The 288,358-nt window shown below is 46.0% G+C and overlaps 4 protein-coding genes and 1 pseudogene across 4 annotated transcripts in view; 3 read left to right on the top strand and 2 right to left on the bottom strand.

Moving 5' to 3' along the window:
• Positions 1-7,591, bottom strand: part of LOC148524883 (EF-hand calcium-binding domain-containing protein 12-like) — an 11,556-nt gene extending 3,965 nt beyond the window's left edge. The window contains exons 1-2 of the mRNA XM_088471597.1: positions 7,527-7,591; positions 113-524 (exon numbers count right to left, since the gene is read on the bottom strand). Of these exons, the coding sequence (XP_088327723.1) occupies positions 113-524; positions 7,527-7,591 (477 nt within the window). The remainder of the gene's footprint in view (positions 1-112; positions 525-7,526) is intronic.
• Positions 7,592-16,691: 9,100 nt separating this feature from the next.
• On the top strand, positions 16,692-64,427 carry LOC148524882 (E3 ubiquitin-protein ligase PHF7-like). The gene is made up of 11 exons (XM_088471595.1): positions 16,692-16,888; positions 39,916-39,977; positions 40,201-40,298; positions 42,423-42,524; positions 43,404-43,528; positions 43,763-43,922; positions 44,192-44,298; positions 45,381-45,497; positions 46,553-46,689; positions 46,959-47,092; positions 64,251-64,427. The coding sequence occupies exons 1-11, from the start codon at positions 16,692-16,694 to the stop codon at positions 64,425-64,427; spliced, it is 1,416 nt and encodes a 471-aa protein (XP_088327721.1).
• Positions 64,428-92,233: 27,806 nt separating this feature from the next.
• LOC148524879 (EF-hand calcium-binding domain-containing protein 12-like) lies at positions 92,234-286,738 on the bottom strand (annotated as a pseudogene).
• LOC148524881 (E3 ubiquitin-protein ligase PHF7-like) lies at positions 98,326-138,403 on the top strand. Its single transcript, XM_088471587.1, has 13 exons — positions 98,326-98,471; positions 100,550-100,872; positions 101,075-101,243; positions 129,728-129,789; positions 130,013-130,110; positions 133,648-133,749; positions 134,627-134,751; positions 134,974-135,133; positions 135,403-135,509; positions 136,593-136,709; positions 137,765-137,901; positions 138,171-138,245; positions 138,333-138,403. Exons 1-13 carry the CDS (start codon positions 98,326-98,328, stop codon positions 138,401-138,403), a joined length of 1,692 nt encoding a protein of 563 aa, XP_088327713.1.
• Positions 223,012-233,308, top strand: LOC148524880 (G2/M phase-specific E3 ubiquitin-protein ligase-like). The gene is made up of 10 exons (XM_088471625.1): positions 223,012-223,025; positions 225,312-225,373; positions 225,597-225,694; positions 227,816-227,917; positions 228,793-228,917; positions 229,152-229,311; positions 229,581-229,687; positions 230,694-230,810; positions 232,707-232,847; positions 233,113-233,308. The coding sequence occupies exons 1-10, from the start codon at positions 223,012-223,014 to the stop codon at positions 233,306-233,308; spliced, it is 1,122 nt and encodes a 373-aa protein (XP_088327751.1).
• Positions 286,739-288,358: the final 1,620 nt, after the last annotated feature.

Genomic DNA, 288,358 nt, shown 5'->3' with positions numbered 1-288,358 from the left:
TTCTGGTAAAGTCCCACCTTAAGCTGCACCGGTGCTGAAGGATAAGTTTGCCCTTTGGCTGTCGATAGGACTAAAGTTGCTGAAAATTGTGATTTCTAAGTGCTGAACCCACCGTTTCTTCAGTGGTTTCTAGGGACATTCGGCTTTTGAGACTTCTCTCATCCATCCTGTCCTGTACCCGGGTTTCTAGGTCTGTCAGGTCCAGTTTTCCACGCAGCCATTTGTCTATGTCCCCCATACTGTCCAATTGGGTCCTGAACTTCTGTCTTTCCAGTAACCAGTCAGAAATGCTCTTACCGATGTTACTAGTCTCTCTGATCTCAGCCATCCTTTCAGATTCCGACTTAATGATGCTGCCAGAAGCCACAAGCGACGGTTCTGTAACCTCTACTGACCCAGATTGCAGTTTTTCCATGGGGGGAGCAATGATGCGTCGTGTCCTTGACTTTGGAGGTCCAAACGTCCTGCAGGCCACCTTGAAGAAACGAGTCTGGGACAGATCTCTCTGCTTGTACCCCGTCAAGCAGGGCCGGACTGGGACTAAAAATAGGCCCTGGCATTTTAAAGCACACAGGCCCACCTCAGTGTCAGCAATCTGGCTCCAGGCATAGACTCCTCCCCTTACTAATCCTGACTCCTCCCACATCTTAGTCTATGCGCTTACGCATATAATTAATATTAGAACATAAAAGTGTACATCATTCTCTGTAAAAAAAAATACACACAAAAGAGCACATCCTGCAGGGGATTCATACATGTGCAGTGGCGTAACTAGGGTATTTGGAGCCCAGGGCAAATTTGAAAAAGGAGCCCCCCCCATGTGCGCGCGCCAAAGGCGCACGCGTCAAAAAAATGGGCGTGGTCACTTTAAAATGGGGCGTGGCAACATGACACACCCCTTTATTTTCAAACTGAACATTCCTATCCATATGCACCTTAACCCCAGTAGTACCCCCAGTATGCAGTTGTGGTCCCTCTCATGCAGGCCCATAGTAGTGCCCCTTATACAGTATCCCCAGTAGTGGTCCCTCTTATACAGCCCCCAATTAGTTCCCCTTACTCAGTACCCCCAGTAGTGGCCCCCCCAAATGCAGTGCCCCACATAGTGTTCCCCCTTTTGCAGTGCCCCCAGTAGCAGTCCCCACAATGCAGTGCGCCCAGTAGCAGTATCCCCTTATGCAGTGCCCTTTTATATAGTGCCCCCAGCAGTAGTCCCCCCCATGCAGTTTTCCCAGTAGTGGTCCCCTTATGCAGGCACCCTGTAGTGATCCCCCTATCTAGTGCCCCCTGTAGTGGTCCCCGCAGTGCTCCTAGCAGTAAGCCCCTTATATAGTGCCCCCCCCTCCCATGCAGTGCCCCCAGTAGTGGTCCCCCTGATGCAGGCTCCCAGTAGTGACCCCCCCCTATCCAGTGGTCCCTGTAGTGGCCCTTCCTATTATTGCCCCCATGAGTGGTCCCCCGAGTGCAGTGCCTCTAGTAATACTAGGCCCCTTTTAGAATGCCCCCAGTGGTAGTCCCCCCCCCAAGTAGTAGTCCCCAGTAGAGTAGCCCCCCCCCAGTTGAGGTCCTCCCAATGGCACCCCCAGTAGATGTCCCCCCCAGAAGATGTCCCCCCCAGTAGTAGCCAACCCCTCCCCCGTTGTGCATATAGGTTTAAAAATAAATAAATATATATAAAAATATACTTACCTGATTCCACGCTGCTCCTGTCCGCAATGCCGCTCCCGCCCTCCAGTCCGCCCGGGCTGGCGCGCTCAGCACTATGGGACTGACGTCATGACGTCAGTCCCATTACCCACTGCAGGAGCCGGACGGAAGTCTGGCTCTTGCAGTGGGTGCTGCAGCAGTCAATGAGAGTCTATCTGACTCTCATTGGCTGCTGTTTAACACACGCATCGCCGCCAGCGCTGGCGGCGATGCGTGTGTTATGCACAGCCTGAGCCCGCCTCCTGGTGCTATTGGGCAAGCGCTCAGGGGGAGGGAACGGGCTCAGGCGTGCAGCACAGGACCGGCGCTGGAAGCCTAGCGCCGGTCCTGTGCAAATGTGTAGCGCTGACCGCACTCATTGCGGTCGGCGCTACACTGGCTAACTAGGGCGGGCGGGCCGGTACCGTGGCCGGCGGCGCCCCCCCGCGCCGCCGGACCCAACGGCGCCCGGGGCACAAACCCCGTTCGCCCTGCCCTAGTTATGCCACTGTACATGTGCCATATTTAAACATTTGGTATTTGGTTTGTTCTGTTAGGTAAAGCTGGTGCTACATTGGTATATGTCACACACAAAGTAAAGGGAAGGCATTTTCCCAACTGACCAAGGCCTAGCCTAGTAGTTGTAGAGGATTAGATAGTGTTCACTGTAGGAATTTTGTAGGGCAGGGGTACTGAGCAGAGGAGGACACATCTGTGTTCACCAAGCAGAGCTGTTACTACACATTTTGATGCCCTGTAGACATAAAGAGCATTGGTGTCCCCCATCACAAAAGAATCTGGTAGTATGCGCGCCGTAGGCGCTCGTCGAAAAAAACAGTGTGTTCGCTGGGAAGGGGCGTGAGCACACAATAGTACCCCCAATTCAAATTATTCCATACCATAGTACCCCTTTGTCACATTACACTGCAGAGTAGTGCCCCTCATTCAAGTTACACACAGTAATGCCACTTACACCCAGTGATCGCGCTAAATGAAAAAAGTGTGGGTCCCAGGGACACCTCACTTTAAAAAAATTGTGGGCTTACTCCATAGTGTCTGGGTCCTATGACAATTTATGCCTCACTACGTGTAGCGCATAAAAAAGCACAGAACAGCAGAAGGGGTACAGACATGAGGAGAACAGGGAGCACAGGTGGGAGGGGAAGTACACAGGAGAGCAGAATGGGTACAGACATGAGGAGAGAGGACTAGGGGGCACATGTGGAAGGGCAGAGTACACAGGAGAGCAGAAGGGGTACAGACATGAGGAGAGAGGACTAGGGGGCATAGGTGGAAGGGCAGAGTACACGGGAGAGCAGAAGGGGTACAGACATGGGGAGAGGGGAACAGGAGACACAGAGGTGGGAGGGCAAAGTACACAGGAGAGCAGAACATGCACAGACATGGGGAGAGGGGAACAGGGGGCACAGGTGGGGGGGAAGTACACAGGAGAGCAGAAGGGGTCCAGACATGGGGAGAGAGGACTAGGGGGCACAGGTGGAAGGGCAGAGTACACGGGAGAGCAGAAGGGGTACAGACATGGGGATAGGGGGACAGGAGACACAGAGGTAGGAGGGCAAAGTACACGGAGAGCAGAACATGCACAGACATGGGGAGAGGGGAACAGGGGGCACAGGTGGGAGGGGAGAGGGGAACAGGGGGCATAATGGAGCTGGAGAGCAAGCATATTATTGCGCATGCCCAAACAAATTAAGGGGCCATGGTCTCATGGAAAAAGCCATAATCATTACGCATACCCCTTTCTTGTCACTCTGGGAACAGTCCTTTCCATTCCATATGCACCTTAATGCAGTCCCCCCAGTAGTGCCCATTATACAGTACCCCCAGTATGCAATGCCCCCAGTAGTTGTCACTCTTATGCAGGCCCCCAGTAGTGATCCCCCTTATACTGTGCCCCCAGTAGATGCCCCCCCCTGTGCAGTGCAGTGCCCCAGGAGTGGTCCCCATTATACAGTCTCCCAGTAGTGCCCCTTATATAGTGCCCCCAGTATAGTGTTCACTCTAGCTCCGGCAGCAGGCAGGGCGCCGCAGCTAGAAAGGACACTGCCGTGCACGCGCCCGATAAGAGGGTGTGGCTATTGAAAAGGGGGCATGTCTATAAGACAAATCCCATTTTCGTCACTCTTGGGGGCGTGCCCGGCACTTACGGACATGTCCAGCAGCTCGAAAGCGCTGCCGGCAGGGAGAATAGATGCCGGGCATATTTTCCCACCCGCAGGACACTGTGACCCGTGGGTGAAGACGGCACCCGCAGGCTGTGAGGGCAGGGCACTCTTTGCCCTCCTTCTGGAGGGCAGGGCACCGCGTCCCGCTAAAACAGCCTAGCGGGAAAGCTACAGTAGTAGTCCCTCCCTATGCAGTGCCCCCCAGTAGTGGTCCCCCTGTCGAAACCGGATAATTGGGTAAGACAGAATCTGTTTGCAATCTGGAAAACCTGCACGACGCCATCTTGTGAATGGCAGCAAGACTACACAAGCGCCATTTTGTCAAAAATACATAGTACACAAAAAACAGTGCAAAGTTGCTAAAAGTAGCACGAACAACTTTTTAACAATCTTCCCCAAACACATACCGACAGTGTTCAGAATACATAAAATAACTTTCCAACACATTAAAATCACCACAGACTTATATTTGAGCAACAGCAAAGCAGTGGTGTTTTCCCCGCATACATACATTTAAAAGCAATGGTCCCGTAACGCAAAAAGGATAATTATTACTTGGTTTAAATGCAATGTCAGTATATAAAGAAATGAATGTTTTCTGTAACTATGGCTTAGTAAATGACAATTGGACTGTGTTTGGAAAAGTACTGATCTACTCTGTTTCCACAGCGTTCCGGTGACATCAATATGAAGATCAGAACATGCGGCTATGAAAGATGAATGTTAGAGAGAATAACTATTTGAAATGTTGTAAGCCATAAGTAGCTTAGATTTGCATGTGGGGGATGCAAAGGGAGGTTGGAGACCTTTTGTATCCATTTGAAATTGTCCAATAAATGCCCTGTAACAGATTTCTAACCCTTACCAAAAGACAATGACATTGTGTAGGCTTGTTTACATTTTTGTCCAAAGGACTGGTTATTCCAGTCTAATCAATAGAGATAGCTAACTGGGACTAGAACCTAATTAGCAGTAGTTTCCGGAAACCAAAAGGATACTCCCTTTCTGATGACCTCACAGGTGAAAGGGGGCGGGAACATAGCATGCACATTCTGAGAACACACAAGCCAGCACACACACTTAGAGATTTTGGAAGAGAGAGAGGTTCCCTCTCTCACAAGACAACGGAAAATGGGTCTCAGTTCCCCTGGGTTATAGCTAAGTATAAATTGTGCAATATTTAGCCTATTTGGGTGTCTGTAGCTATTTTTGGTGTTAACCTGTTATTAGCTTAGCATGGTTTGTGGTTTATAGTTTTCTAAGGATATTCATGAGTCTGTGTTAGCATACAGTGGATGATATGTTATCTAATCTGTACTTTTCATCTACACTGTAGGGTACAATAGTCTGTTATCAGCATGCAGGAAAGGGATTGATTATGGAGTTTTTGTAATATTTGTAAATGATTGATGCTGGTTGATTGAGATCCTCTGGTGAGCTGTGTTAGGGCCTTCCCATGTGCTCTGTGTTAGGGCCTTCCCATGTGCTCTGTGTTAGGACCTTCCCATGTGCTTGAACAATATCTCTGCTTGGGAGAGATAGGCTTGGTATGTGTTGTATACTCATGAATGTAATCATAGGGTGGTATCAGTGATATATATTATGGAAGTTGAATTAATAACAGCTTTGAATGGTCATAAGTAATTGCTGTATGGGTCAGATAGGTATATTGTCTGCAGTTTATTAGAGATGGCTACTTCCATGTGGGATGATCAAATGAAATTATAATTCTACCCAGTTATGGTGTTGTATGGGTCAGATAGGTATATTGTCTTTATTATAATTATGATCATTAATGGATATATGATTTACAGAAGTTACAACATTATGCAAGTTTTCTTACTTTCAAAATGGAGTGTATTATGGGAGTTTTCAATGTGAGTTTTCAAATTGGAGTTTGCCTAGGGATCATGAGGCTTGCAAACAAAGGAAGAGCATGTGCTTCAGCCCTTCCCCCTCCCCACAGTCTAGTGGGTACTGGATGATGTCTGTTGTAGGATGGTATTGTTGTATATTGGAATCAGCTTGTGTTGTAGATGTTGGAATATTAAATGGTGCAGTGTTTGCCTGATGTGTTGGCATATGATATTCAACTTGCATATTTAATTAACTATGGCATTATGGGAGATTTCAATGAGGTAGCTTCATAATGGAGTTTGTTTGTAGACCATGCGGTTTGGACAATAGGGCAGGTAGCTTCATAATGGAGTTTGTCTGTAGACCATGCGGTTTGGACAATAGGGCAGGAAGCATTCCCAACCCCCCCCTACACACACACACACACACACACCATCACCAGTTATCTTGAACATGTGCTCTCAGCAGACATTGATATCTCTCTCATTATATTTTAATGTGTCTCTCTTTCTCTCTCTCTCTCTGTTCTCTGTTCTCTGTCTCCCTGTCTCATATTGCTCCTTGTATTTTGATCTTTATTAACCATTCCATGTATATTAACTGTACCTTATGACCTATTGTTTGTACAATTTATTTGCGCTCATTATTAGATCATAGCGTTGTAACATCTGTACTTTTACCTGAATAATAATCTTTAGCCCGTTGGACCACTATTCAACTGTCTCAGTATTTCATTAATGGTATAACCAAACACAGCGCTAATTAGCGACATCTTGTGGTCTTAGAGGTTCTAGGCAGGTGAATCTTAGAGGTTTATAGGCAGGAATGTATTAAAAGGTTTATTTACAAATTCAACACCCCCTATGCAGTACCCCTTATACAGCACCCCCTGTAGTGGTCCTCCCAATTCAGTGCCCCCAGTAGTGGTCCCCCCTATGCAGTGCCCCTTGTGCCCCAGGAGAGGTCCCCCTTATGCAGCCCTCCAGTAGTGATCCCCCCTATGCAGTGCCCCTTATACAGTGCCCCCAGTAGTGGTCTCCCCTGTGCAGTGCCCCTTGTGCCCCCAGTTGCAAGCCCCTTATATAGTACCCCCCATGCAGTGGCCCCAGTAGTGGTACCCCTTATGCAGTGCCCTTTAAATAGTGGCCCCAGTTGTAGTCCCCCCCTACACAGTACCCCCAGTATTGCCCTTTATATAGAGCCCCCAGTAGTGGTCCCCCAATGCAGTCCCCCCCAGTATTGCCCTTTATATAGAGCCCCCAGTAGTGGTGCAGTGATCCCAATGGTAGTGACCCCAGTGGTAGTCTCCCCCCTATGCAGTGCCCCTAGTAGTAGTCTCCTTCCCTTAAAGTGCCCCAAGTAGTAGTCCCCCCCCTTGTAGTGCCCCTAGTAGTTGTCCCCCCCCCTTTGTAATAGTAGTAGTAGTCCCCCTAGTAGTAATCCCCCCACAGTAGTGCCTCCCTCAGTAGACACACACGTAATGAAAAAATAACAAAACACTTACCTGAATGGTAGGGGAGGCAGCATGCAGGTCTTCCCCAGGCTTTTGCCGAACTAGCTGCTCCCTGTTACTAGAGGTACAGCCGGTCCTCTAGCGTCCGGCAGCAGAACATGGCAAATGAAGACATCTTAAATTTCAATGTGCTACGATTGTCTCCTATGAGGCGGCGGCCATTTTGGGAGAGACAATTTCAATAGTACTGTATCCAAGTAGACGGACAGACCGGCCCACGCAGCCATCGGCCCTTCTGGCATTTGCCAGAAGTGCCCAATGGTCAGTCCGGCCCTGCCGTCAAGTGATTATCCATTGGTGGATGAAAGTCCTGGAACGAGACTTCTGTAGCCAATGTCACATTCAGCATAGTTTCATCCCGGATAATGTAATTGGAGCAGATTCCATGCGTTACATGCACTGCAGCTGTGCCACAAGTTTTCCTACTTATTCTGCTATTTCCATGGGCGACAGATCTCTGGAGCTTACACTAGGGCTGGTCCTGGAATGGAAAAATATGAACATGTCCAGGATCATTGTTTTAGCGGTTCTGCTTCACAAAACAACATTAGACTATAATTTGATTGCAAACGCAAATTAGGTTCACTAAAAAAAATCACAAATTGCAACACACATACAAAGCAACGCCGATGACTATTTTAAGTGTGGGTCTTGGACAGGAGCCTATGCGCCTGATTTACGCCAGGCACACATCACAGACACTTACGGCTCACTTGTACCCATGTTGTAAACCAATTTTTTAAAATGTAACAACCAAAGTAGCTATTACGCATCAATTAAATTTTAAATCCTGTCGGTGACGGTCGCTACGGCATAGCCGCACATGCAAAATCGCCTACTGCGTCCAACATCGACATTGCGTGTAATTTTGGATTAAGCCCAAGGAACAGAGAAATTGTGTAGCTGGAAGGTTATGCTGGAACTTGCAGTGCCACTATTGGCTGAGCGTGGACTAGATGGCAGACATAGACCACTCCTGAAAATGACCAAATAATAATAGATAATGAGAATAGCCAGGGCCGGCCCGAGCCTAATTTTTTTGGTAAGCGGATATAGATTTCGGCGCCCCCTGTTGAAATAATCCCAATTTTCTGATACGAGAAAAAGGATATGTAATTGAACAGCCTTTCCCCGCGCATCGGGGATTTTTGACGATAATATGTCACGGGGGAAATCCTGTGGCTAATTGAATACCCATAAAGAAAAAAAAAAAAACACATTAGCCCCCACGTGAAAATAATTATGCTTTTATGCTCGCAAAAAAAAACAGGCCCCACATGAAAATAATTAAACACACACATAGGCTCCCACATGAATATGTATGAAGTCCTTATACAGCAGGACCACCCTGGGTGCTAAGATACATTTATACCCAAAGATACATATTCAGGGAGAAGGTAACAGCACTGGGTGACGGGGAGAGGATGACAGCACTGGGTGATGACAGGGAAGGGTGACAGCAATAGGTGACAGGGAGAGGGTGACAGCAGGGAGAGAGTGACATCAGTGGGTGACGGGGAGGGAGTGACATCAGTGGGTGACAGGGAGAGGGTAACAGCAGTGGATGACGGCAGTCGGCGTCAGGGAGAGGGTGACGGCAGTCGGCGTCAGGGAGATGGCAGTCGGCGTCAGGGAGAGGGTGACGGCAGTCGGCATCAGGGAGAGGGTGATGGCAGTCGGCGTCAGGGAGAGGGTGGGCACAGCGCTCACATGACACATGTATGTCATTACACATGCAACACAGTACCAGGCAGCAGCACAAGGCGGGCTCTCAGCGTGGCTCTGGCTCTGACACTGGCATCTAATGCCCGACATACAAAAAATAGGTTCCCTGTTCTTCCACAGACAGCCCTGCACTTAGTCAGGTGGTGCATGGGCTGTCTGTGGGGGGCGGGGCTGGGACAACATGATAAAAATTTTTTAAAAAGAGTTACCGGCCAACAGATGTGTCGGCCCCAAGAGCATATCGGCCCACAGGGAATCTTCCCGATGGCTTAAACAGTCAATCACCCCCTGCCTGGGGGTAATGATGGGAGGGGACTGCCTCCTCCTCCCCCTTTGTTATTGCCTGTGACTCCACAGGGCCCCATGAAAATACCGCAAAGGGGCTCCATAAATAATGTATATTTAAATACATACAGCATAAAAATTCTGAAAAAAAAACATGAGTGTGCCGGGCCCTGAGATTTCTGTTGCTGGCCCTGCCCTCAGCTCATCTGCCCTTAAAACTGCTCTCCCCTCTTACACATACACAGATCTCACTCTGACCCACCCACAGCTCTCCCCTTCCCCACTCAGCCACCCACTCACACACAGCTTTCCTCACTAGCCACCCCCATCCCCCTTTCCTCATTCAGCTACCCCCTCACACACAGCTTTCCTCACTCAGCCACCCCCACACACAGCTTTCCTCACTCAGCCACCCCCTCACACACAGCTTTCCTCTCTCAGCCACCCCCACACACAGCTTTCCTCACTCAGCCACCCATTCACACACAGCTTTCCTCACTCAGCCACCCCCTCACACACACAGCTTTCCTCACTCAGCCACCCCCTCACACACACAGCTTTCCTCACTCACTGAAATTTCCCCCAACACAGCTTTCTCCCCCCTTACTCAGATCCCCCACTTCACACACACACACGCATCTCCCCTCCTTATACATACCCAACCCCACACACACAGCTCCTCACCTAAACAGAGCTCCCCTCCCTTCACACACACAGATCACCCCCCCTAAACAGAGCTCCCCTCCCTTCACACACACAGATCACCTCCCCTTACTCAGATCCCCACCCCCCTCACCTCACCTCACCTCACTATAGCAGGGTGCAGAAGATCAGCAGTGCTGCTGAGCTGAGAAAAGATCACAGTGCCTCCATACTGGGGGCGTGTTGTGGGTGGAGCCACAAGCACCACTCCGCCCACACCTTCAGGCTTAGCTCAGAATACGCTCTGCTGCCCTAGTCGGATGACTGTTTTCCAGCACCCGGACGCTGACTGCTCTGCATGAAAGCTGTATGTTGGGACTGGAGGAGGCAGGAGCTCGTAGCTCAGTGCTCCTCTACGGATGGCCGCTGACCGGCAGGCTGCTTCTCTCATGAGGATGACACGCTACTGGGGGCTGGGTCACGTGCATCAGACGGCCGCTCTGCCTGACCCTGCCTCTGCCAAACATTTAATTTGACAGGTCAGGTGGTGCAACACAGTGGGGAGGGGGGAGGAAGCAGGGACCTGGCCAGGGGGAACGGAACGGTCGGCAAGACACAGTAGCACTGTGTGATGAAGAGCTTCCCTGCAGTATGCGGCTGCCTGTCATACAGCCGACAGCAGCAACAATTGTCTCAGCAGTAACAGCGGGGAGAGCGCCTCTCCAGCCTGCGCCTCCCTGCAGTGCTGAGAAGTTTGCGCACAGGTCCTGACGGCGCCCTTACAGCTTGGCGCCATACGCAGCTGCGTATTTCGCGTAATGGGCCGGCCGGCCCTGAGAATAGCCTCCGGCTGGACAGCATGGTACCTTGCAGTAAAAAAACAGGGACAAATCCATAAAATTGTACCCACTGTAAAAAATCTGATATCAGGGCTGTCACACCCCATGCATTAGTGATGATATCAATCAGGCTTCCAGGCTATAATAAGTTAACACAGGGCTAGGCAATGTCACGCACTCAAGCTCATGTGGTACTACAAGTTCCAGCGTGCCCTGCCACAGGGTTACACCTCCCAGCATACCCTGTGGCAGGGCATGCTGGGAGGTGTAGTTCCACAGCAGCTGAAGTGTCACACATTGCCTAACCCTGCTAAAAAAAAACTAGTGTATAAAATAAAGTACCCCTGACATGAAGGAGCAGCTCCCCAGCTAGGCTCTGTAGGTGCAGGAGCCTTCCAGTCCCTCACATCCCAGGCTTGTTGCTTTCAAGGTACCAGGGCGACGGCCCGACCCCACTCTCTGATTGGCCTGGTTAAAACATGTCCCCAAGTGTCTGACAGTGGGTCTGGCATCATTTCCATTTTATTGAAGACCGAAGCTTGTTGACGATAAGGATGTGGGCTCAAGGAAAATGTCTCCTGTACTGGAGACAAATTGTTTAATTAATAACAATGAAATAATAATAAAACAAATGTCAGAAATCAGAATTCTGTTTTGCTGCCAGTGAGTGTTTGGCTCTCTGCTGCCGGTAATATGCCTCACAAGCTAACATCTGATTTCCTGTGGAAGCAGCAGAGCAAGTTTGTGTCAGTACCGTGGTGTGTACCCCAAATGGACGAGTAAGTTGTGTTTTGTCCACTTTCTGAGGCAAAAATGCAAGATATTTTTATTGACATGATGTTAGTCCTGGTGGGATGATACTACTACGTGCTCTCTCTCTCCTAAAACAAGAATTCTGAGTTTGCATGGAATTATTTTTTAGTTATTACTGTACTGTAGGCGTAGGGGTGTGTATTGTGTATATATAAAAAAGTAGGCTATAAGGAGATTTTTGGGTGCTTTGAGGTACTTAAATTTTTTTTTATAAAAATGTATTATTTTTCAAGAAAATACTGTTATTAAATTTGGGGTGATGAAACTGACAAGTTGATTTTGGGATAATTTGAGGGCATTTTTTAAACCCAAAAAATTACATGTAATTAGTGGACTAATTAAGCTAATTAAAAACTTCCAATTTCCTAATTAGTCATTGGGGGAGGGTGGAGGCGTGGCCCCCTTGGCAGGTTGTCCCAACATTGTATCCTTAAAATAAAGACTTTCCCTACCATGGGCGATATTCATTTAGTTTCATGTCCGCGATAAAGTTTCGCCTGCCCGACTTTCCGCCTACATCACATGTTTTGGACACGGAAACTTATCGTGTGCGCCCCCGCTATTCACCCTATTCAATTCCAAACCACGCGAAAACGGCAGGCCGCGAAGTCGGAATAGGTGGCAAGTGCTATCAGAAATAGGGAAATCAGCCTGAACCCCCCAAAAAGATGCACTAACATTGGGGATCAGTGTAGATGTGCCCAAATAGCCCTAATAAATCTATTTGGGGTACTTAAGTTGTGTTAATTGCTTCTTATTAGCGTCTTTGCACAAGTGGTAAAGAATGGCATAAAGCAGTATTTTTGGTGAATATAAATAGTCCTGTATAAATTTGGGGTACATGAAAATGGGTGCTAGCAGGGTTTAAAGTCTCTCAAGTGAGGTTTTAAAAATCGTGAAAAACGCACTTGTTGCATGCACCTGCAATCCTAAAAACACCTGACCCATCCTTACAGACCCCCAAAAAGTCTATTTCGCTAGTTTTTATGCTTGTCCCCCCACTTTTTACTTTTATCGCACCCAAAATGAAAGTACTTTTTTGGGGTGTTCTTTTTTTTTCGGAATTTTTTGACACAGTTGTCCTTTGGGGGCTGCCCCATGGGTTCTGAGTGGTTTCCCCACCTTTGCACCCCAAAATAAAAAAATTGCACTTCTTTTCTCCTATTATACAGAGGCGCATCTTTTTCGCCTATTACATTGCATTGACTTGCCGTGTACGCGAAAAGCGGCTGGAATTGAATATGGAGATAAGTTTCCGCCACGCAATAAGCCGAGTTCGGCGATACTTTTCTGCGGATCTGGGCTTTTCGCGTCTAATTGAATACGGCCCCATGTCTCACCCTCAGGGAGGTGCGGATGGAAAAATTTTGAGTTTACTCTGACTGGCTCAGTGCGAGTTGCTAATTGGATTGCTACATGAATTTGCTATGTGAATTTGCAGCGAAAACGTCAACTCGCACCTCTCAATTCGCACCTAATTGTTTTCGTCCATGTCAGTAAGCAGTGTGTATTGCAGTGTCTGTGTCAGTAAGCAGTGTGAGGCATTGTCCATGTCAGTAAGCGGTGTGTGGCTGTGTCCACTCCATGCCAATAAGAAGTGACAGCGTCAGTAAGGAGGGACGCAGGAGGGGCGTGGGCATATAATAGGTTAGACAAGAATATATATGAAGTAATAGGTTAGACAAGAATATATATGAAGTCACTACTTTTGCTTTAGATAACTTGCTTTGTTTTCTTACATTACAGCCTCCAGCCTCAGAGAGTCCATCTGGACCACAGCCGTATAGCGGTGAGGTTACACAGCAGACGTAGCAGCCGTATCCTGCCTGCAGCACCACCTGAGATCCAACTTCTTTGGACAAGTAAGTCAGAACCAGAGACTGCTCTGGTCACACAGGGGGCATGTGATAGAAATGCAATAGAATTTCAAAGCATTTTTATACTGCAGGGTCCATAGGGTATCCACAGGATACCTTGGGGTATAGGCGATGGCTCTGCCGTCGGGCACCACACAGTTAATCTTTTAGTCCCAGGATGCACTGGGGCCTCCTCTCCTATACCTCACCCTCAGGCACCACACAGTCGGGTACCACACAGTTAATCTTTTAGTCCCAGGATGCACTGGGGCCTCCTCTCCTATACCCCACCTTCAGTTTCGTAGGTGCCCGGCCGGAGTCGGGTCACTGCACAGAGGAGCTGCTGATACAGCCCCTGAAGATCTTCAAGAGTGGTCAGCACGGACAGTCCAGTGGACGTCCATGCTGCCACTCCGACACCCCGCCGGCGCTGACCGCCCCAGCTAGCGGGAACCCCTGGGGGTCTTGGACTGTGGCCGAATCTTCACGGGGGACATTGAGGTAAGCAGCGGGCATCTGTGGTAGGCGCCCCCTGAAGCACAGTCCACCTTTTGTCCCCAGGGCTGGGGGCTCCCTGGGGACAGCTGCTTGTGGAGCGAGGCAAGAGCCTGCGCTAGCACTGAACCACCGGGATATGGGGCTGGAGCACCGCAGAGTTGCGCTCCAGCATCCTGGGGGTTAAAGGCATGCCAGGGGAGCGCTCTTCCCTGTATAGCGCAGGCGGCGCCTCCTCCGCTGCACACAGCGCCACTTTTTCTTCAGTGATTCAGCAGGCTGTTCCAGCGTTCCTCACCCGGGCCCGCCCACTCTGTGCTCTCCGGTAGCCATCTTTTTTGAGCTACAACGCTGGTCTCACACTGCGGTGCCTGGTTCCCCCCTGCATATCTCTCCTCCAGTAGTAAGGTCAGAGTATGCAGCACTATTCCTACTAGACATTAGGTCTTGTAGTCGATTATAGTGCTATTGTGCAGGTTGTTTTTTCTGCTAGCGCTGTGTCTGATTTCTTCTGTCAGCCTTTTTTTGCTATCGCTTTATCTTTCCTCCCCTCAGCCCTCTCGTTACTGTACTGTCAGGGTGGGAATTGCCTCACAATCAGAAGTTCTCACTGTGTGGTGGGTCACATTATTTATCCTGTCTGGGAGCGAAGATTCAATGCTAAATAGTGCTCCTCGCCAACTTGTCTGCTCCAGATGTAAAATAGGTAGAGGAGAAGGGGATGTATGTCAGGAGGGCTTATGTACAGCTGTTATGCCTTTTCCTATACCCCTACTGTGCCTGAAATGTCACAGGAGCCTCCATGGGCTTGCCAACACATGCTCTAAATGCCTTAGTGGATCAGTTGTCTGCCCCTGCTGCGTTCCCCCCACTGGGGTTCCCGCAGCAGGCAGAAGTCCTGTCCCCTGTACTAGGGGTCCAGGGAAAGATGATGGTGGCATACTGTCCCCCTCCACAGGCGCTTCCCCCCCGTGGAACCTGTCTGGGTTAACACTTTGTCCACTACGGTTCAAAACCTGACGGATGGGTTACAGGAACCTCCGTTTAGGCCGGCTAAGAGACTGTTGTTACTCCCCATCACTCAAGTATAATGATGACATGTAGTCTGATGAGGGTGATCTCCTAGATTTATTTGATTCTGAGCCCCCTCCCAAAGGAGTTGAGTCTAAAATATTTGTACCTCATACGGGCCGTCTGAATGGGCATGCTCATCACTGACAATGGCCTTCCCACGGCTATGCCCACATATGCTTATTTTAAGGAAATGATTTAACCACTAAGGCGCCTGGCTTATGCATACCCCTTTGCAGACAGCTATTTCACTAAATGGGAGTCTCCCTCTTAGGTGGATTCTCATGTGACACACTTGAATTCAGCTGTGTACATTAAAGAGGCAGCTTTGGATTCTTACTTCAAGGATTTCTGCGCCGGTGGTGTCCGCTCGCGCTCCTTGTGGTACGCTCTTGGCAGTGGCAAATGCAGGATTTCTAGAGGGGGGTTTCCAAATGCTTGATTTTAGAGTGAGTGTGGCCAGTCCATGAAGAGGGCATAATTAGCACTTATCCAGCTTTATTATGTTACATGCAAAGTATATTGTGTGTCATAATTCCAGCATATACAGGACCAGCAATCACAGTGAGCCATTAGATGCGGCAGTAGGTCCATCCTGTCTGAGCTGAATGTTTTATTTCAGATGTGAGCACCATTCCAGAGTATTGGAGCAAATCTGGGACTCTGGGGGGCAGCAGAAGAACCTAGCACTGTCCTGGACATATATATGTACATATTGGTCTCCTTATGTACTGGATAGAGTATTATTATACAGTATGAATAATTAACCCTATTGATGGTCTATACAGCAGTGCACCCCTAACAGTGCATGTTTTCCACATCTCCTAGTTGGTGCACAGGTGTATTTATTACTAGCTGACGCATTTTAAAAGATCCACAGGTGGTGCTAATCATTTCATTTGTGATACTGAGCCGAATATGCAGCGCTAGTAACATTCTATTATATTACTATTTCTATTGTGGTCATGGTGTGTGCTGGGGAGGGGGGTTTCCAGGCAGATGGAAACCCCCCCTGCGTTTGCCTATGCTTGGAGAGCAGATGTGGAATCCAAGAAGGGATTGGAATGCTTACCTTATAATGCTCAGGTTCTGTTTGGCCCTGATTTAAAAAAATTGTGGATACGCTGGCGACAGCTAATTTTGCATGCCTGTCTTCAGCTCCGATTCCATCCTGATCTGGGACCTCGTATTTTTGATTCTGTCATCCCCAGGGTAAGCCTAAGGTGCAGTCATTTCCGAGACCCTCCGGGGCCAAGAATGCTGCGTAGTCCAAGAAACAGACTTGGAGCGGTAGATGTCCGGTCACCATACCAGACGACAAACCCTCAGCCTGGCGGGTCAGGCCTCCCCTTGGGGAGGCCCACGGTGGGGGCCGACTTCTACTATTTGCCCAGGGCTGGTGTCAATTCACCGCAGACGGACTGGGTCCTTCTCACTTGTGTAAAGGAAGTGGTCTCCCACGGATATGCCCTGTCCTACCGAGAAGGCCTCCCCATCAATTTTTCACCGCAGGCCTTCCTTCAGTTTAAGAAAAGGCCATGGAAATCCAGTAGGTGGTGCGTTCTATGCTCCTGGCAGGGGTCATAGTGCCTGTCCAATCACCCCAAAGAGGGATGGGTTATTATTCCCACTTCTTTCTGGTACAGAAAAACGTGCGGTGCATACCGTCCTAGCCTCAACCTCAAGTCCCTAAACAGATTACAAAAGGGTACCTCGGTTCAGGATGGAAACTCTGTGTTCCATTGTATTAGCTATGGAACTTGGAGACATTGTGGTGACTCTGGGCATCCAGGATGCCTACCTGCATGTCCCTATTGCAACATCTCATCAATGTTTCCTCAGATTTGCTGAACTGGATCAACATTACCGGTTTCAGGTCTACCCTTTGGTCTCTCTATGGCACCACGGGTATTTACTAAGGTAAGGGTGGTCATGGCGGCCCTCCTAAAGTTTCAGGGGGTTCGCCTGCTTCCCTATATGGATGACCTCTTACTGTTAGCAGGATCTCCAGAATTACTTTGCAGCCATCTGCAACTGACAATATCGGTGTTGCAGACCCTCGGCTGGTGGATAGATTGGAAGGAGTTTTCACTTATTCCATCCCAGAGGAAGTTCCATCTGGGTGCACTGTTGGACTCTCAACAGCAGAGCATCTTCTTAATAGAGGCAAAGCTCTCAGTGTTGCAGACAAGGGTACACATTTGTCTTCAAGGTCGCCGAGTGTCCATTCACTCAGCGATGCGATTACTGGGATCCATTGTGTCAACATTTGACATGGTGGATTATGCCCAGTTTCACTCCGGACCTCTGCAGAGGTTGACTCTCTCCAGGTGGGATGGATTGCCCCGTCGGATAAAGTCAGAAACGATGGTGCTTTCTCCGGAGGGGTGCCTGTCTCTAACAACATTAAGGGATCCCGGACTGGGTCCTTCTCATGACGGGTGCCAGTCTTCGGGGCTGGGGTGCTGTGACGGGTCCACCCGTTTTTTTAGGGACGGTGGGCGTCAGCGGAATCGGCCCTTCCGATCAATATCTTGGAACTTCGGGCAGTGTTCAAAGCACTACAACATGCAAGACTTACTCTGCACAGACAACCAGTGCAAATTCAGTCAGATAACTCCACTATAGTGGCTTACTTAAACTGTCAAAGGAGGAACAGGAAGTCAGACGGCCCTTAAAGAGGTATCCTACATTCTGATTTGGACGGATGGCAATCTCCCGGCCATCTCGGCTGTGTTCATCCCAGAAGTCCTCAACTGGGAAGCGGACTTCCTCAGCCGGTATGATGTGCATCCAGGGGAATGGTCTCTTCACCGGGAAGTATTTCAGCTCCTAAGGGACAAATGGGGCCTTTCAGATATAAACCTCAAGGCCTCCAGACACAGCCGCCAGCTGCTTGTGAACGGGTCCAGAACAAGAGAAGCAGAGTTTCTCCTGGTAGACACATTATCGGTTCTGTGGACCTTCCAGTTTGTGTACCAGTTTCCTCCGTTATCCCTTCTTCCTTGTGTGCTTCGAAAGTTCAAGCAAGAAGGGGGTACGATCCTGCTGGTGGCTCCAGCATGGCCCAGCCATCACTGGTACTCTGCGGAGTCTCTCCATCGACACTTTGTTGCTGTTACCTCAACATTCGGACCTGTTGTCTCAGGGTCCTTGCTTTTACCCGGATCTGGGTCATCTGTCTTCGATGGCGTGGCTTTTGAGACATTCCTCCTATGGGCTAAGGGGTTCTCCAACTATGTGGTTAACACCATGCGCAGAGCTCGGATACTCGCTTCTGCCAGGATTTACCACAGGTTGTGGTTTACCTAGTTGATGGGTGTCACCCAAGGGGTACAATCCCCAGGTATTTCAGATATCCAGGGCTCTGGCTTTCCTACAGGTGGGCTTACAAGTTGCCTTGCATCCTTGAAGGTGCATGTTTCTGCACTGTCAGTGTGGTTTCAGCATAGGATTGCTCCGCTTCCTGATATCTGCACTTTTATGCAGGGTGTCCTTCGCATTCAGCCTCCCTTTGTCCCTCCAGTGGCTTCTTGGGATTTGGCTGTGGTCCTTAGGGCTCTCCAAGGACCTCCATTTGTACTCCTGGGCTCAGTAGACTTCAAATGGCTTACAGCTAAGACTGTATTTCTTCTAGGTATTACTTCAGCTAGAAGGGTGTCAGATTTGGGGGCTCTTTCTTGTCGCCCTCCCTTTATGATTTTTCACAGGAACAGGGCAGTTCTTAGGACTCGCCCTGGTTTTCTTCCTAAGGCGGTGTCTGGTTTCCACATTAGTGAGGAAATTATAGTACCGGCCTTTAACTCACCAGACCTTTCAGCAGGTGAGGTCTCATTGGATGTGGTATGTGCTCTACGTATTTACGTGGCTCATACCAGTTCCCTTCGGAAGTCGGATTCCTTGGTTGTCCTCTACGGTTTCCAAAAGAAGGGATGGCCTGCCAACAAACAGTCGTTGGCAGGGTGGATTCGTGTGGCTATCTTTGAGGCTTACACTTATGAGGGCATTCCAATGCCGCCCTCTTACTGCTCATTCTACTCGGTCTGTGGGTCCCTCATGGGCAGCTTGCCTTGGCGCCTTGGCTGTTCAGCTTTGTAAGGCGGCCAGGTGGTTTTCTGTCCATACCTTTGTATGATAGTATGCTTTTGATACCTTTTGCCTCTCAGGATGCTTCCTTCGGGTGGCGGATTCTCCTTTCTGCACAGGAGCATCCCCACCCTTGAAGGTTCTGCTTTGGGACATCCCCAAGGTATCCTGTGGTTACCCTATGGACCCTGCCGTAGAAAATAAGAGATATGGTAAGAACTTACCTTTGTTATCTATATTTCTACGAAGTCCATAAGGTTCCACAGGACTCCCACCCTGTTGCACCTGTGCTTCAGATGGGCTTGGTTATGGTCACTAGTTTTCCGTCTCCTTCTCTGTGAGAGTGTGAATCTTAAGGAAATGAAAAAAGAAATACTGCGCTGGTGTGTCTCTGTCAGAAACACCAATCAATTGTGTCAGTTTGAAAATCACACTTAAATTTATTAAAAATGGATACAAATACATACATGAAACACTAGACAATAACAATAAATGGACTTCAAAGTGCCTAACCTGTATATGGCTGATGCATTAACATTGATAAAATGTATACCATAAGGATATCCAATTAAGGTATTGAAATAGCAATGTCACATGTGTATACAATTGCTAAACACGGATTAATAACCGTGATATTGAAGGAAATCCAGCACTTGATGAAATAGGTAAATCATAAATTGAAATAGTCCTGGCCCGCAAATGTATGGGGAAAAAAAAAGGAGAATCGGAATAACACCTGTTCAGATGGTGGTGTCCCACTTAGAATTTAATGAATGGAGCCCCAGACAGGGGATTTACTCACGGAGCATCTCTGGCTCAATACTCCACATGTAGCAGGTGAAGTGGCAGGCTAAGCCTCCTTCGAGTGCCTGCAGCGGTCTCACTCTCTCACTCTCTCCGCCGGCGGAGGGGAAACAAGCGGCCTCCATTCTATGCCAGACTATGCAAGTCGGAAGTCTCCACGTGATCCGCCACGCCAGCAGCTGTGATGGTAATCAAGTTAATGTGGAAGACAGCGTCCAGTCTCAGTAGTAGCTGGGAGGAATTATATTGTAAAAAATCCAAATGATCTCCAATAATTTTGCAATAGCAGGTATCAAGGTGCTGGATACAGTAGATCAATGAGGTAAGCAGCAACGCGTTTCGGCAATGGCCTTTATCAAGCTGGATAATTCCTCATCATATGGATCCGATTTAAATAGAAGAGTCATCTCTTTCATTGGTTAATCAAAATTAACTCTTTCAGCCTATAACCATTTAATGCATCCCACTAATTTCATTTGTTCTTTTATAACCACATTAGTTTATTGCAACCTATAATTGATTCTAATCACAATTGGTATATTTATAAATGAAATAAACATTCTAAATCACAAAATTAATTAATATAAAAATACAAATAGTTGATATTCTGACAAAAAATATGACGGAGAATAAAAATTTTAATAATAATGATAAAAATAAAAATAATCTAAAAGCTAAAAAATATTAATTCATAAGTAGAAATTTATATCAATAAAACATTACTCCATGAATATTCATTGAACAATCATCCCTATGTCCCAAAAACATATATATATATATGCACACATCTGCATACATATATATACATTTACTACCAATATGTATAGCTATGGAGGAAATTTAATTAGCATATAATTTTGTTGAAATCAATTAACATTAAATCATTATAATCAATATCATAAATATATATCCATCGACACCATAAATGACAACCGACAAGATCAAAATAGATTAGCACTAATTAATGTACCTTGATATAAGAAAGTACATGAGCTACAAATTGGGGCAAAATCCCACAAAAACCAAAAGTATCAGAGGAGAATCAATAGAGTGGGGACTACAGAGTGCAAGGTATAGTATGTACCCCATTGACCACTCAGTACATAGGGGCACAAATGACCTGCACCCATGTCATCACTCTATGAATTCCAAAGCTTCATTAAGTCCATCTGGTTCTAGTGTCTGTAGCCTAAAGATCCACCTCGATTCAGCGTGGCATAAATTTCTAAATCTATCGCCCCCCCTAGGGGTTTTACATATAATTTCCACTCCCAAAAGTTTAAGATCACTAGGGTCTTTTGAGTGAACCTCAAAAAAATGTTGAGAACCTCTATGTGTATATAATCCTTTCAAAATATTTAGTCTATATTCCCTAAATCTTTCTTTAAGGGATCTCGTGGTCCATCCTACATATTGTTTTTGACATGGACAACACAAAACATAGACCACATATGTTGATTCACAATTAATAAATTGTTTGATTTCATATTGGGTCCCCAAGTTTGTGGATATAATAGTTTTCTTTCTGTTCTCAATAAACCCACATGTCAAGCATCTTGTATGGTTACATCTAAAACAACCAACTAGGCATTCTGGCAACCAAGTACTTCTAGTTGTATCTATTTGTTTGGTACTTCTTAACATGCTGGGTGCAAGGAAACTTTTTAGGTTCCTATCCTTTTTAAAAAACCACCTGGGGTTTTTGATCAGTTATTTGAGAGAGGATGGGATCATTATGTAATAACTTATAATTCCTATTAATAATAGACTTAACTTTATTAGCACCATTATTGAACTGAGTCACAAATAATAAAGCATGATCTTTTTTGTGAATTCCAACCCTCTCTCTCTTTATTTCTAAATCCGATATTGCCAAGTTCCTATGACTGATGGCAACATCTGATTTAGTATCCTCTGCATGCTTCTTGGCCTTCTCTACCAATTCCTCAGGATACCCCCTTTCTAAAAAGCTGGCCTTTAACCTATCTGCATGAAAACAAAAATCTTTATCTTCAGTGCAGTTTCGACTGACCCTGCCCATCTGACTTTTGGGTATATTATTCACCCATGGGCGATAATGTCCGCTTCTATAATCCAGATATGTATTTCAGTCTACTGTTTTTGAAAAAAGTGTTGATTTAATCTTATTGTCTGACACAAATAAAGTGACATCCAAATAATCAACTGAAACTAAACTATATTGTGATGTAAAGTGTAAATTTATAGTGTTCTGATTAAGAAATTTTGTGAAATCTGCGGCTGAACTCTGATCCCCATCCCAAATCATAATCAAATCATCAATATAGCGGCCATAGAACACCAGATGCGCTCCAGCCGGACCATTCCATATATATTGATCTTCGAATTGGCCCATATAGATATTCGCATAGCTCGGAGCGAATCTGGTGCCCATGGCTGTGCCGTGAATTTATAAATAATGGGTGGAGTCAAATATAAAAGTATTATGTGTCAAAATAAATCAAATAGACTCAGTGATAAAAGCACGCTGTTTCTCAGAAGTATACAGAAAATCCTTCACAAGAGTATTTTGTATGGCTAAAATGCCAGTTTCATGAGGAATATTCGTATATAATGCCTGCACATCCAGGGTAAAAAAACTATACCCCGGACGCCAGGTGATATGTTTTAAGTTCTCCAATAAATGTATGGTGTCCCGGATGTGGACGTGCTTCTGCAAAAAGTGATCTACATAAAATGATAAATTACAAGTGAGTGACCCTATTCCCGAAATAATAGGTAGCCCTGGTGGAGAAATCAAAGATTTGTGAATCTTTGGTAAATAATAAAAAGCCGGAATAACTGGGTGATTCGTGAATAAAAAACCAAATTCTTCTTCAGTAATAACCCCATCACCAAGTGCTTTCTCCAACAGTAGCCTCAATTCATTCTGAAAATTTTAAGTGTGGTCCTGATTGATCACACAATAAAAGGCCTGATCCTGAAGCTGTCTTAGGGATTCACTGATATAATCCGCCCTATCCAGAATGACCACCCCACCACCCTTGTCTGCTGATTTAATTATGATGGAGTCGTCATCCTGGAGCAACCTCAACGCAGCTCTTTCACCATGGGATAGGTTCAATTTACCCAGATCTGCATTGGGATGTTTACAACCTAAATTTTGAAATTCTCTCAAGGTATTTTTATAGAATAATTGTATAGATGCACTTTTTTTAGATAAAGGGTAAAAATTGGATTTCTTTTTAAACTTAGTCCTATCTAATGATGACAGCTGTGGCCTAATGTCAAAAATCAAATCTTTCTGTACATTTCCTCCACTTTCTTCTTGTAATAATTCTAAAGTGGCCAAACAAGCTTGATCATCAACGTCCAGTATGATGGGACTTATATCTTCACCTAATTTAGCTAGTTGTTTATTAAAGAAATATCTCTGTCTACACAATGATCGAACATACCTATTGAGTTCTGAAAAAAGATTATACATATTTTTCTCTTCTACTAGTCCTATCATGGACCCAATTAAACTCCGTCATATTCAATTTTCCAGAAACACACTATTCCAGAAGCGGCAATAGAAAAACACAATAAAATTATACAAAATACTGGACCTTTGAAGTCCATTTATTGTTATTGTCTAGTGTTTCATGTATGTATTTGTATCAATTTTTAATAAATTTATGTGTGATTTTCAAACTGACACAATTGATTGGTGTTTCTGACAGAGACACACCAGCGCAGTATTTCTTTTTTCATTTCCTTGTGTTCAGAGGTTTGGCATACCTCTTTTACTGCTGCAGGGTGTCTCCAATTTAACAGATCCACACAGGTCCAGTATTTGTATAATTTTAGAATGTGAATCTTGCATGTTCCAGTCTTCCTTCTCTCTGTTTTCTCCTTCTCCGGCCTATGGCTTGGTACGTAACTGAAGGTGCCTTGGCATGGGGGCGGGGTATAGGGGAGGAGGCCCCAGTGCCTTCTGGGACTAAAAGATTAACTGTGTGGTGCCCAACGGCAGAGCCATCGCCTATACCCAGTGGCGTATCTACAATGGGTGCAGTGTGTGCGGGGCACACGGGCCCCCGAGGGGCCCTGCACCGCATACCCTGCACCCATTTTCTTTTAAAACTTACCTGTCTGTGGTCCCGCATCGGGTGTCAGCGCTGCTCAGAACACCGGAAAATGGCTGCCGCTGCCATTTTCCCGGTGTTCTGCGCATGCGCATTAGACTCCGGGCACTAGAGTGTGCCCGGAGTCTACTGCGCATGCACAGAACACCAGAAAATGGACGACGCGGCCATTTTCCGTCGTTCTGCGCATGCACAGTAGACTCCGTGCACACTCTAGTGCCTGGAGTCTACGAAGGCTCTGGTGGCTGGCCAGCCATGTCAGTCGGCAGCCAGCCACCAGAAAGAGAGGAGGGGGCCCCACACGGTGAGTGCACACGGGCCCCCTCCTCTCTTAAGATGCCCCTGCCTATACCCCAAGGTATCCTGTGGAACCCTATGGACTTGGTAGAAATAGAGATAACAAAGGTAAGTTCTTACCATAACTCTTATTTTCCAGTTGCACCAGACCCCATGTATGCCCTAATATTTAGTTAGAATAAACCCCACAGATATCATTCTCTCTCAACTCTGGAAAATGGGGGTGCTACCACGGACATATTGTTACATCAAGTAGGGGAAGAAAAAAAGGGGGGAAATATCCATAGTGGTGCACTAAACAATACTTAAAACATAAGTTTGAATAATTTGTATACATAATAGCAAGGCACTAAAAAGCGAAAATATGTTTAAAAAGAATTAGGGGACGTACGCTCCTGATTCACTACATGTCCTATTATAGATGTTGAGTATAGGTCGGCGTATGTGTGTGTTTATCAGTATAGACAATTCCATTTCCATATTGATTTCACATACAGGTGATGCACTAAATGCTTCAGTTAATATATGTATAGTATGTAATATACCATGGCGTATCAGAGGTATTAGTCAATGGAAAAACAATTCTCCAAAAGATGGTCCTATAATTATTGGTTATTACATCACATATTGTACCTGTTGGTATAAATATTGAGGTTTATTACTACTATTTTTGACCAAGCAATGTTACAGCATATGTGCAGTGTAATTCTTCTCTATTGCTACTGCACTCACAGCAACAGATTTTATTTTTATTTACATTTATTTATATTCTTTTCCCCTATTCCATTTAGATGATTTTATACAATTTCCAATCTCTTTATAAGGCTGTAACCTATATGTGTGTGTTATAGTTCATGTGACTTCTCATAGTTGTCACTACAGGTATTGCTGGGAAATGAATTATGCAAATGACACATATCTCTATTCCCACTTGTTTGGCTTCATTCACAGGTTTTTATATGCTCAAGTGCATGTCTGAGGGAATTTCCTTCATAAAACAGCACTGCACCTCGTGATTTCATTAGCAACAGTCAGTGTGATTAGTAATGTCACCACACATTGTATATAATCATTAGGGATGTGCGCCGGACCATTTTTGCCGGATTTGGATTTGGTTCTAATTCGTCGTCCGGCTTTGGAGTTGGATTTGGATTTGCCAAACTGCGGTGACTGGCTTTGGATTTGGATTTGGATTTTTTGCCAAAATTGGCAAAAAAAGCTAAAATTACATAAATTGGGATTTTTTTTCTTCCTAGAGTGTTATTTACCTCAATAACATTAATTTCCAGTCATTTACAGTCAATTTAGACCACCTCACAGCTTAAATTATTGTTTTCACCATTATTGGCCAAAGGTTGCAGTGAGCTGACTGGTGACCAAGCGTCAGAGCAGCGGCGCAGTGGCACAGACACCACAGTTTAAAGCACATCTATGAAACTATGCCACACAGCAGTGGCAGAAATGAAAAGTAGTGCTAGATGGAATTGTCCTTGGGCCCTCCCACCCACCCTTTATGTTGGATCTTAAAAAGGACATGCACACTTTAACAAACGAAGCATTTCAGCAACAGGTACTGCCACTTTGTGGCTGAAGTGCTTGGTTTGTTTGGGCCCCCACAAAAAAATCTTCCAATCTACTAAAGGCAACAGGTCTACAGTGGCATGATGTCACCATCATTGCCATCCTCACCCTCATCAGTGTGTACATCATCCGACTCCTCACACAATATCAGTTCATCCCCGCTGGAATCTACCATTACAGAAGTATCTGTACTGTGACGTGATTGGTGGGAAAGGTTTTCCCTGTGAAATTTCCAGTTCATTTTAATGAACATCATTTTTTCTACATTTTGTGGAAGTAGCCTCCTTCGTCGTTCACTCACAAGGTTCCCGGCTGTACTGAAAACTCTCTCCGAGTACACACTGGAGGGTGGGCAGCTTAAATAATGCAAAGCCAGTTTATACAAGGGTCTCCAAATTGCCTTTTTTTTCTTCCAATATTCGAAGGGACTCTGTGACATGTCTATGTGTACGGTGTCCTGAAAATAATCCTCCACCATTCTTTGGATGGTAATCGTATTAGATGGAGTTGCGGTAGAGGTGTCACTGGTGTTGGGCAAATCTTTTAGACCCGACCAGATGTCAAAATGTTGACTTGACTTATCTGCATCACCACTGGGTCTTTTGGAAAAGGTGCATTTTTTTCTGGCTGCTGCTGGAGAAACAGAAGGAGGAGACGTCATCGTAGTGCCATGTGTCACTTCAGCTGCCAAATTGCTCACCAGGAGCGCTTTGGTTCTTTTAAGATCTGGGTCAGTTGTAAAGAAAGACAGAGCATATGACTTGAACCTAGGATCAAGAATGGTTGCTAAAATATAATGATCAGATTTCAAGATCTTGGCCACCCGTGGATCCTGGCGAAGCGAACAAAGGACTTGATCTATCAGTCCAGCATACTTTGCGGAATCACTTTGTTTAATATCATCCTTCAATTTCTCCAGCTGCTTTTCCAAAAGCGAAATCAGGGGAATCACCTTACTCAAGCTAGCAGTGTCAGCACTCACTTCACAAGTGGCAACTTCAAATGGTTTGAGCACCTTGCACAAGACAGAAAGTACTCTCCACTGTGCTGGGGTAAGGTACATTCCCCCTCCTCTCCCAATGTCATGGCTTGTCGTATAGCTATGGATGGCTTTTTGCTGCTCCTCCATCCGCTGAAGCATATACAGGGTTGAGTTCCACCTCGTTACCACTTCTTGCTTCAGTTGATGGCAGGGCAAATTAAACTGCTCTTGCAGGTGCTGCAATCTCCTGCACGCTGTTGCTGAATGCCGAAAATGTCCCGAAATTTTTCGGGCCACAGACAGCATCTCCTGCACGCCCCTGTCGTTTTTTAAAAAACCCTGCACCACTAAGTTTATTGTGTGAGCAAAACAGGGGATGTGTTGGAATTCACCCAGCTGTAATGCTTTCACTATATTTGTAGCATTGTCAGAAATCACAAATCCTGAGGAGAGTCCAAGTGGGGTAAGCCATGTTTCTATGACATCTCTTAGTTTTTCTAAGAGGTTGTCAGCGGTATGCCTCTTATTGAATCTGGTGATGCACAGAGTTGCCTGCCTCTGAATGAGCTGGTGTTGTTTGTTAGATACTGCTGCTGCTGAAGGCGATTCACCCACCCAGTGGGCCGTCACAGTCATGTAATCTTTAGTTTGTCCACTACCGCTTGTCCACATATCTGTGGTTAAGTGGACAGTGGGTACAATAGCATTTTGCAGACCAATAATTAGGTTCTGTTTAACGTCCTGGTACAGCCGAGGAATGGCTTTTCGGGTAAAATGAAACCGAGATGGAATTTGGTACCGGGGACACATGACCTCAATTAGCTGTGTAAATCCCACTGCATTAATTGAGGATATTGGACGCAGATCTAATATTAGCATAGCTGTCATGGCGTCAGTGATCCGCTGTGCGACAGGGTGAGAGCTGTCATACTTGCTTCCCCTTGCAAGAGATTCTTTAACAGTCAATTGTTTTTTTGGTATACTACTAGTAGTCTTCTTGGTACACTTCTGGGATGAAGATCCACCAGCAGCAGCAGCAGCAGCAGGCCTAGCGCTCAAACATTTAGTGTCTTCTGAGGTGTCCTGGAAATTGGAGGAGTCACCGTGACTTAGCACTAACAAATTGGATGTTGTACTGCCACTGATCATTCCTGAGGATATTGAGGAGGAAGGTGTTGTTGGCGGAGATTGCAGGTGCTGGGATTTAGTAGAGAGAAGGCATCTAGCTAATGCTGGACTGCTTGTTGTTATTTTTTTTGCAGTAGTTTCTGTTATCAAACACCTGTCATGAGCTCGCTGCAGATGACGTAATAGCATAGAGATTCCTAGATGTTTAACGTCCCTACCTCTACTAACTGTGGTCTCACAGAGGCTACAAATGGCTTGACAAACGTTGTCAGGGTTTGGGTAAAAGTAATTCCACACAAAAGATGTGGATTTGTTGGTTCTATGCCCAGGCATGGCAATGGCCTTCTTATCTTGGCCAAGAGCTGCTTCCACTGGTGCCTGACTTATACAAATAATATCCTCATCCTCAACATCCTCATTAGTGCCAGCGTCAGCTGCACATATATTCCTCTCATCCTCTTGCAATTCCACGGTGGCATCCTCAATTTCTATGTCCTCGGCAATACTGCTCATCCCCACAACTACAGATGGAAAAGAAACTGTGGAGGGCGGCTTCTCTGAAAGGTCAGGCTTACACATAGAAATGCCACTCGTGGACCCACTTAGACTCTCCTCAGGGATTTCTGACATTTGTGTTTCAAAAAACACAGTTTGTTCGATTGCCTTATTGGTTTTAAATTTTTTCACACTTCTATAGTCTGATTGAAAAGGTCCTTTATCATCACGAGAGGCACAAGATGCCTCACTGACAGCTGCAGAACCACCACTCAGAAATAAAGGGCAAAGCCTGAGTCTTTCCTTGCCACTACGTGTGGTGAATGGTATGTTGCCAATTTTCTGTTTCTCTGCAATAGTAGTAGTCTTTAGAGGTTTTTTTTTTGTCTTTACCCCTGTAAAATCTACATTTTTTGATTTCAGGTTCCTTAAGGTTTTAAAGCCTCTACGCCCTTGAGCATCAGCTTTAGATAAAAGTGATGGACTTCCAGCCGCTGCAATGCTAGCATTTACATGTTGTTTCTGCTCTCCTCTCAGTTCATTCTCGTGATCCATATTACTTTATCACTATGAACTGGAGTCACAGAGCTTGTATACACACAGTGGGCTATGCCCTTTCACGGAGCTTGTATAATAGACACAGTGGGCTATGCCCTGTCACGGAGCTTGAATAATACACTCAGTGGGGTATTCCCTGTCACGGAGCTTGTATAATAGACACAGTGGGCTATGCCCTGTCACGGAGCTTGTATAATACTCAGTGGGCTTATGCCCTGTCACGGAGCTTGTATAATAGACACAGTGGGCTATGCCCTGTCATGGAGCTTGTATAATACACTCAGTGGGCTATGCCCTGTCACGGAGCTTGTATAATAGACACAGTGGGCTTATGCCCTCTCACGGAGCTTGTATAATACTCAGTGGGCTTATGCCCTGTCACGGAGCTTGTATAATACACTCAGTGGGCTATGCCCTGTCACGGAGCTTGTATAATAGACACAGTAGGCTATGCCCTGTCACGGAGCTTGTATAATACTCAGTGGGCTTATGCCCTGTCACGGAGCTTGTATAATACACTCAGTGGGCTATGCCCTGTCACGGAGCTTGTATAATAGACACAGTAGGCTATGCCCTGTCACGGAGCTTGTATAATACTCAGTGGGCTTATGCCCTGTCATGGAGCTTGTATAATAGACACAGTGGGCTATGCCCTGTCACGGAGCTTGTATAATACACTCAGTGGGCTTTGCCCTGTCACGAAGCTTGTATAATACTCAGTGGGCTTCTGCCCTGTCACGGAGCTTGTATAATAGACACAGTGGGCTATGCCCTGTCACGGAGCTTGTATAATAGACACAGTGGGCTATGCCCTGTCACGGAGCTTGTATAATACTCAGTGGGCTTATGCCCTGTCACGGAGCTTGTATAATAGACACAGTGGGCTATGCCCTGTCACGGAGCTTGTATAATACACTCAGTGGGCTATGCCCTGTCACGGAGCTTGTATAATAGACACAGTGGGCTATGCCCTGTCACGGAGCTTGTATAATACACTCAGTGGGCTATGCCCTGTCACGGAGCTTGTATAATAGACACAGTTGGCTATGCCCTGTCACAGAGCTTGTATAATACTCAGTGGGCTATGCCCTGTCACGGAGCTTGTATAATAGACACAGTGGGCTATGCCCTGTCACGGAGCTTGTATAATACTCAGTGGGCTTATGCCCTGTCATGGAGCTTGTGTAATAGACACAGTGGGCTATTCCCTGTCACAGAGCTTGTATAATACACTCAGTGGGCTATGCCCTGTCACGGAGCTTGTATAATACACTCAGTGGGCTATGCCCTGTCACGGAGCTTGTATAATAGACACAGTAGGCTATGCCCTGTCACGGAGCTTGTATAATACTCAGTGGGCTTATGCCCTGTCACGGAGCTTGTATAATACTCAGTGGGCTTATGCCCTGTCACGGAGCTTGTATAATACACTCAGTGGGCTATGCCCTGTCACGGAGCTTGTATAATAGACACAGTAGGCTATGCCCTGTCACGGAGCTTGTATAATACTCAGTGGGCTTATGCCCTGTCACGGAGCTTGTATAATACACTCAGTGGGCTATGCCCTGTCACGGAGCTTGTATAATAGACACAGTAGGCTATGCCCTGTCACGGAGCTTGTATAATACTCAGTGGGCTTATGCCCTGTCATGGAGCTTGTATAATAGACACAGTGGGCTATGCCCTGTCACGGAGCTTGTATAATACACTCAGTGGGCTTTGCCCTGTCACGAAGCTTGTATAATACTCAGTGGGCTTATGCCCTGTCACGGAGCTTGTATAATAGACACAGTGGGCTATGCCCTGTCACGGAGCTTGTATAATACACTCAGTGGGCTATGCCCTGTCACGGAGCTTGTATAATAGACACAGTGGGCTATGCCCTGTCACGGAGCTTGTATAATACACTCAGTGGGCTATGCCCTGTCACGGAGCTTGTATAATAGACACAGTGGGCTATGCCCTGTCACGGAGCTTGTATAATACTCAGTGGGCTTCTGCCCTGTCACGGAGCTTGTATAATAGACACAGTGGGCTATGCCCTGTCACGGAGCTTGTATAATAGACACAGGGGGCTATGCCCTGTCACGGAGCTTGTATAATACACTCAGTGGGCTATGCCCTGTCACGAAGCTTGTATAATACTCAGTGGGCTTATGCCCTGTCACGGAGCTTGTATAATAGACACAGTGGGCTATGCCCTGTCACGGAGCTTGTATAATACACTCAGTGGGCTATGCCCTGTCACGGAGCTTGTATAATATACACAGTGGGCTATGCCCTGTCACGGAGCTTGTATAATACACTCAGTGGGCTATGCCCTGTCACGGAGCTTGTATAATAGACACAGTGGGCTATGCCCTGTCACAGAGCTTGTATAATACTCAGTGGGCTATGCCCTGTCACGGAGCTTGTATAATAGACACAGTGGGCTATGCCCTGTCACGGAGCTTGTATAATACTCAGTGGGCTTATGCCCTGTCACGGAGCTTGTATAATAGACACAGTGGGCTATGCCCTGTCACGGAACTTGTATAATACACTCAGTGGGCTATGCCCTGTCACGGAGCTTGTATAATAGACACAGTGGGCTTATGCCCTGTCACGGAGCTTGTATAATACTCTCAGTGGGCTATGCCCTGTCACGGAGCTTGTATAATAGACACAGTAGGCTATGCCCTGTCACGGAGCTTGTATAATAGACACAGTAGGCTATGCCCTGTCACGGAGCTTGTATAATACTCAGTGGGCTTATGCCCTGTCACAGAGCTTGTATAATAGACACAGTGGGCTATGCCCTGTCACGGAGCTTGTATAATACACTCAGTGGGCTATGCCCTGTCACGGAGCTTGTATTATACTCTCAGTGGGCTATGCCCTGTCACGGAGCTTGTATAATAGACACAGTAGGCTATGCCCTGTCACGGAGCTTGTATAATACTCAGTGGGCTTATGCCCTGTCACGGAGCTTGTATAATAGACACAGTGGGCTATGCCCTGTCACGGAGCTTGTATAATACACTCAGTGGGCTATGCCCTGTCACGGAGCTTGTATAATAGACACAGTGGGCTATGCCCTGTCACGGAGCTTGTATAATACACTCAGTGGGCTATGCCCTGTCACGGAGCTTGTATAATAGACACAGTGGGCTATGCCCTGTCACGGAGCTTGTATAATACTCAGTGGGCTTATGCCATGTCACGGAGCTTGTATTATAGACACAGTGGGCTATGCCCTGTCACGGAGCTTGTATAATACACTCAGTGGGCTATGCCCTGTCACGGAGCTTGTATAATAGACACAGTGGGCTATGCCCTGTCACGGAGCTTGTATAATACTCAGTGGGCTTATGCCCTGTCACGGAGCTTGTGTAATAGACACAGTGGGCTATTCCCTGTCACGGAGCTTGTATAATACTCAGTGGGCTTATGCCCTGTCACGGAGCTTGTATAATAGACACAGTGGGCTATGCCCTGTCACGGAGCTTGTATAATACACTCAGTGGGCTATGCCCTGTCACGGAGCTTGTATAATAGACACAGTTGGCTATGCCCTGTCACGGAGCTTGTATAATAGACACAGTGGGCTATGCCCTGTCACGGAGCTTGTATAATACACTCAGTGGGCTATGCCCTGTCACGGAGCTTGTATAATAGACACAGTGGGCTATGCCCTGTCACGGAGCTTGTATAATACACTCAGTGGGCTATGCCCTGTCACGGAGCTTGTATAATAGACACAGTGGGCTATGCCCTGTCACAGAGCTTGTATAATACTCAGTGGGCTATGCCCTGTCACGGAGCTTGTATAATAGACACAGTGGGCTATGCCCTGTCACGGAGCTTGTATAATACTCAGTGGGCTTATGCCCTGTCACGGAGCTTGTATAATAGACACAGTGGGCTATGCCCTGTCACGGAGCTTGTATAATACACTCAGTGGGCTATGCCCTGTCACGGAGCTTGTATAATAGACACAGTGGGCTTATGCCCTGTCACGGAGCTTGTATAATACTCTCAGTGGGCTATGCCCTGTCACGGAGCTTGTATAATAGACACAGTAGGCTATGCCCTGTCACGGAGCTTGTATAATAGACACAGTAGGCTATGCCCTGTCACGGAGCTTGTATAATACTCAGTGGGCTTATGCCCTGTCACAGAGCTTGTATAATAGACACAGTGGGCTATGCCCTGTCACGGAGCTTGTATAATACACTCAGTGGGCTATGCCCTGTCACGGAGCTTGTATTATACTCTCAGTGGGCTATGCCCTGTCACGGAGCTTGTATAATAGACACAGTAGGCTATGCCCTGTCACGGAGCTTGTATAATACTCAGTGGGCTTATGCCCTGTCACGGAGCTTGTATAATAGACACAGTGGGCTATGCCCTGTCACGGAGCTTGTATAATACACTCAGTGGGCTATGCCCTGTCACAGAGCTTGTATAATAGACACAGTGGGCTATGCCCTGTCACGGAGCTTGTATAATACACTCAGTGGGCTATGCCCTGTCACGGAGCTTGTATAATAGACACAGTGGGCTATGCCCTGTCACGGAGCTTGTATAATACTCAGTGGGCTTATGCCATGTCACGGAGCTTGTATTATAGACACAGTGGGCTATGCCCTGTCACGGAGCTTGTATAATACACTCAGTGGGCTATGCCCTGTCACGGAGCTTGTATAATAGACACAGTGGGCTATGCCCTGTCACGGAGCTTGTATAATACTCAGTGGGCTTATGCCCTGTCACGGAGCTTGTGTAATAGACACAGTGGGCTATTCCCTGTCACGGAGCTTGTATAATACTCAGTGGGCTTATGCCCTGTCACGGAGCTTGTATAATAGACACAGTGGGCTATGCCCTGTCACGGAGCTTGTATAATACACTCAGTGGGCTATGCCCTGTCACGGAGCTTGTATAATAGACACAGTTGGCTATGCCCTGTCACGGAGCTTGTATAATACTCAGTGGGCTTATGCCCTGTCACGGAGCTTGTATAATACACTCAGTGGGCTTATGCCCTGTCACGGAGCTTGTATAATAGACACAGTGGGCTATGCCCTGTCACGGAGCTTGTATAATAGACACAGTGGGCTATGCCCTGTCACGGAGCTTGTATAATACTCAGTGGGCTTATGCCCTGTCACGGAGCTTGTACAAAACACTCAGTGGGCTATGCCCTGTCACGGAGCTTGTATACACTCAGTGGGCTAAGCCCAGTCACGGAGCTTGTATAATACACTCAGTGGGCTATGCCTTGTCAGTTGTCACGGAGCTTGTATAATACAGTGAGTAGTAGAGTACATATACACACAGTGGGCTTATTATGCCCAGCCACGGAGCACACACAAAGGGCTTATGCCCAGTAAAGTCACAGAGCAGCAAGAACACTGCCTACTCTAATCTATCTATCACTAGAACAGACAGCGCACTAGCTAACTACCTAACTACGCGTCACGCGAGAAATGGCGCCGACTGCCGGGCGCCGTGCCTTTTTATAGAGGGCGAACTTCACTCGGCTCTCGCGAGAATCCGGCGCCGGACGGGTGACGTTCGGCCTCGAGGTGGAATCCGAGTCAGGCGGGAACACCCGAACTTGCGTTCGGGTGGACTCGGATTCCACCTGTTCGGAGCGGTTCGGATTCCTCAGAATCCGAACCGCTCATCACTAATAATCATCTCAATGGAATAGGGGAAAAGAATATAAATAAATGTAAATAAAAATAAAATCTGTTGCTATGAGTGTAGTAGCAATAGAGAAGAATTACACTGCACATATGCTGTAACATTTATTGGGACAAAAATAGAAGTAATAAACCTCCTATTTATACCAACAGGTACAATATGTGAGGCGATAACTAATAATTATAGGACCATATTCTGGAGAATTGTTATTCCCTCTTTTCTATTGAATAATATCCCTGATACGCCATGGTATATGACATACTATACATATATTAACCGAAGTACTTAGTGCATCACCTGTATGTGAGATCAATATGGAAATGGAATTGTCTATACTGATAGACACACACATATGCTGACCTATACTCAACATCTATAATAGGGCATTTAGTGGATCAGGAGCGTACGCCGCCTTTTTAAATACACTCATTTACATTACATACACCGAATTCTTTTTAAACATACTGTATTTTCACTTTTTAGTGCCTTGCTATTATGTATACAAATTAATAAAACTTATGTTTTATGTATTGTTTAGTGCACCTCTATGGATAATTCCCCCCTTTTTTTCTTCCCCTACTTGATGTGATAGACATGCTAGCGGGCAGCGGCTGGCATGTGAGAACCTCTGGTTTGCAGGTGGTGACATGTGAAGGCCATGTGTAGGGCATGGGGCTCGCTGGAAGGGCGAGGGTTACATTGGAGTGTTGTGTGTAGGGTGCAGGGCACATTGGAAAGCTGTGAGTGTGGTGTGGGGCACTCTGAAGACCATGGGGCACACTGGCGTTCTGTTCATGGAGCAGATAGAAACAAACTTCAGCTTCCCATCAGAAGCACATTTCCCTTCTAGCCCTAATGGAGCAGCAGCAGCAGCACTGAGGAGAGGTCAGGGGGCGCGGCGTATATCAGCATAGCTAACCTGCGTCACCTAACTCTACAGTGCGGATTCTGTACTACTACAGAGCAAACAAGCGTCTGCTCCAGGCCAAGGGTGCAGCCTTTTAGGGCGTACAAGAGATGCAGCCACGTCATTGCTGCACCTTGCCAATTTAATAAAAAAAGATTGGACCACTGATCTGGCTCCAGTTTTCCCGTGGGACCCTCCCCCCTCTTACTAATTTCCTGCGACACCCCTCTCCCTGCTGAGCCAACCTGTCTGCCACCTCGGAAGTCAGCAAATTTGGTACACAGGCTTATTGCAGAGTATGATGTGAATGTGTATTAATAGAGTACATGGGGCTACACTAACAGGGGTATTCAATATGGGTGCGATAACATTGTTTTTGCGTTAATATCGCAATTATGACGTCATTATCGCAGGTTTTACTTTTACACTGTATTCAATATCAAAGCCTTATCGCAGTTTTGAGAAGTCTTTGATAAAAAACGGTGATAACGTTTCACCATTGAACAGGTGTCGAAAAAAAGTGCAGAATTGGGGTTTAGGGGTGCAGGCTTAAAAAAAATAGCCTGCACCCCTGAGATTGACATTTAAATAAGAACTGTGTCAAAAAAAGTAAAAAAAAAAAAAAATAGGGACACCCCAAAAAATTAATTTCCAAATTGGGGTGCAAAAAAAAAAAGGGGAAAAAATAGTTAAACAATAGGGAAATAGGTTCAGGGCTATTCTGCAAGTATGCGGCAGGTGTTTTGAAGAATAGATTTATAGCGGCAGGTGCACAAATGCAGAATTTTTAAAAACTTACTTTAGGGACATCAAAATATGCTAGTACCCATTTTCATGTACCCCAAATTTGATGGGACCACATAAAAAAATGAAAAAAATAACCTAAGTGCTCTTCTGCATCACTTCTTCAATGTCGGGAAAAAACACCTGCTGCAGCTATTTAAATCCCCGACTTTCAATTAAAGGCTAAAACGGGGGTACCCATAGTGTTCCTCCATGTTTTTACAACTTTAGGGGGGTCTTACAATTATTTTAACGAAAAATTTGTAACTTTACGCAAATTCAACTTCGGAGTTTCCTGTTTTCGTTAATTTTATATTGAATACGGGAATAAGCGGGAGCGCGCACCAGACTTAACGCAGAAAATAACTCAGATATGAAACGTTAACTGCGGCAGTGAAGTTAACATTTCATATTGAATACCCCTCTAAGTGGTAATAACTTCAGAAAGAAAACTAAGTTCATGGACTTGCCCTGATTTATCTTTGCTTATTATTACAAGGAGCTCACTATTGCCCCAGAATGACTCTCTTTGGTGTGAGAGAACTAGTGATCCGGGCAGCAGGTACAGTACATGTGCGCAGAGAAATATGGGGCCCAGTACAGAGGAATTAGGCTGTGTTTCTGGCCACAGCGGGCCCCCAGGCAGTCTGGCCCCCTTAGTGTTGTACCCCCCATAACTCTCTGATGGAGCCCCTGCATGTGCATGATGGAGACCCTGTGTCAGATATCTGACCTGCCATGGTTATGCAAATCAGTGATGTCACAGTGGCCAGTGATGTCATAACACAGGACAGCCAGAGAGGCTCACCCTCAGCAGAGACTTGCATTATAGTTACAGAATCCTAGCAAGGTGTATTGTTTTTATTATAAAGCACATTTTCTCTAATTCTACTACTGGAGAAGCATCTGAGAGGCTGTAACTCTAAATGTGAGGCTTCATGGCCTCGTCTAGGTAAGTGACTGTCTGTGTTGTGTTTTTAAAAATAGGGATTTCCTTGTTACAAATGTAATATTTATGATCAGATTTACAATTATGTGGAACACCAATTATAGCTAATTTATATCACTAAGTACATCAATACTGTCACTAATTACACAAACATTGATAGCATCCAAAATTGATTAACTTATAATTGTGCTTCAAATTCTTTGAAACAGAATCTGAGATACTTTAATGTTTCACTGTTTGTTTTTGTGGGGATTGTTATTATTATTATTATTTTTATTTTATTTTTTATTATTTTTTTTTATTGAACCACCATAGAAAATGACAATTACAAAATTTGTTTAAAAAAAATAGAATATCACATCAATCCATTACATAATAGCATATAATAGTATTGTTTTTATTTTTATTTTCATATGAAACCACTTGAATTCTTTTAATAGTACTAAACAAGCGTTCTCATCCTCTACACCCGGTCTAGACAACCTGTGGCTCCCCAGCTGTTGTGAAACTACAAGTCCCAGCATGCCCTGCCACAGTTTTGCTATTAGGGAATTCTAAAACTGTAGCAGGGCATGCTGGGACTTGTAGTTTCACAACAGCTGGAGAGCCGCAGGTTGGCTCTACACAAACTTCTTTAATGTAGTTGTCTCTAAGATAAGTCTGGAAACACAACCAGCCCTCATCCTCCTCATTATAAACCGTCCAATCCGCTTATAAAGCTAAATTCAAAATGATCCAAGGAAACAATTGTTATGTTATGTTATTGTCATGTTGGAATATTAGGAACAATTTTATGCTGTATCAAAATTCTGTTCTCAGGGGCCAATGTAATAGTCTTCATTCTAGCACCCTGCAACTGTCACAGCCCGTGCCGTTCCTCTTTTCTGCCTGGGGTGTCATTCTCTGCTCTGATGCTTCTAGCACACTCAGCTGATGTAACACACTGCCGAGATACAGACCAGAATGTGCTAGAATGAAGACTAATGTAATCTGAGCTGCAGAAGTATATATGCCTTATTACTGCAAACCCATTACCAATATCACTGTAATAATGTAAATAGATAATAACAGTAACATTACTGTATATATTAGCATAAACATGCTCAAGACGCATTCAGCTGATTGGACTCTGCTGCCGCCCGTTATGGGGTGTATTTTTAAAGTGAAGGCGCTCATACTGTGCTTTGGTCACATTACACCGCCCCCTTACCATAAGGGGAAGTAATCCTAAAATGTGTCTCTGCCAACACGGCTGTAGATACATAAGATATTTGGTGTGCATGCACAGCTTACAATAGTGCCTGGATTGGGGGGAAAAGGCGAGACCATCTCTACATGAGCAGACTGCAGATGGCATGGGGTGACGGTGTGCACTGACTGCAAGCGGCATTGGGGTGACGCTGTGCACTGACTGCAGATGGCATGGGGTGATGCTGTGCACTGACTGCAGGCGGCATTGGGGTGACGCTGTGCACTGACTGCAGACGGCATGGGGTGATGCTGTGCACTGACTGCAGGCGGCATTGGGGTGACACTGTGCACTGACTGCAGATGACATGGGGTGACGCTGTGCACTGACTGCAGGCAGCATTGGGGTGATGCTGTGCACTGACTGCAGGTGGCATTGGGGTGATGCTGTGCTCTGACTGCAGACGGCATGGGGTGACACTGTGCACTGACTGCAGGCGGCATTGGGGTGATGCTGTGCGCTGACTGCAGATGGCATGGGGTGATGCTGTGCCCTGTCTGCAGACGGCATGGGGTGACGCTGTGCGCTGACTGCAGACGGCATGGGGTGATGCTGTGCGCTGACTGCAGAAGGCATGGGGTGATGCTGTGCACTGACTGCTAATGGCATGGGGTGATGCTGTGCCCTGTCTGCAGGTGGCATCGGGTGATGCTGTGCGCTGACTGCAGATGGCATGGGGTGACGCTGTGTGCTGACTGCAGGTGGCATGGGGTGACGCTGTGCTCCAACTGCAGGCAGCATGGGGTGACGCTGTGCGCTGACTGCAGGCGGCATGGGGTGACGCTGTGCACCGTCTGCAGGCGGCATGGGGTGATGCTGTGCGCTGACTGCAGATGGCATGGGGTGATGCTGTGCACTGACTGCAGGCGGCATGGGGTGATGCTGTGCACTGACTGCTAATGGCATGGGGTGATGCTGTGCACTGACTGCAGATGGCATGGGGTAATGCTGTGCGCTGACTGCAGACGGCATGGGGTGACACTGTGCGCTGACTGCTAACGGCATGGTGTGATGCTTGTCACTTAGTGACTCCTCTCAGAGGCAGAGTCACTCAGTTGGCATTGGGCTCAGCTGCAGGGCCGCGGGCAGGGGAGGGACTTGTTTCCCCTTCATATATAACTGACTGAACTCAATACCGCCGCGTTCCAGCTCACTTTAACCCCTGCTTATCTGGTCCCATAAAACTAGCTACACTGTCCACAAAGGTAAGTTTATACAGCAGCAGCACCTTGAGATCCACAGAACATATTATATATGACATATACATAAAGGAGGATTATTATTTGCACTTATAATTTACAATTTTGTTTTTGAATCTCTATCTTTAGTAAGAGAAAGCGGAAGACTAATAGAGATTCGGCATCAAGCTCATCGCTAGAAGCCGATCCAGGTAAGACAGGAGCCAGAAGTCTTTATTGACCCTCAGTAATATATCTGTAATTTTGACATAGAGTAAAGCTGGGTACACACCTGGTCGAGCATCGCTCTCTCTACCCTCTGTCTCACAACTACATTCCCTCACCTATCTTGCATGTACTTGTTCTGGTTTAATGTGTGATTTGTGTTTTGTATGAAGAACACACCATACATAACGTCTTGCTTTGCTTCCACAGCATGCATTTTCTGTGGTCGTGCAGAAAATGACGTGCCCAAGTATGGAGAGCTGCTGCATAATGCCAAGGAGAAGCTGACTGTCCACCACTACTGCCTGGTAAGTATGGAAAGTAATGATGGATGAGCATCAGTTATAGCAGCTGAAAGCAGCCTGTTACACAGTAAGGTGCACATTTATCACAATCTGCTATATTTATGCAAATGTGATAATCATTTTGTCCTATGGGCCTGATTCAGCTTGGAACGCAAGTCTGCGGATGCACACGCACCCTGCCGATGTTTGTGTTCTGCGCATGCGTATGCATCACAGTGTGCCAACCGGCCGCTGTGATCGCGAGTGGCAGTGGTCGAAGGAACGCATGTATGCCAGTGCATTTGAATGCCATTACAGCGGCGTGCATAATTAAGCCCCTGTGACGGCACACGCAGCCTGAGCTCTAGGTACTGACAGGAAGTTTAGCAATTTCTGAGTCAGGTCATCTCTACCACAACTGTGCGTCTGGGTCCGATGTTACTCTATGTTACCGATGCTTTCGCAGACTACCAAAGGCAGGGCTGCCATCAGAAATGGTGGGGCCCGGTACTGACAAATTAAGCAGGGCCCCCCTCACCCCGGGGTATGGGGCAGAAGTGGGTGGAGCTGTGGATGTGGGTGGAGCTACTTTGGGGGGTGAGAGACAGGGAGGGCTGGACCTATTGGGGGCACAGATTAATCGTTCGTATGTGATGTTATATTACTTGCTGTGCTGACATTTTCATTTGCATGTTTTTAATTTAATATATCTAAGCATAAGATGTTTTGTGTGTATATAATGATATATATATATATATATATATATATAAAACATACATACACAAACAAAAGCCTCTGGTGCTTAACTATATTAAATTAAAAGCATGCAAATGTAAGTGTCAGCTCAGCAAGTAATATAACATCACTTACCCACATGTATGTGTATGATTATCTATATATATCTATATCTATATATATATATACACTGTATATATTCTATGTATATATATATATATATATATATCCACACACTGTATATATACTGTATATATATACTAAATATATATATATATATATATATATATATTCACACTGTATATATACTAAATACTATATATATATATATATATATATATATATGCACACTGTATATATATATATATATATATATACTGTATATAATACATAAATTAGGCACTCCCACCCTACAACAGAGCCCAAACTTACCTGGACACTCTGCCATCTCCGTGACTCTGGGAGCTCCTACAGCGCAGAGTGATGCGAGGTACCGCGTGTCACTGGTGGAATGCACTGGCAGCTGCCAGAGAAGAGTCTCGGTGGCATTTAATACATGGAGCCGGTTGCAAGCCAATCGCAGCTCATGGAACGGCAGCCAGCCAATCAGCAGCGGCCATTACCCGGGCCCCCTCTCTCTCTGGGCCCGGGATTGGAGTCCCCGCAGTCCCCCCCTGATGGCAGCCCTGACCACTTGCGGAAGTGGGCAGCTTATTGAAGTGGTGGGTGTGTGAGTATACTGCTATGATCGCAATGCATTCATAGCATATTTTCCCAGCGGCCGGGTGCGTGCGATTACAGACTTGCGATCCGTCCTGAATCAGGCCCTATATTCACAAGGTGATAATGTAAATGTTTACTCAAATGTCTCAATCTCCTCTACACGGGAGGCCAATGCCGATAAGAGCCCAGTCACGGTAAGCCTTTGAAGCAGAGAGATGGCTTGTGAGTGTTTTGGGCAGGGATGTAAAGAGATGGGCCCCGGGAGAGGGGTGTGTCCTAATTGTGGGAGGCATGGCTATGCCCCCTTAGGTTAAAAATACCCCTTTTTGTGAGCCCCTCAGCCTAGCATAAAGCCACGGGGTTGGGGGGCGCGATAAGTGTGATAGCTCCCCCCACATAAAGGCAACAAATTATTCTACCAAATGAAACCATACATTTTCTGTTAATTAAAATGGTGTAAAAATTTAAAAAAACATATTTTGTTTCATTTTTAACTTTAGGCATTAAATATTATTGGAGCCCTCCCCTAAGGATATGTAGTTATCAGCACAGTTTCATTAACATGCTAAGTGCATAAAACATGATAAAACTATATTGGAGCATATGTTAGAGATATAAGTCTTCCTAATTGTTATAGATAATGCAGCAGTGGTGACAGCCATAAGTACATCTCCCCTCTCTCCTATCCAGTTACTATCCAGCGGTGTGCTGCAGAGGGGCAGTGACAGGCAAGGCTTCTATGGCTTCCTGTACCCAGATGTGCGGAAGGCAGCCAGCCGGGCGGCAGAGCAGGTGAGGAGCCGATCATGCTGATACTTTCTCATGTCATGTGAAGTCACCGGAGAACTGAATGACACATATTGGGCCTAATTGGGAGTTTATTCTATTCCCTGATAATCCACAAAGAATAAAATAAACAGCTTTGTGATGCCGCAGTGAGAACGGCTCCACCTGGAGCCGCGGTGCAGAATGACTGTGGAACTGACGTGACCAGAAAGGTCAAAAGCCACTCAGCCAATCAGAAGTGTTTTCCCAAGGTGGCCGACAGATTCTGGGGAGTCGAATTTATATAAAATGTTTTGGTGTATGGACCTAACTCAGAGGTGAATGCATTGCAGGTGTTGGCGCAGTTGGCCACTGTGCTTTTTTTACTGTTCATGTGTCCTGATGGTTTACCGACTGTGGTTGTAGTGAGTATTTGGATGCAGAGCATGCAATGGGTGCTTGTGGAAAGAAACAGAGTGATGCCGCCTGTCAGCGGTAATGCAGATCTTTTTGCTTCCTCGAGCCAGTGTGCTGCTAAATGCACATGTGTGATCCAGCTTGCCGTTTCCTGCATGTACAGAGGACTGGAATCTCAGACATATGCACTTGCACTTCACTAAAATAAAAAAAAGAAAGAAAAAAAGATTAACGTGCCATACGTCTCTCTGTTGGACGGCCGATCAGCCGCAGCAGCTATGATTGGAAGCCTTAGAGGAGCTATTTTCTATCTCTCCCAGAAAAGTGGTTAGCAGAGGACCTGGCTATACTTGAGTGTTATATACAGTGACTGTTCTATTATTAGGAAGTAAAGGAGTCTAGAACAAAGGTTATTTATAGTGGGGGACCTATTTACACTCATTGTTCGTGTTTTTCTCAGTATTGTCATTTGTTAATCATGTTTTGCAGCCCTGCACAGTGTGCAAGAGGACGGGCGCCTCCATACGCTGCAGCGGGAAGGGCTGCACTGAGACAGTGCACTTCCCCTGTGGCCAGGAAAAGGAATTTATATTCCAGTACTTCAAGGAGTTTCCGTGAGTAATCCATTTGCTTCTAGGTATATAGAACCCGATTCAGACCCGCTTGCTAGATGCGTTTGCACGCAGCTGGCATATGCAAATCCGGGAAGGCAGGCGATCGTACGGCAAGGCATTAGCACACCCACTATGTCTTGGCGTGCGATCGCGCTGTGTATGTATGTTCCGTTACAGTGGGGGTTTTTGTTTGAACTTCTCACTATTTATTCTGTAATATTTATTTCCCTGCAGATCATTTTGCCCAAGGCATCGGCCAGTTCAGAAGGCTGCGGCACAGGACGGAGTAAGTGCATGTACCATCTGCCTGGAGGAGCTGACCCCTGCCCCTGCATATGATGTGATTAAGAGCCCCTGCTGCAAAAACACCTGGTTCCACAGGACTTGTCTACAGGTGAGCTATGGCTTTACTATTTACTCCTCACTATCGGAGACACCGGGAGGAGGCCAACCAGGAGAGAGCTGAGGAATGACGGCCAATGGAGTGGAGGGTTTGAAGCTGATTCCGGTGTCCGCTCTCTGTATATGAAGGATTATGGTGAATGCGGCCTGACAGTAGGCTGGTCGGCTTGTCCTCGCTCGTCAGCTCTTGTGCAGGACGTTTGCTTTATGACTGTACATATATATATATTTGGTATTTCATCTGAACTTCTTACATTACAGATGCAGGCATTAAATGCAGGGAAGTATTTCTTGAAGTGCCCCATATGCCAGAACATGGAGAGTTTCCAGCAGGAGATGCTGCAAATGGGAATTTACATTCCCCACAGGTATATGTAACAATTGTCTTTATCTAGAACATAGAATCCAGCTCCATCACAGAGGCATTTTAAGACTGGAGGGGTCCCATGTGAGGATTTCTGTGAGCCCCCTCCCCCTGAAAAAAAAATGACACTGGCGCATGCACAGAACATCACCAACAATCTGGAATTTACCCATAATCCCCTGTGCCTATGCAGTAATCTGGTGTTATATCGTACATATGATGCAGCTGCCATGTTTCTGGGGATCACTTCTGGAACATGGTGCTGGCTGCATTTTTTGAAAGCTATCAACGGAATAATGACGTGAACGGCATCAGTGGCGGTGTGCATTCCCCCACACCAATTACAGAGACGAAACTGGTGCCGACATTAACTGTGCATTTGTGTAGCTTAAACAAGGAAACCAAAGCTCGCATCCTGCTATTTTACCTTGTGTTTCGTACTTATGAAAAGCTATAAGCAAAATGTGTCCTATGATAATTTACAGAGATTTATCAGTTCTTTAGTAAGCAAATTGCCAAATCCAGCCATAAGACTATGGGCACTTGGCTATGGGTCTATGGCCCTGATTCAGAGCCGGACACTCTGACAAAGCGCTCGCTCTGAATCAGGGCCGTCCTTCTGAATTTTTAGAGCGGCCTCCCGGCCGCTCGTATAGCTGTGGGTGACCACCCACAGCTATAGCGAGCGGCCAGGAACATGGTCGCGATGCTCAAGACCATCGCGACCATCGGCCTTGCGACGAGACCCTTGTGGTAGGGTCTCGTTGCCGCAAGCCCTGGAGTGCTTTTAGCTCTATCAGAGCTGAAAGCACTCCCACTGACATCACTTGTGATGTCAGTGGGGCCGGCCCCAGATGGTAGGCGTTCCGATGGGAATGCCTCCGTCTGGCCAGTCACGCCCCCGGCACGCCCACCAAACGGGGCGTGCTGTCACTCACCATCAACAGCATGCCTCCTTTGTAGCGAGACCCATAGTGACGGCTTGCCGGACTGGACTGCTGGACTAGATGAAACAGACAGAAGAAAGCGTTGTAATGTCACATTGATTAATTACATCAGCGATATTACCTCACATTAACCTTTCAGAGATGCATCCTGGGAACTGGAGAACAACGCCTTTGGAGAACTACTGCAGGTCCACCAACAGTGCGACGCGGATCCCTGCCGCTGCGACCATGGAAGAACTCACAGTGAGAGCGGCAGGTAAAACTTTTCGCATTTTATTTCTTAAAGGCTGCCAGTGTGCTATGGCCCAGCAGCAGTCCCTGGGAAGGTTCCCCTGCTCATTCCGCATGATTAATGTGGCCTAGACTCTGATAAATAGGACCCTACGTTTATTAGCTAAGGATCTACTGGGTGTATGCGTAATATATGTGACGATGTATTTAATAAGAGGTTGATATCTTTCACATTTACTGTGTGCTTACTAAGAGGCCGACACCAAGAACTTGGCTACTATAATCATTTTCTGTTATTATATATGTTATGGGATGGGTACAGGATGCGCCGGGATACTGAACGTATCCCATATCTTATATGTGTTGTGAATCTAATATGTATTCAATAAATTGTAATATTGGAATCTTTATCAGAGAGTTCCCAGTACCTTAGGTTTTCTTGACAGCGCTGCCCACTTTGTTATTGGTTTCACCCCACACTTACCTGCTCCTCCATCTCTTTCTTCTTCCTCTGCCCTATAATTCTGTTCTTCTCTTTATCGTGCTTCACTGTGCTGGTTGGGCGGCTCGGAGGCTTCTCTTCCTGGCTGCTCTTCTATTCGGCACCAAAGACACATTATGATATCCAATGCCCATAATATAAAAGAATGAGGGGAGCAGGGTGGCGTTATATCCATTGTGCCGGGTGGCGTATGAACCATTGTGCTGGGTGGCGTATCAACCATTGTGTGGGTGACGTATCAGCTGTTACAGTGTCATAGCCACTGGCACTGTAACATAGCATTTCGCATACAGATACACCCGCTGTCACACACAGAATATAGGCATGCCGCATATCATTTTAATCAGCAGAAGTTGCTTGTGCGTCCTACTCCCATCACTGTTTGATTAAGATGCATTTGAAGGTAAAAAATTTGCTGAAATGTATACATTCTTATAAGCTGCCAAATTGTTTAATCCTCTCTAGAATACAATAAAACATTTAGTATCTTAGGGCCTATTTCTTCCTGTAGCGAAATGCTCCATCGCTGAGATTTATAGCTCCAGCTGTAGATTTATCCTCTGTGTCTCCTCTTTCAGTGAATGGTGTATAATTCGGTGTCACTGCTGTGGGTCAGCAGGAACCCACCTCGCCTGCTCAGCCCTAAGATCTGCTGAGAGCGCATGGACCTGTGCAGAGTGTGCCTCCATTCTGGAGAAGCCGGAGGATGTTGTTGGTAAGTACTTTCCCCTGTCATTTGTCACCTATTACTAGGTAGTACAGTATCTAACATCATAACTTATATTTCACTTACGTGGTAGAATGAGACATTAGTGAAAACTATCATTAAGTTACCAATCTTGGGTTATTGCCACTGTAGTGTAATCGATGTGTGGCCCTTTTCATGTTACAGTAGCCTTTGCCAACCTGCGACTTGTAGGGCACAGAATATGTCCATCCACATAAACATATCGCTAACAATGTTGGATCTCTTTCTGATTGCAGAGTCATTGGCAGAGGAATCTGTGGTAATACCATCAACGAGCAGAGCAAATCCTCCACCTGCAGTAACACCAGGAGAGACCTGCGCCCGGACGAGGGGGCATCTTTCAGTAACACCAAGAGAGACTTGCGCCCGGGTGAGGGGTTACAAAATAATAACATCCAGGAGGACCAGAAAATCACCATTGTAGGGTGCTAAACCCAGAACCTGGGGGCCCAGGTGGAGACAAGATGCTTCATGATCTGCTCCCTACCTGTCATACACATCCTGCAGGAACAGAGAACTGTGTGGATCCATGCAGTGTCTCTCACTCTCATCCCCATATTCACATCAGTGGAATTAGAGCAATTAAATATCTTTTGCTTTCCAAACCAAGTAAAGAGAAAATTCTTCTTTTATATCATATTTTAGCAGGGGATTACAAATCAGTAATATTGATATTAGGCATGCCTAAGGCTTCAATCCAAAGGCACCATTCACATGGCTTCAGTGCATAACGGTGTGTTTCGTTCTGATCGAAGTGAATGGTTATACCACGTAACCAACTGAGTGAGTACAAATGAACACACTTTAGTTATAAGCAACAAACATACAAAGTATACAGTATACTTTTGTCTATGTGTTCAGATGACACCGGTGATTCATTATCTTCAACATAAGATGTAGTTCATGTTAATCTGGGGAGCCCTCGTTTCACAATGCTCAGGTCTTTCAATTTACATTGCAGACACTCTACTGCAGTCTCAGGTCCATGCACGAGCCAAAGAGCCTTTGTCTAGGTCTTGATTTATATACCATAGTCTGGGTGTTTGGCTTTCCAGATATTAAGCCCATATTAGTTACATACTGGGTATCAAGCACTGATTGGTACAACATAGCATGGACCATTCTTATCTCTTGCACATGCTCAGTAAGCACTAAGATATACTCAGGACAAAGAAATACAGTTATGGCGTGTCCTAGAATGTCTGGAGTTACACTATCTCAAAGCCCCTCTTTGTCTAAAGAATATGGACATCACTTTCAGTAACCCATAATGCTTAGCATCTCTACACATCTTAAAATGGTTATTCTATTGCAATGTGGCTAACTTTCTACAACTAACACCATATAAGGTCTTAATGGCTTATTATACATTTCTGCTAATGACAGATACAAGTATAGGCCCCCCAATATATGTCTTGTCTGACCCCAAAGGTGAATCTGACCAGTCTAGGCATAGACTAGAACTACATGAATACAAACTGTTTTCAAACCTCAATGGGGCCTAGCACAGTTGTGTATTACAACTTATATACCTATGTAGAAATTAATTATTTAACCCACTGGTTACACTTCAATCCTGCTATTTATCCTGTACTTTTGTGCCTATCAATTACATATTCAAATGAGTTCTAATTAAAGACTGTTGCTTTTAATCAGACATTATAAATATAAGTGGTTGGCATGGTTCCTGGCATCCTCCCATCAGCTATGGGTTGGTTGATGGATCCCTGCAGTGTTCTGGAAATCAATACATCAGTGAACGTTATTAAAGGGGGATGGTGTTAATCTGTGCTGCTGCCACCTTTATGTGGACTTTCTCCAAGTTATCTGAGAGCGCAATCACTGGTGACAGATGGACCTTAATATCTCTAGCCTGCGATCTTCATATAGCAAGGTGGACAGTATATTTTAGCACAGTCCTCTATGATCCGCCATCTCAGGAAGCATCTGTGAGCCTATAGATTACACTCGGCACAAAATAAGAAACAACATGTTATATAACGCGACCTCTTGGTATTCTGACATCTTCGATAAGTTAGACACATATATATTCCTATAATCGTGCATTTTCTATATGCAAGCTTTTATTAATTTTACACTTGTTACTTATTATTTCTAGTTCAGATATATTTATAATATATATAATTATTGCTGATCAATATGTTATCACTTATAAACATTGCAAGGTTAATAGCTCAATTAACTTCACACTAATATCTTTATTCTTAATATAAGGGAAGATTATAGTCCTTCTGTAACAGTGGAAAACTGCTATTTTCATTGGAGTTTGACAGGGAGAGACATGCGGTGAGGTATTGATAGGTTATCCTCCCCTCTGACAATCAGAAACTGCCTTAAGCATGGGGGGGCTCTGCCGCAGACAATAATACTGCACTGAAAAAAAAACAGGGTCACGCCCTTCTCAGTGAGATATGTGATAGCTCTGATGGACAACTCTGATGATCAGGCGACCTATCCAGAGGGTTCTGACAGCGCACTGCCAGTGCCATAATGCTCCTGTGCCATCTATACCCAGCATCTACTTCACCTACCACTTGCTAATGAGAGTTGAGCTGCTATTTTCATTGGAGTATGACAGGGAGAGGTGAGGCAGCAACAAGGTCAGCCTCCCCTCTGACTATCAGAAACTGCCTGGAGCACAGGGCAGGCCATACCACAGGCTAAAATACTGCACCGAAAAAGGTGGGTGGCAGCTTAGTTCTGCAGTAAACCGTTGGTGAGTCAGCAGAATTTGTAGAATCAAATGGAGACAGAACAAGCACCTGATAGTGTAGCGGAAAAGCTAATTTCACATTAAAATGGGCATAATTCCAAATGATATTGTATTGGTAATAACATGTATATTTCCCTCTTGTACAGTTGTATGTAACAATCCTTTGTATAGTGTTATTCTAGAGTCTTACTCTAATCAGCATGAGGTCTGGTGTGTGGAAAGGTGACAAAACCCCTCTTGACTAGTCCCCTTTGAAGCTGGGCAAGCGAGGATGTAAGAAGGACTGTCTTCCTAATACAGTCATTAAGAGCCCTGTGTTCTGTTTGGGGACAGTGATCAAAAGAATGGATGGACCAGGGAGACATTCGGTCTGCGGAGGTGTGAATCTCCTCACCTAGCCACTGGGTATGTTTGTTCCCCAAACTTCAAATATAGCTGAGTGTGTAATTAAAGAACCCCTACTCAGGTGGCCAGGAAACCCTGAGCTTCAGAGAGCTAAACAATCCACTCTGAGCTGAAAAGGGTAAAATCATCCCCACGGAGGGGGTGAGGGGGTGCCTGGAAAAAGCAGGCCTAAATATGTGTCAACCCTGACCCATTGGCTCATTCTACATGAGGCTATCGAAGGATACAGATGATCCCGAGTTTGTCACTGGGAAGACCTCGTCCCAGAACCACTTAATCGGCCGTGACCCGAATGGTTTGTTTCCCCATTTATTATTTTATTTTCTGGAAAGTGTGAGTAACTGTGTGATTTTTTTAAACAATATTATATTCTTTGTAAACTTTTGTACATAAGCTTTGAAGACATTCTTCAATTAAACATTGATTCTAGTTCTGGATCTTTGTTTTTATGACCCAAGTCCTCATATGACTCATGTTACCTATTTTTCTAAGTATTGATAAATGTGTGTGCAGGTAAGAGCATAAGCTTACTTTATGCTTTAACATTATATTCTTCTGCTGGTGGCAGTTACCAGGTTTAGTTAACCACACATGCTGAGGGTAACCTATAAAAGTCACGGGCGGCGATTCTCAGATTGGTGTATCTGGAGGGTCGGCCCGCAGGACCGTGACAGATAATGTAATATTATGGTTGAAAATAATTTGATAATATGAGTACCAAATGTACACTTGTTCAAAAGCGTAACTGCAGGAGTTTAAATTTGCAGGTTTGGTACTCCTCCCAGAAGAGAATACTTCACTTTTGAGAAGCTTCATATATCAATAAAAGATATCTCCACAGCATATATGTACGTTTCAAAAGTGAGAACAATACATACAACATACAAGCTATATCATACAGAATAAAATAGCTTATCTGTGAATGAAGATGTGAGGGCATGGATGCCATCCAATAGGATATCTCTTTTTGAGAAGCAAAAATTCAGAAGATGAGGCAAACTAGGGGGTAGATCCTAAAAACAAAGATATATTCAGTTTGTCATCCCACTATTTATCACAATCTGAAGTATCAATATTCAGTAAATGATTGATGTTTGCCCTCACACAGAAACACAATACATTTAAAATGTTTATCGATTTGAACACATTTGATGGGAAATTGACACTTACAAGGCATTTTGCAAAGAAGGAAATGGCCATAATAACTAATTATAACAACTTCTCTAAATTAGGATACTCAGGCACTGGCCTCGTCACTCCGAGAAAACGGGGCTGATGCCCTAACGTGTGAACCATGGCAATCGTGCAGCAGCTTAGGGGGCACTTGATCTGAACATTCATAGTTTGTAACATGGACGTGTGAAGATCTCGCTTCAAAGGAGTTGTATATAAACCCAATGAATTGGGTCCATAGTATCCTATACAAGTTTGACAAAAATATTAAATTTTTCTAGCAGTTTCTTTTGTTTACATAAAAAATAACATGTATAGGATGTTTGTCTCCAGCTGTTCAGTTCTACATCACATTGTTCAGTATGGTAATAAATGTAATTCATTAAAGTAAGATAATCTTGCTCTACTCAGTTCTTCCAAAAAAAAAACCATACATCCTTGCTCTACTTATTTCTTAAAAAAGAGCACTGTAATATGTTCTGTCCTGGCCTTGCTATTGATCTCCCAGATAACAAGGTCAGTGATAGATGTATTAGCATGCTTCCTGCTGGACATTTGCACAGTGGTCTGTGTTTACCTACTAAAGTATGGCAGTAATATAAAAATGTATAGAATACATGTGTATTTGTTTTTAAATATAAGGTGTGGCTTTGTGGAATTGCATTATCCACAAAAAGGAGATTTATGTTCTTACCTGTTAAATCCTTTTCTTTGACTCCATAGGGGGTACAGGGATCACTCTAGCTATAGCCTAGATAGAGGAGAACCTGGTCACCAAATAGTTAACATTTATTTCCCAGCAGCCCAGGCTCCCTTTCCTTTGTACCCCGACCCCAGCCACCAGCAGCCAGTTAAGTTAGCAAGCCATGGCAAGGAGCGAGGAGAAGGAAGACAGGCAGACACTCTGATTCACACACATAGGCAAGGTAAACAGAACCGATACTCAGGCAAGAAGATCCACGTATCACTCCTGCTGTGGCCACACTGGAGCCATAAGGATCACTGTGTCTCCCTCCAGCGTTAACCTGCGAAAGACCTGCGGGATCTTTGAGATTGGAGGAAAGATGTATATTAGCAGAAACATCCATGGTACCTATAGAGTGTAGTCCACCAGGAGAGCTGCGGGCTTCCTGGTGTGGGAACTGCATCACTGCAACTGATGATTGTGTTGTGATGCCATCATATCTATGTCTGGTAGGTCCCAACGGTGGACTAGTAGAGTCTTGATGTAGAGCCTACTCACCCAAGTGATAATCCTGGAGGTTTAGGGAGTCCGCATCCCAATTCTGGACTCCGGGGAGGAAGCCTGCTGACAGTGCAGATGGATACCGCTCTGCTCAGCGGAGAATGCAGTTGACTCCATCATGGCTTTGCAACTGCGAGTGCCACCCTGGTGGTTTATATAGGTGACATTGGTTGACCGGATAACCCAGGAGGAGTGACTGCATCTGGCAAAACGCACTGTATACTGTGTGGAGCTCCAGGACATTGATGGACAGTGCTTTCCTGAGTCGTCCATAGACCCTGGAAGGTCTGAAAACACATCATCATCCCCCACCCCCCTGAAGACCTGCATCGGAGTAGAGTAGGACCCAGTCTGGGATCTGAAAAAGATGGTCCCTGTCCATGTGTGGGACTGGTGAAGCCACTATAGGAGAGAGTGACAACTGTCCCAAGGGAGAATGAGCGTCTGCACCCTGAGGTGCAAAAGGGACTTGTTCCACCATGCTAGAATTTCCAACTAAAGAGGACAGGAGAGGAACTAGACATATGCCACTATGTTGAAGATGGAGACCAAAGAACCCAAGATCTGCATGCAGCTGTGGAGCCACACCTGATGGTGGCTCAGGAATTCGCAAATCCTGGACTGCAGAGCTAAAATGTTATCTGCAGGATGGAAGACCTGTTGAACCCTGGAATTGAGAAAAGAGCCTAAGTGTAGCATCTACTGAGAAGGTGTCAGAATGGATTTCCTCCAATTGACTATCCACCTGAGTGACTGCAGTTCTTCCACTATTTACAAAGTCTCACTGTCCCAAAAATGACAGAGAAATTACACTCCTCAGTTTTGAGTGGCAGCTCCAAAAGTCTCCAGAAAAGGACTATTGCTCCATAGGTCCAAATAGAAAGACTGTTCAGCAATTGTGACACATCAGCGCTATCTAGTGTATAGAGTCCAAAAGACCTCCTGTGTTTTGTTCCAATTTTAAGTTTCTTTCATTTAAGGCTCCAGAATTGTTTTTTCACATCCATAAAAGTAAACAAAGAATTAAAGTGCACTAGTTATGTACCAAAAAAATCTCTCTTTTTACATACATTAACTGCCACCTCTGTAGGGGTAAATTTAATATTCGTTTGTATTAGAATTTTTTGTGCCCCTCATACACAATATAGATTATACCAATGTAAAAAAAAACACAGCAAAGTAAACAAAGTGCCAGTGTTATGTCACGCCCCCTACAAATATCTGAAAAACCACTATGCATGGTACGGTCAGATCCAGGGGAGTGGGAGCGATCAGTACGATTCCTTCCCCACACACCTTGCAGGCAGAGAGAGCCTCCAAAGCCCAGCACACAGCAGCTGGGCTGGGGAGAGAGGCTACTGCCGAAAACAGTTAAGCAGTGTTATGGGGGAACCAGACCTCCAATAAGCCCTGGCCTGGGTAATTAATAACCCCCTCTCTCTGCGCCCCTGGAAACATTCTCTTCTGCCTAAACAGCTGCTGTAATGTCTATACACAGATTGCAGGTCTACATAGTGCAGCAGAATATTTTAGTCGGAAAGGGAAAACAGGAAAATGTGTCTCCCTTTCTATGTTGGAGCTATTTGTGCACATTTGCTCCAATTTATTTGGTTTAAAGTAGGGGTGTGCATCGGCACACAGCACTACACAGCACTACACAGCAATACAGCCAGCCAGCCCCTATGAACAGGACAACAGCCAGCCCCTATATAGACAACAGTAGCCAGCCAACCCCTATGTATATGGACAACAGTAGCCAGCCAGCCAGTGTCAGCAACAGCTCCCAGCTCCCTCCTCTTCACAGTAGCCAGCCAGCCCAGTATTGTAATGTATATATAAGTACTACTAAGTTTATTTTTTATTATCACAACAGTACAGTAACCAACAGCTCCCAGCTCCATCCCTCACCATTCTTTACACTAGGTCTGGATATTGATAAAACTAGAAACAAAACTATAACAAGAACAAATCATAGTATACAGTACATCCTCACAAGCCTTTGTCTGGCTTAAGGCCTAGCAACATATATCAATTCATAACTTCAAATTACTCCAACTCCCTCTATATAACGATCTTGCAGTGTGAGTCGAATCCAAATTTTCTTTTCTGCCGCCTTTACTGCCATTGGAGTAGTTAGGAGAACTTGATAAGGACCTTGTATCTGGGTCCTAGGACTTTTCCTTAGATGCTTCTTTATCATGACCCAATCACCTGGTTGCAGTTTCTAGGTGCTGCAATTGAATTGGGATCTAGAACATAAGAGAACACCTGGTGGTGGACTTTCGTTAGTTTTTATTATATATGCATCACATATTGAATCAAGTTACTATGCTCATATTGTAACACTTGTAGGAAGTCACATCTTGTTCTAACAGTTTTACCAAATAGTATTCCATAAGTTCTCATCCTACGTTTCACACTGGGAAAGTTCTTGACTAACAATCATATTAAAAATAAACATTCTAACAAACTTATCATAGTTCAATTTGACTGTATAATTCAGTCTTTTACACTCTCATTGCTTTGGGTCCTATTTATTCTCAGATTCTCCAAGATACATTCTAAAAATGTCTTTAATAAAATGTGTACCTTTGTCACTCTCTATTACCTCAAGTACTTCACATGTATGAATTACTTCTGTCATTTATTTTCCTTTTACCTATTGTTCATATTGTTTCTATTGTGTTTCTATTGTATTTGCTACCATTCAAAACCATAGTCAATTTGACAACAGGTCTGAGCACAGAACATACCCAACACTTAACCAACTATATAAAATCAATCTTTAGTTTCTGGAAGGAATAACATTTGTGAGGTACTCCTTTCTTTCTTCTTCTGGGCTGTGCAATGATTAGGGGTAGGCTTATGCAGCCCAACTGAAGTCTGGGGCTATCCAGTGCTTCTTGGCTATTTTTACCATAGCATCTCTTATGAGTGCTTCCATGAAGTATTTGGGCTCAGACTGAGAATAGTGCACGTGGCAGACAGAGGTGGTGCTCAACCATCCATCCATCACCCGAAGTCGTGCAAGTCTTTCCAAGTCATACTTCTGAGGAACCTGTAACTGCAACTTTTAACAAATCAGATTCAATGTTTCTGCTGTTTCTGGTCGCCAATATCAAAATATCAGGTAGGAATATTACTGTAGCCTGTTTGGCCTACTTGGTTTGCTGGAGCAGTTCCTCTTCTGGGGTATGTTCTCTGATATGTGCTTTTGACCTTACTTAAAACTAAATTTGTCGGCATTTGAAAAGTAGCAAACAAAAAATCTAATACAAACTATGTATAATCTATCTATAATTACAATAACATAACTTATCAAAAAAGATTTCATTAATTCAAAACAATCATTATCATTAAAGAAAGATAAAAAATAAAAAAAGTAATCATAATTTTCATCTTCCTGTGTCTCACTAGTCCCCTGTGGTTGCTAGCTGAACTACATATAGTATTTGCATTAGGGATGTGCAGACTGAGAACAGCTCAGATCCTCCCAATTTGCATATGCTGTGCTGCTGGATCTTCTCTCATATGCCAGCATCATCCCCCACAGTACATCTCCCTCCTCTTGAATACATGAGAAACAAAGTGATATCTGGATTCAATCTTAACTAACTGCTGTAATGTAGCAGAGTTAACACAAGAACTAAGTTACAGTACTTTTAAATTCCTGCTGTCTATCACCTTTTAAGTATAATACAATATACAATAAGACCTAAAAATCCTCTCAATTGTTTAAATATCTTTAGTACAGGCACTTTTTTTACGACTTTTTCCCTCCCCCGACCTTGGGGTCCAGACATAACCTTTTGGTTAGGTTGGGTTGGAGCTTTGAACCAAAAAAATTGTTTCTGTTTATCTTACTTAATCCTAATCTTTAATATTGATCTGAGTATCTTAACCAAATCAGTTAGAAGCATACAAAAAAAAACGTCCTGGCATGTTTTAAGTAGTGTCAGTGTAATTCTAGTTACATTCCTGTAAACAAATAAAGTTTCAACATCCTGACTTTTCCAAGGGTGAAAGTACCTATTAATCCATCAATCCCTTGATCTGTGTCTATTTTAACAGTTTCTCATGATATTATACAACTGAGGATAATTTCTCTTCTATAACGCATATATTACCACATTCCCTTACACTCCAGAACTTGGAACATCTGGAGTGGATTATTGGATTTTTTTTCTTTTCATTTAAAGCTTACTTGACCTGCGCAACTGTATTGGCAATATGCATTCCTATGGCTGCCTCTGATTAATTAAGTCCAGTCATATCTAAACAACAGCCCCTATTCTACCTATATTCTTAGATTTGTAAAATTATGTTCTTGTTGGTCGTCTAAAACCATTAACATTTTAATTTGTAAGCATGCATCATTCAACAGTTTAAAGAAATCATCATGAACTGATAAAACATTTTGTTATGGAAATTTTACATCACTTTTACTATTATTAATCCCTTCTGCAGCAATCAAATATAATTACTGTTTATTTTAGAATTATAATATGTCTCTGCAATCTTTTGATCTCACAAGTTACAGAAACAATATCCATTTTCCTAGAAAATAACAAATAAAGCATTTTGTTAATAATGCATTCAACATCAATCCTTTTTCCAATCTTGCAATGCACATTTTTTTATTTATGGGCGTCCCCATGAAAAAATGGCAACTCACTCGCACTATCACATTAACCCTTTCAATTCCTGCACAACTTCTCCACAATTCCCTAGTACACATTCACTACGCACAATCATTCACACACGTCACATCTGATCAACACAATTGTTCCAACCAACTCTACTTTCTCAAGTTCACTCAACTCTCTTTTATCACATACACATGCATATGGGCCCATCTCATTCACAATCAAACATTCAGTTACAGCACGGCAGCCATTTTCTGTGACATCCTGCATTCCATTGTCATCAGCAAAGCACCTCTATCACAGCACGCCTTCACAATACAAATTAAATATACATTTTGAGAAGAAAAGATAAACAAAACAAACAAAACACTAGTTATATAAAATGCAACATTCCTCTTCAGTGATAATTAAGTAAGTGGGCATCTGGGGGTCATTTCTATATTCTTATTCATGTTTATTACATTTCTCAATCAGACCTTTCAGTGTGTCATCTAGGTTATATTTAATAAACCTCTGCTTCTGCTTCTCATTTTGTGAGGTTTAAACCAGTCAGTATCTGGGGTGTCAGCCTTTTTAAACATTCATCAAATATCCTGCTTTATGATTCCCATAAAGCTTTGCTAGAACATTCCCTTGTCTAGCTTAGTCAAAGTCCCTTATGACTAAAATCAGACCTAATGGTCCCCCCTCTTATTAGAGGTTACTATTCTCGTGCACAAGAATAATATCATCAAATGTTTATCTATAGGCACATCCATGCACTGACTTTTCCTGCTTCAGTTATTAACACTATTGACTGGATGTAACTTTCCTCCTATTTCTGAACACACTGTCTGACAGGGTCTCTCTCCCTTTCTGTTCCTTCAGACACTAATAATTGAAAACTAATTTCTGTAAATGTATCCGATCCTTGTACCCATCTGGCGTACCTTTCTAAATCTAATGGAATTTCATGGCATTATTCTATTTCATAAACAAATTACTGTGTAGGGCTCTCTTCTAAAGTTAAATCAGTGGCTAAATCAAAGTTACTCTAAAAACACAATTAGGACAGGTTTGGTACATAACAGACAGACAAACAAGACTTTAAACATTTACCTATCATTCACTGAACATATAACAGATTATAACATGTTTAAACTTTAAATAACAACACCTTTAGGGTGACCAATAATTACCCAAGGATTGATTCCAGCAGGACAGACCATCAACTGCAATGGGGACAGATACCAGGAGGGCACAACTTTTCTGTTTACTCACCCGGAAAATTGTCCTGGCAACTCTGTGCCCAGAGCACGATCTCACATCTGCCCTGTGGTCAACACTGTTGGGCATCTCGGTGGAAATCTCCATGTTGTCAATTCTCCTCACTAGCTATGGCCAGCGAATTAGTTCTTTATTGGTCACCCTCAGAGTCTTGTTTGCTAAAGGCTACATATGTTCATGTGTGTAAGGAAGGAGACACGGACACGAACGTGTATATGTAACCACAAGCATCTCCATCTCTCCTCTGCTTTATTCAACAGACAGTCTCCTTTATAGATTCCGTCTAACACATGGTATTCATTATCTGCAGTGAGACTATAGCTCTGTTTAAACATTGGAATCGCATACCTTACCATATATGTACATATGCTTTTCTGTGCACTTATAACAGGGTCTGTACAATGAATTAACTCCATCCTGTCCTGTGCACCCACCCTTCATGCATACATGGCATACAAAATGGATTCTTATTCCAAAATGGCTTCTACAATATATATATATATATATATATATATATATACAGGGGCGGATTGGGCCGCCGGGAGACGGGACAGTTCCCGCTGGGCCGGCACATGATCATGTCCGGCAATCCCCTCAGTGGCTTACACTGTCAGTCCAACCCTCTCCCCCTTCCGGGCTGGGCTGCGCAGTGCACTACAGAGACAGCTCCCCCACCCCGATCGGGCCGTGCACTCCCTCAGTGGCTTATTACAGTACACAAACAGTCCACCTCCCGGGCCGAGCCACGCCGCGCACTACACATACAACCTCCCCCCTGGCCGGGCCATGCACTCCCTCAGTGGCTTATTACAGTACACAAACAGTCCACCTCCCGGGCCGAGCCACGCCGTGCTGCCCACTACACATACAACCTTCCCCCTGGCCGGGCCGTGCACTCACCTCAGTGGCTTATTACAGTACACAAACAGTCCACCTCCCGGGCCGAGCCACGCCGCGCTGCCCACTACACATACAACCTTCCCCCTGGCCGGGCCGTGCACTCCCTCAGTGGCTTATTACAGTACACAAACAGTCCACCTCCCGGGCCGAGCCACGCCGCGCTGCGCACTACACATACAACCTTCCCCCTGGCCGGGCCGTGCACTCACCTCAGTGGCTTGCCCAGCTTTACACAGACAGCCTCTGCCGGGCCGGGAAATAACATCCGCGATCAGAGCTCTGCTCAGCTCTGATCAGGCTGCATTGGGAGCATCTACGCATGCAGAGAATCTCTTTGTGTAGTCTGTGTAGGGGCAAACAGAGGACTGGGAGAGAGACTGTGGAGCCTGCATGAGATCTGGAGCCTGCATGAGAAGAGAATGACGTGGGCTGCACGGAGAGAAACAGCTACAGTAATGTGCAGAGGTAAGGAGCTCAGAGGGAATCGGTATGTAATAACGCCGGCCGCATGGCCGGCAGTTCGATTCCTGGCAGCGTCAGGCCAACAGTGGAACAGATCCCGGCAGCGGCAGCCCGACAGCGCTGGAATTCCCGATCGTCCCCAGGTAAGTATGAACTAACCTAACCACCCCCCTAACCCTAACCATCCCTTAGGGGTGCCTAACCCTAACCTCCCCCCAAGTGCCTAACCCTAATGCCTCCCAGGGCCTGATTAACCATGGGGCGGATGGAGCTGCAGCTCCAGGCCCCACATTAAAATAGGCCCACAGACAGCCACTGCTATACTACTTTAGACAGGAGTTTTTCCCCATGCTACAGCATGACAGCAGGCCATGGCAGCCTGAGGCCCCGCCCACTCTACCACAGCAGGCAGTCAATCCCCCTCCCCAGCGTCCCGCCACTGAAACATTGGGCACTCATGATGCTTCTATAACCTTCCTTGGCTGGCTGGCTGTACTGCGGAGCTGCTGCATAGTGAGTGACTCAGTGGCCAGCGCAGCTCCAACTGACCAGACGTCATATAGATGTCGCCCCTTCCGGACTCTGCGCAAAAATAGCTAAGTGGCCCATGCTCTGTATGCACTGTGAAGGCAGCTCAGCCAGGTGACTTATCGTGCTGCTGAGTGAGTTGTCTGTAACTCTTTAAGTGCTGGGTTCAGTGTCCCATGCTGGCTGCTGCTGTTGGGTTGCTGTGTGCCATGCTGGCTGCTGCTGTTGGGTTGCTGTGTGCCATGCTGGCTGCTGCTGATGGGTTGCTGTGTGCCATGCTGGCTGCTGCTGATGGGGTGCTGTGTGCCATGCTGGTTGCTGCTGATGGGGTGCTGTGTGCCATTCTGGCTGCTGGTGCTGATGGGGTGCTGTGTGCCATGCTGGCTGCTGCTGCTGATGGGGTGCTGTGTGCCATTCTGGCTGCTGCTGATGGGGTGCTGTGTGCCATGCTGGCTGCTGCTGATGGGGTGCTGTGTGCCATTCTGGCTGCTGCTGCTGATGGGGTGCTGTGTGCCATGCTGGTTGCTGATGGGGTGCTGTGTGCCATGCTGGCTGCTGCTGCTGATGGGGTGCTGTGTGCCATGCTGGTTGCTGCTGCTGATGGGGTGCTGTGTGCCATGCTGGCTGCTGCTGCTGATGGGGTGCTGTGTGCCATGCTGTCTGCTGCTGATGGGGTGCTGTGTGCCATGCTGGCTGCTGCTGCTGATGGGGTGCTGTGTGCCATGCTGTCTGCTGCCGATGGCATGCTGTGTGCCATGCTGGCTGCTGCTGATGGGGTGCTGTGTGCCATGCTGGCTGCTGCTGATGGGGTGCTGTGTGCCATGCTGGCTGCTGCTGATGGGGTGCTGTGTGCCATACTGGCTGCAGGCTTCAGTCTGAGCATAAAACTGCCTATGTGAAAGGTACTGCAATAACAGAGATCATACACTGTATATACTGTAGTTATTGTATGGGGCATGGGATATTTTCATCTGGTGATCTGTAAAGCTAGTGCAATCTCATGTGTAGTCAGGGATATCTGATGAACCTTCATTATTGCCAAACTGATACATGAAGAAAGATCATATCCTGGCACAGCAGCTGAATGCCATGTTATTTCATAGAGGCTAGGTTGAAATTGGATTTCTAGTACTTTAACAACCCCCCCGCCACCCCCCCCCCCAATCTAACCTGGAAATATTGTATACAACTTAAGCTATTTCCACTTTTGTCCAAATCCCTTTTATGCATTTGTCATATGTGTACTTGTTTGAGACCGTACCATGGATCATGCAATGCTGATATTTAATTGAGCGGTAATCTGCGTGTGCGTCTTGAGTTGCACTGCGCATGTATTAAGTTTAAGTTTTGCTGGCAGTGAGCACATATTCGCAAAGTTATTGACAGGCAGGGACTGTTTGAGTGGTGGCTTAAATGCAGGCATGACAGGACCGCCTTCAGGGTGTTTCTTAGCCTGCGACTGTGATCCCATATGTACTAAAAATGGCTCCGGCATTTCAGCCATTCTGTCCGACCATAGGGTTAGTCAGAATGCCGATTTATCCACTGCTCTGTGATCAATGCTGCGTCTTTGTACACAGTTACTTGGATTTACGCTGGTGAGAGACTCAATACAAATCCAGGAGGCTGCGACATTAGCATATTTTCACACAGCCTCTGCATAAGAATTTGCAGCTGTGGTGAGATTAGCGAGCGTACATCTCTGAATAAGATACTATGGGCCTGATTCAGACCAGCTCGCGAGCGCTCGCAAGCGGGTCGATGTTGCCCAAGTGCGCATGCGCACGACGGAGGCGGCTCCGTCGTGCACATGCACGAGAGCCGAATAACGACGGGTCTCGCACCAAAGGGGGTGTGCTGTCAATGGTGATTGACAGCATGCCCCCTTTGGTGGGCGTGCCGGGGGCGTGGCTGCCCAGACGGAGGCGTTCCCATGGGAACGCCTACCGTCTGGAGCCGGCCCCACTGACATCACTAGTGATGTCAGTGGGAGTGCTTTTGGCTCTGATAGAGCCAAAAGCACTCCAGGGCATGCGGCAGTGAGACCCTACTGCAAGGGTCTCATCGCAAGCCTAATGGTCGCGATGGACTTGACCATCGCGACCATCGTTTTGGCTGCTTGCTATAGCTGTGGGTAGTCACCCACAGCTATGCGAGCGGCCAGGAGGCCGCTCTTAAAAAAGATAAGGACGGCCCTGATTCAGAGCGAGCGCTCTGTCAGAGCTTCCGGCTCTGAATTAGGTCCTATGTGTGTAATATGTCAAAAAAAGAAGAAATCCTGTCTTTGTAATTTGGTTTAACCCCAGCTGTAGTTTCCAATTCAGGGCCGGCTCCAGGGGTCTGAGCACCCTGTGCTCGCCCGGTACGCTGCGCTCATGGCACGCCTCCAAATAACATCAGGCTTGGGGTAAAGCCCAGCCTTTCGTCACTGGCTGGGCTTCCCCCAGCCCTCTCACGTCAGTGAATGGATGCCGTGTGCATGCGCGCTATATCCATTCACACTCCGAGTGTCCAGCACCACCGCACAGCTGCGGTGGTGGGGGTCCCCAACCCCCCGATTTGACCACCCGCGGGCCGCTTCGGCCACTGGTGGAACAGCGGGACAGTACTGTCCTGCTGAAATCGGGATGTTGGGGAGGGGTGCGCACTGGTCAAACACCCCTAGAGCCGGCCCTATTCCAAATACCATATAAATAACAATAATATGTGGATTCATGAATCAATCCGGAAAACCTGAACTTGCTCCTACTCTACTTTATCTCCAACACGGTTCAAATGCAGTAAAACAATGTGAAACCACTGTTAGGCTGATGATTTTACTGCCTTGACACGCTGGACATAATGAAGTATACCATTATTTGAACTTTTTTTCAAATATCATGACTTAAGCACCTTTTTTGATATTTACTAATTGGTGCTGTGTCACTCCGGCATTTGAGTCCGTGTTTATCTGGATTTTTATATTTTTGAGTAAGTGCCCTCTATGAATTAAAGCTGTTTGTATGGGCGAATCTCCTTATGTTACTATGTATATTAGCTATGCCTTCCATGGTCCTAGCCACTCTCACTGGGCAGACAACACCCCCACAGCACTGGTCATCCAACCCATATCACTAGTCACGCCCCGAGACACTGGTCACACCCCCTGCGGCGGCACACAGTAGGCCCCTTATAAATTTCAGCTCCAGGCCCATGTGGACCTTAATCTGGCACTGATGCCTCCTCTAAGTGTCTAAACCTAACCCCTCCTTCCCCGCTGCCTAAACCTAAGTCCCCCAGGGGGTGCCTAACCCTAACCTCCCCCCGGGGGTGCCTAACTCTAACCCTCACTCCCCCTAGCCTAACCCTAACCTCTTGGGGGGTGCCTAACCCTAAGTCCCCCACGAGTGCCCTAAACCTAACCCTCCCCACGCGGCTGTCTGAACGCGGCGCCCGGTCTCCCAGCGTTGGTGAAATGAGCAGCGTCTACATCTAGATGCTGGTCATTTCACCCTCGCCGGGATATGACAGTCGGGAAGCCGGCTGTCGGTATAATGTCAGCCGGCTTCCCGATTGCATCCCACTCAGGGAACTGGCTGTAATGCATACATGCCTACCCTCCCGGTTTTCACGGGAGGCTCCCGATTTTTCGGGTAACCCCCCGCACCCCCGGAAGGGTAGGCATTTCTCCCGCATTCTGCACACTTCCTAGTGAAGTGGGCAGAATGAGGAGAATTCTGGTGGCGATCGCGGGTCTCCGTGTAGGGGGCGGGGCTTAAGACGTGATTCTACATGAATCACGTTGTTTGGCCCCGCCCCCTATGCAAATTTTAACCAATCGCGGCAATTTTACCACGAGGGGCGGGGCTTAATGACGCGATTTGTCAGGCCCCGCCCCCATCACCCCCCCTGCTGCTTCTCTTACCCGGGCTTCTCCCGGGAAGAGCAACTGAAAGGTAGGCAACTATGCTGTAATGTTAGAAGGGCTGGAGCATTAAACTCACAGAGCAATGCTGTATACAGCTCAGTATCAAACCTTTGTCAGCTATTGTTCCTGAGCAAAAAGTATTAGCCCACTAAACACTCAAAACTGTATTATGCAAATTGGCACTGTCCCTGCCTGCATATCCCTGAGACAGAACTAACTTGTTAGCTTTAGCAGTGTGTGACAGTCATGTTTCGCTCCCAGGACTCCTCAGATGCTCTGCGGGAAAGTGGCCTCCTAGGGGTAATGGGGAAGAAATTGGTGAGGGGTCTAGCTGCACAGATGGAGGGCAGTAGCTCTGGACTAAAAGGGAATTACAATCCCCCTACATTCCCTGCCCAGGTGAGAAACTACTCAAACTGGGCGGCACAGTTTGTGTAATTTCTGCCACGACCCTATCTGTGTGTAGTTTGTATATTCTCCCTATATGTGCTTGGGTGTCCTTTGGGAATTCTAGTATACACTCATTATCCAAACATATACTGTTAGGTGAATTGGTTCCAGACAAAATTTAACTCTAGTGTGTATGTGATAGGGAATATAGATTGTAAGCTCCACTGGGGCAGATACTGATGTGAATGGCCAAATAGTCTCTGTAAGTGCTGCAGGGTATGTTTGCAGTATATAATTAACTTGTAATAATAATAATAATGATGACCCTTCCATCCCCGTCTGAATCTGCCCCCTTTCTACCCTCCAAACTGGCCATCCTTTCCAAACTGCTCTCTTAGGCCCTGATTCAGAGCCGGACGCTCTGACAGAGCGCTCGCTCTGAATCAGGGCCATCCATTCTCCTGTTTGGAGCGGCCTCCTGGCCACTCGCATAGCTGTGGGTGACCACCCACAGCTATAGCGAGTGCCCAAAATGATGGTCGCGATGGTCAAGACCATCGTGACCATCAGGCTTGCGACGAGACCCTGCGGTAGGGTCTCGCTGCTGCAAGCACCGGAGTGCTTTTGGCTCTATCAGCATGTGCACTTGGGCAACATGGACCTGCTTGGGGTCTGAATCAGGCCCTTAGTACTTATGATCCCAGCGGTCAAGATGCCGGTGCTCAGAATCCAGACACCAGTCAGAATCCTAATGCCAGCATCCTGACTGCTGACATCCCGATGGAAAGTATTGGGGTTAGGGTTAGGCCACGGGGGTGTAATGGTTAAGGTTAGATTTATCACATTCTGCAGTTTTAATGTAGTTGTCATGAGTTAATGCCCCAAAACTGCAAAGCGAAAATTAATATTTGTCAATCTTTAGGTGCTGGGACAGAGCTTGTGAGAAGTCTTGTCCCGGGAGAGAGTTAAAAGTGAATTATTAAAGTTATATAGTAGGAATAATAATGTAATGTGTAGGTGACGGGCATAATATATCATACAGGGCTAGTTGGAGCAACGTGGCCAATTTTTAAATGAAGTTGCAACTGAATAATGTTGGGCAGGGCCGGCCCGAGCCTTATTTTTTTGTTACGTGAAGATAGATTTCGGTGCCCCTTGGTGGACTTTGCGTGTACCGAAGTCACAAGCCCGAAAAAGGAAAGGGGCGTGGTATTGCTTACCCATGTGATATACATTTAATGTTGTGAACTCCGGACACAGTGTGCGCCGTCTGCAAAGGGCGCGTGGCCTCGTGACAGGGGTATGGCCTTGCCTCACACCACCGTTTCGTGGGGGCGTGCTCAGCACTCCTGGAGATTATGGGCTCCCCCCAGAGATTCTCCCCACACTGTGTAGATGCCTGTGTGCATGCACTTCTATCAGGGTTGCCTACCCTCCCGATTCAGACGGGAGCCTCCCGATAAACGGGTGCAGCTCCCACCACCCCAGGAAAGGCAGGCAAGCCTCCCGCCTGCCGCCGATCCCCGGACCCCCCCCTCCAGTACCTGTTAAACTCCCGCAGCAGGGGGGTCCGATGATGTGATTCATGCAGAATTGCGTAATGTTGGCCCCGCCCCCTGCTTCACAATGCCTGTTTTTTAGGCATTGTGTAGCGGGGGCGGGGCCAAAATGACGCGATCGTGTGGCCCCGCCACCTGTCGCGCCCGCAAACTGACCTCAGCCCTTCTGGACATGTCCCCTTTTGCCAGCCACGCCCCATGTTCTGTCGATCTGGCTGCTCCCTCCCGGAAGGAGCAGCCAGATAGTCGGCAAGTATGCTTCTATGTATTTTTATGATAGAAATACATGGAAATATGTCCACTTCAAATTTAAATAACTAACAATAACAGTAAGATGTCAACAAACATAATCTACATTGAAAACACATCTACTGTATATATATATATATAATATATATATATATATATATATATCATTAGATATATATATATATATATATATATATATTTCTTTAAACTCCAAATAGCTTTTTTTTCCACTAAATATGTTAATGCCTGGTCTTTAGAAAGATATAGCAATGTGTGTGTGTGTGTATACATATATATATATATTTAAATATATATATACACACATATATACATATATACATACACACGTTAGTATATCTCTTTAAAGACCAGACATTAACATATTTATTAGAAAAAAAAGGTATTGGGAGTTTCATATATATATATATATATATATATATATATATATATACATATATATATATATATATATATACATATATATATATATATATATATATAGGCACTCCGGGACTGGTAATAAATCACAGTATACCTTAAAAGTAGTTGTCAACGTTTCAGAGCCTATGTGCTCTTTTATCAAGACAATATCACACTGAGAAACAGACAAATAACAAATATATACATACCATAATCAGATTCACCCGGGTGCTCGTGCGACGCCATCCCGGTGGAGTCCCGGTGATGTCATGGGTGTGCTCTACGCCGGCGGTCGGAAACTCCCTGGGAGGCGTCCAATAGTGACGTATACCATCACCATAGAAACTAGGGAACAGCAAAGCACAGAGGAACAGGAATGAAAGACTAAGTTAAAGCTAAATAGCGAAGCACCAATGAGCATGTCCATAACGGCATAGGTACACTGGACAACAAAAAATGAGTTGCTTGTAATTGCAAATAATAAACTGACAGCCATCTAGTAAATGTTAGAATACCATTATTAGGGGGGCATCTCTGGGGGCTGGAATGGTATAACTAAGAGATGAGCTCATTGGAAATAATGCAAAGTGACGTATAGGACCTATAATTATGTAGCACTAGGGCATAAGAGAATGAACCTATTGGGAACCACACATAACACAATTAATTATGACACTAGGGTCAATTATAGAAAACAACTTAAAGAGAGCGTTTCGTTCAAGCCCCAAGGTTGCACAGTTTGCAGTGTCTAAATCCAATAGGCTTCTTTTTGCAGTAATGACCAGGTCCCTGTTGCCTCCCCTAGAGTTGGGGGGGACATAGTCTATCATCTTGTACTTAATCGTGGCAACATTGTGTTGAAAGTCTCCGAAATGTTTTGCAACGGGTTGATCTGATCCTCTTCCATCGATGGCTGCCCTGATGTTTGATCGATGTAAGGCCATTCTCTCTTTGAGTTGTCTTGTGGTTTTGCCCACATATAGTAAGCCACACGGGCATCTGATTACATAGACTACGTAGCGGCTTGAACATGTCAACGGGTATTTGATAAAAAAACGCTTGCCAGATCTAGGGTGAGAGAATGTATTACCTGTTTCGAGGAAGCTGCAAGTAATGCAGCCTATGCACTTGAAGTTACCTGCGGGACGGGTCAAAAAGTGCGTTGCAGTTGCCCTAGTATGTGAGCTCACATCGTTATGTACAACAATGTCCTTTATATTTTTGCCCCTTTTGTAGGAAGGAAGAATAGTAGAACCTTGTAGAGATGGTAATTTCAGATCATTGGCTATGATGGGCCATATCTCTTTAGCTGAACGTATGAAGGATCTACTGGCAGTAGTAAATTCCTGAGTCCAGATAACTTTATTGGAGAGGATTTTGGGTCCAACATTGGTTAATGCTTGTTGTCTAGAAATTGCAAGAACTTTATTTTTTGCTATGTTCAAGGTCTTGTAGTGGTATCCGCGCTTCAAAAATTTGATTGCCATGTTGTCTATTTGTTTGATAGCATCCGTGCAATCACTGCAGATTCTCAAAATTCTAAGGAATTGCGAGTATGGAAGTCCATATATTAAAGAAGACGGGTGATGGCTCGCTGCTTGTAATGTGGTATTCCGGTCCGTGGGTTTAAAGAACATCGATGTTTCCAATTCATGACGTTCATTTTGATTGATAGTAACGTCAAGGTAATGTACTGAAATGTAGCTGTACTCGAAGGTAAACTTTATTGGGTGTTGTTTGTTATTGAGATCCATCATCAACTGGAGGAACCTATCTGTGGGTCCTGACCACAACAGAAAGATGTCGTCTATGTATCTGGAAAAGCCACTGATATATTGGGAAATGTCTGGATCCAACAGGAAAAATTCTTCTTCAACCCCAAACATGAAAATATTAGCGAAGCTTGGTGCCACACAAGAGCCCATGGCACACCCTGTTTGTTGGGTGTAAATCTTGTTATCAAACAAGAAATAATTCCTGGTGAGGGTACACTCCAGTAATTTCACAAAAAAGTAGGGTCCGGGCCTTTGTAAAGAGGGTGTTGAGAAATAAAATTATATATTGCTTGAGTTCCTTCTTTGTGAGGAATGCTTGTGTATAAGCTACAGACATCGATGGTGCACATAAGGAGACGAGTGGGTAAGGGGGACAACTCCTGAAGTCTGTGAATGAAGGTAGTGGTGTCCTTTAAATATGACTGTTTTGAATTGAGAAGTGGTTGAAGATAAAAGTCTAAGAATTGTGATATCCCATAATATAGGGAATCTCGAGCAGCTATAATCGGCCTTCCCGGCAAGGAGATGGCATCTTTGTGAAGTTTTGGAATAGTATAAAATCCTGGAATCTTTGGGGTATCCTGTTTGAGAGCATCCCGGATTTGGGCTGAAATGATGTTATCTACTGCTTGTTCAAGAAATCCACTTAATTCGATTTGGAATTTATTTGTAGGGTCCTCTTGCATCAGTAGATAAACAATACTATCCGATAATTGTCTGTAACATTCCGCTGTATATGATGTTAAATCTTGTATCACTATGCCACCGCCTTTATCTGCTGGGTGAATAACGATGTCCTTGTATTTGCCCAATTGTTCTAGGGCTTGAAATTCACCTTTGGTAAGATTGGATTGTCCTGTTAGAGTGGGTGGGCTGTATTTAGTTATCACATTATCCAAATGATTCGTGAAGCATTTGATACTCAAATTAGACGATGGAGGAATGAAGGTAGATTTTTTGCGGACTGGCAACCGAGGAGCAGCGGGATTGTCAGGACCAAAGAATTCTTTAAGTTTTAATCTGCGATCCAGTTTAAATAGGTCTATTTTATTTTGGAACAGATTAGGAGAACACGTAGGAACAAATGACAGGCCTTTGTTAAGAACCTTGATCTCGTCTTTAGTCAAGATCCGTTTTGACAAATTGAAAACTATGTCTTCCTGTGGGTAGGTTTTCTTTGCTTTCCTCGCCCATTGGCCCCCATGCCTAGTATAGGTTCTCTGGTCAAGTCCAGGGTGGTTCGGGTAGCAACCCCTAAGGGGGCTTTTGGCTTGAGGTAGTGGCTGTTGTATTTACACATTCTGTATCACTGGAGGAGATAACCCCACTAGAATTGTCAGTTTCTAAGGGGAATCTCCGCTGCTTTCTAAATTTGGGGCGTCTGTCTCTTGTTTGACCTCTATTGTAAGCCCAACTGTACACTTTTAGTTCAGTGTAATCTCTTGAGACTGTCTGTAATTTAGATTTTTTGAATTGTACTAGATCAGTACGATATTTCTCGATCTGAGAGGATAATTTATTGAGCCAATCTTGGGACGTATCAGATTTAATCTTTACCAAATGAGTACTTTCAAAGGCACTGATTTTGTCTTTAACTAGGGACAGTTCTCTACGTGATTCTTCGATCACTAACAAGATCAGATCGAAAGAGCATTTATTTAGGACTGCCACCCATCTGCGGCAGAATTCTGTGTTATAACGTCCAATGGTGGGGATGTTTCTAATACGGAATCCCCGTGGGATTTTTTTATCCCTGTAGTAGTCTGATAAAGAGATACCGTGTAGTAAATAGTCTACTTCTCGTTTTTTCAGACGGGATAGTTGGGCAATAAGTTGTTCGGTGGAGTCCTCACCCGAAGTGTCCTGAAGATTAGAATCAAATAAAATAGTCTCTGCTTCTGTGTCCGTGAGTGATAATATTTCACCCAAAGGTAAACAAATGCTCGCAAAGCCTGTAGAATCCTCTGCTGTTGACATTCCCAGAAAATTTATAATACACTATAAAAGCACTGCTACACTGAACTCAGTGGTAGCACAAATGATTAGATATGTCCAGAAATGCAGTAGTGGGTAGCCCTGACAAGTGATCACACTAATAGCGTGATCCTAAATATAGAGTAGTAGAAGTCCGGCACTCCAAATCATCAGAAAAAACAGCTAGCCCAGGTGCCTGTCCTGAGGAATACTCATGGATAGCAGAAGAAAGTATGAACGGCACTCCGGGACTGGTAATAAATCACAGTATACCTTAAAAGTAGTTGTCAACGTTTCAGAGCCTATGTGCTCTTTTATCAAGACAATATCACACTGAGAAACAGACAAATAACAAATATATACATACCATAATCAGATTCACCCGGGTGCTCGTGCGACGCCGTCCCGGTGGAGTCCCGGTGACGTCAAGGGCGTGCTCTACGCCGGCGGTCGGAAACTCCCTGGGAGGCGTCCAATAGTGACGTATACCATCACCATAGAAACTAGGGAAACAGCAAAGTACAGAGGAACAGGCATGAAAGACTAAGTTAAAGCTAAATAGCGAAGCACCAATGAGCATGTCCATAACGGCATAGTTACACTGGACAACAAAAAATGAGTTGCCTGTAATTGCAAATAATAAACTGACAGCCATCTAGTAAATGTTAGAATACCATTATTAGGGGGGCATCTCTGGGGGCTGGAATGGTATAACTAAGAGATGAGCTCATTGGAAATAATGCAAAGTGACGTATAGAACCTATAATTATGTAGCACTAGGGCATAAGAGAATGAACCTATTGGGAACCACACATAACACAATTAATTAAGACACAAGGGTCAATTATAGAAAACAACTTAAAGAGAGCGTTTCGTTCAAGCCCCAAGGTTGCACAGTTTGCAGTGTCTAAATCCAATAGGCTTCTTTTTGCAGTAATGTCCGGTCCCTGTTGCCTCCCCTAGAGTTGGGGGGGACATAGTCTATCATCTTGTACTTAATCGTGGCAACATTGTGTTGAAAGTCTCTGAAATGTTTTGCAACAGGTTGATCTGATCCTCTTCCATCGATGGCTGCCCTGATGTTTGATCGATGTAAGGCCATTCTCTCTTTGAGTTGTCTTGTGTCTTGTCTTGAACATGTCAACGTTGTGGTCAGGACCCACAGATAGGTTCCTCCAGTTGATGACGGATCTCAATAACAAACAACACCCAATAAAGTTTACCTTCGAGTACAGCTACATTTCAGTACATTACCTTGACTTTACTATCAATCAAAATGAACGTCATGAATTGGAAACATCGATGTTCTTTAAACCCACGGACCGGAATACCACATTACAAGCAGCGAGCCATCACCCGTCTTCTTTAATATATGGACTTCCATACTCGCAATTCCTTAGAATTTTGAGAATCTGCAGTGATCGCACGGATGCTATCAAACAAATAGACAACATGGCAATCAAATTTTTGAAGCGCGGATACCACTACAAGACCTTGAACATAGCAAAAAATAAAGTTCTTGCAATTTCTAGACAACAAGCATTAACCAATGTTGGACCCAAAATCCTCTCCAATAAAGTTATCTGGACTCAGGAATTTACTACTGCCAGTAGATCCTTCATACGTTCAGCTAAAGAGATATGGCCCATCATAGCCAATGATCTGAAATTACCATCTCTACAAGGTTCTACTATTCTTCCTTCCTACAAAAGGGGCAAAAATATAAAGGACATTGTTGTACATAACGATGTGAGCTCACATACTAGGGCAACTGCAACGCACTTTTTGACCCGTCCCGCAGGTAACTTCAAGTGCATAGGCTGCATTACTTGCAGCTTCCTCGAAACAGGTAATACATTCTCTCACCCTAGATCTGGCAAGCGTTTTTTTATCAAATACCCGTTGACATGTTCAAGCCGCTACGTAGTCTATGTAATCAGATGCCCGTGTGGCTTACTATATGTGGGCAAAACCACAAGACAACTCAAAGAGAGAATGGCCTTACATCGATCAAACATCAGGGCAGCCATCGATGGAAGAGGATCAGATCAACCCGTTGCAAAACATTTCAGAGACTTTCAACTCAATGTTGCCACGATTAAGTACAAGATGATAGACTATGTCCCCCCCAACTCTAGGGGAGGCAACAGGGACCGGACATTACTGCAAAAAGAAGCCTATTGGATTTAGACACTGCAAACTGTGCAACCTTGGGGCTTGAACGAAACGCTCTCTTTAAGTTGTTTTCTATAATTGACCCTAGTGTCTTAATTAATTGTGTTATGTGTGGTTCCCAATAGGTTCATTCTCTTATGCCCTAGTGCTACATAATTATAGGTCCTATACGTCACTTTGCATTATTTCCAATGAGCTCATCTCCTAGTTATACCATTCCAGCCCCCAGAGATGCCCCCCTAATAATGGTATTCTAACATTTACTAGATGGCTGTCAGTTTATTATTTGCAATTACAGGCAACTCATTTTTTGTTGTCCAGTGTACCTATGCCGTTATGGACATGCTCATTGGTGCTTCGCTATTTAGCTTTAACTTAGTCTTTCATGCCTGTTCCTCTGTACTTTGCTGTTTCCCTAGTCTCTATGGTGATGGTATACGTCACTATTGGACGCCTCCCAAGGAGTTTCCGACCGCCGGCGTAGAGCACGCCCATGACGTCACCGGGACTCCACCGGGACGGCGTCGCACGAGCACCCGGGTGAATCTGATTATGGTATGTATATATTTGTTATTTGTCTGTTTCTCAGTGTGATATTGTCTTGATAAAAGAGCACATAGGCTCTGAAATGTTGACAACTACTTTTAAGGTATACTGTGATTTATTACCAGTCCCGGAGTGTCGTTCATACTTTCTTCTGCTATCCATGAGTATTCCTCAGGACAGGCACCTGGGCTAGCTGTTTTTTCTGATAATTTGGAGTTCCGGACTTCTACTACTCTCTCTATATATATATATATATATATATATATATAGATCTTATAATTAAATAATTAAACCAAACAATTTATATAGTGCACCCCCCCTTCTCCTTCCCCTCTCCCCCAACGTCCTCCAGGATCTGAGGCAGTGACAGGCAGCCTGACAGGTGAGTGATCATTGCTCACCTTGACTTCTACTGTAAATGACATGTGGGCGTCCTAGGAGGAGCATCAGTGTGCAGGTCATCATCACTGTTACAGCAGCAGGAGAGCGGATGGGCGGCGCCGGGGTGACGTCACCACGCCACGTTACGCAGCCAGAAGAGTTGGAGCTGCTGACTGAGCTGCTGAGTTAAAAGGAAGCCATTAGTCCTCCCGTTCAGTAAATCTATTCCTGACTGGGCGGACATTAAGTAGTGCATCTGCGGTCTGGCTAATGGGTGGTCCGGTGCACATCTGGACCATCCCTTAGCTTTCCTACAGACAGTGGATAGATGAACCCAGGGTTCATCATCTCTCTCACCACTTCAGTGTCTGTGGCCATGCCGGGAACAGAACTGCAGCTTCACGGCATCCTCTGCCCGCTGGCGCCCTACGCGCTTGCGTAGTTGGTGGAATGGGTGGGCCAGCCCTGCAAACGTACAGAGATTAATAGTGTAACATATGCCATGTTTGTCGATTATGTCTGCATCTATCACCGCCAGAATGCATGCCTTAGGGGTAAGAATATCCTGAGGTATACCCGTAGAGACAATAACACGGGATACCCCTTGCCAAAAGGAATTTACCAAGGGACATGACCATATTAGATGCCAAAAGTTCCCCTCAGCTGAATTACATTTAGGACATTTTGAATCCATCCTACCCTCTATTCTCAGTAATCGAGCGGGTGTCATATATACTCTATGTATTATGAAATAGTGTATCTGCTGATATCTGATAGACGTGATGGCAATACGAGGGCTGGCGAGAGCCACTCTCCACTCATCTTCCTCTATTACCCCAATATCATTTTCCCATTGCTGTTTCAATGATAATAAATCAGACTTATGATGCTTGTTCAATAAATTAGAGTATATCGTAGATATTAAATGACTAGAACTAGCAGACTGCTATAAGGTTTTAATGGGAAACTCCTGTAACGACAGAGGAACTTTAGAGAACTGAGCATTAACAGCATGTCTAAGCTGAAGATACCTATAGAAGAAGTGGTTGGGGACGTCAAACTCTAGCCGCAGTTGATGGAAGGTCTTTAGAGTGTCTGCCTGAATTATCTGACCAATAGACACTACACCCCACTGACCCCAGGCTTCAACGGCCTGAAGAGCTTAGAGCTCCCTAAAGCAATTAGCATGAGCAAAAGGAGGATCTGGATCAATGCCCTCCACTTGTAATAGAAGTGAGACAAGTCTCCAAATCGTGAGGGCCTGCCTAATTACGGGCATCCTAAATATAGGTATATTATCACTCAATATTAGTCGTAATGGTGACAAGCCTGTCTTAGAATGAGCCATGACCTGGGCATGCAAGGAATTATCAATTTGATCATTAATCCATTCCCATATATGCGTTAATTGTGCAGCAAAATAATAAAATTAAAAAAGGGGTAATGCCAAGCCTCCAACATCACGAGGTCTAGTTAAAGTATACAATTTGATCCTGACCCTTTTGCTGGCCCAGATCAGTGAAGATAAGAGGCCATCAATCTGTTTAACAAATTTATGTGGGATATAGACCGGAGAATGATAGAAAGTATACTGGAGTTTAGGTTGGAGAACCATTTTAACAAGATTTACTCTTCCCGTTACCATTAGTGGCAGTTTACTCCAAATTGGGACACGGGACTTAAGATATTCAATTTGCGGCAAAATATTCAGTGGCAGATAATGTTGAGGGATATTGGAGATCCATATTCCTAAATATTTAAATGAGTTTACTCATTTTAGAGGAAGATTAATAATAGGAATAGTGGGACAAGTCCCCCTGAAGGGTAAAATAGATGATTTATCCCAGTTAATCAATAAACCGGAGTATTTCCCAAATAAATCAATAACCTCAAGAGCCTTAGGCATAGAAGTAACATATTGCATGATAAATAATAGTGTGTTATCCACATACAGCACAATCTTATCTACCCTTGATCCTAGCTGAAACCCATGAATGTTAGAATGAGCTCTAATCATGCAAGCTAAGGGCTCGATGGCCATAGCAAAGAGAATGGGTGACAGGGGACATCCCTGCCTCGTTTCCCTATGGTGTGAAAATGATGTGGAAATAAATCCGTTCACTGACACTCTCGCCACAGAGTCCGTATATAACAGCTTTACCCACTTAATATATCCCGGGCCAATACCAAATCGTTCCATTGTCTCCCAAAGAAATATCCACTCGGTCGAATTGAATGCCTTAGCGGCATCTAATGACACAATAATAAAGGTTTGTGGATCCCCACGTTGTATCTGTAAGTGTGTGAATAACCGCCGTAGATTTACTGCCGTGGATTTACCGGGCATAAAGCCTGTCTAATCAGGATGAATCAGTTGGGTTATGACCCGGTTAATCGAGGAGGCCAATATTTTAGCCAGGATTGTTACATCTGTATTGAGAAGTGATATAGGTCTATATGAGTCAGTCCTAGTGGTATCTTTGCCTGATTTAGGTAAGACAATTATCAGTGCCTCAGACATAGAATTTGGCAGCGTATTGTTTATGTAAATTTGATTAAAGAGCTCTAGTAATTGAGGAGCAAATATGTTTTTTGTAAACCTCAAAGGGGATCCCATCTAAGCCAGGGGCTTTACCATTTGGAAATGAGTTTAGGGCCACCTCTATTTCCTCCAGTGACAGTGGAGAGTCAAGAGAGTCCCTTGCCTCCGAGGAGAGTGTCAGGAGTGATACAGTAGACAAAAATTCACGCACCTCCGGTTGGGTATAAACCAACCTAGATTAGTATAGGTCATGGTAATATTTAACGAATTGCCCCACAATATCTGGGTTATGCACATATACAACGCTGCCTGACCCAACTAATTTTACCACTGTATTGGATTACTTTTGTTCGACGCGAGCCAAGTTAGCTAGATAAGAACCAGGTCTATACCTGATGCATATTGCAAATATGAGTTAAACAGAATCTTGTATTGTGCCTTGTCCATCAGAAATCCTTCCATAATTTTTGGGCATCCCACCATGCTTTTTTATTTAAATCTGACTCGTTAGCGAAATATAGGCTAACTCAAAAGACTTACAAGAAGCCTCCAGATCCATTTCGCTTTTTTATATGAAGATTTCAACCCAGCCACCCTACGAATTAAAGAACCTCTTAAAAATGACTTAAAGGCATCTCATATAAGTGCAACAGAAGCAGTACCACTGTTCAATTCAAAAAATTCTTTCCACTCTACTTCCAACTCTGCTCCTGAACCCATGCGTGATAACCAGAACTGGTTGAATTTCCAAAAGTATTGACCCCTCTCCCTCTAAATCTATACTGATTGATATTGGGGAGTGGTTAGAGATTCCCCTAGTCTCATATGTTGTCTTGTGTATTCTAGGTATTAAATCCAGTGTAGCTAAGGCCATATCTATCCTGGAAAAAGAGGAATGTGTGTAAGAGAAAAAGGAATATTGTCTCACAGAGGGATACCTCAACCTCCAGGCATCAACCAGGCCCATTCCCCTAATCATACTCGAAAATCCAGTTTCCCTACCCTGTGCTACTGATGCAGTCATTCTATGTCTATCTAGTATAGGCTCTAATATGTTATTAAAATCCCCCACGCATAGAGTGGGTGTACCCGGAAAAAGGGCGAAAAATTCAGCGACTTTCTTAAGAACATCGTGGGAGTACAGTGGTGGAATATAGACTGCCAATAATAATAAGGACATAGAATTAATTTAACATTTTATTAATACATATCTACCCCAAGCATCACACGGCACCCTTTCCAATGAGAACTGGACAGATTTGCGCACTAAAATAGATACACCCCTTGATGCTGAGATATGTGAAGAGTGATATGACCATCCTATCCACAGCTTCCTCAGTGACAATAATTTCCCACCAGTCAGGTGAGCCTCCATTAGACAAATTATATCTGAAGTAGGGGTGTGCATCGGCCACTTTTCGTGTTTTGTGTTTTGGTTTTGGATCTGGATCTTTCTTCATGTTTTGGATCTGGATTGGTTTTGCCAAAACCACCCTCCCGTGTTTTGTGTTCTGGGTTTTGTGTTTTGGATCTGTATTTTTTTGAAAAAAAGCATAAAAACAGCTAAAATCACAGAATTTGTAGGTCTTTCTGCTCCTATGTTATTATTAACCTCAATAACCTTAATTTCCACTCATTTCCAGTCTATTCTGAACACCTCACACCTCACAAGTGTTTTTATGTCCAAAAGGTTGCACCGAGGTAGCTGGATGACTATGCTAAGCGACACGAGTGGGCGGCACAAACACGTGACCCATCTAGGTGTGATACTGCAGTGGCAGACAGGATGGCAGTTTGAAAAACTAGGCCCCTAACTGTACATAATGCAAAGAAAAAAAAGAGGTGCAAGATGGAATTGTCCTTGGGCCCTCCCACCCACCCTTATGTTGTATAAACAGGACATGCACACTTTAACAAACCAATCATTTCAGCGCCAGGGTCTGCCACACAACTGTGGCTGAAATGATTGGTTCGTTTGGGCCCCCACAAAACAAGCTGGCAATTAATGTGTCCCTGCACAAACTGGCTCTACGGAGGCAAGATGTCATCCTCATCCTCCTCATCCACCGATTCCTCACCCTCTTCAGTGTGTACATCCTCATCCTCACAAAGTATTAACTCGTCCCCACTTGAATCCACCACCACAGGTCCCTCTGTACGTTCTGGAGGCTGGTCTCCCTGGAAGAGCTGATAATTCATTTTGATGAACATCATCTTCTCCACATTCTGTGGAAGCAACCTCCTACGCCTTTCGCTGACAAGGTTCCCGGCTGCACTAAACACTCTTTCGGAGTACACACTGGAGGGGGGGCAACTCAGGTAAAATAGAGCCAGTTTGTACAGAGGCCTCCAAATTGCCTCTTTTTCCTGCAAGTACAGGTATGGACTGTCTGACATGCCTACTTGGATGCTGTCACCGATGTAATCCTCCACCATTCTGTCAATGGTGACAGTATCATATGCAGTGACAGTAGACATGTCAGAAATTGTTGCCAGGTCCTTCAGTCCGGACCAGATGTCCAAACTTGGTCCTGCCTGCCCTGCATCACCGCCAGCGGGTTGCTTAGGATACCTAAGTTTTTTCCTGACAGCCCCAGTTGCGGGAGAAAATGAAGAAGGAGCTGTTGACGTGTCACGTTCCGCTTCAGCTGACAGTGTGTTCACCAGCAGGTCTTTGCACCTCTGCTGGCTTGTGTCGGCCGGAAAGAGAGACACCACATAGGCTTTAAACCTAGGATCGAGCACGGTGGCCAAAATGTAGTGGTCTGATTTCAACAGATTGACCACCCTGGAATCCTGGCAAAGCGAATGAAGGGCTTCATCCACAAGTCCCACATGCCGAGCGGAATCGCTCCGTCTTAGCTCCTCCTTTACTTTCTCCAGCTGCTTCTGCAAAAGCCTGATGAGGGGAATGACCTGACTCAAGCTGGCAGTGTCTGAACTGACTTCACGTGTGGCAAGTTCGAAGGGCTGGAGAACCTTGCACAACACGGAAATCATTCTCCACTGCGCTTGAGTCAGGTGCATACCCCTTCCTTTGCCTATGTCATAGGTGGATGTATAGGCTTGAATGGCCTTTTGCTGCTCCTCCATCCTCTGAAGCATATAGAGGGTTGAGTTCCACCGCGTCACAACCTCTTGCTTCAGGTGATGGCGGGGCAGGTTCAAGAGTGTTTGCTGGCGCTCCAGTCTTAGTCACGCAGTCGCTGAATGGCGAAAGTGGCCTGAAATTTTTCGGGCCACCCAAAGCATCTCCTGCACGCCCCTGTCGCTTTTCAGAAAATTCTGCACCACCAAGTTTATTGTGTGAGCAAAACATGGGACGTGCTGGAATTTGCCCAGATGTAATGCCCGCACAATATTGGTGGCGTTGTCAGATATCACAAATCCCCAGGAGAGTCTAAGTGGGGTAAGCCACTGGGCGATGATTTCCCTCAGTTTCTCTAAGAGGTTGTCGGCGGTGTGCCTCTTACTGAAACTGGTGATACACAGCGTAGCCTGCCTTGGAAAGAGCTGGCATTTCTGAGATGCAGCGACTGGTGATGCTGCTGCTGTTGCTGCGTAAGGTGATACATCTACCCAGTGGGCTGTCACAGTCATATAGTCCTTAGTCTGCCCTGTTCCACTTGTCCACATGTCCGTGGCTAAGTGGACATTGGGTACAACGGCATTTTTCAGGACACTGAGGACACTTTTTCTGACGTTTCTGTACAGTCTCGGTATCGCCTGCCTAGTGAAGTGGAATCTAGACGGGATTTGGAACCGGGGACACACTACCTCCAGCAATTGTCTAAATCCCACTGCACTAATGGTGGATACCGGACGCACGTCTAACACCAACATAGCAGTCAAGGCCTCAGTTATACGTTTTGCTTCAGGATGACTGCTGTCGTACTTCATCCTCCTCGCTAAGGACTGTTGGAGGGTCAATTGTTTAGTAAAAGTAGTGGTGTTCCTACTTCCTCTCTGGGATGATGAACGACTCCCAGCAGCAGCAACAGCAGCAGCGGCAGCAGGAGGCGTAGCAATGCAGGATCCTCCGGAGGAATCCCGGATAGGAGAGTCAGTCATGCCAGTGACATGGCCTGCAGGACTACTTCCGATCCTGACTAAGGAGGAAATTGACGAGGAGGGAGTTGACGGTGTGGTTTGCAGGCGCTTGGATACAACAGGACAACGGTATTTAGGTGTCCCTGGACTGCTTACGGTCTTAGCCAAAGTTTCTGAACTTGACAGTAACTTTTTATGAACGCGCTGCAGGTGCCGTATAAGGGAGGATGTTCCTAGGTGGTTAACGTCCCCACCCCTACTTATTCCACCTTACATAAGGTACATATGGCAAGACAGTTGTTGTCCGGATTTGGATAGAAATATTGCCAGACCAAAGAGGTGGAATGTTTGGTCTTCTGCCCAGGCATGACCGTGATGGGCTTTTTCATCCCACGGACAACAACTGTCTCCCCCGGAGCCTGATTTAAACAAACCACATCACCATCAGAATCCTCCTCGCCAACTTCCTCCTCAGCGCCAGCTACACCAGTATCCTCATCCTGTTGTACTTCAACAGTGACATCTTCAATTTGCATATCAGCAAGTGGACCGTGGGTGCTCCTTTCAGCACTTGCAGGGGGCGTGCAAATGGTGGAAAGAGCCACCTCTTCCCGTCCAGTGCTGGGAAGGTCAGGCATCGCAACCACCACCACACTTGGACTCTCCTTGGGGATTTGTGATATCTTCTTAGAAAGCACAGTTCTTTGCTGTGCTTTTGCCAGCTTAACTCTTTTGATTTTTTTAGTGAGAGGAGGGCTTCCATCGTCATGTGAAGCTGAACCACTAGTCATGAACATACTAGGGATCGACCTTAGCCGTTCCTTGCCACTCCGTGTCGTAAATGGCATATTGGCAAGTTTACGTTTCTCTTCAGCTGATTTAAATGTTTTTTTCAAGGTCATTTTCCTGAACTTTGTCATTTGGGATTGTATGTGCCCTCTACTATGACATTGGGCATCGGCCTTGGCAGACGACGTTGATGGCATGTTATCGTCTATGTCATGACTAGTGGCAGCAGCTTCAGCACTAGGAGGAAGTGGTTCTTGATCTTTCTCTATTTTATTTTTATCGGAGAAAGTTTGGTCCTCCATTTATGTTATATCGATTTGATATATACGTGCGGCTAAACACAGAAAATATTTTTTTATTTTTGCTGGAAAGTAGTGCACTTTGTGGGTTACACCAGCCTTTAAGAAATGAGCCAGCCGGCTCTTTACTTATTTGACACAGGTGCACGCTTGGCGCTGCTCCTTTGTTGATGCACGTGCGGCTACTGCGCACACAATTCACAAACACAGAAAATAATTTTTTTTTGGTTTGGACTGGAGTGTACTTTGGGGGTTACAGCACCCTTTAATGGTCAAGCCAGCCGGCCCTTTACTTATGACACAGGCGCACGCTTGGCACTACTTTGTTGATGCACGTGCGGCTACTGTGCACACAATTCACAAACACAGAAAATAATTTTTTTTTTGGTTTGGACTGGAGTGTACTTTGGGGGTTACAGCACCCTTTAATGGTCAAGCCAGCCTGCCCTTTACTTATGACACAGGCGCACGCTTGGCACTACTTTGTTGATGCATGTGCGGCTACTGCGCACACAATTCACAAACACAGAAAATAATTTTTTTTTGGGTTTGGACTGGAGTGTACTTTGGGAGTTACAGCACCCTTTAACGGTCAAGCCAGCTGGCCCTTTACTTATGACACAGGTGCACGCTTGGCACTACTTTGTTGATGCACGTGCGGCTACTGCGCACACAATTCACAAACACAGAAAATAATTTTTTTTTTGGTTTGGACTGGAGTGTACTTTGGGGGTTACAGCACCCTTTAACAGTCAAGCCAGCCGGCCCTTTACTTATGACACAGGTGCACGCTTGGCACTACTTTGTTGATGCACGTGCGGCTGCTGCGCACACAATTCACAAACACAGAAAATAATTTTTTTTTGGTTTGGACTGGAGTGTACTTTGGGGGTTACAGCACCCTTTAACGGTCAAGCCAGCCGGCCCTTTACTTATGACACAGGCGCACGCTTGGCACTACTTTGTTGATGCATGTGCGGCTACTGCGCACACAATTCACAAACACACAAAAAATATTATTTTTTTAGCACTTGGGGGGAGCACCCCTGATGGACAGAGCACCCCCTGGACAACACTACAGCACCCCTTTAGGACTGGGACACTGCACAGGACTTTGGAGTGGACACAGCCCCTATGGAGAACTGACTGCACAACACAGTCCAGCCAGCCCCTATGGACTTTGAAGTAGTGGACACAGCCCCTATTATCAACAGCAGCACAGCACAACACAGACAGCCCCTTTGGACTTTGAAGAAGTGGACAACAGCAGCACAGCACAGCACAGCACAACACTACTCTGCACTACACTACACTACACTACACAGCCCAGCCAGCCCTAACTCCCACCCTCCCTCTTCATTGTCCACAGCCGAGTGAGAAAATGGCACCGACGCGGGTACCTTATATAGGTTCCAAAACCCGCGAGACCCGGAAGGCGGGATGATGACGTTTTGCCTCAATTTCAGATCCGAGTCAGGCGGGAAAAGTCTAGCCTGACTCGGATCTGCCTCGGATCGGGGGGGCTCGGGGGGGTTCGGATTTCAGAAATCCGAACCCGCTCACCCCTAATCTGAAGCATATTTTTTTAACTGTCTGAACACCAACGATCTCTTAACCTTATCGTTTAAGCCCCTCACGTTCCATGTAAGAATATTAACAGTTGCGAAGCTGTCATTTGAAGTAATTGTGGCAATGTTTAAACAACCATGAGAGCATATGGAAAGCGCGTACGTGACACCACACACAATAAAAGAAAACCACTATATTTGAAAAGAAAAGAAAAAAAGACAAACTATCCCATACAATTGGTATGAGTCCAGCCCCTATAACTCCCCCCACCTGTATACCACACCCAACCTAGGCATACCTTGTACCTGAACCCCTTTCCCACACTATTAAACTAAACTAGGCAATACAATAAAATATATTACCTTACTTACTCAAACTAAATGGAGCAAAGTATATAGTGACTAAAGAACACACACATGGAGGCCTCCAAACACTGAGTCTTCCCCCGGGAACACAGACACGTCTTTAGAAAATGCTGTAGAACTTATCCGGCATCTATCCAGCCGAAAAAACATATATTGATTAACTCATATAAGACGGGGCGTTGCACCACATACATACTATACATAATTATGAATATATCTTTAGATATGTAACATTAGCAACAACACGCCCCTATTTGTATATACTGATGCGTCTACACAAGAACAATACCGATCTAGCAGAAAACAAAATGCCATAACGGAAATACATTATACAGTATTCTTGCAACTACATATGATTGATATATCTCAAGGAAAAACAAGAAAAAAAAAAAAACAGGATATCAATCATTAACCAGTGGTTCCCTTGCTGGTCTGCGGCAGTCCAGCCACAGTGCCGCTTCCCTCGGAGTCGTGAAGAATTCGGTCTCCCCATCAGCAATAACACGAAGCTTGGATGGATGTAACATGGCGTATGAAATATTTAGATCACGCAGACGTCTTTTAATCGGGAGAAATTGAGCCCTATCTTTTTGTTTTTCCATTGCGAAATACGGAGTCACGAGTCCCGTTCCATCGTAATGGACCGTTAGTACAGGCCAGTCTGAGGATAGAGGGCCTGATTCAGACCCGGTCGCGAGTGCTGTGCGCTCACAACCGGGTCGATGCTGGCTCCGTCGTGCGCCTGCGCAAGACCCGGATAGCGATGGGCGCTCAGTCGCTCCGGGTTTCGTACTAAAGGGGGCGTGCTGTCGATGATGAGTGACAGCATGCCCCATTTGGTGGGTGGGCTGGGGGCATGGGTGCCCAGATGGAGGTGTTCCCATGGGACACCAATGTCATTGTGTGCCCTGTGCACAGACTGCTATGTAGCCTATCCTATTCACCAACCACTCACACCAATGTCACTGTGTGCCCTGTGCACAGACTGCTATGTAGCCTATCCTATTCACCCACCACTCACACCAATGTCACTGTGTGCCCTGTGCACAGACTGATATGTAACCTATCCTATTCACCCACCACTCATACCAAGGTCACTGTGTGCCCTGTGCACAGACTGCTATGTAGCCTATCCTATTCAACCACCACTCACACCAATGTCACTGTGTGCCCTGTGCACAGACTGCTATGTAGCCTATCCTATTCACCCACCACTCACACCTATGCCACTGTGTGCCCTGTGCACAGACTGCTATGTAGCCTATCCTATTCACCCACCACTCACACCTATGTCACTGTGTGCCCTGTGCATAGACTGCTATGTAGCCTATTCTATTCACCCACCACTCCCACAAATGTCACTGTGTGCCCTGTGCACAGACTGCTATGTAGCCTATCCTATTCACCCACCACTCACACCAATGTCACTGTGTGCCCTGTGCACAGACTGCTATGTAGCCTATCCTATTCAAGTGACCGCAGGCATAAAGCAGCTCTCCCCCCACCCCTTACCAGCCGCACGCTTGGTAACACACTTCTTTCTTACATTGAATATGTCAAATAATTTTGTTTGTGTTATTGCTCAACTTTAACTTGACGGATGAAGATGAAACAAAGTGCAGGTTATTTCTAGGAATTTCCTCTACAAATTGATGCAGTTCATGAAAATCAGTTCAGTAGTTTTTGCGCCAACTTGGAACATATAAACAGACACAACATTCTTATATTAGTAAAGATACAATTTCTCCAAGTGACAGTAATCACCTAAAATTAATTGCCATCAGCTTGTGGCTGTAGATGGACCCAATCGAGAAAGTACAATTAAGTCACAGAAAAGTATCAACATAATCAATACCAGGCTGAACAGCTGTAAAGGAAACCTGACTGCTGGGAAACATATTTGCAAAGATGATTATTAGAGCCAATTGAACTATTTGGGCCTATAAAGGGTTACTCCCTTTATCTACCTATTAATGCCAATGGGTGCCCAGTTTTGGTGGGGAGACAGATGTTTTGGTGGGAAAATGGTGTATGGTGTCGCCATGGGTCTGAGGCATCTAAAACTTGGAAATCACCTCCCTGGAGCATAGGGTGCAGGGCAAAAATTTATTAAGAATCCTAGTACTCTGCCCACCAAACAGGCCAGCACTAGTGCAGAGCCCTAGCAGGTAAATACTCATGGGTGCTTCACAGCCCTTCACAGGCATGTACAACATTTTGGCTTGGGACTTTTGCCCAATATGTGGATGCATTGAAGGGGGAGTTAGGCCTAGAGCAAGAGCCATCCACTGGCCAGGACTTCAGGACTTCTTCAGCTTCTCCCACAGTCTCCTGGCCTCTTCCAGCCAATGGTGTTGTCTTTGATTGTTGCACTGGATGGTTCCTCTTTGCTTGATCTTGACAGCTCTTCTCTCTTCTTCCTGATATCTTCTCCCTTGCTGTCTGCCTCTTCTCCTGTTCAGAACTTCTTCTTTTCTTCAGGAGATCTGTGCGGATGACAGACTGACTTTGCTATTCTCACTATGGCTGATATAAGCTTTTGTGAGGGGGGGCAGGGAGTATGGCGAGGTGATCTGTGACTGGCTTTGCCAGGGCACACTAAATTTTAAAGCCATCATCATCTTACCGGACTTGGTTCCCTCAATGCCAGCGATCATCTTAGTGACCACTTCTTCCAGGATTGGTCCAGCGATTACTCTCTCCTGGTCTCCAGCTGTGATGAGCCTCCCTGGGTCAGCCAGATCTCCACAGAACATCACAGTGGCCGATTACAGAGATATGAAGTTCACCTATAGTGTTCTGTATGTACAGTCAGGTGCATAAATATTGGGACATTGACAGCATTTTCATATTTTGGCCTCTATTCTCCACCACAATGGCTTTGAAATAAAACAAATAAGATGTGCTTTAACTGCAGACTTTCAGATTTAATTTGAGGGTAATTACATCCAAATCAGGTGAACGGTGTAGGAATTACAACGATTTCTATATGTGCCTCCCACTTTTTAAGGGGCCAAAAGTAATGGGACTATCAACTCAAAAGCTATTTCATGGACAGGTGTGGGCTATTCCCTCGTTATTTCATTATCAATTAAGCAGGTAAAAGGTCTGGAGTTGATTCTAGGTGTGACATTTGCATTTGGAATCAGTTGCTGTCGACTCTCCAAATGAGATCAAAAGAGCTGTCACTATCAGTGAAGCAAGCCATCATTAGGCTGAAAAATCAAAACAAACCCATCAGAGAGATAGCAAAACCATTAGGTGTGGCTAAATCAACTGTTTGGAACATTCTTAAAAAGAAAGAATGCACCAGAGAGCTCAGCAACACCAAAAGACCCGGAAGACCACGGAAAACAACTGTGGTGGATGACAGAAGAATTATTTCCCTGGTGAAGAAAAACCCCTTCACAACAGTTGGCCAAATCAAGAACACTCTCCAGGAGGTAGGTGTATATGTGTCAAAGTCAACAATCAAAAGAAGACTTCACAAGAGTGAATATAGAGGGTTCACCACAAGATGTAAACCATTGGTGAGCCTCAAAAACAGGAAGACCAGATTAGAGTTTGCCAAACAACATCTAAAAAAGCCATTACAGTTCTGGAACAACATCCCATGGATAGATGAGACACAGATCAACTTGTACCAGAGTGATGGGAAGAGAAGAGTATGGAGAAGGAAAGGAATTGCTCATGATCCAAAACATACCACCTCATCAGTGAAGCATGGTGGTGGTAGTGTCATGGCATGGGCATGTATGGCTGCCAATGGAACTGGTTCCCTTGTATTTATTGATGATGTGACTGCTGACAAAAGCAGCAGAATGAATTCTGAAGTGTTTCGGGCAATATTATATGCTCATATTCAGTCAAATGCTTCAGAACTCATTGGACGGCGCTTCACAGTGCAGATGGACAGTGACCCGAAGCATACTGCAAAAGCAACCAAAGAGTTTTTTAAGGGTAAAAAGTGGAATGTTATGCAATGGCCAAGTCAATCCCCTGACCTGAATCTGATTGAGCATGCATTTCACTTGATGAAGACAAAACTGAAGGGAAAATGCTCCAAGAACAAGCAGGAACTGAAGACATTTGCAGTAGAGGCCTGGCAGCGCATCACCAGGGATGAAACCCAGAGTCTGGTGATGTCTATGCGTTCCAGACTTCAGGCTGTAATTGCCTGCAAAGAATTTGCAACAATGTATTAAAAAGTGAAAGTTAGATTTAGGATTGTTTAGTTTGTCCCATTACTTTTGGCCCCTTAAAAAGTGGGAGGCACATAAAGAAACCGTTGTAATTCTTACACCGTTCACCTGATTTGGATGTAATTACTCTCAAATTAAATCTGAAGTCTGCAGTTATAGCACATCTTGTTCGTTTAATTTCAAAGCCATTGTGGTGGTGAATAGAGGCCAAAATATGAAAATGCTGTAAATGTCTCAATATTTATGCACCTGACTCTATATTATAAATTGGGCAAATGACTGCATACTTGGTGTGAAAAATGCTAACAAAAAAAATAAGTGAATGCTAATGTCCTTATGTAGATTTGATATTTGCACCTCCTTACGCTTGGAGAGATGGATTGTTGAAGGGAATGGAAGTGCAAAAAGTCCAATTAAACACAATCATCCGATGTATTCAAAAATATTAACTTAGAATCTGCTCCCTGAAATTGCAAATATCTAATAGATAATACAAATAGATAGCAACAGCCACAACATTAAATTAAGAGTATCAGTGTAAGGGATCATGGAAGACACACTTAGCCAATCGGAAGTGTCTGCTGATTGTCATCATTATCATCAAGGCAATATATATATATATTATATACAGTATATTAGAGATGTGTGCAGGCTCCCGCATTTTGGTTTTCAATCCGGATTCATCTTTGTGTTTTGGTTTGGATTTTGGATCTGTATTTTAAGGAAAAATAATTAAAAACACAGCTAAAATGACGTAATTTTCCCCTATCAGCATGCACTCCAAAACCCAAGTTTGGTTTTAAAATCCGAGCTACAAAATGTGGGAAGATCCGAACCGGGACTCGGTACCCCTAAATTCGGTTGTTGTCGGTTCTCTGGGAACTGGACCTGCACATCTCTAATACATATATATATATTGCACGCCTCCTCCCTCCTCCTTTGCACCTCTGAAAGCATAAGGACGCGTCAGTGCAAAATCCAACCGAATCGACATATGCCCAGTACAAAAAAAATGCAACGTGTTCAAAAAATAAAACACACTTACGTCAGTATCGTGGTCATTTGCTTCATTTTCTAATAAAATAATTAAGTTAATTAATATATTTATGTTTATTAGACAGATAAAAGTAAACCTTAAAGGAATTGTGTATGTAACAAATAATATATATATATCTGTGTGTGTGTAACCTAGGACCCCACACAGGTGACGTTATGCAGGTCACCCAGCAGGTACACAGGTGTAGTCATTACTCATTGTCGCATTTTAAAAGATCCACAGGTGGATATAATTATTTCACTTGTGATTTTGAGGAGACCTGGAAAACATGCACTGTTTGGGGTCCTGAGGACCGGGGGCCTGATTCAGACCCGGACGCTATTTGCGGACGGTCGTTCCAAAAAAGGAGCTGGCTATTTAAATTGAGCGCTCGCTCTTTGCGGTTTGTTGACGCCTCTATGTCTGAGTGAGCGAACAAAAATGCGCTCGCTATTTTGTAAAGACGCCCCTTTGCCGTTCGCATCACACGTCATCTCCGGTATTTATTAGATTAATCGGATACATCGAAAGGCATCTGAACTGCTCGCAGTGCTTGTGGTAGGTTTTTCTTACAGCAATCACTGCTAGCAGTTCAGGCTAAAAGACAATCAAGTGACGTGGTCGATGACGCTCCTTTACTAATTATGCACTCCCATTAAACGCCCTTTTGACCATTTGGCACGCCTGCGTTTGGATCTCTACTCCCCCGTTTTCAAGCACCTTCCCCTGTTACCACCCACAAAGAGTACATTCTGTCAATCACATTAGCAGCCCCTCGCTGTTTTGCGAGCGCACGATTTCCGACCGCAATGACTGGTTTGCGCATGCGCATTACGATCCATACGCATGCGCAGTTGTGCGAACATCGCTCAGAGCGAACAATCGGCTCTGAATCAGGCCCCGAGTTTGAGAAAGTGGGCAACAGACCAGTGGTTCTCAAACCCACACAGGTCACGTTTTGCAGGTCACCTAGCAGGTGCACAGGTGTAGTCATTACTCATTGACACATTATAAAAGATCCACAGGTGGAGATAATTATTTCACTATTGATTTTGAGGAGACCTGGAAAACATGCACTGTTTGGGGTCCTGAGGACCGAGTTTGAGAAAGTGAGCAGTATACAATTGGTGGGTAAATACGGTCTTAAAATAACTCCAAACTCTTTTGTCAGGAGCGTTTATCAGTAATTAAAACGTGACTGAAGAAATCATGAACATCCTCAGAATAACAAAATACTTGATAACAATTCCATATTTGATTGCCTTTGTTATAGGAATAAACTGCCCCATTACAGTCCAGGTTTTAAGCACATACATGCTTGCGCATAGGCGACTTAATTAGTACCTCAGTCAATTTGGATTCGTCATTTGGACTTGTAGATATCCTTAAAGCCTGGACTGTAATGGCGGGGTTTGGGAAACTCTGATATATGGTTTATATTGTAGCTTTCCTTAAACCAGGGGTAGGCGACATGTGCTGTGGAACTACAAATCCCAGCATGCCCTGCCACAGTTTTGCTGTTAGGCCCAGGGCATGCTAAAACTTTGGCAAGGCATGCTGGGATGTCTGGTTCTACTGCAGCTGGAGTGCCACACGTCGCCTACCCCTGCAAACACATTCCACCATCGTTTCATAGGTACTGAGGCTGATTTGCGCATAATCTCCAACCTTATATACATTGTGTAGGTCAGAGGTTCCCAAACTCCGCCATTACATTGCAGGTTTTAGGGATATCCATGCTTGAGCCCAGATGGTTAAATCAAATTGACTGAGGTACTAATTAAGTTACCTGTGCTCAAGCATGGTTATCCTTAACACATACTTGCCTACACTCCTGATTTGGTCGGGAGCTTCCTGAAAATTGCCTCCCGGCCTCCCAGGAAGGCAGGCAAGCCTCCCGCAAGCTGCTGACCCCTCCTGCCACCCCCCCTGCAATTACATGAAAATCCCTGGTGGGGGCCTGTGTCGCGATTCACGCCGAATCACGTCATTTTGGCCCCGCCCCCTGCTTTACAGTGCCGGGATTATTGGCATTGTGTAGCAGGGGCAAAATGATGTGAGCACATGGCCACGCCCCCGCTCCACCCACAGCAGCCGGCGACTCCCCCCGATTTTGCTGATCTGGCTGCCCCCTCCCGGAAGGGGTAGCCAGAATGTCAGCATCTCTGCCTTAAAACCTGGAGTGTAATGGCGGATTTTGGATTTTGGGAACCTTTAGTGTAAAGGTGCGTACACACTGGGCGATTAAAGTGGACGACTGAACGATAACGTATCGTTCAGTCGTCCACTTTATCGTCCATTTTTAACACCAAAATGATGAACGATAACGACGATGCGCGTTCCCGCAGGTCATTCGTCATTATCGTTCATCGAGTAAACATGCAGGCCAACCTAACGATGTCGTCATGTTGCTGCATGTTGGAGAATGGGGGAAAGAGCCCGGCGCTGAACGATATTGTTAAAGATATCGTTCAGCGGGTGTGCTCAATATCATGAACGACATTGAGCACACCCTGCCGGGGATACACTAGACATCGCTCAGGGAGCATATCATCTAGTGTGTACGCTCCATAAAAGTGTTGATCCAGAAAAAAGAAGGGATTTCCAGTGTGGCAGCTGCTTATTTCCCATCAAAGGAGAAAGACTCTCCTCCCTGACCGCACACAGCAATACGATGCTTTCCCTGGGTCACACTGTGCCATGTTCTCATTAGCACTATAGATACCTTTTCCCGAATGACCCGAGTCACTTGTGAGACCCTATTCCCATCTGTCCTGTATATTTCCCATTTATAATAACTGGGACTGCATTTAATTACTGGATGACAGTGTTTTTATTTAATTCAGGCCAGGTTAGTGCATTCGTAAAAATATTGTCTAATGCTGAGATGGTCAATGTTGTCTTCCAATTTATACAGTTCATAGTTACCCAGGAAACCTAATTACAAATGTTTTATGGGCATTTATAAGCTAGAGACTGAAACCCTGCATAAAAAGCTCCCCTAGTTCTAAGGAGATAACTCGCCAAATGCGTAGCTCACAGGCTCAGCGTATTAGAGTTCATCATTACCATGTGCAAGGACGCGTTGGGGAATAATAAGCCCTGTCTTTTCATTTTCTTTGTCACGTCACTAGAGAGGTGGAATCGGATGTGTATGAAGATGATGGGCTTCTATAAATCACACCATAACTGTATAACTGTAATCGCCTCAAACTACACATAAAGCTGAGGTAGTGCCACATATAATAGCTTCATAATCATAACCGGTACATGTGATTAGATATTCCTTGCGGCAGTTGCTATTACACATACTGAGGGGCGTTTATGAAATCTGACGCATAGATAAGTGGGTAGAAAATGTGCTATAACCTATAGCAACCAATCAAAGCCAGAGGGCGCCCTGGGTTATGTGCCGTCTCCGTCATTCAATTAACTCATTACATTCGTTATTTAATAACTAATACCCTACATCACCTTAGATTTCGTAGGCCCTCCACCTCCCGCACCATAAACAGTGACGAAAATAACAAATGTAACTTCTGATTTTATTACATTTAGACAACACAGACATTTCAGAGAGGTCTTATGGGGGGGATCCACTAAGCGATTTAAGCAAGTGATTGCACGATAATGATGTCGTTATCGTGCAATCGCTTGTAAATCGCGCATGCATCGGGGATGTTTTGGACGGAAGTGGCCCGCGATGCGTGTGCCCGCAGGTCGCTTCCAACATCCGACATCGCCCGTACATGCAGGTCAACCTGACGATCTCATCAGGTTCTGCATGTGCAGGGATGAGGGATGTGCCGGGACTGAACGAGTGAACTTTCAGTCTAGGCACATCACTAGCTATACAAACGACAGCACGATTGCAATGTCGCAATCGTGCTGTCGTTTGTATGTCGCTAAGTGGATACCCCCCTTTAGCCTCTGTGATTGATTTGGTTCCTAGTCAGTGACGGGTTCGAGCCTCTCTCAGCAGCTTTCAGCAGATAGGTGTGAAGCTTCTCCGCAAGGTGTCCTGGCCAAAACACATTGTCATCCGATGTAAGGACCGCCGCTTCAGGTTTCTAAAAATAATAAAGAATAAAGGGGGATAATAGTATTATATATTCCACATATTGAGATGTTTTGAGAACGTTTTTTAGTAAAGATACCGCCAAGGTCATGTTGGAGATGGGCGGGGCCTCTTTCTTCCGCACATACATAGCTCGGGGTTATAGGGAAGGATTGCATTTAGTAGAACATAACTAGAAGCTGTCGGTGATGTAACCAATAGGCTCACTTCATGCTATTTATAGTCAATAAATTATTTTCAAACTTGTATTCAGTTTCTTATTGTAATCCAATCAAAACTGAACAATCTGAAAAAAATATATATTTTTTTAATATGTTATAGAAGATGGTGAACTGCACCATCACCCCCATGCGTGGGGTCTATATGAAAAGTAAAAAAGTACTGTCACGATTTGAGGGGAAAGTCCCTATGTCAGACTTGCCTACCATCCCGATTCAGCCAGAAGCTTCCTGAAAATCTGGTGCCGCTCCCGGCCCCCCGGAAAGGCAGGAAAGTCTCCCGGCGGCCGCCAACCCCTCCCCCCCCTGGGCCCTGATGACGCGATGAGCTGAATCGTGTCATTGTGGCCCTGCCCCCATCAATTTTGGCACTGTGAAGACGGGGTGGGGGCCATGTTTACGCGATTGCGGTCACGTCCCTATGCTCCACCCCCAATAGAGTATCATCCACGCATCACGCCCCCTTTCAGATGTGATACCCCTCCCCGCTGTGGAAGCCTGACAACTCCCTCCCGGAAGGAGGGAGCTGAAAGTAGGCAAGTACGCCCTCTGTGGGCAGTTGGGAGATATAACACCACCATGGTACCTCTGTTTCCAGCAGCAACTGAAGGGACCCCGAGGGGTGTTTGGTTCCCTTTTTGAATGTGCTTGGGAATCGTGCACTAGATTTGTCTTGGTAAAAGTGTCGCTATATATGGAGGGCAGGTGTATTCTGGCCAGTGGCCGTGCTGAATGACATGTACGGATCAGTCTTTGTACCAGGACTCCGAACCCCTTTGTCCTCCCACAACTCACCCAATAATTTCCTGAAACTGCTCATACGTCGTCCAACATCTCAGAGTTTCTTTCCTCACTCTTTTCTTGCCCCTCACTTTAGTCCTGACCCATTTGACGTAGGGTTCCGGAGGATACGGGCCATCGCTAGGAAATACAAAACAGAATGGAGGTAGTATTGAATAAGAAGGATACAAGTAACATAAAACCCTGAAGCAAAACTTCCATTCAAGAAATGACAAACAATCTCCCCCAATCTTATTTGGGTCAAATCAATTTGATAGATGATTGTGTTCTCTAACTTATAACGGCCACTCCAGGTCTCGCCAATTTTACTTACATCTGGGGCTATGGGTTTGCTCACCCGGGAATTCCCATGTTTTATTTGGCGAACTAACAGTAACGCATAGCCCTGTTTAAGCTTAGGCAAAGTATGTCTGAGAGTGGTATAACTTTCTTAAACGTAAAGCTACAACTAATATCCCTCTCACACCGAGGCAAGGACTCGGGGAAAAAAAACAGGTCGTGTGTCAGTGTGAATAGTTCAACCTGGGTTATGTGACCCAGGTCCGCGGCCGTGGTCATGACCAGGGCTTTTCCCGGGTCTAAGCCAGGTACGCTGCGGTCAGAAAGGGTTTTCCTGGGTTACCCTACTAAGCTCATTGGTAGATCGGAAGAGGTCAGTGATGATATTGTCTACAAGCTGCAGAAGAACAGCAATGGTGACTTGGCAGGTGAAAGAGCTTCTGTCTATTCCAGGGGAAAAAGAGATAAAAAGTTTGTTATACCCCTTTCAGACATAAGCCCGGGCTCCAACATGGCTCCAACCCGTGATTTTGAACACGGCTTCAACCCGTGCCCCAGCTAGGGTTCCCCTTCCACACTAATGACTTGGATCAAATATTGGTTCATCCCTTATGGGACAACAGAGCTATCTCCACTAACTGTAGACTTGTTAGGTGGTTTTCTGATTTCTGGAAAGTCAGGGTGGGACTCTCGTGTTGGCTGGACATGTTCCCCAAATGTCATACTGTTGTTGAAACTTTAATTGAAACATTGCCATACTCCTGTGCTATGCTTAAGGCACGTACATATACAGAATGTTTCTGAATATTTTTCACCGAGGGTATTTGTCTCCATATAATAGCAGGGGGTGAAGGTGCTTTGTGGCCTACATATGGATGGGGGTCACCTGGTCATGTGAAATTTTAGCATGACGTATATTTGTGGGGGCATTTCACCATTGGGTTGCCCATGGGGCCCTTACAAAATCTTACTATAGCACCCAAAAATGTCTATTTAAAAGATATTATAGTGGGAAGAGGTATAGATTGTTTGCGCCATTTATACATTATGTCTATGTGTCCCCTTTGCCAAAGAGCATAGTGCCAGCATGACCTGACACAGTATGGCAACTCACCTGCTCCCAGGAGATCTCTCCGTGTGCACCTTCTCTGTCCCCTGGGGATCATTCGCTGATACACTGCTCTTTCTCATGGACCTATCCTTGGGCCTCATTGCTGTTCCTGGCTGTCAAAGTGGCACTGTCCCGCTCTCCTGGGCATCACTCCCTGATGCACCGCTCTTTCCCTTGAATTTATCCTTGGACATGGTTACTATTCCGGGCTGGCGAAGCGGCAGCTAGTGCCCTGGTCCGCAGGTGATCAGTTTGTCCCCGGGATATAATAATGCTGTTTATAGAGGCACAGACAATATGGAGAGATTTACAGGCTGTGTTACAGTATTACCTACATCTTACCATGCAGACACAATTGTATGGTCCCACGCTCACCTCCAATGAGGTCTGATTAGTATGATTCCACACTCACCTCCAGTGAGGTCTGATTAGTATGGTTCCACACTCACCTCCAGTGAGGTCTGATTAGTATGGTTCCACACTCACCTCCAGTGAGGTCTGGTTAGTATGGTTCCACGCTCACCTCCAGTGAGGTTTGATTAGTATGGTTCCACTCTCACCACCAATGAGGTCTGATTAGTATGGTTCCACACTCACCACAAGTGAGGTCTAATTAGAATGGTTCCACGCTCACCTCCAGTGAGGTCTGATTAATTTGGTTCCATGGTCACCTCCAGTGAGGTCTGATTAGTATGATTCCACACTCACCTCCAGTGAGGTCTGATTAGTTTGGTTCCATGGTCACCTCCAGTAAGGACTGATTAATATGGTTCCATGCTCACCTCCAGTGAGGTCTGATTAGTATCATTCCACGCTCACCTCCAGTGAGGTCTGATTAGAATAGTTCCACGCTCACCACCAGTGAGATCTGATTAGTAGATACAGAAGAGTTTCTAATTTTGAAAATCTGATCTAGAAACATTCCTATGTCCACTGAGTGGTTTGTACTTGTGTTCCAGTGACTGCAATGAGGGGGTAATGAAATAACCAGCCCAGAACCTGCGCAGCATACAGGGGCCCCTAGGGCTGCTGGGACCTATTGCAGTTTGTAAAAGTAATTTATTTGCTCATGATAGCACATGCTGTTATGTAATGGGTGGTGACTGGATTACCGTGTTACCCTATAACACAGGGGTTCCCTACCACGGTCCTCAAGGCACACTAACAGTCCAGGTTTTAAGGATAGCCATACTTGAGCACAAAGAACTTAGGGCCTGATTCAGAGCCGGACGCTATTTGCAAACGGTCGTTCAGAAAAAGGGGCCGGCTATTTAAATCGCTCGCTCTTTGCGGTCTGATGACGCCTCTATGTCTGAGCGGGTGAACAAAACATGTGCTCGTTATTTTGTAAAGACGCCCCCTGGCCGTTTGCATCATACGTCATCTCCGCTATTTATTAGATTAATCGAGTACATCGAAAGGCGTCTGAACTGCTCGCAGTGCTTGTGGTATGTTTTACTTCCCACAATCACTGCGAGCAGTTCAGGCTAAAAGACAACCAAGTGACGTGGTCGATGACGCTGCTTTGTTAATTATGCACACCTATTAAACGCCCGTTTTGACATTTTGGCACGCCTGCGTTCGGATCTCCACTCCCCGTTTTCAAGCACCTTCCCCTTTTACCACCCACAAATGTCTCATTCTGTCACTCAAATTAGCAGGCCCTCGCTGTTTTGAGAGCGCACTATTTCCAACCGCAATGACTGGTTGGCGCATGCGCATTACGACCCATACGCATGCGCAGATGTGTGAACATTGCTCGGAGCGAACGAGCGGCCGCTTTCGAGCGGCTCTGAATCAGGCCCTTAATTAGTACCTTATTTTGATTAAACCATCTGTGCTTTAGCATGGATATCACCAAAACCAGGACTGTTAGTGTTCCTTGAGGACCGAGGTTGGGAATCACTGCTATATCATACAGATGACCATGTATACTGGTGCACTTTCAAATTAATTTGCAAATATGAAAAGTCTGTCTTTAATTCATAGTTAAATGGACTGTTAAAGTTATATTTGTCTCAATTTAATTATTTCAGTACATTGAGTGCTAGATATGTTTGCATGGATACTATAATATTTTAGTATTTGATTGACTAAAATAAAAAAAGTGATTCCCCTATTTACGTAGTACATTATATAGCTTTCCCAGTTATATTACAGAATATAGTGTCCCTACTGTATACATTTCATCCTCCCCTCAGCTACAATCAGATGCTGCTTCCCCTATTTAGGCACCTCTCAGCCTAATTGTCTAAAGCTGAATCGGACCCTGGCACCAGGAATATCCCCAATTCAAGATGAATGTCTCTAGAGCACAGATGATAAATTTGGTTCCTCACCTCGTTCCAGCAGTTTCTCAGTGAGAGGAACCTCATAGGTCTGGCACAGTCTCAGGATCTTGTAATACTGCTGCAGCCCCTGTCTCCGGAACTGTTCCACCAGCTCTACTGTTTCCCCTTCCCGTGTAGAAGGCAGGGAATGAGCATCCATGGCAGCATTGCCAGTGTGCACCAAACGGCACTGCTCTAACCGTTCTGTCGCCAGGTTCCCTAAGCCTGACACTAAGGGCCTGATCCTGAACCATGCACAGGTTCGTAGGCGGCCGCATCTAGTGATTTTTTGCAGACTGTGCAGGCGTTGCGGGTTGCACATGCATCTATGCGAATATACGCACTATTCATAGGGGTACGCCATTTTGAGTACGGATAGTAAATGGATTGCAACAATATGGATGCGCATTTTGTGGATGTTTCATGGGTTTGCTGTGTTGCGTTCTGTTATGAGTTGTGTGAATGCACAGTAGATGCCAATTTCAGACGCATCCCCTGCACCCAATATAGGGTATGGGTAAGTGCCACTGACAGTGATGACTGCTATTCCTGTATGAAGTATAACTCTCTGGCAAAGGATGCTGAAACTTGTAGTTCAGTAACAACGGGAGTGGTGGCAATGCCTTCGTCTCTCCATCTTTGGTATCCTCACCTTTACTCTGCACTTCCTCTCTCTGTAGTTCTTCCCAATGTCCTCCTTGTCCTCATAGCTTAGGAGTCTTCTTTCCTCAAAAATGACCGGGGGCACCTGCAGAAACTCCCCCGCGCTTTGCACACTGTGGACTGGCCAAGATTCTGTTCTTATGCTTCCTAGGCCATCCAGCATCCCAGAGAGGGTCACTACAGGCTGGGAATTGCCTCCCTCAGTGTTGTGGTCGCTGGGAGGCTGGAAATACATCACTGCGTCTGCAAGGACAGAGGAAACTTATGTTTAACATGATCGTGGCCAACGGAGACACAAAATACGCAGAGTCGCAGCTCGCGTTACACCCAAACAAAAACAGTACTTAAGCTTTTTTAATCTTTTAGTCCCTGGATGCACTGGGGCCTCCTCTCCTATACCCCGCCCTCAGGCACCACACAGTTAATCTTTTAGTCCCAGGATGCACTGGGGCATCCTCTCCTATACCCCACCTTCAGTTTCGTAGGTGCCCAGCCGGAGTCGGGTCACTGCACAGAGGAGCTGCTGATACAGCCCATGAAGATCTTCAAGAGTGGTCAGCACGGACAGTCCAGTGGACGTCCATGCTGCCACTCCGACACCCCACCGGCACTGACCACCCCAGCTAGCGGGAACCCCTGGGGTTCTTGGACTGTGGCCGGATCTTCATGGGGGACATTGAGGTAAGCAGCGGGCATCTGCAGTAGGCCCCCGCTGAAGCACAGTCCACCTTTTGTCCCCAGGGCTGGGGGCTCCCTGGGGACGGCTGCTTGTGGAGCCAGGCAAGAGCCTGCGCTACCACTGAACCGCTGGAATATGGGGCTGGATCACCTCAGAGTTGCGCTCCAGCATCCTGGGAGTTAAAGGCATGCCAGGGGAGCGCGCTTTGCTGAATAGAACAGGCGGTGCCTCCCCCGATGCACATAGCGATGCTTTTTCCTCAGTGATTCAGCGGGCTGTTCCAGCGTTCCTCACCCAGGCCCGCCCACACTGTGCTCTCTGGCGGCCATCTTTTTTGAGCTACAATGCTGGTTTCACACAGCGGTGCCTGGTTCCCCCCTGCATACCTCTCCTCCAGTAGTAAGGTCAGAGTACGCAGCACTATTCCTACTAGACATTAGGGGCCTGATTCAGAGCCGAACGCTCTGACCAGAGCGCTCGCTCTGAATCAGGGCCCTCCTTCATGAAAATGGAGCGGCCTCCTGGCCGCTCGTATAGCTGTGGGTGACCACCCACAGCATATGCGAGTGGCCAAAAAGATGGTCGCGATGGTCTTGACCATCGCGACCATCAGACTTGCGATGGAGACCCTGCGGTAGGGTCTCCCTGCCACAAGCCCTGGAGTGATTTTGGCTCTATCAGACGGTAGGTGTTCCCATGGGAACGCCTCCGTCTGGCCACCACGCCCCCAGCACACCCACCAAAGGGGGCATGCTGTCAATCAACATCGACAGCACGCCCCCTTTGGTGCAAGACCCGGAGCGATGTAAAGCCCATCGCTCCCCTGGTCTCGCGCATGCGCACGACGGAGCTCCCTCCGTCGTGCGTATGCTCAGTGGGGAACATCGACCCACTTGCGAGCGTACTGCCACTTGGAAGTGGGTCTGAATGACCCCCTAGGTCTTGTAGTCAATTATAGTGCTATTGTGCAGGTTATTTTTTCTGCATAGTTGGTGACTTATGCTAGCGCTGTGTCTGATTTCTTCTGTCAGCCTTTTTTGCTATCCCTTTATCTTTCCTCCCTTCAGCCCTCTCATTACTGTACTGTCAGGGTGGGAATTGACTCATAGTCAGAAGTTCTCACTGTGTGGTGGGTCACATTATTTATCCTGTCTGGGAGCGAAGATTCAATGCTAAATAGTGCTCCTCGCCAACTTGCCTGCTCCAGATGTAAAGTAGGTAGAGGAGAAGGGGATGTATGTCAGGAGGGTTTATGTACAGCTATATTATGCCCTTTCCTGTACCCCTACTGTGCCTGAAATGTCACAGGAGCCTCCATGGGCTTGCCTACACATGCTCTAAATGCCTTAGTGGATCAGTTGTCTGGACCTCCTGCGTTCCACCACTGGCATAATGGTGGCATAATGTCCCCCTCCACAGGCGCTTCCCACCGCAGAACCTGTCTGGGTTAACACTTTGTCCACAACGGTTCAGAACCTGATGGGTGGGTTACTGGAACCTCCGTTTAGGCCTGCTAACAGACCGTTGTTACCCCCCCATCACTCAAGTATAATGATGGCATGTAGTCTGATGAGGGTGAACTCCTGGATTTATCTGATTCTGAGCCCCTTCCCAAGGGAGTTGAGTCTGAATGGTAATGCTCATCATGGACAATGGCCTTCCCACGGCTATACCTACGTACACTTATTTTAATGAAATGATTGAACCACTAAGGCACCTGGCTTATGCATACCCCTTTGCAGACAACTATTTCACTAAATGGGAGTCTCCCTCTTAGGTGGATTCTCATGTGACACGCTTGAATTCAGCTGTGTACATTAATGAGGCAGCTTTGGATTCTTACTTCAAGGATTTCTGCAGCAGCGGTATCCGCTCGCCGCTCCTTGTGGTATGTTCTTGGAGAGCAGATGCGGAATCCAAGAAGGGATTGGAATGCTTACCTTATAATGCTCAGGTTCTGTTTGGCCCTGATTTAGTCAAAATTGTGGATACACTGGCGACAGCTAATTTTGCATGCCTGCCTTGAGCTCCTACTCCATCCTGATTTGGGAGCTCGTCTTTTTGATTCTATCGTCCCCAGGGTAATCCTAAGGTGCAGTGCTTTCCGAGACCCTCTGGGGCCAAGAAGGCTGCGTAGTCCAAGAAACAGACTTGGAGTGGTAGATGTCCGGATAAACCCTCAGCCTGGCGGGTCAGGCCTCCCTTTGGGGAGCCCCAAGGTGGTAACCAACTTCTATTATTTGCCCAGGGCTGGTGTCAAACCACTGCAGATGGACTGGGTCCTTCTCACTTGGTTAAAGGAAGTGGTCTCCCATGGATATGCCCTGTCCTCCCGAGAAGGCCTCCCCATCAATTTTTCACCACAGGCCTTCCTTCAGTTTAAGAAAGGGCCCTGGAAATCCAGTAGGTGGTGCGTTCTATGCTCCTGGCAGGGGTCATAGTGCCTGTCCCATCACCCCAAAGAGGGATGGGTTATTATTCCCACCTCTTTCTGGTACAGAAAAACGTGCGGTGCATACCATCCTAGCCTCAACCTCAAGTTCCTAAACAGATTACAATAGGGTACCTCGGTTCAGGATGGAAACTCTGCATTCCATTGTATTAGCTATGGAACTTGGAGACATTGTGGTGTCTCTGGGCAACCAGGATACCTACCTGCATGTCCCTATTGCAACATCTCATCAATGTTTCCTTAGATTTGCTGCACTGGATCACCATTACCAGTTTCAGGTCTACCCTTTGGTCTCTCTACGGCCCCATGGGTATTTACTAAGGTAAGAGTGGTCATGGCAGCCCTCCTGAAGTTTCAGGGGGTTCGCCTGCTTCCCTATCTGGACGACCTCCTACTGTTAGCAGGATCTCCAGAATTACTTTGCAGCCATCTGCAACTGACAATATCGGTGTTGCAGACCCTCGGCTGGCGGATGGATTGGAAGGAGTCTTCACTTATTCCATCCCAGAGGAAGATCCATCTGGGTGCACTGTTGGACTCTCAACAGCAGAGAATCTTCTTAACAGAGGCGAAGCTCTCGGCGTTGCAGACAAGGGTACGCATTTGTCTTCAAGGTCGCCGAGTATCCATTACTGGGGTCCATGGTGTCAACATTTGACATGGTGGATTATGCCCAGTTTCACTCCAGACCTCTGCAGAGGTTGACTCTCTCCAGGTGGGATGGATTGTCCCATCGGATAAAGTCACAAACGATGGTGCTTTCTCCAGTGGGGCGCCTGTCTCTAACTTGGTGATTACAGATGTCTCATCTCATCAAGGTATCCCGGACTGGGTCCTTCTCACGACGGGTGCCAGTCTTCGGGGCTGGGGGGCTGTGACGGGTCCACATGTTTTTTTAGGGATGGTGGGCGTCAGTGGAATTGGCCCTTCTGATGAATATCTTGGAACTTCGGGCAGTGTTCAAAGCACTACAACATGCAAGACTTATTCTGCACAGACAACCAGTGCAAATTCAGTCAAATAACGCCACTATAGTGGCTTACTTAAACTGTCAAGGGAGGAACAGGAAGTCAGATGGCCCTTAAAGAGGTATCTTACATTCTGACTTGGACGGACGGCAATCTCCCGGCCATCTCGGCTGTGTTCAGGAGTCCTCAACTGGGAATGGTCTCCTCAGCGGGAGGTATTTCAGCTCCTAGGGGACAAATGGGGCCTTTCAGATATAGACCACATGGCCTCCAGACACAGCCACCAGCTGCTTGTGTACGGGTCCAGAAAAAGAGATGCAGAGTTTCTCCTGGTAGACACACTTTCGGTTCTGTGGATCTTCCAGTTTGTTTCTAGTTTGTGTACCAGTTTCCTCCGTTATCCCTTCTTCCTTGTGTGCTTCAAAAGTTCAAGCAAGAAGGGGGTACGATCCTGCTGGTGGCTCCAGCATGGCCGTTACTGGTACTCTGCGGAGTCTGTCCATCGACACTTCGTTGCTGTTGTCTCAACGTTCGGACCTGTTGTCTCAGGGTCCTTACTTTTACTCGGATCTGGGTCGTCTGTCTTCGATGGCGTGGCTTTTGAGACATCCCTCCTATGGGCTAAGGGGTTCTCCAACTATGTGGTTAACACCATGCGCAGAACTCGGATACTCGCTAGGATAAACCTATCACAAGCACTGCAAGCAGTTCAGATGCCTTTCGATGTACTCGATTAATCTAATAAATAGCGGAGATGATGTAGGATGCGAGCGGCCAGGGGGCATCTTTCCAAAATAGCGAGCGCATGTTTCGTTCGCTCGCTCAGACATTGAGGCGTCAACAGACGGCAAAGAGCGAGCGCTCAATTTAAATAGCTGGCCCCTTTTTCTGACCAAGCGAGCGCAAATAGTGTCCGGCTCTGAATCAGGCCCTCAGCCTCCCTTTGTCCCTCCAGTGGCTTCTTGGGATTTGGCTGTGGTCCTTAGGGCTCTCCAAGGACCTCCATTTGTACTCCTGGGCTCAGTAGACTTCAAATGGCTTACAGCTAAGACTGTATTTCTTCTAGCTATTACTTCAGCTAGAAGGGTGTCAGATTTGGGGGCTCTTTCTTGTCGCCCTGCCTTTATAATTGTTCACAGGAACAGGGCGGTTCTTAGGACTCGCCCTGGTTTTCTTCCTATGGTGGTGTCTGGTTTCCACATTAATGAGGAAATTATAGTATCGGCCTTTAACTCACCAGACCTTTCAGCAGGTGAGGCCTCATTGCATGTGGTACGTGCTCTCCATATTTACGTGGCTCATACCAGTTCCATTCGGAAGTCGGATTCCTTGTTTGTCCTCTACAGTTTCCATAAGAATGGATGGCCTGCCAACAAACAGTCGTTGGCAGGGTGGATTCGCGTGGTGATCTTTGAGGCTTACACTTATGAGGGCATTCCAATGCCACCCTCTTACTGCTCATTCTACTCAGTCTGTGGGTCCCTCATGGGCAGTTCGCCTTGGCACCTTGGCTGTTCAGCTTTGAAAGGTGGCCAGGTGGTTTTCTGTCCATACCTTTGTATGGTATTATGCTTTTGATACCTTTTGCTTCTCAGGATGCTTCCTTCGGGCGACGGATTCTCCTTTCTGCACAAGAGCGTCCCCACCCTTGAAGGTACTGCTTTGGGACATCCCCAAGGTATCCTGTGGATACTCTATGGACCCTGCAGTAGAAAATTAGAGTTATGGTAAGAACATTCCTTTGTTATCTCTATTTCTACAAAGTCCATAGGGTTCCACAGGACTACCACCCTTTCGCACCTGTGCTTCAGATGGACTTGGTTCTGGTCACTAGTTTTCCATCTCCTTCTCTGTGAGAGTGTGAATCTTGCATGGTCCAGTCTTCCTTCTCTCTGTTTTCTCCTCCTCCGGCCTATGGCTTGGTACGTAACTGAAGGTGCCTTGGCCTGGGGGCGGGGTATAGGAGAGGAGGTCCTAGTGCATCCTGGGACCAGTGGCGTAACTAGGGAAGGGCGAGCGGGGTGTGTGCCCTGGGCGCCATTGGACCAGCGGTGCGGGGGGGCGCCGCCGGCCACGGTACCAGCCCGCCCAACCTAGTTAGCCAGTGTAGCACCGACCGCAATGAGTGCGGTCAGCGCTACACATTTACAGAGAAAGGGCACTAGGCTTCCAGCGCCGGTCCTGTGCTTCACACCTGAGCCCGTTCCCTCCACCTGAGCTCTTGCCCAATAGTGCTAGGAGGCGGGCTTAGGCTGTGCATAACACACGCATCGCCACCAGCGCGTCCGGCTCCTGCAGTGGGTAATGGGACTGACGTCATGACGTCTGTCCCATAATGCTGAGCGCGCCAGCCCGGGCGGGAGCGGCGTTGCGAGCAGGAGCAGAGATTCAGGTAAGTATTTTTTTATATATATATATATTTTTTTTTTTTTAACCTATCTGCACAACAGGGGAGGGGGGTGGCTACTACTGGGGGGACCTCTACTGGGGGAGGGGTGGCTACTATTGGGGGCGCCATTGGGAGGACCTCTACTGGGGGTGGCTACTCTACTGGGGACTACTACTTGGGGGGGAACTACCACTGGGGACATTATAAAAGGGGCCTACTACTAGAGGCACTGCACTCAGGGGACCACTACTGGAGGCAATAATAGGAAGAGCCACTACAGGGGGCACTGGATAGGGGGGATCACTACAGGGTGCCTGCATAAGGGGACCACTACTGGGAAAACTGCATGAGGGGGGACTACTGCTGGGGGCACTATATAAAGGGCACTGCATAGGGGGGGACTACTACTGGGGGCACCATATAAAGGGCACTGCATAAGGGGATACCGCTACTGGGCACACTGCATTGTTGGGACTGCTACTGGGGGCACTGCATAAGGGGGAATACTACGTGGGGCACTGCATTTGGGGGGGCCACTACTGGGGGTACTGAGTAAGGGGAACTAATAGGGGGCTGTATAAGGGGGACCTCTACTGGGGATACTGTATAAGGGGCACTACTATGGGCCTGCATAAGAGGGACCACAACTGCATACTGGGGGTACTGTATAAGGGGTACTACTGGGGTTAAGGTGCATATGCATAGGAATGTTCAGATTGAAAATAAAGGGGTGTGTCATTTGACACGCCCCATTTTTAAGTGACCACACCCATATTTTTGTCACGCGCGCCTTTGGTGCGCGCACATCGGGGGGGGCTCCCTTTTCAAATTTGCCCTGGGCTCCAAATACCTTAGTTATACCACTGCCTGGGACTAAAAGATTAACTGTGTGATGCCCGACAGCAGAGCCATCGCCTATACCCAGTGGCGTATCTACAATGGGTGCAGTGTGTGCGGGGCACATGGACCCCCGGGGGGCCCCGCACCGCACACCCTGCACAGATTTTTTTTTTAAACTTACCTGTCTGTGGTCCTACGTCGGGTGTCAGCGCTGCTCAGAACACCTTGAAAATGGCCACTGCGACCATTTTCCTACGCTCTGCACATGCGCAGTAAACTCCGGGCACACTCTAGTGCCCGGAGTGTATTAAGGCTCTGGTGGCTGGCCAGCCGTGTCAGTCGGCTGCCAGCCACCAGAAAGAGAGGAGGGGGCCCCGCACGGTGAGTGCACATGGGCCCCCTCCTCTCTTAAGATGCCCCTGCCTATACCCCAAGGTATCCTGTGGAACCCTATGGACTTGGTAAAAATAGAGATAACAAAGGTAAGTTCTTACCATAACTCTTTAAACCTTATATCGGATGAGGTGTTGTCATGTGTGCAAACCACTTATCATACTAACATAAAATAAAGACACTGAGACGTGGATTTGGCAGATAACTTGATGGCGATTTATTGGAGCAATAATAATTATTATTTATTTAAGGATGTATGGTGGCAAAGAAAGGACGGCCAGAAATCAGCCAGATCTGCTATGCCCACACACAAACAACAAAAGGCATAGCAGGCGTAGATCGCCCAGAGTGCATACACATAACCATGTAACTCATATCATCAACAAAAGGTAACGCTCACCCCCATCTTGACTTCCCACCCGTTTAGGTGGTGATACTGCCCCACGTTAGGTTGGTACAGCCAACTACCAGTCAACGAAGGGAACGCCCTTAAATCATAATTGCACCCGGACTGGCGACCTGCCGTTCTTTCCCGCCACAGCAAGGTTCTGTTTACAGAACCGCCGCACCGCCAGCCACCATACCAAGTACTACCCCAATAACGCCAACTCCTCAAAAAGATCCCCAATAAACAATGACAAACCCTCCTCTGTTAAATGAACTCCATCAGGTCTATCCATATAACTAAATCGAAATTGAATGTTCTTATGGTAAATGACACGGCCATAATTGGCCATCACAAATTTGGCAACTGCGAAATTAAGTTTCTTCCTAGCTTCATCATTAGCAGGAAAACTCCTAACCCCACGCCAGACCTGTTGAGGTACAATGGAAGACCAAATTAATTTACACAAGGGCCAGGCCGATAGCACCCTCGCCAAATTGTTGACAATATCAACTCGTAATTCTACAGTGGACCTCTGCCCTAAGTCGTTGCCTCCTAAATAAGCCACCAAAATATGTGGCCTACCAAAAAGCCTTGCATACTCTAACAGTTTAGGACAAAAGGAATGCCATCTCATACCTCTGGAACCTATCCAACGGACCCTAGCTGAATATTCAAAAATTGGAGCTTGATCTGAACTCAAACCTAGCAGCCCAGAAAATATATGAGTGGCCTATAACCCAAATGTCCTGCGTGTCAAAGAGCAATCCTAAAGGTGGAGGAAAGCAGTAAATAAAAAATTAGTAATTGTCATAAAACAATAAAATTTTATGGTGTATTAGTGGGATCTGATAGAACATAAGTGAGTATCTGCCAAAAAGAAAAATTTTCTTTTGGTCGCCGACTTTACTATTTAAAGTGGCTGAGACAAACAGAAGACACAAAGGGGAAGAATGGGTGGGGGGGGGAATTGGGAAAAAACAGGTGAACTCGGCAAGAGGTAAAATAAAAATCTGCTGAGGGATGGACTATGGCCTAATTAAATGATTGAGAATAGCCGAATTGAATCCGTCAGATCAGGTAAAAATTGTAAAATCCCTCAAGACTCCCATTGCCAGCAATGGCGAGTAGCTAATCCCGAGTAGGACGGACAGGGGTAACAGACAAGACAGGACAGTACATGAGACAAGACAAAAACCAGGCAAGCATAAAATATAAACGTAACCGGAACAGACTGTGAAATGACTTTAAACAAAGGGCCTTCACGCCTAGGTCGAATGTAACCTTTATAACTATCCGATTTCCAACGTCCTAGGGCCTTAATTTCTGATGCCAAGAAACCCGCAGCTGCCGCTGAAGTTGCGGCTCCGATCAGAAACGAGTGAGTACCAAAATCTTGAGGTGGGAGGCCTAAAACTGATACACACCTCTTCAAAAGCCAACCAAACTGGTATTTGGTAAGCGGAGTCCTGTCCATATGCATGAGTCATGAACCAGGAACATCTGGCCGCAATAACTCATACCGCATAGCTAGTGCCACGGGGCAGATCTGTTCGTCCCTAGATGGACCCAACGAGATCCACCTACCCCTACCAGTCTGGTCGGTCTTCGACCGCCGAATCCTACAGAGAACAGACCTCTCACTGACCAGGATATCCGAGAGGAGCATGGCGGCATCAACCCATTTGGATGATGCCACCAGCTCCGATACCCTCAAGGTGCCGTGAAAAGCCTCCGAAAACACCACTTGAATCAGGACCGCCTCATACGCAGTAAGAGCCACTCCGAGAACCGCCCCTAATACTGCCGGAAGCAGATGAGCGTCCACAGGTCTCCTACAGTCAGCTACTGGCCGGGAGACCCGTGCCCAACCCTTTAAAGCCTTCACAATCAGAAAACTTTTAGTAAAGTCAGGTTGGCCCTTTAATTTACAATAAAATGCAATGCCCCCCAAAGAGCGCGCAACAGAAGCCCTGGATCTGCCAGCCAAACGGAGACTCCAAATAAAAGAAAGCATCGAACGATGCTGACTCTTACCTGCCTGTTTGCTGCTATGGGAATAATCTTCCCATTCATTCCATGCCTGCCGATATGCTCGCAACGTGGAGGGTGCTAGAGACTGTTCTGCTAAGCCCTCCATGCCGGCTCGATCACCTGCCAAACATAAGAGGGGCAAAGCACAACGTCAGCACCAGGGGCCACAGATCGGGACCTAGCCCAATGGAAACGTGATAACGCATCATCTATCTCATTCTCCACCCCAGGAATGTGTCTTGCCTTAAACATGATGTTACAGCGCAAACATGTGAGCACAGCTGCGCTAGCAAGCGCAAAACCAGCAGGGAAGCCACATGTTGCTGATTGTATTGCATGGACCACGCCCAGGTTGTCACACCTGATAATGATGCTGCGATTGCGTAACCATTCCCCCCAGATTTCCAAGGAAACCATTATGGGAAAGAGTTTGAGAAGGAGTAAGTCCTTAGTCAAACCCTTTCCCACCCATTCTTCCACCCAACGGCCAACGCACCAGGAGCCATCAAGGTAACATCCGAACCCCGTGGTGCCTGCTGCGTCGGTGAACAGCTGCAGCTGCAAATTGTCAGCGGCTGGAGACATCCACAACCGAACGCCATTAAAATCCCGAAGAAACAAGACCCAGACAGAGAGGTCCTGCTTAATCTCCGAGTATAAACGTAGCAAATGTCTCGGTTAGTGACACCAGCCGTGGCCCTTTCCAATTTACGTGAAAAAACTCTGCCCATTGGAATTACTTTACAGGCCCAGGAGTGATTGCGCCTGCCGCAGGGTAATTCTACTGGAAGCCGTGCATTCCGATATGGCATTGCGCAACTTGACAGGCTTATCGAGAGGAATGCGACAAGAACCCGCCGAGGTACAGATCTCGATACCCAGGAATGACAAGCAAGGGGAAGGGCCCTCCGTTTTGTCCGCAGCAACGGGAACTCCAAATGAAAAAACAGCGCTCGTAAAGAAAACAAAAGATAACTGCATCTGCCTGAACCGGAAGGGCCGACACACAGAAAGTCATCGAGATAGTGGGCTATCCCATGACTACCGCAAAAAGTAAATAAATAAATTCCGCACACCAGTGTAGGAAGGTGCTACAATGCTCGAAAAACGCACAAGACACAGAACACCCCATAGGCAAGCATTTGTCTATGCAATATCCATTGTCCAAGCTAAAAACCCATAAACTGGAATGACTCTGGGTGCAAAGGAAGTAGACGAAAAGCTGACTCAACATCTATCTTAGCCATCAGTGCGCCCGGACCATAACACCTAATGACGTCCAAAGCATTGTCAAAAGACTGGTACACCACCGAGGAAACCTCAACTGGTATGGCATAATTTACTGACGAGCCTGGCAGATAAGACAGATGTTGCATGAGCCTGTATTTTCCTGGAATTTTCTTGGGAACCACTCCCACCAGGGGAATTCACAAGATCACTAATGGGGGTTCTGCAAAAGGCCCTGCAATGCGCCTGACGCTAACCTCGCCAGCCACTTTTTCCTTAAGAATGTGAGGCAATTCAAAGGCAGACTTCAAATTTCTAGGCGAATATGTGTCGACATCCCTGCAAATAGGTAAACGAAAACCAAAACTGAAGCCTTTTAACGAAAATTCTGCATCCTGCAGAACCGGGTACCAACTCAACCATTTTGCTATCGCTGTGACACGGACAGGGGATGGAGCTTTACTTAGCACTTGTGCCTTTTGCTGGCTGTGCAGGCTGCTGCTGGGCACCCATCTTGAAACACTTGGCAACTGGGTGGTTTCCACCACATCGCAAGCAGAGGTGACGAAAACGACATTTTCGTCCCTGCGTACAGGTGGAATTATTAAAGGCGAAGCATTTTCCCCCAGACGCCTGCTGTTAGCCCTGATGAACTGTACTAGCTGCTTTGCTCGCGTTGTACCCCTCATAGGCAGGACGCGAAGGCTGCGTGACCTCCAGCAATGTATATTTGTGGAAGTAGGAGCATAGCTGAGAATGGAGCTTCCCGGTGACAGCTGCTTGGGGCAGTGATTGCAATAATAAGCTGTGCACCCTGTAGAAATTCACTGTAGCACATGTATTCTGTCTATTTTGTAAGTTAAACGCTCAGAATACAGTATATAATACAATCTCCTCTATTGACTGATAATAATGATTCAAAGGAGATAAAAGCTAGATCTAAGGTGCTATACATAAATAAAGCAGTGTTAAAGCCATTACCCCTTACTGTCACTAAAGCATTCTATTCCCCCAATGATACCTCAATGCCCAGCATAATACTGACACTGTTTGCTGCAACTGTTTTCTACGATTAAGAGGGCACTTAGACCAGCTATAAAATACATCATACGAATGTACTGAATGAAATAATTCTGGCATATACAGGACCAGCAAACACAGTAAGCAATTATATGTAGAAGTAGGGCCATCATGTCTGAGCTGAATCTTTTTATTTCATGTGCAGGCTCCTTTACAGATCATATGAGCAAGGGAATCTGGGGGAGGGCAGAAAAAGAAACCATGCACTGTCCTGGACATAGATGCACAGATTGGTCCCCTTATGTACTGGATGGTGTATTATCCAGTATTAATAATTGATCCAATAGGTGGTCCATATCAGTGCACCCCGAACAGTGCATGTTTTCCAGATCTCCTAGTTGGTGCACAACAATATTCATTACTGGCTTTTTAACTTTTTCTACTGGCTGACACATTTAAAAGATCAACAGGGACTGTAGTGCTAGTTATTTCATTTGTGACAATGAGGGGATCCTAAAAAACACGCAACTTTAGTATTATATGCTATTTCTATTGTAGTCCTCATGGTGTGGGCTGAGGGGGGGGGGTTCAAGCAAGGCACTCATAAACCCCTCCTGCATTTGCCTATGGTGCTGGCCACTGCAGCCACAAAGATGATATTGACCAGGGACATTAAGGACTGAAGGGAAGCACCCCTCCCCCGCACTGGCACACCTTCCACAAAGCTGCAGCAGCCTGAGGGGGGATAGAACTATCAATAGGGGAACCACACCTGCAGCCCCTAATAACATGGGGGCACTGTGGAGCCAGGGACCAGGGTCTGGGGAGGCTCATTACTAGGCAGGACATAGCTACACCCACCACCAGCAGAACAAGAAATCAGAAAAGACACAGATTGAGGACAGAAAGGAAAAGTAAAAGCAATGAAATTAAGTAAATGAAAAGAATGACTAAATACAATAAGGAAAAGGAGGAGAGAAGAAGGAGAAGCACTAAGAGAGTTTTATTAAGGAAAATGACAACTGACAAAATGCACTTCCCTGTCCTGGAGGAATCTGGAACAAAGAGGCTTTGGCCCACACTTTTATCCCACTATATAATGTTCCTGTTACAAACCCGCCCCTGCTTGCCATAGGCTAACTCCCACAAGTCATTTGCATACATGCCTGCCCCCATCCTAGAGGTTTAAAACACCTCTTTTCTTATGCAATCTTTCGGTTTCTCATTTTCCAGTTGCACCAGACACCATGTATGCCCTAATATTTAGTTAGAATAAACCCCACAGATATCATTCTCTCTCAACTCAGGAAAATGGGGATGCTACCACAGACTTAAATCAAGTAGGTGAATAAAAAAAGGGGGGAAATATCCATAGTGGTGCACTAAACAATACATAAAACATAAGTTTGAATAATTTGTATACATAATAGCAAGGCACTAAAAAGTGAAAATACAGTATATTTAAAAAGAATTTGGTGTGTGTAATGTAAATGAGTGTATTTAACAAGGGGGTGTGCGCTCCTGATCCACTAAATGTCCTATTATAGATGTTGAGTATAGGTCAGCGTATGTGTGTGTTGTTAAATTCGTAAATAAACCTTTTAATATATTCCTTCCTATAAACCTCTAAGATTCACCTGCCTAGAACCTCTAAGACAAAACCCTGCCTATACCTTCTAAAACCACAAGATGTCGCTATTTTGATTATACCATTAATGAAATACCGAGACAGTTGAATAGCGGTCCGAAGCACTAAAGATTATTATTCAGGTAAAAGTACAGATGTTACAACGCTATGATCTAATAATGAGCGCAAATAAATTGTACAAACATTAGGTCATAAGGTACAGTTAAAATACATGAAACGGTTATTAAAGATCAAAATACAATGAGCAATACGAGAAAGAGAGAGAGAGAGAGAGAAAGAGACATATTAAAATACAATGAGAGATATATCAATGTCTGCTGAGAGCACATGTTCAAGATGGCTGGTGATGGAGTGTGTGTGAGGGGGGGGGGGTTGGGAATGCTTCCTGCCCTATTGTCCAAACCGCATGGTCTACAAACAAACTCCATTATGAAGCTACCTCATTGAAATCTCCCATAATGCCATAGTTAGTTAAATATGCAAGCTGAATATCATATGCCAACACATCAGGCAAACACTGCACCATTTAATATTCCAATATACAACAATACCATCCTACTACAGACCTCATCCAGTAGTCACTAGACCGTGGGGAGGGGGAAGGGCTGAAGCACATGTTTTTCCTTTGTTTGCAAGCCTCATGATCCCTAGGCAAACTCCATCCTGCACCAAGCTGCAACTCCGCAAATCATCCATCAATGACCACAACCACAACAAAGACAATATACCTATCTGACCCACACAACACCACAACTGGGCAGAATCACCATTTCCCTTGTTCACCCCACATGGAGGCAAGCCATCTCCAACAAACCGCAGACAACATACCCATCTGACTCACACAACACCACACGGCAACCACCCACGACCATTCAAAGCTGCCATCAATTCAACCTCCACGATACAACACTGACACCACCCTATGATCACATTCATGAGTATACAGCACACACAAAGCTCATCTCTCCAACCAGCATCAATCATTCACAAATGGGAAGGCAAACACAGAACACATGGCAAGGCCCCAACACAGAACACATGGCAGGGCCCCAACACCGAACACATGGCAGGGCCCCAACACAGAACACATGGCAGGCCCCAACACAGAACACATGGCAGGCCCCAACACAAAACACATCAGAGGATCTCAATCAACCAGCATCAATCATTCACAAATATCACAACAATTCCACAATCAATCCCTTTCCTGCATGCTAACAACAGACTATTGTACCCTACAGTGTAGATGAAGAGTACAGATTAGATAACATATCATCCACTGTATGCTAACACAGACTCATGAATATCCTTAAAACTACAAACCACACACCATGCTAAGCTAATAACAGATTAACACCTAACATAGCTACAGACACCCAAATAGGCTAAATATTGCACATTTTATACTCAGCTATAACAACCCAGAGGAACTGAGACCCATTCTTCCGTTGTCTGGTCAGGGAGTGTACCTCTCTCTTCCTTCTAAAATCTGCAAGTGCCTCTGCTAAGCTGTGTGTGTTCTCAGGGTGTGCATGCTATGTTCCCGCCCCCTTTTACCTGTGAGGTCATCAGAAAGGGAGTATCCTTTTGGTTACCTGAGACTACTGTTTCTACTCTCAGCTAGCTAGCTCTATTGATTAGACTGGAATAACCAGTCCTTTGGACAAAAATGTAAATAGGCCTACACCATGTTATTGTCTTTTGGTAAGGTTAGAAATCTGTTACAGGGCATTTATTGGACAATTCCAAATGGATACAAAAGGTCTCCAACCTCCTTTTGTATCCCCCAACATGCAAATCTAAGCTGCTATGGAAAACAACATTTCAAATAGATATTCTCTCTAACATTCATATTTCATAGCCGCATGTTCTGATCTTCATATTGATGTCACCAGAATGCTGTAGAAGCAGAGTCGATCAGTATGGTTCCACACACAGTTCAATTGTCATTTACTAAGCCATAGTTACAGAAAACATTCGTTTCTTAATTATCCTTTTTGCGTTACGGGATCATTGCTTTTAAATGTATGTATGCGGGGAAAACACCACTGAATTGCGTTGTGCATCTGAGGGTCGGCGGGGCACTCAGCGAGCAGCACTAAGCTGGAAGGGCATCTATGTGTGTGTGTGGCCATGCCAGTATGATTTTGGGAAGGATCACTAAAAAAAACTGACTGTATTCTGTTTAACATTGTGTGTATGAGTTGCAGGGAATTTTGCTACTTTTCAAATATAAGTCTGTGTGATATTATAAATGGGCCACATATACACACACACACATATATATATATATATATATATATATATATATATATACATACACACATACACAAGCACACATGTATTTTTCTGATGTTCTTAAGCTGCAAATTGCAAAATGTGTTTATACAGTGAATTTAATTCTCATACAGGAAGGAGGCTTCCAGCTGTGCTGTCGGAGCCTCCCTGTTTAGTCTGCCTGTGTTTGTGGAAGGCTGACTATGTACCTTTTGTTTACAAAATAGTGCTGTGAGATTTTATTTCTGAGATGGAGTCTTGGCCCTTTACAAGACAGCATTGCGCAGATTCCAATTGCAAACAGATTCTGTCTTCGCCAATTATCCGGTTTTGACAGTCCACCCTTTGATAGCCAATCAAGCGCTATCACAACCTGTTCTGAATCTGTTTAGCCATGCATGAGAATATACCGTTCAATGTTATTATGGCATGACACGGTATGGTCATTTGAACCATTCAGATAATGCGTCTCCGGGAGGGACATGAAACTGTCCTTATACGCACACCGCGGATCCTTAAGGGATCATGGGAAAGATGTTGGGATGCACCTATCCTATAAGGAGAGCCTTGGAAGGGGTTGGGACTGCATTACCTAAGATGACTTAAAACAACATAAACGTTATATCCATGCATGACCACTCAAACTCAGGCTACATTATTATACACTACATATTGGACCGGCACTCCACTGGTTTGGTATAGCACTCCTCCTTTCGACTCCTCTGCATCAATGCCGACATCAGCTCCCATTGTCTGTATCAGTCCCCTATCACCGAAACCAGGAATCCCCGAGCAACCCAGGATGGTGAAAACTCTGAAAAAGAATGCAAAAATGAACACAGCGGACTGGTCCATTGCTACAACACTGATCTGCAATTTCTTTAGCTCAGATAGCTCACAGTCACCTTTTAATCTTCCCGGCACAAGCTCGCGATCGACAGGTCCATGCTATCGGCCTCGTCTCCGCCTTGCATCTCCCACGGTAGATTAATCCTCCCTGTATTTGGTGGAGTGGACTCTGGTATCTTAGTCGGATATCTTAGAGGATGTAGAATTTAGTTAACACGTCGGATATGGTTCTATCCCCCGATCAATCAGGCAATCTGAACACAAGAAAATATTAGATCAAATGAATTTTTCTCCAGGTTTAACATCATTACAGTTTGCTTCAGGCATGTTAGTAAATAACACTTCAATTCCTGTTGTTCTTACACATTGTCATGAGAACCTGCACAGTAACCTCATAATATTTTCACATGAGGCTACCTGGCAAACAGTATCTCAACGGGACAGGTGGTCTGGGATGATCTTGATACTAGTACCTATCACCTTACACATGTTGTAAAAGATATTACTTGTGAAATGAGTATCCCTTCTATCACTAATTCTAAGGATACTGTATTGATACAAAAATTCCTGCAATAAAAAAATTCTGTTATAAATGTCTACGGTTCTATTGTGTCTTTGTCCCCTGAGTAGGGCAGTACTTCAAATATTTAACCTTAGCCGGGTATGGCTGTCGTATGTCTTTGGCAGCCTTGCGTCCTGTATATGAGAGATAAGGCACAACAGTTTAATATCATTTAAACATATGGGCTGAAAAGATTTTAAACAGTTCTAGAAAGCTTTGACAAACAATTACTGGGTTAGTCCCTGGGACCCTGAGGCTTTCGTGTCTATGTGCAGTGTACCTCTCCCTTATATGGAAGCAAGAGGGCACTGGTAGTTGGGGTATAGGAGGGAGAAAGTAAACAATAGTTAAGCTACCTTACTCTGGGTCTCTTACATTTTTATGGGTTTTCACATTGACTGTACCTACACCCCCATCCGCATATGACGGTGGTGGTGCACGTGAACCATCTGTACTACCTTCCACAATGCTACTGTGCCGCACGTGCACGCTATTTTGCAGCTCGCACGCATTGCAATTCAGCGCTGCGGGTTTATTCTCTGGTAATGTGCTCACGACGCTAGTTTGCGTCATTTGCACATTGTTAAGCCACGCATCCCCTTCATGCTGCCATATTTTTTCTAAACATTCAAAATACTTAATCTTTTTCTCTCGGGATCGCACCATACTGATGTGATCCTGGACATTGTCTAACACATTTTTATCAAAACCACCAATTCTGGGAAAAGTTCTAACACTCATTTTCATCATATTAAACCATATATCACAATACCTTATTGCATAAGTACCGTACTTAGTATGCATAATATGTTGTGCCGACCAGAGCGGCGCTTTCAACAGCAGCAAACCTGTGGAAGAAATTTCTAGATGCGTCCATTCACCTATGAAAGTTATTTTTAGATGCTTTCACTCACCTATGAAAGTTATTTCTAGATGCTTTCACTCACCTATGAAAGTTATTTCTAGATGCTTTCACTCACCTATGAAAGTTATTTCTAGATGCTTTCACTCACCTATGAAAGTTATTTCTAGATGCTTTCACTCACCTATTATCTCTCAGCTCACAATCACACCTAGTGCGGCTCAACTACAATGCTCAAATATTATTGAACACTGCAGTCACACTGAGAGCCGGTCCCTAACAAAAATAACAAACCATACACCTGCTCTGTGTACTGAACGGTAAGCTGCTTACCGAGCGGCTAGGCTAACCCTTGCACCTAGCCCTTAAGGATCATACGATACCCTTAACTGTCCAACACATACTCACTGTTACACACTTTTTTCTCTGCGCTGAAAATAAACGTTTAACCCAGATATTGGTAGATAGAAAAAAAATGTAAACCTCAATGGCTTTGTTCAAACATGTGGCAGCAGAACCGGAAGTGCTTATTGTGCGACCGGCCGCATACACAATTATGCGACTACCACACAAGCGTATAATGACTTTTTAACTGCGTACACAAAAATGCATCTCAGCCGCATACTCAATACTGCGGCACCCCTCTAAACGTAAGGTTCTATCAACAGAGAAAAGTAACTTTTTTTTCCTCTTTTGTCCCTGAATTCTGATCAGCGCTTCCTCTACACATTAACCGGCAGTACGCTCTCAGCAACACTGTGGTAATGAGAGACTAATGCGTCTCTCAAAAGGCGCCTCCACCCTTTTGCTGAGAGAGGACTGACCGATTGTTATCGTGTATCAGATAGTGTGATAAACCGATGCGAGCCCCCACTGTTAAATTCGTAAATAAACCTTTTAATATATTCCTTCCTATAAACCTCTAAGATTCACCTGCCTAGAACCTCTAAGACAAAACCCTGCCTATACCTTCTAAAACCACAAGATGTCGCTATTTTGATTATACCATTAATGAATACCGAGACAGTTGAATAGCGGTCCGAAGCGCTAAAGATTATTATTCAGGTAAAAGTACAGATGTTACAACGCTATGATCTAATAATGAGCGCAAATAAATTGTACAAACATTAGGTCATAAGGTACAGTTAAAATACATGAAACGGTTATTAAAGATCAAAATACAATGAGCAATATGAGAAAGAGAGAGAGAGAGAGAGAGAGAGAGAGAAAGAGACATATTAAAATACAATGAGCAATATGAGAAAGAGAGAGAGAGAGAGAGAGAGAGAGAAAGAGACATATTAAAATACAATGAGAGATATATCAATGTCTGCTGAGAGCACATGATCAAGATGGCTGGTGATGGAGTGTGTGTGAGGGGGGGGTTGGGAATGCTTCCTGCCCTATTGTCCAAACCACATGGTCTACAAACAAACTCCATTATGAAGCTACCTCATTGAAATCTCCCATAATGCCATAGTTAGTTAAATATGCAAGCTGAATATCATATGCCAACACATCAGGCAAACACTGCACCATTTAATATTCCAATATACAACAATACCATCCTACTACAGACCTCATCCAGTAGTCACTAGACCGTGGGGAGGGGGAAGGGCCGAAGCACATGTTTTTCCTTTGTTTGCAAGCCTCATGATCCCTAGGCAAACTCCATCCTGCACCAAGCTGCAACTCCGCAAATCATCCTTCAATGACCACAACCACAACAAAGACAATATACCTATCTGACCCACACAACACCACAACTGGGCAGAATCACCATTTCCCTTGTTCACCCCACATGGAGGCAAGCCATCTCCAACAAACCGCAGACAACATACCCATCTGACTCACACAACACCACACGGCAACCACCCACGACCATTCAAAGCTGCCATCAATTCAACCTCCACGATACAACACTGACACCACCCTATGATCACATTCATGAGTATACAGCACACACAAAGCTCATCTCTCCAACCAGCATCAATCATTCACAAATGGGAAGGCAAACACAGAACACATGGCAAGGCCCCAACACAGAACAGGGCCCCAACACCGAACACATGGCAGGGCCCCAACACAGAACACATGGCAGGCCCCAACACAGAACACATGGCAGGCCCCAACACAGAACACATGGCAGGCCCCAACACAGAACACATCAGAGGATCTCAATCAACCAGCATCAATCATTCACAAATATCACAACAATTCCACAATCAATCCCTTTCCTGCATGCTAACAACAGACTATTGTACCCTACAGTGTAGATGAAGAGTACAGATTAGATAACATATCATCCACTGTATGCTAACACAGACTCATGAATATCCTTAAAACTACAAACCACACACCATGCTAAGCTAATAACAGATTAACACCTAACATAGCTACAGACACCCAAATAGGCTAAATATTGCACATTTTATACTCAGCTATAACAACCCAGAGGAACTGAGACCCATTCTTCCGTTGTCTGGTCAGGGAGTGTACCTCTCTCTTCCTTCTAAAATCTGCAAGTGCCTCTGCTAAGCTGTGTGTGTTCTCAGGGTGTGCATGCTATGTTCCCGCCCCCTTTTACCTGTGAGGTCATCAGAAAGGGAGTATCCTTTTGGTTACCTGAGACTACTGTTTCTACTCTCAGCTAGCTAGCTCTATTGATTAGACTGGAATAACCAGTCCTTTGGACAAAAATGTAAATAGGCCTACACCATGTTATTGTCTTTTGGTAAGGTTAGAAATCTGTTACAGGGCATTTATTGGACAATTCCAAATGGATACAAAAGGTCCCCAACCTCCTTTTGTATCCCCCAACATGCAAATCTAAGCTGCTATGGAAAACAACATTTCAAATAGATATTCTCTCTAACATTCATATTTCATAGCCGCATGTTCTGATCTTCATATTGATGTCACCGGAATGCTGTAGAAACAGAGTCGATCAGTATGGTTCCACACACAGTTCAATTGTCATTTACTAAGCCATAGTTACAGAAAACATTCATTTCTTAATTATCCTTTTTGCGTTACGGGACCATTGCTTTTAAATGTATGTATGCGGGGAAAACACCACTGAATTGCGTTGTGCGTCTGAGGGTCGGTGGGGCACTCAGCGAGCAGCACTAAGCTGGAAGGGCATCTATGTGTGTGTGTGGCCATGCCAGTATGATTTTGGGAAGGATCACTAAAAAAAACTGACTGTACTCTGTTTAACATTGTGTGTATGAGTTGCAGGGAATTTTGCTACTTTTCAAATATAAGTCTGTGTGATATTATAAATGGGCCACATATACACACACATATATATATTAGGGGTGTGCACCGGCCACTTTTCTTGTTTTGTGTTTTGGTTTTGGATCTGGATCTTTCTTCGTGTTTTGGATCTGGATTGGTTTTGCCAAAACCACCCTTCCGTGTTTTGGGTTCTGGGTTTTGTGTTTTGGATCTGTATTTTTTTTTAAAAAAGCATAAAAACAGCTAAAATCACAGAATTTGTAGGTTTTTCTGCTCCTATGCTATTATTAACCTCAATAACCTTAATTTCCACTCATTTCCAGTCTATTCTGAACACCTCACACCTCACAATAGTGTTTTTATGTCCAAAACGTTGCACCGAGGTAGCTGGATGACTATGCTAAGCGACACGAGTGGGCGGCACAAACACGTGACCCATCTAGGCGTGAAACTGCAGTGGCAGACAGGATGGCAGTTTGAAAAACTAGGCCCCAAACTGTACATAATGCAAAGAAAAAAAAGAGGTGCAAGATGGAATTATCCTTGGGCCCTCCCACCCACCCTTATGTTGTATAAACAGGACATGCACACTTTAACAAACCAATCATTTCAGCGCCAGGGTCTGCCACACAACTGTGGCTGAAATGATTGGTTCGTTTGGGCCCCCACAAAACAAGCTGGCAATTAATGTGTCCCTGCACAAACTGGCTCTATGGAGGCAAGATGTCATCCTCATCCTCCTCATCCACCGATTCCTCACCCTCTTCAGTGTGTACATCCTCATCCTCACAAAGTATTAACTCGTCCCCACTTGAATCCACCACCACAGGTCCCTCTGTACCTTCTGGAGGCTGGTCTCCCTGGAAGAGCTGATAATTCATTTTGATGAACATCATCTTCTCCACATTCTGTGGAAGCAACCTCCTACGCCTTTCGCTGACAAGGTTCCCGGCTGCACTAAACACTCTTTCGGAGTACACACTGGAGGGGGGGCAACTCAGGTAAAATAGAGCCAGTTTGTACAGGGGCCTCCAAATTGCCTCTTTTTCCTGCCAGTACAGGTATGGACTGTCTGCCATGCCTACTTGGATGCTGTCACCGATGTAATCCTCCACCATTCTGTCAATGGTGACAGTATCATATGCAGTGACAGTAGACATGTCAGAAATTGTTGCCAGGTCCTTCAGTCCGGACCAGATGTCCAAACTTGGTCCTGCCTGCCCTGCATCACCGCCAGCGGGTTGCTTAGGATACCTAAGTTTTTTCCTGGCAGCCCCAGTTGCAGGAGAAAATGAAGAAGGAGCCGTTGACGTGTCACGTTCCGCTTCAGCTGACAGTGTGTTCACCAGCAGGTCTTTGCACCTCTGCAGGCTTGTGTCGGCCGGAAAGAGAGACACCACATAGGCTTTAAACCTAGGATCGAGCACGGTGGCCAAAACGTAGTGGTCTGATTTCAACAGATTGACCACCCTGGAATCCTGGCAAAGCGAATGAAGGGCTTCATCCACAAGTCCCACATGCCGAGCGGAATCGCTCCGTCTTAGCTCCTCCTTCACTTTCTCCAGCTGCTTCTGCAAAAGCCTGATGAGGGGAATGACCTGACTCAAGCTGGCAGTGTCTGAACTGACTTCACGTGTGGCAAGTTCAAAGGGCTGGAGAACCTTGCACAACACGGAAATCATTCTCCACTGCGCTTGAGTCAGGTGCATACCCCCTCCTTTGCCTATGTCATAGGTGGATGTATAGGCTTGTATGGCCTTTTGCTGCTCCTCCATCCTCTGAAGCATATAGAGGGTTGAGTTCCACCGCATCACAACCTCTTGCTTCAGGTGATGGCGGGGCAGGTTCAAGAGTGTTTGCTGGCGCTCCAGTCTTCGGCACGCAGTCGCTGAATGGCGAAAGTGGCCAGAAATTTTTCGGGCCACCCAAAGCGTCTCCTGCACGCCCCTGTCGCTTTTCAGAAAATTCTGCACCACCAAGTTTATTGTGTGAGCAAAACATGGGACGTGCTGGAATTTGCCCAGATGTAATGCCCGCACAATATTGGTGGCATTGTCAGATATCACAAATCCCCAGGAGAGTCTAAGTGGGGTAAGCCACTGGGCGATGATTTCCCTCAGTTTCTCTAAGAGGTTGTCGGCGGTGTGCCTCTTACTGAAACCGGTGATACACAGCGTAGCCTGCCTTGTAACGAGCTGGCATTTCTGAGATGCTGCTACTGGTGACGCTGCTGCTGTTGCTGCGTAAGGTGATACATCTACCCAGTGGGCTGTCACAGTCATATAGTCCTTAGTCTGCCCTGTTCCACTTGTCCACATGTCCGTGGTTAAGTGGACATTGTGTACAACGGCATTTTTCAGGACACTGAGGACACTTTTTCTGATGTTTCTGTACAGTCTCGGTATCGCCTGCCTAGTGAAGTGGAATCTAGACGGGATTTGGAACCGGGGACACACTACCTCCATCAATTGTCTAAATCCCACTGCACTAATGGCGGATACCGGACGCACGTCTAACACCAACATAGCAGTCAAGGCCTCAGTTATACGTTTTGCTTCAGGATGACTGCTGTCGTACTTCATCCTCCTTGCTAAGGACTGTTGGAGGGTCAATTGTTTAGTAAAAGTAGTGGTGTTCCTACTTCCTCTCTGGGATGATGAACGACTCCCAGCAGCAGCAACAGCAGCAGCGGCAGCAGTAGGCGTAGCAATGCAGGATCCTCCAGAGGAATCCCGGATAGGAGAGTCAGTCATGCCAGTGACATGGCCTGCAGGACTACTTCCGATCCTGACTAAGGAGGAAATTGACGAGGAGGGAGTTGACGGTGTGGTTTGCAGGCGCTTGGATACAACAGGACAACGGGATTTAGGTGTCCCTGGACTGCTTACGGTCTTAGCCAAAGTTTCTGAACTTGACAGTAACTTTTTATGAACGCGCTGCAGGTGCCGTATAAGGGAGGATGTTCCTAGGTGGTTGACGTCCCTACCCCTACTTATTTCACCTTTACATATGGTACATATGGCAAGACAGTTGTTGTCCGGATTTGGATAGAAATATTGCCAGACCAAAGAGGTGGAATGTTTGGTCTTCTGCCCAGGCATGACCGTGATGGGCTTTTTCATCCCACGGACAACAACTGTCTCCCCCGGAGCCTGATTTAAATAAACCACATCACCATCAGAATCCTCCTCGCCAACTTCCTCCTCAGCGCCAGCTACACCAGTATCCTCATCCTGTTGTACTTCAACAGTGACATCTTCAATTTGCATATCAGCAAGTGGACTGTGGGTGCTCCTTTCAGCACTTGCAGGGGGCGTGCAAATGGTGGAAAGAGCCACCTCTTCCCGTCCAGTGCTGGGAAGGTCAGGCATCGCAACCACCACCACACTTGGACTCTCCTTGGGGATTTGTGATATCTTCTTAGAAAGCACAGTTCTTCGCTGTGCTTTTGCCAGCTTAACTCTTTTGATTTTTTTAGTGGGAGGAGGGCTTCCATCGTCATGTGAAGCTGAACCACTAGTCATGAACATACTAGGGATCGACCTTAGCCGTTCCTTGCCACTCCGTGTCGTAAATGGCATATTGGCAAGTTTACGTTTCTCTTCAGCTGATTTAAATGTCTTTTTCAAGGTCATTTTCCTGAACTTTGCCATTTGGGATTGTATGTGCCCTCTACTATGACATTGGGCATCGGCCTTGGCAGACGACGTTGATGGCATGTTATCGTCTATGTCATGACTAGTGGCAGCAGCTTCAGCACTAGGAGGAAGTGGTTCTTGATCTTTCTCTATTTTATTTTTATCGGAGAAAGTTTGGTCCTCCATTTATGTTATATCGATTTGATATATACGTGCGGCTAAACACAGAAAATAAATTTTTTTTTGGTTTGGACTGGAGTGTACTTTGTGGGTTACAGCACACTTTAACGGTCAAGCCAGCCGGCCCTTTACTTATGACACAGGCGCACGCTTGGCACTACTTTGTTGATGCACGTGCGGCTACTGCGCACACAATTCACAAACACAGAAAATAATTTTTTTTTGGTTTGGACTGGAGTGTACTTTCGGGGGTTACAGCACCCTTTAATGGTCAAGCCAGCCGGCCCTTTACTTATGACACAGGCGCACACTTGGCACTACTTTGTTGATGCACGTGCGGCTACTGCGCACACAATTCACAAACACAGAAAATAATTTTTTTTTTGTTTGGACTGGAGTGTACTTTCGGGGGTTACAGCACCCTTAACGGTCAAGCCAGCCGGCCCTTTACTTATGACACAGGCGCACGCTTGGCACTACTTTGTTGATGCACGTGCGGCTACTGCGCACACAATTCACAAACACAGAAAATAATTTTTTTTTGGTTTGGACTGGAGTGTACTTTCGGGGGTTACAGCACCCTTTAACGGTCAAGCCAGCCGGCCCTTTACTTATGACACAGGCGCACGCTTGGCACTACTTTGTTGATGCACGTGCGGCTACTGCACACACAATTCACAAACACAGAAAATAATTTTTTTTTGGTTTGGACTGGAGTGTACTTTCGGGGGTTACAGCACCCTTTAACGGTCAAGCCAGCCGGCCCTTTACTTATGACACAGGCGCACGCTTGGCACTACTTTGTTGATGCACGTGCGGCTACTGCGCACACAATTCACAAACACAGAAAATATTTTTTTTTTGGTTTGGACTGGAGTGTACTTTCGGGGGTTACAGCACCCTTTAACGGTCAAGCCAGCCGGCCCTTTACTTATGACACAGGCGCACGCTTGGCACTACTTTGTTGATGCACGTGCGGCTACTGCGCACACAATTCACAAACACAGAAAATATATTATTTTTTTAGCACTTGGGGGGAGCACCCCTGATGGACAGAGCACCCCCTGGACAACACTACAGCACTCCTTTAGGACTGGGACACTGCACAGGACTTTGGAGTGGACACAGCCCCTATGGAGAACTGACTGCACAACACAGTCCAGCCAGCCCCTATGGACTTTGAAGTAGTGGACACAGCCCCTATTAACAACAGCAGCACAGCACAACACAGCCAGCCCCTATGGACTTTGAAGTAGTGGACAACAGCAGCACTACACTACACTACACTACACTACACTACACAGCCCTAACTCCCACCCTCCCTCTTCACTGTCCACAGCCGAGTGAGAAAATGGCGCCGACGCGGGTACCTTATATAGGATCCAAAACCCGCGAGACTCGGAAGGCGGGATGATGACGTTTTGCCTCGATTTCAGATCCGAGTCAGGCGGGAAAAGTCGAGCCTGACTCGGATCGGACTCGGATCGGGGGGGCTCGGGGGGGTTCGGATTTCAGAAATCCGAACCCGCTCACCCCTAATATATATATATATATATATATACATACACACATACACAAGCACACATGTATTTTTCTGATGTTCTTAAACTGCAAATTGCAAAATGTGTTTATACAGTGAATTTAATTCTCATACAGGAAGGAGGCTTCCAGCTGTGCTGTCGGAGCCTCCCTGTTTAGTCTGCCTGTGTTTGAGGAAGGCTGACTATGTACCTTTTGTTTACAAAATAGTGCTGTGAGATTTTATTTCTGATGCTGGCCATACACTCTGCAATTATCGGGACGATCCGCCCGATATCGGCGGATCGCCGCGATAATTGCAGCGTGTATGCGGGCGACCGAGGGTTAAATATTGCTCGGTCGGGCATGCTGGATTGTCCAGCATGCCCGTCCGATGCGATATTTACCCGGGAAACTGTCGGCCGCATCAGGCAGTGTATGCCCAGCGCGGCCGACAGACAGACATTTCCTGTGTTCCTTCCTACGGAAGGAACAGGGAAATGTCTCCTCCCCCGGGGGCGGAGCACAGATGTCGGGCTATACACTGTAAGATTTCTCTCATAGTGTATGCCGCGGACATCTGCGGCTGGCTGCCGGCCAGATAAAATGTCTGTCGGTCTGACAGACATTTTATCTGGCAGTGTATGCCCAGCATGAGATGGAGTCTTGGCCCTTTACAAGACAGCATTGCGCAGATTCCAATTGCAAACAGATTCTGTCTTCGCCAATTATCCGGTTTTGACAGTGTCTATCAGTATAGACAATTCCATTTCCATATTGATCTCACATACAGGTGATGCACTAAGTGCTTCGGTTAATATATGTATAGTATGTCATATACCACAGCATATCAGGGATGTTATTCAATGGAAAAGAGGAAATAACAATTCTTTAAATATACTGTATTTTCACTTTTTAGTGCCACGCTATTATGTATACAAATTAATAAAACTTATGTTTTATGTATTGTTTAGTGCACCACTATGGATAATTCCCCCCTTTTTTTCTTCCCCTACTTGATGTGATAGACATGCTAGCGGGCAGCGGCTGGCATGTGAGAACCTCTGGTTTGCAGGTGGTGACATGTGAAGGCCATGTGTAGGGCATGGGGCTTGCTGGAAGGGCGAGGGTTACATTGGAGTGTTGTGTGTAGGGCACAGGGCACACTGGAAAGCTGTGGGTGTGGTGTGGGGCACTCTGAAGACCATGGGGCACACTGGCGTTCTATTCATGGAGCAGATAGAAACAAACTTCAGCTTCCCATCAGAAGCACATTTCCCTTCTAGCCCTAATGGAGCAGCAGCAGCAGCACTGAGGAGAGGTCAGGGGGCGCGGCGTATATCAGCATAGCTAACCTGTGTCACCTAACTCTACAGTGCGGATTCTGTACTACTACAGAGCAAACAAGCATCTGCTCCAGGCCAAGGGTGCAGCCTTTTAGGGCGTACAAGAGATGCAGCCACGTCATTGCTGCACCTTGCCAATTTAATTTAAAAAAAGATTGGACCGCTGACCTGGCTCCAGTTTTCCCGTGGGACCCTCCCCCCTCTTACTAATTTCCTGCGACACCCCTCTCCCTGCTGAGCCAACCTGTCTGCCACCTTGGAAGTCAGCAAATTTGGTACACAGGCTTATTGCAGAGTATGATGTGAATGTGCATTAATAGAGTACATGGGGCTACACTAAGAGGTAATAACTTCAGAAAGAAAACTAAGTTCATGGACTTGCCCTGATTTATCTTTGCTTATTATTACAAGGAGCTCACTATTGCCCCAGAATGACTCTCTTTGGTGTGAGAGAACTAGTGATCCGGGCAGCAGGTACAGTACATGTGCGCAGAGAAATATGGGGCCCAGTACAGAGGAATTAGGCTGTGTTTCTGGCCACAGTGGGCTCCCAGGCAGTCTGGCCCCCTTAGTGTTGTACCCCCCATAACTCTCTGATGGAGCCCCTGCATGTGCATGATGGAGACCCTGTGTCAGATATCTGACCTGCCATGGTTATGCAAATCAGTGATGTCACAGTGGCCAGTGATGTCATAACACAGGACAGCCAGTGAGGCTCACCCTCAGCAGAGACTTGCATTATAGTTACAGAATCCTAGCAAGGTGTATTGTTTTTATTATAAAGCACATTTTCTCTAATTCTACTACTGGAGAAGCATCTGAGAGGCTGTAACTCTAAATGTGAGGCTTCATGGCCTCGTCTAGGTAAGTGACTGTCTGTGTTGTGTTTTTAAAAATAGGGATTTCCTTGTTACAAATGTAATATTTATGATCAGAATTACAATTATGTGGAACACCAATTATAGCTAATTTATATCACTAAGTACATCAATACTGTCACTAATTACACAAACATTGATAGCATCCAAAATTGATTAACTTATAATTGTGCTTCAAATTCTTTGAAACAGAAGCTGAGATACTTTAATGTTTCACTGTTTGTTTGTTTTTGTGGGGATTGTTATTATTATTATTATTATTATTATTATTATTTTTAGTTATTTTTTTATTAGCTTTTTATTAGTTTTTTTTATTGAACCACCATAGAAAATTACAATTACAAAATTTGTTTAAAAAAAATAGAATATCACATCAATCCATTACATAATAGCATATAATAGTATTGTTTTTATTTTTATTTTCATATGAAACCACTTGAATTCTTTTAATAGTACTAAACAAGCGTTCTCATCCTCTGCACCCGGCCTAGACAACCTGTGGCTCCCCAGCTGTTGTGAAACTACAAGTCCCAGCATGCCCTGCCACAGTTTTGCTATTATGGAATTCTAAAACTGTAGCAGGGCATGCTGGGACTTGTAGTTTCACAACAGCTGGAGAGCCGCAGGTTGGCTCTACACAAGCTTCTTTAATGTAGTTGTCTCTAAGATAAGTCTGGAAACACAACCAGCCCTCATCCTCCTCATTATAAACCGTCCAATCCGCTTATAAAGCTAAATTCAAAATGATCCAAGGAAACAATTGTTATGTTTTGTTATTGTCATGTTGGAATATTAGGAACAATTTTATGCTGTATCAAAATTCTGTTCTCAGGGGCCAATGTAATAGTCTTCATTCTAGCACCCTGCACCTGTCACAGCCTGTGCCGTTCCTCTTTTCTGCCTGGGGTGTCGCTCTCTGCTCTGATGCTTCTAGCACACTCAGCTGATGTAACACACTGCCGAGATACACACCAGTGTGTGCTAGAATGAAGACTAATGTAATCTGAGCTGCAGAAGTATATATGCCTTATTACTGCAAACCCATTACCAATATCACTGTAATAATGTAAATAGATAATAACAGTAACATTACTGTATATATTAGCATAAACATGCTCAAGACACATTCAGCTGATTGGACTCTGCTGCCGCCTGTTATGGGGTGTATTTTTAAAGTGAAGGCGCTCATACTGTACTTTGGTCACATTACACCGCCCCCTTACCATAAGGGGAAGTAATCCTAAAATGTGTCTCTGCCAACATGGCTGTAGATACATAAGATATTTGGTGTGCATGCAAAGCTTACAATAGTGCATGGATTGGGGGGAAAAGGCGAGACCATTTCTACATGAGCAGACTGCAGATGGCATGGGGTGACGCTGTGCACTGACTGCAGGCGGCATTGAGGTGATGCTGTGCACTGACTGCAGACGGAATGGGGTGATGCTGTGCACTGACTGCAGATGGCATGGGGTGATGCTGTGCACTGACTGCAGACGGCATTGGGGTGACGCTGTGCGCTGACTGCAGATGGCATGAGGTGATGCTGTGCCTGTCTGCAGGTGGCATGGGGTGATGCTGTGCACTGACTGCAGATGGCATGGGGTGACGCTGTGCACTGACTGCAGACGGCATTGGGGTGACGCTGTGCGCTGACTGCAGATGGCATGAGGTGATGCTGTGCCTGTCTGCAGGTGGCATGGGGTGACGCTGTGCTCTGGCTGCAGGCAGCATTAGGTGATGCTGTGCGCCGACTGCAGACGGCATGGGGTGATGCTGTGCGCCAACTGCAGGCATCATGGGGTGACGCTGTGCGCTGACTGCAGACATCATGGGGTGATGCTGTGCACTAACTGCAGGCGGCATGGGGTGACGCTGTGCACTGACTGCTAATGGCATGGGGTGATGCTGTGCACTGACTGCAGACGGCATGGGGTAATGCTGTGCGCTGACTGCAGACGGCATGGGGTGATGCTGTGTGCTGACTGCAGACGGCATGGGGTGATGCTGTGCGCTGACTGCAGACGGCATGGGGTGATGCTGTGCACTGACTGCAGACGGCATGGGTTGACGCTGTGCACTGACTGCTAATGGCATGGGGTAATGCTGTGCGCTGACTGCAGACAGAATGGGGTAATGCTGTGCGCTGACTGCAGACAGCATGGGTTGATGCTGTGCGCTGACTCCAGACGGCATGGGGTGATGCTGTGCACTGACTGCTAATGGCATGGTGTGATGCTTGTCACTTAGTGACTCCTCTCAGAGGCAGAGTCATTCGGTTGGCATTGGGCTCAGCTGCAGGGCCACGGGCAGGGGAGGTACTTGTTTCCCCTTCATATATAACTGACTGAACTCAATACCGCCGCGTTCCAGCTCACTTTAACCCCTGCTTATCTGGTCCCATAAAACTAGCTACACTGTCCACAAAGGTAATTTTATACAGCAGCAGCACCTTGAGATCCACAGAACATATTATATATGACATATACATAAAGGAGGATTATTATTTGCACTTATAATTTACAGTTTTGTTTTTGCATCTCTATCTTTAGTAAGAGAAAGCGGAAGACAAATAGAGATTCGGCATCAAGCTCATCGCTAGAAGCCGATCCAGGTAAGACAGGAGCCAGAAGTCTTTATTAACCTTCAGTAATATATCTGTAATTTTGACATAGAGTAAAGCTGGGTACACACCTGGTCGAGCATCGCTCTCTCTACCCTCTGTCTCACAACTACATTCCCTCACCTATCTTGCATGTACTTGTTCTGGTTTAATGTGTGATTTGTGTTTTGTATGAAGAACACACCATACATAACGTCTTGCCTTGCTTCCACAGCATGCATTTTCTGTGGTCGTGCAGAAAATGACGTGCCCAAGTATGGAGAGCTGCTGCATAGCGCCAAGGAGAAGCTGACCGTCCACCACTACTGCCTGGTAAGTATGGAAAGTAATGATGGATGAGCATCAGTTATAGCAGCTGAAAGCAGCCTGTTACACAGTAAGGTGCACATTTATCACAATCTGCAATATTTATGCAAATGTGATAATCATTTTATCCTATGGGCCTGATTCAGCTTGGAACGCAAGTCTGTGGACCAGGGCCGGATTTACCATTATTCAACATAGGCACCCGCCTAGGGCCCGTCGGGTTTCAAGGGGCCCGTTACCGGGCCCCCCTACCCCTCAAAATCCTGCCCTGGAGTGAACCTGTTCAGCTGTGCTGTGCCTGTGATCGAAGTTGAACTGCTGCTGCTGCTGGCATACAAAGCAGCATCAGCATCATGGTCCAGGGCCCTGCCCCTAGCCAGCCCATTTTAACCAATCCCGAAGCAGTCTACACTGCTGTAGCCAGCCCTCCCCCACAGTGTAGCAAGCAGCCCCCCCACCCCCGCAGCATAGCGAGCAGCCTTCCGCGCCCCCCCTCCGCAAAATAGGAATCAGCTTTCCCCCCTCCGCACTGCAACCTTCAGTCTCCCCCGCAGTATTGCAAACAGCCTTCTGTCCCCCCTCCTCAGTGTAGGAAGCAGCCTTCCCCGCCCCCCCCCCCGCAATATGGCAGGCAGCCTTCTGCCGCACCCCCCCCTCAGCAGTATAGCGGGCTGCCTAAGCCGTGCCTCCCCTCCGCACTATAGCGGGCAGCCTAAGCCGCGCCTCCCCCTCCGCAGTATAGCGGGCAGCCTGAGCCGCGCCTCCCCCTCCGCAGTATAGCGGGCAGCCTTCTGCTGCACCCCCCCCCGCAGCATAGCAGGCAGCCTACCCCCCCTCCTCCGCAGTATGAAATGCAGCCTTCCGCCGCTCCCCCCTGCAGTGTAGCAGACAGTCTTCCTCCGGCATCGATCACCTTCCCCCTTCACCTCTTCTTGAGTTGGGTAAGTTTAACTTAAACATTTTTTGTATGGTATTAAATAGCCCAGCTTTCTTTACCTGTGTGTGTGTATATATATACTGTAAATACTGTATGTATGTATGTATGTATATATATATATATATATATATATATATACACACACTGTATGTGTGTATATATACTGTAAATATTGTATGTATGTATATATATATATATATACACTGAGTCTACCTCTGTTCTTTCCCCTTTTCCTTCTCTAACCATGTTTTTCCCCTTTTCCTTCTCCCTATGTTTGTCCTCCATATACTCCTGTCTACCTCTGTTTGACCCCCATTCCTCCTGTCTTCCACTTTGTCCTCCATATCCCATTCTACATTGCAGGCTTGCAAAAGAAGGGCCTTGGCCGTTCACTTAAAAATTGTGTGTGTGTGTGTGCATGTGTGTGTGCAAGTGGCATTAATCTGTGTCATATTTGATGTTTTTGCCTTGCTTTTGTGTGTATTTGATTACAGTAATAAAAACTGCATATATTACAGTAGTGTCACTGAAGCAAGTTAAACATATATATAAAGATGTGTGTATATAATTTAATGTGTGTATTTTGCTCCAGCGACACCTACTGTGATATATGCACAGGATTGTTTGAGGGTGGGGGGCCCCAAGCCGGTAACTTGCCTAGGGCCCCATGAGGTCTAAATCCGGCTCTGCTGCAGATGCACACGCACCCTGCCGATGTTTGCGTTCTGCGCATGTGTATGCATCACAGTGTACGAACCGGCCGCTGCGATCGAGAGGGGCAGTGGTCAAAGTAACGCAGGCGTGCCAGTGCATTTGAATGCCATTACAGCGGCATGCATAATTAAGCCCCTGCGATGGCACACGCAGCCTGAGCTCTAGGTACTGACAGGAAGTTTAGCAATTTCTGAGTCAGGTCAGCTCTACCACAACTGTGCGTCTGGGTCCGATGTTACCAATGCTTTCGCAGACTACCAAAGGCAGGGCTGCCATCAGAAATGGTGGGGCCCGGTACTAACAAATTAAGCAGGGCCCCACTCACCCCGGGGTATGGGGCAGAAGTGGGTGGAGCTGTGGATGTGGGTGGAGCTACTTTGGGGGGTGAGAGACAGGGACGGCTGGACCTATTGGGGGCACAGATTAATCATTCGTAACTGATGTTATATTACTTGCTGTGCTGACATTTTCATTTGCATGTTTTTAATTTAATATTTCTAAGCACAAGATGTTTTGCGTGTGTGTATATATATATATATATATATAAAACATACATACACAAACAAAAGCCTCTGGTGCTTAGCTATGTTAAATTAAAAGCATGCAAATGTAAGTGTCAGCACAGCAAGTAATATGGCAGCACTTACCCACATGTATGTGTATGATTATTTATATATATATACACTGTATATATACTATGTATATAAATATATATATATATATATATATATATATATATATATACACACACTGTATATATACTGTATATATACTATATATATATATTCACACTGTATATATACTATATATATACATATATAAATATATGCACACTGTATATATATATATATATATATACTGTATATAATACATAAATTAGGCACTCCCACCCTACAACAGAGCCCAAACTTACCTGGACACTTGGCCATCTCCGTGACTCTGGGAGCTCCCACAGCGCAGAGTGATGCGATGTACCGCGTGTCACTGGTGGAATGCACTGGCAGCTGCCAGAGAAGAGTCTCGGTGGCATTTAATACATGGAGCCGTTTGCAAGCCAATCACAGCTCATGGAATGGCAGCCAGCCAATCAGCAGCGGCCGCTACCCGGGCCCCCTCTCTCTCAGGGCCCGGGACTGGAGTCCCCACAGTACCCCCCTGATGGCAGCCCTGACCAAAGGTATTATGGAAGTGGGCAGCTTACTGAAGTGGTGGGTGTGTGAGTATACTGCTGCGATCGCAATGCATTCATAGCATATTTTCGCAGCGGCCGTGTGCGTGCGATTACAGACTTGCGATCTGTCCTGAATCAGGCCCTATATTCACAAGGTGATAATGTAAATGTTTACTCAAATGTCTCAATCTCCTCTACACGGGAGGCCAATGCCGATAAGAGCCCAGTCACGGTAAGCCTTTCAAGCAGAGAGATGGCTTGTGAGTGTTTTGGGCAGGGATGTAAAGAGATGGGCCCCGGGAGAGGGGTGTGTCCTAATTGTGGGAGGCATGGCTATGCCCCCTTAGGTTAAAAATACCCCTTTTTGTGAGCCCCTCAGCCTAGCATAAAGCCATGAGGTTGGGGGGGCGCGATAAGTGTGATAGCTCCCCCCCACATAAAGGCAACAAATTATTCTACCAAATGAAACCATACATTTTCTGTTAATTAAAATGGTGGAAAAATTTAAAAAAACATATTTTGTTTCATTTTTAACTTTAGGCATTAAATATTATTGGAGCCCTCCCCTAAGGATATGTAGTTATCTGCACAGTTTCATTAACATGCTAAGTGCATAAAACATGATAAAACTATATTGGAGCATATGTTAGAGATACAAGTCTTCCTAATTGTTATAGATAATGCAGCAGTGGTGACAGCCATAAGTACATCTCCTATCCAGTTACTATCCAGCGGTGTGCTGCAGAGGGGCAGTGACAGGCAAGGCTTCTATGGCTTCCTGTACCCAGATGTGCGGAAGGCAGCCAGCCGGGCGGCAGAGCAGGTGAGGAGCCGATCATGCTGATACTTTCTCATGTCATGTGAAGTCACCGGAGAACTAAATGACACATATTGGGCCTAATTGGGAGTTTATTCTATTCCCTGATAATCCACAAAGAATAAAATAAACAGCTTTGTGATGCCGCAGTGAGAACGGCTCCGCCTGGAGCCGCGGTGCAGAATGACTGTGTACTGACGTGACCAGAAAGGTCAAAAGCCACTCAGCCAATCAGAAGTGTTTTCCCAAGGTGGCCAACAGATTCTGGGGAGTCGTATTTATATAAAATGTTTTGGTGTATGGACCTAACTCAGAGGTGAATGCATTGCAGGTGTTGGCGCAGTTGGCCACTGTGCTTTTTTTACTGTTCATGTGTCCTGATGGTTTACCGACTGTGGTTGTAGTGAGTATTTGGATGCAGAGCAGACAATGGGTGCTTGTGGAAAGAAACAGAGTGATGCCGCCTGTCAGCGGTAATGCAGATCTTTTTGCTTCCTCGAGCCAGTGTGCTGCTAAATGCACATGTGTGATCCAGCTTGCCGGTTCCTGCATGCACAGAGGACTGGAAGCTCAGACATATGCACTTGCACTTCACTAAAATAAAAAAAAGAAAGAAAAAAAGATAGACGTGCCATAGGTCTCTCTGTTGGACGGCCGATCAGCAGCAGCAGCTATGATTGGAAGCCTTAGAGGAGCTATTTTCTATCTCTCCAACTAAGGTGGTTAGCAGAGGACCTGGTTATACTTGAGTGTTATATACAGTGACTGTTCTATTATTAGGAAGTAAAGGAGTCTAGAACAAAGGTTATTTATAGTGGGGGACCTATTTACACTCATTGTTCGTGTTTTGTCAGTATTGTCATTTGTTAATCATGTTTTGCAGCCCTGCACAGTGTGCAAGAGGATGGGCGCCTCCATACGCTGCAGCGGGAAGGGCTGCACTGAGACAGTGCACTTCCCCTGTGGCCAGGAAAAGGAATTTATATTCCAGTACTTCAGGGAGTTTCCGTAAGTAATCCATATATAGAACCCGATTCAGACCCGCTTGCTAGATGCGTTCGCACGCAGCTGGCGTATGCAAAACCGGCAAGGCAGGCGATCGTACGGCAAGGCATTAGCACACCCACTATATCTTGGCGCGCGATCGCGCTGTGTATGTATGTTCCGTTACAGTGGGGTTTTTTGTTTGAACTTCTCACTATTTATTCTGTAATATTTGTTTCCCTGCAGATCATTTTGCCCAAGGCATCGGCCAGTTCAGAAGGCTGCGGCACAGGACGGAGTAAGTGCATGTACCATCTGCCTGGAGGAGCTGACCCCTGCCCCTGCATATGATGTGATTAAGAGCCCCTGCTGCAAAAACACTTGGTTCCACAGGACTTGTCTGCAGGTGAGCTATGGCTTTACTATTTACTCCTCACTATCGGAGTCACCGGGAGGAGGCCAACCAGGAGAGAGCCGAGGAATGACGGCCAATGGAGTGGAGGGTTTGAAGCTGATTCCGGTGTCTGCTCTCTGTATATGAAGGATTATGGCGAATGCGGCCTTACAGTAGGCTGGTCGGCTTGTCCTCGCTCGTCAGCTCTTGTGCAGGACGTTTGCTTTATGACTGTACATATATATATATTTGGTATTTCATCTGAACTTCTTACATTACAGATGCAGGCATTAAACGCAGGGAAGTATTTCTTGAAGTGCCCCATATGCCAGAACATGGAGAGTTTCCAGCAGGAGATGCTGCAAATGGGGATTTACATTCCCCACAGGTATATATAACAATTGTCTTTATCTAGAACATAGAATCCAGCTCCATCACAGAGGCATTTTAAGACTGGAGGGGGCCCATGTGAGGATTTCTGAGAGCCCCCTCCCCCTGAAAAAAAAATGACACTGGCGCATGCACAGAACATCACCAACAATCTGGAATTTACCCATAATCCCCTGTGCATATGCAGTAATCTGGTGTTATATCGTACATATGATTCAGCTGCCATGTTTCTGGGGATCACTTCTGGAACATGGTGCTGGCAGCATTTTTTGAAAGCTATCAACGGAATAATGATGTGAACGGCATCAGTGGCGGTGTGCACCCCCCCCACACCAATTACAGAGACGAAACTGGTGCCGACATTAACTGTGCATTTGTGTAGCTTAAACAAGGAAACGAAAGCTCGCATCCCATTATTTTACCTTGTGTTTCGTACTTATGAAATGCTATAAGCAAAATGTGTCCTATTATAATTTACAGAGATTTATCAGTTCTTTAGTAAGCAAATTGCCAAATCCAGCCATAAGACTATGGGCACTTGGCTATGGGTCTATGGCCCTGATTCAGAGCCGGACACTCTGACAAAGCGCTCGCTCTGAATCAGGGCCGTCCTTCTGAATTTTTAGAGCGGCCTCCCGGCCGCTCGTATAGCTGTGGGTGACCACCTACAGCTATAGCGAGCGGCCAGGAAGATGGTCGCGATGCTCAAGACCATCGCGACCATCGGCCTTGCGACGTGACCCTTGTGGTAGGGTCTCGTTGCCGCAAGGCCTGGAGTGCTTTTAGCTCTATCAGAGCCGAAAGAACTCCCACTGACATCACTTGTGATGTCAGTGGGGCCGGCCCCAGATGGTAGGCGTTCCCATGGGAATGCCTCTGTCTGGCCAGTCACGCCCCCGGCACACCCACCAAATGGGGCGTGCTGTCACTCACCATCAACAGCACGCCCCCTTTGTAGCGAGACCCATAGTGACGGCTTGCCGGACTGGACTGCTGGACTAGATGAAACAGACAGAAGAAAGCGTTGTAATGTCACATTGATTAATTACATCAGCGATATTACCTCACATTAACCTTTCAGAGATGCATCCTGGGAACTGGAGAACAACGCCTTTGGAGAACTACTGCAGGTCCACCAACAGTGCGACGCGGATCCCTGCCGCTGCGACCATGGAAGAACTCACAGCGAGAGCGGCAGGTAAAACTTTTCGCATTTTATTTCTTAAAGGCTGCCAGTGTGCTATGGCCCAGCAGCAGCCCCTGGGAAGATTCCCCAGCTCATTCCGCATGATTAATGCGGCCTAGACTCTGATAAATAGGACCCTACGTTTATTAGCTAAGGATCTGCTGGGTGTATGCGTAATATATGTGACGATGTATTTAATAAGAGGTTGATATCTTTCACATTTACTGTGTGCTTACTAAGAGGCCGACACCAAGAACCTGGATACTATAATCGTGTTCTGTTATTATATATGTTATGGGATGGGTACAGGATGCACCGGGATACTGAACGTATCCCATATCTTATATGTGTTGTGAATCTAATATGTATTCAATAAATTGTAATATTGGAATCTTTATCAGAGAGTTCCCGGTACCTTAGGTTTTCTTGACAGCGCTGCCCACTTTGTTATTGGTTTCACCCCACACTTACCTGCTCCTCCGTCTCTTTCTTCTTCCTCTGCCCTATAATTCTGTTCTTCTCTTTATCGTGCTTCACTGTGCTGGTTGGGCGGCTCGGAGGCTTCTCTTCCCGGCTGCTCTTCTATTTGGCACCAGAGACACATTATGATAGCCAATGCCCACAATATAAAAGAATGAGGGGAGCAGGGGGGCGTTTTATCCATTGTGCCGGGTGGCGTATGAACCATTGTGCCGGGTGGCGCATCAACCATTGTGTGGGTGACGTATCAGCTGTTACAGTGTCAAAGCCACTGGCACTGTAACATAGCATTTCGCATACAGATACACCCGCTGTCACACACAGAATATAGGCATGCCACATATCTTTTTAATCAGCAGAAGTTGCTTGTGCGTCCTACTCCTATCACCGTTTGATTAAGATGCATTTGAAGGTAAAAAAATTGCTGAAATGTATACATTCTTATAAGCTGCCAAATTGTTTCATCCTCTCTAGAATACAATAAAACATTTAGTATCTTAGGGGCTATTTCTTCCTGTAGCGAAATACTCCATCGCTGAGATTTATAGCTCCAGCTGTAGATTTATCCTCTGTGTCTCCTCTTTCAGTGAATGGTGTATAATTCGGTGTCACTGCTGTGGGTCAGCAGGAACCCACCTCACCTGCTCAGCCCTGAGATCTGCTGAGAGCACATGGACCTGTGCAGAGTGTACCTCCATTCTGGAGAAGCCGGAGGATGTTGTTGGTAAGTACTTTCCCCTGTCATTTGTCACCTATTACTAGGTAGTACAGTATCTAACATCATAACTTATATTTCACTTACGTGGTAGAATGAGGCATTAGTGAAAACTATCATTAAGTTACCAATCTTGGGTTATTGTCACTGTAGTGTAATCGATGTGTGGCCCTTTTCATGTTACAGTAGCCTTAGCCAACCTGCGACTTGTAGGACACAGAGTATGTCCATCCACATAAACATATCGCTAACAATGTTGGATCTCTTTCTGATTGCAGAGTCATTGGCAGAGGCATCTGTGGTAATACCATCAACGAGCAGAGCAAATCCTCCGCCTGCAGTAACACCAGGAGAGACCTGCGCCCGGACAAGGGGGCATCCTTCATTAACACCAGGAGAGACCTGCGCCCGGGTGAGGGGGCATCTTTCAGTAACACCAAGAGAGACTTGCGCCCGGGTGAGGGGTTACAAAATAATAACATCCAGGAGGACCAGAAAATCACCATTGTAGGGTGCTAAACCCAGAACCTGGGGGCCCAGGTGGAGACAAGATGCCTCATGATCTGCTCCCTACCTGTCGTACACATCCTGCAGGAACAGAGAACTGTGTGGATCCGTGCAGTGTCTCTCACTCTCGTCCCCATATTCACATCAGTGGAATTAGAGCAATTAAATATCTTTTGCTTTCCAAACCAAGTAAAGAGAAAATTCTTCTTTTATATCATATTTTAGCAGGGGATTACAAATCAGTAATATTGATATTAAGCATGCCTAAGGCTTCAATCCAAAGGCTCCATTCACATGGCTTCACTGCATAACGGTGTGTTTTGTTCTGATCGAAGTGAATGGTTATACCATATAACCAACTGAGTGAGTACAAATTAACACACTTTATTTATAAGTAACAAACATACAAAGTATACAGTATACTTTTGTCTATGTGTTCAGATGACACCGGTGATTCATTATCTTCAACATAAGATGTAGTTCATGTTAATCTGGGGAACCCTCATTTCACAATGCCCAGGTCTTTCAATTTACATTGCAGACACTCTACTGCAGTCTCAGGTCCATGCACGAGCCAAAGAGCCTTTGTCTAGGTCTTGATTTATATACCATAGTCTGGGTGTTTGGCTTTCCAGATATTAAGCCCATATTAGTTACATACTGGGTATCGTGTACTGATTGGTACAACATAGCATGGACCATTCTTATCTCTTGCACATGCTCAGTAAGCACTAAGATATACTCAGGACAAAGAAATACAGTTATGGCGTGTCCTAGAATGTCTGGAGTTACACTATCTCAAAGCCCCTCTTTGTCTAAAGAATATGGACATCACTTTCAGTAACCCATAATGCTTAGCATCTCTACACATCTTACAATGGTTATTCTATTGCAATGTGGCTAACGTTCTACTACTAACACCATATAAGGTCTTAAGGGCTTATTATACATTTCTGCTAATGACAGGTACAAGTATAGGCCCCCAATATATGTCTTGTCTGACCCCAAAGGTGAATCTGACCAGTCTAGGCATAGACTAGAACTACATGAATACAAACTCTTTTCAAACCTCAATGGGGCCTAGCACAGTTGTGTATTACAACTTATATACCTATGTAGAAATTAATTATTTAACCCACTGGTTACACTTCAGTCCTGCTATTTATCCTGTACTTTTGTGCCTATCAATTACATATTCAAATGAGTTCTAATTAAAGACTGTTGCTTTTAATCAGACATTATAAATTTAAGTGGTTGGCACGGTTCCTGGCATCCTCCCATCAGTTATGGGTTGGTTGATGGATCCCTGCAGTGTTCTGGAAATCAATTCATCAGTGAACGTTATTAAAGGGGGATGGTGTTAATCTGTGCTGCTGCCACCTTTATGTGGACTTTCTCCAAGTTGTCTGAGAGCGTAATCACTGGTGACAGATGGACCTTAATATCTCTAGCCCGCGATCTTCATATAGCAAGGTGGACAGTATATTTTAGCACAGTCCTCTATGATCCGCCATCTCAGGAAGCATCTGTGAGCCTATAGATTACACTCGGCACAAAATAAGAAACAACATGTTATATAACGCGACCTCTTGGCATGCTGACATCTTCGATAAGTTAGACACATATATAATCCTATAATCATGCATTTTCTATATGCAAGCTTTTATTAATTTTACACTTGTTACTTATTATTTCTAGTTCAGATATATTTATAATATATATAATTATTGCTAATCAATATGTTATCACTCATAAACATTCCAAGGTTAATAGCTCAATTAACTTCACACTAATATCTTTATTCTTAATATAAGGGAAGATTATAGTCCTTCTGTAACAGTGAAAAACTCTGCTATTTTCATTGGAGTATGACAGGGAGAGACATGCGGTGAGGTATTGATAGGTTATCCTCCCCTCTGACAATCAGAAACTGCCTGAAGCATAGGGGGGGGGCTGTGCTGCAGGCAATAATACTGCACTGAAAAAAAACAGGGTCATGCCCTTCTCAGTGAGAGATGTGATAGCTCTGATGGACAACTCTGATGATCAGGCGACCTATCCAGAGGGTTCTGACAGCGCACTACCACTGCCATAATGCTCCTGTGTCATTTATACCCAGCATCTACTTCACCTACCACTTACTAATGAGAGTTGAGCTGCTATTTTCATTGGAGTATGACAGGGAGAGGTGAGAGGTGAGGCAGCAACAAGGTCAGCCTCCCCTCTGACTATCAAAAACTGCCTGGAGCACAGGGCAGGCCGTACCACAGGCAAAAATACTGCACTGAAAAAGGTGGGTGGCAGCTCAGTTCTGCAGTAAACCGTTGGTGAGTCAGCAGAATTTGTAGAATCAAATGGAGACAGAACAAGCACCTGATAGTGTAGCAGAAAAGCTAATTTCACATCAGAATGGGCATAATTCCAAATGATATTGTATTGGTAATAACATGTATATTTCCCTCTTGTAGTATGTAACAATCCTTTGTAGAGTGTTATTCTAGAGTCTGTGTACTCTAATCAGCATGAGGTCTGGTGTGTGGAAAGGTGACAAAACCCCTCTTGACTAGTCCCCTTTGAAGCTGGGCAAGCGAGGATGTAAGAAGATCTGTCTTCCTAAAACAGTCATTAAGAGCCCTGTGTTCTGTTTGGGGACAGTGATCAAAAGAATGGATGGACCAAGGAGACATTCGGTCTCCAGGGGTGTGAATCTCCTCACCTAGTCACTGGGCATGTTTATTGACCCAGGCCTGTTCCTCAAACTTCAAATATAGCTGAGTGTGTAATTAAAAAACCCCTGCTCAGGTGGCCAGGAAACCCTGAGCTTCAGCCAGCTAAACAATCCACTCTGAGCTGAAAAGGGTAAAATCATCCCCACGGAGGGGGTGAGGTGGGTGCCTGGAAAAAGCAGGCCTAAATATGTCAGTCAACCCTGACCCATTGGTTCATCCTGCATGAGGCTATCGAAGGATACAGATGATCCTGAGTTAGTCACTGGGAAGGCCTCGTCCCAGAACCATTTAAACCGCCGTGACCCGAATGGTTTGTTTCCCCATTTATTATTTTATTTTCTGGAAAGTGTGAGTAACTGTGATTTTTTTTAACATTATTATATTCTTTGTAAACTTTTGTACATAAGCTTTGAAGACATTCTTCAATTAAACATTAATTCTAGTTCTGGATCTTTGTTTTTATGACCCAAGTCTTCATATGACTCATGTTACCTATTTTTCTAAGTATTGATAAATGTGTGTGCAGGTAAGAGCATAAACTTACTTTATGCTTTAACATTATGTTCTGCTGGTGGCAGTTACCAGGTTTAGTTAACCACACATGCTGAGGGTAACCTGTAAAAGTCACGGGCGGCGATTCTCAGATTGGTGTATCTGGAGGGTTGGCCTTCAGGATCGTGACAGATAGTGTAATATTATGGTTGAAAATAATTTGATAATATGCATACCAAATGTACACTTGTTCAAAAGTGTAACTGCAGGGGTTTAAATTTGCAGGTTCGGTACTCCTCCCAGAAGAGAATACTTCACTTATGAGAAGCCTCATGTATCAATAAAAGATATCTCCATAGCATATATGTACATTTCAAAAGTGAGAACAATACATACAGCATACAAGCTATATCATACAGAATAAAATAGCTTATCTGTGAATGAAGATGTGAGGGCATGGATGCCATCCAATAGGATATCTCTTTTTGAGAAGCAAAAGTTCAGAAGATGAGGCAAACAAGGGGGTAGATCCTAAAAACAAAGATATATTCAGCTTGTCATCCCACTACTTATCACAATCTGAAGTATCAATACTCAGTAAAGGATTGATGTTTGCCCTCACACAGAAACACAATACATTTAAAATGTTTATCGATTTGAACACACTTGCCGGGAAATTAACACTTACAAGGCATTTTGCAAAGACGGAAACGGCCATAATAACTAATTATAACAACTTCTCTAAATGAGGATACTCAGGCACTGGCCTCGTCACTCCGAGAAAACAGGGCTGATGCCCTAACGTGCGAACCATGGCAATCGTGCAGCAGCTTAGGGGGCACTTGCTCTGCACATGCATAGTTTGTAGCATGGACGTGTGAAGATCTCACTCTATGGGAGTTGTACATAAACCCAATGAATTGGGTCCATATTACAAGTCTGGCAAAAATCTTTAATTTTTCTAGCAGTTTCTTTTGTTTACATAAAAAAAGACATTTATAGGATGTTTGTCTCCAGCTGTTCAGTTCTACATCACATTGTTCAGTATGGTAATAAATATAAATCATTAAAGTAAGATAATCTTGCTCTACTCAGTTCTTCCAAAAAAAAACCATACATCCTTGCTCTACTTATTTCTTAAAAAAGAGCACTGTAATATGTTCTGTCCTGGCCTTGCTATCGATCTCCCAGATAACAAGGTCTGTGATAGATGTATTAGCATGCTTCCTGTTGGACATTTGCACAGTGGTCTGTGTTTACCTACTAAAGCATGGCAGTAATATAAAAATGTATAGAATACATGGTCTGATTAGTATGATTCCACGCTCACCTCCAGTGAGATCTGATTAGTATGGTTTCACACTCACCTCCAGTGAGGTCTGATTAGAATGGTTCCACGCTCACCTCCAGTGAGGTCTGATTAGTATGGTTCCACGCTCACCTCCTGTGAGGTCTGATTAGTATGGTTCCACGCTCACCTCCAGTGAGGTCTGATTAGTATGGTTTCACGCTCACCTCCAGTGAGGTCTGATTAGTATGGATCCACGCTCACCTCCAGTGAGGTCTGATTAGTATGATTCCACGCTCACCTCCAGTAAGGTCTGATTAGTATGGTTCCAGGCTCACCTCCTGTGAGGTCTGATTAGTATGGATCCACGCTCACCTCCAGTGAGGGTCTGATTAGTATGATTCCACGCTCAACTCCAGTAAGGTCTGATTAATATGGTTCCACGCTCATCTCCAGTGAGGTCTGATTAGAATGGTTCCATGCTCACCACCAGTGAGGTCTGATTAGAATGGTTCCACGCTCACCACCAGTGAGGTCTGATTAGTAGATACAGAACAGTTTCTACTTCTGAACTTTGAAATCTGATCTAGAAACATTCCTATGTCCACTAAGTGGTTCGTACTTGTGTTCCAGTGACTGCAATGAGGGGGTAATTAAATAACCAGCCCAGAGCCTGTGCAGCATACAGGGGCCCCTAGAGCTGCTGGGATCTATTGCAGTTTGTAAAAGTAATTTATTTGCTCATGATAGCACATGCTGTTATATAATGGGTGGTGACTGGATTACCGTGTTACGCTATAACAAAGGGGTTCCCAACCACGGTCCTCAAGGCACACTAACCATCCAGGTTTTAAGGATAGCCATACTTGAGCACAAGCTACTTAATTAGTACCTTATTTTGATTAAACCATCTGTGCTTTAGCATGGATATCACCAAAACCAGGACTGTTAGTGTTCCTTGAGGACCGAGGTTGGGAATCACTGCTATATCATACAGATGACCATGTATACAGGTGCACTTTCAAATTAATTTGCAAATATGAAAAGTCTGTCTTTAATTCATAGTTAAATGGACTGTCTCAATTTAATTATTTCTTTACATTGAGTGCTACATATGTTTGCATGGATACTATAATATTTTAGTATTTGATTGACAAAAATAAAAAAAGTGATTCCCCTATTTACGTAGTACATTATATAGCTTTCCCAGTTATGTTACAGAATATAGTGTCCTTACTATATACATTACATCCTCCCCTCAGCTACAATCAGATGCTGCATCCCATCCCCTAATTAGGCACCTCTCAGCTTTCCCTGTCTAAAGCTGAATTGGAACCTGGCACCAGGAATATCCCCAATTCAAGATTAATGTCTCTAGAGCACAGATAATAAAATTGGTTCCTCACCTCGTTCCAGCAGCTTCTCAGTGAGAGGAACCTCATAGGCCTGGCACAGTCCCAGGATCTTGTAATACTGCTGCAGCCCCTGTCTCCAGAACTGTTCCACCAGCTCTGCTGTCTCCCCTCCCAGTGTAGAAGGCAGGGAATGGGCATCCATGACAGCATTGCCAGTGTGCACCAAACGGCACTGCTCTAACTAGTCCAAAAGCCGAGTGTTACTCTGGGGGGGATGGAAGCCAGTGTGAATACCGAATGCTTATACCGTGCTGTCACCAGGTTCCCTAAGCCTGACGCTAAGGGCCTGATCCTGAATCATGCACAGGTTCGTAGGCGGCCGCATCTAGTGATTTTTTGCAGACCGCGCATGCATTGTGGGTTGCACATGCATCTATGCGAATATACGCACTATTCATAGTGGTATGCCATTTTGAGTATGGAAACTAAATGGACGGCAACAATATGGATGCACATTTTGGGTTTGCTGCGTTGCGTTCTATTATGAGTTGTGTGAATGCACAGTAGATGCCAATTTCAGATGCATCTCCTGCACCCAGTAGAGGGTAAGGGCAAGTGCCGCTGACAGTGATGACTGCTACTCCTGTACAAAGTATAACTCTCTGGCAAAGGATGCTGAAACTTGTAGTTCAGTAATAGCGGGAGTGGTGGCCATGCCTTCGTCTCTCCATCTTTGGTGTCCTCACCTTTACTCTGCACTTCCTCTCTCTGTAGTTCTTCCCAATGTCCTCATAGCTGAGGGGTCTTCTTTCCTCCAAACTGACCGGGGGCACCTGCAGAAACTGTGACTCGCTCTCCCCGCTTTGCACACTGTGAACTGGCCAAGATTCTGTTCTTACGCTTCCTAGGTCATCCAGCATCCCAGAGAGGGTCACCACAGGCTGAGAATCGCCTCCCTCAGTGTTGTGGTCGCTGGGAGGCTGGAAATACCTCACTGCGGCTGCAAGGACAGAGGAAACTTATGTTTAACATGATCATGGCCAACGGAGACACAAAACACGCAGCATCGCAGCTCACGTTACACCCAAACAAAAACAGTACTTATGCTTTTCTGTAGTGAAGGAGCAATCTGTTCTCTGTACCCACAAAGGATGATGTTACCACCAAGCATAATGGTCCATGCCATGGACAGTGTAAGTATGGTCACCCCGTGTCTTCTGCCATCTTATCACTATCCACTCATTTCATTGAAAATTTCCCATTAACACCACCTAAAAACTAACAGCCGTGATGTATAGATGTATGACGTAGCTACCACACTTATCATGCTCTCAGCTTTGTCTCTCATTCATTAGATAGAAAACCAATATTTGGTCAGTAATAAGACCATGGGCAACTATTCTGCAAAGGAAGGATCCCCAAGGTGAGGGTGTGTAGGAGATGACCATGTTAGTCTACCTGGGCTGACGGTTACACCATTCTTACAGTCTTCCATGTTCTTTCTCCAGGAATAATGTCCCACTGACAGCTCCTTGTAGTTGATTTGATTTGGCTGCTTATTGCTGAGTGAGATCACCAGGTCATCAAACTGCAAGTCACTGATGGGACTATTAGCCTAGGAAAGAGCAGGGCTTGCGTTACAGCCCAGCAGTCAGTTCAATAAACATCTCAACTATCCAAGGTTGAATGCAGGAACTGAGGAGCCTATTACATGAGGGCCAGCACCACTGGATACACTTTTTCTATAAGATAGCTATATTAGAAAGATTTTTTAAGTATAGTATGTATTTATCTACAAGTAATAAATAAGAGAAAATAAGAACTTAGGAGAGAGTTATCCTTTGACCAAACAACCCAACCACCATTCTTAAATCTTCACCTCTTTTCTCACAGTCTTCAGGTCATGGCTGGAGATTTGCTTCCTCTTGCTCTTGTCTGTCTGGTTATAGAGTCCACCAGGCACAGCCGGTGCTGATTCAGGTAACCTTCCAGGATAGCCAGGGCTTCTGGTTTAAACTGCTGGATGGTGGGTGTGATCACACGGGACTGCGAGCTCCTCATCATGCGGAAACCGCCTGCCTCAGTTTTATATGGCTGGAAGCAGAATACTATAGTTATCTGGTAACAGGGATCATCTAGTTGAGGTATATCAAATATCACAAGTATCTGGGAATAGTGAAAAGATGTTTCAAACCAGAGCAGATGCATTTTTAGTCCAGCCAACGCAAGTTCCCTGAAAACCCTTCATTATTTAAGCAGAGATTTAGTCAGCAAACTGAAATGCTGCCTCTACTAGGGGTGTGTGTCAGTATGAGGGGGTGCCAAATATAATTTCTGGAGGGAATGCTGATTCTTGTATTGTCATACTGGAGGATCCTGGGGTGCCACCAGGTGAGTTAGCATTTAATATATGACCCAAAGTCAACGGCGGAACTACTGGCGGTGCAGCCGGTGCCTTGCACCGGGGCCCGCAGTGGTGCAGGGTCCCATAGCCGCCAGCACCCGCCTCCAGTATCTCCTGGCAGGGTCACCATCAGACACTAGTCCCGGGCCCTGACAGAGGGGTGCCCGGCAGCAGATCAAGGACCGGCAACCAGACAGAGACAGCAGGCTGATTTTCAGATTTAATGCCGGTCGCGGGCCAAACACAGCTCGAGGACCGGCGGCCACTCCTGATTGGCTGCCGGTCCGCAAACTATGATTGGCTCACGGCTGCAAGCTGTCAGAGGGAGGCGAAGCCTAGTGACTGGGAGGCCTGGATCAAAAAAGTTTACTTTGATGCTGGTGCGCAACGTCACGCTGCTGGTTGCAGGGAGGACTGGAGCCAGGACCAAGCTGCCGAGGAAGAGGAACAGCACAGGAGACAGCAGGTAAGTGTTGGCTGGGGGGGAGCCATGGTATGGGAGGGGGCAAAGCTGGAGACGAAGATGATGGGGGAGGGACTGGAAATTAAGACGCTGTTACTGTGAGGCCCAAGGGCTGGGAGATATGGGCTGTGAGGCCAAGGGGCTGAGAGCTGGGAGGCCCAGGAGCTGGGGCCTGTGAGGCACAGAGGCTGGGCTTTGTGAGGCACAGGAGTTGAGGAATGTGAGACACAGGGGCTGAGGCATGTGAGACACAGGCTGGAGGATGTAAGACACAGGCTGGGGGATGTGAGACACAGGGGCTGAGGGATGTGAGACACAGGGGCTGAGGGATGCGAGACACAGGGGCTGAGGGATGTGAGACACCGGGGCAGGGTTTGGAGATGAGAGTTGCAGGGGCTGGGCCTGGGTCTGGAGCTGAGAGATGCAGTAGATGGGTTTGGGGCTGAGAGACCCAGGGACTGAGGTTGTAGCTGAGAGATGCAGGTGCTGGGTTTGGGATTTGAGAGATGCAGGGGCTGGGTTTGGGGCTGAGAGACGCAGGGGCTGGGTTTGGGGCTGAGAGACGCTGGGTTTGGGTTTGGGATTTAGAGACGCAGTGGGTGGGTTTGGGGCTGAGAGACGCAGGTGAAGTCTTACCCATCTGTACTACACAATGGGTAATGGTGGCACTTTGGGCCTGATTCAGAGCTGAACGCTCTGACCAGAGCGCTCGCTCTGAATCAGGGCTGTCCTATTTAAATGTGGAGCGGCCTTTTGGATGCTCACATAGCTGTGGGTTACCACCCACAGCTTATGCGAGCATCCATGATGATGGTCGCGATGGTCAAAGACCATCGCGACCATCGGCTTGCGACGAGACCCTGCTGTAGGGTCTCACTGCCGCAAGCCCAGGAGTGATTTTGGCTCTATCAGAGCCAAAGTCACTCTCACTGACATCATTACTGATGGGAACGCCTCCGTCTGGCAGCCATGCCCCCGGCACACCCACCAAACGGGGCGTGCTGTCTGTCACCATCAACAGCACGCCCCCTTTGGTGCAAGACCCCGAGCGACGTATTTCTCGTCGCTCACCGGGTCTCGAGCATGCGCATGACGGAGCGCCCTCTGTCGTGCGCATGCGCATTCGCACAACATCGACCCGCTGAATAACCCCCTTAATGCGGAAGTGGCTATATCAATGTATTTTATGTAAATTATACTTTTTTAATGTATTTAATTTACATCCGGTTTTTCCAACGTATTTAATGAGGACATAAAGTAATTATGTACATATAGGTGGAATTCCAGAGACTTCTACCTTCGTGAACAAACGTGTTTTATTTGAAACATTTTAAGATTACATCCCCTTCATCAGGATACATGCACGGGAGGAGGGGGGCCCAAAGCATATTCTTGCACCTGGGCCCACCACTCTCTAGTTCCGCCACTGCCCAAAGTGGTGCTAATATTATGTAGTGTAGGAGCTGATTGGTCGGTACTTTATCTCTATCCATTTTCTCTCTCTCCAAGGCTTAGTACTTAGGGCTCGATTCAGACCCGCTCGCTAGATGCGTTCGCACGCACACAGCCTATGCAAATTCGGCACACAACCAGCATGCCCACTATGTCTTAGCGTGCGATCGCTTTGTGTATGCAGATGCCCACCAGCCTGTCTTAAGACACCCACTAGCACACGTCATCTCCAGGAAGTGTATGCAACCATCGGTACATCGGGTACCATCAGAAGCGAATGCAGCGCTTGAGGTTGACTATACCCTACCGCAAGCACTTCAGTGTAAAAACAACCAGGTGGCGTGTACAATGACACTGCCTGTTAATTATGCACGCCTCTGATACGGCGTTAAGACACTCGGGCACGACTGCATTTGCACCTCCACTCCCCCATTTCTAGTGGCCAGCCCCTGTTACCACCCACAAACAGCTGCTCCTGTCACTCACTCTGCTGGGCTGTCTATGCTCGGCGAGTGTACGCTTCCCAATCGATCAGACTAGTTTGCGCACTGTGATGCATACGCATGCGCACATTGCGAACCATCACCAGCAACGAGCGAATGCTTCTTAGCGAGCGGGTCTGAATCAGCTCCTTAGACCCCAATTTAACTGCAATGATTGCAGTGTAGGTAGAACTCCAATGCACAGAAATGGATATAGTGCTAAAGCGTGTGTGGTTGAATTGTAGTGTATTGCTATTCAGAAGTTGCTTACTGCCCTTTACCATATTGAAAGTATGCCCCACATTTTTAATGACTGATTTGGGTCAATAAATAAATTAACATATGTTTTACCATCCTCTACCTGTTTACACCTCCTATTAATAAATAAGAATATTGTCCTTCTGTAACAATAACATGGTCTTAGCTCTCAGTATGTAAAACACGCTTAGCAAAACCACGGGTAGTACACCCGGGGAGTACACGGGAGAGCAGAACATGCACAGACATGGGGAGAGGGGAACAGGGGGCACAGGTGGGGAAAGTACACAGGAGAGCAGAAGGGGTACAGACATGGGGAGAGAGGACTAGGGGGCACAGGTGGAAGGGCAGAGTACACGGGAGAGCAGAAGGGGTATAGACATGGGGAGAGGGGAACAGGAGACAGAGGTGGGAGGGCAAAGTACACAGGAGAGCAGAACATGCACAGACATGGGGAGAGGGGAACAGGGGGCCATGGCCGGATTAACAATGGGGCGGATGGAGCTGCAGCTCCAGACCCTCCATTGCAATAGGCCCACAGGATCTGCAGAGTTGCATAAGACAAGAAAAAAATATTTTCTTATTATAGCCCAGCTGCTGCCGGCTACCCAATACCTGCCCACTGAAAGCGCAACTCCCCGATTCCCCGTCTGGCCGCCCTACCGGCGGTTCAAGTACCGGCATTGGGCATAAATCGGCAGTGCAGTGGGAGGCTTCATAAGCTCTCCTTGCACTGCACGCATGGTTTCCCAGCTCCTCTTCCCCCTCCACACCATGTGACAAGTGCCGTGGCCGCCGCACCCTCACACCCGACTGTAGCTGAGCTAACCTCAGTCATCTCCATGAAGGCTGCCCAGCTTCTGCTTCTGATCGGGGACGGGCTGCTGCTGCTGATGGGGAACAGGCTGCTGCTGAGCCTTATTAGGAACATGATGTCCGTATCCTGTAGCTTGAGTCTCCGTGCAGTGTCTCTGAAAAAGGCATGCTCTGCTCCCTATGAGTGCACTGCTACGTACTGTGAGTGATATATATGGTGATATAGGTATAGATATGCACAGTATGTATGTTTTGATACATACAGGTATATATATACAGTATATATATATATATATATATATATATATATATATAGTATATATAAATGTATACACACATATACTGGGGTACAGTATATATTTTGATACATACAGGTATATATATATACACACACATATACCTAATTCTGGGGTACCTAATTCTCTGTACTGCCCTCTGCTCTGGCCGGCCACATCCCTTATCTGCTGTACTGACCCTCTTTGCTCCATCCTGACACCCCCTTCATTGCTCTGTCCCACCGCCCTCTCCGTTTGCCCAGTCCTGCCTCTCTACCCTTAACTCCTTAGTCCCAGCTCCCATACTTTCTTGTTCCCAGCGGCTGGTCGTCTTATTTCAATTTCCATCTCCCTTGCCTGGTAGCCAATGGGGCGAGAGCCGAGGCTTCTACTGTGCCCGCACGGGGGGACTGGGCAGACCTTAGACAATTATTGTGTGTATGTGTGTGTGTGTATGTGTGTGTATGTATGTGTGTGTGTATGTGTGTGTGTGTATATGTGTGTGTGTGTATGTGTGTGTGTGTATGTGTGTGTGTGTGTGTGTGTGTGTATACAGAGACAGATATATATAATTTTTTAAATATACTCACAAACACATATTTTATATATATCTATATATCTATATATATATATATATATATACATACATATACGTGTGTGTACAATAGGCCCTTTCTCAATTACAGCTCCAGGCCCATGTGTACCTTAATCTGGCACTGCAGGGGGCACAGGTGGGAGGGGAGAGGGGAACAGGGGGCATAATGGAGCTGGAGAGCAAGCATATTATTGCGCATGCCCAAACAAATTAAGGGGCCGTGAGCTCATGGAAAAAGCCATAATCATTACACATACCCCTTTCTTGTCACTCTGGGAACAGTCCTTTCCATACAGTACCCCCAGTATGCAATGCCCCAAGTAGTTGTCACTCTTATGCAGGCCCCCAGTAGTGATCCCCCTTATACTGTGCCCCCAGTAGTAGTCCCCCCCTGTGCAGTGCAGTGCACCAGGAGTGGTCCCCATTATACAGTCTCCCAGTAGTGCCCCTTATATAGTGCCCCCAGTATAGTGTTCACTCTAGCTCCGGTGGCAGGCAGGGCGCTGGAGCTAGAGAGGACACTACCGTGCGCGCGCCCGATAAGAGGGCATGGCCATTGAAAAGGGGGCATGTCTATAAGCCACGTCCCCTTTTCATCACTCTTGGGGGCGTGCCCGGCACTTACGGACACACTGGGCAGTCCCCAAATGCTGCCGACAGGGAGAATAGATGCCGGGCATATTTCCCCACCCATGGGACACTGCGACCCGCGGGTGAAGTTGGCACCCACAGGCTGTGAAGGCAGGGCACTCTTTGCCCACCTTCTGGAGGGCAGGGCACCGCGTCCCGCTAAAACAGCCTAGCGGGAACGCTACAGTAGTAGCCCCTCCCTATGCAGTGCCCCCAGTAGTGGTCCCCCCTATGCAGTACCCCTTATACAGCACCCCCTGTAGTGGTCCTCCCAATAAAGTGCCCCCAGTAGTGGTCCCCCCTATGCAGTGCCCCTTGTGCCCCAGGAGAGGTCCCCCTTATGCTGCCCTCCAGTAGTGCCCCCAGTAGTGATCCCCCCTATGCAGTGCCCCTTATACAGTGCCCCCAGTAGTGGTCTCCCCTGTGCAGTGCCCCTTGTGCCCCCAGTAGCAAGCCCCTTATATAGTGCCCCCAGTAGTAGTAGTACCCCCTATGCAGTGCCCCCAGTAGTGGTACCCCTTATGCAGTGCCCTTTAAATAGTGGCACCAGTTGTAGTCCCCCCCTACACAGTACCCCCAGTATTGCCCTTTATATAGAGCCCCCAGTAGTGGTGCAGTGATCCCAGTGGTAGTGACCCCAGTGGTAGTCTCCCCCCTATGCAGTGCCCCTAGTAGTAGTCCCCTCCCCTTAAAGTGCCCCTAGTAGTAGTCCCCCCCCTTGTAGTGCCCCTAGTAGTTGTCCCCCCCCTTTGTAGTAGTAGTCCCCCTAGTAGTAATCCCCCCACAGTAGTGCCTCCCTCAGTAGACACACATGTAATGAAAAAAAAAAAAAAAACACTTACCTGAATGGTAGGGGAGGCAGCAGGCAGGTCTTCCCCGGGCTTTTGCCGAACTAGCTGCTCCCTGTTACTAGAGGTACAGCTGGTCCTCTAGAGTCTGGCAGCAGAACATGGCAAATTAAGACCTCTTAAATTTCAATGTGCTACGATTGTCTCCTATGAGGCGGCGGCCATTTTGGGAGAGACAATTTCAATAATACTGTTTCCATGTAGACGGACAGACCGGCCCACGCAGCCATCGGCCATTTTTGCATTTGCCAGAAGTGCCCGATAGTCAGTCGGGCCCTGCCGTCAAGTGATTATCCATTGGTGGATGAAAGTCCTGGAACAAGATTTCTGTAGCCATTGTCACATTCAGCATAGTTTCATCCCGGATAATGTCATTGGAGCAGCTTCCATGCGTTACATGCGCTGCAGCATAGAGGCAGCGGTGCCACAAATTCTACTTATTCTGCTATTTCCATGGGTGACAGTTCTCTGGAGCTTACACTAGGGCTGGTCCTGGAATGGAGAAATATGTAAGTGGCTGAACATGTCCAGGATCATTGTTTTAGCGGTTCTGCTTCACAAAACAACATTAGACTCTAATTTGATTGCAAACGCAAATTAGGTTCACAAAAAAAAAATCACAAATTGCAATACACATACAAAGCGACGCCGATGACTATTCTTGGACAGGAGCCTATGCGCCTGATTTACGCCAGGCACACATCACAGACACTTACGGCTCACTTGTACCCATGTTGTAAACCAATTTTTTAAAATGTAACAAGCAAATTCGCTATTACGCATCAATTAAATTTTAAATCCTGTCGGTGACCGTCGCTACGGCATAGCCGCACATGCAAAATCGCCTACTGCGTCCAACATCAACATTGCGTGTAATTTTGGATTAAGCCCAAGGAACAGAGGAATTGTGTAGCTGGAAGGTTATGCTGGAACTTGCAGTGCCACTACCGGCTGAGCCTGGACTAGATGGCAGACATAGACTACTCCTAAAAATGACCAAATAATAATAGATAATGAGAATAGCCTCCGGCTGGACAGCATGGTACCTTGCAGTAAAAAAACAGGGACAAATACATAAAATTGTACCCACTGTAAAAAATCTGATATCAGGGCTGTCACACCCCATGCATTAGTGATGATATCAATCAGGCTTCCAGGCTTTAATAAGTTAGCACAGGGCTAGGCAACATCACGCACTCAAGCTCATGTGGTACTACAAGTCCCAGCATGCCCTGCCACAGGGTTATAATGCTCTAACAGCAAAGCTGTGGCAGGGCATGCTGGGAGGTGTAGTTCCACAGCAGCTGGAGTGTCACACATTCCCTAACCCTGCTAAAAAAAAAACTAGTGTATAAAATAAAGTACCCCTGACATGAAGGTGCAGCTCCCCAGCTATGCTCTGTAGGTGCAGGAGCCTTCCAGTCCCTCTCACATCCCAGGCTTGTTGCTTTCAAGGTACCATGGTGACAGCCCGACCCCACTCTCTGATTGGCCTGGTTAAAACATGTCCCCAAATGTCTGACAGTGGGTCTGGCGTTGTCTCCATTTTCTTGAAGACCGAAGCTGGTTAACGATAAGGATGTGGGCTCAAGGAAAATGTCTCCTGTACTGGAGACAAGTTGATTAATTAATAAAAATAAAATAATAATAAAACAAATGTCAGAAATCAGAAATCTGTTTTGCTGCCAGTGAGTGTTTGGCTCTCTGCTGCCGGTAATATGCCTCACAAGCTAACATCTGACTTCCTGTGGAAGCAGCAGAGCTAGTTTGTGTCAGAACCATGGTGTGTACCCCAAATGGACGCGTAATACCCCTTTTATACCAGAGCTAAAACCCGGGTTTTTGAAGTGTTAACCCGGGCAGCTCCCTGGTGTAAAAGGGGAGAGAGTTGGATCGCCGGGTCGAGTGACCCGGCAATCCAACCCAGGCAACTAGCAGGGTTTGTGAAACCGAAAGATTGCATAAGAAAAGAGGTGTGTTAAACCTCTAGGATGGGGGCCGGCATGTATGCAAATTACTGTTTAGAGTTAGCCTATCGTTAGCAGGGGCGGGTTTTCAATAGAGACATTATATAAGGGGCTAGAAGTGAGGGCCAAAGCCTCTTGGTTCCAGATTGCCCACCCTCCCTTCCCTTTGCAATTATTGGCAGGTTGTTGTAGTTAATTATGTAGTGGCGGGAAAGAACGGCAGTTCACCAGTCCAGGTGCAATTATGATTTAAGGGCGCTCCCTTCGTTGACTGGTAGTTGGCTGTACCAACCTAACGGGGGGCAGTATCATCACCTAAACGGGTGGGTAGTCAAGTTAGAGGGTGAGCGTTACCTTTTGTGTTTGACATGGTTTACATGGTTATGTGTATGCACTCTGGGTGATCTACGCCTGCTATGTCTTTTGTTGTTTGTGTGTGGGCATAGCAGATCTGGCTGATTTCTGGCCGTCCTTTCTTTGCCACCATACATCCTTAATTAATTTAAGAATTAATAAATAATATTAATTTCTCCAATAAATCGCCATCAAGTTATCTGCCAAATCCACGTCTCAGTGTCTTTATTTTATGTTAGTATGATAAATGGTTTGCACACATGACAACACCTCATCCGATAGAAGGTTTAAACACGGGCGTAACCTGTGAAACCCTGCTATGAGAACAGCGCACTCCGGGTCACGATGACCTGGAGTGCGCTGCCAGCCGGCCGATTGGTCCGGCTTCAGTGGCGCTTGGAGATGACGTCATCTCCAAGCGGCCACTTTCACTCCGCAAAAGCCGGGTCTATGCAGACCCGACTGCGGTGTGAGCGGCGCTGACTCGGGAATATCCCGAATCGGCGCCGGCAAAATTCTGGGTCTGATCCGGATAGGTACTTTGTTCCAACTCCAGGTCAGACCCGGAATTTAGGTGGAAAAGGGGTATAAGTTGTGTTTTGTCAACTTTCTGAGGCAAAAATGCAAGATATTTTAATTGACATGATGTTAGTCCTCATGGGATGATACTACGTGCTCTCTCTCTCTCTCCTAATTCAAGAATTCTGAGTTTGCATGGAATGATTTTTTTGTTATTACTGTACTGTAGGCGTAGGGGTGTGTATTGTGTATATATAAAAAAGTAGGCTATAAGGAGATTTTTGGGTGCTTTGAGGGTACTTTAAAAAAAAATGATAAAAATTTATTATTTTTCAATTAAAGAAAATTCTGTCATTACATTTGGGGTGATTAAACTAACAAGTTGATTTTGGGATAATTTGAGGGCATTTTTTTAACCCCAAAAAATTACATGTAATTAGAGGACTAAGGGGGAGATGTATTATTGATCGCCTTTTTTTTCGCATATATTTCGCAGCGAAATAGTAAATCCATGTTTTGAACTACGCCGGAATGTATTATTATTTTAACAAAGAGCTTCCATTGCGTTGTCAGGATGTCAACGCGATATGTTCGAGCAAGATCCACGCGCATGCGCAGAGTTGTGTTTTCACGTCGGCATGCGCAGTAGAACATTCGGAGACGCCAATCTGTCAATGCGGCCGCCATTTCTTTTCGGGCACGACTGGGAACCACTGAAGCGGGAACAGACATCAGAGGTAAGTTTTAAGAAGTTCTCTTTCAGATAAGCCCTCGCAGAACGGTTGCAGAACGGTTGCATCTCCTCTGATTTCAGCCACGGCAGCAGGGTCGTTCTTCCCTAGTTATTGATTTGGCCAACCAAATGGTGGCTTGATGTTTTTATGGGTTGTGCTTCTGTGTGTAGGCTGCTGTGAATGTGACCCTGTGTATGTGTGGGAGGCTGCTGTGAGTGTGACCCTGTGTATGTTATGTGTGGGAGGCTGCTGTGAGTGTGACCCTGTGTATGTGTGGGAGGCTGCTGTGAGTGTGACCCTGTGGATGTGTGGGAGGCTGCTGTGTAAGTGTGGGAGGCTGCTGTGAGTGTGACCCTGTGTATGTGTGGGAGGCTGCTGTGAGTGTGACCCTGTGTATGTGTGGAAGGCTGCTGTGAGTGTGACCCTGTGTATGTGTGGGAGGCTGCTGTGAGTGTGACCCTGTGTATGTGTGGGAGGCTGCTGTGTATGTGTGGGAGGCTGCTGTGAGTGTGACCATGTGGATGTGTGGGAGGCTGCTATGTATGTGTGGGAGGCTGCTGTGAGTGTGACCCTGTGTATGTGTGGGAGGCTGCTGTGAGTGTGACCCTGTGTATGTGTGGGAGGCTGCTGTGAGTGTGACCCTGTGTATGTGTGGGAGGCTGCTGTGAGTGTGACCCTGTGTATGTGTGGGAGGCTGCTGTGAGTGTGACCATGTGGATGTGTGGGAGGCTGCTGTGTATGTGTGGGAGGCTGCTGTGAGTGTGACCATGTGTATGTGTGGGAGGCTGCTGTGAGTGTGACCATGTGGATGTGTGGGAGGTTGCTGTGTATGTGTGGGAGGCTGCTGTGAGTGTGACCCTGTGTATGTGTGGGAGGCTGCTGTGAGTGTGACCCTGTGTATGTGTGGGAGGTTGCTGTGAGTGTGACCCTGTGTCAGGGTTGCCTACCTTTAATATTCTCTTCCCGGGAGAAGCCCGGGTAAGAGAAACAGCAGGGGGCCGACGGGGGCAGGGCTTGTTGATTTGCGTCATTAAGCCCGCCCCCTCACGGTAAAATTGCAGCGATTGGGCACAATTTACATAGGGGGCGGGGCCAAATGCTGTGATTCATGCAGAATCACAGCTTAAGCCCCACCCCCTTCACGGAGACCCGCGATTGCCGCGGGTATTCTCCCTAATTCTGCCCACTTCACTAGGAAGTGGGCAGAATGCGGGAGAAATGCCTACCATTCCGGGGGTGCGGGGGGTTACCCGAAGAATCGGGAGCCTCCCGAGAAAACCGGGAGGGTAGGCATGTATGCCCTGTGTATGTGTGGGAGGCTGCTGTGAGTGTGACCCTGTGTATGTGTGGGAGGCTGCTGTGTATGTGTGGGAGGCTGCTGTGAGTGTGACCATGTGGATGTGTGGGAGGCTGCTATGTATGTGTGGGAGGCTGCTGTGAGTGTGACCCTGTGTATGTGTGGGAGGCTGCTGTGAGTGTGACCCTGTGTATGTGTGGGAGGCTGCTGTGAGTGTGACCCTGTGTATGTGTGGGAGGCTGCTGTGTATGTGTGGGAGGCTGCTGTGAGTGTGACCATGTGGATGTGTGGGAGGCTGCTATGTATGTGTGGGAGGCTGCTGTGAGTGTGACCCTGTGTATGTGTGGGAGGCTGCTGTGAGTATGACCCTGTGGATGTGTGGGAGGCTGCTATGTATGTGTGGGAGGCTGCTGTGAGTGTGACCTTGTGTATGTGTGGGAGGCTGCTGTGAGTGTGACCCTGTGTATGTGTGGGAGGCTGCTGTGAGTGTGACCCTGTGTATGTGTGGGAGGCTGCTGTGTGGTTTTATTTTTTTGTTAACCATTATGTTTATATGTTTAATCATAGATGAGCTCCTCTAATCTGTCTGGGGATGATGAGCCTGTTAAAAATTCCTCAGATTTTGTACCTGAAAATAACTCCTCAGATGAAATGGAAATGGAATCTGAAGAAAAGATTAAAAATTTTCCAAAATGTAAAAGAGGACCACGTTTTAAAACGGCTGAAAATGAAGCACTTATAGATGGTGTCATTTCTAATTACAAAATTTTGTTTGGAAGGCACATAGGTCAGAATGTCAATTTTGAATGAAAGGAGGTTGTCTGGAATAGAATAGCTAAAGCTGTGTCTGCAGTAGGAAATGTTCAGAGAACAGCCTATGTGTGTAAAAAGAGGTATTCAGATTGCAAAATGAAAGTCAAAGAAAAAATGTCAGCGCTAAATGAGCATACCAAAAAAACTGGAGGTGGTGAACCAATGAAAATCCTTTTTTTGGATTGGGAAAAAAATCTTCAAGCAAAATTATCCCCAAATGCAGTGATGGGCATCCCGGACGGGATTGATACTGAAGACTATAGTATGCCTCCTAAAATATTTGGTTTCTATTATCTTTAAAGTTTTATTTGCCTACAAGTTAATTTGTGAAATCTTTTTAAACTTTACTTTTTAAAAAAATGAATGGAACATCTTTCAGCTGGAACATCCCAGATGAACGTAGAGCCTGGATGCAAACCAAAATCTTTGAAAAAACACAATAAAGCTGTAATTCGACAACATGGACCCATCAATATTGAAAAGTCAGGTAAACATTTTTATATTAAAAATTTTTTTTTTAAAGTTTTTAATTAATTTTTAGTTTAATTAAATCATAGGGGGCTACTTATTTTTATACTGGATTTCTTTAGAAGGAAGTGCATTCAATAAACATTATGTTTTTTGAAATAGTGTATTAACTGAAAATAAAATAGTAAGATTAGTTATGTGTTTTATGTTATTTCAAAAACTTGTAGAATTTTTTTTTTTAAGAAGTTTAGAAATATGTAAGTTTCTATGAAATAGTTTAGTTTCCATCTGTGAAATTAAGTTATTCAATATTGGGTTATCTAGACTAGATAAATATATAATAAATAAGGGGGAGTTGTATCATCGTGGAAAATGTGGTAAAACCCCTGAAAATGCAGTTTTCGGGGGTTTTACTGCATTCTCCGTATGTATTAAATTCAGCTGCTTCGTGTTGCCCATTAGAAGCCTTTGGGCTTCTAAAACGCAATGCTCAGGGCTGGGATGGATCCAAACGGATCGCTCCCTTCAGCCCCCGTGGCCCGCGTCCATCTATGCATGCGCAGAAGGACTTCTGGTTGTTATAGCCGGAAGTCCTTCTGCCTGGCAGCATTGCAAAGGACAGCTCTCATGGAGAGAGTTGTCCTTTGTGAAATCTTTGGAACCTACCGCGGTACGGAAACGCGACATGTACGCAAAGTCAGTGGGGATGTATTGTATTGGTGAAATCACCATTAATACATCTCCCCCATATTTTTATTTGTACAATAATATTTATATTTGTGTAATGTGTTTTATTTTTTATGTTTTTTTTTTTACATTTTAAATAAAATATATTCATTTACATTACTTTGTTTTAGATGCTTTATTAAAGAACATTTCCAAGTACTCTGGAAAATTTGTAAGTTTGAAATGTACAGAAGGTACTGAAGGTAGGTAAAAGTGAACCCAATTGTAAATTTCTAAATGCAATACTTTAAAACTGTTCTAAAATTTTTATTCTTAGAAAGGCACATCCAAAACCTTTTATGATGTTGGCTTTATAATAAACTTGAGATTTCATAATATATTTGAGAGTGGGGAAGGCAGCGGTGGTACTGAGGAAGACAATGGAGACCACTGCTGCAGGGCAACAGCCCTGATTGGAACAACACCCCTCCATGTCCTCTTGATTCCAGGGCTGTGTCAGAAATGCCACTGAGCATGAGCTGAGGGCTGTTCATGAATTTGTTGGTGCAGTTCACAATGCCTCTCTTTACAGGTAGAATCATGTGTATACAGTAGTAAGGCCATTTTTTTTTTACAACAATTGATTGGTAACACTAAGAAAAGTAACCTGGGAACCCCAGGCTTCTGTCTCCACTCATAAAACTATCATACAGTATCCTCGGCCTGTCCAAGTTGAACATTAGTCTCAGTTGATGTTAGAGTTTATTCTGCGCAGGGGCACTTCAACAGGGCAGGTTGTTCTCCTCTCTTTTACGTGATGTCTGATGCCTTTATACCAGCATAATCACTAAAGAATGATGTTGAATGAATGTTTGGCAGCTGGGGCGGTCATGGTGTGGCCTGCAGGATCCGGCTTCTGGATCCCAAACTATGTGCGTTTCACTAGTGGAACTAGAACCATCATTTTTTATAAAGTTAATTTGTTTTTATACAGTTAGATTAATGTTACCAATTGCGTTATAGGGGTGGTATAGGCCACAGGGGGTCAAATCCTTCCAAGGGGTTACACCACATTGCCCACTCCTCACTCAACATTATCATTATCAGTGATAGGAGCCTTGTGCTTAACTATTGATCCTTGTGCAGCACTCTGTTCCTGTCACATTTAAGGGAGCCGGTCGTATTGTAACACTGGTCCTCGGGGGCAGTGTGCACCTTTTCAGAGCTGCTGGAGAGAGCTAAAGATGGGGTTCCGTTGTGAGGGTCAGCCCTCTGTCACATGGCCTTCCTGCCTTGTCAAGAGGCCACCACACCTTTTTCTTATAGGTTTAGATTCCTAAGTGGATATTCAATACTTTTGCAACTTTATAACAATAATGAATATGTGTTTTTTTTATACATTTTTATAAATAAATTAATCTTTAATATTATTTTGTTACAATTATTTACTTATTTCATTTGTACAGTTCCAAAAAAACATGTCTCAAATCAGCGCACAAAAATGCAAAGTTCCTCCTCGAAAAATCGATCCACAAAAAGTAACCATGCATCCTATGGAGAACTAAATCATGGAGAATCAAGTCGGTACCCAAAAAAAGCATCAATAGATAATTTTTAAATTAATAAACAAAATTTTTATATAATTAGTTTAATTAGCTTTTGTATATTTTTTTTTTAATTTTTAGATCATTTTTAGATTCCCGTAACAATTCTGTATCGAATCAGATTGATATTGATGATTCGAGTGATTCCACAGGATCTGTATACGAAATACCAACTACATTTAAGCCAAATTTCAAAAATACTGTGACAAGTCAAATTGTAGTAGATGAAAGCTCAAAAGAAATGCATGAGAGGGATAAAAATCCCGAACAAGAGGCTACAAAATTAGATGAATGGTTTAAAGCAGAAAATGGAACAAAAAATAATAGTGATTTGGATTCATTACATCTCTCAAAGATGTTAAATGCTGCCCTAGAGTTCACAAATTCCAAAATGGATTCAGATGGGGATTTGATAGTAAAAGAAATAGAAAAAATTCGAAATGTCATACAAATGCAGGGTAACAATTATTCACAAATGTTTGAGAAGATGTTATTTGAAATAAAAGAAATTTCCAAAAATATAAAAATGATAGCAATGACACAACAAGAGTATGTGAATTCTCTACAACATACCAAGGAAATTGAGAAAAACACAGAGAGAGTTCCATCAAAACATGTAAAGGAAATTCTGCCAGACTCCGTTCTAGATTCAGATTTTGCAAAGGAGAATGCTGACGTGCAAAGTTCAATGGATAGTAAATCATGCATTCATCCAAAGCGCAGTTTCAAAAAGCCACAACGTTTTGTTGAGAAAGTTGACTCTTAGAAGACAAGGTAGGTGTAAAAAAGCATAGATTAACCATTGTTAATTAGATCATTTAACCATATTATTATTGTAAAATTTTTAGGTAAAAGTTTATTGTGATGCAAATATTGTTTAAAATACATTCAGAAATTATACAAGAAATTTTTTGATATAACCGGTTAAATACCTAATGAAATAAATCAGGATTGTTAAGATTTGCCCCCACTTCATTTTTGGTTGCTAGAAAGGCATCATGTTTACACCAAAAAAAACAACAACAAAAAAAACAAGAAACATCATTATTGTCTAATTGTGTTACCTGTTTTTCAAAAGTTTGGAGGGTTTTTATTTTTCTTTTAAAATCCTCAAATACCAAACTACCAGGAAACCCAAGTTTACATAGAAACACGTTTACATACTTAATTGAATACACACCCTCGTCAGAAAACAAAAATGATAAATATGTATAGATTTCTTGTTTAAATGCAGCTATATTATTTACTGACGTATTAAAGTAAATTATGTTTTTTCATTGTTTCTTTAGGAAAACACACTGGACATTCCTGACATTTTGGACAAAATGTGGTGAATCCAAGAAAATTATATGTGTAATTAAACAGTTAATTTTAGATTGAAAAATATAAAAATTTTAAAGTTTTTGATCAACAAAGTTTAACAAGCTGAAAACTCTTAGCTGTTGCAAAATTTGTTTCAGTTTTTCCAAGACTTATTGTTTCTTAACAAAAAAAATCTTAACAAAACGAATACTCATTTTGATGTTGTTAGCATTTAATTTAATTTTTTTTTGTCATTGAAGAACATAAATATACAGTAAAACTTTAAGAAAAAACATTTTTTTTACTGTAAAAACAAGGACCACATTGTCTTTCAAATGTTTTCAGACAAAAATGGTTAATCCAATTTTTTAATAAAAAAACTCGAAAGTTGTATTTGCGTTTTTTTTATTATTAATAAAGTTTTAAACGTTGATAAATAACTTTAAATAGAAATTTACATTTAAACAACAAATAGCAGATTACAAATGCAACTACATGGTATACATTTTAATGAAAAGTAGATTGCCTTTTCACCTGTTATATTTTGAACATTTAAGAAAAGTAATTAGTTATTACATTTGCTCTCACTAGATTTCCAGTATATGTTTCTAATTCATTCTCTGCAGATACATTAGAACAATTTTCCTCTTGAAAAAAAAATTGTTCCTCTAAAGCAAGATTATGATTCAAACAGATGTTGTGAAGAACGCAACATACAACAAAAATTTTACAGACTTTACTTGCTCCATACTGTAGTGCACCACCTGATTTTGATAAGCACCTAAATCTGCTTTTCAGTAATCCAAATGACCTCTCGATCACTCCTCTAGTAGATATATGTGAGCGATTGTATCTCTTCTGCGCTCTTCCCTTTGGTTTGCTTAAAGGTGTTAGTAACCATGGACGACATCTGTATCCAGAATCCCCTGATTAAAATGTATGTAATTAAAAAATTTAAATTTAATTCAAGTTAATTATATTTGCAAAAAAAACCATGACATACAAGTCAAAAATATTTATAAAAAAAAAATAAACCTAACAGTGACTAGAAAGCCATTTTAAAATATGTAAACCAGCATTGTAAAGAGACTTGCAAACTCCAGAGTGAATGAAATATCACACTTATGTAGTAATTTTGGCCTATTTAAAAAAATACCTTTACTAATTTAAAAAAAAAGGTTATAAAAAGGGTAAGCCTTGCCTCATACAACTAATGTTCACTCATCAATACAGTTTGTAAACATAATTCTGCATTCAATTTATAAATAATTGTTTGAACTTCCTGATAGGATGACATTAAAGGTTTTGCTTATACAAAAAATCTTGTTCATAATTACAAAACCAATAATGTTGTGTAATATCCAACAATGAGGGACCCACCCTCACATTTTTAATTGTAAACAAAGAATTTTTTTAGTACAAAGTACTGTATTTTAGAAAGCAGTACCTCTCAACTGGTATACATATAGGAATTTGTCTTTGCATGAAATTTTTAATTTATGTACTTTTTGCTGTTTGGGGAAAAGTTGTACAGCAAAAAAATTTCCAAAAATATCACTCATTGATTTAAGAATTCAACTAAAAATAGTATTGGGAAATAACTGCACCTCTTGCTGCGTGATTTCAAGACGATCAGATATTACAGCATTGAATTATTTTTTTTTTATATGTTTACAAAATTTGAAATTTAATCGTAATAAAATATATATTTAAAAAACAAAATTAAATATATAAATATGTATACTGTATACTTAAGTAAACTTACCTAATAACCAGCCCTCAGGGAACTGGTTAGTTTCAAATTTTTAAAAATTTGAGAATGTCTTAAAACATAGGCATCATGAGTAGAACCCGGGAATGCTGCATAAATATTCATAAATCTCATCTTGGCATCACAAATTGCTTGAAAATTCATTGAATGGAAATTTTTGCGGTTTCTACACACCTCATCTAACTCTTGAGTTGGAGTGAAAGCAACATGTGTGCAGTCAATAGCTCCCACCACATTTGGAAAATTGTCTATATCATAGAATTCTTGTTTAACGGCATTCCAATCATTCAAGGTTTGAGGAAAATGAATATAATTTTTAGTGTGTTTCAAAATTGCATTTAGTACCTTTTCAAAAAAACGACTAAACGATGACTGGCTTACACCACAGATCACAGAAACTGAATTTTGAAAAGATCCAGATGCAAAAAAATTAAGTGTGGCCAAAAACTTTGTAAGACCGGGGATAGATTTACTTCTTCTGGTTTTAGGAGAAAGATCAATTTTAATTTTTTTATATAACTGGAGGATGGCTTTAGTAGGTAATCTGAACATTCTACGTATGTAGCTTTCTCTCAAACCTCTCAAAACTCTCCTAGATTTAAACAATCTCTTCCTACGAAGTTTGAAATGATTTGGAGCTGAAGTGATCACTCTGGACTGCACAGTTTTCCTCAATCCATTTCTGACAAGTAACAATGTCAAGAGAAATCTAAAAAACCGTAGTCTATAATTCATCTGTCAAAGTATAGAAAAAGATTTTTGATTATATTTTAAAAGATAATTAAAAATTATGATGTTAGGTTAATATATACATTATATAACATAAATTTAATAAATATTTAAAGTTCGTAACTGGCTTAAAATTCTAAATGAATTTGTCATTTTATTAGGTTTAACATATACAGTAGTTTAAAGGATAATTTGAACATGTAAATATTTTGATATGTTCAAAATAAAAAAATTTTAGACTACAAACATACAAACAATTCACAACATTTGGGAAAAAGTAGTTCATAAAACTTTTTCTATTAAAAAACATAGGTGTAACCTTAATTTACCTTGACTGTCTACACTTGATGACTACACTTATAGGGTCAGTACTAATTGATGTATTGTCTTCCAAAGGCGAGCTTTAAAGATTTTGCAATAAAAAAAAGAAATTGATGTAAAGAGTCGATGGAATAATCAATTATTTTATTAAATCTAAAGACACAAATATACAAAAACAAGTTATTTCAGTTAATTTCAGAAACAAATATTAAGCATAAATATACAGATTTTTCTAAACATCCATTGCTGAAATTTTTTAGCCCATAAAAAAGTAGATATTTATGACATGAATGGCTATGGAATTTGTGCATCACCCGCTAGCAGTATCTGGCCAAACTCCAGAGCCAACACACGGACTCCGGGCCTGATTCCGAGTTGGGAATAGAGAGAGATCTCCCTAAACTGATCATCTTGATGAAACCATGCTGCACTGCAGGTGGGTCAGTTTAAAATGAGCAGAGATATTTACATTTGGGTGGAACTTGTCCAAACCTACAGAAAAAGTGCAGTGTAATAAAAACGCTTTGCAGCTTACATCTAAAGTGCTGTGTAATATTAAAGCTGTGCAGTATTTGTAACCAAGATGCAAAAACACACACTATTTAGACTACATTCAAAACAAATATGTATTTACACCCCTTCATTGCAATGCGATCATCTGGAAGCCGCCGATCTAAATGCCGACCACCAACTTCCAGACTGCTTTATCCCGACTAGGGACAAATGACAGCCTGTCATTTTCCCAACGTTGAGAGACCAGCGCCCAGCATCCCAAACAAGCAGATGTCGGGCGCCGGACGCGGCCAGCCTCGGGGGGAGGGTTAGGTTTATTTAGGCCTCCCGGGGGGGTCTTACGGTTAAGCACCCCCCAGGATGGTTTCGCTAGGGGGAGGAAGGGTTAGGTTAGGCAACCCCCTGGGGGAAGGTTAGGGTTAGGAACCCCCACGGGGGACTTTAGGTTTAGGCAGTGGCACAGGAGGTTAGGGTTAGGCACCCATAAGGAGGGTTAGGGTTGGAAGGGTTCAATTAGTAAACTCAATACTTACCTTCCAACGAACGGGATTTCCTCTTTCGTCGGACTTCCACTGGCGGAAATTGATCCCGGCGGTAATACATATCACAACCATTGCAATATGGTTTGTCAAGGGAAACATTTAAGTGCTATCTCTTCCAAATTCAAAAGGCCCTCAATCCTATCGTACACCTTGTCTCTCCATTGGTACATGCATCATTCACAAAAAAACCTCATCAGAAGGCCAAAAAGTATTTTTCAAATTAACCAGCACATGCACAGGGGACTGTATAGCAGTGTATTGCCCACTGTGTACTGTTGTTTCAGTTGGCGGTCTGAAGGATCAGTTAAACCTGTGTCGTCAAGATAGGTGGATAGTCATGATAGTTATTTAACATGGGAGAACTAGATCAATAGTTCACTGGGAGAAACTGGAGTGGAATTTGATTAGCAAACGTCTCAAACACTGAAATGCAAGACATGGGGGTTATCTTATTGGCCCTGCACATAATTGAGTTGACACCATAATCACATTTTGGATTACTGTGGCCATTCACACTATCCATACCCGCATGTATCAAATTTTAATTGCAAGGAATTTATGTTAGGAAAGGAAGAGAGAATTAAAAAAAAAAAATTACTCAACATGCAAACAGCTGGTGAAGCAGTGTATGGAGAGCACAGTGTGAAGTAGTGTGTGCTTGGTGCTTTGTAGGGTGTGCTAGGAGCGGGTGTAGTGTAGTGAGTTCTGGCAGCTGGTGCAGTGTAGTGTAGTGAGTGTTGGGAGTGGGAGCAGGTGTAGTGTAGTGAGTTCTGGCAGCTGGTGCAGTGTAGTGTAGTGAGTGTTGGGAGTGGGAGCAGGTGTAGTGTAGTGCGTTCTGGCAGCTGGTGCAGTCTAGTGTAGTGAGTGTTGGGAGTGGGAGCAGGTGTAGTGTAGTGCGTTCTGGCAGCTGGTGCAGTGTAGTGTAGTGAGTGTTGGGAGTGGGAGCAGGTGTAGTGTAGTGCGTTCTGGCAGCTGGTGCAGTGTAGTGTAGTGAGTGTTGGGAGTGGGAGCAGGTGTAGTGTAGTGAGTTCTGGCAGCTGGTGCAGTCTAGTGTAGTGAGTGTTGGGAGTGGGAGCAGGTGTAGTGTAGTGCATTCTGGCAGCTGGTGCAGTGTAGTGAGTGTTGGGAGTGGGAGCAGGTGTAGTGTAGTGAGTTCTGGCAGCTGGTACAGTGTAGTGTAGTAGTGGGTGCAGTGTAGTGTTGTGAGTGCTGGGAGCGGGTGTAGTATATGCAGTATAGTTTAGTGTGCAAGGAGCAATTAGTAAAATTTACATAAGTTAAAATCGCAACCACAATGAGGCGTTGTTTAATATGCGCTATCAATGATGATACATACAACCTCCCGAAAGCCTCCACGTCTGACAATGACAGAACGAAACGCCGCGATATTACAGCGGGATTTCATGCTTGCGATGTTTACAAGTTTTTTTTCCCGGAAACTTTATTGATACATACGCGATACAGAACTTCAGTATGGTAAGCACTGTTTAAGGCTGCGATAAAACAATAATACATCTCCCCCTAATTAAGCTAATTGAAAACTTCCAATTGCCTAGTTAGGCATTGGGAGGGGAGGGGGTGTCGGCGTGGCCAAGGGGTTTTGCAGATTGTCCCAAAATTGTATCCTTAAGATAAAGATTTTCCCTACCATGGGCGGTATTCAATTAGTTTCACGTCCGCGATAAAGTTTCGCCTGCCCGACTTTCCGCCTACATTACGTGTTTTGGACACGGAAACTTATCGTGTGCGCCCCCGATATTCACCCTATTCAATTCCAAACCACGCGAAAACGGCAGGCCGCGAAGTCGGAATAGGTGGCAAGTGCTATCAGAAATAGGGAAATCAGCCTGAACCCCCCAAAAAGATGCACTAACATTGGGGATCAATGTAGATGTGCCTGAATAGCCCTTATAAATCTATTTGGGGTACTTAAGTTGTGTTAATGGCTTCTTATTAGCGTCTTTGCACAAGTGGTAAAGAATGGCATAAAGCAGTATTTTTTGGTGAATATAAATAGTCCTGTATAAATTTGGGGTACATGAAAATGGGTGCAAGCAGGGTTTTTATGTCTCTAAAGTAAACTTTTTAAAAACATGAAAAACGCACCTGCTGCATGCACCTGCAATCCTAAAAACACCTGACCCATCCTTGTAGACCCCCAAAAAGTCTATTTCGCTAGTTTTTATGCTTGTCCCCCTACTTTTTACTTTTTCGCCCCCAAAATGAAAGTACTTTTTTGGGGTGTTCTTTTTCTCTGAATTTTTTGACACAGTTGTCCTTTGGGGGGCTGTCCCAAGGGTTCTGAGAGGTTTCCCCACCTTTTGCACCCTAAAAAAAAATAATTGCACTTCTTTTCTCCTACTATGCAGAGGCGAATCTTTTTTGCCTATTACTTTGCATTGACTTTCCATGTACGCGAAAAGCGGCTGGAATTGAATACGGTGATAAGATTCCGCCACGCGAAAAGACGAGATCGGCGATACTTTTCTGCGGATCTGGGCTTTTCGCGTCTAATTGAATACGGCCCAATGTCTCACCCCCAGGGAGGTGCGGATGGAAGAATTTAGAGTTTACTCTGACTGGTTCAGTGCGAGTTGCTAATTGGATTGCAACATGAATTTGCAGAGAAAACGTCAACTCGCACCTCACAATTCGCACCTAATTGGATTCGTCCATGTCAGTAAGCAGTGTGTATTGCAATGTCTGTGTCAGTAAGCAGTGTGAGTCATTGTCCTTGTCAGTACGCGGTGTGTGGCTGTGTCTGTGTCAGTAAGCAGTGTGTATTGCAGTGTCAGTAAGCAGTGTGAGTCATTGTCCTTGTCAGTAAGCGGTGTGTGGCTGTGTCCATGTCAGTAAGCAGTGTGTATTGCAGTGTCTGTGTCAGTAAGCAGCGCGAGTCATTGTCCGTGTCAGTAAGCGGTGTGTGACTGTGTCTGTGTCAGTGAGCAGTGTGCATTGCAGTGTCTGTGTCAGTAAGCAGTGTGAGTCATTGTCCGTGTCAGTAAGCGGTGTGTGGCTGTCTCCGTGTCAGTAATCGGTGTGTGGCTATGTCAGTAAGCAGTGACAGCGTCAGTAAGGAGGGACGCAGGAGGGGCAAGGGTATATAATAGGTTAGACAGGAATATATATGAAGTCACTGCTTTTGCTTTAGATAACTTGTTTTGTTTTCTTACATTACAGCCTCCAGCCTCAGAGAGTCTGCCTGGACCACAGCTGTATAGCGACAGCAGATGTAGCAGCAGCATCCTACCTGCAGCAGCAGATGAGATCCAACTTATCTGGACAAGTAAGTCAGAACCAGAGACTGCTCTGGTCACACAAGGGGCATGTGATAGAAATGCTAGGGGGCAGGGGATGGCATGTGAGAACCTCTAGTTTGCAGGTGGTAACATGTGAAAGCCATGGGTAGGGCATGGGGCTCGCTGGAAGGGCAATGGCTACATTGGAGTGTTGTGTGTAGGGCGCAGGGCACACTGGAAAGCTGTGGGTGTGGTGTGGGGCACTCTGAAGACCATGGGGCACACTGGCGTTCTGTTCATGGAGCAGATAGAAACAAACTTCAGCTTCCCATCAGAAGCACATTTCCCTTCTAGCCCCAACGGAGCAGCAGCAGCACTGAGGAGAGGTCAGGGGGCATGGCGTATATGTAGCATCGCTAACTCGCGTCACCTAACTCTACGGTGCGGATTCTGTACTACTACAGAGCAAACAAGCATCTGCTCCAGGCCCAGGGTGCAGCCTTTTAGGGCGCACAAGAGATGCAGCTGCATCATTGCTGCACCTTGCCAATTTAATTAAAAAAAGATTGGACCACTGACCTGGCTCCAGTTTTCCCGTGGGACCCTCCCACCTGCTGAGCCAACCTGTCTGCCACTTCAGAAGTCAGCAAATTTGGAACACAGGCTTATTGCAGAGTATGATGTGAAGGTGCATTAATAGTGTACATTGGGCCATACTTGCCAACCCTCCCGATTTGGTCGGGAGCCTCCTGAAAATCGGGTGTTGCTCCCGATCTCCCGGGAAGGCAGGCAATCCTCCCGGCCCCGGCGATGTGCCCGCACCCCCCCGCTCATTTAGGTAAAAACACCGGCAGCAGGGGGGCCGGTGACGCGATTCGCGACGAATCGCATCATCGTGGCTCCGCCCCCGGCTGCACAATGCCATTAATCACGGCATTGTGCAGAGGGGGCGGAGCCATGATGACGCGATCGCGCTGTCACGCCTCATGCTCCGCCCCCAACAACACATCAGGTGCTGGGCCCCGCCCCCTTTGGCCACGTCACGCCCCCAGCCCTGTAAGCCCAACAGCTCCCTCCCGGAAGGAGGGAGCTAAATGTCGGCAAGCCTGACATTGGGCTACACTAAGTGGTAATAACTTCAAAAAGAAAACTTTAAGTTCATGGACTTGCCCTGATTTATCTTTGCTTATTATTACAAGGAGCTCACTATTGCCCCAGAATGACTCTCTTTGGTGTGAGAGAACTAGTGATCCGGGCAGCAGGTACAGTACATGTGCGCAGAGAAATATGGGGCCCAGTACAGAGGAATTAGGCTGTGTTTCTGGCCACAGCGGGCTCCCAGGCAGTCTGGCCCCCTTAGTGTTGTACCCCCCATAACTCTCTGATGGAGCCCCTGCATGTGCATGATGGAGACCCTGTGTCAGATATCTGACCTGCCATGGTTATGCAAATCAGTGATGTCACAGTGGCCAGTGATGTCATAACACAGGACAGCCAGTGAGGCTCACCCTCAGCAGAGACTTGCATTATAGTTACAGAATCCTAGCAAGGTGTATTGTTTTTATTATAAAGCACATTTTCTCTAATTCTACTACTGGAGAAGCATCTGAGAGGCTGTAACTCTAAATGTGAGGCTTCATGGCCTCGTCTAGGTAAGTGACTGTCTGTGTTGTGTTTTTAAAAATAGGGATTTCCTTGTTACAAATGTAATATTTATGATCAGATTTACAATTATGTGGAACACCAATTATAGCTAATTTATATCACTAAGTACATCAATACTGTCACTAATTACACAAACATTGATAGCATCCAAAATTGATTAACTTATAATTGTGCTTCAAATTCTTTGAAACAGAAGCTGAGATACTTTAATGTTTCACTGTTTGTTTGTTTATGTGGGGATTGTTATTATTATTATTATTATTATTATTATTATTATTATTATTATTATTATTTTTAGTTATTTTTTTATTAGTTTTTTTTATTGAACCACCATAGAAAATGACAATTACAAAATTTGTTTAAAAAAAAAATAGAATATCACATCAATCCATTACATAATAGCATATAATAGAATTGTTTTTATTTTCATATGAAACCACTTGAATCTTTTAATAGTACTAAACAAGCGTTCTCATCCTCTACACCAGGCCTGGACAACCTGTGGCTCCCCAGCTGTTGTGAAACTACAAGTCCCAGCATGCCCTGCCACAGTTTTGCTATTAGGGAATGCTAAAACTGTAGCAGGACATACTGGGACTTGTAGTTTCACAACAGCTGGAGAGTCGCAGGTTGGCTCTACATAAACTTCTTTAATGTAGTTGTCTCTAAGATAAGTCTGGAAACACAACCAGCCCTCATCCTCCTCATTATAAACCGTCCAATCCGCTTATAAAGCTAAATTCAAAATGATCCAAGGAAACAATTGTTATGTTTTGTTATTGTCATGTTGGAATATTAGGAACAATTTTATGCTGTATCAAAATTCTGTTCTTAGGGACCAATGTAAGTGTTCATTCTAGCACCCTGCACCTGTCACAGCCCGTGCCGTTCCTCTTTCCTGCCTGGAGTGTCACTCTCTGCTCTGGTGCTTCTAGCACCATAAGCTGAAGCAACACTGCTGATTCACAGACCAGAGTGTACTAGAATGAAGACTAATGTAATCTGAGCTTCAGTAGTATATGTCTTATTACTGTAAACCCATTACCAATATCACTGTAATAATGTAAATAGATAATAACAGTAACATTACTGTATATTAGCATAAACATGCTCAAGACGCATTCAGCTGATTGGACTCTGCTGCCGCCCATATTTGTAAAGTGAAGGCGCTCATACTGTACTTTGGTCACATTACACCGTCCCCTTACAATAAGGGGAAGTAAAGCTAAAATGTGTCTCTGCCAACACGGTTGTAGATACATAAGATATTTGGTGTGCATGCACAGCTTACAATAGTGCATGGATTGGGGGAAAAGCCGAGTCCATCTCTACATGAGCAGACTGCAGATGGCATGGGGTGACGCTGTGCCCTGACTGCAGGCGGCATAGGTGACGCTGTGTGCTGACTGCAGATGGCATGGGGTGACGCTGTGCACTGACTACAGACGGCATGGGGTGACGCTGTGCACTGACTGCAGACGGCATGGGGTGACGCTGTGCGCTGACTGCAGACGGCATGGGGTGACGCTGTGCGCTGACTGCAGACGGCATGGGGTGATGCTGTCCACTGACTGCAGGTGGCATGGGGTGACACTGTGCACTGACTGCAGATGGCATGAGGTGACGCTGTGCGCTGACTGCAGGCGGCATGGGGTGACGCTGTGCACTGACTGCAGACGGCATGGGGTGACGCTGTGCGCTGACTGCAGATGGCATGGGGTGACGCTGTGCACTGACTGCAGACGGCATGGGGTGATGCTGTCCGCTGACTGCAGGTGGCATGGGGTGACACTGTGCACTGACTGCAGATGGCATGAGGTGACGCTGTGCGCTGACAGCAGGCGGCATGGGGTGATGCTGTGCGCTGACTGCAGACGGCATGGGGTGACGCTGTGCACTGACTGCAGGCGGCATGGGGTGATGCTGTGCACTGACTGCAGGTGGCATGGCGTGATGCTTGTCACTTAGTGATTCCTCTCAGAGGCAGAGTCACTCGGTTGGCATTGGGTGCAGCTACAGGGCCGCGGGCAGGGGAGGGACTTGTTTCCCCTTCATATATAACTAACTGAACTCAGTACTGCCGCGTTCCAGCTCACTTTAACCCCTGCTTATCTGGTCCCATAAAAATAGCTACACTATCCACAAAGGTAATTTTATACAGCAGCACCTTGAGATCCACTGCTACTAAAGCACCAGCTCACAGAACATATTATATATCACATATACATAAAGGAGGATTATTATTTGCACTTATAATTTACAATTTTGTTTTTGCATCTCTATCTTTAGTAAGAGAAAGCGGATGACAAACAGAGATTCGGCATCAAGCTCATCGCTAGAAGCCGATCCAGGTAAGACAGGAGCCAGAAGCCTTTATTAACCTTCAGTAATATACCTGTAATTATGACATAGAGTAAAGCTGGGTACACTCCTGGTCGAGCATCGCTCTCTCTACCCTCTGTCTCACAACTACATTCCCTCACCTATCTTGCATGTACTTGTTCTGGTTTAATGTGTGATTTGTGTTTTGTATGAAGAACACACCATACATAACGTCTTGCCTTGCTTCCACAGCATGCATTTTCTGTGGTCGTGCAGAAAATGACGTGCCCAAGTATGGAGAGCTGCTGCATAACGCCAAGGAGAAGCTGACTGTCCACCACTACTGCCTGGTAAGTATGGAAAGTAATGATGGATGAGCATCAGTTATAGCAGCTGAAAGCAGCCTGTTACACAGTAAGGTGCACATTTATCACAATCTGCAATATTTATGCAAATGAGATAATCATTTTGTCCTATGGGCCTGATTCAGCTTGGAACGCAAGTCTGCGGATGCACACCCACCCTGCCGATGTTAGCGTTCTGCGCATTCGTATGCATCACAGTGTGCCAACCGGCCGCTGCGATCGCGAGGGGCAGTGGTCGAAGGAACGCAGACATGCCAGTGCGTTTGAATGCCATTACAGCGGCGTGCATAATTAAGCCCCTGTGACGGCACACGCAGCCTGAGCTCTAGGTACTGACAGGAAGTTTAGCAATTTCTGAGTCAGGTCAGCTCTACCACAACTGTGCGTCTGGGTCCGATGTTACTCTATGTTACCGATGCTTTCGCAGACTACCAAGGTATTGCGGAAGTGGTCAGCTTACTGAAGTGGTGGGTGTGTGAGTATACTGCTGCGATCGCAATGCATTCATAGCATATTTTCGCAGCGGCCGGGTGCGTGCGATTACAGACTTGCGATCCATCCTGAATCAGGCCCTATATTCACAAGGTGATAATGTAAATGTTTACTCAAATGTCTCAATCTCCTCTACACGGGAGGCCAATGCCGATAAGAGCCCAGTCACGGTAAACCTTTGAAGCAGAAAGATGGCTTGTGAGTGTTTTGGGCAGGGATGTAAAGAGATGGGCCCAGGGAGAGGGGTGTGTCCTAATTGTGGGAGGCATGGCTATGCCCCCTTAGGTTAAAAATACCCCTTTTTGTGAGCCCCTCAGCCTAGCATAAAGCCACGGGTTTGGGGGGCGTGATAAGTGTGATAGCTCCCTCCCACATAAAGGCAACAAATTATTCTACCAAATAAAACCATACATTTTCTGTTAATTAAAATGGTGGAAAAATTTAAAAAAACATATTTTGTTTCATTTTTAACTTTAGGCATTAAATATTATTGGAGCCCTCCCCTAAGGATATGTAGTTATCTGCACAGTTTCATTAACATGCTAAGTACATAAAACATAATAAAACTATATTGGAGCATATGTTAGAGATACAAGTCTTCCTAATTGTTATAGATAATGCAGCAGTGGTGACAGCCATAAGTACATCTCCCCTCTCTCCTATCCAGTTACTATCCAGCGGTGTGCTGCAGAGGGGCAGTGACAGGCAAGGCTTCTATGGCTTCCTGTACCCAGATGTGCGGAAGGCAGCCAGCCGGGCGGCAGAGCAGGTGAGGAGCCGATCATGCTGATACTTTCTCATGTCATGTGAAGTCACCGGAGAACTGAATGACACATATTGGGCCTAATTGGGAGTTTATTCTATTCCCTGATAATCCACAAAGAATAAAATAAACAGCTTTGTGATGCCGCAGTGAGAACGGCTCCGCCTGGAGCCGCGGTGCAGAATGACTGTGGTACTGACGTGACCAGAAAGGTCAAAAGCCACTCAGCCAATCAGAAGTGTTTTCCCAAGGTGGCCGACAGATTCTGGGGAGTCGAATTTATATAAAATGTTTTGGTGTATGGACCTAACTCAGAGGTGAATGCATTGCAGGTGTTGGCGCAGTTGGCCACTGTGCTTTTTTTACTGTTCATGTGTCCTGATGGTTTACCGACTGTGGTTGTAGTGAGTATTTGGATGCAGAGCAGACAATGGGTGCTTGTGGAAAGAAACAGAGTGATGCCGCCTGTCAGCGGTAATGCAGATGTTTTTGCTTCCTCGAGCCAGTGTGCTGCTAAATGCACATGTGTGATTCAGCTTGCCGGTTCCTGCATGCACAGAGGACTGGAAGCTCAGACATATGCACTTGCACTTCACTAAAATAAAAAAAAGAAAGAAAAAAAGATTAACGTGCCATAGGTCTCTCTGTTGGACGGCCGATCAGCCGCAGCAGCTATGATTGGAAGCCTTAGAGGAGCTATTTTCTATCTCTCCCACTAAGGTGGTTAGCAGAGGACCTGGTTATACTTGAGTGTTATATACAGTGACTGTTCTATTATTAGGAAGTAAAGGAGTCTAGAACAAAGGTTATTTATAGTGGGGGACCTATTTACACTCATTGTTTGTGTTTTTCTCAGTATTGTCATTTGTTAATCATGTTTTGCAGCCCTGCACAGTGTGCAAGAGGACGGGCGCCTCCATACGCTGCAGCGGGAAGGGCTGCACTGAGACAGTGCACTTCCCCTGTGGCCAGGAAAAGGAATTTATATTCCAGTACTTCAAGGAGTTTCCGTGAGTAATCCATTTGCTTCTAGGTATATAGAACCCGATTCAGACCTGCTTGCTAGATGCGTTCGCATGCAGCTGGCTTATGCAAATCCGGCAAGGCAGGCGATCATACGGCAAAGCATTAGCACACCCACTATGTCTTGGCGTGCGATCGCGCTGTGTATGTATGTTCCGTTACAGTGGGGTTTTTTGTTTGAACTTCTCACTATTTATTCTGTAATATTTGTTTCCCTGCAGATCATTTTGCCCAAGGCATCGGCCAGTTCAGAAGGCTGCGGCACAGGACGGAGTAAGTGCATGTACCATCTGCCTGGAGGAGCTGACCCCTGCCCCTGCATATGATGTGATTAAGAGCCCCTGCTGCAAAAACACCTGGTTCCACAGGACTTGTCTGCAGGTGAGCTATGGCTTTACTATTTACTCTTCACTATTGGAGTCATCGGGGGGAGGCCAACCAGGAGAGAGCCGAGGAATGACGGCCAATGGAGTGGAGGGTTTGAAGCTGATTCCGGTGTCCGCTCTCTGTATATGAAGGATTATGGTGAATGCGGCCTGACAGTAGGCTGGTCGGCTTGTCCTCGCTCATCAGCTCTTGTGCAGGACGTTTGCTTTATGACTGTACATATATATATATTTGGTATTTCATCTGAACTTCTTACATTACAGATGCAGGCATTAAACGCAGGGAAGTATTTCTTGAAGTGCCCCATATGCCAGAACATGGAGAGTTTCCAGCAGGAGATGCTGCAAATGGGAATTTACATTCCCCACAGGTATATGTAACAATTGTCTTTATCTAGAACATAGAATCCAGCTCCATCACAGAGGCATTTTAAGACTGGAGGGGGCCCATGTGAGGATTTCTGTGAGCCCCCTCCCCCTGAAAAAAAAATAACACTGGCGCATGCACAGAACATCACCAACAATCTGGAATTTACCCATAATCCCCTGTGCATATGCAGTAATCTGGTGTTATATCATACATATGATGCAGCTGCCATGTTTCTGGGGATCACTTCTGGAACATGGTGCTGGCTGCATTTTTTGAAAGCTATCAACGGAATAATGACGTGAACGGCATCAGTGGTGGTGTGCACCCCCCCACACCAATTACAGAGACGAAACTGGTGCCGACATTAACTGTGCATTTGTGTAGCTTAAACAAGGAAACGAAAGCTCGCATCCCGTTATTTTACCTTGTGTTTCGTACTTATGAAATGCTATAAGCAAAATGTGTCCTATTATAATTTACAGAGATTTATCAGTTCTTTAGTAAACAAATTGCCAAATCCAGCCATAAGACTATGGGCACTTGGCTATGGGTCTATGGCCCTGATTCAGAGCCGGACACTCTGACAAAGCGCTCGCTCTGAATCAGGGCCGTCCTTCTGAATTTTTAGAGACCCTTATGGTAGGGTCTCGTTGCCGCAAGCCCTGGAGTGCTTTTAGCTCTATCAGAGCCGAAAGCACTCCCATTGACATCACTTGTGATGTCAGTGGGGCCGGCCCCAGATGGTAGGCTTTCCCATGGGAATGCCTCCGTCTGGCCAGTCACGCCCCCGGCACGCCCACCAAACAGGGCGTGCTGTCACTCACCATCAACAGCACGCCCCCTTTGTAGCGAGACCCATAGTGACGGCTTGCCGGACTGGACTGCTGGACTAGATGAAACAGACAGAAGAAAGCGTTGTAATGTCACATTGATTAATTACATCAGCGATATTACCTCACATTAACCTTTCAGAGATGCATCCTGGGAACTGGAGAACAACGCCTTTGGAGAACTACTGCAGGTCCACCAACAGTGCGATGCGGATCCCTGCCGCTGCGACCATGGAAGAACTCACAGCGAGAGCGGCAGGTAAACCTTTTCGCATTTTATTTCTTAAAGGCTGCCAGTGTGCTATGGCCCAACAGCAGCCCCTGGGAAGGTTCCCCTGCTCATTCCACATGATTAATGTGGCCTAGACTCTGATAAATAGGACCCTACATTTATTAGCTAAGGATCTACTGGGTGTATGCGTAATATATGTGACGATGTATTTAATAAGAGGTTGATATCTTTCACATTTACTGTGTGCTTACTAAGAGGCCGACACCAAGAACCTGGATACTATGATCGTGTTCTGTTATTATATATGTTATGGGATGGGTACAGGATGCACCGGGATACTGAACGTATCCCATATCTTATATGTGTTGTGAATCTAATATGTATTCAATAAATTGTAATATTGGAATCTTTATCAGAGAGTTCCCGGTACCTTAGGGTTTCTTGACAGCGCTGCCCACTTTGTTATTGGTTTCACCCCACACTTACCTGCTCCTCCATCTCTTTCTTCTTCCTCTGCCCTATAATTCTGTTCTTCTCTTTATCATGCTTCACTGTGCTGGTTGGGCGGCTCGGAGGCTTCTCTTCCCGGCTGCTCTTCTATTCGGCACCAGAGACACATTATGATAGCCAATGCCCACAATATAAAAGAATGAGGGGAGCAGGGGGGCGTTTTATCCATTGTGCCGGGTGGCGTATGAACCATTGTGCCGGGTGGCGTATCAACCATTGTGTGGGTGACGTATCAGCTGGCAGTGTAACATAGCATTTCGCATACAGATACACCCGCTGTCACACACAGAATATAGGCATGCCGCATATCATTTTAATCAGCAGAAGTTGCTTGTGCGTCCTACTCCCATCACTGTTTGATTAAGATGCATTTGAAGGTAAAAAATTTGCTGAAATGTATACATTCTTATAAGCTGCCAAATTGTTTAATCCTCTCTAGAATACAATAAAACATTTAGTATCTTAGGGCCTATTTCTTCCTGTAGCGAAATGCTCCATCACTGAGATTTATAGCTCCAGCTGTAGATTTATCCTCTGTGTCTCCTCTTTCAGTGAATGGTGTATAATTCGGTGTCACTGCTGTGGGTCAGCAGGAACCCACCTCGCCTGCTCAGCCCTGAGATCTGCTGAGAGCACATGGACCTGTGCAGAGTGTACCTCCATTCTGGAGAAGCCGGAGGATGTTGTTGGTAAGTACTTTCCCCTGTCATTTGTCACCTATTACTAGGTAGTACAGTATCTAACATCATAACTTATATTTCACTTACGTGGTAGAATGAGACATTAGTGAAAACTATCATTAAGTTACCAATCTTGGGTTATTGCCACTGTAGTGTAATCGATGTGTGGCCCTTTTCATGTTACAGTAGCCTTAGCCAACCTGCGACTTGTAGGACACAGAGTACGTCCATCCACATAAAGATATCGCTAACAATGTTGGATCTCTTTCTGATTGCAGAGTCATTGGCAGAGGCATCTGTGGTAATACCATCAACGAGTAGAGCAAATCCTCCGCCTGCAGTAACACCAGGAGAGACCTGCGCCCGGACGAGGGGGCATCTTTCAGTAACACCAGGAGAGACCTGAGCCCGGGTGAGGGGTTACAAAATAATAACATCCAGGAGGACCAGAAAATCACCATTGTAGGGTGCTAAACCCAGAACCTGGGGGCCCAGGTGGAGACAAGATGCCTCATGATCTGCTCCCTACCTGTCGTACACATCCTGCAGGAACAGAGAACTGTGTGGATCCGTGCAGTGTCTCTCACTCTCATCCCCATATTCACATCAGTGGAATTAGAGCAATTAAATATCTTTTGCTTTCCAAACCAAGTAAAGAGAAAATTCTTCTTTTATATAATATTTTAGCAGGGGATTACAAATCAGTAATATTGATATTAGGCATGCCTAAGGCTTCAATCCAAAGGCTCCATTCACATGGCTTCAGTGCATAACGGTGTGTTTCGTTCTGATCGAAGTGAATGGTTATACCACATAACCAACTGTGTGAGTACAAATTAACACACTTTATTTATAAGCAACAAACATACAAAGTATACAGTATACTTTTGTCTATGTGTTCAGATGACACCAGTCATTCATTATCTTCAACATAAGATGTAGTTCATGTTAATCTGGGGAGCCCTCGTTTCACAATGCCCAGGTCTTTCAATTTACATTGCAGACACTCTACTGCAGACTCAGGTCCATGCACGAGCCAAAGAGCCTTTGTCTAGGTCTTGATTTATATACCATAGTCTGGGTGTTTGGCTTTCCAGATATTAAGCCCATATTAGTTACATACTGGGTATCAAGCACTGATTGGTACAACATAACATGGACCATTCTTATCTCTTGCACATGCTCAGTAAGCATTAAGATATACTCAGGACAAAGAAATACTGTTATGGCGTGTCCTAGAATGTCTGGAGTTACACTATCTCAAAGCCCCTCTTTGTCTAAAGAATATAGGGCCTCATTCAGACCCACTCGCGAGCGGCTGTCCGCTCGCAAGTGGGTCGATGGTGTGCACTGCGCATGCGCACGACGGAGGGAGCTCCGTCGTGCGCATGCGCGAGACGCGACGAGCGAAGGACTTTCCTTTGCTCGTTGTGTCTGATCAAAGGGGGCGTGCTGTCGATGTTGATTGACAGCACACCCCCTTTGGTGGGCGTGCGGGGGCGTGCCAGCCAGATGGAGGCATTCCCAAGGGAACGCCTACCGTCAGAAGCCGGCCCCACTGACATCACTAGTGATGTCAGTGGGAGTGATTTTGGCTCTGATAGAGCCAAAATCACTCCTGGCCTTGCGGTTGAGAAACTCAACCGCAGGCTTCTGGTTGCACTGGCGATGGTCGCGATGGTCAAGACCATCGCGACCATCATCCTGCACGCTCGTATAGGCTGTGGGTGGTGACCCACAGCTATACGAGCGTCCAGGAGGGCGCTCCATATTTATGGAGGTGGGCCCTGATTCAGAGCGAGCGCTCTGGTCAGAGCATCCGGCTCTGAATCAGGGCCATGGACATCACTTTCAGTAACCCATAATGCTTAGCATCTCTACACATCTTACAATGGTTATTCTATTGCAATGTGGCTAACTTTCTACAACTACCACCATATAAGGTCTTAAAGGCTTATTATTAGGGATGAGCGGTTTCAGTTCCCTGAGAACCGAACCCACCCAAACTTCGGGGATCCGGGGCGATCCGAGCACAAGCTCGGATCTCCCTGTCTGCCCCGGATCCCTCTCCCGAGGCAAAACCTCGAGATCTGCTGTCGGATCTCGAGGTTTTGCCTTGAGCGGCCATTTAAATAAAAATGCCTTTGCTTTTAGTGGCCAAAGTGCTGATTGGCTGACAGAGCCGTCTGTCATGGCTCTCAGCCAATCAGCATTATGGTGCTCATTTGCATGTAGCACGGACTCGTGAGATCCGTGCTACATGCATCTGTGTGATTGACACAGAGCACTGACGGGTCCGTGAGACCCATCTGTGCTGCTGTGGTAAAAAAAAAAAAAAACCTGTGTAAAAAAAGAAAAAAATGGCGTGCACCCCCCCCAAAAAAGAGCAACCAGCCTCGGGCATTAGTGACCCAGTGCTGGGTGTGCTTAAATACAGGGGACAAATGACGTAGGGGTCTCCTGTACTTAAGCACAACCAGCACCGGGCTAGTCAGAACCAGTGCTGGTTGCCAAAATACGGGGGACAAACGACGTAGGGGTCCCCCGTATTCTGCGCAACCAGCTCTGGGCTCTGATCCGGTCCTGGTTCTGGAAATACAGGGGAAAAAAATGAGTAGGGTTCCCCTGTATGTTCCAGAACCAGCACTGGACTTTTTGTAGCGGGGGGCTGATGCCACAGCCAGGGGAGCCCTTTCGCCGGGCCCCCCAGCCGCAGCATCAGCCCTGACCGCTAGTCAGCCCAGGCCGGGGATCCCTGGAGAGCTGGGGACCCCCCCAATAAAGGGGTCACCCACTCCAGGGCACCCCAGGCCCAGGCTGATAGCCCAGGGCTATCCCCGCCACCCCTGGTGGCCGTTTTATTGTGTGGTGTGGTGTAAATAAAGAATATGAAACATTGTCTTTACAAGTAGAACTGCAAGTCCCAGCAAGCCTGCCCCACATGCTGGTACTTGGAGAACCACAAGTACCAGCATGCAGGGCATTAAGGGCCCACTAGTACCTGTAGTTCACCTGTAAAAAAATGTTTAAAATAAACACAGGACACACACACCGTGACAGTATAAGTTTATTAAACATACATACACACACACACACACACACACATGTACACATACTTACCTATGTAACCTGTAGCATCGGTCCACTTGTCCGGTAAAGTATCCATAGGGGACCTGTGAAAAAAAACATACTCACCATCTCCTATGCGAGGTTCTGTCCTCTTCGTTCCAAAGTAGGCATCCCCGGACTTGGCAAAAAAAAAAAAAACGAAAACGCGATCCACGAGCTTAGTACCGTTCTATAGAACGGTACTTCCCGAATGAGAGCTTAGCGGCGGGGTATCACCATGGAAACCCCACTGCTAAGCGTTCATTGGCTGAGAGAGGCCATCTCCCGTCTCTCAGCCAATGAACGGCTCCCTCCATTGTAGTCAATGGTGGGAGCCGCAAGGTTATTAAAGTTTACCCTGCGGTTCCCACCATTGACTACAATGGAGGGAGCCGTTCATTGGCTGAGAGACGGGAGATGGCCTCTCTCAGCCAATGAACGCTTAGCAGCGGGGTTTCCATGGTGATACCCCGCCACTAAGCTCTCATTCGGGAAGTACCGTTCTATAGAACGGTACTAAGTTCGTGGATCGCGTTTTCGTTTTTTTTTTTGCCAAGTCCGGGGATGCCTACTTTGGAACGAAGAGGACAGTATCTCGCATAGGAGATGGTGAGTATGTTTTTTTTCACAGGTCCCCTATGGATACTTTACCGGACAAGCGGACAGATGCTACAGGTTACATAGGTGAGTATGTGTACATGTGTGTGTGTGTGTGTGTGTATGTATGTTTAATAAACTTATACTGTCACGGTGTGTGTCTCCTGTTTTTTTTAAACATTTTTTTTACAGGTGAACTACAGGTACTAGTGGGCCCTTAATGCCCTGCATGCTGGTACTTGTGGTTCTCCAAGTACCAGCATGCGGGGCAGGCTAGCTGGGACTTGCAGTTCTACTTGTAAAGACAATGTTTGATATTCTTTATTTACACCACACCACACAATCAACCCGCCACCCACCGCCACCAGGGGTGGCAGGGATAGCCCGGGCTATCAGCCTGGGCCTGGGGTGCCCTGGAGAGGGTGACCCCTTTATTGGGGGGGTCCCCAGCTCTCCAGGGATCCCCGGCCTGGGCTGACTAGCGGTCAGGGCTGATGCTGCGGCTGGGGGGCCCGGTGAAAGGGCTCCCCTGGCTGTGGCATCAGCCCCCCACTAGAAAAAGTCCAGTGCTGGTTCTGGAACATACAGGGGAACCCTACTAATTTTTTTCCCCTGTATTTCCAGAACCAGGACCGGATCAGAGCCCAGAGCTGGTTGCGCAGAATACGGGGGACCCCTACATTGTTTGTCCCCCATATTTTGGCAACCAGCGCTGGTTCTGACTAGCCCGGTGCTGGTTGTGCTTAAGTACAAGGGACCCCTACATCATTTGTACCCTGTATTTAAGCACACCCAGCACTGGGTTACTAATGCCCGGGGCTGGTTGCTCTTTTTTGGGGGGGTGCACGTCATTTTGTTATTTTTTTACACAGGTTTTTTTTTTTTTTACCACAGCAGCACAGACGGGTCTCACGGACCTGTCATTGCTCTGTGCCAATCACACAGATGCATGTAGCACGGATCTCCCGGGTTCGTGCTACATGCAAATGGGCACCATAACGCTGATTGGCTTCCTGTCTGCCACTGCAGTGCCACTCCTAGATGGGCCACGTGTTTGTGCCGCCCACTTGTGTCGCTTAGCATAGTCATCCAGCTACCTCGGTGCAACCTTTTGGCCTAAAAACAATATTGTGAGGTGTTCAGAATAGAGTGGAAATGAGTGGAAATTAATGTTATTGGGGTTATTAATAGCGTAGGAACAAAAAAAGGCCCATTTTATGTGATTTTAGCGTTTTTCTTTATTTTTTAAGAAAAAATCCAGATCCAAAACACAAAACCCAGAACCCAAAACACGGAAGGGTGGTTTTGGCAAAACCAATCCAGATCCAAAACACGAAGAAAGATCCAGATCCAAAACCAAAACACAAAACACGAAAAGTGGCTGGTGCACACCCCTACTTATTATACATTTCTGTTAATGACAGGTACAAGTATAGGCCCCCCAATATATGTCTTGTCTGACCCCAAAGGTGAATCTGACCAGTCTAGGCATAGACTAGAACTACATGAATACAAACTCTTTTCAAACCTCAATGGGGCCTAGCACAGTTGTGTATTACAACTTATATACCTATGAAGAAATTATTTAACCCACTGGTTACACTTCAGTCCTGCTATTTATCCTGTGCTTTTGTGCCTATCAATTACATATTCAAATGAGTTCTAATTAAAGACTGTTGCTTTTAATCAGATATTATAAATATAAGTGGTTGGCACGGTTCCTGGCATCCTCCCATCAGTTATGGGTTGGTTGATTGATCCCTGCAGTGTTCTGGAAATCAATTCATCAGTGAATGTTATTAAAGGGGGATGGTGTTAATCTGTGCTGCTGCCACCTTTATGTGGACTTTCTCCAAGTTATCTGAGAGCACAATCACTGGTGACAGATGGACCTTAATATCTCTAGCCTGCGATCTTCATATAGCAAGGTGGACAGTATATTTTAGCATTGGGCCTGATTCAGACCCACTCGCGAGCGGCTGTCCGCTCGCAAGTGGGTCGATGTTATGGACTGAGCATGCGCACGACGGAGGGAGCTCCGTCGTGCGCATGCGCCAGACGCGACGAGTGAAGGAAAGTCCTTCGCTCGTTGTGTCCGATCAAAGGGGGCGTGCTGTCAATGTTGATTGACAGCACGCCCCCTTTGGTGGGCGTGCCGGGGGCGTGCCTCCCTGATGGGGGCGTTCCCACGGGAACGCCACCCGTCAAAAGCCGGCCCACTGACATCACTAGTGATGTCAGTGGGAGTGATTTTGGCTCTGATAGAGCCAAAATCACTCCGGAGCTTGCGGTTGAAAACTTCAACCGCAGGCTCCGGCTCGCAATTTCGATGGTCGCGATGGTCACGACCATCGCGGCCATCACAATGCACGCTCGTATAGCCTGTGGGTGGTGACCCACAGCTATACGAGCATCCAGGAGGACGCTCCATGAAAATGGAGCCCGGCCCTCATTCAGAGCATGCGCTCTGCTCAGAGCGTACGGCTCTGAATGAGGGCCATAGTCCTCTATGATCCGCCATCTCAGGAAGCATCTGTGAGCCTATAGATTACACTCGGCCCAAAATAAGAAACAACATGTTATATAACGCGACCTCTTGGCATTCTGACATCTTCGATAAGTTAGACACATATATATTCCTATAATCGTGCATTTTCTATATGCAAGCTTTTATTAATTTTACACTTGTTACTTATTATTTCTAGTTCAGATATATTTATAATATATATAATTATTGCTGATCAATATGTTATCACTTATAAACATTCCAAGGTTAATAGCTCAATTAACTTCACACTAATATCTTTATTCTTAATATAAGGGAAGATTATAGTTCTTCTGTAACAGTGGAAAACTCTGCTATTTTCATTGGAGTTTGACAGGGAGAGACATGCGGTGAGGTATTGATAGGTTATCCTCCCCTCTGATAATCAGAAACTGCCTGAAGCATAGGGGGGGCTGTGCCGCAGACAATAATACTGCACTGAAAAAAAACAGGGTCACGCCCTTCTCAGTGAGAGATGTGATAGCTCTGATGGACAACTCTGATGATCAGGCGACCTATCCAGAGGGTTCTGACAGCACACTGCCACTGCCATAATGCTCCTGTGCCATCTATAGCCAGCATCTACTTCACCTACCACTTGCTAATGAGAGTTGAGCTGCTATTTTCATTGGAGTATGACAGGGAGAGGTGAGGCAGCAACAAGGTCAGCCTCCCCTCTGACTATCAGAAACTGCCTGGAGCACAGGGCAGGCCGTACCACAGGCAAAAATACTGCACTGAAAAAGGTGGGTGGCAGCTCAGTTCTGCAGTAAACCGTTGGTGAGTCAGCAGAATTTGTAGAATCAAATGGAGACAGAACAAGCACCTGATAGTGTAGCGGAAAAGCTAATTTCACATCAGAATGGGCATAATTCCAAATTATATTGTATTGGTAATAACATGTATATTTCCCTCTTGTACAGTTGTATGTAACAATCCTTTGTATAGTGTTATTCTAGAGTCTGTGTACTCTAATCAGCATGAGGTCTGGTGTGTGGAAAGGTGGCAAAACCCCTCTTGACTAGTCCCCTTTGAAGCTGGGCAAGCGAGGATGTAAGAAGGTCTGTCTTCCTAAAACAGTCATTAAGAGCCCTGTGTTCTGTTTGGGGACAGTGATCAAAAGAATGGATAGACCAGGGAGACATTCGGTCTCCGGAGGTGTGAATCTCCTCACCTAGTCACTGGGCATGTTTATTGACCCAGGCCTGTTCCTCAAACTTCAAATATAGCAAAAACATGGTGATGCCAGTAGGCCCGTATCATACTACAGTGCCCAATTGGACACGGTAGCAAGATCACTCCCCACCTGTTTGAGAAGTGTAGCAGCTACCACTTTATTGGTGAGTAAAAGTGAGGACGTAGTATTGGGCCATGATATGATTGTCTACACTCCCCATGCTGTATCTGCTCTGTAGAACTCAGCTCAAACCAGACACGTCTCCTCGGCTAGGTTCACCAAATGGGAACTAGCTCTAATCGCTCCTGCAAATATTACTGTCAAATGTTGCAGTAGGCTGAATCCAGCAACATACCTACCATATGTACAACATTATGTACAAAGGGTGGAAGGAGAAGAGTTGCTGGCGGGAGGTGAGTTCGGCAGACATGATGATACTCACGATTGTATGACATATCTGAATCAGACCTTTACTGCTAGTCCAGACATACATGACACACCTTTAGATAATGTGGATGTAACTTTCTATACGGATGGGAGTTGTATTGACAAACAGACACAGGTGAATTATGTACAGGTTATGCTGTTGTAAATGATACAGACATCATGGAAGCTAAACGTCTCGGTCCTCCTCACTCAGCCCAGGTGGCAGAGTTAGTAGCACTGACTAGAGCATGTGAACTGGCAGCAGGCAAATCTGCTAACATTTACACTGACTCGAGGTATGCGTTCGGGGTGGTGCACAATTTTGGGGCTCTATGGCATCTGAGAAATTTTATGACAGCAGCAGGCACACCAGTTGCACATTCCCGACATATAAAACATCTTTTAGAAGCAATCCAACTGCCCAAAGCAGTGGCAGTAATTAAATGCAAAGCCCACACATGTGAGGATGACCCAGTGTCACTGGGCAACAACAGAGCTGATGAAGATGCAAAATGGGCAGCAGGGTTAAAAATGTCTTCCCCAATTGAAACAATTATGTCATTCCAAACCATTGATATGCTGAAATTAATTGAGATGCAAAGTTTGTGTTCAATTCAGGAAAAATCCATTTGGAAGTCCAAGGGATGTGGGCCAGAGTCCTCTGGGCTCTGGAGGGACGGACATGGTAAGCCAGTAGCCCCCAAGGCATATTACCCCAGCCTGGCTGAGGCAGCATACGGTCTAACTCACCTAGGTAAACAGGGTATGTGCAAGTTGGTGAGGGCATACTGGCGCGCACCAGGTTTTTCTTCACAAGCAGAGAAGATGGCAATGTCCTGTCTGACCTGCTTGAGAAAGAACATAGGGAAAGCGATCCCTACCGAACCGTCCCACATTCCACCTACTGATGGACCTTTCCAGGTGATACAAATTGATTTCATCCAATTACCACCCTGCAGCAACCTTAAGTATGTACTAGTGTGCACAGACGTATTCTCCAACTGGGTTGAGGCCTACCCAGCGGCCACTAATACTGCTGCGTTTACTGCCAAGAAAATAGTCCAGGAATTTGTATGCAGGTACGGTATCCCTAAGATCATCGAGAGTGACAGGGGTACTCATTTCACATGTGATGTGTTCCAAAATATGTGTAAGCTGATGGGTATTAATAGCCGACTTCACACCCCCTACCGACCGCAAGCCAGTGCCAAGGTAGAGAGAATGAACGGGACTATTAAAAATAAATTAAGTAAAATTATGGCAGAAACTGGACTAGGATGGCCAGAAGCGTTACCTTTGATCCTACATAGCATAAGGACCACTCCTAGACTTCCTCTGAACCTGTCCCCATTTGAAATACTATTCGGCAGACAACCTCATTTGATTATAAGTCCCCAGGAAGACTTGAAGGGTAACAACAAGGTAACTGTAAAGTATCTTATATCAATGAGTAGGCAGTTAAAGCAACAGCAGCAGAAACTGAAATTGTTGTCTAATGATATGCCTGAAACTAACTGTCATGATGTTGAACCAGGAGAATATGTAATGATCAGAAATTTCTTGCGTTCAGGTTGTTTGACTGATCAGTGGGAAGGTCCATACCAGGTGCTGCTGACGAGTACTACATCTTTGAAGGTGGCCGAGAGAGATACCTGGGTCCATTCCACTCACTGCAAAAAGGTCAATCAACTGCTGGAGAAACAAGGCGGAGACAAGGCTGATAGTGTGGACCTGTCGCTCGCGAGCTTGTTCCGGGAGGATTGAAAAGGTCGTAGTGAGATACCTGAACCGAGAGAAATTTTGCAGGACTTGTTGTTAAAATGGACGGGCCTGCTGTGTTCATTCTCATATTCTCTTTTAGAGTGTTCACCATCCTGGTCAGTTCGGGTATATCCAGTGTCTGTGATGGGGGACCGATTGATGAAACGGGAGCTGATGGCAGTGCTGATGGAGTGGAATCAGGAGGAGTGCAATGCCAATCAGGGGAGTGTCTGACCAATCTTAGTACTGTTATTGTTAAGAGAGCTGTCATTCCGGATACTCAGGGAAGGTGTGGAGGTTTATCGTCTGAAGATTCCGGTATTTGTGAGTTTTGTGGGTCCCTAGTTGATGAGAACTGTATCCAACGGTGCCAACCCAAATATAACCTGTACTGGGGAGGGTATCCTTTAGTGGATTATCACAGCATGGTAGGCAAAATGTTAAATCAAACTGATTGCTGGGTGTGTTCACATGTGCCACAGGGACAGCATAATGTAGGGTTGGTGCCATTTCCGCTGAATGTCACGGAAATTTTAGAACTGCAAAAAGGGAAAACATTGGATGGAAAATTCCTCTCATCCAAACCGCCTCATTTCAAACTCTATCAATTCCAAGTAGATAGATCACTTTTGTGTTTGAACATAACCAACCCCAATAAACCCAGAGGTTGGGAAGTGACGGGGAATAATCAGACGATGACCTTCTCACAAAGAGTTGATAATGAGTCCATAAACTATGATCTGTTACGCTCAATTAAATCAAGTGGGAAACATTTTAGGTACAGGTATACATTGAGTTCCACCAAAGAAATTATTGGTAAAGTACCAGATGGTTATTGTGCTAAAATAATACAACCAGAAACTTGCATATACCAGATGGAAGAGCCTGAGATAGGATTGTTTGCAAGGGAAATGTGTGTAATGATAATGATGCATGCCATTCCTTATGTTCTCCCCGATAATGTATATTTTATATGTGGAAGAAAAGCATACAAATGGCTCTCCCCGAGTTCCGAAGGTTTGCGTTACCTGGGAAGAGTAGTCCCAGAAGTTATGACCCTCACACATGTTGAAATGCTGGGAATACATAAAAACACACCGTCACCATATCTTCACACACAATATGAACACAGGGGCAAGAGAAATATGATACCTGGTGATATGCATAAAGCCGCTCAGTTAATCAGTGAGACAACTGGCTTCCAAGTTTTAGTCACCCTGGATCCCACTAGGATTGCTAGGGGTACATTAAATTTTAGATATATCCAGGAACTTTCTAAATTAATAGATAATATCACCGAGATGTACAATGACACATTCAGGTACACAGGGAGAGAATTGCAAGCATATAAGAAAGAACTAGTGCAACACAGGCTAGTGTTGAATTATTTAACTGCTGTTACTGGAGGGTATTGTGTAATGTTAGCCACCCAATTTGGAGTAAAATGTTGCACTTATGTCACCAATGATACCAGCAACTCTAAGGAGGTGATAGACCAGAAGATGGATGAGATTCTGCAGCTAAAGTGGGAATTTCATAAGAACCATAACGCATCAGTGGCTGAAGCAGGGGAAAAGATAGAAGGATGGGTGTCATGGCTGAACCCAGTGAAATGGTTCTCAGGTCTAGGGGAATGGGTCCAGGAAGTGATCGCCAGCATAGGCAAATTCTTGATCCTTATACTGATTGTCATCATAGTAATTGGCATATGTGTCCGGTGTGTTCCTATTGTGTTGAAGTGTGGAAAATGTAAAAATAGAGTAAAACAAAAGAATTAAACTATGATGGTGGTCAGAAATGACAATATGTATACCGAGGTAGATACAGAACTGCATTACAACCCTGAGCTAGGAAGTACCATCATTTAAATGTATAATATTTAGACATGCATAGAAGATATTATTGAAATGTTATTTATAGAACACCTCAGACAATGTAAAAAGTCTCAAATTCCCCTTCAAGACTGCTGTTATAAGACTGGTGCATTCCCACACCTGTCACATGATCTTCCAAGATCCGCGGTGTGCGTATAATAGTAGTTTTATGTCCCCACCCAGAGACACATTATTGATGGACTAAGAACCGCCATGTGCCATCCCATAATAACACTAAATAATATGTAATTTAAGCCTAAAATAAGTTTAGATTGTGATAGCATGTTGTTTGCTATCAAAGGGTGGACTGTCGAAGCTGAATAATTGGCTGAGACAAGTTCAGTTTAACATTTAATCGCAGTGACACCATCTTGTGAATGGCCGCAAGATTCCATTTTAGAAATGAGATCGCAAGATGCCATTTTGCGAATGGCAGCCTAAGCGCCATTTTAGGTAAACTCACAGTATAGTACATGTGGCGATATTTATGTTAGCACTATGAGATCGCTTCTTTCATCATTTCTCATACACACAATCATACCCACAAGAGCGCTATTAACTAGTCACATATTAGCGAATGCATAAGACTTTGAATGAAACCGCTGTAAAAGTAGCTTTATGCGCACGCATCTGCCCCAAGTTAACTAGCGTCCTTATATCAAACCCTGAATACCCACGCATTCCATATTCACACATAAGGTTCCATAAGCATCAAAATGTATGATTTAAGTCGGTTAAGTTAGTTTCAATGCTGAGAAATAAAGGTTTTTGATAACTAAGGTATTATACATGATAAGCAAATTGTGTTTGGTCTTGTTCTGATGCGTACGCTTTTTACAGCATTCCGGTATTATCGGTGGAGAGATCGCTTCATGCAAACTCAATTTATGGATCGCAGAAACTACAAGCAACAAAATGTTTAACTGTTGGAATGTACAGAAGGCGTTACTAGAAAGATTCCCCTGCTGTTAGAGGCAGGGAGAGTCTATTTGAACCAGCCTGTTAAATGTGCTGTAACATATGCTTCTCCTCTGGGAACCAATGACATCAGCAAGAAACTTCCCCTTTATCCTGTTTTAGTCTGAGGGGGATAAATATGTGTGCCCGTATACTGGTTTTTTAGTCCATGCTGAATGCTGTATGAACTGAGGTTCTCTATTCTGAGGTCTATCTCTGGGTCCGGAGGCGCAGCGTATGTATACTGTACTTGGGTCTGTAATATTTCCTTTTACGCATAAATTGTGTATGTATCAATTGCGTGTAACTGACTGTACTTTTACCTGAATAATACTGAATACTGAATAATACTTGTGCGTTGGAACCACAGATTCCACTCCTGTCTTTATTTGCGGTCAGACTGCGTATGCAAATTAGCGCTATTCTTAGAGGTTTATAGGAAGGGTTTTAGAAGGAATAGGCAGGGGTATATAAAGGTTCTGATCCAGTTTCGTTAACTCAGTAAAGGATTGATGTTTGCCCTCACACAGAAACACAATACATTTAAAATGTTTATCGTTTTGAACACATTTGCCGGGAAATTAACACTTGCAAGGCATTTTGCAAAGAAGGAAAGGCCATAATAACTAATTATAACAACTTCTCTAAATTAGGATACTCAGGCACTGGCCTCGTCACTCCGAGAAAACGGGGCTGATGCCCTAACGTGCGAACCATGGCAATCGTGCAGCAGCTTAGGGGGCACTTGATCTGCACATGCATAGTTTGTAACATGGACGTGTGAAGATCTCGCTGGATAGGAGTTGAACATAAACCCAATTAATTGGGTTTATAGTATCCTATACAAGTTTGACAGAAATATTTAATTTTTCTAGCTTTTTCTTTTGTTTACATAAAAAATAACATTTATAGGATGTTTGTCTCCAGCTGTTCAGTTCTACATCACATTGTTCAGTATGGTAATAAATGTAATTCATTAAAGTAAGATAATCTTGCTCTACTCAGTTCTTCCAAAAAAAAAACATACATCCTTGCTCTACTTATTTCTTAAAAAAGAGCACTGTAATATGTTCTGTCCTGGCCTTGCTATCGATCTCCCAGATAACAAGGTCAGTGATAGATGTATTAGCATGCTTCCTGCTGGACATTTGCACAGTGGTCTGTGTTTACCTACTAAAGAATGGCAGTAATATTAAAATGTATAGAATACATGTGTATTTGTTTTTAAATATAAGGTGCGGCTTTGTGGAATTGCATTATCCAGAAAAAGGAGATTTATGTTCTTACCTGTTAAATCCTTTTCTTTGACTCCATAGGGGGCATAGGGATCACTCTATTTCCCAGCAGCCCAGGCTCCCTTTCCTTTGTACCCCAGCCCCAGCCACTGGCAGCCAGTTAAGTTAGCAAGCCATGGCAAGGAGCGAGGAGAAGGAAGACAGGCAGATACTCTGAATCACACATAGGCAAGGTGAACAGAACCGATACTCAAGCAACTAAACCCCCGTCAGCCAGGTGCTTCAGGGTGGGCGTCCAGTGCCCCCTATGGAGTCGAAGGAAAGAATTTAACCAGTAAGAACATATAATCTGCTTTCTTCCTCCACTAGGGGGTAGAGGGATCACTCTGGGATGTCCCACAGCTTGTCCCCATATGGGAGGAGATGCTCCTGGGCTTCACACGAAGGCTGCGTCTGAAGACGCAAAGGTGTCAAATACATAGAAGCAAACAAATGTGTGGGCGGGAGACCATGGGGCAGCCTTACAAAGCTGTTCCACAGAAGTGCTACATTGAGCCATCCAAGAGGCTCCCACTAACCGGGTGGAATGGGCATTCACCATGGCAAGGGCAGGAAGATCCGCCAAAGAGTAGGCCTGGAAGATAGTCAAACAGAGCCACCTGGCCAAGGACTGCTTTGGAGCCGGCCAGTCCTGCTCGCGAAATCACACAGGACAAACTGAGAACCTGTTGTGCGGATATCTCTGGTCCTGTCCACGTAAATCCGGAGAGCCAGCACAACATCCAAAGAGGCATCCTCCTGTGAAGAATCTGGAATGCTGAAAAGTGTGGTTAATGTGAAAGCAAGACAACTCTGGCAAGGTAACCCAAGCGAGTCCACAGAATGGACCGATCCGAGTGGAATACCAGAATGGTAGCAAGGCGATCAACTCAGACATTTTTGGGGGCTGATGCAAAGGCAAGCAGAAAATAGTCTTCCATGCAAGCCATCCCATGTCCACCATATCCAGAGGCCAAAGGGAGCCCACTGGAGAGCCCTATGAACCAAGATAGGGTCATTGGAGCCACTGGAGGAATAAATGGCGGCTGTATGTGGAAAACTTTCTGAAAAAAGTTAGAACATCTGGAAAGAGCGCAATCTGCCCTCTGGAAGAGAACAGAACAGGCTGAAACCTGTACCTTCAAAGAAGGGAGCCGGGAGAGGCAGAATGTTAAAGCCTGTGGCCAAACACCAATATAAGTATGTCCGCCAAATGCGGACATAAAGAGTAGCTGAAGAGGGCTTCTAGGCATTAAGCATGGTACTAATGACCCTTCTGGAAAACTCCTTTAGTTGTATGACTGATGTCGTAAGAGCCACTCCATCAAAGCAAGACAGTCCAGATCTGAATGGAAGCAGTGGTCCTGATACAGAAGATCTCGCCACAGAGGAAGATGGTCCCTGTCCTTGTGTGGGACTGGTGGAGCCACCATAGGAGAGAGTGACAACTGTCCGAAGGGAAAATGAGCCTCTGCACCCTGAGGTGCAAAAAGGACTTGTTCCACCATGCTAGAATTTCCAACTGAAGAGGACAGGAGAGGAACTAGACATACGCCACTATTTTGAAGATGGAGACCAAAGAACCCAAGATCTGCATGCAGCTGTGGAGCCACACCTGATGGTGGCTCAGGAATTCGCAAATCCTGGACTGCAGGGCTAAAATTTTATCTGCAGGATGGAAGCCCTGTCGAACCCTGGAATCCAGTAAAGACCCTAAGTGTAGCATCTACTGAGAAGGTGTCAAAATGGATTTCCTCCAATTGACTATCCACCCCAGTGACTGCAGTTCTTCCACTATTTACAAAGTCTCACTTACTGTCCCAAAAATGACAGAGAAATTACACTCCTCAGGTCTGAGTGGCAGCTCCAAAAGTCTTCAGAGGAGGACTATTGCTCCATAGGTCCAAATAGAAAGACTGTTCAGCAATTGTGACACATCAGCGCTATCTAGTGTATAGTAGAGTCCAAAAGACCTCCTGTGTTTTCTTCCAATTTTAAGTTTCTTTCATTTAAAGCTCCAGAATTGTTTTTTTTACAGCCATAAAAGTAAACAAAGAATTAAAGTGCATTAGTTATGTACCAAAAAAAATCTCTCTTTTTACATACATTAACTGCCACCTCTGTAGGTGTAAATTTAATATTCGTTTTGTATGAGAAATTTTGTGCCCCTCATACACAATTTAGATTATACCAATGCAAAAAAAACACAGCAAAGTAAACAAAGTGCACAGTGTTATGTCACACCCCCTACAAATATCTGAAAAACCACTATGCATGGTACGGTCAGATCCAGGGGAGTGGGAGCGATCAGTACGATTCCTTCCCCACACACCTTGCAGGCAGAGAGAGCCTCCAAAGGCCAGCACACAGCAGCTGGGCTGGGGAGAGAAGCTACTGCCGAAAACAGTTAAGCAGTGTTATGGGGGAACCAGACCTCCAATAAGCCCTGGCCTGGGTAATTAATAACCCCCTCTCTCTGCGCCCCTGGAAACATTCTCTTCTGACTAAACAGCTGCTGTAATGTCTATACACAGATTGCAGGTCTACATAGTGCAGCAGAATATTTTAGTCAGAAAGGGAAAACAGGAAAATGTGTCTCCCTTTCTACGTCGGAGCTATTTCTGCACATTTGCTCCAATTTATTTGGTTTAAAGTAGGGGTGTGCAGGCTCGGATAGGTTTGAATTTGCACGCCGAGTTTGGAATTTTCCCTCCAAAAAATGGGACTCAGAAACAGGCAAAACGTCATCTTGCATGGACAAACATCATCATTCCTCTACTAGTTTAAAGTAGGGGTGTGCACCGGCCACTTCTCGTGTTTTGTGTTTTGGATCTGGATCTTTCTTAGTGTTTTGGATTGGTTTTGCCAAAACCACCCTTCCGTGTTTTGTGTTTTGGATATGTATTTTTTTGGAAAAAAGCATAAAAACAGCTAAAATCACAGAATTAGTTTTTTTTGTTCCTACGCTATTATTAACCTCAATAACAGTCATTTCCACTAATTTCCAGTCTATTCTGAACACCTCACACCTCACAATATTGTTTTTAGGCCAAAAGGTTGCACCGAGGCAGCTGGATGACTATGCTAAGTGACACAAGTGGGCGGCACACAGAGTACAGGGCAGCGTTCCCCTGCACCACACCGGACAGCCCCTGTAAAAATTATTTGTATTTTGGGCAGCGTAGCCCTGCACCACACAGGACAGTACCTGTAAAAATAATTTGTATTTTTGGGCAGCAGCCCCTTGATAGGAGCACAGCAGCCCTGCGCACCTACCTACGCCAATGACAGGTGTGGCTGAATCCGACAGCGGGATAATGACGTTTTGCCTCGATTTCAGTTCCGAGCCAGGCGGGAAAACCCGAGCCTGATTCGGTCCCTAGCTCAGATCAGGGGGGGGGGGCTAGGGGTGGTTCGGATTTCGGAAATCCGAACCCGGTCATCCCTAGTATACACTAGCAGCAACCCACCCGGGTTTCATACGGGAGCAATTTTGAATTTACGTTTTTTAACCGATGTCTTATAAGATTACCTTGTAAGATGACATTAGTAATTTTTCCTTTCTGACGTCAACACAAAAAGAGTTTTTGTTTTGATGTGATACGCAAAAGAGCCACGTAAAGTTGTCCCTTAGAAAAACAGTCTCCACTAAGGTCAGCTCCAGCCACGTTACGTGTCTGTCCCTGAGCTTTATTATTGTCATACCAAAGCAGACTCTTACCGGGAATTGGACTCATTTGACATTAAAGAATCGTTTTTTACATAAATTAAACAGGAACGGTAAAAAAAAAAGGGAGAACTTAATTTTTGTATCAGTAAATATCAATTTTTCTGGAGAAACCGGATAATACGTACCAGTCTCCACATGGTATAAAATAAAGTCCATCGTTGTGCTATACTGTATCTTTAGTGGTTTAGGCAGTGTAAGCCAAGAAAACGCACGGACGTAAGTATTTTCATTGACTTTCTTCACTAAAATCATCACTGCCCGGCTCCCTTCTGTCACACATTAATAATTCCTACACCTAAACCTTCCTCTGTAAATGCTCCATATAATGGTGATAATTGCATCAAATTCCATTAAGTGGTTCTCGAGATTAGCCCAAACTAACAGACAGATGCTCACCATAGACTTTATTTTATATATTTCTAAATATATATATATATATATATATATACAGGTGTGGCCCCCGCGCATGCAGGGGGGGTTTCCGAGTACCTAGAAACCCCCCCTGCCCGTTGCTCCATCGCCGACGGCCCGGCGAGCAGCTGAACACTATTACTTTTTGTTTTTGGTAAGGAGACACTGCCTGGGCTGGCTGTAGGGGGAGCTGCAGCGCGAAAGCCCCTCCCCGTCAGTTCCTATAGGGGCACTGTGACCGGCAATGTGAGAGAGCACCTGCCGCCGGGACACTATCAACTAGTGCCAGCGCAGCGAGTCCCAGAGCCGCACGACGTAGGTGGGGGTGCAGGGGGGATAATATTTGCTAGAACGGCTGCTGTATGTACATGCCGATGGGGGGGATGAATTGAAGGTGAAGGAAGGAAGAGGATCTTATGACTGCTGTATGTATATGCCAGGGAGAGGGGAAGATAATATTTACGAAATGATGCCAGATCAACTGCTGCATGTATTTGCTGGGGGGGGTAATATTTATTAAATGCTGCTCTTGTAATTAACTACTTGTATTTTGGCTCTGCATTCGTGTTTTTTAGGTGAGCGCTGCGTTGTGTGTGTGTCAGTGTGTAGTCTTTGTCAGTGTGTGTGTGTGCAATGTGTAGTCTTTGTCAGTGTGTGTGTGTGCGATGTGTAGTCTTTGTCAGTGTGTGTGTGTGCGATGTGTAGTCTTTGTCAGTTTGTGTGTGTCAGTGTGTAGTCTTTGGCAGTGTGTGTGCGTGTCTGTGTCATTGTGTGTGCAATGCTGAACTGTCCATAAAAAAAATATATATATATATAAAATCTCTCGATCAGCTTGGAAACCCCCCTTTCAAAATCCTGCATTTGCCACTGGGTGGATTGGGCCGCCGGGAGACAGGACAGTTCCCGCTGGGCCGGCACATTACCATGTCCGGCAATCCCCTCAGTGGCTTACACAGTCAGCCCAACCCTCTTCACCTTCCGGGCTGGGCCGCGCAGCGCCCTACAGAGACAGCTTCCCCCCGACCGGGCCGTGCACTCCCTCAGTGGTTATTACAGTACACAAACAGTCCACCTCCTGGGCTGGGCCGCGCCGCGCTGCACACTACACATACAACCTCCCCCCTGGCCGGGCCGTGCACTCCCTCAGTGGCTTATTACAGTACACAAACAGTCCACCTCCCGGGCCGAGCCACGCCACGCTGCGCACTACACATACAACCTTCCCCCTGGCCGGGCCGTGCACTCACCTCAGTGGCTTCCCAGCTTTACACAGACAGCCTCTGCCGGGCCGGGAAATAACATCCGTGATCGGAGCTCTGCTCAGCTCCGATCAGGCTGCATTGGGAGCATCTACGCATGCAGAGAATCTCTTTGTGTAGTCTGTGTAGGGGCAAACAGAGGACTGGGAGAGAGACTGTCTGGAGCCTGCATGAGATCTGGAGCCTGCATGAGATCTGGAGCCTGCATGAGAAGAGAATGGGCTGTACGGAGAGAAACAGCTACAGTAATGTGCAGAGGTAAGGAGCTCAGGGAACTGGCTGCAGTGTTAGAAGGGCTGGAGCATTAAACTCACAGAGCAATGCTGTATACAGCTCAGTATCAAACCTTTGTCAGCTATTGTTCCTGAGCAAAAAGTATTAGCCCACTAAATACTTGAAAATTTATTATCCAAATTGGCACTGTCCCTCCCTGCATATCCCTGAGACAGAACTAACTTGTTAGCTTTAGCAGTGTGTGCCAGTCATGTTTCGCTCCCAGGACTCCTCAGATGCTCTGCGGGAAAGTGGCCTCCTAGGGGTAATGGGGAAGAAATTGGTGAGGGGTCTAGCTGCACACACGGAGGGCAGTAGCTCTGGACTAAAAGGGAATTACAATCCCCCTACATACCCTGCACAGGTGAGAAACTACTCAAATTGGGCGGCACAGTTCGTGTAATTTCTGCCACGGCCCTATCTGTGTGTAGTTTGTATATTCTCCCTGTATGTGCTTGGGTGTCCTTTGGGAACTCTGGTATACACCCACTATCCAAACATATACTGGTAGGTGAATTGGCTCCAGACAAAATTTAACTCTAGTGTGTATGTGATAGGGAATATAGGGCCCCATTTACAAACAAAGTATAACCCCTTTAGCGCTCACTAAAGTTGTTATACCATCTTGCTGTATTTAGTAAACAGCGGTAATCTTAGATTACCACTGTTTGTACAGCATCGCTCTCGCCATCTAAAAGATGGCGAGAGCGATGCGGGCCCCATTGCCGGCAATGGAGACCCGGCGGTGCCTTTCCGGCTTCAGCAAAGCCTTCCAGGCACTGCTGGGTCTCCCTGTCATGCACATGTGCAGACGGAACGTCACGCATGCGCATGACCCTGAAGCCCCGTCACTGGCAGCTGGAGGGGTAAGTATTACTAAATACCAGTGGAATTTTCGTTTGTATCACAGTGATACTAAACAAAAATTGCCGCTGGTATTTCACTTCGTTTGTAAATGGGGCCCATAGATTGTTGTAAGCTCCACTGGGGCAGATACTGATGTGAATGGCCAAATAGTCTCTGTAAGTGCTGCAGGGTATGTTTGCACTATATAATTAACTTGTAATAATAATAATAATGATGACCCTTCCATCCCCCTCTGAACCTGCCCCCTTTCTACCCTCCAAACTGGCCATCCTTTCCAAACTGCTCTCTTAGTACTTATGATCCCAGCGGTCAAGATGCTGGCGCTCAGAATCCAGACACCAGTCAGAATCCTGATGCCAGCATCCTGACTGCTGACATCCCGATGGAAAGTATTGGGGTTAGGGTTAGGCTGCGGGGGTGTAATGGTTAAGGTTAGATTTATCACATTCTGCAGTTTTAATGTAGTTGTCATGTGTTAATGCCCCAAAATTGCAAAGCGAAAATTAATATTTGTCAATCTTTAGGTGCTGGGACAGAGCTTGTGAGAAGTCTTGTCCCGGGAGAGAGTTAAAAGTTAATTATTAAAGTTATATAGTAGGAATAATAATGTAATGTGTAGGTGATGGGCATAATATATCATACAGGGCTAGTTGGAGCAACGTGGCCAATTTTTAAAGGAAGTTGCAACTGAATAATGTTGGGCAGGGCCGGCCCGAGCCTTATTTTTTTGTTAAGCGAAGATAGATTTCGGCGCCTCTTGGTCAACTTTGCATGTACCGAAGTCACAAGCCCGAAAAAGGAAAGGGGCGTGGTACTGTTTGTATTGCTTACCCATGTGACATACATTTAATGTTGTGAACTCCGGACACAGTGTGCGCCATCTGCAAAGGGCGCGTGGCCTCGTAACAGGGTATGGCCTTGCCTCACACCACCGTTTCGAGGGGGCCTGCTCAGCACTCCTGGAGATTATGGGCTCCCCCCAGAGATTCTCCCCACACTGTGTAGATGCCTGTGTGCATGCACTTCTATCAGGGTTGCCTACACTCCCAATTTGGGCGGGAGCCTCCCGATAAACGGGTGTAGCTCCCGCCCCCCAGAAAGGCAGGCAAGCCTCCCGCCTGCCGCCAATCCCCGGACCCCCCCGCTAGTACCTGTTAAACCCCTGCAGGGGGGGGGCGCTGACGTGATTCACGCAGAGTCGCGTCATTTTGACCCTGCCCCCTGCCTCACAATGCCTGTTTTTTCGGCATTGTGTAGCGGGGGCGGGGCCAAAATGACACGATCGCGTGTCCCTGCTCCCTGTCGTGCCAGCAAACTGACCTCAGCCCTTCTGGACATGCCCCCTTTTGCCGGCCACGCCCCCTGTTCTGCCAATCTGGCTGCTCCCTCCCGGAAGGAGCAGCCAGATAGTCGGCAAGTATGCTTCTATGTATTTCTATGATAGAAATACATGGAAATATGTCCAAATTTAAATAACTAACAAAAAAAGAAAGATATCAACAAACATAATCTACGTTGAAAACACATATACTGTATATATATATATATATATATATATAATTAGATATATATATATATATTTCCATAAACTCCCAATAGCTTTTTTTTCCACTAAATATGTTAATGCCTGGTCTTTAAAAAGATATAGCAATGTGCGGGTGTATATGTATATATATATATATATATATATATATATATATATTAGGGGTGTGCACCGGCCACTTTTCGTGTTTTGTGTTTTGGTTTTGGATCTGGATCTTTCTTCGTGTTTTGGATCTGGATTGGTTTTGCCAAAACCACCCTTCCGTGTTTTGGGTTCTGGGTTTTGTGTTTTGGATCTGTATTTTTTTTTAAAAAAGGATAAAAACAGCTAAAATCACAGAATTTGTAGGTTTTTCTGCTCCTATGCTATTATTAACCTCAATAACCTTAATTTCCACTCATTTCCAGTCTATTCTGAACACCTCACACCTCACAATAGTGTTTTTATGTCCAAAAGGTTGCACCAAGGTAGCTGGATGACTATGCTAAGCGACACGAGTGGGCGGCACAAACACGTGACCCATCTAGGAGTGACACTGCAGTGGCAGACAGGATGGCAGTTAGAAAAACTAGGCCCCAAACTGTACATAATGCAAAGAAAAAAAAGAGGTGCAAGATGGAATTGTCCTTGGGCCCTCCCACCCACCCTTATGTTGTATAAACAGGACATGCACACTTTAACAAATCAATCATTTCAGCGCCAGGGTCTGCCACACAACTGTGGCTGAAATGATTGGTTCGTTTGGGCCCCCACAAAACAAGCTGGCAATTAATGTGTCCCTGCACAAACTGGCTCTACGGAGGCAAGATGTCATCCTCATCCTCCTCATCCACCGATTCCTCACCCTCTTTAGTGTGTACATCCTCATCCTCACAAAGTATTAACTCGTCCCCACTTGAATCCACCACCACAGGTCCCTCTGTACGTTCTGGAGGCTGGTCTCCCTGGAAGAGCTGATAATTCATTTTGATGAACATCATCTTCTCCACATTCTGTGGAAGCAACCTCCTACGCCTTTCGCTGACAAGGTTCCCGGCTGCACTAAACACTCTTTCGGAGTACACACTGGAGGGGGGGCAACTCAGGTAAAATAGAGCCAGTTTGTACAGGGGCCTCCAAATTGCCTCTTTTTCCTGCCAGTACAGGTATGGACTGTCTGACATGCCTACTTGGATGCTGTCACCGATGTAATCCTCCACCATTCTGTCAATGGTGACAGTATCATATGCAGTGACAGTAGACATGTCAGAAATTGTTGCCAGGTCCTTCAGTCCGGACCAGATGTCCAAACTTGGTCCTGCCTGCCCTGCATCACCGCCAGCGGGTTGCTTAGGATACCTAAGTTTTTTCCTGGCAGCCCCAGTTGCGGGAGAAAATGAAGAAGGAGCCGTTGACGTGTCACGTTCCGCTTCAGCTGACAGTGTGTTCACCAGCAGGTCTTTGCACCTCTGCAGGCTTGTGTTGGCCGGAAAGAGAGACACCACATAGGCTTTAAACCTAGGATCGAGCACGGTGGCCAAAATGTAGTGGTCTGATTTCAACAGATTGACCACCCTGGAATCCTGGCAAAGCGAATGAAGGGCTTCATCCACAAGTCCCACATGCCGAGCGGAATCGCTCCATCTTAGCTCCTCCTTCACTTTCTCCAGCTGCTTCTGCAAAAGCCTGATGAGGGGAATGACCTGACTCAAGCTGGCAGTGTCTGAACTGACTTCACGTGTGGCAAGTTCGAAGGGCTGGAGAACCTTGCACAACACGGAAATCATTCTCCACTGCGCTTGAGTCAGGTGCATACCCCCTCCTTTGCCTATGTCATAGGTGGATGTATAGGCTTGTATGGCCTTTTGCTGCTCCTCCATCCTCTGAAGCATATAGAGGGTTGAGTTCCACCGCGTCACAACCTCTTGCTTCAGGTGATGGCGGGGCAGGTTCAAGAGTGTTTGCTGGTGCTCCAGTCTTCGGCACGCAGTCGCTGAATGGCGAAAGTGGGCAGAAATTTTTCGGGCTACCCAAAGCGTCTCCTGCATGCCCCTGTCGCTTTTCAGAAAATTCTGCACCACCAAGTTTATTGTGTGAGCAAAACATGGGACGTGCTGGAATTTGCCCAGATGTAATGCCCGCACAATATTGGTGGCGTTGTCAGATATCACAAATCCCCAGGAGAGTCTAAGTGGGGTAAGCCACTGGGCGATGATTTCCCTCAGTTTCTCTAAGAGGTTGTCGGCGGTGTGCCTCTTACTGAAACTGGTGATACACAGCGTAGCCTGCCTTGTAACGAGCTGTCGTTTCTGAGATGCTGCTACTGGTGACGCTGCTGCTGTTGCTGCGTAAGGTGATACATCTACCCAGTGGGCTGTCACAGTCATATAGTCCTTAGTCTGCCCTGTTCCACTTGTCCACATGTCCGTGGTTAAGTGGACATTGTGTACAACGGCATTTTTCAGGACACTGAGGACACTTTTTCTGACGTTTCTGTACAGTCTCGGTATCGCCTGCCTAGTGAAGTGGAATCTAGATGGGATTTGGAACCGGGAACACACTACCTCCATCAATTGTCTAAATCCCACTGCACTAATGGCGGATACCGGACGCACGTCTAACACCAACATAGCAGTCAAGGCCTCAGTTATACGTTTTGCTTCAGGATGACTGCTGTCGTACTTCATCCTCCTCGCTAAGGACTGTTGGACGGTCAATTGTTTAGTAAAAGTAGTGGTGTTCCTACTTCCTCTCTGGGATGATGAATGACTCCCAGCAGCAGCAACAGCAGCAGCGGCAACAGTAGGTGTAGCAATGCAGGATCCTCCGGAGGAATCCCGGATAGGAGAGTCAGTCATGCCAGTGACATGGCCTGCAGGACTACTTCCGATCCTGACTAAGGAGGAAATTGACGAGGAGGGAGTTGATGGTGTGGTTTGCAGGTGCTTGGATACAACAGGACAACGGGATTTAGGTGTCCCTGGACTGCTTACGGTCTTAGCCAAAGTTTCTGAACTTGACAGTAACTTTTTATGAACGCGCTGCAGGTGCCGTATAAGGGAGGATGTTCCTAGGTGGTTGACGTCCCTACCCCTACTTATTTCACCTTTACATATGGTACATATGGCAAGACAGTTGTTGTCCGGATTTGGATAGAAATATTGCCAGACCAAAGAGGTGGAATGTTTGGTATTCTGCCCAGGCATGACCGTGATGGGCTTTTTCATCCCACGGACAACAACTGTCTCCCCCGGAGCCTGATTTAAACAAACCACATCACCATCAGAATCCTCCTCGCCAACTTCCTCCTCAGCGCCAGCTACACCAGTATCCTCATCCTGTTGTACTTCAACAGTGACATCTTCAATTTGCATATCAGCAAGTGGACTGTGGGTGCTCCTTTCAGCACTTGCAGGGGGCATGCAAATGGTGGAAAGAGCCACCTCTTCCCGTCCAGTGCTGGGAAGGTCAGGCATCGCAACCACCACCACACTTGGACTCTCCTTGGGGATTTGTGATATCTTCTTAGAAAGCACAGTTCTTCGCTGTGCTTTTGCCAGCTTAACTCTTTTGATTTTTTTAGTGGGAGGAGGGCTTCCATCGTCATGTGAAGCTGAACCACTAGTCATGAACATACTAGGGATCGACCTTAGCCGTTCCTTGCCACTCCGTGTCGTAAATGGCATATTGGCAAGTTTACGTTTCTCTTCAGCTGATTTAAATGTCTTTTTCAAGGTCATTTTCCTGAACTTTGCCATTTGGGATTGTATGTGCCCTCTACTATGACATTGGGCATCGGCCTTGGCAGACGACGTTGATGGCATGTTATCGTCTATGTCATGACTAGTGGCAGCAGCTTCAGCACTAGGAGGAAGTGGTTCTTGATCTTTCTCTATTTTATTTTTATCGGAGAAAGTTTGGTCCTCCATTTATGTTATATCGATTTGATATATACGTGCGGCTAAACACAGAAAATAATTTTTTTTTTGGTTTGGACTGGAGTGTACTTTCGGGGGTTACAGCACCCTTAACGGTCAAGCCAGCCGGCCCTTTACTTATGACACAGGCGCACGCTTTGCACTACTTTGTTGATGCACGTGCGGCTACTGCGCACACAATTCACAAACACAGAAAATATATAATTTTTTTTTTGGTTTGGACTGGAGTGTACTTTCGGGGGTTACAGCACCCTTTAACGGTCAAGCCAGCCGGCCCTTTACTTATGACACAGGCGCACGCTTGGCACTACTTTGTTGATGCACGTGCGGCTACTGCGCACACAATTCACAAACACAGAAAATATTTTTTTTTTTGGTTTGGACTGGAGTGTACTTTCGGGGGTTACAGCACCCTTTAACAGTCAAGCCACCTGGCCCTTTACTTATGACACAGGCGCATGCTTGGCACTACTTTGTTGATGCACGTGCGGCTACTGCGCACACAATTCACAAAGACAGAAAATAAATTTTTTTTTGGTTTGGACTGGAGTGTACTTTCGGGGGTTACAGCACCCTTAATGGTCAAGCCAGCCGGCCCTTTACTTATGACACAGGCGCACGCTTGGCACTACTTTGTTGATGCACGTGCGGCTACTGCGCACACAATTCACAAACACAGAAAATTATTTTTTTTTTGGTTTGGACTGGAGTGTACTTTCGGGGGTTACAGCACCCTTAACGGTCAAGCCAGCCGGCCCTTTACTTATGACACAGGCGCACGCTTGGCACTACTTTGTTGATGCACGTGCGGCTACTGCGCACACAATTCACAAACACAGAAAATAATTTTTTTTTTGTTTGGACTGGAGTGTACTTTCGGGGGTTACAGCACCCTTTAACGGTCAAGCCAGCCGGCCCTTTACTTATGACACAGGCGCACGCTTGGCACTACTTTGTTGATGCACGTGCGGCTACTGCGCACACAATTCACAAACACAGAAAATAATTTTTTTTTTTGGTTTGGACTGGAGTGTACTTTCGGGGGTTACAGCACCCTTTAACGGTCAAGCCAGCCGGCCCTTTACTTATGACACAGGCGCACGCTTGGCACTACTTTGTTGATGCACGTGCGGCTACTGCGCACACAATTCACAAACACAGAAAATAATTTTTTTTTTGGTTTGGACTGGAGTGTACTTTCGGGGGTTACAGCACCCTTAACGGTCAAGCCAGCCGGCCCTTTACTTATGACACTGGCGCACGCTTGGCACTACTTTGTTGATGCACGTGCGGCTACTGCGCACACAATTCACAAACACAGAAAATATATAATTTTTTTTTGGTTTGGACTGGAGTGTACTTTCGGGGGTTACAGCACCCTTTAACGGTCAAGCCAGCCGGCCCTTTACTTATGACACAGGCGCACACTTGGCACTACTTTGTTGATGCACGTGCGGCTACTGCGCACACAATTCACAAACACAGAAAATAATTTTTTTTTTGGTTTGGACTGGAGTGTACTTCCGGGGGTTACAGCACCCTTTAACGGTCAAGCCAGCTGGCCCTTAACTTATGACACAGGCGCACGCTTGGTACTACTTTGTTGATGCATGTGCGGCTACTGCGCACACAATTCACAAACACAGAAAATAATTTTTTTTTGGTTTGGACTGGAGTGTACTTTCGGGGGTTACAGCACCCTTAACGGTCAAGCCAGCCGGCCCTTTACTTATGACACAGGCGCACGCTTGGCACTACTTTGTTGATGCACGTGCGGCTACTGCGCACACAATTCACAAAGACAGAAAATAATTTTTTTTTTGGTTTGGACTGGAGTGTACTTTCGGGGGTTACAGCACCCTTAACGGTCAAGCCAGCCGGCCCTTTACTTATGACACAGGCGCACGCTTGGCACTACTTTGTTGATACACGTGCGGCTACTGCGCACACAATTCACAAACACAGAAAATATATAATTTTTTTTTGGGTTTGGACTGGAGTGTACTTTCGGGGGTTACAGCACCCTTTAACGGTCAAGCCAGCCGGCCCTTTACTTATGACACAGGCGCACGCTTGGCACTACTTTGTTGATGCACGTGCGGCTACTGCGCACACAATTCACAAACACAAAAAATTATTTTTTTTTTGGTTTGGACTGGAGTGTACTTTCGGGGGTTACAGCACCCATAACGGTCAAGCCAGCCGGCCCTTTACTTATGACACAGGCGCACGCTTGGCACTACTTTGTTGATGCACGTGCGGCTACTGCGCACACAATTCACAAACACAGAAAATTATTTATTTTTTGGTTTGGACTGGAGTGTACTTTGGGGGTTACAGCACCCTTAACGGTCAAGCCAGCCGGCCCTTTACTTATGACACAGGCGCACGCTTGGCACTACTTTGTTGATGCACGTGCGGCTACTGCGCACACAATTCACAAACACAGAAAATAATTTTTTTTTTGGTTTGGACTGGAGTGTACTTTCGGGGGTTACAGCACCCTTTAACGGTCAAGCCAGCTGGCCCTTTACTTATGACACAGGCGCACGCTTGGCACTACTTTGTTGATGCACGTGCGGCTACTGCGCACACAATTCACAAAGACAGAAAATAATTTTTTTCTTGGTTTGGACTGGAGTGTACTTTCGGGGGTTACAGCACCCTTAACGGTCAAGCCAGCCGGCCCTTTACTTATGACACAGGCGCACGCTTGGCACTACTTTGTTGATGCACGTGCGGCTACTGCGCACACAATTCACAAACACAGAAAATTATTTTTTTTTTGGTTTGGACTGGAGTGTACTTTCGGGGGTTACAGCACCCTTAACGGTCAAGCCAGCCGGCCCTTTACTTATGACACAGGCGCACGCTTGGCACTACTTTGTTGATGCACGTGCGGTTACTGCGCACACAATTCACAAACACAGAAATAATTTTTTTTTTGGTTTGGACTGGAGTGTACTTTCGGGGGTTACAGCACCCTTTAACGGTCAAGCCAGCCGGCCCTTTACTTATGACACAGGCGCACGCTTGGCACTCCTTTGTTGATGCACGTGCGGCTACTGCGCACACAATTCACAAACACAGAAAAAAAAATTTTTTTTGGTTTGGACTGGAGTGTACTTTCGGGGGTTACAGCACCCTTTAACGGTCAAGCCAGCCGGCCCTTTACTTATGACACAGGCGCACGCTTGGCACTACTTTGTTGATGCACGTGCGGCTACTGCGCACACAATTCACAAACACAGAAAATAATTTTTTTTTTGGTTTGGACTGGAGTGTACTTTCGGGGGTTACAGCACCCTTAACGGTCAAGCCAGCCGGCCCTTTACTTATGACACTGGCGCACGCTTGGCACTACTTTGTTGATACACGTGCGGCTACTGCGCACACAATTCACAAACACAGAAAATATATAATTTTTTTTTTGGTTTGGACTGGAGTGTACTTTCGGGGGTTACAGCACCCTTTAACGGTCAAGCCAGCCGGCCCTTTACTTATGACACAGGCACACACTTGGCACTACTTTGTTGATGCACGTGCGGCTACTGCGCACACAATTCACAAACACAGAAAATAATTTTTTTTTTGGTTTGGACTGGAGTGTACTTTCGGGGGTTACAGCACCCTTTAACGGTCAAGCCAGCCGGCCCTTTACTTATGACACAGGCGCACGCTTGGCACTACTTTGTTGATGCACGTGCGACTGCTGCGCACACAATTCACAAACACAGAAAATAATTTTTTTTTTGGTTTGGACTGGAGTGTACTTTCGGGGGTTACAGCACCCTTAACGGTCAAGCCAGCCGGCCCTTTACTTATGACACAGGCGCACGCTTGGCACTACTTTGTTGATGCGCGTGCGGCTACTGCGCACACAATTCTCAAACACAGAAAATATTTTTTTTTTTGGTTTGGACTGGAGTGTACTTTCGGGGGTTACAGCACCCTTAACGGTCAAGCCAGCCGGCCCTTTACTTATGACACAGGCGCACGCTTGGTACTACTTTGTTGATGCATGTGCGGCTACTGCGCACACAATTCACAAACACAGAAAATAATTTTTTTTTGGTTTGGACTGGAGTGTACTTTCGGGGGTTACAGCACCCTTAACGGTCAAGCCAGCCGGCCCTTTACTTATGACACAGGCGCACGCTTGGCACTACTTTGTTGATGCACGTGCGGCTACTGCGCACACAATTCACAAAGACAGAAAATAATTTTTTTTTTTGGTTTGGACTGGAGTGTACTTTCGGGGGTTACAGCACCCTTAACGGTCAAGCCAGCCGGCCCTTTACTTATGACACAGGCGCACGCTTGGCACTACTTTGTTGATGCACGTGCGGCTACTGCGCACACAATTCACAAACACAGAAAATAATTTTTTTTTTGGTTTGGACTGGAGTGTACTTTCGGGGGTTACAGCACCCTTAACGGTCAAGCCAGCCGGCCCTTTACTTATGACACAGGCGCACGCTTGGCACTACTTTGTTGATGCACGTGCGGCTACTGCGCACACAATTCACAAACACAGAAAATATTTAATTTTTTTAGCACTTGGGGGGAGCACCCCTGATGGACAGAGCACCCCCTGGACAACACTACAGCACCCCTTTAGGACTGGGACACTGCACAGGACTTTGGAGTGGACACAGCCCCTATGGAGAACTGACTGCACAACACAGTCCAGCCAGCCCCTATGGACTTTGAAGTAGTGGACACAGCCCCTATTAACAACAGCAGCACAGCACAACACAGCCAGCCCCTATGGACTTTGAAGTAGTGGACAACAGCAGCACTACACTACACTACACTACACAGCCCTAACTCCCACCCTCCCTCTTCACTGTCCACAGCCGAGTGAGAAAATGGCGCCGACGCGGGTACCTTATATAGGATCCAAAACCCGCGAGACTCGGAAGGCGGGAAGATGACGTTTTGCCTCGATTTCAGATCCGAGTCAGGCGGGAAAAGTCGAGCTTGACTCGGATCGGACTTGGATCGGGGGGGCTCGGGGGGGTTCGGATTTCAGAAATCCGAACCCGCTCACCCCTAATATATATACACACATATATACATATATACATACACACACACATTAGTATGTCTTTTTAAAGACCAGACATTAATATAAAATGGTATTGGGAGTTTCATATATATATATATATTAGGGGTGAGCGGGTTCGGATTTCTGAAATCCGAACCCCCCCGAGCCCCCCCGATCCGAGTCCGATCCGAGTCAGGCTCGACTTTTCCCGCCTGACTCGGATCTGACATCGAGGCAAAACGTCATCATCCCGCCTTCCGAGTCTCGCGGGTTTTGGATCCTATATAAGGTACCCGCGTCGGCGCCATTTTCTCACTCGGCTGTGGACAGTGAAGAGGGAGGGTGGGAGTTAGTGCTGTGTAGTGTAGTGTAGTGTAGTGCTGCTGTTGTCCACTACTTCAAAGTCCATAGGGGCTGGCTGTGTTGTGCTGTGCTGCTGTTGTTAATAGGGGCTGTGTCCACTACTTCAAAGTCCATAGGGGCTGGCTGGACTGTGTTGTGCAGTCAGTTCTCCATAGGGGCTGTGTCCACTCCAAAGTCCTGTGCAGTGTCCCAGTCCTAAAGGGGTGCTGTAGTGTTGTCCAGGGGGTGCTCTGTCCATCAGGGGTGCTCCCCCCAAGTGCTAAAAAAATAATATATTTTCTGTGTTTGTGAATTGTGTGCGCAGTAGCCGCACGTGCATCAACAAAGTAGTGCCAAGCGTGTGCCTGTGTCATAAGTAAAGGGCCGGCTGGCTTGACCGTTAAAGGGTGCTGTAACCCCCGAAAGTACACTCCAGTCCAAACCAAAAAAAAATTATTTTCTGTGTTTGTGAATTGTGTGCGCAGTAGCCGCACGTGCATCAACAAAGTAGTGCCAAGCGTGCGCCTGTGTCATAAGTAAAGGGCCGGCTGGCTTGACCGTTAAGGGTGCTGTAACCCCCGAAAGTACACTCCAGTCCAAACCAAAAAAAAAATTATTTTCTGTGTTTGTGAATTGTGTGCGCAGTAGCCGCACGTGCATCAACAAAGTAGTGCCAAGCGTGCGCCTGTGTCATAAGTAAAGGGCCGGCTGGCTTGACCGTTAAGGGTGCTGTAACCCCCGAAAGTACACTCCAGTCCAAACCAAAAAAAAAATTATTTTCAGTGTTTGTGAATTGTGTGCGCAGTAGCCGCACGTGCATCAACAAAGTAGTGCCAAACGTGCGCCTGTGTCATAAGTAAAGGGCCGGCTGGCTTGACTGTTAAGGGTGCTGTAACCCCCGAAAGTACACTCCAGTCCAAACCAAAAAAAAAATTATTTTCTGTGTTTGTGAATTGTGTGCGCAGTAGCCGCACGTGCATCAACAAAGGAGTGCCAAGCGTGCACCTGTGTCATAAGTAAAGGGCCGGCTGGCTTGACCGTTAAGGGTGCTGTAACCCCCGAAAGTACACTCCAGTCCAAACCAAAAAAAAAATTATTTTCTGTGTTTGTGAATTGTGTGCGCAGTAGCCGCACGTGCATCAACAAAGTAGTGCCAAGCGTGCGCCTGTGTCATAAGTAAAGGGCCGGCTGGCTTGACCGTTAAGGGTGCTGTAACCCCCGAAAGTACACTCCAGTCCAAACCTAAAAAAAAATTATTTTCTGTGTTTGTGAATTGTGTGCGCAGTAGCCGCACGTGCATCAACAAAGTAGTGCCAAGCGTGCGCCTGTGTCATAAGTAAAGGGCCGGCTGGCTTGACCGTTAAAGGGTGCTGTAACCCCCGAAAGTACACTCCAGTCCAAACCAAAAAAAAATTATTTTCTGTGTTTGTGAATTGTGTGCGCAGTAGCCGCACGTGCATCAACAAAGTAGTGCCAAGCGTGCGCCTGTGTCATAAGTAAAGGGCCGGCTGGCTTGACCGTTAAGGGTGCTGTAACCCCCGAAAGTACACTCCAGTCCAAACCTAAAAAAAAAATATTTTCTGTGTTTGTGAATTGTGTGCGCAGTAGCCGCACGTGCATCAACAAAGTAGTGCCAAGAGTGCGCCTGTGTCATAAGTAAAGGGCCGGCTGGCTTGACCGTTAAAGGGTGCTGTAACCCCCGAAAGTACACTCCAGTCCAAACCCAAAAAAAATTATTTTCTGTGTTTGTGAATTGTGTGCGCAGTAGCCGCACGTGCATCAACAAAGTAGTGCCAAGCGTGCGCCTGTGTCATAAGTAAAGGGCCGGCTGGCTTGACCGTTAAAGGGTGCTGTAACCCCTGAAAGTATACTCCAGTCCAAACCAAAAAAAAATTATTTTCTGTGTTTGTGAATTGTGTGCGCAGTAGCCGCACGTGCATCAACAAAGTAGTGCCAAGCGTGCGCCTGTGTCATAAGTAAAGGGCCGGCTGGCTTGACCGTTAAAGGGTGCTGTAACCCCTGAAAGTACACTCCAGTCCAAACCCAAAAAAAATTATTTTCTGTGTTTGTGAATTGTGTGCGCAGTAGCCGCACGTGCATCAACAAAGTAGTGCCAAGCGTGCGCCTGTGTCATAAGTAAAGGGCCAGCTGGCTTGACCGTTAAGGGTGCTGTAACCCCCGAAAGTACACTCCAGTCCAAACCTAAAAAAAAATTATTTTCTGTGTTTGTGAATTGTGTGCGCAGTAGCCGCACGTGCATCAACAAAGTAGTGCCAAGCGTGCGCCTGTGTCATAAGTAAAGGGCCGGCTGGCTTGACCGTTAAAGGGTGCTGTAACCCCCGAAAGTACACTCCAGTCCAAACCAAAAAAAAATTATTTTCTGTGTTTGTGAATTGTGTGCGCAGTAGCCGCACGTGCATCAACAAAGTAGTGCCAGGCGTGCGCCTGTGTCATAAGTAAAGGGCCGGCTGGCTTGACCGTTAAGGGTGCTGTAACCCCCGAAAGTACACTCCAGTCCAAACCTAAAAAAAAATTATTTTCTGTGTTTGTGAATTGTGTGCGCAGTAGCCGCACGTGCATCAACAAAGTAGTGCCAAGAGTGCGCCTGTGTCATAAGTAAAGGGCCGGCTGGCTTGACCGTTAAAGGGTGCTGTAACCCCCGAAAGTACACTCCAGTCCAAACCAAAAAAAAATTATTTTCTGTGTTTGTGAATTGTGTGCGCAGTATCCGCACGTGCATCAACAAAGTAGTGCCAAGCGTGCGCCTGTGTCATAAGTAAAGGGCCGGCTGGCTTGACCGTTAAGGGTGCTGTAACCCCCGAAAGTACACTCCAGTCCAAACCAAAAAAAAAATTATTTTCTGTGTTTGTGAATTGTGTGCGCAGTAGCCGCACGTGCATCAACAAAGTAGTGCCAAGCGTGCACCTGTGTCATAAGTAAAGGGCCGGCTGGCTTGACCGTTAAGGGTGCTGTAACCCCCGAAAGTACACTCCAGTCCAAACCAAAAAAAAAATTATTTTCTGTGTTTGTGAATTGTGTGCGCAGTAGCCGCACGTGCATCAACAAAGTAGTGCCAAGCGTGCTCCTGTGTCATAAGTAAAGGGCCGGCTGGCTTGACCGTTAAGGGTGCTGTAACCCCCGAAAGTACACTCCAGTCCAAACCTAAAAAAAAATTATTTTCTGTGTTTGTGAATTGTGTGCGCAGTAGCCGCACGTGCATCAACAAAGTAGTGCCAAGCGTGCGCCTGTGTCATAAGTAAAGGGCCGGCTGGCTTGACCGTTAAAGGGTGCTGTAACCCCCGAAAGTACACTCCAGTCCAAACCAAAAAAAAATATTTTCTGTGTTTGTGAATTGTGTGCGCAGTAGCCGCACGTGCATCAACAAAGTAGTGCCAAGCGTGCGCCTGTGTCATAAGTAAAGGGCCGGCTGGCTTGACCGTTAAGGGTGCTGTAACCCCCGAAAGTACACTCCAGTCCAAACCTAAAAAAAAATTATTTTCTGTGTTTGTGAATTGTGTGCGCAGTAGCCGCACGTGCATCAACAAAGTAGTGCCAAGAGTGCGCCTGTGTCATAAGTAAAGGGCCGGCTGGCTTGACCGTTAAAGGGTGCTGTAACCCCCGAAAGTACACTCCAGTCCAAACCAAAAAAAAATTATTTTCTGTGTTTGTGAATTGTGTGCGCAGTAGCCGCACGTGCATCAACAAAGTAGTGCCAAGCGTGCGCCTGTGTCATAAGTAAAGGGCCGGCTGGCTTGACTGTTAAAGGGTGCTGTAACCCCTGAAAGTACACTCCAGTTCAAACCAAAAAAAAATTATTTTCTGTGTTTGTGAATTGTGTGCGCAGTAGCCGCACGTGCATCAACAAAGTAGTGCCAAGCGTGCGCCTGTGTCATAAGTAAAGGGCCGGCTGGCTTGACCGTTAAAGGGTGCTGTAACCCCTGAAAGTACACTCCAGTCCAAACCAAAAAAAAATTATTTTCTGTGTTTGTGAATTGTGTGCGCAGTAGCCGCACGTGCATCAACAAAGTAGTGCCAAGCGTGCGCCTGTGTCATAAGTAAAGGGCCGGCTGGCTTGACCGTTAAGGGTGCTGTAACCCCCGAAAGTACACTCGAGTCCAAACCTAAAAAAAAATTATTTTCTGTGTTTGTGAATTGTGTGCGCAGTAGCCGCACGTGCATCAACAAAGTAGTGCCAAGCGTGCGCCTGTGTCATAAGTAAAGGGCCGGCTGGCTTGACCGTTAAAGGGTGCTGTAACCCCCGAAAGTACACTCCAGTCCAAACCAAAAAAAAATTATTTTCTGTGTTTGTGAATTGTGTGCGCAGTAGCCGCACGTGCATCAACAAAGTAGTGCCAAGCGTGCGCCTGTGTCATAAGTAAAGGGCCGGCTGGCTTGACCGTTAAGGGTGCTGTAACCCCCGAAAGTACACTCCAGTCCAAACCAAAAAAAAAATTATTTTCTGTGTTTGTGAATTGTGTGCGCAGTAGCCGCACGTGCATCAACAAAGTAGTGCCAAGCGTGCGCCTGTGTCATAAGTAAAGGGCTGGCTGGCTTGACCGTTAAGGGTGCTGTAACCCCCGAAAGTACACTCCAGTCCAAACCTAAAAAAAAATTATTTTCTGTGTTTGTGAATTGTGTGCGCAGTAGCCGCACGTGCATCAACAAAGTAGTGCCAAGCGTGCGCCTGTGTCATAAGTAAAGGGCCGGCTGGCTTGACCGTTAAAGGGTGCTGTAACCCCTGAAAGTACACTCCAGTCCAAACCAAAAAAAAATTATTTTCTGTGTTTGTGAATTGTGTGCGCAGTAGCCGCACGTGCATCAACAAAGTAGTGCTAAGCGTGTGCCTGTGTCATAAGTAAAGGGCCGGCTGGCTTGACCGTTAAGGGTGCTGTAACCCCCGAAAGTACACTCCAGTCCAAACCAAAAAAAAAATTATTTTCTGTGTTTGTGAATTGTGTGCGCAGTAGCCGCACGTGCATCAACAAAGTAGTGCCAAGCGTGCGCCTGTGTCATAAGTAAAGGGCCGGCTGGCTTGACCGTTAAGGGTGCTGTAACCCCCGAAAGTACACTCCAGTCCAAACCAAAAAAAAATTATTTTCTGTGTTTGTGAATTGTGTGCGCAGTAGCCGCACGTGCATCAACAAAGTAGTGCCAAGCGTGCGCCTGTGTCATAAGTAAAGGGCCGGCTGGCTTGACCGTTAAGGGTGCTGTAACCCCCGAAAGTACACTCCAGTCCAAACCTAAAAAAAAATTATTTTCTGTGTTTGTGAATTGTGTGCGCAGTAGCCGCACGTGCATCAACAAAGTAGTGCCAAGCGTGCGCCTGTGTCTTAAGTAAAGGGCCGGCTGGCTTGACCGTTAAAGGGTGCTGTAACCCCCGAAAGTACACTCCAGTCCAAACCAAAAAAAAATTATTTTCTGTGTTTGTGAATTGTGTGCGCAGTAGCCGCACGTGCATCAACAAAGTAGTGCCAAGCGTGCGCCTGTGTCATAAGTAAAGGGCCGGCTGGCTTGACCGTTAAGGGTGCTGTAACCCCCGAAAGTACACTCCAGTCCAAACCCAAAAAAAAATTATTTTCTGTGTTTGTGAATTGTGTGCGCAGTAGCCGCACGTGCATCAACAAAGTAGTGCCAAGCGTGCGCCTGTGTCATAAGTAAAGGGCCGGCTGGCTTGACCGTTAAGGGTGCTGTAACCCCCGAAAGTACACTCCAGTCCAAACCAAAAAAAAAATTATTTTCTGTGTTTGTGAATTGTGTGCGCAGTAGCCGCACATGCATCAACAAAGTAGTGCCAAGCGTGCGCCTGTGTCATAAGTAAAGGGCCGGCTGGCTTGACCGTTAAGGGTGCTGTAACCCCCGAAAGTACACTCCAGTCCAAACCTAAAAAAAAATTATTTTCTGTGTTTGTGAATTGTGTGCGCAGTAGCCGCACGTGCATCAACAAAGTAGTGCCAAGCGTGCGCCTGTGTCATAAGTAAAGGGCCGGCTGGCTTGACCGTTAAAGGGTGCTGTAACCCCCGAAAGTACACTCCAGTCCAAACCAAAAAAAAATTATTTTCTGTGTTTGTGAATTGTGTGCGCAGTAGCCGCACGTGCATCAACAAAGTAGTGCCAAGCGTGCGCCTGTGTCATAAGTAAAGGGCCGGCTGGCTTGACCGTTAAAGGGTGCTGTAACCCCCAAAGTACACTCCAGTCCAAACCAAAAAAAAATTATTTTCTGTGTTTGTGAATTGTGTGCGCAGTAGCCGCACGTGCATCAACAAAGTAGTGCCAAGAGTGCGCCTGTGTCATAAGTAAAGGGCCGGCTGGCTTGACCGTTAAAGGGTGCTGTAACCCACAAAGTACACTCCAGTCCAAACCAAAAAAAAAATTATTTTCTGTGTTTAGCCGCACGTATATATCAAATCGATATAACATAAATGGAGGACCAAACTTTCTCCGATAAAAATAAAATAGAGAAAGATCAAGAACCACTTCCTCCTAGTGCTGAAGCTGCTGCCACTAGTCATGACATAGACGATAACATGCCATCAACGTCGTCTGCCAAGGCCGATGCCCAATGTCATAGTAGAGGGCACATACAATCCCAAATGGCAAAGTTCAGGAAAATGACCTTGAAAAAGACATTTAAATCAGCTGAAGAGAAACGTAAACTTGCCAATATGCCATTTACGACACGGAGTGGCAAGGAACGGCTAAGGTCGATCCCTAGTATGTTCATGACTAGTGGTTCAGCTTCACATGACGATGGAAGCACTCCTCCCACTAAAAAAATCAAAAGAGATAAGCTGGCAAAAGCACAGCGAAGAACTGTGCTTTCTAAGAAGATATCACAAATCCCCAAGGAGAGTCCAAGTGTGGTGGTGGTTGCGATGCCTGACCTTCCCAGCACTGGACGGGAAGAGGTGGCTCTTTCCACCATTTGCACGCCCCCTGCAAGTGCTGAAAGGAGCACCCACAGTCCACTTGCTGATATGCAAATTGAAGATGTCACTGTTGAAGTACAACAGGATGAGGATACTGGTGTAGCTGGCACTGAGGAGGAAGTTGGCAAGGAGGATTCTGATGGTGATGTGGTTTGTTTAAATCAGGCTCCGGGGGAGACAGTTGTTGTCCGTGGGATGAAAAAGCCCATCACGGTCATGCCTGGGCAGAAGACCAAACATTCCACCTCTTTGGTCTGGCAATATTTCTATCCAAATCCGGACAACAACTGTCTTGCCATATGTACCATATGTAAAGGTGAAATAAGTAGGGGTAGGGACGTCAACCACCTAGGAACATCCTCCCTTATACGGCACCTGCAGCGCGTTCATAAAAAGTTACTGTCAAGTTCAGAAACTTTGGCTCAGACCGTAAGCAGTCCAGGGACACCTAAATCCCGTTGTCCTGTTGTATCCAAGCGCCTGCAAACCACACCGTCAACTCCCTCCTCGTCAATTTCCTCCTTAGTCAGGATCGGAAGTAGTCCTGCAGGCCATATCACTGGCATGACTGACTCTCCTATCCGGGATTCCTCCGGAGGATCCTGCATTGCTACGCCTATTGCTGCCGCTGCTGCTGTTGCTGCTGCTGGGAGTCGTTCATCATCCCAGAGAGGAAGTAGGAACACCACTACTTTTACTAAACAATTGACCCTCCAACAGTCCTTAGCGAGGAGGATGAAGTACGACAGCAGTCATCCTGAAGCAAAACGTATAACTGAGGCCTTGACTGCTATGTTGGTGTTAGACGTGCGTCCGGTATCCGCCATTAGTGCAGTGGGATTTAGACAATTGATGGAGGTAGTGTGTCCCCGGTTCCAAATCCCGTCTAGATTCCACTTCACTAGGCAGGCGATACCGAGACTGTACAGAAACGTCAGAAAAAGTGTCCTCAGTGTCCTGAAAAATGCCGTTGTACACAATGTCCACTTAACCACGGACATGTGGACAAGTGGAACAGGGCAGACTAAGGACTATATGACTGTGACAGCCCACTGGGTAGATGTATCACCTTACGCAGCAACAGCAGCAGCGTCACCAGTAGCAGCATCTCAGAAACGCCAGCTCATTACAAGGCAGGCTACGCTGTGTATCACCGGTTTCAGTAAGAGGCACACCGCCGACAACCTCTTAGAGAAACTGAGGGAAATCATCGCCCAGTGGCTTACCCCACTTAGACTCTCCTGGGGATTTGTGATATCTGACAACGCCACCAATATTGTGCGGGCATTACATCTGGGCAAATTCCAGCACGTCCCATGTTTTGCTCACACAATAAACTTGGTGGTGCAGAATTTTCTGAAAAGCGACAGGGGCGTGCAGGAGACGCTTTGGGTGACCCGAAAAATTTCTGGCCACTTTCACCATTCAGCGACTGCGTGCCGAAGACTGGAGCGCCAGCAAACACTCTTGAACCTGCCCCGCCATCACCTGAAGCAAGAGGTTGTGACGCGGTGGAACTCAACCCTCTATATGCTTCAGAGGATGGAGGAGCAGCAAAAGGCCATACAAGCCTATACATCCACCTATGACATAGGCAAAGGAGGGGGTATGCACCTGACTCAAGCGCAGTGGAGAATGATTTCCGTGTTGTGCAAGGTTCTTCAGCCCTTCGAACTTGCCACACGTGAAGTCAGTTCAGACACTGCCAGCTTGAGTCAGGTCATTCCCCTCATCAGGCTTTTGCAGAAGCAGCTGGAGAAAGTGAAGGAGGAGCTAAGACGGAGCGATTCCGCTCGGCATGTGGGACTTGTGGATGAAGCCCTTCATTCGCTTTGCCAGGATTCCAGGGTGGTCAATCTGTTGAAATCAGACCACTACATTTTGGCCACCGTGCTCGATCCTAGGTTTAAAGCCTATGTGGTGTCTCTCTTTCCGGCCAACACAAGCCTGCAGAGGTGCAAAGACCTGCTGGTGAACACACTGTCAGCTGAAGCGGAACGTGACACGTCAACGGCTCCTTCTTCATTTTCTCCCGCAACTGGGGCTGCCAGGAAAAAACTTAGGTATCCTAAGCAACCCGCTGGCGGTGATGCAGGGCAGGCAGGACCAAGTTTGGACATCTGGTCCGGACTGAAGGACCTGGCAACAATTTCTGACATGTCTACTGTCACTGCATATGATACTGTCACCATTGACAGAATGGTGGAGGATTACATCGGTGACAGCATCCAAGTAGGCATGTCAGACAGTCCATACCTGTACTGGCAGGAAAAAGAGGCAATTTGGAGGCCCCTGTACAAACTGGCTCTATTTTACCTGAGTTGCCCCCCCTCCAGTGTGTACTCCGAAAGAGTGTTTAGTGCAGCCGGGAACCTTGTCAGCGAAAGGCGTAGGAGGTTGCTTCCACAGAATGTGGAGAAGATGATGTTCATCAAAATGAATTATCAGCTCTTCCAGGGAGACCAGCCTCCAGAAGGTACAGAGGGACCTGTGGTGGTGGATTCAAGTGGGGACGAGTTAATACTTTGTGAGGATGAGGATGTACACACTGAAGAGGGTGAGGAATCGGTGGATGAGGAGGATGAGGATGACATCTTGCCTCCGTAGAGCCAGTTTGTGCAGGGACACATTAATTGCCAGCTTGTTTTGTGGGGGCCCAAACGAACCAATCATTTCAGCCACAGTTGTGTGGCAGACCCTGGCGCTGAAATGATTGATTTGTTAAAGTGTGCATGTCCTGTTTATACAACATAAGGGTGGGTGGGAGGGCCCAAGGACAATTCCATCTTGCACCTCTTTTTTTCTTTGCATTATGTACAGTTTGGGGCCTAGTTTTTCTAACTGCCATCCTGTCTGCCACTGCAGTGTCACTCCTAGATGGGTCACGTGTTTGTGCCGCCCACTCGTGTCGCTTAGCATAGTCATCCAGCTACCTCGGTGCAACCTTTTGGACATAAAAACACTATTGTGAGGTGTGAGGTGTTCAGAATAGACTGGAAATGAGTGGAAATTAAGGTTATTGAGGTTAATAATAGCATAGGAGCAGAAAAACCTACAAATTCTGTGATTTTAGCTGTTTTTATGCTTTTTTTCAAAAAAATACAGATCCAAAACACAAAACCCAGAACCCAAAACACGGAAGGGTGGTTTTGGCAAAACCAATCCAGATCCAAAACACGAAGAAAGATCCAGATCCAAAACCAAAACACAAAACACGAAAAGTGGCCGGTGCACACCCCTAATATATATATATATATATATATATACTACACATTTGGGAGTTTCATATATATATATATTAATCTTATAATTAAATAATTAAACCAAACACTTTATATAGTGCACCCCTCCTTCTCCTTCCCCTCTCCCCCAACGTCCTCCAGGATCTGAGGCAGTGACAGGCAGCCTGACAGGTGAGTGATCATTGCTCACCTTGACTTCTACTGTAAATGACATGTGGGCATCCTAGGAGGAGCGTCAGCTTCTCATCACTGTTACAGTAGCAAGAGAGCGGATGGGCGGCGCCGGTGTGACGTCACCACGCCACGTTGCGCAGCCAGAAGAGTTGGAGCTGCTGATTGAGCTGCTGAGTTAAAAGGAAGCCATTAGTCCTCCCGGTCAGTAAATCTATTCCTGACCGGGCGGACATTAAGTAATGCATCTGCGGTCTGGCTAATGGGTGGTCCGGTGCACATCAGGACCATCCCTTAGCTTTCCTACAGACAGTAAATAGATGAACCCAGGGTTCATCATCTCTATCACCATTTCAGTGTCTGTGGCCGTGCCGGGAACAGAACTGCGGCTTCATGGCGCCCTCTGCCCGCTGGCACCCTACGCGCTTGCATAGTTGGTGGAATGGGTGGACCGGCCCTGCAAGCGTACAGAGATTAATAGTGTAATGTATGCCATGTTTGTCAATAATGTCTGCATCTATCACCGCCAGAATGCATGCCTTAGGGGTAAGAATATCCTGAGGTATACCCGTAGAGACAATAACACGGGATACCCCTTGCCAAAAGGAATTTACCAAGGGACATGACCATATTAGATGCCAAAAGTTCCCCTCAGCTGAATTACATTTAAGACACTTTGAATCCGTCCTACCCCCTATTCTCAGTAATCGAGCGGGTGTCATATATACTCTATGTATTATGAAATAGTATATCTGCTGATATCTGATAGACGTGATGGCAATACGAGGGCTGGCGAGAGCCACTCTCCACTCATCTTCCTCTATTACCCCAATATCATTTTCCCATTGCTGTTTCAATGATAATAAATCAGACTTATGATGCTTGTTCAATAAACTAGAGTATATCGTAGATATTAAGTGACTAGAACTAACAGACTGCTATTAGGTTTTAATGGGAAACTCCTGTAACGACAGAGGAACTTTAGAGAACTGAGCATTAACCGCATGTCTAAGCTGAAGATATCTATAGAAGAAGTGGTTGGGGACGTCAAACTCTAGCCGCAGTTGATGGAAGGTCTTTAGAGTGTCTGCCTGAATTATCTGACCAATAGACACTACACCCCACTGACCCCAGGCTTCTCCGACCTGAAGAGCTTAGAGCTCCCTAAAGCAATTAGCATGAGCAAAAGGAGTATCTGGATCAATGCCCTCCACTTGTAATAGAAGGTGAGACAAGTCTCCAAATCGTGAGGGCCTGCCTAATTACGGGCATCCTAAATATAGGTATATTATCACTCAATATTAGTCGTAATGGTGACAAGCCTGTCTTAGAATAAGCCATGACCTGGGCATGCAAGGAATTATCAGTTTGTTCATTAATCCATTCCCAGATATGCGTTAATTGTGCAGCAAAATAATAAAATTAAAAAAGTGGTAATGCCAAGCCTCCAACATCACGAGGTGTAGTTATTTGCAGGTGGTGACATGTGAAGGCCATGTGTAGGGTATGGGGCTCGCTGGAAGGGCGAGGGTTACATTGGAGTGTTGTGTGTAGGGCACAGGGCACACTGGAAAGCTGTGGGTGTGGTGTGGGGCACTCTGAAGACCATGGGGCACACTGGCGTTCTGTTCATGGAGCAGATAGAAACAAACTTCAGCTTCCCATCAGAAGCACATTTCCCTTCTAGCCCTAATGGAGCAGCAGCAGCAGCACTGAGGAGAGGTCAGGGGGCGCGGCGTATATCAGCATAGCTAACCTGTGTCACCTAACTCTACAGTGCGGATTCTGTACTACTACAGAGCAAACAACGCATCTGCTCCAGGCCAAGGGTGCAGCCTTTTAGGGCGCACAAGAGATGCAGCCACGTCATTGCTGCACCTTGCCAATTTAATTTAAAAAAAGATTGGACCGCTGACCTGGCTCCAGTTTTCCCATGGGACCCTCCCCCCTCATACTAATTTCCTGCGACACCCCTCTCCCTGCTGAGCCAACCTGTCTGCCACCTTGGAAGTCAGCAAATTTGGTACACAGGCTTATTGCAGAGTATGATGTGAATGTGCATTAATAGAGTACATGGGGCTACACTAAGTGGTAATAACTTCAGAAAGAAAACTAAGTTCATGGACTTGCCCTGATTTATCTTTGCTTATTATTACAAGGAGCTCACTATTGCCCCAGAATGACTCTCTTTGGTGTGAGAGAACTAGTGATCCGGGCAGCAGGTACAGTACATGTGCGCAGAGAAATATGGGGCCCAGTACAGAGGAATTAGGCTGTGTTTCTGGCCACAGCGGGCTCCCAGGCAGTCTGGCCCCCTTAGTGTTGTACCCCCCATAACTCTCTGATAGAGCCCCTGCATGTGCATGATGGAGACCCTGTGTCAGATATCTGACCTGCCATGGTTATGCAAATCAGTGATGTCACAGTGGCCAGTGATGTCATAACACAGGACAGCCAGTGAGGCTCACCCTCAGCAGAGACTTGCATTATAGTTACAGAATCCTAGCAAGGTGTATTGTTTTTATTATAAAGCACATTTTCTCTAATTCTACTACTGGAGAAGCATCTGAGAGGCTGTAACTCTAAATGTGAGGCTTCATGGCCTCGTCTAGGTAAGTGACTGGTTGTGTTGTGTTTTTAAAAATAGGGATTTCCTTGTTACAAATGTAATATTTATGATCAGATTTACAATTATGTGGAACACCAATTATAGCTAATTTATATCACTAAGTACATCAATACTGTCACTAATTACACAAACATTGATAGCATCCAAAATTGATTAACTTATAATTGTGCTTCAAATTCTTTGAAACAGAAGCTGAGATACTTTAATGTTTCACTGTTTGTTTGTTTTTGTGGGGATTGTTATTATTATTATTATTATTATTATTATTATTAGCTTTTTATTAGTTTTTTTTATTGAACCACCAAAGAAAATTACAGTTACAAAATTTGTTTAAAAAAAAATAGAATATCACATCAATCCATTACATAATAGCATATAATAGTATTGTTTTTATTTTTATTTTCATATGAAACCACTTGAATTCTTTTAATAGTACTAAACAGGCGTTCTCATCCTCTACACCCGGCCTGGACAACCTGTGGCTCCCCAGCTGTTGTGAAACTACAAGTCCCAGCATGCCCTGCCACAGTTTCGCTATTAGGGAATGCTAAAACTGTAGCAGGGCATGCTGAGACTTGTAGTTTCACAACAGCTGGAGAGCCGCAGGTTGGCTCTACACAAACTTCTTTAATGTAGTTGTCTCTAAGATAAGTCTGGAAACACAACCAGCCCTCATCCTCCTCATTATAAACCGTCCAATCCGCTTATAAAGCTAAATTCAAAATGATCCAAGGAAACAATTGTTATGTTTTGTTATTGTCATGTTGGAATATTAGGAACAGTTTTATGCTGTATAAAAATTCTGTTCTCAGGGGCCAATGTAATAGTCTTCATTCTAGCACCCTGCACCTGTCACAGCCCGTGCCGTTCCTCTTTTCTGCCTGGGGTGTCGCTCTCTGCTCTGATGCTTCTAGCACACTCAGCTGATGTAACACACTGCCGAGATATAGACCAGAGTGTGCTAGAATGAAGACTAATGTAATCTGAGCTGCAGAAGTATATATGCCTTATTACTGCAAACCCATTACCAATATCACTGTAATAATGTAAATAGATAATAACAGTAACATTACTGTATATATTAGCATAAACATGCTCAAGATGCATTCAGCTGATTGGACTCTGCTGCCGCCCGTTATGGGGTGTATTTTTAAAGTGAAGGCGCTCATACTGTACTTTGGTCACATTACACCGCCCCCTTACCATAAGGGGAAGTAATCCTAAAATGTGTCTCTGCCAACACGGCTGTAGATACATGATATTTGGTGTGCATGCAAAGCTTACAATAGTGCATGGATTGGGGGGAAAAGGCGAGACCATCTCTACATGAGCAGACTGCAGACGGCATGGGGTGATGCTGTGCACTGACTGCAGGCGGCATTGGGGTGACGCTGTGCACTGACTGCAGGTGGCATTGGGGTGACGCTGTGCACTGACTGCAGACGGCATGGGGTGACGCTGTGCACTGACTGCAGGCGGCATTGGGGTGATGCTGTGCACTGATTGCAGGCGGCATTGGGGTGATGCTGTGCGCTGACTGCAGATGGCATGGGGTGACGCTGTGCGCCAACTGCAGGCAGCATGGGGTGATGCTGTGCGCTGACTGCAGATGGCATGGGGTGACGCTGTGCAATTGACTGCTAATGGCATGGGGTGACGCTGTGCGCTGACTTCAGACGGCATGGGGTAATGCTGTGCGCTGACTGCAGATGGCATGGGGTGACGCTGTGCACTGACTGCTAATGGCATGGGGTGACGCTGTGTGCTGACTGCAGACGGCATGGGGTGATGCTGTGCACTGACTGCAGATGGCATGGGGTGACACTGTGCACTGACTGCTAATGGCATGGGGTGACGCTGTGCGCTGACTGCAGACGGCATGGGGTGGTGCTGTGCGCTGACCGCAGACAGCATGGGGTAATGCTGTGCACTGACTGCTAACGGCATGGTGTAATGCTTCTCACTTAGTGACTCCTCTCAGAGGCAGAGTCATTCGGTTGGCATTGGGCTCAGCTACAGGGCCGCGGGCAGGGGAGGGACTTGTTTCCCCTTCATATATAACTGACTGAACTCAATACCGCCGCGTTCCAGCTCACTTTAACCCCTGCTTATCTGGTCCCATAAAACTAGCTGCACTGTCTACAAAGGTAATTTTATACAGCAGCAGCACATTGAGATCCACAGAACATATTATATATGACATATACATAAAGAGGATTATTATTTGCACTTATAATTTACAATTTTGTTTTTGCATCTCTATCTTTAGTAAGAGAAAGCGGAAGACTAATAGAGATTCGGCATCAAGCTCATCGCTAGAAGCCGATCCAGGTAAGACAGGAGCCAGAAGTCTTTATTAACCTTCAGTAATATACCTGTAATTATGACATAGAGTAAAGCTGGGTACACACCTGGTCGAGCATCGCTCTCTCTACCCTCTGTCTCACAACTACATTCCCTCACCTATCTTGCATGTACTTGTTCTGGTTTAATGTGTGATTTGTGTTTTGTATGAAGAACACACCATACATAACGTCTTACCTTGCTTCCACAGCATGCATTTTCTGTGGTCGTGCAGATAATGACGTGCCCAAGTATGGAGAGCTGCTGCATAGTGCCAAGGAGAAGCTGACTGTCCACCACTACTGCCTGGTAAGTATGGAAAGTAATGATGGATGAGCATCAGTTATAGCAGCTGAAAGCAGCCTGTTACACAGTAAGGTGCACATTTATCACAATCTGCAATATTTATGCAAATGTGATATTCATTTTGTCCTATGGGCCTGATTCAGCTTGGAACGCAAGTCTGCGGACGCACACGCACCCTGCCGATGTTTGCGTTCTGCGCATGCGTATGCATCACAGTGTGCGAACCGGCCGCTGTGATCGCGAGGGGCAGTGGTCGAAGGAATGCAGACATGCCAGTGCGTTTGAATGCCATTACAGCGGCGTGCATAATTAAGCCCCTGCGACAGCACACGCAGCCTGAGCTCTAGGTACTGACAGGAAGTTTAGCAATTTCTGAGTCAGGTCAGCTCTACCACAACTGTGCGTCTGGGTCCGATGTTACCAATGCTTTCGCAGACTACCAAAGGCAGGGCTGCCATCAGAAATGGTGGGGCCCGGTACTGACAAATTAAGCAGGGCCCCCCTCACCCCGGGGTATGGGGCAGAAGTGGGTGGAGCTGTGGATGTGGGTGGAGCTACTTTGGGGGGTGAGAGACAGGGAGGGCTGGACCTATTGGGGGCACAGATTAATCGTTCGTAAGTGATGTTATATTAATAGCTGTGCTGACATTTTCATTTGCATGTTTTTAATTTAATATATCTAAGCACAAGATGTTTTGTGTGTGTGTATGTATATATATATATATATATATATATATATATATATATAAAACATACATACACAAACAAAAGCCTCTGGTGCTTAACTATATTAAATTAAAAGTATGCAAATATAAGTGTCAGCACAGCAAGTAATATAGCAGCACTTACCCACATATATGTGTATGATTATCTATATATAATTATATATATATATATATATATATACACACTGTATATATACTATGTATATATATATACATACACTGTATATATACTGTATATATACTATATATATATATAATTATATATATATATATTCACACTGTATATATACTATATATATATATATATATATGCACACTATATATATATATATATATATATATATATATACTGTATATAATATATAAATTAGGCACTCCCACCCTACAACAGAGCCCAAACTTACCTTGACACTTGGCCATCTCCGTGACTCTGGGAGCTCCCACAGCGCAGAGTGATGTGAGGTACCGCGTGTCACTGGTGGAATGCACTGGCAGCTGCCAGAGAAGAGTCTCAGTGGCATTTAATACATGGAGCCGGTTGCAAGCCAATCACAGCTCACGGAACGGCAAACATCCAATCAGCAGTGGCCGCTGCTGATTGACTGGATGCTGTTCCACGAGCTGTGATTGGCTCGCAGAGCTGCAGCCAATCAGCAGCGGCCGGCTGCCGTTCCGCGAGCTGCTGTGATTGGCTAGCGGCCGGCTCCTTGTATTAAATGAGTATACTGCTGCGATCGCAATGCATTCATAGCATATTTTCGCAGCGGCCGTGTGCGTGCTATTACAGACTTGCGATCCGTCCTGAATCAGGCCCTATATTCACAAGGTGATAATGTAAATGTTTACTCAAATGTCTCAATCTCCTCTACACGGGAGGCCAATGCCGATAAGAGCCCAGTCACGGTAAGCCTTTGAAGCAGAGAGATGGCTTGTGCGTGTTTTGGGCAGGGATGTAAAGAGATGGGCCCAGGGAGAGGGGTGTGTCCTAATTGTGGGAGGCATGGCTATGCCCCCTTAGGTTAAAAATACCCCTTTTTGTGAGCCCCTCAGCCTAGCATAAAGCCACGGGGTTGGGGGGCGCGATAAGTGTGATAGCTCCCCCCACATAAAGGCAACAAATTATTCTACCAAATGAAACCATACATTTTCTGTTAATTAAAATGGTGGAAAAATTTAAAAAAACATATTTTGTTTCATTTTTAACTTTAGGCATTAAATATTATTGGAGCCCTCCCCTAAGGATATGTAGTTATCTGCACAGTTTCATTAACATGCTAAGTGCATAAAACATGATAAAACTATATTGGAGCATATGTTAGAGATACAAGTCTTCCTAATTGTTATAGATAATGCAGCAGTGGTGACAGCCATAAGTACATCTCCCCTCTCTCCTATCCAGTTACTATCCAGCGGTGTGCTGCAGAGGGGCAGTGACAGGCAAGGCTTCTATGGCTTCCTGTACCCAGATGTGCGGAAGGCAGCCAGCCGGGCGGCAGAGCAGGTGAGGAGCCGATCGTGCTGATACTTTCTCATGTCATGTGAAGTCACCGGAGAACTGAATGACACATATTGGGCCTAATTGGGAGTTTATTCTATTCCCTGATAATCCACAAAGAGTAAAATAAACAGCTTTGTGATGCCGCAGTGAGAACGGCTCCGCCTGGAGCCGCGGTGCAGAATGACTGTGGTACTGACGTGACCAGAAAGGTCAAAAGCCACTCAGCCAATCAGAAGTGTTTTCCCAAGGTGGCCGACAGATTCTGGGGAGTCTTATTTATATAAAATGTTTTGGTGTATGGACCTAACTCAGAGGTGAATGCATTGCAGGTGTTGGCGCAGTTGGCCACTGTGCTTTTTTTACTGTTCATGTGTCCTGATGGTTTACCAACTGTGGTTGTAATGAGTATTTGGATGCAGAGCAGACAATGGGTGCTTGTGGAAAGAAACGGAGTGATGCCGCCTGTCAGCGGTAATGCAGATCTTTTTGCTTCCTCGAGCCAGTGTGCTGCTAAATGCACATGTGTGATCCAGCTTGCCAGTTCCTGCATGCACAGAGGACTGGAAGCTCAGACATATGCACTTGCACTTCACTAAAATAAAAAAAGAATGAAAAAAGATTAACGTGCCATAGGTCTCTGTAGGACGGCCGATCAGCCACAGCAGCTATGATTGGAAGCCTTAGAGGAGCTATTTTCTATCTCTCCCACTAAGGTGGTTAGCAGAGGACCTGGCTATACTTGAGTGTTATATACAGTGACTGTTCTATTATTAGGAAGTAAAGGAGTCTAGAACAAAGGTTATTTATAGTGGGGGACCTATTTACACGCAATGTTCGTGTTTTGCTCAGTATTGTCATTTGTTAATTACGTTTTGCAGCCCTGCACAGTGTGCAAGAGGACGGGTGCCTCCATACGCTGCAGCGGGAAGGGCTGCACTGAGACCGTGCACTTCCCCTGTGGCCAGGAAAAGGAATTTATATTCCAGTACTTCAAGGAGTTTCCGTGAGTAATCCATTTGCTTCTAGGTATATAGGGCCTGATTCAGACCCGCTTGCTAGATGCGTTCGCACGCAGCTGGCGTATGCAAATCTGGCAAGGCAGGCGATCATACGGCAAGGCATTAGCACGCCCACTATGTCTTGGCGTGCGATCGCGCTGTGTATGTATGTTCCGTTACAGTCCGGTTTTTTGTTTGAACTTCTCACAATTTATTCTGTAATATTTGTTTCCCTGCAGATCATTTTGCCCAAGGCATCGGCCAGTTCAGAAGGCTGCGGCACAGGACGGAGTAAGTGCATGTACCATCTGCCTGGAGGAGCTGACCCTTGCCCCTGCATATGATGTGATTAAGAGCCCCTGCTGCAAAAACACCTGGTTCCACAGGACTTGTCTGCAGGTGAGCTATGGCTTTACTATTTACTCCTCACTATCGGAGTCACCGGGAGGAGACCAACCAGGAGAGAGCTGAGGAATGACGGCCAATGGAGTGGAGGGTTTGAAGGTGATCCTGGTGCCCGCTCTCTGTATATGAAGGATTATGGTGAATGCGGCCTGACAGTAGGCTGGTCGGCTTGTCCTCGCTCGTCAGCTCTTGTGCAGGACGTTTGCTTTATGACTGTACATATATATATATTTGGTATTTCATCTGAACTTCTTACATTACAGATGCAGGCATTAAATGCAGGGAAGTATTTCTTGAAGTGCCCCATATGCCAGAACATGGAGAGTTTCCAGCAGGAGATGCTGCGAATGGGAATTTACATTCCCCACAGGTATATGTAACAATTGTCTTTATCTAGAACATAGAATCCAGCTCCATCACAGAGGCATTTTAAGACTGGAGGGGGCCAATGTGAGATTTCTGTGAGCCCCCTCCCCCTGTAAAAAAATATGGCACTGGCGCATGCACAGAACATCACCAACAATCTGGAATTTACCGAGAATCCCCTGTGCATACGCAGTAATCTGGCGTTATATCGTACATATGGTGCAGCTGCCATGTTTCTGGGGATCACTTCTGGAACATGGTGCTGGCTGCATTTTTTGAAAGCTATCAATGGAATAATGACGTGAACGGCATCAGTGGCGGTGTGCACCCCCCCACACCAATTAGAGAGATGAAACTGGTGCTGACATTAACTGTGCATTTGTGTAGCTTAAACAAGGAAACAAAAGCTTGCATCCCGTTATTTTACCTTGTGTTTCGTACTTATGAAATGCTATAAGCAAAATGTGCCCTAAGACTATGGGCACTTGACTATGGGTCTATGGCCCTGATTCAGAGCCGGCGCTCTGACAAAGTGCTCGCTCTGAATCAGGGCTGTCCTTCTGAATTTTTAGAGCGGCCTCCCGGCCGCTCGTATAGCTGTGGGTGACCACCCACAGCTATAGCGAGCGGCCAGGAAGATGGTCATGATGGTCAAGACTTGCGACGAGACCCTTGTGTTATGGTCTCCTTGCCGCAAGCCCTGGACTGCTTTTGGCTCTATCAGAGCCGAAAGCACTCCCACTGACATCACTTGTGATGTCAGTGGGGCCGGCCCCAGATGGTAGGCATTCCCATGGGAATGCCTCCATCTGGCCAGTCACGCCCCCGGCATGCCCACCAAAGGGGGCGTGCTGTCACTCACCATCGACAGCACGCCACCTTTGTAGCAAGACCCATAGCGACGGCTTGCCGGACTGGACTGCTGGACTAGATGAAACAGACAGAAGAAAGTATTGTAATGTCACATTGATTAATTATATCAGCGATATAACCTCACATTAACCTTTCAGAGATGCATCTTGGGAACTGGAGAACAATGCCTTCGGAGAACTACTGCAGGTCCACCAACAGTGCGACGCGGATCTCTGCCGCTGCGACCATGGAAGAACTCACAGCGAGAGCGGCAGGTAAAACTTTTTGCATTTTATTTATTAAAGGCTGCCAGTGTGCTATGGCCCAGCAGCAGCCCCTGGGAAGGTTCCCCTGCTCATTCCGCATGATTAATGTGGCCTAGACTCTAGATAAATAGGACCATATGTTTATTAGCTAAGGATCTACTGGGTGTATGCGTAATATATGTGACGGTGTATTTACTAAAAGGTTGATATCTTTCACATTTACTGTGTGCTTACTAAGAGGCCGACACCAAGAACCTGGCTACTTATTATATATGTTATGGGATGGGTACAGGATGCACCGGGATACTGAACGTATCCCATATCTTATATGTGTTGTGAATCTAATATGTATTCAATAAATTTTAATATTTGAATCTTTATCAGAGAGTTCCCGGTACCTTAGGTTTTCTTGACAGCGCTGCCCACTTTGTTATTGGTTTCACACCACACTTACCTGCTCCTCCATCTCTTTCTTCTTCCTCTGCCCTATAATTCTGTTCTTCTCTTTATCGTGCTTCACTGTGCTGGTTGGGCTGCTCAGAGGCTTCTCTTCCCGGCTGCTCTTCTATTCGGCACCAGAGACACATTATGATATCCAATGCCCACAATATAAAAGAATGAGGGGAGCAGGGGGGCATTTTATCCATTGTGCCGTGTGGCGTATCAACCATTGTGTGGGTGACGTATCAGCTGTTACAGTGTCGTAGTCACTGGCACTGTAACATAGCATTTCGCATACAGATACACCCGCTGTCACACACAGAATATAGGCATGCCGCATATAATTTTAATCAGCAGAAGTTGCTTGTGCGTCCTACTCCCATCACTGTTTGATTAAGATGCATTTGAAGGTAAAAAATTTGCTGAAATGTATACATTCTTATAAGCTGCCAAATTGTTTAATCCTCTCTAGAATACAATAAAACATTTATAGGGGTATTCAATATGGGTGTGATAACATAGTTTTTTGCGTTAATATCGCACTTTTTAACATTTTTGCGTTAATATCACTTGTTTTAGTTTTACACCGTATTCAATTTCAAAGACTTATCGCAGTTTTGAAAAGTCTTTGATAAAAAACGGTGATAACTTTTCACTATTGAATAGGTGTCAAAAAAAAGTGCAGAATTGGGGTTTAGGGGTGCAGGCTTAAAAAAAATAGCCTGCACCCCTGAGATTGACATTTAAAAAAGAACTGTGTCAAAAAAAGTTTTAAAAAAAAATAGGGACACCCCAAAAAATTTATAAAAAAATTGGGGTGCAAAAAAAAAAATGGATAAAAATTGTTAAACAATAGGGAAATAGGTTCAGGGCTATTCTGCAAGTATGCGGCAGATGTTTTCTAGAATAGAATTATAGCGGCAGGTGCACAAATGCAGAATTTTTAAAAAATTACTTTAGGGACACCAAAATATGCTAGTACCCATTTTCATGTACCCCAAATTTGATGGGACCACTTTAAAAAATGAAAAAAATAACCTAAGTGCTCTTCTGCATCACTTCTTCAATGTCAGGAAAAAAACACCTGCTGCAGCTATTTAAATCCCCGACTTTCAATTAAAGGCTAAAACAGGGGTACCCATAGTGTTCCCCCATGTTTTTACAACTTATGGGGGATCTTAAAATTATTTTAAGGAAAAATTCATAACTTTACGCAAATCCAACTTAGGAGTTTCCCGTTTTCGTTAATTTTATATTGAATACGGGGATAAGCGGGAGCGCGCACCAGACTTTAACGCAGGAAAAAACTCCGATATGAAACGTTAACTTCGACAGTGAAGTTAACGTTACATATTGAATACCCCTCTTAGTATCTTAGGGGCTATTTTTTCCAGAAGCGAAATGCTCCATCGCTGAGATTTATAGCTCCAGCTGTAGATTTATCCTCTGTGTCTCCTCTTTCAGTGAATGGTGTATAATTCGGTGTCACTGCTGTGGGTCAGCGGGAACCCACCTCGCCTGCTCAGCCCTGAGATCTGCTGAGAGCACATGGACCTGTGCAGAGTGTACCTCCATTCTGGAGAAGCCGGAGGATGTTGTTGGTAAGTACTTTCCCCTGTCATTTGTCACCTATTACTAGGTAGTACAGTATCTAACATCATAACTTATATTTCACTTACGTGGTAGAATGAGACATTAGTGAAAACTATCATTAAGTTACCAATCTTGGGTTATTGCCACTGTAGTGTAATCGATGTATGGCCCTTTTCATGTTACAGTAGCCTTAGCCAACTTGCGACTTGTAGGACACAGAGTACGTCCATCCACATAAACATATCGCTAACAATGTTGGATCTCTTTCTGATTGCAGAGTCATTGGCAGAGGCATCTGTGGTAATACCATCAACGAGCAGAGCAAATCCTCCGCCTGCAGTAACACCAGGAGAGACCTGCGCCCGGACGAGGGGGCATCTTTCAGTAACACCAAGAGAGACTTGCGCCCGGGTGAGGGGTTACAAAATAGTAACATCCAGGAGGACCAGAAAATCACCATTGTAGGGTGCTAAACCCAGAACCTGGGGGCCCAGGTGGAGACAAGATGCCTCATGATCTGCTACCTACCTGTCGTACACATCCTGCAGGAACAGAGAACTGTGTGGATCTGTGCAGTGTCTCTCACTCTTGTCCCCAAATTCACATCAGTGGAATTAGAGCAATTAAATATCTTTTGCTTTCCAAACCAAGTAAAGAGAAAATTCTTCTTTTATATCATATTTTAGCAGGGGATTACAAATCAGTAATATTGATATTAGGCATGCCTAAGGCTTCAATCCATAGGCTCCATTCACATGGCTTCAGTGCATAACGGTGTGTTTCGTTCTGATTGAAGTAAGTGGTTATACCACATAACCAACTGAGTGAGTACAAATTAACACACCTTATTTATAAACAACAAACATACAAAGTATACAGTATACTTTTGTCTATGTGTTCAGATGACACCGGTTATTCATTATCTTCAACATAAGATGTAGTTCATGTTAATCTGGGGAGCCCTCATTTCACAATGCCCAGGTCTTTCAATTTACATTGCAGAGACTCTACTGCAGTCTCAGGTCCATGCACGAGCCAAAGAGCCTTTGTCTAGGTCTTGATTTATGTACCATAGTCTGGGTGTTTGGCTTTCCAGATATTAAGCCCATATTAGTTACATACTGGGTATCAAGCACTGATTGGTACAACATAGCATGGACCATTCTTATCTCTTGCACATGCTCAGTAAGCACTAAGATATACTCAGGACAAAGAAATACAGTTATGGCGTGTCCTAGAATGTCTGGAGTTACACTATCTCAAAGCCCCTCTTTGTCTAAAGAATATGGACATCACTTTCAGAAACCCATAATGCTTAGCATCTCTACACATCTTACAATGGTTATTCTATTGCAATGTGGCTAACTTTCTACAACTAACACCATATAAGGTCTTAAGGGCTTATTATACATTTCTGCTAATGACAGGTACAAGTATAGGCCCCCCAATATATGTGTTGTCTGACCCCAAAGGTGAATCTGACCAGTCTAAGCATAGACTAGAACTACATGAATACAAACTCTTTTCAAACCTCAATGGGGCCTAGCACAGTTGTGTATTACAACTTATATACCTTTGAAGAAATTATTTAACCCACTGGTTACACTTCAGTCCTGCTATTTATCCTGTGCTTTTGTGCCTATCAATTACATATTCAAATGAGTTCTAATTAAAGACTGTTGCTTTTAATCAGATATTATAAATATAAGTGGTTGGCACGGTTCCTGGCATCCTCCCATCAGTTATGGGTTGGTTGATGGATCCCTGCAGTGTTCTGGAAATCAATTCATCAGTGAATGTTATTAAAGGGGGATGGTGTTAATCTGTGCTGCTGCCACCTTTATATGGACTTTCTCCAAGTTATCTGAGAGCGCAATCACTGGTGACAGATGGACCTTAATATCTCTAGCCCGCGATCTTCATATAGCAAGGTGGACAGTATATTTTAGCATAGTCCTCTAAGATCCGCCATCTCAGGAAGCATCTGTGAGCTTATAGATTACACTCGGCACAAAATAAGAAACAACATGCTATATAACGCGACCTCTTGGCATTCTGACATCTTTGATAAGTTAGACACATATATATTCCTATAATCGTGCATTTTCTATATGCAAGCTTTTATTAATTTTACACTTGTTACTTATTATTTCTAGTTCAGATATATTTATAATATATATAATTATTGCTGATCAATACGTTATCACTTATAAACATTGCAAGGTTAATAGCTCAATTAACTTCACACTAATATCTTTATTCTTAATATAAGGGAAGATTATAGTCCTTCTGTAACAGTGGAAAACTATTTTCATTGGAGTTTGACAGGGAGAGACATGCGGTGAGGTATTGATAGGTTATCCTCCCCTCTGACAATCAGAAACTGCCTGAAGCATAGGGGGGGCTGTGCCGCAGACAATAATACTGCACTGAAAAAAAACAGGGTCACGCCCTTCTCAGTGAGAGATGTGATAGCTCTGATGGACAACTCTGATGATCAGGCGACCTATCCAGAGGGTTCTGACAGCACACTGCCACTGCCATAATGCTCCTGTGCCATCTATACCCAGCATCTACTTCACCTACCACTTGCTAATGAGAGTTGAGCTGCTATTTTCATTGGAGTATGACAGGGAGAGGTGAGGCAGCAACAAGGTCAGCCTCCCCTCTGACTATCAGAAACTGCCTGGAGCACAGGACAGGCCGTACCACAGGCAAAACTACTGCCCTGAAAAGCGTGGGTGGCAGCTCAGTTCTGCAGTAAACCATTGGTGAGTCAGCAGAATTTGTAGAATCAAATGGAGACAGAACAAGGGCCTAATAGTGTAGCGGAAAAGCTAATTTCACATCAGAATGGGCATAATTCCAAATGATATTATATTGGTAATAACATGTATTTTTCCCTCTTATACAGTTGTATGTAACAATCCTTTGTATAGCGTTATTCTAGAGTCTGTGTACTCTAATCAGCATGAGGTCTGGTGTGTGGAAAGGTGACAAAACCCCTCTTGACTAGTCCCCTTTGAAGCTAGGCAAGTGAGGATGTAAGAAGGTCTGTCTTCCTAAAACAATCATTAAGAACCCTGTGTTCTGTTTGGGGACAGTGATCAAAAGAATGGATAGACCAGGGAGACATTCGGTCTCCGGAGGTGTGACTCTCCTCACCTAATCACTGGGTATGTTTATTGACCCAGGCCTGTTCCCCAAACTTCAAATATAGCTGAGTGTGTAATTAAAGAACCCCTGCTCAGGTGGCCATGAAACCCTGAGCTTCAGCCAGCTAAACAATCCACTCTGAACTGAAAAGGGTAAAATCATCCCCATGGAGGGGGTGAGGGGGGTGCCTGGAAAAAGCAGGCCTAAATATGTGAGTCAACCCTGACCCATTGGTTCATCCTACATGAGGCTATCGAAGGATACAGATGATCCTGAGTTCATCACTGGGAAGGCCTCATCCCAGAACCATTTAATCCGCCGTCACCCGAATGGTTTGTTTCTCCATTTATTATTTTATTTTCTGGAAAGTGTGAGTAACTGTGTGATTTTTTTTAACATTATTATATTCTTTGTAAACTTTTGTACATAAGCTTTGAAGACATTCTTCAATTAAACATTAATTCTAGTTCTGGATCTTTGTTTTTATGACCCAAGTCCTCATATGACTCATGTTACCTATTTTTCTAAGTATTGATAAATGTGTGTGCAGGTAAGAGCATAAGCTTACTTTATGCTTTAACATTATATTCTTCTGCTGGTGGCAGTTACCAGGTTTAGTTAACCACACATGCTGAGGGTAACCTGTAAAAGTCACGGGCAGCGATTCTCAGATTGGTGTATCTGGAGGGTCGGCCCGCAGGACCGTGACAGATAATGTAATATTATGGTTGAAAATCCTTTGATAATATGCATACCAAATGTACACTTGTTCAAAAGCGTAACTGCAGGAGTTTAAATTTGCAGGTTTGGTACTCCTCCCAGAAGAGAATACTTCACTTATGAGAAGCCTCATATATCAATAAAAGATATCTCCATAGCATATATGTACGTTTCAAAAGTGAGAACAATACATACAGCACACAAGCTATATCATACAGAATAAAATAGCTTATCTGTGAATGAAGATGTGAGGGCATGGATGCCATCCAATAGGATATCTCTTTTTGAGAAGCAAAAGTTCAGAAGATGAGGCAAACAAGGGGGTAGATCCTTAAAACAAAGATATATTCAGCTTGTCATCCCACTATTTATCACAATCTGAAGTATCAATACTCAGTAAAGGATTGATGTTTGCCCTCACACAGAAACACAATACATTTAAAATGTTTATCGATTTGAACACATTTGCCAGGAAACTAACACTTACAAGGCATTTTGCAAAGACGGAAACGGCCATAATAACTAATTATAACAACGTCTCTAAATTAGGATACTCAGGCACTGGCCTCGTCACTCTGAGAAAACGGGGCTGATGCCCTAACGTGCGAACCATGGCAATTGTGCAGCAGCTTAGGGGGCACTTGATCTGCACATGCATAGTTTGTAACATGGACGTGTGAAGATCTCGCTTCATAGGAGTTGTACATAAACCCAATGAATTGGGTCCATAGTATCCTATACAAGTTTGACAGAAATATAAAATTTTTCTAGCAGTTTCTTTTGTTTACATAAAAAATAACATTTATAGGATGTTTGTCTCCAGCTGTTCAGTTCTACATCACATTGTTCAGTATGGTAATAAATGTAATTCATTAAAGTAAGATAATCTTGCTCTACTCAGTTCTTCCAAAAAAAACCATACATCCTTGCTCTACTTATTTCTTAAAAAAGAGCACTGTAATATGTTCTGTCCTGGACTTGCTATCGATCTCCCAGATAACAAGGTCAGTGATAGATGTATTAGCATGCTTCCTGCTGGACATTTGCACAGTGGTCTGTGTTTACCTACTAAAGCATGGCAGTAATATAAAAATGTATAGAATACATGTGTATTTGTTTTTAAATATAAGGTGCACCTTTGTGGAATTGCATTATCCAGAAAAAGGAGATTTATGTTCTTACCTGTTAAATCCTTTTCTTTGACTCCATAGGGGGTACAGGGATCACTCTAGCTATAGCCTGGAGAGAGGAGAGCCTGGGCACCAAATAGTTAACATTTATTTCCCAGCAGCCCAGGCTCCCTTTCCTTTGTACCCCGACCCCAGCCACCAGCAGCCAGTTAAGTTAGCAAGCCATGGCAAGGAGCGAGGAGAAGGAAGACAGGCAGACACTCTGAATCACACACATAGGCAAGGTGAACAGAACCGATACTCAGGCAAGAAGATCCATGTATCACTCCTGCTGTGGCCACACTGGAGCCATAAGGATCACTGTGCCTCCCTCTAGCATTAACCTGCGAAAGACCTGTGGGATCTTTGAGATTGGAGGAAAGATGTATATTAGCAGAAACATCCATGGTACCTATAGAGTGTCCACCAGAAGAGCTGCAGGCTTCCTGGTGTGGGAACTGCATCACTGCAACTGATGATTGTGTTGAGATGCCATCATATCTATGTTTGTTAGGTCCCAACGGTGGACTAGTAGAGTCTTGATGTAGAGCCTACTCGCTCAAGTGATAATCCTGGAGGTTTAGGGAGTCCGCATCCCAATTCTGGACTCCAGGGAGGAAGGCTGCTGACAGTGCAGATGGATACCGCTCTGCTCAGCGGAGAATGCAGTTGACTCCATCATGGCTTTGCAACTGCGAGTGCCACCCTGGTGGTTTATATATAGAGACATCGGTTGACCGGATAACCCAGGAGGAGTGACTGTGCCTGGCAAAACGCACTGTGTACTGCGTGGAGCTCCAGGACATTGATGGATAGTCTGCTTTCCTGAGTCATCCATAGACCCTGGAAGGTCTGAAAACACATCATCATCCCCCACCCCCCCGAAGACCTGCGTCAGAGTTGAGTAGGACCCAGTCTGGGATCTGAAGAAGATGGTCCCTGTCCATGTGTGGGACTGGTGGAGCCACCATAAGAGAGAGTGACAACTGTCCCAAGGGAAAATGAGCATCTGCACCCTGAGGTGCAAAAGGGACTTGTTCCACCATGCTAGAATTTCCAACTGAAGAGGACAGGAGAGGAACTAGACATACGCCACTATGTTGAAGATGGACACCAAAGAACCCAAGATCTGCATGCAGCTGTGGAGCCACACCTGATGGTTACTCAGGAATTCGCAAATCCTGGACTGCAGAGCTAAAATGTTATCTGCAGGATGGAAGACCTGTCGAACCCTGGAAATGAGTAAAGAGCCTAAGTGTAGCATCTACTGAGAAGGTGTCAGAATGGATTTCCTCCAATTGACTATCCACCCGAGTGACTGCAGTTCTTCCACTATTTACAAAGTCTCACTGTCCCAAAAATGACAGAGAAATTACACTCCTCAGTTTTGAGTGGCAGCTCCAAAAGTCTCCAGAAAAGGACTATTGCTCCATAGGTCCAAATAGAAAGACTGTTCAGCAATTGTGACACATCAGCGCTATCTAGTGTATAGAGTCCAAAAGACCTCCTGTGTTTTCTTCCAATTTTAAGTTTCTTTCATTTAAGGCTCTAGAATTGTTTTTTTCACAGCCATAAAAGTAAACAAAGAATTAAAGTGCATTAGTTATGTACCAAAAAATCTCTCTTTTTACATACATTAACTGCCACCTCTGTAGGGGTAAATTTAATATTCGTTTGTATTAGAATTTTTTGTGCCCCTCATACACAATATAGATTATACCAATGCAAAAAAACACAGCAAAGTAAACAAAGTGCACAGTGTTATGTCACACCCCCTACAAATATCTGAAAAACCACTATGCATGGTACGGTCAGATCCAGGGGAGTGGGAGCGATCAGTATGATTCCTTCCCCACACACCTTGCAGGCAGAGAGAGCCTCCAAAGCCCAGCACACAGCAGCTGGGCTGGGGAGAGAGGCTACTGCCGAAAACAGTTAAGCAGTGTTATGGGGGGAACCAGACCTCCAATAAGCCCAGGCCTGGGTAATTAATAACCCCCTCTCTCTGTGCCCCTGGAAACATTCTCTTCTGACTAAACAGCTGCTGTAATGTCTATACACAGATTGCAGGTCTACACAGTGCACCAGAATATTTTAGTCGGAAAGGGAAAACAGGAAAATGTGTCTCCCTTTCTACGTCGGAGCTATTTGTGCACATTTGCTCCAATTTATTTGGTTTAAAGTTAAACTAAAGTAGGGGTGTGCACCGGCTCACAGCACTACACAGCACTACAGCCAGCCAGCCCCTATGGACAGGACAACAGCCAGCCCCTTATATAGACAACAGTAGCCAGCCAGCCCCTATGTATATGGACAACAGTAGCCAGCCAGCATCAGCAACAGCTCCCAGCTCCCTCCTCTTCACAGTAGCCAGCCAGCCCAGTATTGTAATGTATATATATGTACTACTAAGTTTATTTTTTATTATCACAACAGTACAGTAGCCAACAGCTCCCAGCTCCCTCCCTCTGCCAGCCCCTATGGACAGGATAACAGCCAGCCCCTATATGGACAAAAGTAGCCACCCAGCCCCTATGTATGGACAACAGTAGCCAGCCAGCATCAGCAACAGCTCCCAGCTCCCCCCCTCCACACTAGCCAACAGCTCCCAACTCCCTTCCTCTGCACGCACACTCCACAGCCGGAATGAAAAATGGCAACGATCGTGGGACCTTTATAGAATCAAAACCTGCGAGAATCCAACAGCGGGATAATGACGTTTTGCCTCGATTTCAGTTCCGAGCCAGGCGGGAAAACCAGAGCCTGACTCGGTTCCCAGCTCAGATCAGGGGGGGGCTAGAGGTGGTTCAGATTTCAGAAATCTGAACCCGGTCATCCCTAGTATACACTAGTAGCAACCCACCCAGGTTTCATACAGGAGCAATTTTGAATTTACGTTTTTTAACCGAGGTCTTATAAGATTGCCTTGTAAGATGACATTAGTAATTTTTCCTTTATGACGTCAACACAAAAAGATTTTGTTTTGATGTGATATGCAAAAGAGCCACGTAAAGTTGTCCCTTAGAAAAACAGTCTCCACTAAGGTCAGCTCCAGCCACGTTACGTGTCTGTCCCTGAGCTTTATTTATTGTCATACCAAAGCAGACTCTTACCAGGAATTGGACTCGTTTGACATTAAAGAATCGTTTTTTACATAAATTAAACAGGAACAGTAAAAAAAAAAAGGGAGGACTTAATTTTTCTATCAGTAAATATACATTTTTCTGGAGAAACCGGATAATACATATCAGTCTCCACATGGTATAAAATAAAGTCCATCGTTGTGCTATACTGTATCTTTAGTGGTTTAGGCAGTGTAAGCCAAGAAAACGCACGGACATAAGTATTTTCATTGACTTTCTTCACTAAAATCATCACTGCCCGGCTCCCTTCTGTCACACATTAATATTTCCTACACGTAAACCTTCCTCTGCAAATGCTCCATATAATGGTGAAAATTGCATCAAATTCCATTAAGTGGTTCTCGAGATTAGCTCGAACTAACAGAAAGACGCTCACAATAGACTTTATTTTATATATTTATATATATATTTATATATATATATATATATATATATTGTGACACAGTCAGATTAGGGGTTCCCTCTTCTGGGTAGAAGGACTCCTTTCTTACACACACCCACAGCAGCAGGGAAGCAGCACACCAGTCTGGATGCGAGTACAAGCTGGTCGGCGCCAGTCTTTATTGTACAATGTCAGAAATAACATAAAGAAAACATAAACATAAATCTTAGCCCTGTCGGGGCACTAACTTCACAGGTGGTTCCCTCACTACCAGAACCTGGCAGGGCCTAATGCCCTCACCAGCAACAAAGGCACAGCACAACACTCACAGTTAGGTTTTCAAGTGTCTCTGAGCAAATTCCCTGCCTGCTGTCCCAGGTGAGACACAAACTAGGCTTATATTGGCCACTCTCAGGTGGAAACCCTAACAAGCCTGTTACCAGGCTGCGAGAACCAAAACCTGGAGTGGCCGTGGGTGGAGCCCTCCCTCTCCTCTCACCCACAACCCCCAGGTCCCAAACTGGCTTTTCAAAAAGCCGAGACTCAAGCCTGCTACACTGCAGATTTTCTCCTGGGGGTTTAAAACACATAAGACAGGAATCTGGGACAAATGTACCTGCCACAGACCACTTTACCAGTGATCCTATCACATATCCCCCCCCTTTGTTTCGACCTGTGGGGCGGAAAAACTGAAGCCCCCAAGCAATGAACGCATGACAACACGTCTGCATTGGCCAGCTGGCTTCCTGGCCTATGTTCCACTGAAAATTTTAAAGTTGGTAACGCCAAGAACCATCTCGTAATTCTCGCATTACTGTCCTTATTTTCGGACATCCACTTCAAAGGGGCATGATCAGTGATCAATTTGAACTTTCTTCCAACCAAGTAGTACCTGAGAGCCTCTAACGCCTACTTTAAGGCCTATGCCTCCTTCTCCACTGTGGCATCGGGTAGGCATCGAATTTTGAAACACTGTTCAACTTTCGGAAGTCATTGCAGAAACGCACACTCCCATCGGGCTTTGGAATCAACACAATGGGACTTGACCATTCACTATGTGATTCTTCAATAACCCCTAACTCTAGCAAATGTTTAATTTCTTTCGACACCGATTCTCTTTGTGCTACTGGTAACCTATAGGGCTTTAGATTAACTTTAACCCCTGGGTCAGTGCTTATGTCATGTTTAATGACCGAGGTTTTCCCAGGTACGCCAGAGAACAGCACCCTATTTCTGATCAGAAACTCCTTGACCTCTTGTTGTTGAATTGCCGACAGGGTTTTTTCCACTGTCACTTCGGGAACTAAGGGCCCTGGATTTACTGGAGGGGCTCGGACGGCCGACAGTACCGTTCTATCTTTCCAGGGCTTTAACAGATTTATATGGTATATCTGTTCCGGCTTTCTTTTCCCCGGCTGGTAAACGTTGTAATTGATCTGTCCCACTCTTTCTAAGATTTCAAAGGGCCCTTGCCATTTAGCCAAAAGTTTATTTTCCACAGTGGGAACCAACACTAACACTCTGTCCCCAGGAGCAAAGCTGCGTAACCGAGCATTGCGGTTGTATACCCTCTGCTGTGCCTGTTGAGCCTGTTCCAGGTGCTCTCTCACTATTGGCACCTCTATAATAGGCAATGGAACTAGTGGACCCTTAAAATGTGGTCTGGGAGCATGATACTGACACTCAGGGCAGGATGCGCAAAAGTCAGATACCTCTCTATGAAGCCCGGGCCAGAAAAACCTCTGCATTATTCGCTCAGTGGTTTTCTCTACCCCTAGATGGCCTGCCATTATATGACCATGGGCCAGATCCAACACTGTTCTTCTGTAGGCTTTGGGAACTATTAGTTGTTCCACAACATCTTCCCCCTTCTTAGTCACCTGATATAACAAATCCTGACACATTGCCATGTGGGGATAGGACAAAGGACTATCAGGGTCTATGGGTTTACCATCAACTACTTTTACATTCTCCCTGGCTTTTACCAAAGTATGGTCATTCAACTGCTCCACGGCAAAGACCTCTCTTCTGACCTCTAAATCAGGCAGACGATCCACTGGCCCAACAACACTTCCCACCTCAATGGGAGGCACATCAGTTGGTGGGCCACCGTCATGCTCCGCATTCTCTAGTTCGCCAATCATAGTAGAAAAAGTGAATAACTCTGACTCAGAAGAAACTCCCTCCTCCACTACATCGACAACCTTCTCAAATGGACCGGGGTTGTTCACTTCTGGAACAAAACGACTTTCCCACAACTTCCAGAAGTGAGCAAAGTCTCTCCCCAATATTGCATCATACATCAGACCATGCACCAAACCCACAGAAACTATAGCCGGACCACATGGTGTCTCAATGTTCACCTCGGCAGTAACATAATATCGAGTATCCCCTTGTATGCAGGTCACACCAACAGTTTTCCCTGTATGCCTCAAGGGGTTCACCAGCTCAGCTTTCATAAGTGTCACCAAGCTACCAGAGTCTAACAGTGCCTCTACTCGGTTGCCACCTACAGTGAGTACACACATGTGCTTATCAGTCTCAGCCTGCCGGTCAGCTGTACAGGCTGTCTGTGCAAAGAAAGACGCCCTGCGGTAGACATGAGCAGTATCACATTGCATAGGTTCAGTAGTAAGTGAACAATTAGCGGCAATATGGCCAAAGTCACCACATCGGAAACACTGAGTCATATTAATGTCTAGTTGTTTACGGGGCAAGAACCTTCCTGGCCTGGCAGGCCTGTCTCCAGGTTCTACACCCTCAGTCTTAGGTACTTTCCACCGCCCAGCACCCTTCTCCCCTGGAACAGTCTTACCGGTCTGTGGGAGTTCGCCGGTGCGCCATCGGGGCTCGGTGGGGCATACTCATCAGCTCCTCAGCCACCACGTACCTCTCCACCAGCTCAACCAACTGGTCCGCGGACTTAGGGTCTGCATGGCTCACCCACTTGCGCAGAGTCACAGGTAATGATTGCAGGTACCGGTCCATCACGACCCTTTCCACGATCTGTAGTCCCGTCAGCATCTCGGGCTGTAGGCATTTTGAGGACAGATGGACGAGGTCATGCATCTGTGAACGTGGAGGCTTGTCCATATGGAACTCCCAGCGGTGGACCCGTTGGGCACGAACAAAGGTGGTGACTCCCAAGCGAGTTAGGATCTCCTGTTTTAGTTTTTTATAGTCCTTGGCATCAGCCAGGCATAAGTCGAAATATGCTTTTTGTGGCTCCCCAGACAAAAAAGGTGCCACCAGACTTGCCCACTGCTCCTTGGGCCAACTCTCCATTTCGGCCGTTCTTTCAAATGCGGCAAGATAGGCCTCCACATCATCGCCCGAAGTCATCTTTTGGAGGAAGTGACTGGCTCGTATGGAGTGAGTGGTGGTGGGAGGACCAGTATTAACATCTCTGGGCCGGGCGACCAGGTGCTGTACCACCTCTTTTATGGCCTGGCTGTTTTCCGCTAAGGCCTGGCGGGTTTCCTCGATGGCAACCTGTTGTTGCCTCTGGGCTGTCTCCAAGGCCAACAGTTGCACCCTGGTGGATTCCTGCTGAGCCCTGGTAGATTCCTGCTGAGCCCTGGTAGATTCCTGCTGAGCTTTGTTCGTCTCCTGCTGAACTGCTGTAGCTTGGAGCAAGGCTTTAATAATGTCCTCCATTTTGTCCTGGGGTGTAGGTTGGAAGCTGAACCTTGCCTCTCTGAGCATGGGCTGATGCCTCCTCTATGGGACTCCAAGGACACAGCATTATTTCCACACTCACAAATTGGGTGTCTGTCCCTTTAATTTTTAAACGGAAAGTTTTCCTCTCGCTGCAACTTCAGTGTGTGTGGGTGCCTGCATTCTCCACCATATTGTGACACAGTCAGATTAGGGGTTCCCTCTTCTGTATAGAAGGACTCCTTTCTTACACACACCCACAGCAGCAGGGAAGCAGCACACCAGTCTGGATGCGAGTACAAGCTGGTCGGCGCCAGTCTTTATTGTACAATGTCAGAAATAACATAAAGAAAACATAAACATAAATCCTAGCCCTGTCGGGGCACTAACTTCACAGGTGGTTCCCTCACTACCAGAACCTGGCAGGGCCTAATTCCCTCACCAGCAACAAAGGCACAGCACAACACTCACAGTTAGGTTTTCAAGTGTCTCTGAGCAAACTCCCTGCCTGCTCTCCCAGGTGAGACACTCAGCCCTAAACAAACTTGGCTTATATTGGCCACTCTCAGGTGGAAACCCTAACAAGCCTGTTACCAGGCTGTGAGAACTAAAACCTGGAGTGGCCATGGGTGGAGCCCTCCCTCTCCTTTCACCCACAACCCCCAGGTCCCAAACTGGCTTTTCAAAAAGCCGAGACTCAAGCCTGCTACACTGCAGATTTTCTCCTGGGGGTTTAAAACACATAAGACAGGAATCTGGGACAAATGTACCTGCCACAGACCACTTTACCAGTGATCCTATCACAATATATATATATACACAGGGGCGGATTGGGCCGCCGGGAGACAGGACAGTTCCCGCTGGGCTGGCACATGATCATGTCCGGCAATCCCCTCAGTGGCTTACACAGTCAGCCCAACCCTCTCCCCCTTCTGGGCTGGGCTGCGCAGTGCACTACAGAGACAGCTCCCCCACCCCAATCGGACCGTGCACTCCCTCAGTGGCTTATTACAGTACACAAACAGTCCACCTCCCGGGCCGAGCCACGCTGCGCACTACACATACAACCTCCCCCCTGGCCGGGCCGTGCACTCCCTCAGTGGCTTATTACAGTACACAAACAGTCCACCTCCCGGGCCGAGCCACGCCACGCTGCCCACTACACATACAACCTTCCCCCTGGCCGGGCCATGCACTCACCTCAGTGGCTTATTACAGTACACAAACAGTCCACCTCCCGGGCCGAGCCACGCCGCGCTGCCCACTACACATACAACCTTCCCCCTGGCCGGGCCGTGCACTCACCTCAGTGGCTTGCTCAGCTTTACACAGACAGCCTCTGCCGGGCCGGGAAATAACATCCGCGATCAGAGCTCTGCTCAGCTCCGATCAGGCTGCATTGGGAGCGTCTACTCATGCAGAGAATCTCTTTGTGTAGTCTGTGTAGGGGCAAACAGAGGACTGGGAGAGAGACTGTCTGGAGCCTGCATGAGATCTGGAGCCTGCATGAGATCTGGAGCCTGCATGAGAAGAGAATGACGTGGGCTGCATGGACAGAAACAGCTACAGTAATGTGCAGAGGTAAGGAGCTCAGGGGGAATCGGTATGTAATAACGCCGGCCGCATGGCCGGCAGTTCAATTCCCGGCAGCGTCAGGCCGACAGTGGAACAGATCCCGGCAGCGGCAGCCCGACAGCGCTGGAATTCCCGATCGTCCCCAGGTAAATATGAACTATCCTAACCACATCCCTAAACCTAACCCCCCCTTAGGGGTGCCTAACCCTAAACTCCCCCCAAGTGCCTAACCCTAATGCCTCCCAGGGCCGGATTAACCATGGGGCAGATGGAGCTGCAGCTCCAGGCCCCACATTAAAATAGGCCCACAGACAGCCACTGCTATACTACTTTAGACAGGAGTTTTTTCCCCTGCTACAGCATGACAGCAGGCCACGGCAGCCTGAGGCCCCGCCCACTCTACCACAGCAGGCAGTCAATCCCCCTCCCCAGCGTCCCGCCACTGAAACAGTGGGCACACATGATGCTTCTATAACCTTCCTTGGTTGGCTGGCTGTACCGTGGAGCAGCTGCATAGTGAGTGACTCAGTGGCCAGCGCAGCTCCGACTGACCAGACATCATATAGATGTCGCCCCATCAGCGTCGGTGTGTTCCATGCTGGCTGCTGCTGATGGGGTTCTGTGTGCCATGCTGGCTGCTGCTGATGGGGTGCTGTGTGCCATTCTGGCTGCTGCTGCTGATGATGGGGTGCTGTGTGCCATGCTGGCTGCTGCTGCTGATGGGGTGCTGTGTGCCATGCTGACTGCTGCTGATGGCATGCTGTGTGCCATGCTGGCTGCTGCTGATGGCATGCTGTGTGCCATTCTGGCTGCTGATGATGGCATGCTGTGTGCCATGCTGGCTGCTGCTGATGGGGTGCTGTGTGCCATGCTGGCTGCTGCTGATGGGGTGCTGTGTGCCATGCTGGCTGCTGCTGATGGGGTGCTGTGTGCCATGCTGGCTGCTGCTGATGGCATGCTGTGTGCCATGCTGGCTGCAGGCTTCAGTCTGAGCATAAAACTGCCTATGTGAAAGGTACTGCAATAACAGAGATCATACACTGTATATACTGTTTTTATTGTATGGAGGCCGCTCTTAAAAAAGATAAGGACAGCCCTGATTCAGAGCGAGCGCTCTGTCAGAGCTTCCAGCTCTGAATCAGGGCCTATGTGTGTAATATGTCAAAAAAAGAAGAAACCCTGTCTTTGTAATTTGGTTTAACCCCAGCTATAGTTTCCAATTCAGGGCCGGCTCCAGGGGTCTGAGCACCCTGTGCTGGCCCGGTACGCTGTGCTCATGGCACGCATCCAAATAACATCAGGCTGGGGGTAAAGTCCAGCCTTCCGTCACTGGCTGGGCTTCCCCCAGCCCTCTCACATCAGTGAATGGATGCCGTGTGCATGCGCGCTATATCCATTCACACTCCGGGTGTCCAGCACCACCGCACAGCTGCGGCGGTGGGGGTCCCCAACCCCCCGATTTGACCACCCGCGGGCCACTGTGGCCACAGGTGGAACAGCGGGACAGTACTGTCCTGCTGAAATCAGGATGTTGGGGAGGGGTGCGCACTGGTCGAACACCCCTAGAGCCGGCCCTGTTCCAAATACCATATAAATAACAATAATATGTGGATTCATGAATCAATCCGGAAAACCTAAACTTGCTCCTACTCTACTTTCTCTCCAACACGGTTGAAATGCAGTAAAACAATGTGAAACCACTGTTAGGCTGATGATTTTACTGCCTTGACACGCTGGACATAATGAAGTATACCATTATTAGAACTTTTTTTCAAATATCATGACTTAAGCACCTTTTTTGATATTTACTAATTGGTGCTGTGTCACTCCGGCATTTGAGTCCATGTTTATCTGGATTTTTATATTTTTGAGTAAGTGCCCTCTATGAATTAAAGCTGTTTGTATGGGAGAATCTCCTTATTTTACTATGTATTTTAGCTATGCCTTCCATGGTGCTAGCCACTCTCACTGGGCAGACAACACCCCCACAGCACTGGTCGTCCAACCCACATCACTAGTCACGCCCCGCGACACTGGTCACACCCCCTGCGGCGGCACACAGTAGGCCCCTTATAAATTTCAGCTCCAAGCCCATGTGGACCTTAATCTGGCCTCCTCTAAGTGTCTAAACCTAACCCCTCCTTCGCCGCTGCCTAAACCTAAGTCCCCCGGAGGGTGCCTAACCCTAACCTCCCCCTGGGGGTGCCTAACTCTAACCCTCCCTCCCCCTAGCCTAACCCTAACCTCTTGGGGGGTGTCTAACCCTAAGTCCCCCCCGAGTGCCCTAAACCTAACCCTCCTCTCCCCCCCCACGGCTGTCCGAACGCGGCGCCCGGTCTCCCAGCGTTGGTGAAATGAGCGGCGTCTACATCTAGATGCTGCTCATTTCACCCTCACCGGGATATGACAGTCGGGTAGCTCGTATACCTGTGGGTCACCACCCACAGCCTATACGAACGTGCAGTTTGATGGCCGCGATGGTCGCCCCGGAGTGCTTTTGGCTCTATCAGCATGCGCACTTGGGCAACATCGACCCGCTTGCGAGCGCTCAACGCTCGCGAGTGGGTAAGAATCAGGCCCTTTGTACTTATGATCCCAGCGGTCAAGATGCCGGCGCTCAGAATCCAGACACCAGTCAGAATCCTGATCCCAACATCCTGACTGCTGACATCCCGATGGAAAGTATTGTGGTTAGGGTTAGGCTGCGGGGGTGTGATGGTTAAGGTTAGATTTATCACATTCTGCAGTTTTAATGTAGTTGTGTTAATGCCCCAAAACTGCAAAGCGAAAATTAATATTTGTCAATCTTTAGGTGCTGGGACAGAGCTTGTGAGAAGTCTTGTCCAGGGAGAGAGTTAAAAGTTAATTATTAAAGTTATATAGTAGGAATAATAATGTAATGTGTAGGTGACGGGCATAATATATCATACAGGGCTAGTTGGAGCAACGTGGCCAATTTTTAAATGAAGTTGCAACTGAATAATGTTGGGCAGGGCCGGCCCGAGCCTTATTTTTTTGTTAAACGAAGATAGATTTCGGCGCCTCTTGGTGGACTTTGCATGTACCGAAGTCACAAGCCCGAAAAAGAAAAGGGGCGTGGTACCGTTAGTATTGCTTACCCATGTGACATACATTTAATGTTGTGAACTCCGGACACAGTGTGCGCCATCTGCAAAGGGCGCGTGGCTTCGTGACAGGGGTATGGCCTTGCCTCTCACCACCGTTTCGTGGGGGTGTGCTCAGCACTCCTGGAGATTATGGGCTCCCCCCAGAGATTCTCCCCACACTGTGTAGATGCCTGTGTGCATGCACTTCTATCAGGGTTGCCTACCCTCCCGATTCAGAAGGATGCCTCCCGATAAACGGGTTCAGCTCCCACCCCCTCGGAAAGGCAGGCAAGCCTCCAGCCTGCCGCCGATCCCCGAACCCCCCCTCCGCCAGAACCTGTTAAACTCCTGCAGCAGGGGGGTCCGCTGATGTGATTCATGCAGAATCGCGTCATTTTGGCATCGCCCCCTGCTTCACAATACCTGTTTTTTAGGCATTGTGTAGCGGGGGCGGGGCCAAAATGACGCGATCGCGTGGCCCCGTCCCCTGTCGCGCCCGCAAACTGACCTCAGCCCTTCTTGACATGCCCCCTTTTGCCAGACACGCCCCATGTTCTGCCGATCTGGCTGCTCCGTCCCGGAAGGAGCAGCCAGATAGTCGGCAAGTATGCTTCTATGTATTTTTATGATAGAAATACATGGAAATATGTCCACTTCAAATTTAAATAACTAACAATAACAGTAAGATATCAACAAACGTAATCTACGTTGAAAACACATATACTGTATATATATATATATATATACATATATATCATTATATATATATATATATATATATATATATATATATTTCTATAAACTCCCAATAGCTTTTTTTTCCACTAAATATGTTAATGCCTGGTCTTTAGAAAGATATAGCAATGTGTGTGTGTGTATATATATTTACATATATATATTTAAATTAGGGGTGTGCACCAGCCACTTTTCGTGTTTTGTGTTTTGGTTTTGGATCTGGATCTTTCTTCATGTTTTAGATCTGGATTGGTTTTGCCAAAACCACCCTTCCGTGTTTTGGGTTCTGGGTTTTGTGTTTTGGATCTGTATTTTTTTGAAAAAAAGCATAAAAACAACTAAAATCACAGAATTTGTAGGTTTTTCTGCTCCTATGCTATTATTAACCTCAATAACCTTAATTTCCACTCATTTCCAGTCTATTCTGAACACCTCACACCTCACAATAGTGTTTTTATGTCCAAAAGGTTGCACCGAGGTAGCTGGATGACTATGCTAAGCGACACGAGTGGGCGGCACAAACACGTGACCCATCTAGGCGTGATACTGCAGTGGCAGACAGGATGGCAGTTTGAAAAACTAGGCCCCAAACTGTACATAATGCAAAGAAAAAAAAGAGGTGCAAGATGGAATTGTCCTTGGGCCCTCCCACCCACCCTTATGTTGTATAAACAGGACATGCACACTTTAACAAACCAATCATTTCAGCGCCATGGTCTGCCACACAACTGTGGCTGAAATTATTGGTTCGTTTGGGCCCCCACAAAACAAGCTGGCAATTAATGTGTCCCTGCACAAACTGGCTCTACGGAGGCAAGATGTCATCCTCATCCTCCTCATCCACCGATTCCTCACCCTCTTTAGTGTGTACATCCTCATCCTCACAAAGTATTAACTCGTCCCCACTTGAATCCACAACCACAGGTCCCTCTGTACGTTCTGGAGGCTGGTCTCCCTGGAAGAGCTGTTAATTCATTTTGATGAACATCATCTTCTCCACATTCTGTGGAAGCAACCTCCTACGCCTTTCGCTGACAAGGTTCCCGGCTGCACTAAACACTCTTTCGGAGTACACACTGGAGGGGGGGCAACTCAGGTAAAATAGAGCCAGTTTGTACAGGGGCCTCCAAATTGCCTCTTTTTCCTGCCAGTACAGGTATGGACTGTCTGACATGCCTACTTGGATGCTGTCACCGATGTAATCCTCCACCATTCTGTCAATGGTGACAGTATCATATGCAGTGACAGTAGACATGTCAGAAATTGTTGCCAGGTCCTTCAGTCCGGACCAGATGTCCAAACTTGGTCCTGCCTGCCCTGCATCACTGCCAGCGGGTTGCTTAGGATACCTAAGTTTTTTCCTGGCAGCCCCAGTTGCGGGAGAAAATGAAGAAGGAGCCGTTGACGTGTCACGTTCCGCTTCAGCTGACAGTGTGTTCACCAGCAGGTCTTTGCACCTCTGCAGGCTTGTGTCGGCCGGAAAGAGAGACACCACATAGGCTTTAAACCTAGGATCGAGCACGGTGGCCAAAATGTAGTGGTCTGATTTCAACAGATTGACCACCCTGGAATCCTGGCAAAGCGAATGAAGGGCTTCATCCACAAGTCCCACATGCCGAGCGGAATCGCTCCGTCTTAGCTCCTCCTTTACTTTCTCCAGCTGCTTCTGCAAAAGCCTGATGAGGGGAATGACCTGACTCAAGCTGGCAGTGTCTGAACTGACTTCACGTGTGGCAAGTTCGAAGGGCTGGAGAACCTTGCACAACACGGAAATCATTCTCCACTGCGCTTGAGTCAGGTGCATACCCCCTCCTTTGCCTATGTCATAGGTGGATGTATAGGCTTGAATGGCCTTTTGCTGCTCCTCCATCCTCTGAAGCATATAGAGGGTTGAGTTCCACCGCGTCACAACCTCTTGCTTCAGGTGATGGCGGGGCAGGTTCAAGAGTGTTTGCTGGCGCTCCAGTCTTCGGCACGCAGTCGCTGAATGGCGAAAGTGGCCTGAAATTTTTCGGGCTACCCAAAGCGTCTCCTGCACACCCCTGTCGCTTTTCAGAAAATTCTGCACCACCAAGTTTATTGTGTGAGCAAAACATGGGACGTGCTGGAATTTGCCCAGATGTAATGCCCGCACAATATTGGTGGCGTTGTCAGATATCACAAATCCCCAGGAGAGTCTAAGTGGGGTAAGCCACTGGGCGATGATTTCCCTCAGTTTCTCTAAGAGGTTGTCGGCGGTGTGCCTCTTACTGAAACTGGTGATACACAGCGTAGCCTGCCTTGGAACGAGCTGGCGTTTCTGAGATGCTGCGACTGGTGACGCTGCTGCTGTTGCTGCGTAAGGTGATACATCTACCCAGTGGGCTGTCACAGTCATATAGTCCTTAGTCTGCCCTGTTCCACTTGTCCACATGTCCGTGGTTAAGTGGACATTGGGTACAACGGCATTTTTCAGGACACTGAGGACACTTTTTCTGATGTTTCTGTACAGTCTCGGTATCGCCTGCCTAGTGAAGTGGAATCTAGACAGGATTTGGAACCGGGGACACACTACCTCCAGCAATTGTCTAAATCCCACTGCACTAATGGCAGATACCGGATGCACGTCTAACACCAACATAGCAGTCAAGGCCTCAGTTATACGTTTTGCTTCAGGATGACTGCTGTCGTACTTCATCCTCCTCGCTAAGGACTGTTGGAGGGTCAATTGTTTAGTAAAAGTAGTGGTGTTCCTACTTCCTCTCTGGGATGATGAACGACTCCCAGCAGCAGCAACAGCAGCAGCGGCAGCAGGAGGCGTAGCAATGCAGGATCCTCCAGAGGAATCCGGGATAGGAGAGTCAGTCATGCCAGTGACATGGCCTGCAGGACTACTTCCGATCCTGACTAAGGAGGAAATTGACGAGGAGGGAGTTGACGGTGTGGTTTGCAGGCGCTTGGATACAACAGGACAACGGGATTTAGGTGTCCCTGGACTGCTTACGGTCTTAGCCAAAGTTTCTGAACTTGACAGTAACTTATTATGAACGCGCTGCAGGTGCCGTATAAGGGAGGATGTTCCTAGGTGGTTAACGTCCCTACCCCTACTTATTCCACCTTTATATAAGGTACATATGGCAAGACAGTTGTTGTCCGGATTTGGATAGAAATATTGCCAGACCAAAGAGGTGGAATGTTTGGTATTCTGCCCAGGCATGACCGTGATGGGCTTTTTCATCCCACGGACAACAACTGTCTCCCCCGGAGCCTGATTTAAACAAACCACATCACCATCAGAATCCTCCTCGCCAACTTCCTCCTCAGCGCCAGCTACACCAGTATCCTCATCCTGTTGTACTTCAACAGTGACATCTTCAATTTGCATATCAGCAAGTGGACTGTGGGTGCTCCTTTCAGCACTTGCAGGGGGCGTGCAAATGGTGGAAAGAGCCACCTCTTCCCGTCCAGTGCTGGGAAGGTCAGGCATCGCAACCACCACCACACTTGGACTCTCCTTGGGGATTTGTGATATCTTCTTAGAAAGCACAGTTCTTCGCTGTGCTTTTGCCAGCTTAACTCTTTTGATTTTTTTAGTGGGAGGAGGGCTTCCATCGTCATGTGAAGCTGAACCACTAGTCATGAACATACTAGGGATCGACCTTAGCCGTTCCTTGCCACTCCGTGTCGTAAATGGCATATTGGCAAGTTTACGTTTCTCTTCAGCTGATTTAAATGTTTTTTTCAAGGTCATTTTCCTGAACTTTGTCATTTGGGATTGTATGTGCCATCTATTATGACATTGGGCATCGGCCTTGGCAGACGACGTTGATGGCATGTTATCGTCTATGTCATGACTAGTGGCAGCAGCTTCAGCACTAGGAGGAAGTGGTTCTTGATCTTTCTCTATTTTATTTTTATCGGAGAAAGTTTGGTCCTCCATTTATGTTATATCGATTTGATATATACGTGCGGCTAAACACAGAAAATATTTCTTTATTTTTGCTGGAGAGTAGTGCACTTTGTGGGTTACACCAGCCTTTAAGAAATGAGCCAGCTGGCTCTTTACTTATGGGACACAGGCACACGCTTGGCGCTGCTCCTTTGTTGATGCACGTGCGGCTCCTGCGCACACAATTCACAAACACAGAAAATAATTTTTTTTTTGGTTTGGACTGGAGTGTACTGTGGGGGTTACAGCACCCTTTAACGGTCAAGCCAGCCGGCCCTTTACTTATGACACAGGCGCACGCTTGGCACTACTTTGTTGATGCACGTGCGGCTACTGCGCACACTATTCACAAACACACAAAAAATATTATTTTTTTGGTTTGAACTGGAGTGTACTTTGGGGGTTACAGCACCCTTTAACGGTCAAGCCAGCCGGCCTTTTACTTATGACACAGGCGCACGCTTGGCACTACTTTGTTGATGCACGTGCGGCTACTGCACACACAATTCACAAACACAGAAAATAATTTTTTTTTTGGTTTGGACTGGAGTGTACTTTGGGGGTTACAGCACCCTTTAACGGTCAAGCCAGCCGGCCCTTTACTTATGACACAGGCGCAAGCTTGGCACTACTTTGTTGATGCACGTGCGGCTACTGCGCACACAATTCACAAACACAGAAAATAATTTTTAATTTGGTTTGGACTGGAGTGTACTTTGGGGGTTACAGCACCCTTTAATGGTCAAGCCAGCCGGCCCTTTACTTATGACACAGGCGCACGCTTGGCACTACTTTGTTGATGCACGTGCGGCTACTGTGCACACAATTCACAAACACAGAAAATATATAATTTTTTTAGCACTTGGGGGGAGCACCCTTGATGGACAGAGCACCCCCAGGACAACACTACAGCACCCCTTTAGGACTGGGACACTGCACAGGACTTTGGAGTGGACACAGCCCCTATGGAGAACTGACTGCACAACACAGTCCAGCCAGCCCCTATGGACTTTGAAGTAGTGGACACAGCCCCTATTAACAACAGCAGCACAGCACAACACAGCCAGCCCCTATGGACTTTGAAGTAGTGGACAACAGCAGCACAGCGCAGCACAGCACAGCACAACACTACTCTGCACTACACTACACTACACTACACAGCCCAGCCAGGCCTAACTCCCACCCTCCCTCTTCACTGTCCATAGCTGAGTGAGAAAATGGCGCCGACGCAGGTACCTTATATAGGATCCAAAATCCGCGAGACTCGGAAGGCGGATGATGACGTTTTGCCTCGATTTCAGATCCGAGTCAGGCGGGAAAAGTCGAGCCTGACTCGGATCAGCCTCGGATCGGGGGGGCTCGGGGGGGTTCGGATTTCAGAAATCCGAACCCGCTCACCCCTAATTTAAATATATATATATATATATATATACACACATATATACATATATACATACAGACACGTTAGTATATCTTTTTAAAGACCAGGCATTAACATATTTATTGGAAAAAAAAGGTATTGGGAGTTTCATATATATATTAGGGGTGTGCACCGGCCACTTTTCGTGTTTTGTGTTTTGGTTTTGGATCAGGATCTTTCTTCGTGTTTTGGATCTGGATTGGTTTTGCCAAAACCACCCTTCCGTGTTTTGGGTTCTGGGTTTTGTGTTTTGGATCTGTATTTTTTTTTTAAAAAGCATAAAAACAGCTACAATCACAGAATTTGTGGGTTTTTCTGCTCCTATGCTATTATTAACCTCAATAACCTTAATTTCCACTCATTTCCAGTCTATTCTGAACACCTCACACCTCACAATAGTGTTTTTATATCCAAAAGGTTGCACCGAGGTAGCTGGATGACTATGCTAAGAGATACGAGTGGGCGGCACAAACACGTGGTCCATCTAGGAGTGACACTGCAGTGGCAGACAGGATGGCAGTTTGAAAAACTAGGCCTCAAACAGTACATAATTCAAAGAAAAAAAAGAGGTGCAAGATGGAATTGTCCTTGGGCCCTCCCACCCACCCTTATGTTGTATAAAAAGGACATGCACACTTTAACAAAGCAAACATTTCAGCGCCATGGTCTGCCACACGACTGTGGCTGAAATGATTGGTTCGTTTGGGCCCCCACAAAACAAGCTGGCAATTAATCTGTCCCTGCACAAACTGGCTCTACGGAGGCAAGATGTCGTCCTCATCCTCCTCATCCACCGATTCCTCACCCTCTTCAGTGTTGTGTACATCCTCATCCTCACAGAGTATTAATTCGTCCCCGCTGGAATCCACAACCACAGGTCCCTCTGTACGTTCTGGAGGCTGGTCTCCCTGGAAGAGTTGATAATTCATTTTATGAACATCATCTTCTCCACAGTTTGTGGAAGCAGCCTCCTACGCCTTTCGCTGACAAGGTTCCCGGCTGCACTAAACACTCTTTCGGAGTACACACTGGAGGGGGGGCAACTCAGGTAAAATAGAGCCAGTTTATACAGGGACCTCCAAATTGCATCTTTTTCCTGCCAGTACAGGTATGACCTGTCTGACATGCCTACTTGGATGCTGTCACCGATGTAATCCTTTAACAGACAGACGCACGCTTGTCACTGCTGCTTTAAGGATGCAGGTGCGGCTACAGCCCACACATTTCACAAAGACAGAAAAAAAAAGAATTTTTTTATTGTTTGTGGAGCGCACTTTGAGGGTTACACCACCCTTTAACAGACAGATGCACACTTGTCGCTGCTGCTTTGAGGATGCAAGTGCGGCTACAGCCCACACAATTCACAAAGACAGAAAAAAAAAGAAGAATTTTTTTATTGTTTGTGGAGCACACTTTGAGGGTGTCACCACCCTTTAACAGACAGACGCACGCTTGTCGCTGCTGCTTTGAGCATGCAAGTGCGGCTACAGCCCACACAATTCACAAAGACAGAAAAAAAAGAAGAATTTTTTTATTGTTTGTGGAGCGCACTTTGAGGGTAACACCACCCTTTAACAGACAGACGCACACTTGACGCTGCTGCTTTGAGGATGCAGGTGGAATCTAGATGGGATTTGGAACCGGGGACACACTACCTCCATCAATTGTCTAAATCCCACTGCACTAATGGCAGATACCGGATGCACGTCTAGCACCAACATAGCAGTCAAGGCCTCAGTTATACGTTTTGCTTCAGGATGACTGCTGTCGTACTTCATCCTCATCGCTAGGGACTGTTGGAGGGTCAATTGTTTAGTAAAAGTAGTGGTGTTCCTACTTCCTCTCTGGGATGATGAACAACTCCCAGCAGCAGCAACAGCAGTAGGAGGAAGTGGTTCTTGATCTTTCCCTATTTTATTTTTATCGGAGAAAGTTTGGTCCTCCATTTATGTTATATTGATATATACGTGCGGCTAAGGCACACACAAACACAAAAAATATTTTTTTTATTTTTGCTGGAGAGTAGTGCACTTTGTGGGTTACACCACCCTTTAAGAAATGAGCCAGCCAGCTCTTTACTTATGGGATACAGGCGCACGCTTGGCGCTGCTCCTTTGTTGATGCACGTGCAGCCACAGTGCACACAATTCACAAACACAGAAAATATTTTTTTATTTGGTTTGGACTGGAGTGTACTTTGGGGGTTACAGCACCCTTTAACGGTCAAGCCAGCCGGCCCTTTACTTATGACACAGGCGCACACTTGGCACTACTTTGTTGATGCATGTGCGGCTACTGCGCACACAATTCACAAACACAGAAAATATTTTTTAATTTGGTTTGGACTGGAGTGTACTTTGGGGGTTACAGCACCCTTTAATGGTCAAGCCAGCCGGCCCTTTACTTATGACACAGGCGCACGCTTGGCACTACTTTGTTGATGCACGTGCGGCTACTGTGCACACAATTCACAAACACAGAAAAAATATGTTTTTTTTTTAGCACTTTGGGGGAGCACCCTTGATGGACAGAGCACCCCCTGGACAACACTACAGCACCCCTTTAGGACTGGGACACTGCACAGGACTTTGGAGTGGACACAGCCCCTATGGAGAACTGACTGCACAACACAGTCCAGCCAGCCCCTATGGACTTTGAAGTAGTGGACACAGCCCCTATTAACAACAGCAGCACAGCACAACACAGCCAGCCCCTATGGACTTTGAAGTAGTGGACACAGCCCCTATGGACAACAGCAGCACAGCGCAGCACAGCACAGCACAACACTACTCTGCACTACACTACACTACACAGCCCAGCCAGCCCTAACTCCCATCCTCCCTCTTCACTGTCCACAGCCGAGTGAGAAAATGGCGCCGACGCGGGAACCTTATATAGGGTCCAAAACCTGCGAGACCCGGAAGGTGGGATGATGATGTTTTGTCTCGAATTCAGATCCGAGTCAGGCGGGAAAAGTCGAGCCTGACTCAGATCAGCCTCGGATCGGGGGGCTCGGGGGGGTTCGGATTTCAGAAATCCGAACCCGCTCACCCCTAATATATATATATATATATATATATATATATTAATCTTGTAATTAAAAAATTAAACCAAACACTTTATATAGTGCACCCCCCCTTCTCCTTCCCCTCTCCCCCAACGTCCTCCAGGATCTGAGGCAGTGACAGACAGCCTGACAGGTGAGTGATCATTGCTCACCTTGACTTCTACTGTAAATGACATGTGGGCATCCTAGGAGGAGCATCAGTGTGCAGCTCCTCATCACTGTTACAGCAGCAAGAGAACGGATGGGCGGCGCCGGCGTGATGTCACCATGCCACGTTGTGCAGCCAGAAGAGTTGGAGCTGCTGACTGAGCTGCTGAGTTAATAGGAAGCCATTAGTCCTCCCGGTCAGTAAATCTATTCCTAACCGGGCGGACATTAAGTAGTGCATCTGTGGTCTGCCTAATGGGTGGTCCGGTGCACATCAGGACCATCCCTTAGCTTTCCTACAGACAGTGGATAGATGATCCCAGGGTTCATCATCTCTCTCACCACTTCAGTGTCTGTGGCCACGCCGGGAACAGAACTGCAGCTTCACGGCGTCCTCTGCCCGCTGGCGCCCTATGCGCTTGCGTGGTTGGTGTAATGGGTGGACCGGCCCTTCAAGCGTACAGAGATTAATAGTGTAATGTATGCCATGTTTGTTGATTATGTCTGCATCTATCACCACCAGAATGCATGCCTTAGGGGTAAGAATATCCTGAGGTATACCCATAGAGACAATAACACGGGATACCCCTTGCCAAAAGGAATTTACCTGGGGACATGACCATATCAGATACCAAAAGTTCCCCTCAGCTGAATTACATTTAGGACATTTTGAATCCGTCCTACCCCCTATTCTCAGTAATCGAGCGGGTGTCATATATACTCTATGTATTATGAAATAGTGTATCTGCTGATATCTGATAGACGTGATGGCAATACGAGGGCTGGCGAGAGCCACTCTCCACTCATCTTCCTCTATTACCCCAATATAATTTTCCCATTGCTGTTTCAATGATAATAAATCAGACTTATGATGCTTGTTCAATAAATTAGAGTATATCGTAGATATTAAGTGACTAGAACTAACAGACTGCAATAAGGTTTTAATGGGAAACTCCTGTAACGACAGAGGAACTTTAGAGAACTGAGCATTAACCGCATGTCTAAGCTGAAGATATCTATAGAAGAAGTGGTTGGGGACGTCAAACTCTAGCCGCAGTTGATGGAAGGTCTTTAGAGTGTCTGCCTGAATTATCTGACCAATAGACACTACACCCCACTGACCCCAGGCTTCTCCGACCGGAAGAGCTTAGAGCTCCCTAAAGCAATTAGCATGAGCAAGAGGAGTATCTGGATCAATGCCCTCCGCTTGTAATAGAAGTGAGACAAGTCTCCAAATCGTGAGGGCCTGCCTAATTACGGGCATCCTAAATATAGGTATATTATCACTCAATATTAGTCGTAATGGTGACAAGCCTGTCTTAGAATGAGCCATGACCTGGGCATGCAAGGAATTATCAGTTTGATCATTAATCCATTCCCATATATGCGTTAATTGTGCAGCAAAATAATAAAATTTAAAAAGGGGTAATGCCAAGCCTCCAACATAACGAGGTCTAGTTAAAGTATCCAATTTGATTCTGACCCTTTTGTTGGCCCAGATCAGTGAAGATAAGAGGCCATCAATCTGTTTAAAAACATTCTGTGGGATATAGACCGGAGAATGATAGAAAGTATACAGGAGTTTAGGTTGGAGAACCATTTTAACAAGATTTACTCTTCCCGTTACCGTTAGTGGCAGTTTACTCCAAATTTGGACAGGGGACTTAAGATATTCAATTTGCGGCAACATATTCAGTGGCAGATAATGTTGAGGGATACTGGAGATCCATATTCTTAAATATTTAAATGAGTTCACCCATTTTAGAGGAAGATTAATAATAGGAACAGTGGGACAAGTCCCTTTGAAAGGTAAAATACATGATTTATCCCAGTTAATCAATAAACCGGAGTATTTCCCAAATAAATCAATAACCTCAAGAGCCTTAGGCATAGAAGTAATATATTGCCTGATAAATAATAGTATGTCATCCACATACAGCGCAATCTTATCTACCCTTGATCCTAGCTGAAACCCATGAATGTCAGAATGAGCTCTAATCATGCAAGCTAAGGGCTCGATGGCCATAGCAAAGAGAATGGGTGACAGGGGACATCCCTGCCTCATTCCCCTATGGAGTGAAAATTATGTGGAAATAAATCCGTTCATTGACACTCTTGCCACAGGGTCCTTATATAACAGCTTTACCCACTTAATATATCCCAGGCCAATACCAAAACGTTCCATGGTCTCCCAAAAAAATATCCACTCAATCGAATCGAATGCCTTAGCGGCATCTAATGACACAATAATAGAGGTTTGTGGATCCCCACGTTTTATCTGTAAGTGTGTGAATAACTGCCGTAGATTTATTGCCGTGGACTTACCGGGCATAAAGCCTGTCTGATCAGGATGAATCAGTTGGGTTATGACCCGGTTAATCCTGGAGGCCAATAGTTTTGCCAGGATTTTTACATCTGCAGGGAAAAGTGATATAGGTCTATATGAGTCAGTCCTAGTGGTATCTTTGCCTGATTTAGGTAAGACAATTATCAGTGCCTCAGACATAGAATTTGGCAGCGTATTGTTTATGTAAATTTGATCAAAGAGCTCTAGTAATTGAGGAGCAAATATGTTTTTATGTTTTTTGTAGACCTCAAGGGGGATCCCATCTAAGCCAGGGGCTTTACCATTTGGAAACGAGTTTAGGGCCACCTCTATTTCCTCTAGTGACAGTGGAGAGTCAAGAGAGTCCCTTGCCTCCGAGGAGAGTGTCGGGAGTGATACAGTAGACAAAAATTCACGCACCTCCGGTTGGGTATAAACCAACCTAGATTTGTATAGGTCATGGTAATATTTAACGAATTGCCCCACAATATCTGGGGTATGCACATATACAACGCTGTCTGACCCAACTAATTTTACCACTGTATTGGATGACTTTTGTTCGATGCGAGCCAAGCTAGCTAGATAAGAACCAGGTCTATCACCTGATGCATATTTCAAATGTGAGTTAAACAGAATCTTGTATTGTGCCTTGTCCATCAGACAATCCTTCCATAATTTATGGGCATCCCACCATGCTTTTTTATTTAAATCTGACCCGTCAGCAATATAGGCTAACTCCAAAGACTTATAAGAAGCCTCCAGATCCATTTCAGCTTTTTTATATGAAGATATCAACCCAGCCACCCTACGAATTAAAGAACCTCTTAAAAATTACTTAAAGGTGTCCCATATTACTGCAACAGAAGCAGTACCACTGTTCAATTCAAAAAATTTCCACTCCGCCTCCAACTCTGCTCCTGAACCCATGCGTGATAACCAGAACTGGTTGAATTTCCAAAAGTATTGACCCCTCTGTCACTCTAAATCTATACTGATTGATATTGGGGAGTGGTCAGAGATTCCCCATGTCTCATATGTTATCTTGTGTATTCTAGGTATTAAATCCGGTATAAACAGAGAAATACTGCAATGGCGCTATACCACCTAGAGCAAAATATCAGACCAAATTGAAAAGTAGTAATACAATATTTATTAAACATAAAAAAGTATCATAGATATAAAACAATTACTCCCAGGAGCAAGAAATTACATGTGATACATGAAAACAGCGCTGTGCAAAATAAGCATAAATGAATAAAAAATAAATAATAAATAAAAAGTCAGAAAAAATTCCAATCCATGTGGCTGAATGTGGAAGAAAAAAATCATAATTGCAGTAGAGTGTCCAATGTTAGTTGGAATAAAAATAGGACTCCACAGTAATATATAGAGATCCGCAAGTAAGATGTAATAGTGAGTGATGATATGTGAGCAATGTGCTCTAAATACTCACTCCGCTAGTGTCCACCACCAGACTCCAGTCTGTAACAGGTAAGGAGACTGCGGGGTAATCCTCCGTTTTTAAGCTCCATGGTAAGGTAGGGACAGCGCAGGTCCTGCGGCTCCTGTAGTAGTGAGCTAGCTCAGTTGCAAATGTATTGCCACGGGAGTCGGCTCCACGCAGTAGTGCTCACCTGACTGCTGTGGATGAGTCCGCACATAAACTGTGTTCACCTGTAGAATGAGTAGGTAACGACTTGCTCCAGCAAGATGTTGACTGTGTGGCAAATGATGAATAACCTCCGAATGGAGATACACCGGTGTAGCTAAAGCCAGATCTATCCTGGAAAAAGAGGAATGTGTGTAAAAGAAACAGGAATATTGTCTTACAGAGGGATACCTCAACCTCCAGGCATCAACCAGGCCCATTCCCCTAATCATACTCAAAAATCCAGTTCCCCTACCCTGTGTTACTGAAGTAGTCATTCTATGTCTATCTAGTATAGGGTCTAATATGTTATTAAAATCCCCCACGCATAGAGTGGGTGTACCCGGCAAAAGGCCAAAAATTCAGCGACCTTCTTAAGAACATCGTGGGAGTACGGTGGTGGAATATAGACTGCCAATAGTAATAAGGACATAGGGCTCTATTTACTACAATCCGCATTTGTAATGCAGATTGTAGTGTGATATTAACGACTGACTGACTGACTTCGCATTGCGAATTCAGGCAATATCACAGGGATTTTCTACAAATCCCTTACAGGGACAGAGCTTGCGATAAAGCTCTGTCCCTGCGAATCCCCTTCGAGGCCTTATCCCAGGATTTTCGCAAAAAATACTGTGATTAAGTGCCCGCGCATGCGCCGACCGGTCGCCGCTGCTACCCCCCCACCGGCGCTAAGCCCTGCCCCCGGCACTAAGCCCTGCCCCCCGCGATCGCGGACCCCCCGCGACCCCCCCCACGACCCCCCTCTCCCTTACTTACACTTACCTGCATGCTCCAGGCCTCCGGTGATGTTCTCCATTCCTCCAGTCAGGTGATCTCCCATACTGCACTGGGACCCGATCACCTGATGACCGGGCAGCAGTGCACTGTGGGAGACCAGCTGACCAGAGGGGAGTCATCACTGGAGGCCCGATCACCGTTCCCTGGAGTCAGGTAAGTCATTTTTTTTTTTACTATTTTTTTTTCTTTTTTTTACAGTAATCAGCTTGCGGTCTGTTTAGAGTCTAGACCACACAGCTGATTACTGGGACCGACTCCTGGCTCTGCTTTCCCTGTTAGAACAGGTCAGGAGTCCGGAAACCGGGGGAGACCCTGGATAACGCCACCTCCAGGTGGCGTTATTATCACAGGGCTTTCCCCAATATTTTTTTCACATTTATTTTTAGTAACTATGGTCGAATCACATTTCCCATTACAGTTATGGGAAATGCAATCTGCTTTACTAAAAAGAAGCGATACTTAGGGTTGGAGTAGAATTTTACGAATTCTACTCCAATTGCCCTGTAATAACTATAGGTGATACTAAAATAATGTGAAAAGGGTGTGAAAACACCCTTTTTCACTTTATTTTAGTCAAAATAATGTTAATAAATAGAGCCCATAGAATTAATTGTACATTTTAAGAATACATATCTACCCCAGGCATCACACTGCACCCTTTTCAATGAGAACAGGGCAGATTAAAATAGATACACCCCTTGATGCTGAGATATGTGAAGAGTGATATGTCCATCCTATCCACGGCTTCCTCAGCGACAACAATTTCCCACCATTCAAGTGAGTCTCCATTAGACAAATTATATCTGAAGCATATTTTTTACCTGTCTGAACACCAATAATCTATTAACCTTATCGTTTAAGCCCCTCATGTTCCATGTAAGAATATTAACAGTTTGTGAAGCTGTAATTTGAAGTAACTGTGGAAATATTTAAACAACCATGAGAGCATATGGAAAGCGCGTACATGACACCACACACAATAAAAGAAACCACTATATTTGAAAAGAAAAGAAAAAAAGACAAACTATCCCATACAACTGGTATGAGTCCAGCCCCTATAACTCCCCCCACCCTGTATACCACACCCAACCTAGGCATACCTTGTACCTGAACCCCTAAAGACTAAAGAACAAACACATGGAGGCCTCCGAACACGGAGTATTCCCCCGGGAACACAGACACGTCTTTAGAAAATGCAGTAGAACTTATCCGGCATCTATCCAGCCGAAAAAACATATATTGATTAACCCATATAAGACGGGGCGTTGCACCATATACATACTATACATAATTATGAATATATCTTTAGAGATGTAAGATTAGCAACAACATGCCCCTATTTGTATATACTGATTCGTATCTACAAGAACAATACCGATCTAGCAGAAAACGAAACACCATAACGGAAATACATTATACAGTATTCTTGCAACTACATATGCTTGATATATCTCAAGGAAAAGGAAGAGAAAGAAAAAACAAACAGGATATCAATCATTAGCCAGTGCTTCCCTGGCTGGTGTGCGGCGGTCCAGCCACAGTGCTGCTTCCCTCGTGTCACGACCAAGGTCTCTCGATATGGTAGTTGACGGGTAATACCTGTGAGGACGCTATGGCGAGGGGCGTCTGGCAGTGGCGGAGGTGCCTAGCAAAGAGCATTGGATGTGCGTGGTTCTGTGGGGGCATACTGTCACTCTCGTCTGGTTAGGCCTGGTGGTACTTCCGTTCCGTTCTGGCATGGGCGTCGCCATCTTGCCTCCGGACATGTGACCTAGTTGCCCTATCCTGGTGTGTCACATGCTCCTCTCTGACCAGTCATGGCTGAGCACTGGGGATTTAAGGGAGTTCAGAGCTCCCTTGCATTGCCAGTGCAACGTGTTTCTCTGCGAGAGCTGAGAGAGAGTGTTCCTGTGCTTAAACCTGTCTATTGGATTCATTGCCTAAGCCTGCTTTTCCTAACCTGCTCCAAACCCTGCTGGATTCCCCTACCTCCTCCATATACCTTTCTACCTGCCTGAGTACCTGAACCTGCTGTTTCCCTGCACCTTGTTTCATTTCATTCCCAGCTGGACTTCACTACCTCTGTCTGCATCAGCTACAGCTCACCATACCTGCATTCACTTACAGCTCATCAAGCCTGCATTCTGTTTTAGCTCACCATACCTATACTGGACTGTTCTGCATGTCACTACCTGGACATTTGTTCATTAACCCTCACAACAGTTATCAAGTGCACTTTAGTGCTATACCTGGACTTTTGTTTGCCACTCCCATGTCTTCTCAGTCCCTTATTAAAAACCCCACTTTTTCATTTAAGTCTGCTCCTGTGTCTGCTTCTATCACCACCCCGGGTCCACAACAAATTCAGAAACTAACACCTCGGAGTCGTGAAGAATTTGGTCTCCTCATCAGCAATAACACGAAGCTTGGATGGGTATAACATGGCGTATGAAATACTTAGATCACGTAGACGTCTTTTAATCGGGAGAAATTGAGCCCTATCGTTTTGTATTTCCATTGCGGAATCCGGAAATACGCGGAGACACGAGTCCCGTTCCATTGTAATGGACCGTTAGTACAGGCCAGTCTGAGGACAGAGTCCCAATAACGGAAATGTAAGAACTTTGCTATGAGAGTACGTGGTGGCGCCCCAGGTGGTAGGGGTCTAGAAGGCACCTGATGAGCTCTTTCAATTGTAAAATAAGATGAGAAAGAGGTAGAATCGAACGTGTCGCACAACCATTTTTCCAGGAATTTTTCAGGATTGGTTCCCTCCTCCTTCTCTGGCAACCCCACGAATCGAACATTATTGCGCCTTAGGCGTCCCTCCATGTCAGACATTTTCCTTTGTATGGAGATAATCTGGGAATCCTAGAGTTAACACGGATGCTTAAAGGTGTCATCTTATTAGGGATGTGCAGGCTCGGATAGGTTCGAGTTTGCACGTGGAGTTCGGATTTTTCCCTCCAAAAAAACTGAACTCAGAACGAGGCAAAACGTCATCTTACATGGACGAACATCATCATTCCTGGACAAAAGACCAGGAATGATGATGTTCGTCCATGTAAGATGACGTTTTGCCTCGTTCTGAGTTCCGTTTTTTTGGAGGGAAAAATCCGAACTCCACGTGCAAACTCGAACCTATCCGAGCCTGCACATCCCTACATCTTATCCTCCAAAGTGGAAGTCCGCGTCTCCACCTAACCAACTATCTCACGCACACACTGTAGGTCATGGTGTATTATTGAAAGATCGGACTGTACTTTCCCAATCTTCTCTGACAACCTAGCCTCACAAGCTTCCTCAAGGACACGTTGAAGCGCAGTGTCAGAGGACTGAGCCGAGGTTAGTGACTCCACAGGGGATGTAGGAGGGGAATCGCGGCCCGCTGTGCCGCAGAAGTGGACTGGGCCGGAGGTATTCTGGAGAGCTTCTCCAGTTTAGCTGCCGCAGCTGAATTCTTCCCCATCATGAGGGTGTAAATGGGAGGATCTGACTGGAATTCGCTGACTACAGCAGAAAATATAATTATATAGGAATAAATATATGTGAAAGTGACACCTCTTTCTTCATGGTAGTATTGCACAAATGATACATGGGGCTCTATTTACTACAATCCGCATATTGAATGTGGATTGTAGTGTGATATTACCGAGTGAATTCGCATTGCGAATTCAGGTAATATCACAGGGATTTACTATAAATCCCTTGCAGGGACAGAGCTTGCGATAAAGCTCTGTCCCTGCGGATCCCATCCGCACTCTAGTCACGGTATTTTCGGAAAAAATACCGCGACTAAGAGCACGCGCATGCGCCAACCGACCACCGCTACTACCCCCCCACCGACACTAAGCCCCGCCCCTGGCGATCGCGGGCCCCCGCGACACCCCCTCCCCCCCGCGCCCCCCCCTCTCTTCATTACACTTACCTGCATCCTCCTGGCCTCCGGTGGTCTTCTCCGGGCTTCCCGATCAGGTGATCTCCCATACTGCACTGGGGCCCGATCACCTGATGACCGGGCCCCAGTGCACTGTGGGAGACCAGCTGACCGGAGAGGAGCCATCACTGGAGGCCCGATCACCGGTCCCTGGATTCAGGTAAGTGAAAAATAAAATGTTTAATTTTTTTTTTCTTTTTTTTACAGCAATCAGCTTGCGGTCTCTTTAGACCACATAGCTGATTACTGGTACCGGCTCCCGCCTCTGCTCTCCCCGTTAGAGCAGAGTGGGAGCCCGGTAACCGGGGGAGACCCTGAATAACGCCACCTCCAGGTGGCGTTATTATCACAGGGCTTCCCCCGGTATTTTTTACAATTTATTTTTAGTAACTTGCACACAGATCACATTTCCCATTACAATTATGGGAAATGCGATCTGCTTTACTAAAAATAAGTGATACTGGGGGTTGGAGTAGAATTTTACTAATTCTACTCCAATTGCCCTGTAATAAATACAGGTGAAACTAAAATAATGTGAAAAGGGTGTGAAAACACCCTTTTTCACTTTATTTTAGTAAAAATAATGTTAATAAATAGAGCCCCTAGAGAGGCACTTTAATAGTAAAAGCTGCTGCAGGTGATTACATGCAGAGGAGGCTGTAGCTGCAAATATAGCACCATGAGAGTCACAGCCCTGTAGTGTAGAAGGGAGAATGGAGCCCACTCACATGCCCAGGGTTTACACTCTGGAAGGCCACAGGGTGTGCCTCAGCTCCGCTTCAGCCACCAGGGAGTATCACCTCCTGTCTCTCAGGACCCGCTGCAGGACTCTGCCCGGCTAGGAAGATGGCGCCGGCGGCACACGTGATCCTGCTTCCGGGTGAGTCAGCCCTCATTTTCACACCAATGCTGCACAGTGCAGTCACCGTACATTCCGCCAGACATACACCGGTTTTGGGTCCCAGGGGTTGAGGTCAGGAAGGGTAAGCAGGATAGTAGGGTCCGGAGAGTGCACCAATACGTGTGCTACAGCATGCTCTCCGTGGCCATGCCCCCTTATTGTTTGCTTTTTTATTTCAGCATGGGACTGCGGGTCTGGATTTCCCTTCCCGACCAAGCAGCGGCTGCCTGTGTCTCGTGCGGAGCTGACTGCAGCGCACAGCTGAGTGTTGTTTGTTTTTTATTTTACCCCTTTGCCTGTGTTTGCTGAGGTTTCAGATTTACAGATTGTAAAGAAATCCACTGTCGTTAGCCAACTCACAAACCCAGGTAGTGCAGCGGACAACCCCCCCGTCGCCTGTCAAGACCACCCCAGGGGACCCTGTGGATGGATGCGTCTGGCTTGCAGCGGGGCTATGGGCCTGAGGAAACCAAGAACCCAGGTAAGAACTGGCTGCCTGGGAACCCCAATTCCTATGCCTGTCCTTTCCCAAAGTCCAGTTCCACTGTCCAACCACGTCTCTTTGCCGCAGCTCTGTGCATTGTTAGTCAAGGCCCCATCAGAGGGAAAGGAACGAGGGACAGTAGTGCTTACCTTTAATCAATTTCTTGCTTGCTTTCTTTTTTTAATCCAATAATTTTTTATTGAGTTTTTAAATATGCAATAAATTTACATTATACAACAATATAAACATTACAATGCAAAAAAAATATATATATATTGTGTGTGGTTTCACTTCTTATTATCTAAATAGCATGTGTACGGTATATCATTCATCGCATGCATGTCAAACAACAAATAAGGTATTTGGGTACATATATACATGGTAAAGACAGTTTGCACAGCATTATACAAATATAATTATTATTGTTATTTAAATATAGAAGCTTGGGGACTAGATAGTAAACAAGCTGGGTGCAATCAACCTTGAATGACTATATGGAGAATCGAGCCATCTTTCCCAAGTATCATAATACTTCCGCACCGAGCCTCTAGCGGTATAAACATACTTTTCATGTGCAGCAACCGCCCTAACCAAAGATAACCAGGTTTCCATATTTGGTACAGTGGTTGCCATCCAATCCCTTGCTATGCAGACTTTGACCAGCGTACAGGGCCGGCCCTAGCCCAAATCTTTTGGTAAGCAAGTATATTTTTTGGTGCCCCCCTATGCAGTGCCCCTTTTACAGTGCCCTCAGTAGTAAACCCCTTATATAGTGCCCCCAGTAGTAGCCCCCCATGCAGTGCCCCCAATAGTGGTACCCCCTATGCAGTGCCCCTTATATAGTGCCCCCAATAGTAGTCTCCTATGCAGTGCCATCAAAAGTGGTACCCCTTATGCAGTGCCCTTTAAACAGTGGTCCCAGTTGTAGTTCCCCCCTATGCAGTACCCCCAGTATTACCCTTTATATAGTGCCCCTAGTAGTAGTCCCCCATCTTGTAGTGCCCCTAGTAGTAATCCCCCCTTGTAGTAGTCCCCCCATTGTTGTGCCCCCAGTGGAAGTTCCCCCCCAAGCAGTGCCCACAGTAGTAGCCCCCCTTGTAGTGCCCCCAGTAGTAGCCCCCCCTTGTAGTGTCCCCACTAGTAATTCCCCCCTTGTAGTAGTCCCCCCTTGTAGTGCCTCCAGTAGTAGTGCCCCCAGTAGTAGTCCCCCCAGTAGTAGCCCCCCTTGTAGTGCCCCCAGTAGTAGCCCCCTTGTAGTACCCCCAGTAGAGACCCCCCTTGTAGTGCCCCCAGAATCAGTCACCTCTTATAGTGCCCCTGGTAGTAGCCCCCCCTTGTAATGCCCCCAGTAGTAGTCCCCCCTTGTAGCACCGCCTTGTAGTGCCCCCAGTAGTAGCCCTTATAGGACCCCCTTGTAGTGCCCCCAGTAGTAGTCCCCTCTTGTAGTGCCCCCAGTAGTAGCCCCCCTTGTAGTGCCCCCAGTAGTAGCCCCCCCCAGTAGAGACAAACATAATAAAAAATAAAAAAAACCACTTACCTGAAACCCCGCTCCTGCTCCTGGTCCCGCCGCCGCTATCAACTCCTCCGTCCATCTTCCCGGGCCGGGCCGCGTTGCATCATGGGAGAGACGTCATGACGTCGGAAGATGGCTCCGGCAGTGGGCGCAGTAGCCAATGAGAGTCTGACAAACTCTCATTGGATGCTAATCCCAACAAACACACAGCTGGCGGCGCTGGCAGCTGTGTGTTTGGCACTGTGTAGAGCTGACCAAACTCCGTCCGGTCAGTGCTACACACGCGGTGCAGCTGTGTCACAGAGACACAGTCTGCCCGTGGCCCGCATGGTACGCAGCTGATCCGCCCTCCACTATGTGACGCCCTACTCAGCTGTGTACCATGCGTAACGGTAGAACCAGCCCTGTCTCTCACACCAATGCCACTGTGTGCCCTGTGCAGACTGCTATATAACCTCTCCTACTCACGCACCACTCACACCAATGTCACTGTGTGCCCTGTGCACATACTGCTATGTAGCCTATCCTATTCACCCACCACTCACACCAATGTCACTGTGTGCCCTGTGCATAGACTGCTATGTAACCTAGCCTATTCATCCACCACTCACACCAATGTCACTGTGTGCCCTGTGCACAGACTGCTATGTATCCTCTCCTATTCACCCACCACTCACACCCATGTCACTGTGTGCCCTGTACACAGACTGCTATGTAACCTCTCCTATTCACCCACCACTCACACCCATGTCACTGTGTGCCCTGAGCACAGACTGCTATGTAACCTCTCCTATTCACCCACCACTCATACCCATGTCACTGTGTGCCCTGTGCACAGACTGCTATGTAACGTCTCCTATTCACCTACCACTCACACCAATGTCACTGTGTGCCCTGTGCACAGACGGCTATGTAACCTATCCTATTCATCCACCTCTCACACCAATGTCACTGTGTGCCCTGTGCACAGACTGCTATGTAACCTCTCCTATTCACCCACCACTCACACCAATGTCACTGTGTGCCCTGTGCACAGACTGCTATGCAATCTCTCCTATTCACCCACCACTCACACCAATGTCACTGTGTGCCCTGTGCACAGACTGCTATGCCGCCTATCCTACTCACCCACCACTCACACCAATGTCACTGTGTGCCCTGTGCACAGACTGCTATGTAACTTCTCCTATTCACCCATCTCTCACACCAATGTCACTGTGTGCCCTGTGCACAGATTGCTATGTAACTTCTCCTAAGCACCCACCTCTCACACCAATGTCTCTGTGTGCCCTGTGCATAGACTGCTATGTAACCTCTCCGATTCACCCACCACTCACACCAATGTCACTGTGTGTCCTGTGCACAGACTGCTATGTGACATATCCTATTCACCCACCACTCACACCAATGTCACTGTGTGCCCTGTGCTCAGACTGCTATGTAGCCTATCCTATTCACCCACCACTCACACCAATGTCACTGTGTTCCCTGTGCTCAGACTGCTATGTAACCTATGCTATTCACTAGGGATGAGCGGGTTCGGTTCCCTGAGAACTGAACCCACCCGAACTTCGGGGATCCGGGGCGATCCGAGCCCAAGCTCGGATCTCCCTGTCTGCCCCGGATCCCTCTCCCGAGGCAAAACCTCGAGATCTGCTGTCGGATCTCAAGGTTTTGCCTCGAGCGGCCATTTAAAAAAAAATGCCTTTGCCTTTAATGGGCAAAGTGCTGATGGGCTGACAGAGCCGTCTGTCACGGCTCTCAGCCAATCAGCATTATGGTGCTCATTTGCATGTAGCACGGACTCGTGAGATCCGTGCTACATGCATCTGTGTGACTGACAGTGACACAGAGCACAGATGGGTCAGTGAGACCCGTCTGTGCTGCTGTGTATTTCAATTACACAGATGCACGCACGGACCAGGAGATCCGTGCTACTTGCATCTGTGTCCATTGACACAGGGCACTGACGGGTCCGTGAGACCCGTCTGTGCTGCTGTGGTAAAAAAAAAAAAAAAAACCTGTGTAAAAAAAGAAAAAAATGGCGTGCCCCCCCCAAAAAAGAGCAACCAGCCCCGGGCATTAGTGACCCAGTGCTGGGTGTGCTTAAATACAGGGGACAAACGACATAGGGGTCCCCTGTACTTAAGCACAACCAGCACCGGGCTAGTCAGAACCAGCGCTGGTTGCCAAAATACGGGGGACAAACGACGTAGGGGTCCCCCGTATTCTGCGCAACCAGCTCTGGGCTCTGATCCGGTCCTGGTTCTGGAAATACAGGGGAAAAAAATTAGTAGGGTTCCCCTGTATGTTCCAGAACCAGCACTGGACTTTTTCTAGCGGGGGGCTGATGCCACAGCCAGGGGAGCCCTTTCACCGGGCCCCCCAGCCGCAGCATCAGCCCTGACTGCTAGTCAGCCCAGGCCGGGGATCCCTGGAGAGCTGGGGACCCCCCAATAAAGGGGTCACCCTCTCCAGGGCACCCCAGGCCCAGGCTGATAGCCCGGGCTATCCCCACCATCCCTGGTGGCGGTGGGTGGCGGGTTGATTGCGTGGTGTGGTGTAAATAAAGAATATCAAACATTGTCTTTACAAGTAGAACTGCAAGTCCCAGCAAGCCTGCCCCGCATGCTGGTACTTGGAGAACCACAAGTACCAGCATGCAGGGCATTAAGGGCCCACTAGTACCTGTAGTTCACCTGTAAAAAAATGTTTAAAAAAAACACAGGACACACACACCGTGACAGTATAAGTTTATTAAACATACATACACACACACATGTACACATACTCACCTATGTAACCTGTAGCATCGGTCCACTTGTCCGGTAAAGTATCCATAGGGGACCTGTGAAAAAAAACATACTCACCATCTCCTATGCGAGGTTCTGTCCTCTTCGTTCCAAAGTAGACATCCCCGGACTTGGCAAAAAAAAAAAAACGAAAACGCGATCCACGAACTTAGTACCGTTCTATAGAACGGTACTTCCCGAATGAGAGCTTAGCGGTGGGGTATCACCATGGAAACCCCGCTGCTAAGCGTTCATTGGCTGAGAGAGGTCATCTCCCATCTCTCAGCCAATGAACGGCTCCCTCCATTGTAGTCAATGGTGGGAGCCGCAAGGTTATTAAAGTTTACCCTACGGTTCCCACCATTGACTACAATGGAGGGAGCCGTTCATTGGCTGAGAGACAGGAGATGACCTCTCTCAGCCAATGAACGCTTAGCAGCGGGGTTTCCATGGTGATACCCCGCCGCTAAGCTCTCATTCGGGAAGTACCGTTCTATAGAACGGTACTAAGTTCGTGGATCGCGTTTTCGTTTTTTTTTTTTGCCAAGTCCGGGGATGCCTACTTTGGAACGAAGAGGACAGAACCTCGCATAGGAGATGGTGAGTATGTTTTTTTTCACAGGTCCCCTAAGGATACTTTACTGGACAAGTGGACCGATGCTACAGGTTACATAGGTGAGTATGTGTACATGTGTGTGTGTGTGTATGTATGTTTAATAAACTTATACTGTCACGGTGTGTGTGTCCTGTGTTTTTTTTAAACATTTTTTTTACAAGTGAACTACAGGTACTAGTGGGCCCTTAATGCCCTGCATGCTGGTACTTGTGGTTCTCCAAGTACCAGCATGCGGGGCAGGCTAGCTGGGACTTGCAGTTCTACTTGTAAAGACAATGTTTGATATTCTTTATTTACACCACACCACACAATCAACCTGCCACCCACCGCCACCAGGGATAGCGGGGAAAGCCCCGGGCTATCAGCCTGGGCCTGGGGTGCCCTGGAGAGGGTGACCCCTTTATTGGGGGGTCCCCAGCTCTCCAGGGATCCCCAACCTGGGGCTGACTAGCGGCCAGGGCTGATGCTGCGGCTGGGGGGCCCGGTGAAAGGGCTCCCCTGGCTGTGGCATCAGCCCCCCGCTAGAAAAAGTCCAGTGCTGGTTCTGGAACATACAGGGGAACCCTACTAATTTTTTTCCCCTGTATTTCCAGAACCAGGACCGGATCAGAGCCCAGAGCTGGTTAGCAGAATACGGGGGACCCCTACGTCGTTTGTCCCCCGTATTTTGGCAACCAGCGCTGGTTCTGACTAGCCCGGTGCTGGTTGTGCTTAAGTACAGGGGACCCCTACGTCGTTTGTCCCCTGTATTTAAGCACACCCAGCACTGGGTTACTAATGCCCGGGGCTGGTTGCTCTTTTTTGGGGGGGTGCACGCCCTTTTTTTCTTTTTTTACACAGGGGTTTTTTTTTTTTTTTTACCACAGCAGCACAGACGGGTCTCATGGACCTGTCATTGCTCTGTGCCAATCACACAGATGCATGTAGCACGGATCTCCTGGGTTCGTGCTACATGCAAATGGGCACCATAACGCTGATTGGCTTCCTGTCTGCCACTGCAGTGCCACTCCTAGATGGGCCACGTGTTTGTGCCGCCCACTTGTGTCGCTTAGCATAGTCATCCAGCTACCTCGGTGCAACCTTTTGGCCTAAAAACAATATTGTGAGGTGTGAGGTGTTCAGAATAGAGTGGAAATGAGTGGAAATTAATGTTATTGGGGTTATTAATAGCGTAGGATCAAAAAAAGGCCTATTTTATGTGATTTTAGCGTTTTGTTTTATTTTTTAAGAAAAAATCCAGATCCAAAACACAAAACCCAGAACCCAAAACACGGAAGGGTGGTTTTGGCAAAACCAATCCAGATCCAAAACACGAAGAAAGATCCAGATCCAAAACCAAAACACAAAACACGAAAAGTGGCCGGTGCACACCCCTACTTCATAGGAGTTGTACATAAACCCAATGAATTGGGTCCATGGTATCCTATACAAGTTTGACAGAAATATTAAATTTTTCTAGCAGTTTCTTTTGTTTACATAAAAAATAACATTTATAGGATGTTTGTCTCCAGCTGTTCAGTTCTACATCACATTGTTCAGTATGGTAATAAATGTAATTCATTAAAGTAAGATAATCTTGCTCTACTCAGTTCTTCCAAAAAAAAAAAACATACATCCTTGCTCTACTTATTTCTTGAAAAAGAGCACTGTAATATGTTCTGTCCTGGCCTTGCTATCGATCTCCCAGATAACAAGGTCAGTGATAGATGTATTAGCATGCTTCCTGCTGGACATTTGCACGGTGGTCTGTGTTTACCTACTGAAGCATGGCAGTAATATAAAAATGTATAGAATACATGTGTATTTGTTTTTAAATATAAGGTGCGGCTTTGTGGAATTGCATTATCCAGAAAAAGGAGATTTATGTTCTTACCTGTTAAATCCTTTTCTTTGACTCCATAGGGGGTACAGGGATCACTCTAGCTATAGCCTGGAGAGAGGAGAGTCTGGGCACCAAATAGTTAACATTTATTTCCCAGCAGCCCAGGCTCCCTTTTCTTTGTACCCCGACCCCAGCCTCCAGCAGCCAGTTAAGTTAGCAAGCCATGGCAAGGAGAGAGGAGAAGGAAGACAGGCAGACACTCTGAATCACACACATAGGCAAGGTGAACAGAACCAGTACTCAGGCAAGAAGATCCATGTATCACTCCTGCTGTGGCCACACTGGAGCCATAAGGATCACTGTGCCCCCCTCCAGCGTTAACATGCGAAAGACCTGCGGGATCTTTGAGATTGGAGGAAAGATGTATATTAGCAGAAACATCCATGGTACTTATAGAGTGTCCACCAGGAGAGATTCAGGCTTCCTGGTGTGGGAACTGCATCACTGCAACTGATGATTGTGTTGAGATGCCATCATATCTATGTCTTGTAGGTCCCAACGGTGGTCTAGTAGAGTCTTGATGTAGAGCCTACTCACCCAAGTGATAATCCTGGAGGTTTAGGGAGTCCGCATCCCAATTCTGGACTCCAGGGAGGAAGGCTGCTGACAGTGTAGATGGATACCGCTCTGCTCAGCGGAGAATGCAGTTGACTCCATCATGGATTTGCAACTGCGAGTGGAAACCTGGTGGTTTATATAGGTGACATCGGTTGACCGGATAACCCAGGAGGAGTGACTGTGCCTGGCAAAACACACTGTGTACTGCATGGAGCTCCAGGACATTGATGGACGGTGCTTTCCTGAGTCGTCCATAGACCCTGGAAGGTCTGAAAACACATCATAATCCCCCACCCCCCTGAAGACCTGCGTCGGAGTAGAGTAGGACCCAGTCTGGGATCTGAAAAAGATGGTCCCTGTCCATGTGTGGGACTGGTGGAGCCACCATAGGAGAGAGTGACAACTGTCCCAAGGGAGAATGAGCGTCTGCACCCTGAGGTGCAAAAGGGACTTGTTCCACCATGCTAGAATTTCCAACTGAAGAGGACAGGAGAGGAACTAGACATACGCCACTATGTTGAAGATGGAGACCAAAGAACCCAAGATCTGCATGCAGCTGTGGAGCCACACCTGATGGTTTCTCAGGAAATTGCAAATCCTGGACTGCAGAGCTAAAATTTTGTCTGCAGGATGGAAGACCTGTCGAACCCTGGAATTGAGTAAAGAGCCTAAGTGTAGCATCTACTGAGAAGGTGTCAGAATGGATTTCCTCCAATTGACTATCTACCCGAGTGACTGCAGTTCTTCCACTATTTACAAAGTCTCACTGTTCAAAAATGACAGAGAAATTACACTCCTCAGTTTTGAGTGGCAGCTCCAAAAGTCTCCAGAAAAGGACTATTGGTCCATAGGTCCAAATAGGTCCAAATAGAAAGACTGTTCAGCAATTGTGACACATCAGCGCTATCTAGTGTATAGAGTCCAAAAGACCTCCTGCGTTTTGTTCCAATTTTAAGTTTCTTTCATTTAAGGCTCTAGAATTGTTTTTTTCACAGCCATAAAAGTAAACAAAGAATTAAAGTGCATTAGTTATGTACCAAAAAATCTCTCTTTTTACATACATTAACTGCCACCTCTGTAGGGGTAAATTTAATATTCGTTTGTATTAGAATTTTTTGTGCCCCTCATACACAATATAGATTATACCAATGCAAAAAAACACAGCAAAGTAAACAAAGTGCACAGTGTTATGTCACACCCCCTACAAATATCTGAAAAACCACTATGCATGGTACGGTCAGATCCAGGGGAGTGGGAGCAATCAGTACGATTCCTTCCCCACACACCTTGCAGGCAGAGAGAACCTCCAAAGCCCAGCACACAGCAGCTGGGCTGGGGAGAGAGGCTACTGCCGAAAACAGTTAAGCAGTGTTATGGGGGAAACCAGACCTCCAATAAGCCCAGGCCTGGGTAATTAATAACCCCCTCACTCTGTGCCCCTGGAAACATTCTCTTCTGACTAAACAGCTGCTGTAATGTCTATACACAGATTGCAGGTCTACATAGTGCAGCAGAATATTTTAGTCGGAAAGGGAAAACAGGAAAATGTGTCTCCCTTTCTACGTCGGAGCTATTTGTGCACATTTGCTCCAATTTATTTGGTTTAAACTTTAAAGTAGGGGTGTGCACCGGCTCACAGCACTACACAGCACTACAGCCAGCCAGCCCCTATGGACAGGACAACAGCCGGCCCCTATATAGACGACAGTAGCCAGCCAGCCCCTATGTATATGGACAACAGTAGCCAGCCAGCATCAGCAACAGCTCCCAGCTCCCTCCTCTTCACAGTAGCCAGCCAGCCCAGTATTGTAATGTATATATAAGTACTACTAAGTTTATTTTTTACTATCACAACAGTACAGTAGCCAACAGCTCCCAGCTCCCTCCCTCTGCCAGCCCCTATGGACAGGACAACAGCCAGCCCCTATATGGACAAAAGTAGCCACCCAGCCCCTATGTATGGACAACAGTAGCCAGCCAGCGTCAGCAACAGCTCCCAGCTCCCCCCCTCCACACTAGCCAACAGCTCCCAACTCCCTCCCTCTGCACGCACGCTCCACAGCCGGAATGAAACATGGCAACGATCGTGGGACCTTTATAGAACCAAAACCTGCGAGAATCTGACAGCGGGATAATGACGTTTTGCCTCAATTTCAGTTCCGAGCCAGGTGGGAAAATCAGAGCCTGACTCGGTTCCCAGCTCAGATCAGGGGGGGGAGGGTTAGAGGTGGTTCGGATTTCAGAAATCCGAACCCAGTCATCCCTAGTATACACTAGTAGCAACCCACCCAGGTTTCGTACGGGAGCAATTTTGAATTTACGTTTTTTAACCGAGGTCTTATAAGATTGCCTTGTAAGATGACATTAATAATTTTTCCTTTATGACGGCAACACAAAAAGATTTCGTTTTGATGTGATACGCAAAAGAGCCACGTAAAGTTGTCCCTTAGAAAAACAGTCTCCACTAAGGTCAGCTCCAGCCACGTTACGTGTCTGTCCCTGAGCTTTATTTATTGTCATACCAAAGCAGACTCTTACCGGGAATTGGACTCGTTTGACATTAAAGAATCGTTTTTTACATAAATTAAACAGGAACGGTAAAAAAAAAAAAGGGAGAACTTAATTTTTGTATCAGTAAATATACATTTTTCTGGAGAAACCGGATAATACGTATCAGTCTCCACATGGTATAAAATAAAGTCCATCGTTTTGCTATACTGTATCTTTAATGATTTAGGCAGTGTAAGCCAAGAAAACGCACGGACGTAAGTATTTTCATTGACTTTCTTCACTAAAATCGTCACTGCCCGGCTCCCTTCTGTCACACATTAATATTTCCTACACCTAAACCTTCCTCTGCAAATGCTCCATAGAATGGTGAAAATTGCATCAAATTCCATTAAGTGGGTCTCGAGATTAGCCCGAACTAACAGATAGACGCTCACCATAGACTTTATTTTATATATTTCTAAATATATATATATATTGTCAATTCTCCTCACTAGCTATGGCCAGCGAATTAGTTCTTTATTGGTCACCCTCAGAGTTTTGTTTGCTAAAGGCTACATATGTTCATGTGAAAGAAAGAGACACGGACACGAACGTGTATATGTAACCACAAGCATCTCCATATCTCTGCGTTTATTCAACAGACAGTCTCCTTTATAAGGTACCACGCAACACATCTGGTATTCATTATCTGCAGTGAGACTATAGTGCTGCTTAAACATTGGAATCGCATACCTTACCATATATGTACATATGCTTTTCTGTGCACTTATAACAGGGTCTGTACAATGAATTAACTCCATCCTGTCCTGTGCACCCACCCTTCATGCCTACATGGCATACAAAATGGTTTCTTATTCCAAAATGGCTTCTACAATATATATATATATACAGGGATGGATTGGGCCACCGAGAGACGGGACAGTTCCCGCTGGGCCAGCACATGATCAAGTCCGGCAATCCCCTCAGTGGCTTACACTGTCAGCCCAACCCTCTCCCCCTTCCGGGCTGGGCCACGCAGCACACTACAAAGAAAGCTCTCCCACCCTGATCGGGCCATGCACTCCCCCAGTGGCTTATTACAATACAGAAACAGTCCACCTCCCGGGCGGAGCCACGCCGCGCACTACACATACAACCTCCCCCCTGGACGGGCCGTGCACTCCCTCAGTGGCTTATTACAGTACACAAACAGTCCACCTCCCGGGCTGAGCCACGCTGCGCACTACACATACAACCTCCCCCCTGGCCGGGCCGTGCACTCACCTCAGTGGCTTATTACAGTACACAAACAGTCCACCTCCCGGGCCGAGCCACGTCGCGCTGCGCCCTACACATACAACCTTCCCCCTGGCCGGGCTGTGCACTCACCTCAGTGGCTTATTACAGTACACAAACAGTCCACCTCCCGGGCCGAGCCACGCCACGCTGCGCACTACACATAAAGCCTTCCCCCTGGCCGGGCCGTGCACTCACCTCAGTGGCTTGCCCAGCTTTACACAGACAGCCTCTGCCGGGCCGGGAAATAACATCCGCGATCAGAGCTCTGCTCAGCTCCGATCAGGCTGCATTGGGAGCATCTGCGCATGCAGAGAATCTCTTTGTGTAGTCTGTGTAGGGGCAAACAGAGGACTGGGAGAGAGACTGTCTGGAGCCTGCATGAGATCTGGAGCCTGCATGAGAAGAGAATGACGTGGGCTGCACGGACAGAAACAGCTACAGTAATGTGCAAAGGTAAGGAGCTCAGGGGGAATCGGTATGTAATAACGCCGGCCGCATGGCCGGCAGTTCGATTCCCAGCAACGTCAGGCCGACAGTGGAACAGATCCCGGCAGCGGCAGCCCGACAGCGCTCTAATTCCCGATCGTCCCCAGGTAAGTATGAACTAACCTAACCACCCCCCTAACCCTAACCCTCCCTTAGGGGTGCCTAACCCTAACCTCCCCCCAAGTGCCTAACCCTAATGCCTCCCAGGTCCGGATTAACCATGGGGCGGATGGAGCTGCAGCTCCAGGCCCCACATTAAAATAGGCCCACAGACAGCCACTGCTATACTACTTTAGACAGGAGTTTTTTCCCTTGCTACAGCATGACAGCAGGCCATGGCAGCCTGAGGCCCAGCCCACTCTACCACAGCAGGCAGTCAATCCCCCTCCCCAGCATCCCACCACTGAAAGATTGGGCACACATGATGCTTCTATAACCTTCCTTGGTTGGCTGGCTGTACCGCGGAGCTGCTGCATAGTGAGTGACTCAGTGACCAGCGCAGCTCCGACTGACCAGACATCATATAGATGTCGCCCCATCAGCGTCGGTCCGGACTCCGCACAGAAATAGCTAAGTGGCCCATGCTCTGTATGCACTGTGAAGGCAGCTCAGCCAGGTGAGTTATCGTGCTGCTGAGTGAGTTGTCTGTAACTCTTTAAGTGCTGGGTTCAGTGTGCCATGCTGGCTGCTGCTGATGGGGTGCTGTGTGCCATGCTGGCTGCTGCTGATGGGTTGCTGTGTGCCATGCTGGCTGCTGCTGATGGGGTGCTGTGTGCCATGCTGGCTGCTGCTGATGGCATGCTGTGTGCCATGCTGGCTGCTGCTGATGGGGTGCTGTGTGCCATGCTGGCTGCTGCTGATGGGTTGCTGTGTGCCATGCTGGCTGCTGCTGATGGGGTGCTGTGTGCCATGCTGGCTGCTGCTGATGGCATGCTGTGTGCCATGCTGGCTGCTGCTGATGGGGTGCTGTGTGCCATGCTGGCTGCTGCTGATGGCATGCTGTGTGCCATGCTGACTGCTGCTGATGGGTGCTGTGTGCCATGCTGGCAGCTGCTGCTGATGGCATGCTGTGTGCCATGCTGGCTGCTGCTGCTTATGGGGTGATGTGTGCCATGCTGGCTGCTGCTGATGGGGTGCTGTGTGCCATACTGACTGCTGCTGCTGATGGCATGCTGTGTGCCATGCTGGATGCTGCTGCTGATGGGGTGCTGTGTGCCATGCTGGCTGCTGCTGATGGACTGCTGTGTGCCATGCTGGCTGCTGGTGATGGGGTGCTGTTTGCCATGCTGGCTGCTGCTGATGGGGTGCTGTGTGCCATGCTGGCTGCTGCTGATGGGGTGCTGTGTGCCATGCTGGCTGCTGCTGATGGGCTGCTGTGTGCCATGCTGGCTGCTGCTGATGGCATGCTGTGTGCCATGCTGGCTGCTGCTGATGGGGTGCTGTGTGCCATACTGGCTGCAGGCTTCAGTCTGAGCATAAAACTGCCTATGTGAAAGGTACTGCAATAACAGAGATCATACACTGTATATACTGTATTTATTGTATGGGGCATGGGATATTTTCATCTGGTGATCTGTAAAGCTAGTGCAATCTCATGTGTAGTCAGGGATATCTGATGAACCTTCATTATAGCCAAACTGATACATGAAGAAAGATCATATCCTGGCACAGCAGCTGAATGCCATGTTATTTCATAGAGGCTAGGTTGAAATTGGATTTCTAGTGCTTTAACAACCCCCCCCAATCTAACCTGGAAACATTGTATACAACTTACGCTATTTCCACTTTTGTCCAAATCCCTTTTATGCATTTGTCATATGTGTACTTGTTTGAGACCGTACCATGGATCATGCAATGCTGATATTTAATTGAGCGGTAATCTGCGTGTGCATCTTGAGTTCCACTGCGCATGTATTAAGTTTAAGTTGTGCTGGCAGTGAGCATATATTCGCAAAGTTATTGACAAGCAGGGACTGTTTGAGTGGTGGCTTAAATGCAGGCATGTCAGGACCGCTTTCAGGGTGTTTCTTAGCCTGCAACTGTGATCCCATATGTACTAAAAATGGCTCCGGCATTTCAGCCATTCTTTCCGACCATAGGGTTAGTCAGAATGCCGATTTATCCACTGCTCTGTGATCAATGCTGCATCTTTGTACACAGTTACTTGGATTTACGCTGGTGAGAGACTCAATACAAATCCAGGAGGCTGCGACATTAGCATATTTTCACACAGCCTGCATAAGAATTTGCAGCTGTGGTGAGATTAGCGAGCGTACATCTCTGAATAAGATCCTATGGGCCTGATTCAGACCTGCTCGCGAGCGCTCGCAAGCGGGTTGATGTTGCCGAAGTGCACATGCGCACGTCGGAGGCGGCTCCGTCGTGTGCAAATGCGAGAGCCAAATAACGACGGGTCTTGCACCAAAGGGGGAGTGCTGTCAATGGTAATTGACAGCACACCCCCTTTGGTGGGCATGCCGGGGGCGTGGCTGCCCAGACGGAGGCGTTCCCATGGGAACACCTACCGTCTGGAGCCGGCCCCACTGACATCACTAGTGATGTCAGTGGGAGTGCTTTTGGCTCTGATAGAGCCAAAAGCACTCCAGAGGCTTGCGGCAGTGAGACCCTACCGCAAGGGTCTCATCGCAAGCCTGATGGTTCACGACCATCATTTTGGCCGCTCGCCAAAAGGGCCTATGGCCAGGAGGCCGCTCTTAAAAAGATAAGGACGGCCCTGATTCAGAGCGAGCGCTCTGTCAGAGCGTCCGGCTCTGAATCAGGGCCTATGTGTGTAATATGTCAAAAAAAGAAGAAATCCTGTCTTTGTAATTTGGTTTAACCCCAGCTGTAGTTTCCAATTCAGGGCCGGCTCCAGGGGTCTGAGCACCCTGTGCTCGCCCGGTACGCTGCGCTCATGGCACGCCTCCAAATAACATCAGGCTGGGGGTAAAGCCCAGCCTTCCGTCACTGGCTGGGCTTCCCCCAGCCCTCTCACGTAAGTGAATGGATGCCGTGTGCATGCGAGCTATATTCATTCACACTCCGGGTATCCAGCACCACCGCACAGCTGCGGCGGTGGGGGTCCCCAACCCCCTGATTTGACCACCCACGGGCCACTTCGGCCACGGGTGGAACAGCGGGACAGTACTGTCCTGCTGAAATCGGGATGTTGGGGAGGGGTGCACACTGGTCGAACACCCCTAGAGCCGGCCCTGTTCCAAATACCATAAAAATAACAATAATATGTGGATTCATGAATCAATCCGGAAAACCTGAACTTGCTCCTACTTTACTTTCTCTCCAACACGGTTCAAATGCAGTAAAACAATGTGAAACCACTGTTAGGCTGTTGATTTTACTGCCTTGACACGCTGGACATAATGAAGTATACCATTATTTGAACTTTTTTTCAAATATCATGACTTAAGCACCTTTTTTGATATTTACTAATTGGTGCTGTGTCACTCCGGCATTTGAGTCCGTGTTTATCTGGATTTTTATATTTTTGAGTAAGTGCCCTCTATGAATTAAAGATGTTTGTATGGGCGAATCTCCTTATGTTACTAACTATGTATATTAGCTATGCCTTCCATGGTGCTAGCCACTCTCACTGGGCAGACAACACCCCCACAACTCTGGTCATCCAACCCACATCACTAGTCACGCCCCCCGGCACTGGTCACACCCCCTGTGGCGGCACACAGTAGGCCCCTTATAAATTTCAGCTCCAGGCCCATGTGGACCTTAATCTGGCACTGCTTGCTCTTGTCTGTCTGGTTATAGAGGTCCACCAAGCGCAGCCGGCACTGATTCAGGTAACCTTCCAGGATAGCCAGGGCTTCTGGGTTAACCTGCTGGATGGTGGGTGTGATCACACGGGACTGCGAACTCCTCATTATGCGGCGACCGCCTGCCTCAGTTTTATATGGCTGGAAGCAGAATACTATAGTTATCTGGTAACAGGGATCATCTAGTTGAGGTATCTCAGATATCACAAGTAACTGGGAATAGTGAAAAGATGTTTCAAACCAGAGCAGATGCATTCTCAGTGCAGCCAACGCAAGTTCCCTGAAAACCCTTCATTATTTAATCAGAGATTTAATCAGTAAACTGAAATGTTGCCTCTACTTGGGGTGTATGTCAGTATGAGGGGTGCCAAAATAATTTCTGGAGGGAATGCTGATCCTTGTATTGTCATACTGGAGGATCCTGGGGTGCCACCAATTGAGTTAGCGTTCAATATATGACCCAAAGTGGTGCTAATATTATGTAGTGTAGGAGCTGATTGGTCGGTACTTTATCTCCATCCATTTTCTCTCTCTCCAAGGCTTAGTATTTAGGGCTCAATTCAGACTCGCTTGCTAGATGCGTTCGCACGCACACAGCCTATGCAAATTCGGCACACAACCAGCAGGGCAGATGATCACACGGCAAGGCATAAGCACGCCCACTATGTCTTGGCGTGCGATTGTTTTGTGTATGCTGATGCGCACCAGCCTGTCTTAAGACACCCACTAGCGCACAACATCTCCAGGAAGCGTATGCAACCATCGGTACATCAGGTACCATCAGAAGCGAACGCAGCGCTTGAGGTTGACTATATCCTACCGCAAGCGCTGCGAGCACTTCAGTGTAAAAAACAACCAGGTGATGAGTACAATGACACTGCCTGTTAATTATGCACGCCTCTGATATGGCGTTAAGACACTCGGGCATGACTGCATTCGCACCTCCACTCCCCCATTTCTAGTGACCAGCCCCTGTTACCACCCACAAACAGCTGCTCCTGTCACTCACTCTGCTGGGCTGTCTGCGAGTGTACGCTTCCCGATCGATCGGACTAGTTTGCGCACTGCGATGCATACACATGAGTACATTGCGAACCATCGCCAGCAACAAGCGAATGCTTCTTAGAGAGCAGGTCTGAATCAGCTCCTTAGACCCCAATTTAACTGCAATGATGCCAGGAGAAGATGAAGCAGTGTAGGTGGAACTCCAGTGCACAGAAATGGATATAGCGCTAAAGCGTGTGTGATTGAATTGTAGTGTATTGCTATTCAGAAGTTGCTTACTGCCCTTTACCATATTTAAAGTATACCCCACATTTTTAATGACTGATTTGGGTCAATAAATAAACATTATGTTTTACCATCCTCTACCTGTTTACACCTCCTATTAATAAATAAGAATATTGTCCTTCTGTAATAATAACATGGTCTTAGCTCTCAGTATGTAAAACACACTTAGCAAAACCAACATGGTAGCTCCCACTGAGTGGTGGAGAAGATTCATATAAGTCAGTATAAAATACCCATGTAACACTATAAAGATTTGAATGGGCAGTTGCTGAGAGTTTAAGGATAAGTGTTTCACATTTCTGGTTAAGTCCCACCTTAAGCTGCATCGGTACTGAAGGATAAGTTTGCCTTTTGGCTTTCGATAGGACTAAAGTTTCTGAAAACTGTGATTTCTAAGTGCTGAACCCACCATTTCTTCAGTGGTTTCTAGGGACATTCGCCTTTTGAGACTTCTCTCATCCATCCTATCCTGTACCCTGGTTTCTAGGTCTGTCAAGTCCAGTTTTCCACGCAGCCATTTGTCTATGTCCCCCATACTGCCCAACTGGGTCCTGAACTTCTGTCTTTCCAGTAACCAGTCAGAAATATTCTGACCGATGTTACTAGTCTCTCCGATCTGAGCCATCCTTTCAGATTCTGACTTAATGATGCTGCCAGAAGCCACAAGCGATGGTTCCATAACCTCTACTGACCCAGATTGCAGTTTTTCCATGGGGGGAGCAATAATGCGTCGTGTCCTTGACTTTGGAGGTCCAAACATCCTGCAGGCCACCTTGAAGAAACGAGTCTGGGACAGATCTCTCTGCTTGTACCCCGTCAAGTGATTATCCATTGGTGGATGAAAGTCCTGGAATGAGACTTCTGTAGCCATTGTCACATTCAGCATAGTTTCATCCCGGATAATGTCATTTAAGCAGCTCTCGTGCGTTACATGCACTGCAGCTAAAAGGCAGCGGTGCCACAAATTCTCCTACTTATTCTGCTATTTCCATGGGCGACAGATCTCTGGAGCTTACAATAGGGCTGGTCCTGGAATGGAGAAATATGTAAGCGGCTGAACATGTCCAGGATCATTGTTTTAGCGGTTCTGCTTCACAAAACAACATTAGACTAATTTGATTGCAAACGCAAATTAGGTTCACTAAAAAAAATCACAAATTGCGACACACATACAAAGCGACGCCGATGACTATTTTAAGTGTGGGTATTGGACTGGAGCCTATGCGCCTGATTTACGCCAGACACATATCACAGACACTTACGTCTCACCTGCACCCATGTTGGAAACCATTTTTATAAATGTAACAACCACATTCACTATTACGCATCAAATTCATTTTAAATCCTGGCGGTGACCGTCGCTACGGCATAGCCGCACATGCAAAATCGCCTACTGCGTCCAACATCGACATTGCGTGCAATTTTGGATTAAGCCCAAGGAACAGAGGAATTGTGTAGCTGGAAGGTTATGCTGGAACTTGCAGTGCCACTACCGGCTGAACCTGGACTAGATGGCAGACATAGGCCCTGATTCAGAGCCGGACGCTCTTACCAGAGCGCTCGCTCTGAATCAGGGCCCTCCTCCATTAAAATGGAGCGTCCTCCTGGATGCTCGTATAGCTGTGGGTCACCACCCACAGCATATACGAGCGTCCAAAATGATGGTCGCGATGGTCTTGACCATCGCGACCATCGGACTTGCGACGGAAACCCTGCGGTAGGGTTTCCCAGCCACAAGCCCTGGAGTGATTTTGGCTCTATCAGAGCCAAAATCACTCCCACTGACATCACTAGTGATGTCAGTGGGGCCGGCTTCAGACGGTAGGCATTTCCATGGGAACGCCTCCGTCTGGCAGGCACGCCCCCGGCACGCCCACCAAAGGGGGCGTGCTGTCAGTCACCATCGACAGCACGCCCCCTTTGGTGCGAGACCCCGAGCGACTGATTCCCCATCGCTCGCCGGGTCTCGCGCATGCGCACGACGGAGCTCCCTCCGTCGTGCGCATGCGCAGTGGGGAACATCGACCCACTTGCGAGCGTACTGCCGCTTGCGAGTGAGTCTGAATGACCCCATAGACCACTCCTGAAAATGACCAAATAATAATAGATAATGAGAATAGCCTCCGGCTGAACAGCATGGTACCTTGCAGTAAAAAAACAGGGACAAATATATAACATTGTACCCACTGTAAAAAAATCTGATATCAGGGTTGTCACACCCCATGCATTAGTGATTATATCAATCAAGCTTCTAGGCTATAATAAGTTAACACAGGGCTAGGCAATGTCATGCACTTCAGCTCATCTGGTAGTACAAGTCCCAGTGTGCCCTGCCACAGGGTTATAATGCTCTAACAGCAAAGCTGTGTCAGGGCATGCTGGGAGGTATAGTTCCACAGCAGCTGGAGTGTCACACTTTGCCTAACCCTGCTAAAAAAAAATCTAGTGTATAAAATAAAGTACCCCTGACATGAAGGAGCAGCTCCCCAGCTATGCTCTGTAGGTG

The sequence above is a fragment of the Taudactylus pleione genome, unplaced genomic scaffold (genome assembly GCF_031769625.1).
Source record: "Taudactylus pleione unplaced genomic scaffold, aTauple2 ptg000115l, whole genome shotgun sequence".
Classification (NCBI taxonomy): Eukaryota; Metazoa; Chordata; class Amphibia; order Anura; family Myobatrachidae; genus Taudactylus; species Taudactylus pleione.
This window is presented reverse-complemented; position numbering and strand designations above follow the sequence as displayed.

Excerpts from the sequence above, each read along its gene's own strand:
- LOC148524882 (XM_088471595.1), top strand. The coding sequence starts at position 16,692 with ATGGAAACTCTGTGTTCCATTGTATTAGCTATGGAACTTGGAGACATT. Across the intron at positions 39,978-40,200 it reads ATCGCTAGAAGCCGATCCAG|CATGCATTTTCTGTGGTCGT; the intron begins GTAAGACAGGAG and ends TTGCTTCCACAG. Across the intron at positions 42,525-43,403 it reads CCAGCCGGGCGGCAGAGCAG|CCCTGCACAGTGTGCAAGAG; the intron begins GTGAGGAGCCGA and ends CATGTTTTGCAG.
- LOC148524881 (XM_088471587.1), top strand. The coding sequence starts at position 98,326 with ATGAAGATCTTCAAGAGTGGTCAGCACGGACAGTCCAGTGGACGTCCA. Across the intron at positions 133,750-134,626 it reads CCAGCCGGGCGGCAGAGCAG|CCCTGCACAGTGTGCAAGAG; the intron begins GTGAGGAGCCGA and ends CATGTTTTGCAG. Across the intron at positions 135,134-135,402 it reads TCCACAGGACTTGTCTGCAG|ATGCAGGCATTAAACGCAGG; the intron begins GTGAGCTATGGC and ends CTTACATTACAG.
- LOC148524880 (XM_088471625.1), top strand. Across the intron at positions 229,312-229,580 it reads TCCACAGGACTTGTCTGCAG|ATGCAGGCATTAAATGCAGG; the intron begins GTGAGCTATGGC and ends CTTACATTACAG. Across the intron at positions 232,848-233,112 it reads CCGGAGGATGTTGTTGGTAA|AGTCATTGGCAGAGGCATCT; the intron begins GTACTTTCCCCT and ends TTCTGATTGCAG.